This window comes from Lagopus leucura, unplaced genomic scaffold (genome assembly GCF_019238085.1).
Source record: "Lagopus leucura isolate 7727_CA_CO unplaced genomic scaffold, USGS_WTPT01 Super-Scaffold_100021, whole genome shotgun sequence".
NCBI lineage: Eukaryota > Metazoa > Chordata > Aves > Galliformes > Phasianidae > Lagopus > Lagopus leucura.
Window position 1 is genome coordinate 10,489,542 of NW_024962274.1, and position 275,573 is coordinate 10,765,114.

The 275,573-nt window shown below is 50.2% G+C and overlaps 17 protein-coding genes across 42 annotated transcripts in view; 6 read left to right on the plus strand and 11 right to left on the minus strand.

The window, feature by feature from the left end:
- Window positions 1–2,656: 2,656 nt before the first annotated feature.
- On the minus strand, window positions 2,657–6,785 carry LOC122183955 (G-protein coupled receptor 35-like). Of its 2 annotated transcripts, none has more exons than XM_042878443.1 (2): window positions 6,307–6,785; window positions 2,657–4,719 (listed from the first exon to the last, which is right to left on the minus strand). In XM_042878443.1, exon 2 carries the CDS (start codon window positions 4,705–4,707, stop codon window positions 3,760–3,762), a length of 948 nt encoding a protein of 315 aa, XP_042734377.1. In that variant the 5' UTR covers window positions 4,708–4,719; window positions 6,307–6,785; the 3' UTR covers window positions 2,657–3,759. The 2 variants fall into 2 exon arrangements, with proteins under 2 accessions (XP_042734377.1, XP_042734379.1); XM_042878445.1 differs by having other exon boundaries at window positions 6,303–6,785.
- Window positions 6,786–7,698: 913 nt separating this feature from the next.
- LOC122184000 (G-protein coupled receptor 35-like) lies at window positions 7,699–22,366 on the minus strand. Of its 2 annotated transcripts, none has more exons than XM_042878512.1 (3): window positions 21,916–22,366; window positions 11,115–11,159; window positions 7,699–8,858 (listed from the first exon to the last, which is right to left on the minus strand). In XM_042878512.1, the coding sequence occupies exons 1-3, from the start codon at window positions 21,963–21,965 to the stop codon at window positions 7,889–7,891; spliced, it is 1,065 nt and encodes a 354-aa protein (XP_042734446.1). In that variant the 5' UTR covers window positions 21,966–22,366; the 3' UTR covers window positions 7,699–7,888. The 2 variants fall into 2 exon arrangements, with proteins under 2 accessions (XP_042734446.1, XP_042734447.1); XM_042878513.1 differs by lacking the exon at window positions 21,916–22,366 and adding an exon at window positions 10,221–10,474 and having other exon boundaries at window positions 11,115–11,129.
- Window positions 22,367–28,606: 6,240 nt separating this feature from the next.
- Window positions 28,607–68,236, minus strand: ST6GAL1 (ST6 beta-galactoside alpha-2,6-sialyltransferase 1). 15 transcript variants are annotated; one of them, XM_042878187.1, is made up of 10 exons: window positions 60,584–60,684; window positions 52,854–53,011; window positions 46,912–47,073; window positions 44,099–44,277; window positions 40,308–40,437; window positions 38,685–39,360; window positions 35,632–35,729; window positions 32,657–32,758; window positions 31,676–31,850; window positions 28,607–30,108 (listed from the first exon to the last, which is right to left on the minus strand). In XM_042878187.1, exons 6-10 carry the CDS (start codon window positions 39,307–39,309, stop codon window positions 29,867–29,869), a joined length of 1,242 nt encoding a protein of 413 aa, XP_042734121.1. In that variant the 5' UTR covers window positions 39,310–39,360; window positions 40,308–40,437; window positions 44,099–44,277; window positions 46,912–47,073; window positions 52,854–53,011; window positions 60,584–60,684; the 3' UTR covers window positions 28,607–29,866. The 15 variants fall into 15 exon arrangements, with proteins under 15 accessions (XP_042734121.1, XP_042734109.1, XP_042734112.1 ...); XM_042878175.1 differs by lacking the exon at window positions 44,099–44,277 and adding an exon at window positions 47,403–47,499; XM_042878178.1 differs by lacking the exons at window positions 44,099–44,277; window positions 60,584–60,684 and adding an exon at window positions 68,023–68,236.
- Window positions 68,237–69,469: 1,233 nt separating this feature from the next.
- Window positions 69,470–73,814, plus strand: ADIPOQ (adiponectin, C1Q and collagen domain containing). Its single transcript, XM_042878319.1, has 3 exons — window positions 69,470–69,932; window positions 71,949–72,171; window positions 72,598–73,814. Exons 2-3 carry the CDS (start codon window positions 71,958–71,960, stop codon window positions 73,122–73,124), a joined length of 741 nt encoding a protein of 246 aa, XP_042734253.1. The 5' UTR covers window positions 69,470–69,932; window positions 71,949–71,957; the 3' UTR covers window positions 73,125–73,814.
- A 3,122-nt stretch (window positions 73,815–76,936) lies between these two features.
- COPS9 (COP9 signalosome subunit 9) lies at window positions 76,937–79,795 on the minus strand. The gene is made up of 3 exons (XM_042878327.1): window positions 79,686–79,795; window positions 79,533–79,605; window positions 76,937–78,893 (listed from the first exon to the last, which is right to left on the minus strand). Exons 1-3 carry the CDS (start codon window positions 79,746–79,748, stop codon window positions 78,856–78,858), a joined length of 174 nt encoding a protein of 57 aa, XP_042734261.1. The 5' UTR covers window positions 79,749–79,795; the 3' UTR covers window positions 76,937–78,855.
- Window positions 79,796–80,333: 538 nt separating this feature from the next.
- OTOS (otospiralin) lies at window positions 80,334–82,786 on the minus strand. Its single transcript, XM_042878578.1, has 3 exons — window positions 82,696–82,786; window positions 82,348–82,374; window positions 80,334–80,697 (listed from the first exon to the last, which is right to left on the minus strand). The coding sequence occupies exons 1-3, from the start codon at window positions 82,745–82,747 to the stop codon at window positions 80,519–80,521; spliced, it is 258 nt and encodes an 85-aa protein (XP_042734512.1). The 5' UTR covers window positions 82,748–82,786; the 3' UTR covers window positions 80,334–80,518.
- A 4,571-nt stretch (window positions 82,787–87,357) lies between these two features.
- On the plus strand, window positions 87,358–89,715 carry PRR19 (proline rich 19). The gene is made up of 5 exons (XM_042878555.1): window positions 87,358–88,179; window positions 88,292–88,354; window positions 88,426–88,677; window positions 88,773–88,835; window positions 89,689–89,715. Exons 1-5 carry the CDS (start codon window positions 87,358–87,360, stop codon window positions 89,713–89,715), a joined length of 1,227 nt encoding a protein of 408 aa, XP_042734489.1.
- Window positions 89,716–92,201: 2,486 nt separating this feature from the next.
- TRPM2 (transient receptor potential cation channel subfamily M member 2) lies at window positions 92,202–105,231 on the plus strand. The gene is made up of 32 exons (XM_042878477.1): window positions 92,202–92,396; window positions 92,609–92,694; window positions 93,196–93,364; window positions 93,845–94,025; window positions 94,215–94,381; window positions 94,671–94,851; window positions 94,967–95,028; window positions 95,431–95,631; window positions 95,872–95,974; window positions 96,174–96,295; window positions 96,691–97,041; window positions 97,521–97,658; window positions 98,010–98,139; window positions 98,335–98,480; window positions 98,627–98,739; window positions 98,851–99,064; window positions 99,311–99,429; window positions 99,654–99,786; window positions 99,891–100,062; window positions 100,532–100,715; window positions 100,845–101,026; window positions 101,119–101,251; window positions 101,455–101,542; window positions 101,788–101,875; window positions 101,998–102,149; window positions 102,474–102,550; window positions 102,656–102,757; window positions 102,972–103,058; window positions 103,171–103,276; window positions 103,494–103,595; window positions 103,676–103,792; window positions 104,218–105,231. Exons 1-32 carry the CDS (start codon window positions 92,202–92,204, stop codon window positions 104,341–104,343), a joined length of 4,527 nt encoding a protein of 1,508 aa, XP_042734411.1. The 3' UTR covers window positions 104,344–105,231.
- Window positions 105,232–106,274: 1,043 nt separating this feature from the next.
- On the minus strand, window positions 106,275–113,807 carry TSPEAR (thrombospondin type laminin G domain and EAR repeats). Its single transcript, XM_042878478.1, has 12 exons — window positions 113,474–113,807; window positions 112,138–112,358; window positions 111,813–112,051; window positions 111,646–111,736; window positions 111,082–111,238; window positions 110,629–110,760; window positions 109,943–110,175; window positions 108,897–109,083; window positions 108,426–108,655; window positions 107,766–107,953; window positions 107,400–107,501; window positions 106,275–107,132 (listed from the first exon to the last, which is right to left on the minus strand). Exons 1-12 carry the CDS (start codon window positions 113,553–113,555, stop codon window positions 106,979–106,981), a joined length of 2,016 nt encoding a protein of 671 aa, XP_042734412.1. The 5' UTR covers window positions 113,556–113,807; the 3' UTR covers window positions 106,275–106,978.
- Window positions 113,808–119,300: 5,493 nt separating this feature from the next.
- Window positions 119,301–135,004, minus strand: UBE2G2 (ubiquitin conjugating enzyme E2 G2). 2 transcript variants are annotated; one of them, XM_042878487.1, is made up of 6 exons: window positions 134,905–135,004; window positions 129,734–129,769; window positions 129,598–129,643; window positions 124,371–124,489; window positions 122,398–122,538; window positions 119,301–120,654 (listed from the first exon to the last, which is right to left on the minus strand). In XM_042878487.1, exons 1-6 carry the CDS (start codon window positions 134,945–134,947, stop codon window positions 120,542–120,544), a joined length of 498 nt encoding a protein of 165 aa, XP_042734421.1. In that variant the 5' UTR covers window positions 134,948–135,004; the 3' UTR covers window positions 119,301–120,541. The 2 variants fall into 2 exon arrangements, with proteins under 2 accessions (XP_042734421.1, XP_042734422.1); XM_042878488.1 differs by lacking the exons at window positions 129,598–129,643; window positions 129,734–129,769 and having other exon boundaries at window positions 134,905–134,999.
- Window positions 135,005–135,195: 191 nt separating this feature from the next.
- Window positions 135,196–137,373, minus strand: LOC122183907 (small ubiquitin-related modifier 3). The gene is made up of 4 exons (XM_042878365.1): window positions 137,274–137,373; window positions 137,028–137,156; window positions 136,312–136,383; window positions 135,196–135,891 (listed from the first exon to the last, which is right to left on the minus strand). Exons 1-4 carry the CDS (start codon window positions 137,292–137,294, stop codon window positions 135,829–135,831), a joined length of 285 nt encoding a protein of 94 aa, XP_042734299.1. The 5' UTR covers window positions 137,295–137,373; the 3' UTR covers window positions 135,196–135,828.
- Window positions 137,374–137,978: 605 nt separating this feature from the next.
- LOC122184033 (PTTG1 interacting protein) lies at window positions 137,979–143,609 on the minus strand. Its single transcript, XM_042878556.1, has 7 exons — window positions 143,513–143,609; window positions 142,153–142,205; window positions 140,893–141,001; window positions 139,949–140,051; window positions 139,774–139,839; window positions 139,403–139,449; window positions 137,979–138,717 (listed from the first exon to the last, which is right to left on the minus strand). The coding sequence occupies exons 1-7, from the start codon at window positions 143,607–143,609 to the stop codon at window positions 138,674–138,676; spliced, it is 519 nt and encodes a 172-aa protein (XP_042734490.1). The 3' UTR covers window positions 137,979–138,673.
- A 6,755-nt stretch (window positions 143,610–150,364) lies between these two features.
- On the plus strand, window positions 150,365–170,259 carry LOC122183958 (diacylglycerol kinase beta-like). Of its 3 annotated transcripts, none has more exons than XM_042878447.1 (26): window positions 150,365–150,464; window positions 153,724–153,974; window positions 156,401–156,477; window positions 157,264–157,420; window positions 157,527–157,589; window positions 157,896–158,135; window positions 158,549–158,719; window positions 159,235–159,284; window positions 159,365–159,439; window positions 159,516–159,635; window positions 160,164–160,281; window positions 160,373–160,461; window positions 160,583–160,699; window positions 160,778–160,876; window positions 160,987–161,100; window positions 161,177–161,250; window positions 161,373–161,447; window positions 161,545–161,630; window positions 161,767–161,856; window positions 162,038–162,198; window positions 162,922–162,986; window positions 163,269–163,359; window positions 166,084–166,285; window positions 167,387–167,507; window positions 167,592–167,652; window positions 167,773–170,259. In XM_042878447.1, the coding sequence occupies exons 2-26, from the start codon at window positions 153,908–153,910 to the stop codon at window positions 167,869–167,871; spliced, it is 2,682 nt and encodes an 893-aa protein (XP_042734381.1). In that variant the 5' UTR covers window positions 150,365–150,464; window positions 153,724–153,907; the 3' UTR covers window positions 167,872–170,259. The 3 variants fall into 3 exon arrangements, with proteins under 3 accessions (XP_042734381.1, XP_042734383.1, XP_042734382.1); XM_042878448.1 differs by having other exon boundaries at window positions 150,414–150,480; XM_042878449.1 differs by lacking the exon at window positions 157,896–158,135 and having other exon boundaries at window positions 150,366–150,464.
- Window positions 170,260–172,527: 2,268 nt separating this feature from the next.
- Window positions 172,528–182,105, plus strand: ETV5 (ETS variant transcription factor 5). The gene is made up of 12 exons (XM_042878518.1): window positions 172,528–172,840; window positions 173,097–173,184; window positions 173,292–173,339; window positions 173,449–173,499; window positions 177,382–177,511; window positions 177,821–178,099; window positions 179,021–179,280; window positions 179,744–179,803; window positions 180,106–180,174; window positions 180,287–180,456; window positions 180,802–180,903; window positions 181,030–182,105. Exons 1-12 carry the CDS (start codon window positions 172,796–172,798, stop codon window positions 181,249–181,251), a joined length of 1,524 nt encoding a protein of 507 aa, XP_042734452.1. The 5' UTR covers window positions 172,528–172,795; the 3' UTR covers window positions 181,252–182,105.
- Window positions 182,106–193,658: 11,553 nt separating this feature from the next.
- On the minus strand, window positions 193,659–208,403 carry BOK (BCL2 family apoptosis regulator BOK). 2 transcript variants are annotated; one of them, XM_042878474.1, is made up of 5 exons: window positions 208,220–208,403; window positions 207,073–207,411; window positions 204,210–204,338; window positions 200,052–200,215; window positions 193,659–196,119 (listed from the first exon to the last, which is right to left on the minus strand). In XM_042878474.1, the coding sequence occupies exons 2-5, from the start codon at window positions 207,293–207,295 to the stop codon at window positions 195,994–195,996; spliced, it is 642 nt and encodes a 213-aa protein (XP_042734408.1). In that variant the 5' UTR covers window positions 207,296–207,411; window positions 208,220–208,403; the 3' UTR covers window positions 193,659–195,993. The 2 variants fall into 2 exon arrangements, with proteins under 2 accessions (XP_042734408.1, XP_042734409.1); XM_042878475.1 differs by having other exon boundaries at window positions 196,010–196,115.
- Window positions 208,404–216,101: 7,698 nt separating this feature from the next.
- STK25 (serine/threonine kinase 25) lies at window positions 216,102–232,777 on the plus strand. Its single transcript, XM_042878287.1, has 11 exons — window positions 216,102–216,199; window positions 221,500–221,730; window positions 222,736–222,792; window positions 223,887–223,995; window positions 225,097–225,254; window positions 225,500–225,685; window positions 225,873–226,018; window positions 226,500–226,614; window positions 226,898–226,969; window positions 229,566–229,702; window positions 230,596–232,777. The coding sequence occupies exons 1-11, from the start codon at window positions 216,170–216,172 to the stop codon at window positions 230,633–230,635; spliced, it is 1,281 nt and encodes a 426-aa protein (XP_042734221.1). The 5' UTR covers window positions 216,102–216,169; the 3' UTR covers window positions 230,636–232,777.
- Window positions 232,778–275,573, minus strand: part of FARP2 (FERM, ARH/RhoGEF and pleckstrin domain protein 2) — a 59,414-nt gene continuing 16,618 nt past the window's right edge. For 2 of the 6 annotated variants that reach the window (XM_042878282.1, XM_042878281.1), the window contains exons 3-27: window positions 274,555–274,659; window positions 273,795–273,837; window positions 271,320–271,398; window positions 270,117–270,214; window positions 268,167–268,281; window positions 262,718–262,865; window positions 261,970–262,065; window positions 260,440–260,603; window positions 260,225–260,293; window positions 258,662–258,719; window positions 258,057–258,303; window positions 248,743–248,921; window positions 246,785–246,874; window positions 245,869–246,002; window positions 244,790–244,871; window positions 243,788–244,025; window positions 242,993–243,123; window positions 242,131–242,199; window positions 241,618–241,707; window positions 240,860–240,942; window positions 239,376–239,494; window positions 238,511–238,674; window positions 236,382–236,489; window positions 235,489–235,640; window positions 232,778–234,643 (exon numbers count right to left, since the gene is read on the minus strand). In XM_042878282.1, coding sequence (XP_042734216.1) covers window positions 234,553–234,643; window positions 235,489–235,640; window positions 236,382–236,489; window positions 238,511–238,674; window positions 239,376–239,494; window positions 240,860–240,942; window positions 241,618–241,707; window positions 242,131–242,199; window positions 242,993–243,123; window positions 243,788–244,025; window positions 244,790–244,871; window positions 245,869–246,002; window positions 246,785–246,874; window positions 248,743–248,921; window positions 258,057–258,303; window positions 258,662–258,719; window positions 260,225–260,293; window positions 260,440–260,603; window positions 261,970–262,065; window positions 262,718–262,865; window positions 268,167–268,281; window positions 270,117–270,214; window positions 271,320–271,398; window positions 273,795–273,837; window positions 274,555–274,659 — 2,952 coding nt within the window. In that variant the 3' untranslated portion in view covers window positions 232,778–234,552. Of the gene's footprint in view, window positions 234,644–235,488; window positions 235,641–236,381; window positions 236,490–237,512; window positions 237,653–238,510; window positions 238,675–239,375; window positions 239,495–240,859; window positions 240,943–241,617; window positions 241,708–242,130; window positions 242,200–242,470; window positions 242,541–242,992; window positions 243,124–243,787; window positions 244,026–244,789; window positions 244,872–245,868; window positions 246,003–246,784; window positions 246,875–248,742; window positions 248,922–258,056; window positions 258,304–258,661; window positions 258,720–260,224; window positions 260,294–260,439; window positions 260,604–261,969; window positions 262,066–262,717; window positions 262,866–268,166; window positions 268,282–270,116; window positions 270,215–271,319; window positions 271,399–273,794; window positions 273,838–274,554; window positions 274,660–275,573 lie in introns of those variants that run through there. The other 4 variants (XM_042878283.1, XM_042878285.1, XM_042878284.1 and 1 more) reach the window with 4 other exon arrangements.

Here is a 275,573-nt window from a genome sequence, read left to right on the forward strand (position 1 = left end):
GGCTCCGCAAGCTTCTTGCGCAGCGTCTTTCCTTCTCTGATTTTCTAATGGGAAAGGAGAGATTGCAACAATAGGTGTTGATCAAAATGAAGCTATGGGTTTGGGAGCAGAGCACATCAGTGCTATTTTTAGCATGGGAAGCCTGTGAAACAGCAGTGTTAATTGCATCAGCCCCATGTCATGAGCGAGCCTGGCTGCTGTCTGCTTCCCTTTTCTCTGTCCTCAGAACCACACAGGAACAAACGGTGGCAGATAACACACTCACAGGCTGCTTTGTGCTGTAACCCAGCTTTGACCCTCCAGCCACACCAACACTGAGCACAAACACTGAAGGGTTCAGCTCGTCTATCTCCTTCCCTTGGAAACTGCTGGGCAATGCTTGTGTTTGGATGTTCAAATGTTAGTGAGATTAACCTTTTGTTTGAAATAGCAATGTTTATGCACCTCACTCTGTGCATGTGCTGGGGACACAGGTATTTAGGGAGGGTTGGTTCCAAACAGCGTGTGGTGTGTACAAACAGGCACAGTGCCCTGCAAAACTATGGGATCCTGAATGCGATGCATGTCTCAGTGGATGCAGATGTCAGAATTGGTGGCTATAAATCATAGAATCATAGAATCCTCAGTGTTGGAAGGGACCTTCAAAGATCACCTAATCCAACTCCCCTGCACTAAAAGGGGCATCCATCAGCTTGCCCAAGGGCCTTGCCTTGAGAGTCTCCAGAATCAGGGCATCCACCATATCTCTGGGCAACCTGTTCCTGTGTCTCACCACCCTTACTGTAAGACTTTTTCCTTATATGCAACCTAAATCTCCCCCCTTTAAGCTTGAAACCATTTCCCCTTGTTTTTATCATCACAGACCCTGCTAAAGAGTCTGCTCTCTTCTTTCCTGTATCTCCCCTTAAGATACTGGCAGGCCACTAACAGGTCACCTCACAGCCTTCTCCTCTCCAGGCTGAACAGCCCCAGCTCTCTCAGTCTGTCCTCACAGGAGAGATGTTCCGTCCCTTGGATCAATTTTGTGGCCGTCCTCTGGATGTGTTCCAACAGGTCCATGTCCCTCCTGTACAGAGAACTCCATGAATAGGAGGGTCTGGATGAACTAAGAGCCATCAGTTGTGCAGAGGCCATGAAACCAGCCCTGGCTGGACCTGCAGATGGTGGGATCAGAGCCAGCCCAAATTTCCTGTGTGCATCCACCTATTCTTCCCCCAGCCCTGCCCCTCCCATCTTTTCCTCACCTCCTATTTTGGCCCAGAGACAGCAATGCAGAAGTGCAGTGGACCACTGCAGTTTTCAAAGACATTTTAAAATGTATTTAAAGGCGGTGTGTGGTCTAACAGAGTCTCACTGACATACAAAAGCAACATGTGACGTGGCAGGAAAGGGTAGAGAACCCACATCTGAGATCAGGAGGCCTTTCCCAGTAAAGCCTGGAGCAAAGGGCTTCATGCTGACTTTAGCAGACATCACCTTATAGAGTAAGAGTGGTTTGCACACTTTTTCCGCTGATTCTATCTTCTTTTCATTCTAGCAAAAGGACAGTTACTTTCTGTACCAAAAGGTACAGTGCCAGTTACAAGCCTCTTTAGATTTAACAAAAAGCTTAGCAAAGTGCCAGCCCTGCTTGTCAGAGCTACTGAAAGGCTGTGGCTGCTGCTTCCTGCTGTCATCACCCAGATTCCTGTGCTGGGAGATGGCAAAGATTTGTGTATCACCACATTATCATTTTCATGAATTGCTCCTCCAGTGAACACCATAGAGGGTTTTGTGTCATGCTGTAGGACAGTCAGGACCCAGAAGACAGCAGTGTGCCATGCAATGTAGATGCAGCCCTGGTCACTCCACAAAGAGTTTTCAGAGGAAGCCTGATGTGGGTGGGCTTTGCGAGGCCTTTCGGTGGAAGTTGTGGTAGAGCCGTGGCTGACGGCTTCTCAGAACTGCCCTGCGTGATGCAACCTTGTTTTGGTTTTGGGAAGTCCCATCATGAGACTGGGATGACCTTGGCAGATACGATCTTTGGATTTTCAAAGGATATAGTTTGGTTTATTTTGGGGACCTGGTTGACAGAGTCCCTCTGGAGTTAGTTCTAAAGGACAGAGGAGTCCAGGAAGGCTAGATATTCTTCTGGAATGAAATCCTGAATGCACAGGAGCAGGCTGCCCCTTTGTATCAAAAATGAGTGAGCAGGGAAGAGGGCCAGCCTGGCTGAGCACAGAGATGTGGAGCAGAATGAAGTCCTTGTAATCCATGGGGAGGTGACTTGTGACTACACCACTTGAGCACGCACAGACCTGTGGGGCCAGATGGGATCATCTTAGGGCACTATGTCCAGCCCGTGGCTCACAGCTCACACGAGGCCCAGCACAGCCCGTCCTGAGGCCGCCCTCAATCCCACACCATTATGGCAACAGCTCTGCTCCTCCAAGCAGCACAACCTGGCCCCAAGCATGCACCCATAGCTCAGCAACATGTGTCCTACCAACACTGTCTGGGCTCCAATCAGAGCACATGGAGGGCACAGAGCAGTGCTAACCCAAGTGACAGCAAATAATTGTTTGCATTTTAATACAGTGGTTAAGCAAAGTCCTGAGAATAGAGAAAAATACGCAACCGTGCTTTCCATTCTGATACAGGAATTTGAGAACAGGTTTCAAGATTGCTGAAAAAAACCTTCAAGTTTTTGATATATTCACAATTCTATTTTCAATTGGCATAAATACATTACCTGTGAATTTTCAAATGAAATGTATAGAGTTGCAATCAGACATTCAACTCAGTGAAAAGTCTGATCATGTCTCCTCTGGACTTGGAGGAGATCTCTCCATGAAGGTGCTTTGGGGAATGTGGCATTCAGGCTCCTGTTCATTGCTGGTGACAGTGCAAGACTGATGGTGATGACTGTGATGATAAATAGTGTTTTGTAGCTGAGAATTTGCTCTGTCAAATAGTGTTACTGTGCTCTTCGTAGGTGTTTTTTCCATGAAAATAAATAGGAGATGTTACTTTTGGTGCAACCTATGTATATGCAACTCAAGACAATTCCTCTTCACTCAGTGCAGCCCAGGCAAGTCAAAAGATTGGACATTTGTGGACTAAGGTACAGAATGAGCTGCCAGAAGTGCTCACCAAGCCACTGTCAATAACTTACCAGCAGTTCTGGCCAACTGGAGAGACTGCAGTTGACTGGAGGTTACCTAGTGCAATGCCCATCCACAACAGCCGGTGGAAGGATCAGTGGAGCTACAGGCCAGTCAGATTGAATGAGAGCCAGCATCCTGCTGATAGCTGCAGGCACTGAGATTTTGCAGCTGGGCAAGAAACCAGGCAAATCCTTTGACACAGATGTATTAGGCTAGGCATTGTACTGGAGTAGCTTTTCCCTTATTTTAATGACCAAAAATTACAGTAGTAGGAGTGGCTTTATACATTGCTGTAACAGTGCTAAGTTTCTTATGTTAAGCTGCATGGTATGTACAACAAAGTGCGTGGTCAAAACAATGGCTTTATCAGCTATTCTCTGTACCAGGGGATCTCTCTGTTGACAAGGAGACACCTGAACCTGTGATGCAATTATTGAAGGCAATGATCTGAGCTGCATTTAAGTGTGAGAGCAGCAGGACAAAATTCAAGTTATTATCAAACCCCTTTCTACAGAAATGCCCATACCAGAGCAATTGCAAGTGGTCCCATTCCCTCTGCCTCAGAACCTGTGCAGCAGTTTGGTCTTAATGTCTATAGTGCACTGTCCTTTTTCTATGGTGTGACTTGATCTGTGGGTTGCTGTGACTCTTGGCTTTGGTTCATCTTAGACCTCAATGATATACAAGTGGGGAGCAGAGAGGGAAATTCCTGACTTTCCTTGGCTGCAAAGTAATAGCAGAATGCATCGAGGCAGCAGTTGGAATTGGCTAAGCATGAAAGGATCTGAATAGAAACCCTAAATTTTGAAAGCAGGTGACAAGCTCCAGCTAGCTCCGCTGCGAGTCGCAGAAGTAATGCAATGTAGATAGGTGAAAAACATAAGATGAACACACACAGATTGACAAAAATAATGTGGATCGCTTTCTGGATTAGCTTTGTCTCATGGTGGCTGCTGGCCATCTTCTTTCTGAGACATCTGATGACCTGTATGGAACAAAAAATTATGGTCAATAGGGGAATAAAATACCAAAAGCAAATGGAGAATGATATTAAATATGCAGGCTGAGTAGAATGTTTCTGAAAGCAAAAATGTTCATTCTTCTGTTTAGAAACCATGTTCATGTAGGAATAACCTATTTGCATTATCCAAAGGAACCCGCAGATACAGGCTGATTTCAGTGGGGATCGAAGAGTTTTTGCTTTCAAAGGGAACTTGATTGCAATGTATCGATCGATGGCAATCAGCATGATGATGAAGATGCTCATAGGACTGTTTGTAAAATGTATCACCTCAATGGCAAAACACAGCTTGTCTATGGGATGTTTGTTCTTGGTAAAATATATCAGGAAAGGCAGGGTGAAGAGCAGGGAGCAGTCTGCAAACATGAGGTTGATCATGTACACCCGGGTCTCAGTCCATCTCTTGAGTTTGCAGCAGAAGACCCAGAAGGCGATGGTGTTCAGCAGGAGCCCCAGAACGAGGACTGGGATGTAGACAATCAGCTGAAATAGCATCACACGATCCTGCAACGCGCTGCTGATTTCTGTGCAGTTCGACATGGCGGGCAGTCTCTGTAAGAAAAGGGCGCAGGTGACAGACCGAGCTCAGGGACAGATCCCCTGGGCCGGGTCCCATGGCAGCGCCCTCAGCCGTGGCTCCACGGCTCCCGCCTCCTCTGCACTGCATGAGTCAGGGCTGTGGGTGGGACAGGGTGGCACACAGCTCTCCTGGGGCTCTGCTGGTGCACAGCAGTTGCATTTTTGGGGATGCAGACCTGCAGGGGCTCAGTGGCTCTTCACAGCAGCTAGAAAAACAGAAGCAAATCCCTCCTGCAACTACTGTGGGACAGCAACCCATCCGACTGCAGGCCTGGCTTGTCCACCCTACATCCACCTTCACACAGTTTTGGTAACAGCAGAGGGTCTCCAGAGCAGGATTTTGTAGTCCCTTAGCTCTTCACTTCTGTGGCTATTGGAGATCTATTGGCTCTCTTGCTTTAGGACAGCTCAAAGCAGAGCAGGGCAGCATTCCTCCTTTGCTTTACTGCCAAAGCCACCCGATGGCTGTGTTGGGTCTTGCTATGCCCACGAACTCACGTAGGACTCAGGTCCTTCCAGTCGTGGGACAGCTCTGGTGGCTTTACTCCTGGAGCACACTGCGTGCCATGGGCACTGCCACTCCTCCTTCAGGCTGCTGGAGATGTATGGCTTGACACCAGGAGGGGAAAATGGACATGCCTGCCTGATCTCAGCCTTCAACATAGGAAGCCAAACTGTTGCCAGTGCAGAAAACACAAATCCAAGATTCTAGCCTATCTCCTGATGCCTCCGTAAATAGTTCAGGGCATCTGCTACTATCCACTAGCTGCAAAGACCAGGGAGGGTGAATCAGACTCAGTCTGCAGTTACAGAGAAGCACGAAAAGGAAACAATCAGATTCCTGTCATCTGTTACAGATACATTGCCTTATAAGTCAGTGACTTTTAAGGCCTAATATCTAAACTGTGGAGAAACAGTCTGACTGCATGAACTACATGGATCATTTTTAGCGTCCAAAACTGGAAGCTGGATCTGACAATGCCAGAAAAAAGCTCAGCACCTGCCCCAGTGCCAGAGTTGGGGTGGTATTACAGAGATACAGTTTTCAGAATGGAATTTATATGGAAGGGCTGACATGCAGCCAATGTCCTGGCTCCTGTGAGCTTCCAGCATCCCAGGTCCTTGGCTGCACGGTGCTACTATCCACGCTACAGCTGTTCCCTGCCAGCCCGCTGTCACTATCCTGCACTGGAAGTGCTGCTTTCTGCCTGCAAATCACTGTCCCACCTAGCAGCTGAGCCCTGTGAATCCTCCATGTGAGTGCTGAGCCCACAGCAATCCCCTGGTCCCATGCCTCAGTGTGCCCAGAGCAGGGTGTCCCCTCACAGAAGGTGCGTGGAGAGGAGTGGTACATGGCCACAGCATGGGATGATGACCTCCCTGGATAGCTAGCATGTGTGGCTGCCAAACAGCAGAGCACATCAGTGAAGGCAGGAAGAGACTGAGGCACCTCTGTACCCCTGCTAGCGAGTGGGGAGCCCTGGGCAGCACTTTTGAAGGAGCTCAGGAAACAGAGCACACTGCCACACAACTGCGCAAGAAGAATTGAAAGTTACCTACTTCTTGTGGGGCTGTCCTCGGGTCAGGTCCTCGGGCAGGTTGCAGTTGCTCAGGAGATGCCAGGGGTGTGGGTGCTGTGCAGAGTGATGCTGAGTGGGGTGATGCTGTGCTGGGCAGAGCTGCCCAGGAGCCTGCTGCTGACAGCTCAGGAGCGCTGGAGCGCAGTAATGAGCTCTTGTTCCCCAAAATTGCTTCATTTACCACCTCCTCTTCAGAACGGCTGAGGCTCTGGTGCCCTCTGTTGTTCCTCTTCCATCAGCTCAGTGCTTCACCACCATTCGTTTTTGCACCCAACCTGCTCTCCCTCTGCTTCCATGCACGCGAACGAGCAATTAAAATTTAATATTTTCAGTGGTCTGAAACCAAACCCTTTCTAAAATAAAACCCACAATGGTTGCAAATTGCCCATTTGGCAGCAGAAGGACCCGGCGGGAGCCCAGCATACCGTGCTGCCTTGGGTGTGGTTGCAGAGTAAGCAAGCAGAGGGAGGAGCAGTGGCTTTTCCTAGGGGGCACATCAGTGCTTGTGCACCTGACAAGGTGGGCCCAGAGCAAGGGTCCTGGCATGTTGCTCTTTGTTGTTTTTTGTTTGTTTGTTTGTTTGTTTGGAAGGTGAGTGCAGATGTGGTGGTCCTGCTTGTCCTCTGCATGATGCTTCTTTACCGTGGCTCATCGATGTGATGGGATAAGCCACACCAGAAATGGCAATCATGGCCAACCAGGCACAGGTAGGAGACACTGGCATGGAGGGGAGAGTTCTGTGGGTGTCAGGAGGTGGGGAAATTGTGCAAATGGGCAGGGAGGGCTCAGGACACAGCAGGGCTCCCTCACAGCAGTTTCTGGTGCTCTGCTCTCTTCAGGCAGTGCCTGGGCAGCACTTGGCAGCAGTTACTGAGATTTGTCAGTATTTAAAAAGAAAAAAGCCCTTTCCTAGGCAGCAAAGAAGAACACACAGGGATCATCCCCTACCCCCTCTCCCCCCTTGTTCTCCCCAGTGGCTTTTCTGAGCTGCTTACTCATAGCACAAATGCTTTATACCCATGGAAATGTGGGAGGTGACAATGTGGGCAGGCTGTGGAAGTCCAGCTGAGTCCAGTTGTGTCCAGCTGTGCGATGCTACCCTGAGCCTGCACTGCTGCCAGCAGGGCAAACCTGGGGTCCAGCCTGGCACCATCAGATTGTTTTAATGCAAGCAATCTGAGATACACCATGAGATAAAGCACAGTACAGGCTTTTTTGTTGGCTTTTGTGTTTTAGGTTGAGTTGACTTTAGCTGTGAAATAAAACAGCGTGACTGACATACATGGGCCACCCTTCTTCCCATAAGAGTAACACACGGAGGGGAAGGGAACGTTTACGCACTGCCATTGCAGAGTCACTTTGGCACCTCTATGTAAAATGTTTTATCAGCTTAACAGAAACACAGGGTAGAAATTACAGCTTAACAATGATACACGTAACAAAGCTCTCCTTGGAGTGAAAGGGGGATGGTTATCCCCATGACAGCGCAGCCATATCTCCTCTTGACATGGTAGAATTTGTTGGTTTCATTGTGGTTTCGTTTTGTTTAGTTTCTCCTTTTTTTAGCAAACGTGTGTCTGCACAGAATGGGTTTGCATTGTTCTGGCAGCGCTGGACTTGGGCAGCAGGATGGCTTCCTGGAACTCCTTGGTCACAAAGTAGTAGCAGACACAGTCCAGGCAGCAGTTGGACGTGGCAATGCACCGCGTCATGGACGAGAAGTTCTTCAAAAAGTGGTTCAGGGAACAGGTAGTTTCAGTGTGATTCGTTATGAGCCTGGCAATGAGCAGGAGGTGGGATGGCAGAAAACATAGCAGAAACACAATCAGATTGGCATAAATGATATAAAGAGCTTTCTGGATTGACTTCTTCTCCGGTGAGTTTGTCTTCAGCTGTCTCCTAAGGTTTCTGATGATTTCTATGGAACAAAAGGTCAAGGTTGCTAATGGAAGAGTGAAAATGAAGAACATGGAAAGCAGTATCAGAGCGGTGGGAGTGCTGGCATCGTACTGAAAGCAGAAGTCAGCATATCTCTGCTGAAGTTTTAAGATGGTTGCAGTGGTGACAGCAAGCCACAGGAGCCCACAGAGAAGAGCAGCTTTGGATGGAGACCTGAAGGCCCGAGCTTTCAGGGGGTGCTTTATGCCCAGGTACCGATCGATGGAGATAAATGAAATGATGTAGATGCTCACTACCATGTTGATGAAGTACATTGCCTCTATAAACTGGCAGAGTTCATTTCGAACTGACTTTTTCCAGATCAAATATGCCATGAAAGGCAAGGTGCAGATGACAAAGAAATCGGCAAAGACCAAGTTGATGGCGTACACCCTGGTTTCTGTCCACTTCTTTATTTTGCAGAAGAACACCCACAGGGCGAGGACATTAAAAATCACTCCAAAAAAGAAAGTGAGGATATATAGAGAAAATTCAGTGAGATGGACGTGGGGATTCACCTCTATGTCTGTGAGACTGCAGCTCTTGGATTCATTCATTGTCCTGATAGGTGGATGGCATGTGATGGTCTGAGACCTGAAATGGGGAAAAATGGTAAGACCCTCCTACCTCTCAGTAGGTGCGTGGTTCCTATAAAAAGGTCATTTAAGGAAATATTTATTCTGTTATAAATGTGAATTTGGGTCCACAGGATTAGCTTTCTCAGTCATCCTGTAATTGGGATGGATGTGTCTCAAGCTCTGTTTGTATTTACTCAGTTTATGAGTAAATATCTCTGGGAGCACTTCCAATAGGACACAGCAGGCAGCCTCAATTAAATAGGAGCTGTTGAATGAGGGGGGAAATGACATGCAGAAGAGAACACATGGATACCAGGACAACCTGTGATAATGTCAGTACTAATTCTCTAAGCCAGCCTGTGCAGGCAAAATGATTCAGACTCGGTTTTGAGATAGGCAGGGATTGAAGCAGCCAGCACTAAGTATGCGTAACCCCTGAGCAGAAATTCTTCTAATGAGTCTCCTGGACCTGCTGCTCCTGCTCCGAGCTGAGGAAAACAGAGCAGAATCTGAGTCCTGCATCCCAAAGGCATGACAAAACCCAAAGGGAGTGATTGAGACACGCTGCTCTCATCCTCACTGCAGGGAAGGAGGGTTGAACAAACGTTAAATCTGTTCATTCCAGAAGAGAGTGAAAGTCTGCAGATGTAAAGCAGAAAGACTTACCCGAAAGAAGAAATGGTTATGCGTGACAAGGAGCTGCAAGTAAGGGCTTAAGTGTTTCCTTCTCAGGGCAAACACCCTGGGAAACCCATGAGACATAAGAGTAGGTCCTGAGCCTCTGCCTCACTGGCTGCCAGATGCTTCACAGCAGTGCTGGTTGTACGAAGATCTGATAAGACCAGCTTTTGTCAGGCTCCATCTTATGCAAAGCAGCTCTGTGTGTCCTACACAAAGGGTTTTCTCTGAATCAGTGATGTTGTGGAACTTCTGCTTGCATCTCAGTGCACATTTGAAAGAATATAACGTTTGATTTTTAAAGCAAGGTTTTACCACACTATGAAATGGTGGGCGATTTGGTGAAATCCTCAGAGTTGCAGGAGGACAGTGTGACAGCAGAGCCCTGGTTAAGCAGTTATTTGCCCCTGAGAAGAACACAGAGCTTGTGCTCAGGTGGTGAGCGTGCTACCTCCAGCTGCAGGCCTGCTGACTGATAAATGCCTCAAGCTAGGGGGTTAGACAAGCATCACCAGCAGACATTAATGTGACTCCTGCACAGAGCTCTCACATGATTATTACGTGCTCAAGTGTGGGTTTCCCAACAGAGATTGCTGCTTGCTGCCTGCTAGCTGTCACCCAAGGAAAACCTCTCTGAACCTCAGTAAGTAGCAGGAGGGAAACACCTTCCTCCACAGTGCAGCTGCCATGTCAAGCTTACCACATCTTTGCAGGTGTGGCTGATTCCCAGGTTGCTTTATGTTGGCTGTGGTGTGCACTGCCAGCACAGCCTCCGTGCTGAAGTACGGCACAGGCAAACCACCAGTGTGCCCTGCAGCGTGAAGGGCTCTGGCTGATGTTGGCTTTGGAGCTGAAGATGTGGTCCCAATGCAGTTCCCAGCAACCTGCCTTGCAGCTTAGGGCTTGCAAGTGTTGCTGGCCAGGAGCTCACAGGCTGCAGGAAGAGGAAGGAAACTGACAAAGGGTGTGAAAGCAGACACAGATAAAGTATGGGTGAACAGTAAGCTTCTTCAAAGAGATGCTGTGCGATAAACTAGCACATCCTCCAGCTGCTGAAAATGCTTAATGTGGATCAGAGGTGATGAGTTGATGGCTGCAGTTACAGAGCATCTCAGTGCTCCTGCAGGAGTGGGAGCAGGCAGGGGCCAGAGGGACACCACCACAGCACAGCACTGTGTCTGCCACAGACTGTGGCAGGCTGGGAAGCTGGGAGGTGGGAGCAAGACCAGGGCTGAGCACATTTTTCTCCAGTTTTTACCTGGCCTTAAGCAGGGAGCTTGGAGAAAGCAAGTGAGATAGAGGCTGGGGACACAACAGGTGTCACAGAAGCACGGTGGTGGCCAATACCTGCTGGGGTGACAATGGGAATAGCTTAGTTTCTAGCCACCAGTTGCTGTTAGAAAGCAGCCTGCTCTGCTCTTCCTGCAGTAAGCACAGGAAAGGAACATCTCAGCAGTACAGCTGCTGAGCAGGACCATGCACGGCAGCATCTGTGCTGAATCAGAGAAGCCAGGCACTGAGCTTCCTCACCTCCTCCCCACTACAGCAAGCCCCTGAGCATGCAAAGCAAGAGAACAAGACAGGGTGAAGTTACCTGCAGGTATAAAGCCACAGAGTCACAGCAGGTCCCGGCAGCAACCTAGCAGGAGGAGGGCAAGAAGGGCTGTGATCAGACACACATGATCACCTGAACTGACAGCTCGCAAGTACTTGAAGGCTTCTATAGCACCTCCTCCTCCTGCGTGAGGAAGGATCTCATGTCCGCTTGTTCTGAAAGATAAGATCATCTGCTGGCTGTAATGTTTTCCATGAGGACTCAGTGCCTCATCACTTGGCACTACCTAGAAGTGTGGTCATTGGCTAGCAGGTGTACTCAGTAAATGCAGAGCTGAGCTGCTGTGCTGACAGCCAAGCTGGGCACAGCCAGGAAGGTGCAACATCTGTTACTGGCTCACTTGAGCAGCCAAAGGTGCAAGGCCATCCTTGTGCAGTCCTAGGCAGTTCAGTGCGTGGCACAGGCAATCCCTAAGGTGGAGAACATCTCACAGCCTCCTCAGATGGACGTGGCTGCTCCAACAGCCCCTTGGGATGGGTTTGTTGCATGGGACAGTGGTGCAGCGGCAGGTGTCTGTGATGGCAGGGCTGCAGCTGCTCCCCTGCCTTCAGGTTGGCCATGGGCCTGGGGGTCTCTGCCACAGTCTTGGGGTAGAACTTCACTTGTCAGATCCTGCTTTGGCAGAAGTGGATGAGGGTGAGGCATCTGTAAACCCCAAAGGGCCCAGAGATGGACTGTCTTACTGGTGTTAGCAATGAGCATGCCTTAGGGCTGATGTGGAATGGCCTCGCTGCCCACTGACCCTCAGTACCCAACCAGCCCACTAACCCTCAGTACCCAACCAGCTGTAACATCTCTGTGCTGCAGGGCAGCTGTCAGTGGTTGGCTGTTCATGAAAGAGTGCACAAGGTACTCCACTTGCTCACAAAGTGGGTGCCCTGGAGATGCAGATCAGGGCACCCAACAGAAGGTCATGGAGATGAAACCCACTCACACTGCTCCGCTTACATGGAGGCTTACATACCTTGCATTCACCCCATAAAAAGCACAGGGATGTGCTGAATGGAAAAAGGCACAGGGGAAGGGAGCAAAGAGTTCCCTGGGGGGTTCAGGGTAGCAGTGGGCTTCAGTGTCTGGTAGAAATGATGCAGTGGAAACTATCACAGCAGCATAATTTCCTTCCTTGGGAGACTTGTTGATAAGCATGTTTGTGTCCACAGAAGGTGAGAAACCAGTATGGTAATGAGTCATCCAAGTTAGGTGGTTCTCAGCCTGGAGCCAGACTGCTCCTTTGGGGCTGGGGGTGTCATGCCCATGCCCCCTGTGATGGAGCACCTAGTGTTTGCACTGGCAGTGAAGCAAGTTAAGCTGTTATAAGGAATCTTATGAAGCACAGGACACAGCCACGTTGCCACATATGCACTTCTACACACAGACCCTGCTGTTTCAGCAGTAGAATGATGACACCAGGCTGAAAGGAGCAATTTGCTGTAGCTGCGCTCACCATTCACCAGGCCCAAAGAGGTCTCCTCTCCAGCCAGGTGGGCACAAGTGCTCTGCTTTCTCCTGCTGACCGTGTTTGTGGGGAAAGCAAAGCCTTCAGCCTTGGCTGTCTCCAAGCTGGTAGTGCCCACACTCACCCCAGTGTGTGTGCTCAGGCATGAACTCTGCCATGCAAAGTGGGACAGGAAGGGCAGTGACTCACAGGTTGCACAGCTGTCACCCACCAACATGTGGCTGTGGTGTCTCACTGCACGGTGGGGAGCTCTTGCAGGATGAGGAGCTCTCACGGTGTGGGCATGTGTCCTGTCCACAGGTCTACCTGTGGGGTCCTGAAGGCCATTTTGGGGAGAAGTCCTGTCCATCGCAAGGCACAGTGCAGTGGAAGGCCAAGGGGCAGCCTGCACCTGGGATCAGTGACCCACTGTGGCCATACGGCAGCCCTGGTGCTGGGGAGAACTGCTCTGAGCTGAGGAGAACAGAGAGCTTCTCCCCTGAGAGCCAGAAAAGGAGCGAGCGTGTAAACATGCTGATCAACGCGCTGATCAACACGCTGAGGTCAATGAGCCTAGAAGGACTTTGAATTTTCTACTGAAAACACCATTGACTTTTCTCTACTTAAACCAGTAGAAAAATAGTGCTGGCAGTTGTTCAATAATGTGGTCACTGTTATGTACTTAGCAGTCACAGAACTGCTCTGCCCTATGCTCCCATCCATTGAGGGCAGGCAGCAGAAATGCTAAGTCGTGGCCTGAAGCAGTGATTGAGCACCTGGTGGAAGGCAGGGCCAACCCAGGGGAGCTCAGGTGCATGCAGTGTACTTGAGTGATTGGAAGGGTGGAACCAGGATCCAGCCCTTCCCAGACCTCATTTAAGGGCTGGTATAGGAGGTGAGGGTATCTTGCTGGAGATCTCTGCCTACTTGAGGTCTTCTAAAGGTAAGCAGTTTTTTTTTCTTTTGTTTCTGTATTTGTTGCTGCTGCATTTGGATTTGTTCTTATTTGCTGTAGTCTCAAATTTTGCTGCTCTGCTATTATTGCTGTACTTTCCATCATATTATAGCATTACGGCCCTGCAATGGGTCTGCTGGGTTGGTTGCCAAACAAGAGGCTTCAGTCTCAGCTCCTACAAATTCACAACAATGAGACTTTTCCCTGCAGGGGCTCTGGTCCTTTAAGGGCACACAAAAAGGCCCTGCAAGCTTCCTATCCGTATAGCTGTAGATTACAACTTGGGCTATAGTACTATAGCCATTCACTGCCAAGAGGACAGTGATGCAGGACAAGGCTTTTGCCTACTGAATCCCAGGTGAGCTTTACTAGGAGTAGTCTGCCTGTTCTGACATGTGGATGACTTTGTTACAAGAAACAAAACCAGAAAAATCCACTCTCTTTTTCTTTAAAGAGCTCCTCAGCTCTTTACACTTTCTTCAGCCTCATACCACATCCTAGGATGGAAGGATGCTAGCACATTACACCTGTTTTTGTGTTGATAAAATATAGTGCACTATGCAAGACTAGACAGTGTGGTTTTGGTTGTGGTGTGAAACAGGAGGAATTCCTACGTGGGATGATGTCAAACTTCATGTGACACACTGAGTGACCTTTGGTTGTACCACCTTTAACAAGGCAGCAAAGCAAACATCCTCTGCCTTATTTCTATTCCTTCCCACACTTCAACCATGAAGATCTAGTCCTATAATTATAATACAGAAGGCTATGTTGTTGTACAATCTTCTGGATGTAGAAGGACTTTGCCAGGGCTGGGTGATGACACAGCCAATGACAACAGATTTTTTTTCTTGTACATGCTAGTAAGCGTTCAATATAATCAAACTCTGCAATTGGAATAAGTGGATTCAAAGCAACTGATGCTGCCCTGAGCCTGTTGGGTGATGCATTGTGAGGTGTAGTATGTCAGCAATCAGACTGAGTTGTTCATGTGTGTTCTGTTTTTTTTTTTTTGCATAGGGAAGCATGCTTCTAAGTATCTACTGTTGTTTTTTTCTGGAGCTGTACTGAGTGTGCACACAGTGAGCACAACAGAATAGCACAACACAGTAGAGAGCGTGGATGTGGCAGAAAGGCAGAGCCTCTAGGAGAGAGGCACATGTGCCCTCTGTGTGGACACAGCGTGGGGAAAGTGTGGTTTGGGAAGTTCAGCTCTGCTGCTTGGATGTGTTGGCTTCCAGAGTCCCTGGCACCCATGTCAGGTGAGACATGGAGAACTGGAGGCAGTGTGGCACAAAGCCACTGACCTCATACCACCAATGGCCCCTCTCCCAATTCCCTTCCTGTAATCAAGACAGCTTTGTCAGCATAGATGTGCCTTTCATGGAGTCTCATGTGAAGACCTCTGCACTTTCTAGAAAGAAGGAACAAGACTTGGGCAGGAAATCTGCTGAAGAGGATGCCGTCCATGAGCAACTGGTGCAGGAGCCAGGGGGTGCACAGTGCAGGGCCAGCAAACTGCCGTGTGCTGGATCCCATGTAACAAGGAACAGGTGCCTGGGGCTTCATCTGCCTCGCACTGACACTTCACCTGTGTGAGAGCCTTTGACCGCAATTTCTTACTCAGGAAAGCAGCAAACTTCCCCTCAGTTCCCTTGTGCAAGAATCTGGCCGCAATACATTTTCCAGATGGTAGCGATACAGATGGTGAGATTGCAGATTAATGTCTTCTCATGACCTCGATGCCATCGGCTGCCTGTTGGGGGCAGGGCTGTACTCGGTGTAAGTGAAGTGCCTGCTAAATCGGCCCAAGCTTTGCTGCTGTAATAACCACAACAGCCTCTTATTTGGGCTCCCGGCCCTTCACCTCTTCCCACTGCCCGTTGTTTAAAATAGCCATTCATTGCAGTATCGTTGGTTTGGGGGCAGGGAAGCTGTTGTGGGCAGCTGAAACGTAGAAGCATCCCATCAGTCTCCTTGGCTGGGGATGGCTGAAGGTGAAGTATTGTCCAGGAAGAGAGTGGGAGCAGCAAGAGAGCTGTCTTAATTCCACCTAAACATCCCAGGCTGTCTATGTGATGTCTAAGTACAGCAGCCTGGCTAACACACTGATAAGGGGAGCTGTGAGGACTGCTTTCCCCAGCAGAAACCACCACCACCTTCTCCAGGTTCACCCCAAGTGCCCTATTTCCTTTGCCATTACCAAAATTCATGTACCCACACCAATTGCAGGTGCACCTTGTGCCCCTTGCATTGATACCAATCCCCAGTGGCACTTTCACTGCTGGGCTGACTTTTTGGCATAAAGAAATGGTTGGTGCCAGTAAATCTCACCAAAAACCACGCTTAAGGCAGAGAAGCAATCAGCTCAGCTTGGTTACATGCTTAATTCAATGGGTTGTGGAAGACGGAAAAAAGGAACCACTCAATTATGTTTCATTGCAAACCTTTTCTCACAGGAAACCTCTTACCTTGCTCTCCTCATTCCCGGTCACTGAATTGCTTTTCCTCTAAACCACTAATGGATTTCATCTTGCTTTCAGTCTGTTTAGGAGTAGCTAATTAACACTACTGTTTTTCTAATCATTCTGTTGGACACTGGAATAAGTGGCCACGCTCAGTGGAAAATAGCACTGTTAGCAGCTCAGGGTTTTCAGTGGGGACCTGCAGCCTCTCCAGGACTTGGACAGCCCTGCAGTGTGTCATGTCCCATGACATTTGGATGCTTGCTGCTCTCTAAGCCCTGCTGCTTAGAGCAATACCACATCCTACTACTGCAGGAGAGTTGCAAGCCATGTCAGGGATGTTTTTATGCCTTGCAAGTGCAAAGCAATCCCGGGGTTCTCAATACCCCCAGCTCTCCAAACTGATTCTTGGCGTTGCTGCCATCAGCCAAAACCTGGCACAAGAAGCAATGAGCTTTCCAGGTTATGGATCCTTGCACTTCAAGAAAATGCTGCCTCTAGAGTTGTTGGATTTTGTGCCAGAAGTGCAAAAATGTGGCTGAGCTGGAGGACTTTTCTTCCACTCGAGAGCTGCTGATCTCCCCTTGCAAAGTGAGAGAGAGAGAGAGAGAGAGAGCACCAGGAGTAATCTTATTTCAGGATTGGTCTTCAGGATGGGAATGCTGAATGTTCAGGGCCCTGGGTCTGGCCAGGTCATTGCTGGTGCCTTGAGCCAAAGGGCTTTGCCCACACCAAAGCTGCATTCCTTGCGCCCAAGCAGAAGGGCAATCCCCCAGAGAACTGCCACAAAGGAGCACTTGGGATGATCACAAACCACACAGGGCAGCACTAGGAGAGCCATTAGTGGCACATGGGCACCCTCCATAGGGTAAGGGGCAGCTGGTGTCAGCTCAGCGTGGGCGCCTGGTTGGTGGCTAGGAGTGCAAGAAGTGATCTGGTAAGCTAACAAATGGCAGCTGCCTGGCAGAGGCTTTGCAGTGTGTATCTGAAGAAGTCATTTCTTCAGATTTCAGACATTAAATGCCTGCAGCCCCCTGAGTGCAGGGGGCATTTTGGCTTTTAGCACACTTAGAGAAGCCTTAATGGGTTTTGAAAGAGACAAGAAAGAATCCATTAATGTTTTCCTTTGTTTTCACAGCCTATTACCTACCCTCTCTGATGATCCATGCTCTGACCTGTTATAGGGCAACTAATGCAGAGGTTAATGGCAGGAAAATGTTTAATGAGTGAAGCCCTCAGAATTGGAGAGAGAATAGAGTGGAATCTCTCCTTGGAGACCTCTTGCCTCTAAGGCTGGTGGTAGACCTGAAGTTTTTTAAGGATCTTGACCCTTCTACTGCTAGCCCTCAGTGCTAAATTAACACCTTCTTTCTGCTTTGATACAGACACACTTGAATTTTCAGTTTCTCTGAGGTTGGTTTCTGCTTTTCAAAGATGAGCACTCAAGCCCTACCCTCTCTGCTGCTTGCTGAGGCATCTGTGTGCTTTCTTCTGCTTCTCAAATACCTGAGGAGCCAACCCAGCTCATCCACAGCCACTGCCTTTCTAGATTAGCTCCATACACACCTGGGAATACTCCGGTCTTCCCTATCTGTACAGTTCTCATGGAAACAAATCTAATTGGGTAGATTTACTCCACAGAAGGCGGACTAGGAAATGTATTCTTTGAGACAGATAACCCAAATTTATGGCGAGTCAAAGCCAACCAGAGTTTTGTCTTTACATAATTTCCTGCTCCTTCCCCTGCAGCGTTTAATCCTCTGTGATTAATTACACTGAGATTTACTGAGGTCACAATAGCTGGGGCAGGAGAGAGCCACGTACAAAATAATAATCACTGTTCACTCTTCTTCACGTAAGTGGTTATTCTTCAAATACTGTCAGTGGGAGTTATTTTCATTGGGTGTAATTAGTCCAGCAGGAGGATTATTACCTGTCTTATTATGGATAAGAAAGAGAAGGTAATTTGCACAGTGCTGCTGCCTTCATTCACCTGAGGACTGTTGTTGCTGTTAGAGGCTGTTGGGAATTACTGGGATGACAAGGCTCCCTCTATCCAAAGCCAGACATCAACCTGGCACCTGTGCATGGGTTTTGAAAATAAAAAATCAAACAAATAAAAAACCAGCACCAAAGCATCGATTTGGAAATCGCCTCTATTCTTCCAGCACCAGGGTAACAGCAGTGAGGTTCTGTGAACCCGGCACAAGATAAGGTTCAGGTGTTCCCTCTGCCATGCCCTAAGAATGACTTGAGCCATCCTAGGCATTGTCTGCCTGGGCTTTATTTTGGGAACAGCAGTGGCTCAGCCTGAATTCCGGGTATCTGAACAAAAACCGTTTGTCCTGTGATCCCGTTCTGATCTCCCAGGGGAGGACCGTGTGCCACCTTGTGGCTAAAATACAGATCGACTCAACCAAGGAGGAGGGGAGAGAAGGAAAATGACAGCAATTCCTTAAGCAGGTGCCACGGCCATCACCTTCTTTCAAAGGCTTCAGCAAAGTCCTGCCCTCAAAACTCAGTTCTTCTAAGGAACCCCGGGTGTTTTCATCTGCAAAGAGTGCAGAACAGGGGAGATCCTGCTCTTCACGCAGTGGAGGTACTTTTCAGTCCTTTTCTAAATGGGTGCAGGAGTTTTGGGGGCACCAGACATCACAGGCATCACAAATGCTCACAGCAGTGCTCATCTCATGCAGTCTCCTTTCTCAGGCAGCAAGTGATAGGATGTGAGGAAACAGGTGCTGGGATGGGCTGCTCAGGGAGGTGGTGAAGGCTCCATCCCTGGGGCTGTTTAAGGGATGTGAGGGCATGGTACATGGGGATGTGGTTTGGCAGTGGGCTTGGCTGGGCCAGGCGCTGGTTGAACTTGACGACAGGTCTTTCCCAATCCTGTGAGCTGGTCCCTCCCTCCCATAGTGCAGCCAAGAGACCAGGAAGATCTAAAGCCCTCCAAAGGCTGTTGTATTTTTCCCTGTGCATAAGGTGTTCCACTACCAATAAAATCACACTTTGTCCCAGACAAGAAACCAAGTGCCAAGAATTCTGTGGTCATGGAAGAAATGTGCAGCTGCTCTTGCTGGAGCCCCCATAGCCCCCTGCCCGCAGCCTGCAGGCGTGCTCATTTCCTTCCAGAAAGGTTTCCCAATCTGAAGAATAAGTGGGGTATGTTTTTGTTCCTCAAATTAATCTCAACTATTTTTAAATCAGTTTCCATTTTTGCTCCCTGCTGCTAACTGGGCTTTGTCTGCCTGCAGCATCAGCCAGAAAGCCTCCAGCTGCAGCGATCGCAGCCTGGGGGGCTGCCGGGCCTTGCAGGAGGTGCTATTGCCAAGCTGTGATCTTTATAGTCATTTTCTACCATAATTATTCTATGTTTCTATGATTTATAAAACTCAGAGGGGCCTGGTAACTGCCCTCCTGGGTGTAAAGAAACCCAGACCCCAGCAGCAGCTTGGCTACCTGGCATCATGCAGATCCCTGCCATCCATCCAGTTCCTCGTGGCACCCTGCGAGGGCTGAGAGGCTGAAGTTCTCCAGAGACACAGCAGCACTGCTGTGGCTTTTTGCCTCACCAGCCCTCCGAAGCTGACTTCTAACAGCAGCAGTGTTCACCTCGGCCTGAAGAACTTTCCTTCCCTCTGGTTCTGGATACCACCAAGCAATCACTGCAGCCAATACTGTGTATTTTCACAGCAATCTGACGACTCGGTTGTTTCTGCACAGTATGTAGCAACAGTATCAATCAGGAATTTACTATGCCCACAGTGACCTCTATTTAAACTTCTTCTTACAGCTTGCTGCATCAGCCTCTCATCCTTCTCCTGCCCATAACATCCATTGCCTCCCCACATGAACGCTGTGCTGGAATAAACCTGGGCTGGTTTTCTGACCTCCCCTAGAGCAGTTGTAAAGAACTGGCCTCCTGGGCCAGACCTGTGCATTCACTTTCCCCTTGGAAGTTGCCCAGACAAAATCCAAGTAGAAGCCTGGTTAAGTTTTGCACAGGTCCTTTGCACGTGCCTTGAATACCAATATCTGCCCAGCAGGTCTCAAGTTTCCCTCACTGACCGTGGAAGTCCCATATCTGAAAGCAAAAATGCTTCAGGGAGAAGTGCGGAAGTGGGAGGATAGCAAAACCTCCTGGCCTTGCAGGATGAAATTAATTCTTTCTCACTGCTGGCAAGGAAACTCAAACCTGCCTTGCTTACCTGCAAAGCCATTCCCTGGCAGTATGAGATTGAAAACTTTGAGGTCTTTTTTAGGAAAAGAGAAAATCCTTACAAAGTAAAGGGAATATTGCATGGTCTAGGTTTGCTTGCCTTTCTGACCTCACCTGAAGCAGGAACAAAGGGTCCTACAGGTTTCCTTTCCTAAAACAACCAAAGGAATTCAATACAGTGCCTCTTTCCCAAAGCCCTGAGGTCCAGTGCTCGTGATGCAAACACCTCTTCTTCCCTTGCGGCATCCCCACTCACATGCCACAACCCAGCTGCTCCACCACATGGCCTGAGTGAAGCCTTACACCAGCCAGTGGCTAAATAGAATTACAAATAAATAAATAAATAAATAAAATTGGAGCATGAGGAAACTATCATACAGAACTCAGATCACCTGCTGGAAATGCGATACTTACTCACAGGTGAGTGCTGCCTGCTAGGGAAGCTTTGATTCTGCTCTATTTAACTTCTCTATAGGTCCGTGTATACCTCTAATTTTAAGTCTGGCAGCAAGGGGGGGTGGGGGTGTTTCCATTGCAGCATGAGAAATTCCCAGCAAGCAAAATGTTTCCATGAGGCTGTCCATCAGCACAGGCTGCTACCGCTTCTCAGAGGAGGATGAGGAAGATGTGCTGCTGCCTCTGCCTGCGCTCAGCCCCCAGGAGAGCTCCCTGCTTTTCACTGCTGTATGAGCAACATTTTCTTTCTCCCTTACTTATTTATTTATTTTTAATACACATTCCCCCAGGAAACTGCCTGAAACACCAAAGAGGATTTCCTGCTGCCCACCATTGAAAAGCATCCCACCACTGAGAGCTGCTCCTGCTGATTAAACCTCCGCTCACCGGCTTGTTCTGGATGTCCATGACCACAGCCTTCACCCTGCAAAGTCAGCTGTCATCACTTCCAACACGTGAGACATCAGCTAAATCAATGGAGGCAGCTCAGAAATCACAGGCCATTAGTAATGCATCGATGGGTTTGAAGGAACTCTGCATTAACCAGCACAGACCCTGTGGAGCAGTTCCCATCTCCACAGATGCTTGCTTTATTCACCTTTCTGCTAGACAGATTATTCTGATGCAGCAGGCAGCCAAATTAAACTGGATTTACCCATGTCAAACAACCCTTAGGCCAGCTATAAACTATCATAGAGTCATAGAATAGCTTGGGTTGGGAGAATCTTAAAGATCACCCCCTGCTGGGGGCAAGTTGCATACCATGAAATCAGGCACCAGATCCAGCTGCCCAGGGCCCCATCCAACCTTGCCTTGAGCACCTGCAGGGATGGGGGTTGGTTAGCTGTGTACTTAGCTTGACTGTGGTTTTCTTGGCTCATGCCAGCAATGCCCCAGTCAGAGCTAAAGCCCCAAGCAGAGGGGTTTCCCTCCTGCAGAATCCCTGCTGGGTCTCTGCAAGGCAGGGCTGGATGCTGAGCAGGGCAGCGCAGGCCCCATGGCAGCCAGGATCCCTGGTTATGTGATGCAGTTTTTGTTTCCCTCATTTCTCAGTATTTCTGATCTGACTTCTAGTTCAGGCTTGCCTCTGCCTCCCCTCTTTGTTATTGTTCAGAACTCTGTGATCCAGAGAGCAGACCAGATAAAGCAACCACTGTGTCAAGTGCCTCCAGGCAAGGGCTAAGTGAAGGATAAAGAGATAAGAGAGACTCCTGGTCCGTAACTACAGAGATGGCTGATAAGAGCCTTACCTGTGCTCTCCTCTTGCAGGAGGGGTTGGAAAGGCAGCCCTGAAGCCCATGTAACCACTGCTTCACGGAGAGAATACCTGAGGAGCACACAAACACAGCAGAGCAGGGGCAGCCAGCAACCAGCGACAGCACAGCAGTGATTTCCTGGGAGCAGATCAATTAGTGAGAACCCAATCCAAATTTGAGATTAGCATTCACCAGCAGTGTAACAAGCTGTGTACTGTGGGATGGCTGACAAGGAGGCAAGCATGCGCTCTTATTTGCTTTTCAGCACCTTCAGTGTCTGAGGAATACACAGTTTGCTCCAAAAGTAATGCCTCCTAATTATTTATGCATAAACTACAACAGATACAAATAGCACCGCAGCACTCTTCGATAGAGCCTATGATCAGCTACAAAACACCATTTTTTTCTACACAGTTACCACCTCCAGCTGTGCATTTTCACCAGCATGGGAGAATTCAATGACACAGCTTTGCTTCATGCACACTCGCACGTCAGACGCCATTCTGTCAGACTGCCTCCTTGCTGCCATCTGTCACACAGCAGCAAAATGCAATGGGATGTTGATGGGAAGGTTCAATCTCTACTGCCCTCCCGCCAACGTCACCTTCAGCATCCATCCGTGTGCCTTGGGGCTGGACCCTGCATGTATGAGCTGCAGCACATCACTATGGCTGTGCTGGCCGATGTCTCTGGGTGAGATTCTCAGGCCTGCTCTGCAGAGCAGGGCCTTCTGAGAGCAAGCTGCTCTATAAATAGGCCATGAGAAACATCTCACGGGTTCAAAATTAGCAAGAAAAACACTGAGGTCTCAAATATCTCAGCAGAAGGTTTCACAATCTTTTTCCATGCTCTGACATAGCCCTATCCATGAGCTGAGGGCTGTGCCGCAGGCAGGGCTGCACGTGGGGGCCCAGCTCAGGGACGCACAGCATGTCAGGCTCAAACCATCCCTTGTGCACCACACGGGGAGCAGTGAGCACTTGCTAGTTGTGTGCTTCCTACTGCAGCCCCCCAACAAGTAAAATACTGGCTTTTATCTTGAAATGGCTATCTTACAACTGAAATATATTATGGTAGAGGGGAAAAAAAAAAGCCAAGATAACTCATTTAGGTTTGGTAAATATCTGGACTTCCCCTGTTGCAGGAGGGTATTGTGACTTGCCCTATAAGCCCCTGTTCGTTCATGAGTTGGTAAAACCATCCCCAGGGCCATTAAACTCCTCTGGGCTGTGCCCTAGTGCCTCAGGGGGCACTGAGCTGCAGTGATTACACTTCCAGCTGCTGTGAGCTCTTACAGCAGGGCTTCAGACCCACAAAAACCCCTCACAGGCTCAAAGGCAGGAAGGAAAGAAAGTCTTGGTGTGTTTTTCCTCATATCATCCCTGAGAGTGAAGTCTCTGGCATTTGCAACACCTCCAGATGAAAGAAGATGAATGACGGCTGTTGGTGACTGCCTGCAGTCTATCAACTAAAGCATGGAAATAATCAGGAGTTTTACCAATGCTTATTTGGAGCATGGTGACAATAAAGCAACACTGGCTGAAGAACTTTCCTTTCCTTACCTTTGCTGAGAATCACGGTGATAATTAAAATCAGAAGAGCATTTGACTGCTCCCAGAAGAGCTCCCTGGGTCCTCCCAAGCCTTTCGTTAAGCTGTGTACTAGAAGTCGTGCTTTTCTTCAGCCTGGGAAGAACCACTTGAAGAACAAAACGAAACAAACCATCCACAAGCAGAACTACAGTGGTTAAGCAGTCACAGACCAAATCCACTCTACTTGCCAGAATCCACCGTGGTGTACTCAGATAAAACCCATTTGCTGGGACTGTTTAACCCAGATACAGACACACACTTGGCTTTAAAATCCTGAAATAAACCCAGAAGGTTAAACTACTACATTACACTGCAAATGTAGCTTCACTTGACTGACTTCCTAAGGCAGAAAATACGATTTATTGTTTAATTTACAACTTACTGTTGGCCTGAGGCTTTGAACATGAAAGAAGAACACCTGTAGAGAAGGCCCTACAGCTGCCCATCATGCAGAGACCTTGCTCATTCTGAGCTGGATCATCCCTCATGGCATTTTCCAGGCCTCCACCTACCTGACTTTCCATTTGGTGCAACCCCACGCTGCCTCAGAGCGTTGCTCATTAACTTGGAAGGACACAGACATATCTGGCAAACAGACATCGGTGTTTCCAAGAACAAGATTGGATGTTTGTTTTAGCTATGCTTCTCCAAATTCATTTCCAGATAAGGATGAAGCAATTAAGACATGAAGCACAAAAACCCATCCAGGCCTGTGGGAACAAGTCTTCCAGCTCCCAGGCAGAAGACAGCAGCAGCCATCAAGGCAGAGGTTTGTCTGCAGGGTGAGCATGAGGTGCAGGCAGGCAGCACAGCACCTTCCTCCACAACCAGCTTGGAGCCTGCAGCTCCCCGGGTCAGCCCTCAGTTCTGGCTCTGGGTCACCGTCGCATTCCAGCACTGCCCTGCAGCTTCAGACAGATTCCACCTGAGCTCTCTGCCCTTATTGCTTCCTGCAATAAACACACACGTCCAGCAGCCCGGAGACACAACCACACGTACATCCCTTCCTCCCTTTAGCCCATTTCAGTTCAAGATAAGAGTGTTTCTCATTATTGCTCATCGCAGCAAGTAGCAATGCTGGATAAATTAATTTGTAATTGGAAAAGTGACTCAGAGCTGAAGAGAGGCATAGTGTCCTGAGAGAATAAATGCTAATAGCTCCGGCTTCCAGGGAGAAAGCGTGCCAGAAAATTAGGGGAAAAAAAAGGATGTGAACATGGCTCTCCCTTCCTGCACATATTTAAATGGCTGAGATGAGTACTAAAATGGCTGTACTTTGCCAAGTGATGGCCAACAGACAGGACCTGGGCTCCTGTCCCCATATCCCAGCACATCTCCTGCATACCTGTAGTGCGGAAGAGGGCAGCCAGCTTCTTGCCTCTTCCTCTCACACAGGTGTATGTACACCTGATGGGGCAGTAAAAGCCAGCAGTCTTATCAGAGCAGGAGCAGACTCCTTAAGTGACATAACCAGGCTTATGGTGTTCAGTGTGAGGAGCACAGTGGCACATCAACACGGAGCATCTCGCTCAGTTTAACACAGCAGGCATGGAGCTCCTCGGGTTTGTGAATGGAAACTAATCCTGAGACACTGCAGGATTTCTGTTGTGTATTCAGTTCAGTGAAACAGCTTTTACATACTAACCCTGCAGCAAAACTGCACTGACTTTAGGCACCGATGGCTGCCAGCCAGGACCCGGTGCGCTGAGCTGCAGGAGTGGCATTGGTAACATATCATTTCCTGAAACCCAATTCACAGCGCTCTCCTTCTCACAGAAAATGCAATTTCCTGCTGACTTTTACCATATACTTGTCAAGGTTTTTCATTTTTAGTGCTTGGCAAGTAAACCACGCCGTCAGAGCAAGCACCTTCCCCCATCATGGGATGAGCTGCAGCGAGGGCTGTCCAGCTGCCTGCTTCCTGGGGACCCTGTCCCAGCTTCAGCCCGACCAGAGCCCTCATACTTGAAGCATGAGGTACATCAGCAGGTAAATAAAGAGCAAATTTTTAACCTGCAGTTAAGCAAGAGGTGGTGTGGGACTTTCCAGCCCATGCTTTGAGCAAGCAGTGACTCCTGAGGGGTGCCTTAGGTGCACGGTCAGACCGATGTCACCAACTCCATGCTCACAGCAGCACTGCAACACACAGCGTTGCTGCAAAGGCCCTGCAGCCTCAGACCTCCTTGGGAGCAAAACATGAACCGTCTGTGGGCTTTGCTGCCCTCTGATACGTGACCTCATCACAGTCAAAACCTTTAAGCCAGGAGACAGTCAGGCACTGCCAACTGCTCCTGAATTTAGTGACAAGAACCACTGTTCTCCCAGAGAGGAGATGAAATGAGACAGGGTTGGGGTGGATGGGATGGCTAGCCTGGCTGCTCATCACACCCATCTATCAAATACATTCGAGTCCAGTGCTGTTTCTTACAGGAGCAGGGGTGCTGCTGTGACCTTTGCCAAAATGAAAATCAAATCCTGAGCAGCACACTTACGTATGTGTCTTCTTTGCAGCATACAAGTAGGACCTGGCCCATCTCCAGAGATCTCCTACTACCTGTTCCAGCAGGGTCCCAGGATGGCATGCATTCACTGTTGACTTTAGAAAACAGATGAAAGCCATGTATTTTGATAGGCTCTGATTCCTCAAGGTAAAAGAATAAAAGAATAAAGGATAAAACCATATCAACTTTCAGTCTCAAAAAGGCTCTTTTGTTCTTAACACAGTTCCAAACTGTGACAAACTTTCAGTGCTTCAAGGCTGTCAGCTGGAAAAAAAAAACAATTTGTATTTCTGTATTATTTCTTCTGCTACCCATGCAGTAGGACTGCCTGTATCCAGAGAGCTGAGGGCTTTTTCTGCACAGCCTGCAGTACTGATCAGCTTTGGGCTCCTGAAAACAAACCTCGGTCCCATAAAAAGATCCATCTAATAACAGCCAAACACGAGAGCTGAGATGTGGGAATTCAACGTCAGCCTACAAGATGCTGTTTTCTACCAGTTATGGTTTACATTTTCTCTTTGCATACGCACATTTCTTCCCAAAACTCTGTCACATGGCCAAGTCTTGAAGTCTCTTAGGATAACCTCTCCTAACCAAGTTAGCTAGGTGCTGTCTGAACAAGCACAAAAGGAAAGCATAGCTAGATGCTGCCTACATGGTAGTGATTCCAGTTGGTCCGGATGACCTTAGAGGTCTTTTCCAACTTGGTGATTCTGTGACTCCACAATTCCTTTCCTCTCAAACTCCCAAAGCTTACTGCCTGAACTTAAGGACTGGATCTGGACCCCTCAAGCCCCAGGAAGCCCTGCAGGCTGTCTCTGTGGATGTGACCTGCCCACTCCTGGACAGCACATGCTTGGGTTAATATAACAGCTCTGTCAAAAAACTGATGAACTGAATTTAAAGACATTTCCTTATTGTCCTTTCATGGTAAACAGTGCTGAAAATAGCCTTGAAAATAGCCTTCCTCCTGCACACACACCACCAAAGCTACGCATTTGCTATTTTTCCCCATTGCACTAAGAGTACATTTTCTACCACAGATGCTGCTTCTGTATTGTACAACAAGGGGCAAAAATAAAGAGGAACATCCAACCAACCACCCCCTGCTGCTGGCTCCCTTAGCCCCGATGCCACAGCACAGGCACAGCCACCTGCAGGGCCAGCAAGTCACCCATCTCACCGCACCGCCAAAGAGAAGGGTCCTGTTTCCTTTCATGTGCAGATACCCACGACCCCACCAATCCTATCATAAAGCCATAGAATGACTTGGGCTGGGAGGGACCTCAAAGGCCACCCAGTGGCTCCCCCTGCCATCCACCAGATGAGGTGCCCAGCGCTGCACCCAACCCAGCCTTGAAGGCCTCCTCCCAAGTCCCTGTTCTCCAAGAAGACCCTGAGATGGTTTCTGCCATCTATAGCTGTCTGCAACAGCAATTCTTGGAGCTCCTGCTGTCACTGCAAGTTGATTTCCAGTCCAGCGTCTTTACCAACCCACGTCAGATGTCAGAATTCTTTGCAACTGCAAATTACGGATGCCCAGGCTAAATCTTTTTCTAACATGAAAAACATCCATCAGCATCTACTGAAAAGCTTCTTTTTTCAAGTGTTTATAACTGTGTGGGCTCCTGGAAGTGCTGTGCTACCGTTTTTGTAAAGGACTCCAGGGCCAGGCAGAAAAAGCACTGCAAGATTTCGGCATGAATGGAAATAAAGGCACTTCAGGCTGGGTTTGTTCCCAGAAAGACAGCTTTCAAAGCATGCTGGCCTTCAAAACAGGCTGCACGCTCAGCACTGGCATGCAGACAGCAAAACAAGTTCATTGCACTTTGGGAAGTATCTGTTTCTGTTTAAAGAGATCTAGTTTCTGACAGAAGTTACTTGCAGCAAACCACAGCACTTTCAGTCAACTTCCTTCGCTCCTCCCCTTCTCCCTCCCCATCCAATTCTGTATCACACTGAAAATCATTTTCAGTGTCACGTTGACAGCATGGCAGGGTCTCCCTTCTGCTGCTGGGCTTCTGAATTCAAAAGCAGCTGCATCAAGAAGGTACTCATCCATGTGCATCCCCTTATGCTAGCTAACATACTCAGCTTCATGAAGAAAATAAGTCAGGAGGAAAATTCAGTATTATGTCCTTACAAGCTGCATTTCCTCTTGCTGTCAGAGACTTACACGCACAGAAATTGCACCAGAAATACGTTTTGCCAAACCATCCCAGAGGTCAGCTTTTCTCTGTTCATTTCCCACCTTTGCCCAAACCAGGTCTGCTCACCACCCACGGAACAAAGTCAGCAGTAAAGTGCTGTGTGCAGGAGAAACTCCAAGATCTTTCCCTAACAGCTCAGCATATGGAAAGAAACCAAATGCCTAATGAGACAGAAGTGCTCCTGGACAATAGCAGTAGTAAGGGCCATACTTTAAAATCAAACAGAAAAGCCCCAACACGTCTCTATCAGTGACAGATCCAACAAAGAACACTCACCAAGGAGCAGATAAGGGCCCCTTGCTCACCAAAAGGAGCACGTCGCAGTTCCCACCTGCTCTGGCACAAGGCCCCACAAACAATATTTACACTGGTTTCACCAAGGTAAGAATGGGCCAGTGACTTCACAGGATTTATTCAAAACAAGAGAAGAAGAGGTTTTCTTTACAGATAACCATGGAATACATCAGTATGGAAAAGGACTAGGTGTTCTCATTGACACACAGATTGCAGAGCTGCTGCTTCCACCATGAGGCCACATGAGAGAGAAAAGGTGCCCTGCTCCCTTCTGCCTGAGTTCCAGCACGGGGAGCAGAGCCCTCTCTCCTTCCTCACCGCTGATGAAGGATGGAGGCAATGTATCTGCTCGCCATGCATTCAGAAAGCACACAACAGCAATGAGAATGGCCCTGCTTAGCTTGTAGAGAGCTGCATCTCATCCATCCAGCTGCTATGTGGCTTTTTTGTTACCGGAGACAAGACAGAAAACAATTTGCCAATAATTACAGAGGTAGATTAGCAGAGAGTTAGAAAGAAGTACCAGCTTCCAGTGAGTTTTCCCATCTGTGCTTTTCAACACCACCACCAAAACATGTTCAAAATACAGCTTCTTTTGTACCAAACACGACACTGTACTGGAAAAGTAAATGGTCAATAAAACTTGATTAAAATTATTAAAAAAAAAAAAAAAAAAAAAACAAAAAACCTCCATTAAAATGTCTAAAAATATCTTGCAGAAATTCCTGAATCATGAATTGCCTCCCTTCTCACATGTCAAAAATGCCACCCGGATGATTTAAAAGCCTTGTATTTTGAAAGGCAGTTGCCTTGCTTATTCTAATGGTAAAATCAAATATTGTGGACTAGGAGTTGAGCTAATCAGTACCCAGCTTTAACAGTGATTCCTTAAATCACTGCTACAGAGAGCTCCAGGGCGATGGGAACAAGTGTCAAAGAATGTCTCTTGTTTCTCAGCAGATCAGGCTTTCAGCTGCCAGAACCCCTCTGAAGCAAGCTGAACTTTATCAGCACTTGATTCAGCCTTGTGCAGTCTCTGCTTAGAAAGCATCTCCTGTGATTCCCATACAGCATCATCAGCTGAGCCAAAGGCTCCACCAGCTGCATGAGCCCAGCCCCACGAGGAAGACATTTATTGCAGAGGCTCACACAGACACTGTGTGGATGTACCACAACGTATTGCACTGCCTTCCAGTTTGGAGAAGCTATGCCAAAGAGTCCTAAGCGTCGCAAGGTGGAAGAGCTGTCAAAACACACCAGTGCTTAGACCTAATGAACGTGACAACCCTGATTTTCAAAGTGCTTCGACGGTCGAGGCAGAAGTCTAAAGACAATAAAAACTGATTTGCTAGCAATGTACATTTCGGAAGCCGGGCAAAGTAACCTTCCCGTGAGTATAGATGTCCTCATCGGTGCCTTGGTTTAAATGCTTCACCAAGTTTTTCTCAAACAAGAGAGGGTGGTAAGCTCCCATGGTGCAGGCACGGTCGTGAAACTTCTGGTAGTAGTGGCAAATGTCCGTCTGCCGCTTAGAAGGGAGAAATTCATATACATCCACCTCATTGCAGAGCGCCATCATGATCACGATGCCTGTGCAGGGAGAGACCAACGTCAGTGCGGCCCTGGGAGCACATAAACCACTGCAGTGAGGTGAACGGCCAGGCAAGAAGCATCCCACTCCAAAGGGAAGGGTTTCCTCCTTCCTAAGTTCAGTAGAAAGTGGGAGAAAACACACCAGGCTGGATGGGGCTGTTCGGTGCAGCTGCAACACAGCTGATGGATTTGACCACAGTGAGCTGTTTACAGCGACAGCCATGCTGTAATTACATGGCTGTATTCTTATGCAGTTGTCTTGCACGTGTGATGATGTAATTGGTACAGTGCAAGGGCAAGGCAGGCAAAGAAAACGAGGTGTTTAACTGGCAGAAATCATAGAATGGCTTAGGCTGAAAGAGTCCTTAAAGTCCATTATGTTCCAGCCCTCTGCCGTGGGCTGGCTGCCCCATGAGGTCAGGCTGCCCAGGACTCCTTCCAGCCTGGCCCTGAGCACCTTCAGGAATGGTGCACCCACACTTCTTTGGGCAGCAGTGCCAGGGCCTCACTGCCCTCTGAGTAAAGAATTTCTCCCTAATATCTAATCTAAATCTCCCTTTAGTTTAAAGCCCTTGTCCTGTCACTATCAGACCACGTAAAAAGTCAGCTTCTCTGCTGTTTATCCCCTCCCTGTAACTACTGGAAGGCTGCAGTAAGGTCTGCTCTGGAGCCCTCTCATCTCCAGACAAGCCCAGCTCCCTCAAACTGTCTTCATAGGAGAGGTGCTCCAGTCCTCTGACCATTTTTGTGGCCTCCTCTGGACCTGCTCCAACAGCTCCACATCTTTTTACATAGACACAGAAGGTGCCTGGCAGAGATGGGAGTAGAGGCAACAGTGGAATACTGGCTGAAGTGCAACAGATTGATGTCCACATAGTGAACGAGACCACACTTCTGTTCTGTGACTTCAACATACATGTGAATCCTGAGGTCTGTTCCTTCTAATTGACATGGCCATGAGATTTACCTGCTGAAAACAAGGAAAAGCTTTGCAATGGAGGAACGCAAAGTGAGCCTCTTTGCTGGGAGCCTGGATTTAGCATGCTGACAAGAAATCAGCATAGTGAATCAAAGCGGTCAGTCAGACCACCCCCAACCCCGTGCTGTGATGAGGCCTTTAGCTGTATGTTTTTCTTCCCATATACATATTAGGTAACCACTCAGATTTAATCTACAGTAAATAAGTAAGTCTGTTGACTTATTTCCCTGATGAGATCTGAACCCACAGGAGCTTTATGTTCCTCTCTGCACCCCACGTAGTTGAACTGCCCTGGTTTTAGGAGCCAGAAATCCTCAAGAACATCTCGATGCTGCATTCTGCTCACCTATTCCCGCATGGAACCAGGCCATGTTTTTAACTGCTGTTCCAGAGGGGTGCTGCTTATTTTAACACAACCAAAATGATACCTTTGAGACACGATGCTTGAATTCTGGCAAAAGACAAGCACTGCAAAAGCAATTCTGATAAGCCTTCATACAACATAAATCCATAGCTGTCTTTGAAAATGGCATTTTGAAGAACTCTTATAAGCTGAACATGAAGTTTAGAAGGCAGTTATCTCACCCAACATTCCTGAAGACGGTGGGTTAGGCTGAATATGCTCTAAGGAATTCTCCTGCAGAATATCCCAGAGTTGCCACTGCATCTTTGGATTCAGGATATAGAAGGGCTGCTCTGGATGTCTAATGCGATACAACTTGTAGGCTTCAAAAAACTTGTAGTCTGGTTTTTGGTACCACTGCAAAACAGAAACAAGAGGTCAGATGGTTTTATCTGCAGCATGCCCTTGCCTACAACCAATGGCAAACAGGAAGGCTATCAGTGAGTTAACCTGCTGCTGCCAAGGGAAGAGGTCCTGCTGGATCTCTGCATGCTGCGTGCTGCTCAACCAAACCTGCCCTTCAAGTCTGTGAGGGGACTTGCCTTAATGAACAGAGGGGGAAAATCCCTATCTCCTCCCTCTGGCAGAGAAGGACTATTTATAAGTCAGCTTTCTTGTATCATTTCACTCTGCAACCCCCACAGCCAACGATATTGAGAAGTCTGTCTCAACGTTGCAGACCCCCTCGCCTCTCCACTTTGAGCACAAGGCATCCCATGCTGCAGGAGAGTTCCCACAGCACCACCTCCTCAAGCAGGCCGGGCTCATTTGCATCGTAACATTCTACTTTCAGTAAAAACACTTGGAAGGACATGTTTCCAGAAAGCTGTTCTGATACCTTTTCCTATGCCACAAATACCCCATCCTGGTTTCACTGACTTTATACGGGCTGTGCATACATCCTTACACCACTTGGAGATGTGGGACTGGGCAAAACATTTGTACTTTTGTACTGCCAGAGGGACTGCAATGCCCACAAGTGAAAATCTAATACAGGGAGGTGACGTTAGCTTACATCTTCAGAGCTATCCCACCCCATCATAATGCATGAGGTAAACAAGAATGACCTCAAAATGAGTGGTTGTTCATATTAGGAAGATGCAAGCTAAAAGCTGCACTTCAAAGCATGCATCTGATCTTATTTACAGAAACCTCAGCCTTACCTCATGTATTTCTGCATGATACGGCGCTGGATCCCAGACAATCAAGATTCCAGTGTTATACAGAGCATCCTTCAGGAACTGCTGCTCCTCAACAGTGACCAGCTGGAACGACACAACAAACACAACACGTCAATACACACCATCAGCATCAGCAGCGGAGGAGCAGCGAAGCCCACTGAGCACAGCTACAGCCACCCCTCTGCTGCTCCCAAAGCATGTCCCACAGCACACAGACAAGGACATGACTCCTGCAGCCACCCATACACCGCTGGCACAGTCTCCAACAACCTGCACTAACACAGGTTTGCCCTGAAAAGCAAGCACAGGCCACTGAGACAGAAGCTGGTCTTTTGCCCTCTCTGCCCTCAGGCTTAACTTGCATCAGCAGTTCTTTACAAGCTGTGCTTGTTCACTGTCATAAAAATCAGCTCCCATTTTCCTCATGCTCGCAGAGGGCCTAATTAAGAGCTACTCCATTTACCCTGAAGTATCTAGGCTGCCTCCAGCAGCAAACTGATCGCCTCTGCTAACCAGTGCTCAGGGACACTGCGGCTGGCCCAGATGTCTATTACTCGAAAAGCAAAATGGGTTTCCTCACATCTGTTGCCAGCTCCAGAGGATTAGGCTTTCCCTCAAGCACGAGCACTGCGTGGCCTCATTTCCTTGCAGCAGTGGCAGTATCTAGGTCACCTGCTGACAGTGTGCCCCCAAGCTGGAGTGCAGTGCAGCTCCTGTAGGCCCAGGCAGCTGGCGTGGGCTGCCCCTCAGCTGGGTAAGGGTGGGATGCCACGGGGCAGAAACAGGGTGAGGAAAGCTGCCGTTTTGTTTTCATTTTCCTGTTTCCATTGAAAGGCTGGAAATCTTCCAGGAATTTTTTCCAGGGAAAGAAAAAAGAAAGAAAATGAAAGCTGATGTGAAACACGTGGAAGGAGGATTCAAGAGAAGCTGAGCAGCAGAGGAAGCAAAGGTGGGCCAAGCACAGCCACGTGAGCCAGCAGAGGCACACCAGCCTCCCAAGGGCTGCCCAGAGGCACCAATGCCCAGCTGTAAGAGGCCAGGTGGGGCTCTGGCTCTGGGCAGCCCTATGCCCGGGCATACCTTTAGTGCCTATCAGTTCTGTCAATAGAGGGACTGATTCTTTCTAAGTACTTAAACACCACTTAAATTGCTACACAACTTATTTGTCTTGCTCAGTCTTTTGATTCTAATGAGCTGACTAATCCATTCATTTACTAGTTGAAGTTGTTCTTTAGCTAACTCATTGCTTAGCAAATATCTTGTTAGTGCTACCTGCCCTCCTGGTACAATTACCCACCAGATTATAACGAGCTCCTGCTCTCCAGCTACTGCAGTTTCTGCCCTGTAATCCAAACATGCTCTCTTTCAGCCATCACAACCTTATTTCACTCCATGGGTGTACTATCTCCTTTTTTCTCCCTGCAGACTCATTAATGCCAATATCAGCAAATGCAGCAATGGCAGAGAACTCTCAGTCACAGCCAAGGAGAGCTGTAAACAAGAGCTAAGAGGAAGCCCTTGGTAATCTGCTCCCTGGTCAGCTCAGCTGAAAGGAATCGTGTCCTACATAACGACATTAGTATTCCCCCCACAGTGTCCTCAGCACTTATTTCTGTAAGATGTGAGAACTTTCCCAGGGCAAATTGATGCTTTGCAGAAGACTACAGGAACACATGCCATTAAAAAAGCAGGACAAAGGGAACAGTCAAGGTCTGAGAAAATAGGCAAGGGAACATTAAAGAATTTCTCTATTTAGAACAACCACCAAGCTTGTGGACCTAGAAGCCCATCCTCAGCTCTGAGGATCCCAAACTTCTCCCCTGACACTATGATCATCCCATTAATCTTTCCTTCTTAAATAGCTGTACAAGATACCCCACTGTACTGTAAAAATCTCCAACTTGTGAACAAACTAACAACTGGGTACTGTTCCCAAATCTAGCTGGTTAAGTTTGTTACAGAAAATACATCGGAACAACTATTAAGCAACTCAGGGCCACTGGCCACCCATGCCAAAGGGACAGCAACGAACACAGACTAGTTTGATAGATTAGATACAGGGCATCCCACCTCCTTCATTTGAGGAGTGGACTGAGGATGGATCAGTGGCAGGAGCCAAAACAAGAGCTGCCAAGGGGGACAGCAGCAGTGCTCACACTTAGCCCAAAACTAGAGCGGTCACACGGCGTTGTTGGTGCTATCCTACACTCATGATGTTACCCTCCTCCCTGTGCAAATAACCCAGGTCACGTACATATTTTCACTGACAAACAACTTTGTATCACAGGAAGAGCAGCAATTGGCACTTTCTTCAGAGCAAGATTTCTCAAGTGATAACGCCTATCTGCCATCGTAAAGAGCACAAAAGGAAGAAGATAAAATACAGAAAGGTCAAACAGGGCAGAGGAAGGATGTGAGCTGCCAGATGTGGCTGCCAAAAAAAGACTGGCTGAACAAGGACAAACCGTCCCACATCCGAGTGCTAATTGAACACAGGGGAACTGAGAAGAGCAAGCTGCAGAGCAGAGCACAGCAGGATGCTAATGCTCCGAAGTACATTTCTTGGGCACTTATCTTCAGCCATTTAACGAGCCTACTAATACGCTATATGCAAAATCTCTGAGCAGAAAAGCAGCACAACATCCAGCACGTGGTAATTTTAATGCAGGAGCCTCAGAAGGTATCTGAGCAATGGGGAGAAGGTTTGCCCGTGTCCCTGTTAGGAGGAAGGCCATTCCCCACCATTCAGCTGGATTCACCCAGGCTGCATGTGGCTCTGGGCAGTCTGATCCAGTAGCTGGCAATCCTGCAGATAGCAGAGGGGTTGAAACTAGATGATCTTTGTGGACCTTTTCAACCCAGGCCGTTCTACGATGATTCTGTGATTCAGCTCCCAAGCAGAAGAGAGACATGGAGCTGTGCTACGCTTGGTCTGTTTGAACTTTCATCACACCTACCTGGGAATTAACAAGACGAATCGTTGTTTTTTGACCCACGTCTTCTTGAAATCCCTTGACAGGAGCCCCATTAAAGCGCAAGACGGCATCATGGCTGTCTGAAAGCAGAACAGAGTGAAAGCAGTGAGCTGGCAGCTGGCTTTGGAGCTATGGAGACTTTCCATGTGACCACATGCACCAGCAGGCATGGTGGGGACGGGCTGACAGTTGGACTCGATGACCTTGAAGGTCATTTCCAACCTTGATAATTCTATGATTTTATAGTTTACACGCACAACTTGAGCCAGACACCAAGCATTATTACACCTCAAGTGTACACTTAAAAATGGTGTTTGATGAACTCATTGTGGCATCCTGTCTGACTCCCAGTGGTTGTGTTGCGCTCAGCATTTCCTCAATTTGGTTTTTCACTGGTAACTCTCAGACCTTGTTACCATCAAGAACTCATCAAGACAAGCACTGCCCATTAAACAGGATCTCCCCATTCTGATCTACCACCCTTCTTCCTCATTTAATGTGATTACACAGACAAAATACCCCCAGCCCTTTAAAGAATAATTATTCAGCAGTCTCTTGTGCTCAACCAAGCTTCAAAGCAAAGGCTTCATTTTAAGATTTAGTTCCTTTTTGGCACCTTCCCCCAAACAAACCCCAATTTTTCCTCCACAGAAATATGTCAGACCAAAACTGGGGAAAACTGTACATGAACAGAGATGCGCTCCTAAATGTCTCATTATTCACAGCACTCAGCTGAAGGAGCAGCAGTGAGACTGGGCTCCCGAGCAGCCAAAAGCATGCAGAATCATTAGCAGAGATGCCTACTTGAGCTAACAGGTGCCAGTTTGTGATTCAGACACAAGGCCTGCTAACTGGGATGGCAGCAGGGTTAATGGCATTCGCCCAGGGCACATTACACAGTGACCTTTCCAGAATTCATCCAGTGTGATCTGGAACAGACTGATGCTTCAGCCCAGGGGACAGACTAGGAGGCTGCAGGCACAGACATTGCTCTGCACACTTGGCATGCTCTCCACTCTGCAGCAGCAGAGGCACAGCCCTTCCATTGCCTGGCTGTTCGCATCCCAGATCCAGCACTTGCATGCTGGATTACAATGTGCTGTGACAGCATCCTCAGCTCCTGAGCGGTCCCATCACAGGAGTCAGCACAAACACTGCTGGAAACAAGCCATCAGGGTGACAGGAGAGCATCAAACAAGAGATCACTTCTGAGAAAGCTCCAGCCCAGAAAGGTGCTCAAAGTCAGGTCTGCCTTCCTCGCACTCGACCCTACTTGGCCTCAAGAGTTCATCAGGAGGCTAAAACAATGACATCAAACAAATGTCAACAGCAGTTTGTGTCAGGAGGCAGTGCTGCCCTGGTTAATGCTGCCACCGCCCTTCTTATCACATCCTTCAGTGCACTTCAACACAGCTCATGCTGTTCATCCTCACCCAGCACCTGCTCCCTGCTCTGAGGGGCACCCACCAGGGACAGCTTCTGGGTACGTGCCAGCACAAACCCTCACCTCCCCACAGCAGCCTGCCACTGCAGCTGAAAGGTTTCCCTCAGTTGTTCCTGAATAATGTATTAAAGGGTTATCTGTCTACTTGTTTCAGAGGATGAGGGCTACCTCCAGCTTAGTACAGGCCAAAGGGACCTGATCCAGCTGATAACTTACAAACACACTGAAGTACTGAAGCCTGCAAGCAATTTCTACAGGAGAGAGCAATCATGCATACTCCTTCTGCAGCGAGTGAAGTGCAGTGTGAATCTTCACAGAATCCCAAACAATAAGCAGTGAACAAAGTGGGACTGCAGCCACAGGAGAATTTTCTGCCAAGCATAAAACCCAGACCTGAAGGCTGGACAGACCCTGACGCTGCTTCCTTAACGATACAAAGTGTTCTACAGTATCCACGCTCGCTTCTTTGCAATCCACACTACAAGACCAATGCTTCAGCATTTGTTACTCACTGTACTGACTTCAGATCAATATGGGCAGACAGGACTTTGCAAAGTATCACCAAACTCCACACAACAAATGGAGCCCTCCAAAGTCCGTCCTGTCCTGTGGCCGTAGCACAGAACAGACCTCAACTGCTGGACCACTCACAGTCAGCTGCCCTGCAGGCTCAGTGAGGCGGTGCCACTGTTGGATGATCACAAGCAAGAAATAGAGGAGACCTCTGAAGACTGCCCAGGGCCACTGAGCCGTCCGCAATCTGCAGATTGCTCAGGACTGTGTTCAGTGGTTGTTTTTTTTCCCTTTTGTGCTTTAGTTGTGTTGGTTTTTTTGTTTTGTTTTTTGCTATTTTTGTTACTTCCTTCTCTGTAGGAGTTTCTACTAATAAAAAAAGTTTCTGCCTCTTAAGCGTGCAATGAACACATAAGCATTACTCAACCCATCCCACACCCTCTCAAGAAACAAACATTTGAGGTTCCAAACCTCTTCCTGGTATTCAGTATTAGTTCTAGTTTCTGGTGAGGTCAACACAACCATGAAAGTTAAAAGGATTCACTATTAAGGAACTACCTGCACAGAAGTCACATCCTCTCAACTCAGTCCAATCCTTTGCACTCCCCCTTGGGGCTTACCCATTTGGCTAAATATTTTTACTTGCTGTTTTCCTGCTGAGGAAGTGTTATGGTGTTATACCATAATCAAATCTTTACAAGGTTCCAGAATTAAGACTGCAGCTGTTTTCTATCACAGTCCTTTTCATTTCTGAGAAACTGCTGCTGCTATCAGCGGTTGCTCATGGGAGCAGGCATGCCCAAAGGCTAACACTCACAGGCACTGTCACCTACAGCATCATAAGGAAGCTTACGATGTGCAGCGTTCACACTGAGAGAGGAGAAGAGCACCTCATCCTTATTCCCACCTCCTCCTAGCCTGTACTGTTCACCATCAAAGAACTGCAAGGATAGATTCCAGCTTATTTTAAACACCTCTGTGGCTCCAGCAGAGTAAGAGCATGACACAGCGTCTCTTCCGTTCAGTGCAAGTTATAAAACAGCATTGCTTGATTTTATCTTAGTAGAAAAATACCAACCTATCTCTGGTCCCAAGTGAGATGATTTCAGAGAGCCTGCTGAGGACACAACAGCACAGCGGCCCAGGCGGCCCACTGTTTCATTGAGGCTTTTCTCTGGCAGGTAGTGCTGCCATTCTGAGGAATTGAAGGGCCCATCTGATCCCTGTATCATGGTCACGTTCACCCTGTCCCGCAGCTGGCACAGCAGCTTCTCTGGGCTGAGTTTAGCAGCATTCATCTTCCCATTGTAAGTCACGTTGTACTTGTTCATGGACAGGTAGTTCTTCCTGACCTTCTGCAGCCTGGGTATGAGGTTTCTGGATGAGCTGTCCTTATCCCATACCTTCACATGGTCTGCTGCTTTCCTGGACTTCTCCACTGCTCCAGAGGTGATGCCTTTTACTTTATTTTGGTTGTTGGGCAAAGCTTTAGGCATCTGACCCATTTCACCAGCAGCTTCGTGGAAGAGGCCCTGTGATTTAAGTAGGTTCCATTTTTCCAAAGTCCTGTGAACCTGTGCATCATCACTCCTGAAAGGAACATAGTAGCTTCCTCTTGTCTCTTTCCACAGGCAAACTGTCAGAGCTATCAGTATCACCACAAGAACACACATAAATTTTTTCAGCACATTGATGTGAACCATAGTGTACGTTGCATCCAAATGGGACAGAGAGCTCAGGGCAGCAAGCTGGTCCTGGGGAAGAGAACATCTCAGTCAAAGGTACACATCCACACATGCATATAAAAATCCCACACAGCAGTTGAGGCTGTGGGTGTGGAGTGGGAGAATGCAGCAGCAATTTTAACACCTCAACCCATTTAAAGACCTCATTTCAAAAGTTCACCACTTCAAATGTCAAACAAATAAGACTTGAAGTGGCTATTAACCATCACGTGCATGTAGCAGTGACCTGGGGCTGCTGTCACTGAAACATGTTTAACACAGCTAGAAGCACACTGGCAGGAATGTAGGCCTCTGTTTTGCTCTCCTCCACCTCCCATCCCAATCAGTCAATATGCAAATCCCACCAGCAGCAATTCCAGAACTGAGCTGTCACTTCATTACAAGCCTGAACACTAACCAAGCACATAACGAGGCACATAACCATGCAGAAAAAAACTGAGTTCATGAGCACCAGGAGTTTCATCAATTGACAGCCAGCTACTACACAGGGAACTTCTGCAAACCCTCATTGGGCTGAGCATGCTCCTGGTGGGAAACCAGCTGCTGGGAGCCAATTAAGCCACAGCACGGCTGTGTTCACAAATGCTCTTTGATAAATGTTATTCAAGGTACGTTATCCTTGCAGGTAGTAAGGCTAGATCCTGTGTACAGCACTGCCCATCTCCTTATGCAGCACCTTGTGTGAGCAGTCACCTCCACCTCCCACCAGCTGTGCTATCAAAGGGAACACTCCAACAGCAGATGGCTTTCAGATGACTTTGCCTTCATGTCTTTTCTACAAAACTGTATTCCCCAGTGAAACAGTTTTATACGAACCACCTCCCAGTGGTGAGACCTCAGGAGATGATTATCTGCCCTAGCAGGGCTCTTGCAGCAACTCTCTCCACAGACAGCTTGCTCACAGCAAGCTATGCTGAGCTGTGATACATCAGAAGCCACCAATACCGACATCCTACCTGTTGGACAAAACAGTGGCTCTTCCACTCAAGTCATTTTTGACTTTTGGCAGATTTTTGTCCAGGATTTAAGGCAGGATATCTCCAAACACAACAGCTGCATGAGGCACTGAAGAGACTCAAGAAGCACCTGCAATAAATACATAAATAAATAAATAAGAAGAAGAAATAAAACTATCATGGAAGAACCTCGTGGTTTCAAGATGAACGTGCATTTCCTCAGATAAGTGCAGCAGTCCCATAAAAGCTGTCATCAGGGCACAAAGTGTCAGCAGCAGAAACATGAATAACACATCAGCTTTGTGTGTCCATTCTCTCAGTGAAGTAAAAACCCCGGTGCTGATGGTTAATGCGTACAATGAGCATTGCTAAGAGAAAAGGAGATGAAAAAACTTAACTTTTCCCAAGAAAACATCTTGCTAATTGCTCTTCAGCAATTCAGGTGCTCCTCCTCAAACACAACTGCAGACAACTCCTGGCCTTTTTTGGAGCAAGAAAGAGCGAGCAGTATGAAAAATCACTTTACAACATATTACTTTATGCACAGGCCCTCACAAAATACTGTCTAGACAAATCTTTTGACCTCACAGCTTCATTCTAATCAAGGAAATACTGCAAGAGCAGGCGAGATTTCACAGGGTGATATGTTTCAAGAAGTAGCTTGCTTCTGCAGAACACCAAGTCAGGACAATGCCATGTAAGCTAAATTACAGATGTACAGTACACAGCATAAGATTCTATACATCTAATGCTGACTACTCGTATTTTAACTCTACTAAGAAACTCTGAAAAACCCAGTGATTTCACACAGAGCAGCCCACAGCTGGTGGGCATCCTTCTACCCCCTCTGCGCGCAGTTCCGCTGCAGACAGCAGTGCTTTCAGAATCTATAAATAGAGAGAAACAGAAACCCCCAAATGAGCCATGCAGCACCAACCAGCTCAGAGCAAAGCTCCCAGGCTCCTTCCGCCTCCCTTCCAGCACACACTGGGCAGGCTCCTAGCCAGACTTCATTCGCCTTGTGCTTCTTGACACAACAGCGAGGGGCTGATTTCCAGGAATCTTCAGATGTAGGCAATAGCAGAATGTCTCAGCACTGCCAGCTTGTGTTCCCCATAGTGAGGAGCACGCAGAGGAGCCTAAAAATTTACATTCTGCACTTCACACAATGCAATTCCCACCTTGATAACTGTGCACACTGCAGTGGGAACAGTGATTTTGCTTTGACTTGTAAGTAAAGAGGCTGTTTGTTGTTTTTTTGGTTTTTTTTTTTTTAGCAAGGGGAAAGGCAGCCTGTTCTCAAGGATAGCACTCACAGGCTTAACCGCCCAGGTGGGCAGAACCTCCCTGCTCTGGCATCCTGGAGGCTTTCATCCCTGCAGGGAGCTGCAGCCTGGCCTGGCCTGGCCCAGAACCCCAGCTCATGGTGCTGGTGCCTGCTGAGTGGTACAAAACAGCTGCCCCAGCCGGGTAGAGGAGGACAGCTGGCAATCTGCATTTCCATGACCCACAGCAGATTTACCCTAGAAACGCTTACCACAGCAGCCCCACTGTGTTAGACATAATAGCCTGGCAAGCTCTTATCTGTTTTCTACAGTGATCAGTAAAAAGCTTAGGGATCAGCCCACAAGGATGCCCCCGCACGCACACTCTGGCCATGCAACCCTGCAGACCACAGCTGGATTGCTTTGGTCACCTCCCAAGCCCATTCACCTACATCCTTTGGGGCCACATTCCAAGGCCCCAGCTCTGTACTGCCTGCAGTGACTTCAGGCCATGTCGCAAGTGGGGCTGACTCAAATCTGTTCCGTGGTAATAAACCAAAACCACAGAGCTTTATGCCACCTCTGCTAACACAGCATCCTTGGCTGTCGTGCTGCCCAGCTGCCTGGGACTGCTGGCTCTCTGTGGTTTTCCAGTTCTCCCTCTGGTCCCACCAGCCCTCAGGATACATGCCTTGCCATTCCTCTCCTCCTCAGATCAGTTACTGCAGTAGAACAGCAGGTACTAGGAGTGATATTAGCTTGTGGGAGCCCTGTGGTGTTGTGGAATCTGACGCCTTGCTTCTTACCTGCCAGGCAATTCCTAAACCAGCACAGGAACTTTCTTACCCCATGACAGCTCAGGGTTTTCCCAAGGCTCTCACCAAACACTTGAAAACTCAAGCACACTGCCTCCCTTTCGATGGGCTTGCTAACTTCTTAAAACAAGAAAAGAGGAAAAAGGCAAACAGATCTGAAATGTGATCCTCTTCTGCAAACAGAGGATGAGATGGAGGTGCAGAGCAGGACTCCTTCCACTCAAAATAAAGCGATACTCCCAAGGAAACTGAAAAGGGGAAAAAAATAAAAGGATTTGAGAAGTTATCTAAAGTTCCCATCTGTTCTTAAAATCTCCTGTTCCTGTCCTGGGGAAAGAGATCATCAAGACTATAAGTGTAAAGAAGCTGTGACTGAGTCATTTTATAACAGAAGAAACAGTGTTTTTCATAGACTCATCAGGTGAAAACTGATAATACATTAGAAGTGAACACACTGTTCCTCCCAGAGCTGTTTCAGTTCCCTCTGACGCTCTGTCCAACCTGGCCTGTTAATTCAGCTGCATATATTTCCGTTTTGTAATTAGATAAACAGAGTAGACTCACTTACAGCAATTCCTTGCTTTCTCTCAAAACATCACTGCGCTGTGAAAATAAAACAGCTGTTGAGCCATGAGCTGAAGCAAGCACTTCCAAAGTCAACACATGCAACAAAAGAGAGAAAAAAAGTGAAGAATGAGCAGAAGTGTTTTAAGTGAGGAACGTGGTTAAATTTCAGATGACACACGAAGAAGCCACACAGTCTGGAGGGAGTAGGCTGAGAATACCATGCTTATCTCAGCAAGGCACATGCCTTGCTTGGTGGGCTGCTCACACAGTGCCTCCATGAGCACAGGGACAAGTTCTTGGCTGCTGGGAGCAGCACTGCTCCACCACAACACTGCTTCCTATACAGGTCACAGCTGCCTGCCTGATATTTCTCATTCACAGTAAGGGGCAGGGAAGGGACCTGTTATGGCCTCAGAGCCTGCGGGTAAAGCAGGGCTCTGACTCCACGTCCCCACTCAGATGCCATCTCCTGGTGGGAGATCACTTCCAGGGATGTCCTGGTGCTCATTCTGGGCTGGGAGAAGCTCTCAGAGCTCAGCATAAAACAGAAGTCAGCTCACGGTGGGCACATGCTCATGGGAATGTGCTGTGAGCAGCGCTGCCATTGATGACTTTTCCAACAGTAAAGCCTCACTGCAGTAAGAGATGTGGAAAACACTGCTGGTAACAAACCTTTCCAACTTCTGAAATTGCACATTTCATGATCAAATTCAAAAAAGAGAAAGGAAGTGGGTAATGCCACCCAATAACCACCGACTCCCAAGAGTGTAACTTTGGCCAAATCACAGAATTGTAGGGGTTGGAAGGGACCTCCAGAGATCATCGAGTCCAACCCCCATCTGGAATCTGGAACCCTCTGACATCACAAATTTATCAGTGAGGCTTCCATCATCAGCCAGCTTTACCATAACCTTTCCCACACCAAATATTCCTCTGAGCTAAGAAGACAAGGGTTTGAGCACTCATTTAGGACTATTTACTTTACATTATGCCTTCAAATTAAACACCACCACTTCCTCATTTTCTCTATTAATGTGTTCCTCTAGGGCACTCATCGTTCAAAATAAGGGCAGCACTTGTTTATTTTAAATTAGCAGCACGCAGCAAGCCAACACTTACTGCCTCTGCAAATATCCCCACTCACCAAGACACCCAACCAGCATTCCATGGCCCCAGGACAATAAACAGCTCTGTGCCAGGCACTGCTCAGCAGCCGCTCAGGGTAAGGCTTCCATGACGCCAGCCTCTTGCAGGTGGGTGTGATATCTCTCCATCTCTTCCAGGACCACGCAGTCACTCTTTACAACGTGCTCAAAGCAGAACCTAATTCAATTCAAACAAAGGGATTGGAAGGAGCGTGCAGAACTGCACATCTACTGTTTCTGGGCCCGGCCCAGCGGCGCTGCTCAGATTTGGTTCTTTGCTTCCCATGCAGAGCACCCCAGGGCAGTGCTCGTCACCACAGCTCCCCCACGATGACAACCATCGCAGCCCACCAGAACATGTCATTTTCAGAGAATGGGCAAAAAGAAGTTATTGTACACAAATTTCTATTACTTCTCTGGCACAAAAAAAAAATAAAAAGTCAAAATATTCCCTTTCAATGCAAGGAACCTGAGTATAGGAAAAGAAATATCCCCAGGAAGCTGTGAGCACTGAACATAAGCTATTGAGGAAATCTGCATCCAGGTTAAGTGTCAGGGAGGAGCTGCTGTAACAGACACGCAGGAATCCAGATAGCAAAACACACCAAATGTTGTTCACTGTCGAAGCAGCAGCCAGGTTCTCAGAAGCCAAAATATCTGCAGTAGCAGATGTCAAACACACGTTGTGCCAAGGCAAGTCGGGGAGTCACGTCCTCACGCTGCAAGCTCGTGGTCTATCTGCCTTTGGATGCGAACACCAGCAAGCACAGCTCTACCTTGGCTTTAACCCCACACTGACATTTCAAAGATAAAATGCAGGCTGATAACGTTAAAACGAACGGAAATATTCAGCATAAATCTAAGCATCTACGTATGCTTAAAGCCATTTCGAGAGCTTAAAACACTCCTCCCCCCTGCACCCAAAGTTTCACATGTATACTTACAAAACCAGAAAACGTTATTGAAAGTTTCCTGATGAAGGCTTTGCCTGAAACCTCCTTGCTGTTTTTCTCAGCACCCCCATAAGCACAAGGGAAACCAAACACATGAGAGTGCTGCCCATCCAGAACTGATGGCTGTGCCCCTGCTGAGAGCCCAGCAGCAGCCATGCCATGCACTGCACAGAAATCCACCCAGCAAACATTCCCCTCTGCCTCTTCTCCCGTCACAAATCATGGCAGCATCACAGTGAAGGATCATGGTGGTCATGGGGCATGACACAAAGTGATCTGAAGTGCAACCAAGCAGTTAAGGAAGGTAGACGCAGTTGCTGGAGTGAAGAAAACACTATGCTAGGGAAGCTGAAGGGCAACAAAGACCACTGCAGTTTTTAGCCTCCCTCTTTCCTGGAGTGGAGCATGCAAAGCACCACGACAGCCAACCTCAGCACAAATGTGTTTTTTTATCAAAGCCAGGTAGCGACTTGCAGGCGTGGAGGAAGAGCTTTAGACAGACCAATCCAACAGAAACATGGGCTGCTCCCTGAAGCAACAAAGGAGGCCCAGACATTCCTGCATCCCTCCGCGCAGTGCTGGCTCAGCACTGGGTTCAGCACAGTGTTGTTGCAGGCTGACAGCTCTCATGTGACCCAGAACTCCCAGAGACAGGGAAGGCACCCACCCACCCCCAGGAGAGCCAGAAGGAGGGATGGGGCACCGAGGGGAGCTTTAGCCAACGCCTGACTCCTTCACAGCCAGATGAGAATGCAGCTCCCAGGAGCGGGCTGCACAAACACACAGCACTCTCCCCTCCCCTTGGTGCCACCTGGCCATGAAGTAACCAGACTTCTTCTTTCTGCACAGAAACTCCCCTAAATAAAGAAGTCAGGCATCTTTTGTGCCCAGGACGTTCAGTGCTACCAGTTATGACACTCACTTCGCTCCTGACTTCCACCTTGCTTTCTGAGCAAACTGCCAACAACAGAGCACCTCCCCAGCTATTAACAGCTGGAGGAACAGCTGTTGTTGGCCTGAGGTGAGTACACACACAACAGCATTAATATACAGTTTGTGCCCCAAGAGGAACCCATGTTTATCTCTACAGCAATTTCTACTTCTGTAACATCACAGATCAGCTCTATTTAAATACAGCGTTAGCCTCTTGCTCTATCACTGGTTTTGTCCTTAGGTCAGCCATCTCACTGCACTGCCAGGACTGACTGTATCTTCTTCATTGAGTGAATCCTAAAAGGAAGCAAGCACTCAAAAACATACATGTAGCACGGGGAGCAGCTGATCCTTGCACTCCTGTTGGCATCCTATGCCATGAACTGCAGTCAGCCAAGTCGCTGGAGCACTGCAGGATGTGAGGCCATCCTGGAGAGCTTTTCCTTGCCTTCCAATCATCTTGAACCTGTTTGATTTGCAACTGCTTCCCAGCAAGTGTGGGAGTGATCTGCAGGGCAGCTTCAGGAATGTGCTCCTGATCCAGAGGACTGCACTGCAGCAGGAGGCTCTGCCCTCAGCATTAACTAAATCCATGGTGCATCACTCTCATCCAGGAACCCAAGCCTCAGAAACCACAGTTACTTAAAGTTGCATGCCCATGAACCAAACAGAGAAGGCCAAAGCACTTCACTGAAGCTTCCTCCATCTCTAAGAAAGGAGACTGAAACTCAGCATCAAACAGTCAACATTCACACGAACCAGACTTTCACAAATCACAGAGAATACTGCAAAGCTCTCCTCTCAGACTGGGCAGCAAACCACAGATCAACAAAATGCCTTAATGGCTTGCACAGATAAGTAAACATGCTAAAATCAACTCAGAAGCAGACATATATGCTTATCTGCAGATTAGAAACCCGGATTACCTTCACCTGCAAGCAAAATCCAAACGAGCTCTTGCACGGCAGGCTACCACAGCTGCTACGGCTCACAGGAAGTCTGCAGGGTCTGGCTGCTTTCAGGCAAGAGCTGCTGTTTTCATACTGCCGTCATCTCGCACCCAGCAACTTCCCACACGGTGCTCGAGCCTGCAAAGCAGATCTCATGTCACCTCCAGCCTCCGTCCAACCAATGTGAAGCAAGGCAGATTCTCCCTGTCGCTTAACATTTAAGCTCAGCTCAAAAGTGGAAAGCACTGGGCTTAAAGTTCACCTGACTTCAAACAAGGCTGACTTTGATCTAGCTCAGGCCAAGCTTTAGGTTAAAGTTACTCATTTATTTTATTTAAACAAACCTGCCTCCTTTTACTCGATTTTAAGGGGAAGCCCCTATCCCCATTTCCCAGCTGAGGACAGGCAGCCAGGAAAAGGCAGGAGTTCAGGCCAACAGCTAGAGAGCAAAACACAGCCACCCGTACCTGTGCTGCCTTCCAGGCTAAGGGGCTCTGAGCGGGCCCCAGGAAGCAGCCCAAGTGCTCACTTTCTCTCTAGCCAAGGCAGCCCCTCCAGTAGTGACTGTGTGGGAAATAAAAAAAATCCAAATTATTTGGGAATGCTAGCATAGTCAGCTGAACCTAGCTGACCCTTCATCTCCATGAATCCAAGTCCTCCTGAGGAAGGAATCCTCCCCAGCAGTGTACCCCTGCTCCTTCCCACAACTTTCCCCATTCCAGCTTGTCATAATGGGATCCATGGTTCCACCACACCATGCCTGAGCTTGCCAGGAGATCTGAAGGCACACAGCAGGGCCATCGTGGGGTCCGCCTGGCAAATCTCTGGCACAGGACTGATTTCCAACACAGGCAAGAGAACCAAAAGTCAACTCCAAACACAGTCTGCTGTATTTGGGTGTGAGCACAAGCAAGACGAGCATACAGGTGCACAGCTGCCTCCTCTGGTGTGCATGAACTCCAGTGTTTGGGGAGCTTTTAGAGTCCATTGGAAAGGGAATGAGGGGGTTAACTTCAAGTTTCCTTGTTTGGGCAGCACTGGTGCTTTGTCATATTCGAGAAGGACTATAGATAAAGCTTTATGGAGGTGCAGTCTAAGTTGAGACTTCATACGTGGTTCAAGGTGAAAAGAACCTTCATTTACCTGAGCTCCTCTCTTCTCTATCATCCCACTCTTCTGCAAGCACGCAGCCTTTCTTCCCACCCTTGGCCAATCACACCATAAGACCCTCACTGTCTCCTCTCTTTTAGGGGAAGCTGCATCATTGCAACACGAGAGCTAACAAAAGCTAGTAAAAAGCCAGAGTCCTCTACAACTATTTTGAGATTACTCATTCGCATTTCAGTGTTTTCCCCCGCCTCCAAGATTCAGGTCAATTCAGCTAGTTTCTGCTGCTCCCACTGAAATGTATGTATATCTCTATATAGGATATATTACAAACACGTATGCTTACATACTTATGTTCTTATATCCCCACTGATCACTGAATTGGAAAAGAACGCATTCAGGATAAAAAAGAAATTGATGCAACTGGGATAAAGGCTTTTTAGAAAGCTGACCAACATGCATAGAGACCACAATGGTATGTCATCAAGGGAAATGACTACAAGTCATCCTCTCCAACTTCTTTTTCCTCTTTCTGAAGTGTTAAATATAGAAATAGCCAGTTAAACAAAATCATTAGTTTAGTGAATATCCTCTGAAGCCTGAACAATGATTTTCAATTTCTTCCCAAAGTACAGCAGTAATATTATCAGCTTGTCCCAGTTCTACAGTTCTTTTCAACTTGAACCACGTATGAAGTCTCAACTTAGACTGCACCTCCATAAAGATTTAACTATAGTCCTTCTTGAATATGACAAAGCACCAGTGCTGCCAAAACAAGGAAACTTGAAGTTAAACCCCCCATTCCCTTTCCAATGGGCTCTAAAAGCTTCCCAAACACTGGAGTTCATGCACACCAGTACAAGCAAAGCACAACACCTTCCTCAGCTGCTCCAAAACCTCATGTTGTTCAGAGCTCAGCACGGAGATCACGTAGTGCTTGACATATACAGCCTGCAAAGCAACCCCAATCAGACCAAGCTGGCCTTCTTCAGACCACAGTCACCTCCGGGTTTACTCACCTGCTCCTGGCCAGCTCACTCACAGAGAAGACATGAGTTCCTTTCGAGATCTCTGCAGGGCACAGCCAGAAGATCTGGCAGCTCAGAGGCATGTGAGAGAAGGAAGCTGGAAGGAAGTTTCCCATGTGCTTACCTTGAGGCAGTGGGTCCCTGCACCCTTTGAGTCAGTCAGGGCTCTGCGCCGCCCAGAGATGAAAGCACTGCATTCAGCACTATCTGATCAAACAAGTGCTCCAGCAGCTAGCACAGAGGCACCTGTGGTTAGTGTTTAATGAAACCACTTTTCTGACTGCAGTTATTCTTAAATGAGCTATTTTTAAGGGGTTGGGGATGCACAACACCCTCCAGAGCTGCTCCTGTGTCAGTGCAGTGCTGCCAAAGCAGCTCCCACCATACAGCTGCTTCTGCCAGCTTCAAGTGCGACCTGGTGGAACCAGGCACCTTCCTAACATGCCTGCATCTCCAGCACTCTCCTTCCTGGGACATCCTTCTCAAGCCCCTTCACTCTCCTTCCAGCATTGGCTTCATATGAGGGAATGCTTAAATTTCTGGAGCTCTTACTCAGGCTGATGTGGTGGGCAGTTACTCTCCTGCCTCAGTGAGACCCTTACATCCATCTCCTCCTCCTTCCCTCCATGAACATCCCCTTTTGGAAGTCCATTTCTCATCTGCTTTTTTTTGGCCAGCTTTTCTCCCATCTCTCCCAGACCCGAAGCATGCAGTGCCTGTTCCCGGATTCCTGCTCACCAAGATGCTGTGCATTTCAGAGCTGATGTATAAGTCCCATAGGATGCTTCAAGTCAGAAGTAATGCCTCAGGTGGTCACTTTTATCCCCAGGAGCTGGCAAGTAGCTATAGCAACTGCATCTAGAAACCTGAAAAGGCGGCAAGCAAGCCACCTGCTATGCAGTGACCGGAGCAGAGTACAGCTCTAACCCACACCAAGGGCACTGCCATATTACATCTATAAATATAATAAACATATGTGCATATACATAAAACCAAATATAAGCACATATTTACACATAAGCACGTACACAAGCATTCCTTTAAACCCTGATGTTGCATAGCATTAAATAACACCACCATGACTTCAAAATAACATACGCAGAAGTGAATAAGCCCAGGACTTTTGCACAGACCTCATGAATGTGAGACAGCAAAAGCCTTAATCAGGCAGAAGCAGGTTGGTACCAGGAGACCTTTAGATGCATGCACAAATGGTCAGCTCCAGGCTGCTCAAAAACTCATAGAACTGGTGGAGCCATCCTGAAGCAAAATGGCCCAGATGGGCTGGCAGAATCAAGCACGAACAATTAATTGCTTCGTTATCTTATGCAACACTTAATTACTCCATTATCTTACACGTACTTAACTACTCCGTTATCTTATGCAATACTGTTATGCACGCATCACCCTTTAGAGGGAACAGTATTTCAGCACAGGGTCCAAGCTATTGCTCACTGTGCTCAGCTGGTCCAGACACCCACCCTGCAGAACCATGCTGAAGCAAATGCAGGATGCTGAGCCTTGGATCATCCTCATGTGTTGCAGTGCTCCTTCTGGCCCCAGGTAGTGCAGGGCATCGCTCCAGCAGCAGGCAGTGCTCTGCTCCACCCCTCCCTGGCCACTGCAGGGAGCCATGGGGTGGGGTGAGCTTTTGCTCATGCTTCCCTATTTCACATGAGCCAAAAGTAGGAAAGAGAAACTGCCCTTTGCCATTTCGGATACTGACAGGCCAAACACTGCTGACAAGGGGCTTGTGCAGACCAAATGCACCCCTGATTTTCAAACGCTTAACTCCCCCAGCAGCCTTTGCAAATTATAAGCCAGGCCTAACCAAGCTACCTCATCCAAAACCATGTTTAGTAAAAGGGGATTGGGTTTGGCTGACCAACAGAAGGACTTCTCAGCATTTCTAAAGGAGATGAAGACTTTGTCCTGGCACAAACAGAAGGAAAGTCCCCAGTGCACTCAACCGGTTCAGAGAATGAATACCTCCGCATTAAAAGCAAAAGCTGTGCTTTAGAGGTCAGCCTGGCCTTAGATTTCTGGTATCCTAAAGACTGGCATCCAACCAAGGCCAGAATAACACTCACTGTTGCAAACTTATGCTTCACAGGAGCAGGCAGAGCTGCTCTGTGCTGCCAGAGCTCCCCAGGGAGGCCCAGTCCCACTCCCACCCACTGCAGCCCTCCCAGATCCTGCCAGCTCACCAGCGAGCCCAAGGCCATGCCCCAAGACAATTCTTTGTCCCATCAGCTGAGGATTCTCACAGAGGAACACAGAAACAAACCCAAACCAAACAAAAACCATCGTTTCCAAAACCAGTGTTTTAGACAGGAAACGTTCTGTGGCTGGCCTGCTTTATTTGCTCCCCTTATCCACACCAGAAGCCCTCCCCAGCTCCGTTTCCTTCTTGCCCCACGAATACAACAGCTGCCAAAGATGCCCAAGGCAGCCTGCCATGCCCTTCCTCTCTCCCCTCACCTATCTCCAGCAGTGCATCCCCAGAGCCCTAGCACACCAGCCCTGGCAGCAGCATAGTGCTGCCTGCCCCATGCACAGCCACCCCGCAGCCCCTGGCAGGCTGAGCAGCTCCAGCACTGCAGCTCTTCAGTTTGCAATGCTAAAGGTAACACAACACTGAGAGGCACAAGCGTTCCTGGCCAGAAGGAAAGAAAGAGGGGGTGCATTTTCCATGTTAAAAATGCAGGTTTTACACAGAGGAGGGAAGATTAGCATGTTTCCAGTGATGGAGGAAGCAGGGAGGGGGCAGAGCCCCCCCTCATCTGGCATTCCTGATACCAGGAAATTAAGGATTGAAAAAAGCAGCTGGACAATGAAATCCTCTCAAACTCTCTTCACGCATGAGAACAGGCACAAATCCAACACCCATAGCTACAGCCACCTCTGAAAATTCCCTTACCAAGTTCGCTTTCCTTTGTTTTCCCTTTGTACAGGAGAATGTGGTGTTAAATAAAGAGCCCAACCAAACACTCCCCCCAGGGCTCCTGGCACCAGAACCTTCCTTGTCAGGATACCCAAAGCCTTGCTGTGTGCAACCAGAAAGCTAAATGGTGCACACTAACTGTATGCCAAAGGGTAGCCCATTCACACAATTATGGGACTAATGAGGCCCCACATTAAAGCACAGAGCTCTAGGAATATTCTCTATGTGGTACAGACCTTTTGGACTAGCTAATCATTCAGGGAAACAGTTAATGAATGCTTGCAGAGGTGTGATAAGGGTAGGCTGTCAGCAAGAAAGAGAGATGGAGAGGGGAAAAGTGTAGGGGTAGCAGCAGTGAAAGCACAGAGATGCCCAGGCACAGCCAGATGAGGTCAGCTATGAACCCAGCCAGGTAAAATTCTCTGATCCAGCAACACAGGCAGTATCCCCAAGGATTTCTGGGGAAAATCCTACCAGAATGAGCCCCTGCACGCACACAGGAGTTTCGTGCAAGTCAGAATAACCAACTGGATCTCGGACATTTATCTCTGAGGCTTAGCTAGTATATATTAATATCCACAAAAGCTCCCACAAGAAGCAGAATCAGTGTTTTCTTTTGCTTTACAAGAAGTATAGGATAGCTGCAACAGGAAGAGTAGAGAGCCCTCCCAGTTCTCCTCACCTCCCTCCCAACTCCACATGCAACACGAGGCAGTCCCAGTGCAAACAGGGGCTTCAAATACACGTGACCTTACTGTACTGGACAGCAGCCATGCTCTCACTGCCAGGCCTGTGCAAGCAAGAACGGGGGTAGAGAAAGGAGGGGACTTGACCATCACCTTCATTTCCAGGATGCTTCGCTGTCCTCAGCAGCTCCTGTCAAACTCTTCCAGTCACAAGGGGGTGGCCAGGTGATGTCCAGATGAGCCACTGCCACATCTGTGCCATGCAAGCAGCTCTTCATGCCCTCATCTCACTTCTAATCGAGTTTGCTGGCCTAGGAAAGAAATTAAGGAGACCAGGTGAGACAGTCACATCAGCCAGACTGGCTAATCAGAAAATACAGAGTGGTGAAAGCAGTGACTGAGCTGCCAGCACCTTTAAACATGAGTTGTGCTCAAGTAAAACTGCACACATAGTCCAAACAGCAATCAGTGAAACTTTCCTGAGGACCAAATCTGCTGGTCGTGAGCTGTGGGCTGCAGAACAGCCCGAAGTCAAACACCAGGACGTGAGGTCAGAGCTCCTAACACAAACATGTGGGCTGGTGAAACCCCATTGGGCTGAACTGTGGGCTCCTAAGGAAGTTTCAGAACCACAGCCTCTATAAAGCCCCTGCACATGAGGGCTCTCTGCCTCCTGGACTGCCCATAGACACGGTATAGTGGAGCAGCAGTGCACAGCACATATCCCATGGGCCTGGCCAGAAGCACAGCACGGCCTTTACAGAGTTCATTTTTTTTAACCTCTCCCCTACATCTAGCAGAAACATGGTGCCACAACAACACGTGTCCCAAAATCCTCTTAAATAAGACACTAATCACAAGACTGTTTAGCAAGTCAGTGCACACAATCCTCCCGAAAAACACAGCCTCCCATAATTACGCTGCCCCAGGCAAGTTCCCAGTGTGTGCACATGGCCTGGCATGGTCTGACCCACACAGCCAGCAGCCCAGCTTCCAGCAGGGAGCCCAAGTGCTCACGGGGCTCACAAGTTATATTCTCCAAATGTGCATACAGCTATCTACAGCACCAACACCAGCACAGCCAGGAATACCTGCGGTTGCTGGATGGGAAGTTACCCTTGTGCCAAGGGATATGGCCAGTGGGTGATACTGGTGGTAGGCAGACAGTTGGACCAGATGATCTTGGAAGTCTTTTTCAACCTTAACGATTTGTTATTAATTCTTTTACTCTTCTTGCCATAGGTCATAAATTATGTCTCCTCCCCCTTTCCTCAGCTTAACAAATGCCTCAGGGCTGCTCTGGCAGAGGAAAACACTCCACTGTGTTCTGGTAAAAGAAATCCTGTTTGTTTATTGCTGTTGCTTAATGCTGTTACATCCCCGAATCCCATCACAAGTCTTTTAAAATATTGGAAAAGGGAAAGGAAAAAAGCATCACTACAATACCTCAAAACAAGTCATGCTTCTGGAGTGCTGCCTGCATGGAGGCAGATGGGAAAAAACAAACCAAATCAATGACAGCCATGAATTTTAAAAGTATGTGTTAATATGCAGCAATGACCTCAGTATGCCATCTCATTTCTAGCTCAGGTAAGCTTGAGTTTCATCCGTTTTCATTCACTTCCAGTGTGAACTAAACAAAATTCAATTAAAGAGCGTTCACAGTGAAACTTAACACCATTTTTTACGTCACATTTTAATTAAGGATTAGCTCTAAAATTTACATTCTTTTTCTCCCTAGTCTAAAGGATATGACTCTTTATCCATTTAATTAAACAATCCACAAATATCTAATAAAATATTCATCTGTCTGCACAACCATAATAACAAGGAAAGCTCCTAAAGCCTGAAATGCACGTTGCACTGCATCACAGCAGTGCTGTCCCTCTGAAGGAGCCTGGTGCTTTGCACAGAGAGGTGATGAAGGAGTACAAGATGAACTCCTTACCAGCAGCTCAGCCAAAACCAGAGGCTGCTGAACCCCTAACATGCTGGTTATGCATGTGAACCAATACACTTGCCCACAGATTCCTGGAGAGAACTAGTGCAGGATTTCTCCCAGGATCAAAACCACAGCAGAAGCAGAGTTGTGGGGCTGCCACACCACCCTTACCAACCAGGGCGAATGGGGAACGAGGGATTCCACTAAGAGAGGGAGGGAAGGCAGCTACACCACACGTGGCAATGAACTTGTCTTTTCCTCAGGTGCAGACTTGAAGGAATTCCCACTGGTTTTCCAGAAGGCGCTGCTAACCACATATGAAATTGCTGAGCCACAGCAACAGTACCTAAAACATTCCCAGCCAAAACCCACACTTGTAACAGAGCAAGTAGTGACAGCTATAACAAGTAGCACATTAATCCACAGAAAATGAGATTCCTTCCATGCAGGTCTCCAGCAGCTCTTTCCCCAAAGACTCATGATCCTTGTATATGGCTGAGGGCTCAGCACAGCCCGCAGACATCCATACAGCATGTGGGGTCACTGCTCAAAGCCAAGCTTTGGTTGTGTTTCCAGACTCCTCAGCTCATAGGTAAACTACCCATTTGGCCAGACTTCAAGATGGCTGAGCCAGAAAACTGCAACAATCCCCTCGGTCCCCAATTTATATCATGAGCAGACAGTCTGACTAACTCATCAAGCGAGTCATTCTTCAATTAAAGTGTTCTTCCAGTAACGTTATTTTGGCTTTTCCAGCTTGGCACTCACATCTCAAATCACCCCTTCATATTACAAGCACAATAAAGAATTTCAATCCCTCCTCAGCCTTAAAGAACCCCCGTGACTATTGCCATCCCTGCTCCTGGTTCTTCCAACCTGAGCCCCATCCCTGTTCCACTTATCCCTCAGCCTTCCCTTCCTCCTCTCCACCACCCTGTGCCTCTCTCCATTGACTCTAGCACACCTGTCGCTTTTGTTCCTTTATTTCCTTGAGTTGGTGCTTTCCTGATTCTCTGCTAGGACTGCTGCTCTCCCAGCACAATGGGTCACTTTCAGTCCCAAAGGGTGCCAAGAGTTTTGCATCAGGAAGGAGGAAAAGCTCTGCTTTCCTCCACTGACACACTAAATGCCTAGCAAATTTGCCCACTGTCAGTAAGTTACCGCCTTTGCACTCGTCAGTACCAGATAAACACCTCAGCTCCCTCTCCCAGATGCTCCTCTGTAAACATTACCTTAGTGACACCGAAAGGCTGCAAGAAAAGCTGTTAACAGGAAACAAGGTTCAAATTCACAGACACAATACCTGTCCTGGAAGACAGCAAGCACCTTCCAGACCCTTCTAAAACACGTGCAGTATTTCAAACAATCAGCCCATAGGAGCCTCAGCCAGGGCTTTTGTTGGTGCTGGTGGAGGGCCCAGCACCCAGCAGTTCTTCTCACCGAGTCTCTGCTGGGGGAAGGAAAGCTGGGCTGGGAACTAATGTACATGTATATTGAAATGTACCCTAAAAAAAAGGCAAGCATAGTTTGAATCTAACAACTATAATCCTGTACATTTAGATCTCTGATTTCCTTAGGGCCTCCTGCTAGCACAACGTGTTACAGGATTACAGCTGGGTCATAAGGACAGACAAGAAATAACACACTGATTGTCCCCTCTGGGACCAAAGTAAAATTTTGGAGTTATGCAGAACTGTAGCCAGGGAAGAAAAATAAAAATCCAGAAGAAGAAACAAGCAAGAAGCAGGACATCCCAGCTTAGTTTTCACAGGAACGTGCCTGAAGTTTCGATCTTGACTATCAGTGCAAGTCACAGCATGAAGATACCTTCTCTAATCAATCAAAGAACATTTCAGATAGGATTCAAGTTTGCCAAAGATCTGGAGGACCTTTGGAAACCTTGTGATTTATGTATTTCTTGGTTTATTTTTACAACGTAATTGTTAATGGGCTGCTCTGTGCCCAAGCCACTCTGTTCAGCAGGCACAGGGTGTTCTGCACTGCCCTTCAGCCAGCAGTGCCTCCTGACAGCTCTGTCCTGCACACGAATCCAGAAAACCACTTTTCACTCCAGCATTGCGAGTTAAACGGCGTCTCAAGATAAAAGCAGCCCTGAAAGCTCTCATCTCCAGGGGGAAAACAATGACCGTGGACCAATTCCAGTCCCCAGGAGAGCCATCTCAGTAAGCAGCTGTCATTGCTGCAAGATTGCTGTGACAATTTCTACTGTCACTCCATCCCTCTGCACTGTCAGCACGCTTCCTATAGGCCATGAACTCTGTCAGTGCACACAAGGTACGTGCAGAAAATCTGATCTGCACACCTTTGATTTGCTAACCAGCAGATGCAGCGTTACAACGGTACAGAAGAAAAGCCAGAACACAGAGCACGTATTTCTCTATCCACTTTTCTGCAAAGTTTTACAGCTGAAAACGCAAACCACTCCACTCACCATAAGCAGGAACAGATGTACAGTTTATGACAGGAGACTCTGTTTCCAGCTTCTCCGAGGGTCAGGAGCCTCAGCCACACCCAGGGCTGCAGGACACGCACACACACCAGTACCAGGGAGCTGCTAAGAGGACATCTGCACGCAAGGTGCACGTGGCAGCCTGGACTCAAACCAGGCCTCACCCAAACAGCTGTGCACAGCCCTAACACTTTGTGCCCCTGGGGAGGGACTGAGTGTTGCAGAATGCCTGCATCCCTCCCACCAAGCCAGCAGGCATCAGGTAGAGATCGCCTTGGAGATGCCTTCCCTGCTCAGTGTCTGAACACACACTCAGAAGCTGTGCTGTGCATTTGCAAAGGCAGCAGGACCAAGGCAACAGCACTCAGCTCAGCATCCCAGCAGCTGCCAGGTCCTCTTCAGAGGCAGTGCTCCAAGCAAGGGCACCCAGGGCACAGGAGCAGAAGGGACAAAGTGTAGGCTCCCTGCCCTTCAGCATCCTGCTGGCACGAGGGAGATAGTCTGTGCAATTTCTACTTTAAACAAATATCTCACAAAAAGCCCTTTTTCACAAGGACACAGGAATGAGCAGCATGTTTGTTTTTTGGTTTTTGGTTTTTTTTAGGTTATAGTTTCTGGTAACTCGTGAGCAGCAGATCATGAGCAAGTATTTAGCATCATCTGACAGCATGTTGGCAGGGCTGTGCCTTCAGGCACCCAACACGAGACAGAAGCACAGCAGGAATTTGCCAGGCGCTGCCAAGGGATGGGCAGACCTGAGCCAGAGGTTGCACCACCCAGGACCTGCAAGAACAAAGCCCCAGAGGACAGAGCTTCCACAGGTTGGAGATGCTCAGCCATGCGTTCCTACACATGAGCTCCTAGGAGCCAAATTCTATACGATACCCTGTGTCTGCAGATGAAAACATCATTATCTGTTGGACTCAATGATCCTTATGGGTCTCTTCCTACTTGGGACGTTCTGTGATTCCATGTGCACACTCCAAAGGAGCTCTCCCAAAGCTGCCATCCATAAACACAACTGGAGAAGCACGTGCAGCCTACTGGCACACGGTGGGAAGCCCATACACAGACACCTCTTCCTGTTATCGGCAGTTCTATAAACTGCAGAGCTGAAATTATCATAAAAGATAACAATGTGTTTAAGCATTACCTTAAAGCAGGAACTGATGCAGCACAATTGCTGGACACAATGGTCCCATCCAACTCAGGGCATAATTCTGTGATTCACACCTCACCGGAGGTTGAGTGTGACTAAGAAAGTCAATGAACCTGAATTTTATCCATAAACAAAAGACTTAAGTAAGTTTTTCCAGGGTTTTTAATTACACAGTGAGCATATCTGATAACAGTGACTCCCGTTGGCTAGATATCTAAGAGCACTTCAAACTGAGAGCACCTCCTTTCATGTCCTGGATCTTTAATCAGCGCAATTATAACTAAAGGAGCATTCAAAGGCACCATTTCCAGCTCACACACTCAGGCACATCGTTGAGCAGCACCAACTCCAGGCACACCTGAAGCAGTGAGGAATTCACCTCCAACGTTCTCTGCACACACCATGATCTATGGTGCAGAGTTCCTTCCCATGCTCAGCAACGTCATCCCTCCTGAGCTCCAGAAGTGGGATGGAGGTGAGCAACTGAAGGAGGGCTGTGTTAGGACAGACCGATTCATAGCACTCTCTGGTTGCTAATCCTTTGCAGAACTGGGATTTGCATACTTCCAGCAACGCCAAGGGCTATGAAAGAGGCCAACGCATGTCACACAGCATCATCAAAGCAATACTGTCAGATCTTTCGTTGTCATCTTTACAAATGCCGAACTGAGAACAGGGAAACATTTTCCCCCGGGGCTGCACGTGCCGCTCAGCCCTTCCGTAAGGAGGAAAGAGGACCGTGACCCCGCTGCACCCTCCCTCCCTGACACAGCTGCCGGTGCCCCGGGTCGGCGGCTCATGAGAGCAGAGGGACGCACCTCGAGCACAGAGCAGGCAGGGCAGCTCCAGGTGGGCTCCGGCTCTGCGTCCTCAGCACTAAAGACGCAGCCAAAGCTCTGGAGCATCACCAGCTGCGTCCCCTCTGCCGTTAATTACCGCACCCTCGGCAGCCTCATTCTGGGACTCGTCCTCACATTCATTTCCAGTCCCCGCAGTACAGAACTGTCAGCAACCACCACAAACTCACACACTTGCTTACTCCGACCGCAGAAAAAATTGCCCTCGGAACAACGATAACGCACCTCCGTGTTATCAGAGCCTCGCAGACACACGTTCGCCTGCACGGGAAGCAACCCAACCAGATGGAGGGGATGGCCGCACGGTCCTCCCTGAGCACAGGGCACCGCCGCCGCTCCCGGACCCGAACTTACGGACCTACCAGCGAGAGCGGCACTTCTCATCGATAGCACGGCCTCGGAAGGACGCGCCAGCGTGCGGCATCGCCGAGAACGCATCGCTCTCCCTCCCCGCGGTCCCGCCCGTCTCCGGCCATCGCACCGGCTCCGCTCCCGCAATACTCACGGGCCCGCACTCCGCTCGCCAGCGGCCCGGCGCTCACGGGGGCAGGGCGCGCTCCTCCCCGCGCTGCAAGCACGCACCCGGGCCGGCGGGCACTGCGGGGCCGCGCTGCCGGCGGCGGTACTGCAACCTCCCCCCCCCCCCAGTACTGCTCCTGCCTCCGCCTTCCCGGCACCTGCTCCACCGCCCCTTTGTTGCCGCTGCGCATCGCCAGGTCCCCGTACCGCGCTGGGAGTGGTGCTGGGGCAAGGCGATGTGCACGGGGGTCCTGTTGGGCCGGGCTGCGGGAGGTGGGGGGGAGTTTCCCGTCTTCCCCCAGAAATGTCTTTGTGGCTACGACGCTGTTCCCTGCCCACATGCCTTTGGGGAAGCAAAAGTGATCTTGCCCGTGAGCTTGCCCATATCATAAACGCAGAGAACGCTGGCAGAGCTGCCGCCCCTTCTGAGCAAGCAGGAACCAAGTCCCGCTTGCAAAGCGCACCGTCTCCTGCCAAACCACAGCCCTGCAGCACCGACCCATCTTCAACCTCCGTGCCAGACCCACGGGACCTGAGGCCGGGCTGAGTTTGCTAAGTCCCTGCCGGGAAGCCCAGGTCGGAACCCGTGCACTCCTTGCCGCGCCACTCGTGGACCCTCGGCCACCCCACAGCCCCAATGCCCCCTGATAGAGCAGCTCGCAGACGGCCGGCAAGCTGCACGCCCCCGCCTCCCGGCACCGCGCAGCTCCGCTCCCGCTGCTCGCAGACTCCCACCCCACGCTGCCAGAGGAAGGAAGGGGACCACCCACGGAAAAGAGAAGCTTTCCCCCGGCTCTGGAAGCGTTACAGAACGGGAAGATGAATGGAAGCGATCCACTCCGCGGGGAACCTCACCCACCTACCCCACCCTGCCCGGGGGCGGCCGGATCCGCTGCGGGGGATGCAGGGCGCTGCCTCGCCTGGCTCCATCCCTACCTTGTGCCGCGCTCCTTAGCGGAACAAAGCCGTGCCAGCCCTTTGTTGGCGCCCTCCTCCCACGCCGCAGCAGCGCAGCAATGGCAGGGTGACCGCGGGGGAGCAGGCACTCCTTTATCTTATCTGCCCCACTGGAAGAGGAACGTGCTCTTATTAAACTCCAGAATCCTCGTGAACTCGTTGGAGAGGCATATCGAGGTGGTCCCGAATTCTATTTATATTCAGTCCCATTTTCAATTCCTTTGTTTAAAGCTTTCACAGCCTGATGAACACCGAGCTGCCACCGCGTGGACCTGCACAGGTGGCTGCACTTTGTGCAACGGCAGGAAACCTCTCCTCGAAGGTCTGGCCTCAGGGCAGTGAAAGCAGCTACAGAAGTGGGAGATCAGAAGCACCCCCAGCCCAAATCCCTTTTGTCCACCCTCGCTTTCCCGTGCAGCCCTGCCTTGCCAGCAGCCACTGATGGACATGTCGCAACCTGTGCCTTTGCCAGGGCTGAATCACCCTGCGCTTGGAGAGCTTCTCCCACTCTCTTTCCAAAATCTCTGTTAGTGCAATTTCTCCTATGTTCCCAGAGGGCATGAAGAGCAGTTTACTGCTGTGCTGTGTGGCAGTCTGTTATATACTGAAAGCTTTACTCATCTCCCTTGCTTCCCTCTGCATTTGGCAGCGGCAGTCTGCCCAGCTTGTCCCTATGGGTCACATCACTGTGCTCTACCATCCCTAATGCCATGGCATGTCCACATGTCTCCCATAGCCTCCACATCCCATGCTGCTCTCACAGAAGGCTGCCACTGTTTACTCATGTACCCCAGTGGCCAAGCTTTTGCCCTGAAGAAACAGGGTTTGTCCCTGCTGCATCCTCGTAAGAGCAAGATGCTTCCTACTGTCCATATTCCCTTGGGTACACTTTCTGGGCAAAAGTGAAGAAAAACAGCAGTTAAGCCAGTTTGTTTCCTCCTTGGCCAGCTCAATTCAGCTCTTGGGGCCAAGGGAGGCTATGAGAGCCTCATTGTGCCCATTTTGTATTTGTCTCCTCTCACTGTTGTGATGTAAGCACTCAGTAATAAATGTGGCACATTTAACGGGTGGAGAAATGGCAGACCCTGGGCAGCAACAGCCATAGGGAGGGATCTTAATCCCTGCTGGCACACTGCATATACCCAGCAACAACTAGGAAGGTTCAATTGTCTCGGATTGCACTTGCAGACAACATTACAAATGCAAGTCTACACACAGCCCCAGCTTAATAAAAAATAAAAGGCGGATCCCTTTTTTGCTGGAAAATTCTGTGTCACCGGGTTGCAGCACGAGGAGGAAAAATCTCACTTGAGGCCAGGATTCTGCCTAGGGAAGGGCTTAGCACTGAGCCTGTTGGCCAGATTTTCCTCACCTTCTGCCTGCACAGGTGGTGGGTGCAGGCTGGCACCTTGCTCCTGTCAGCTCCTGGAGCAGAACAAGGGCTGGAACTGGGCTTGCTAGCAGCTCAGCAGAGCAGTGCATTCATAAGCAGGCAGGTGAGAGCACCCCAGCCTTGCTTCTCACGCCATGCTTCAGTTCACATAAAACCAGCACACATCCAGCCATCATTTCCTTTGTTGTCTTCACACAGGTGAGTGTCCACATCTAGACAATTAACATCCAGACAATCCCTGTAAATGGCATCCCAGCAGGGTGATGTATGCTGCCACTGGTTTTGGCTCCTTGCAAGTAAGAAATGGGAAAGAAAATGGGAAAAGAGGAACCTGTATATTTTAAAACCTAACAAAACCGGACTATATGAATGACTTATCTCCCCCAGCCCCTTGTGATCACCATGCTTAAGGCCAGAAAAGTCCATCAGCCCTGATAACCTAGCAAACAAGGACATCCTCTTCTGCAGAAAAGAAGGCAGCGTTTGGAGGCTGCAGCACAGCATGCAGGGAGCATGAGGCCTTTGCTGCTGCTACAGAACCTGCCAGCAGCTGAAAGCCACTTTGTAGGAAGGTTAAGTTTACAGTGTAACTGAAACATCTTTAAATATCTGCAGCAGGGGCATCTTGCTAGAAGTCCAGTCCTGTCCAAGCTGTAAAGTGGCTGGGGTAACACTGAACACAGCTGGGATGTTCCTGGGTGAGCTGTCAGGAGCACACAGGGACAGGGAGGATGTACCTCTCCATGAGGACCTGTATTTCTCCACAAGGACCTGCAGTTAATTCTTTACAAGCTTGTTTCCTGCAGACCAGACTTCCCACAGCCACACTGCTGGATGAGGAGGTCGTCCGTGGGTCACAGCCAGCAGCCTGGGAGCTCAGGGATAAGCAGGGGGGATTCCCTTGGATGAGAGAAGAGTTCTCCAGCCCAGGCCTGTGGCAAGAAATGCTTCCTTGCAGGGCTCTGTTTTATTTCCCACACATCCACAGTTTTTCAGACCAGCAGGTTAGTGGTTTGCACAGCTTTTGGGACAACAAAGTTGGTGGCCATCTTCTGAAGATTTTGGGGGACACATCTTCCACAGGAAGGGGAACGGCTCTGTGCTGTGGCTGTGATGGTACTTCATCCAGCTGTCAGCACCTGCCATTGGTGATATGCAAACAGAGCTACTCTGGCAGCTCTGTGCCATAACACAAAGGGCTCCCCGAAGGATTAGTGGGGTTGGCAGCACTGCCATCAACTTATGAAATCCTGAAAGCACAAACAGAAAGCAATGATGTAATGTAGTCAGGAAAACAGAGAATTTCAACACAAAGTGCCTCCTGCAGAAAGAAGGAAGAAGCAGCAGCCACAGCATCACTTTACCTGCAGCTGGTGCATGTGTGTGCAGAGATGTAGGAGCCTGGCTGAGCTGACCGGATGCAGGGAGGCTGAGAAACCTCTCAAGACATCACATCTAATATTGCAGCTGCTTCCTTCCCCATTGCTACCACCCTGCCCTCCCTGCCCAGGGGTGCCAGCGCTGCCTCCATCCATGCCCAGTCTCCTACCAGCCCTCTCCTTACTTTCAAGAAACGAAGTCATTTTAGTGAACTAGAAACAGGCCAACAGACTTCAAAAGGCTGAAGTATATGTCATTCCTCTGTGCTTCCACAAAATACATCTTTTTGCAGCTTTTCCTTCTGTTTACAGCACAGGCAGAACTGGGTGGGACCGTGCACTCAGGAACCAAATCCTCAGCCACGGATGACCAGCGTAATTGTAGCTGAACTGGTTCCACTGCAACTGCAGGCACACAACAAAATTGCTGATGACACACAGGGATGTCACATCACTCCGTGACTCCTTCTTTCCAGGCTTAGAAATGTAACAGGAATGAAGGCATCACTAGAACATGGGAAAAGAGCAGGAGTCATGCAGGGGGCTTAGGGTAAGGGTGGGAAGGCAGGGTGACACCACAGCAGAGGAACAGGGCAGGGAAGTGTTTGCAAAACCCAAACCGAGTGAAAAGCAGGAAGCTGTGAGAAGGAGCACGCAAGTGATGGCAACAAGGCTAAACCAGCATCCTACCTGCAGGCTGCCGGATCTGCAAGAAGCGAGGCTGGTTTCACAAGTGTGAAAATAACTACAGAGTTTTGCTGTGGAGGAACTGGGCGGCGTGGTGACCCCTCATGAGGACATGCCAGGCACTGCTCTCCAGCCTGCAGGGCAGGCAGAGGGGAACATCTCCTGTAGCTGCCTGCAGCACTAGGGGCTGAGGTGGGTGCCAGGAGATGGGTGCCCAGCTGTCCTCAGTGACACAGAGAGGCTGTGAGCCCATCTTGCCCCTCCGATATGCACACACTGAGAAACAGAACCTGAAGAAAGGGTTGAAATACATGGCTCAAAGACAAAGATCCTTCCTCCTGTGTTCAGAGCAAGCAAGTATGCAAAACAGGAAACGTCCCCATGCTTAGCATAGACATGTCTGTGGTGACAGGTGGGAACTGAAGGCTTTGCTCTGGGAGTTGGGAGCAGGGCGCAGGGGACACCACCACCCTGAAGTTCCTGTTGGGGAGACCAGAGTGGCAGCAAGCTATGGTGGGACAGAACCAAAACCCCAAATGGTTTGCAGAAGCAGCTTTGGGATGTGCAGATGCAGATGAGCTGCAGCTCAGACCACTTCCTACCCACGTTCCTTGGACATCTTTTCCCCAGTGGTTCTTAGCCCACCTGTTTTTAAATTCTCATCATATTGTAAAATAATCTGTGCTGGCATTTAACACTGGAAGTGGAAAATGAAACCCAGATGTTTTTTGGTTCGTGTTCTGCTCAAGATGGGCTGCAAATAACATATTATGAACATGCAGAAGGAAGGGAGAAAAAGCCACCAGGTGAGCAGCATAGGAGAGCAAGAACAACGAGCAAACCTAGAGAAGCTATGTAAAAGGAACAGAAGAGAGAAAGAAGAGCATTCCTTTAGGTCAATGCCTTGGGGCAGCAGCAGTTTGCCATGGCAAACAGATGCAGAAGACAACCAAGACAAGTCAATTATTTCTAGAGGCAGTGGAAAAGGCACCACACGCTGAGAGGAAGGTGGAAAGCCCTCAAACAAAAGAGACGGCGGAGCCACTGTGCACAGAAGTGGCCTGATTATCTCTGACAAACGTATGTTGACGTTTGCAGGCTCATCACAAACCAGAACAGCTTGCAAAGCTGTGAGCGATGATCGGTGGCGTTGCAGCTGGGTGACAATATTTGCAGACACAGAGCCAAGCGGCAGCACACACAGCCGTGGGAGGCAGGTTGTGCCCCAGCCACTGAGCCCCCAGTAACTGAGCAAACACAAATCAGAAAGGGAAAGGGGATTTTTCAGCTGTGTGTAGCCATCTGAAAAAAGAAACAACTCAGGGTTGGTTTTTTTGTTGGTTTTCCCCCCCCCCCTCTCTTTGCTATTCGGAGAACGTCTGTGTCGTTTGAGAAGAGGCACAGCAGGGAGCTGGCACTTGCTTTGCCAAAGCAGAGAGAAAGAACAGTCTCTATTAAAGTCACTACTCTCGCAGGGATTATAAGTATAAAAAGAGGTGAATTTATACCGTTGAACCTAATCCACAGAAAACAGCACGGCAAGGAGGCTGCGGGCAGCGTGCCGACATGCAAACCATATTAAAATCCTATAAAGGAGCACCAGGAAGCACACCTTCCTGCAGAGGAGCCTTCAGCCTTGCAGGGTCTCCCTGTGAGCATGGATGCAGGGCTGAGCTCAGATAGGCTGCGCTTAGGCTCCCAGCATTGGCTTCCCTGTGGCCAAGCACCATGCCACAATGCAGGGAAAAACACCTTGGAAATGAGCCTTTACCTACTGTGCTTCTACCTGAGCACAGCCCACTGTGGTGCTCACTGTGCTCTGAATGCACCCACCCCAGATCCTACCAAGTCTGCTGCTGTTTGTGCAGTGGTCATACTCTGCTCAGCCTTCCCAGCCTGCTGGCTGGCATGGCACAAGATGCCACAGCGGGGCTGGAAGCCAGCAGGTGCTTTCCAAACCAGCAGAACTCAAAGCACTGGGATAGCCCAGAGCAACTCGTTACAGGCTCGTCACTCAATTGTCTTCCTTGTGAAAGGGAGGGAAGGTCTGCAGCAGGAACAAAGCAATTCGATTCCAGGAAAAATAGAACAATTTACTGCTAACGCCGGTCAAAGTGTGGTTTTGGCTGTTTTGAGTCAGAACAAGCACTTATAAAAATGAATAATTGAAGACATCATAAGCCTTGCTTTAGCTCTGCAGCAACCATAAATGCTTGCTCCTGAGCATAAAGATACACCCCACAAAAATGTCACGGATGCAGCAGCCTGTACAACTTCCCAAGGAGCTTTGTGCTGATTTACACCCTGAAAAGCCCAAAGCAAAAACATACAGCTCTCATTTCTGATCAGTTTTACAGCTCCATGATGAAATATGCATCACTCATACTCCACAATAATATTTCATTTTGCAGACAATGTAAGATTCCTGTCATTAACCCTGTCCTTGCTTCTAGGTCATTAGACTTTGTCAGCAATGGGAGACAGATGCACACTGTTCTCCTTTAGCACCTTACCGTGCTTTGAAGCAAAAATCATTGAATTTGGCCAGTGTTGTGGGTTATTTAGACAGGGCTGCAGTACTGTTACAAAGCTGTTTGTGGGACGTGCCAGCACTGTGCTGTGGCATGCAGGTTCCCCCGGCTGCAGTGACACCATCATGAGGGGATCAATAGGGTCGAGGAGGGCCCTACCCTGGGTAAACAGCTCCAAAATAAAGCAGGCTAGTATCCCAGCCACCCACCCTACAACCACGTACCATGGTACATGAGGGGTGGCACAGCAGTGATATGCAGTACAGTGCCAGAGAAAAGAGAACAGAGGAGGTGGAAGGATTTAAGCCCTGTCTCTAAGCCCAAAGTTACCCGAGGCAGTCTAAATGGAAAGAGTCACTGCACTGATGCAAAACAAGCTTAAACCTGTGCCAGAAGCACAGCAAGGAATCAGCATCTGTGTGAGCCAGCGCAGGGCAGCGCTGGGACCCTGCTCTCTGTGATGCTCCACCACCCTGCCACCTCATGGAAAAAAGCTGACATCCTGTTTCCATTGGCAAGCCTAGCCTGAAGCTGTTCCAGTGACTTCTCCCAGGTTTGACACGTCAGTCCCAAAATGGAGCCAAACACAAGGAAGCCGGGTGCAGATGGGTTTCTGACCCGAAATCCCACCTGCTGCCCAAAGCGCTGCCCAGGAGGAGAGCTGCAACTCCCTCATGCCTCCCTTTGTCAGAGCTCCCAGGGATGTTCACCAGTGCCTGCAAACCACCCTGCCAAAAAGGCATGCCGTAAAACCTCATTGATCGTGCTGCAGAGAGTGGGAGGCAGCTAATGCATGGCACAGGGCACCGGAGCCTGCAGCCCTCGGTCGATAGCTGAGCAAATGGAAAAACGATGGTGGCCAAAAATGACCCCCGTACATTTACACAACAGGAAGAAAAGAGATAGGAGGATGTGATCTTGCAGGAAGGACTGCACAGGGATGGCTGGGTTGTTGGCAGGCACCACCAGCAGCTGCCCCAGCATTCCCACCAAAACCACATCCCCACCACATGGTTTATCCATGTCCATGGCCACTCTCCAGCCCTCTGCCTTCCCCATCTGACCCCACTCAGAGCTGAGCAAAGCCCCTCACTCTGGCACTGCCAAAGCTCAGCACACAGGATCCAGGCCACCAGGGCTCTTAGCTCCATCTATTGTCCAAAACTCACAGCTAGCAGGGCAATAAGGAAATTCACATCTGCAGGAAAAGCTGCTCTTCTCCATGCTTATGTTAGTCAGAAATCATTCATGAATAATTTGTCTGCTCTTAACCATGTGTTTGAGTGGATACAGATAGGCCTCAGGCTGCAGGATAACCTGCTGCCAGAGTTGGCAGCTCTCACTGCACTTTAGAACCATTATCCAGATCGGAAAAGACCCCTTGGATCCCCAAGTCCAACCCCAGCCCTCTCCACCACACCTACTCACCACATCCCTCAGTGCCACATCTCCACAGCTCTGGAACACCTTCAGGGACACTGATCCCACCTCCCTGGGCAGCTGTGGCAGTGCCTCACCAGTCACTGCAACAGGATGGACAAATCCTGCGAGAGCTCAGTGGGATGGTTTGGACTGGGGGGCATGATGCACACCAGATCTCTGACTTTGTCTTCTGCTCCCTGCCACAGAACAAATCCTGGACGCAACTGGGCTGTGCTGAAAGGAGCAGTACCTGGCTCAGCTGCCAGCCTGCATGGGAGCGGGTAGGAGCTGGCAGGGTCTGAACAAACACATCACAATGTCCCTTTTTGGCATGAGAAGCACCAGTGTGCCAAGGGCCCTTGCCAGGAGTCAAGCAGCACTCCGTGGGGCCGGGGAAGTTTGTCTGTGATCCCCAAGGAAGGGGACACACTGCTGCCAGAGCCTAGCAGGAGTGCCCCTGCCCAAGCTACCTGCCGCAGCATGGGAAGAGCCCATCTGTGTGTTTGGGAAGGGCTGACAGATTGGCATCCATGCCCCTGCACAGTGCTCCATCCGTCCACGGGCTGCACCAAAATAGCATTTTACAGCCTGTCAGCCTGCCTGCTGGATGACATAAACAGTGTTTGCTGTTTTTAGCAAAGCGAGGGTTGTTGTCTCTTGTACGTGCTGTATCCAGGGTGGTGGGGAAGACGAGGGCACAGGGCAGGGCAGCTCGGAGCAGGCGTCCCTGGGGCACAGGTCCTCGAGCCACAGCAGTGCAGACCGTGCCAAGCCTGGCTGACAATGAGCGTCCTGCTTTGCTTTTGTAGATGGCTATATATATAACTCCAAGCTTATTTTTAATTCAAAGGAGAAGCTCCAGTCCACTGGCCATCATTGCTGGCTGGGATTGGACCTAAAAGAGCAAGCAAGGCCAGGCTGAGCGTAAGGCTGATGAAGGCTGGGAGCTGAAATCTGCCTAGATCCCAGTCAGGGAGAGTCAGCTAATCAACCAGTTCTATGCTCTGTGTTACTGGATGAGAGAGGACTGATTTGAATCTTCACCCTGCCTGGAAAAATTACTGTCAAGTAAAAAAAAAAAAGTTCAAATTCTTCAAATGCTGGACCAGTAGCTCAACCAAAATAGGGAAGAAAGCAAACAAGCAGCTCAGTGATGGCTCCACCCTGTTTCACCCTGTTCCTTAACACTACAACTCTTTTCCCTAGCTGAATCCCATGCCTATACATCAGAAAATCATTTATTACACACATCCTTGCCTTCCCCCAGACAGCCAGCTTTCAGATTGCCACGAGCCCTGCCGCATGCAGGAGGCAGCCTGTTTGCCCAGCTCTGTCTGCAGTGCAGCTCTGCCAGCACTGCCTCGTCCCAGCGATTCCCTTCTTTGGTGCAGCAGCAGTTCCAGCTGCTGAAAGGAGAAGCACAAACTTCTCACACAGTGATTCATTTATGAACACATTGGAACAAAAAAAAGTCACGCACATCCGAATGTGTTAATACAAGCCCGTAAACGCCCTTTCTCCATCAGCTGCAGAAAAGTCTTCCAAGTTACCCAGAGCAGTGGCTGTTCACAGGCACCTGGAACAGTGGAGCCTCAGACAAGCCAGCTTTCAGGCACTGACTTCCCCCAAAACTTCACTTCTCTTTGCATTTCCTAGAAATTCCCAAACTGCTCTTTCTCTTCTTATGGATACTTTCACAAGCTGACACTTTGAACTAAACAGCATAAGTGACCCCAAAAACAAGTGACGGCTGGAAAAGTTAATGGCAAGACCCAACTGTTAAGCCAGTGAGTGCAACAGCAAATGGAAAATAGAGGATCTTAACGAACAGCTCATCGTGCCCTTAGGGACAGTGCTGTGCTGTCCGGACTCCATTCCTAAGGAGACTGCAGCAACAGCCAGGACTCCCAGGATCGGTAAGCATGACTTTTCTCCCCTCTTCCTAAATACTGGCTTTGCTCTTCTTTTCGACTGAACCACACACAAACCTTCCCCCCATCATATGAAGATTCCTCTCTGAGCCTTATTCTCAGAAGAGATAATGATCATCTTAATCCAAGAACTGCTCATCTCCTTTACACTCCCCACACTTTTGTTTCCAGAACCACTGTTTGCAGATCCAAACTCCTCAACCCAGAGCAGTCAGGAACAGCAGCACACAAATCCATAGCTCTGGTGGAGGTACTGCAGGGGCACCTCTGGAGCAAGTTCTTTCTGCAAGGAGCCCCAGCAGCACTGGCTTTGCTCCTTGGCACAAATCTGTGCTACCCAGGGCTGAGCCCCAGAGCAATTCGGTGCTGTGACAGCAGCAAGGAGTGTGCTGCCCGTGCTGCCTGCAGGCACTGCTAAAGGAGCACAGGGCTCCAGGAGCCCAGCTAAAGCCCTTTGAGGGAGCCAGAGGAGGTGGAAAGCACACATGGCATTTTTTGAACCATTTTGTGAAGCAAGTTTGTGCATGTATGTGTCTGCATTAAACTTCAATTCTGAATGACATTGTTCTTACACGTGATATTCTGATTTCTGCTGCTAAATGAATACGCTTCCAATAATGCACGTGAGCTTTAATTCTCGTGGCAGTCTCTGTATTTACTGAATGCTACCAGATCTTCTTAGTTTACCTGTTACTTCTCTGAAAAGGCACCACTGACATTTACATGCCAAAGAATTGCTGTTTCCCAAACAAGAAGAATAGCAGTGAGGAGTACATGGAGCAGGGTAGGGACAGCACTCTCAGCACCAGAAGTGCCCCCAGGGGGGGCCTCCTTCCCACCATGGAGTGTTGGAGCCCAACAGCTGGGAAACCACAGCTGTTCACAGCTGTTCAGCTTTCCTGAAAGCCCTGTCACATCCAGAAACAAAATTCACGGTAACCTCTTTGCAATTCAACTTGCATTGAAGCCGCTATGCCATAGATGAGCAACTTCTGAAAATACGACATTTAAGTGGTTCACAAAAGAAAAAACAAAATCAACTCTGCAACAGAGTTGCTCTGAAATACCATTTCTCTCAAAAATTATAGAGCTAGGGCACTCTAGTGGCCATGCTGTAATTCACATTTCTTACTCAGTGCGCCACTCCCCATAATGGGCTGCATCTTATTTCAGGGAAAAATTCCTGCATGGGGAGCAGGGCAATACAACAAAGAGATGTAGATATCCATTTCCTGAATGATCTAAAGCACGTGAAGGTCCCATCAAGTTTCTGAGAGCCTTGGGACAGTTTGTCAGGCTGAACATGGCATGTTCCCACACCTCCAGTTCCAGACAAATGTGCTCTGATGAGCAGAGCAGCTCAATTAAAGAAGAGTATGACTCTGTGGTACACAGATGCGCTCTTGCAATCCAAAAACACAATTGAGGTGGAAAAATAACAACAGTACCATAACTCAATACAATCAAAAAGAGGAAGTTTGCATTACTCTGGGGTATGAGTTTGCATACTCATGCTGTAGGTACAGCGACAAAACAACCCTTCAGCAACAAAGCTTTTGAGATTTGAATGCAAATCTGTGCTCCCAACCAACTGTTCAGTCAGCCAGGTGGAAGTTCAAGCACATCGCTGCTAACTGAGCAGAACTCTGCACAGAAACCACTCCCAGACATCCCCAAACCTACCAACTTAGTTCTGAGTTCCCACCATGTCAGTGCAGCACAGTCAGTGAGCACCTAAGAGCAGCTCTCCAGCCCGCTTCTCTGCATGCTGGCTTTACTACAGGGCCAACATCCTCGCTGCTATTAAGGCCCCATCCTGGCTCTGCTAACTGGATGTGACACCACAGAAAAGCCACTGAGGTACACAGAATTAATTTCCTTCAGACGTGTTGATTCAAACTGTAGCCTCCTGTAGTTAGCTAGTATTCGAAGGTGTGGGGGGTTTCATCACTTCTACTTCCTTTAAAACTCTGAAGTTAACGAAACCCTTATCCACTTCAGGAACTCACCATGAGGAGCTCAGCAGGCTTCGTTGTTTGCTCACTGCTGCTGCTGCTGGCATTACATGGCACAGAGGTGGCTGCCCAGGATGACCAGACTGACCCCAAAATGTCATGTGCCAACTGGATGGGAGGAGCACCAGGACACCCTGGCCACAATGGGCTGCCTGGAAGGGATGGCAAGGATGGAAAAGATGGACAAAAAGGGGACAAAGGAGAACCAGGTTGGTGAGGAGCTTGGGGTACACACATGCTGGAGCACATGGGCAGTCCCAGGATGAGCCCCAGGCCCAGTACACATGACACCTGGTGGGTGCATCCCACGAGCAGTGGCTGACCATGTCCAGATTGCTTTTGAATGCCTCCAGCAATAGAGATTACACAGCCTATGGCAAAAGCTAGGTAGATGGCTGTTTTTTCAATTAACAATTATTCCCCAGACACACAGCTACCAGCAGCTTGGCACACCTTGGGGGGTGGGGATGTGATGTCCCACACCATTGGGCACAGATGTCACCCAGCCTGCCTACAAGGCAGAAGACTGGGCTCCATGCTGCTGGGCAGCCATGATGCCACGGGCCACTCTGCAACTCTGGCACCAGGGTAGCAGAAAAGGACAAACAGATTCCAATCCAAATTCTGATTCCCAGGTCTACAAGGTGCCAGAGGTGACACAGGTGAAAAGGGTGCCACAGGTGCAGAAGGACCGAGAGGATTTCCAGGACACATGGGGATGAAGGGGCAGAAGGGTGAAAGCGCCTACGTGTACCGCTCCGCCTTCAGCGTGGGGCTGACGGAGCGAGCCCCCCACCCCAACGTCCCCATCCGCTTCACCAAGATCTTCTACAACGAGCAGAACCACTACGACAGCAGCACCGGCAAGTTCCTCTGCAGCATCCCCGGCACGTACTTCTTCGCCTACCACCTGACGGTCTACATGTCGGACGTCAAGGTCAGCCTCTACAAGAAGGACAAGGCAGTGATCTTCACCTACGACCAGTTCCAGAAGAACAATGTCGACCAAGCGAGCGGCTCCGTCCTGCTGCACCTCAGCTCGGGGGATGAGGTCTGGCTCCAGGTGTACGGGGAGGGCGACAACAACGGGGTCTATGCCGACAACATCAACGACTCCACTTTCATGGGCTTCCTCCTGTACCCAGACACGGATGACCATTAGAGCAGGGGGGCTACACGGGAGGGGACAAGGCCGCTTAACCCCACCTGCCTCCTGGGGCACTGGCACTACAGCTGCACTTGATTTACCAGAAAATTCCCCTGACCACGTGGGGACCACCATTGCCCAGGGTGGACTCCATCTCCCCTGAAATCACTGACTCGACACACAGGCGACTTCCGTGGGACCAAGAGTTCACTCCTACCTCTGCTCTTGCTCTTCTGATGGAAACCAGGGCCCCAAGTCAAACAGCACTCTGGCCACATCATGAAACGGTCGCTCTCAAGATGGGCCGGCTTTGCTTTTAAATTTAAAGCTGATTTTCATATATGTTACATTTAAATATCACATTCTACCTTACCCCTTTTTGTCGCTTGAATCCAGTTGATACAAAGGTACTTGTATCAGCCAGCATTACCTCCCTGCTTGAGTACAGCTGGAGCTGCTGGCTGGGCTTTGGACATCATCACTCCCCACCTTGTCAGGGCCTCTGATTTCCACCCATGGTTTGTCCTCCCTCCTCTTTAGCCCACACCTTCCCAGGTATACAACACACAGCAGAGCTAAGGCTTTACTACAAGCACAAGACAGCATTAAGGGCTTTGACTAAAAATACTCCCTACAGCAGCACTTCTCAAACCCCACGGGATTACCACACTGCACAGAGTATCACAATAAAGTGCTCTCTCAATACAGAACTCTCCTGCCTCTTTGTCTGCGTCGTTCGGAATGGCTTAGAGAAAGGGGATAGCCTCCCTTCATCAGGCAGCCCAGGAAGGAACATAACAGTCTGAGCATGCTGAGCTCAGGCAGGTGGGAAAGAACACCAGTACTGCTGCCTGTGCTACAGCACAGCTGACAGCACAGCCCCATTCCTGCAGCATTCACCCCTCAGGTGTGTTCTCTGGCAGCTCAGGGCGTGAGGACAGCACCCCAAAGATCTCTTGGCCTCCTTTTAGCAGAGAATGGCACAGCCCTTCTATACCTGCCCCCCTATCATGAAAGAAGCTCCTATAAGCGCAACAGGAAACTGCTTTGAACAATGTCTTTCCATGTCCCACAGGACTCCTCCTGACTTTTCCCCCACTGGCACAGCGACAGGGACTGAAACACCTACACCAGAATTATGCTGCGCTGCTCCTGGATCAGCAGCTGATTCAGCCAGCAATTGATCCCCTCCACTCCCCAAACATTGTGTTTTCACAGAATCACGGCTCTCAGAGCAAACACTGCAGCCAGTTCCCATGAGATAATAACCAATATAATGGGTTGCTGCTCTGCAATTTGGGCAGGTTATGAAGAAAGCTCTCTAATCCCATGATCTTGACAGCTATGTTTGACTCTTCCCTCCACATATCGCTGCTCGGTGAAAGGCAACATGCTCTCACTCTGAATGTGCAGCACTGAAAGATTAAAGTCACCACACTAACAGTGCAAAATAGCTTGGATGCAGCTGGAGACACTGGCCAGCTTCATCCTACAGGGAAACCATCTGTGAAAGCATCCATGCCCCTCTTAGGGACAATTGTAGGCTGATCCTAATTGTGCCTCAGTCCCATGTAATCATTTGTGGCAGTAATTAATCAGGATACAAATAGCAGCTGCACCAAGCCACAAAAGGCTGAAAGAGAGATAAGTGGTTTTCCTGGAAGCCCTGTTATCATATTTATTTGACAAGTATAAACTTGCTGGAAGCTTTTTGGCATGGAAGGCACAGGGATGAAGCCTACACGTAGCTGACCTGTCACTGCACTTCATGCAGGAAATGCCACCAGGTTCAGTTTTTCCTTTAGACAAAACCAATCCTGAGCACACCCAGACTGGGACAAGATGCTGTTTGTTTTTGACTTGTTTGTGCTAGATGAAAGCACTCAGTACATCAAGCATTGCGACACTTGTCCTGCATAACACCACTGCTGTTGGAGGAGAGCTGTGTGACCTTCCTACAGACAGCTTCACTACTTGCAGGGTGTTTATTCCCATGGAAATAGAAACATGAAACACAAAACACCAACACCTGTTTCCCCTTCAGGGGCACAGCAGATAATTTCAACCCACAGAAATCTGTGTAGTCCACCCATAAAGATATAGGAGAGCAAGGGGCAGAACAGGTGAGCTCACCCCAGGCTGCCCACCACATCCCTGAAGGAATCAGGACAGGAAGGATGATGGGGGATGAACAAACTTTTTTTTTTACACACCAGTCACCACCTGATGACAGGAGTGTCCTCTTGTGTGTCCTCTCAGAGGCTTCTTCAGCTGGGCCAATGGAACCAACAGCAGTGCCAGCAGCTCCTTTCTGTACCACAGATGCCTTGAACATATCCAAGGATGTACCTGCTAGAAGCTCCAATACAATCCCTTGTTGAGAAGCATTCCCACACCCACAGTCACCCAATGTGCATGTGGTTCTCAGCTCTATGTTCATCAGAGCAATAGACAGACTCAGGTTTTTTCCCCTCAAAAGGGGTTACATGAATTCATGTAACAAGACTAAAAAGGGTTCCTATGTGCATATCACAACTGCACATAAGATAGCAGGAATACAGCTAAAATTACAGCCGACTACAAGCAAACTGAATCTTCCATGAAGAAAATATTCACCAAAGGTCCCTTCTGTCAATTTAAAAGCTTTAAAAGGCACTGTTCCTCTGTCCCTCTGCCCTTAACAGCCTGCAGGAGCTTGAGAAAAAGATTACAATTTGGATTAGGATTCTGACTCTGCTGTCGTGTAAAGATCAACTGGATCACATACAGAAGGCAAACAAAACAGCTGGAGGTAAAAGCCTAGAATCTTCAAAACTCCTGCCTTCAAACTTACCAAGGACCATCTTACACAGTGCTGGGGCATTTCCAAAAGAGTCCTTGTTAGTGTTCATATCCTAGCCCCATCACCAATAGGGGATTAGCAGAAAACCAGGCTGCACTGCCATCTGCAAAGCACATTTCCACGTGCAGAACACCAGCACAGCCAGAGCTGGACAACGCCTGAAACCCCAGGGAAGGAGGAAGAACTCCATTTATTCATCTACACCGCTTCCTTCTTCATTGACAAATAAATACCTTCTACTTCAATTATTGAATAGAAATACTGTAAGAAAAAATCTTTCAGTCCTCTAGAAATTAACAAAAAATCCCAAACAAAAATAACCAAGGCAAACCTGCTACCTCACTTAGCCTGAACTTGCCTCTACTTGCTCATGACAAGAGCTCTGAGTTCACCCCCTAACCAGCTCAGAAATGGCTCCGCAGAAGCATTACACGCAGATTTAAGCTAGTTTCCTTTAGCCTTGCTACTTCCTCTTCTTCACAATCACTATTTTTCAGCTGAAAACAGTTTGTGCATTCCTAAGCACGTACTGCAGCAGCTGGCAGCTCCCAGCTAGAGGAATACCAGCCTTATGAGACCAAAAAAGGAGAGGGCAGACGCTTAGGTGTCTTGCAGCCTTTGCTTTCTACCTGTGCTGTGCAACTGGCTGCCTTTTAATAAAGCACTGCAGCACTCAGCACACAGGACCTTGGTCTGCCAAAGCCTTCTCTGTCATGTACTGTCCCACTGAAACCAATGGGACAATTCATGCCACTGTATTCAGCATCTCCATAAATCCTTTCAGAGAGGAGCATTGATTTGAACACTAAGCTACAAAGCAGCATCTACTGAACTTAACAGCCCTGTTTATAACATAACGTTTATCAGCCTAAATATGTGCAAAACAAAGCAGAGCCACTCATGCCTTAACAAAGAAAAACCTATCCTGAGTGGTGTCAATATCCACAAGAGGTACAGCAATAGAAAAAGTCGCTAAATGAAATGGTGCAGGCAGGCAAACATTTCCATTTTTATTAGAGACTGGCATCTCATAATTATCTCCTGATGGCAGGCTGATTACCTGCACACTAATTAGACCGAGAGACTTGACAAGAAGAAACAAGTCGAAGCTCAAGGGCATTTTGTTTTTCAAAGTCACCCTTCCATTTTAATACTGTCCCAAAAGGGACCCAAAGAAATTACAGTTCCTGATGAGAATTCCTACACTCTAAGAATTCTTTAGAAAAACAGTTACACACACAGCCTCTCCTTCCAGTCTCACTGGACTGGAGATAACTTCATATCCCAGATGACTAACAATATGTGTACCCTGCCAATCACCCCATTAAACTTGAAGATTTACTTCTTTCTTGATTCAAATTTAACAAGGCAAGCAGGGGGAGAAAAAAAAAAGCAAAACAGTACTTCAAGGCAACTATCATGAAGAATCTGAGCATCAGCAGATGCATGCAGCCAAACCAGCACAAAAGGGAGCAGCTGTATCTTCAAGCCTTCTCTTCTCATTTGGCACTTGCTCAGAACGCAGAGTCTGTTTACTGGTAACAGCTCACTTCCCAAAGCCTTGCTCAGGGGAAGCACAGCACCAGAGACAGGAATAGTCCAAACAAAACTGCTAACACTAAGCAGTCAATGTTTAGATTGGTTTCAGTGAGGAAAGCTTGAAATCCCTCCCCTCTTCAAGCAAAGCAAGATCTAAAAAAGAAAACGGAGACTGCATCCACAACCCTGTTTCCCAGAGGGTCACTTTGTGATGTCAGACACTAAGCAGAATAAATGCCAGAATGCTGCTTTAAACTGCTCTGGAGGATGAAACAGAAGAGGGCGAGAAATCCACAAGAATAAAATAAAAAGACACACAGTTCTATTTACTCACTGTGCTCCCATCGTTGCTCCAGAGCCAGCAAATGTGCAACTAAAATAAATACTTTTAACCCCCTCTTTCTTAAGAGGAAAAAAAAACAAGGCAAAAACATATGAAAGAGGCAAGGAAAGAAAGGGTTTCATTTTTGATTTTTTCATACAGTTTAGCACATAAATTTCACTCGGAGCATTGATAACTAAGTCTTTAAGGAAAGATCAGTCACAGGATTATTTCTGAGATGAGTGTATAGAATTTAGACCTTACTTTAATCCTAAACAATTAATTTAAGAAGAGAAGAAAGGACTGAATTCTTGATTTTGAAATAATACATTAAAAACTCCCTGATCCTTTCATCCTGAGAATCATTTTGATCACTGGAAGGTGCAATATCATACAATTACTTTTCTAAAAATGAAAGCCTGAATCAAAAAAATGCTAAAATAACTACTTTTTGTTCCTCTGCTACTTAGGTTGAAACAAAGCACTGATGGTAGCAGAACATCAATCTTGAAACTGGACAAAACCCTCAATTCTTCCTAGTGCAATGAGTCAAAGCCCATTCTGAAAAAAGTAATCATCTTAGCAGCAGATAATCCCATACTCTGAGATGAACAGAACACCACTAGGCAGAGAAATATATTGATACAGGAAACATAATAACCAAGAGTAACAGTGGATGACTTCATAGAAATAATAATAACAAAGAAACAACTCAGCAACTCAGAACACAGGTTTTGTTAGGGTTTTTTTTTTGTTGGTGGTGGTTTTCCCTTGTTTTTTTTCGGGTTTTTTTTTTTTTTTTTTGAATAGCATGTCAGCAAATACAATTTTAAGACAGATCTACAAACACCTTCCTAGAAATAACAGTCCACAGTTCTCGGTTACTTTTAGCCATCTGACTTCCACATTCCCTAGGCATCTTTTCACAGTCCTCTTTTTCACCCCCTACGAAATTTTCCTGTTCTAATCATTGTAATAAATAAAGGAGACCACAGGCGATCCCAGAGAAAATTCCACATCTCAGCACAGCAGCACAACTAAGTTCACTGGATGTCATCGTCATCAAACAGATCTTCAAAATCTAGTCAGAAAAACAAGACAGGGTAAAATTAACATTTGAAATTCCCAGCTGCTATTATATGCAAACACCACACAAGCTTTCATTGGTCTTGTTATTGAGATTAAAGACAGAAGTCAAGATGAATTAAGTACATGTACATACCATCAGTCACTACAAATGTAACATCGAGGCAGAAGGCAGAGAGGAGCAAAAGCAGACCAGAGCAGCATGCTCACTGCCACACTTGAATGCAACTCATTTAACAACGCAAATTCTGCAATTAAGTTCATGAAAGCAGTCTTATAAAGCAGGGGGTCTTATAAAAGCACGAAGCAAGCATTGCAGTCAGTCACAATCCACAGGCTCTGGAACTACACAGGCATTAACCCTGAGCACACAGGGGCTCCTGTAGAGCTCTGCCTTTACATCACAGCATTTAGGCACATAAGCTCATACCTTTTGCAGACATTCACATTTGTGGTTTATTGTAAAAATCCCCTGCTTAAAATAAGCTTCATTGCCATGAGGGTGCTTCAAGCGTTTCCCTCACAAGAAAGTCAACACAAACTACCGCTACAGCAGGCAACGCACAGCCGCCACACAACCACACGAGCACTTATGTACATCCCACCCGCCCCGGGAGGCACGGCGGTCTCTCACCGTTGAAGAAGTCGGCGTGCACGGCCTTCTCGTTGGCGGCCAGGTCCATCAGCAGCCCTGTGCTTCCCCCTGCCTGGAACAGCAGACGCTGAGTGCCTCGAGCCCGTTTCCGGAGCCCCGCTGTTTCTATCCACCCACCCCCCCCGCTCCCACCTCGTCCAGGTCCACATACGGACCGGCACCCTCAGGAAACATCTCGTCCACCGCCGGCTTCATGGCGGCCGCAGCGCTCTGCCCTCCTACTTCCGGCCGCGCCGAGCCAACTTCCGGAATCAGCCTCGCCGCTCTACGCGCGCGGCGGTGCCGCCTCTCTATGGTAGCCCTGGAGGCGGGGCCGCGAGGAGGCGGTTCGTGCTGAGCTCTGCTCCCCGTGATGGTATTGATACAAGTTGTGACAGCATCGTAAAGCTTGCCCTGCAGTTTGTGTAGATAGCGGCAGAGGCTGTGTGTCTGAGGCGAGGAGACAAGGAAGTTCTGCTGAGTCTTTGCACCAAGAAAGTAGGAGGTCCTGCTGGGAATCGGTCGCTGAATGTGTGACTTACCTCTGTGAAAATTCTGCATGCGTTACACAAGTAATGCATCTAAACTGAAGATCTTTTGTGTAAACGATGCATGATTGGAGGATAACCCCTGTGCATCCAGCTCTGATTAAAGAATGTTTGCTTTCTAATGTTCCATCTTGAGTCTTAGCTTTCTGATTGACCGATTTAGGGTAGCACTATGACTGCTCATACAGCAGAGCTTGCTTTCCTGAGACAAACCCAGCAGCATGATAACATAACAGGAGCCCAAACCTCACCATATGATCAAGGAGTTTATTGATTTTGCACAAAAGCGCAGCTTGCAAAAAGAAAAGTCTAATTTACCTGCGGCTTTCTAAAGCACATAACACTTCAGAGGCCCATTCATGTGGCCGCAAGCAACTGAAGGGGCTGCTCCAGCAGCTGCATGTTGGTGTGATGTCTCAGCATGATGGCAGGCAGTGCTCAGTCCTCACTTGCAGGCAGGTGGAGGCCGAGGTGGCTGCCTGCAGGCAGCTGTGCAAACAAAGCCCTGGCCAGCTCGGCAATCCTGTTGTAGGCTCCCAGTGTCCTGAAGTACTCCACGTAGGACCAGAAGTCACTGGAGGAGAAGGGCCAGTATGGCATGGCCACAGGTTCTCGATCTAAAATCAATCAAGAAAGGTTATTATTACAACATGAAGTATTGGCACAGGCACAGCCACTGAACCCTCTGTTCCCTTCACAGAGGGTGCAGCCACTGTCCCATCCCAGGAGCACCAGATGGGACAAGGCAGAGAGCAAAACTGAAGGGACACCAACAGCATTGCAGTGATTCAGGAATTGCCGAGGTGGCTTTAATTTCCAGAAGGCGGAGGAGTGTTTAAAAGCAAGGAGGAATGGCGATTTGAAGCCATTTTCCCCGTTGCTCTTTCACTCTATCATTCTGTGCCAAATATAAAAAATAAAAGTCAAAGATGAGATGAACCAAAGTAAACTCTGAAAATGCCAAGAGCTGACCTGTCTCGAGCCCAAATCAAGGCCAACACAGAATCTTGTAAAACATAAACGCTTGCTGCAACCACACAGTGATAAGTATCTTTCTGTGCAGCAAAGCTAAACCCAGTATTTTGATTTTAAGCCCATTTGAATAAAAGGTAATCATTCCATTCATCAGACTCAGCTTCAGAGCAGGGTCTTCAGCAGGAATTAAGAGCTTTAATCAATCTTTGTGTTGGACCCTGTTGTTAATTTTGCACTGCACAGGCACAGACAGCGTATAACAAACCAAACAAGCCAGCCAAATGCTGTCTGCAGAAGAGAACTGTTAATATCAGCTGAACTTAGATTCACTTTGCAGTCTGCTGCTTGGTCAGTGTGAAAGAAAACCCCAATTGTTTATAAAGAGAAGAGGACACTGCTGAAGAAAATCTTACTTTCAGACTGCCACACTCTTACCTAAGAGGTTACCAAGGAAATACTTGCTGTGCACAAATAAAACAGTGTGTTCAATCCAAAAACTTTGGAAACAGAGATCATGCATTCAAAAAGGTTTTAGAGCCATAAGGAAAAAAATAGAGCATGAGAAGAAGGAGGATGCTGCTGGTTAGATGTGCGCCTCACTCAAACAACAAGAGCAGTAATCTTGTTATGTGAGTTCCTTCTATGCAACTTTGTTTTCAGAAAGAATTTTGTCTGAACACACCAAACCAAGGTTAACCTACATAACTGTTATCTGTAAGCCACTGTAAATATCATTAGGATGTTGGGGGTTTTTCCTAATCAAAAGCAAACACTCATCTGATAGGCTAATCACCCAAAGGGACACAGCAGCAGAGAGGCTGTGTTAAGGGATTTATTCCAATATTTCTTTCATCAGATTTGTGGCAATCTTTATTCCAATATTTCTTTCATCAGATTTGTGGCAATCTCCACAGGTTTTTGCTGTGGAGGATGGTATTTCTTGCCAATACTTGGACAAACATCCAGTATTGCTTATCAGGACAGCCCAAATTCTCAGAAGTCTCTCGTATGATTAGAAGTCTGGTGCTTTCCAGTCATGTTTTCATAAAACAGATTAGCAATGACTTGAGCACAGCCCCTTGGGGGGCTTGTCTTTAAGGGGTCATCATACTTGTTACTGTTTGGCTTTTTTCATTTTAGGATTGTAAGAATAGAAGCTTCACCTTTGGACTTAATATATTTGCTTTCTGCATTTAAAAAATAATTTAAAAAATCACTCTTCTTTCAGGGAGATACAAACGACTCTTTGAATTGTTAATGATACATAAGAAAGAAAAAGGTCTTCAAATTACCGTCTCCTTCCAGGATTGATCGGGCATCTGTAAATAAACAGGAAAATCATCAGTTCCAACTCTCTCACAGGAGAATTTTCTGTTAACAAAAGGTTTGGTGCATAGAGAAATGCTGGCAACTCCTTTAAGATACGTTTGGAGCCCTCCTTATAGTCTAACAGCTTTGTTTCTCCAACAGTTGAGCAAGGAATTGCCCATTTGTAGTCAAGAGCACTGCAAATCAAACATGCCAGGAAGGAGTTGCAATTAATACACAGGCAATATCTGATGCTAAATAGAAGATGCTGTTTGAGTGTGAAAATGTTTCTATATTGAAAAGTCAGCATGAATAAATGCAAGTAGTCTTACCTGTTATTGTGTTCATCAGCATCCAGAAGAAAAGGAAGCCAATGCATTTCATCTTTTCGGCAAGCAACTGTTTGTTTCTGAAAACAAATCTGTACAGCTGGAGGTCATTAAAAGAGACGAGGAGTTATGCAAAGTAAATCATTTCATCTTTTATTGGAAAAATCTGCTCCAAAATAAAGTCTAGTTATCACTTGAGTCATAGCAAGATCCAATTATATTGCATTACGTTTTCTGAACTGTATTACAGAGCATTAAAAAAAAACCTACTGAAGTATGAAGTGGTATTTATTTCTAGGAGGCATAAAGCCAAAAGGCTTCTCTGAACTGACACAAAATGAAGTGTTTTCAGAAATATTTTAAAGTGTGGTTGATTTACGTTCACTCTGAAGATTACCTCTCTTCCCCTCCCCTTTTCTTCTTCTTTCAATAGCAAAGGTCTGGAGCTCTGAGTCAGCCACAAAAATCCAAAAGGATTTCTAGTGCTGTAAAATAGCAGCACTGTGTAATGAAGGGTGGGGGGAAAGGAGAGAAACGTCACCGAGTTAGTACACCAATCTGATTCTGTCACCTTCACAGAGTTATTTTAATGGCTCACATTTGCATTATATTTCAACACTGCACACACACACACACACACAAAGATCTTTGCATCAACTTTAGCAATGGCACTTTGATATTTTGAAAACAAATGCAGAAAATCCAGGATCACGCTCAGCTTATTACCACTTTTCCTGACCATCTTAATTTCTTTCCCTCTCTTCAGGGAAGTAAAATTTTAGAAATGTGACTTGTGCAAATTGTGAAGAGGTTACTGAATTCCTTCCTCACAAAAACATTCAACACTAATCGTCTTCTCTGGCTTTCTCTGAACCTTAAAACCCAGAACTTAAAATGCACATGTGCACCAAGTGCCCACTGGAGCCAATTAGTTTGCATTAAACAAAAAAGCAGGTCCCTGCTGACAGTGAATGTATTGCAGCCTTCAGAGAGAAGGGTAAAACAAGCTCCTCTGACCCCCATCAGCTGCAAGCTTTCAGCTGCTTTTAGTCTGAGACTACAAAAATCATTTATCCCTTGTGATTCTAGAGGCTGCATTTCCCTACTGCATCTGCAGTTTATTGCATTTATTGCTGCATTTATTGCTGCATTTATTGCTGCATTTCCCTACTGCATCTGTGGCACCTGACTTTTGGTGCCTTTGCTATACCGCAGCCACTTGTCTGCCATATGAAGATCACGCAAGGAAAGCCTGCCTGCCCACTCAAAGGCCTGGAATGGAAAGAACCAAGTGAGTGGCCTTGCAGGAGGACCCAGCTTTGCTGGAGTTTCTTCCTATCTACATGCAGAGTTAGATAGTCCTGCCAAGAATTAATTAGAGATGTTCTGAGCAAGGGAAAATAAAGAGCGCTTTGTAGCACACTAAGCTGTGCCAGCTCATGTGGAGGCTGAAAAGAAAAATATTATGAAAGCAAAACCTATTCTGTCTTCAAAGAGCTTTAATCCTCCTGTTTAATATTTCTTATTCCTGCAGGATGGGTCCCTGCATCACCCACGTACAGCCAGCAGCTCTGCCGCACTCACCTGGGTTATGGACGCTGCTGGAGTGAGAAGGTATGTCACTGCTTGGTGGAGCCTTTTGGTGCAGCCGTGTGCTTCAGGTCCACGGACCTGCACAGCTTATTTGATTATGGTATACAGACAGGGCTTTGCAGGCTATGAGAAGTACATGATAACATGCTTTGGGTGACGATGAGGGGAAATAATTTTGCAACTGACGTAGCCCCATCCTGCAGCTCTCCTCTGTGGGAATTAATGAGGTGCTGCGGGAGGATGACAAAGTCACCGAGGTTATCAGGGTCACTCAGGTCCCAGCAGGGTCTGCTACAACACTGGATGATCTTCAGTGGTCTCACCTAAGCACTGAGACTCACACTGATGTACACTGGGATGGGCAGTGCTGCACCTCCACCTTCTTTATTTCCTTTTCTTAAGCACAGCACTGGACTAGAGGAGAGCTGATGAACTGTGTGAGCACTGCTCCAGGTGTTCATTGCTTAGCTCCAATGTGCACACAACGCAGCACATCTCCTGGGGCCAAACTAAAAGCACAGTGTGCACTGATTTGCAGCATATACCACAAACATTCCACATTCCCCTTTCTTTTTGCTCCCGGTCCCTTTGTTCAGACTTTACCCAGAGTGCAATCAAAGCCACGGCACTCTGCTCAGCACAAGTGACGGCGCTGCTCAGTTTGCAGAGCCTCCTACTAATGGCAGCTGCCTTGGAAGTTCTCCCACTGATACGGAGTAACTGGAAGTGCCACAGTGCCCACAAATGCAGGTCTGACACAACAGTAACCACATATTCCAATAGATGCTATAGCACTTAAGGGAGCAACTGCTGGAAGAGTTCAGCAGTTTCATTTCTACTCAGTTTGGAATAAAAATCAATACCATGCCAGGCAGTATTTTTAATTTTCCAGAAAGGCTCGTTGGTTCCAAAGACTGTTACCAGAATTGCTGGCAGCAAGTTCTCCAAGCACCTTATTCTGAAGATGTTTTTCAGAGAAGGCCATTAATTCACTGAAGCTTGGTTACAGAGAGGAAGCTAATAGTAGCGAACGCATCCCACCAACCTGTCCCCAAAGGACCCAATCAATATGTGCTTTTCGTAAATAGCTCTCAAAGCCAGAAAATCCCACATGCTTCAGCCAGCTCTGTCAGAGCAGAAATCAATAGGAGCATTGAGGACATCCTCTTCAGAACAGAGGCACGCAGTGTGGGCACAGCAGTTGTTTGTACGACTTGCTCCCCTGTGGGTCCCGGAAGCACCAGTGCCAGGATCTTGCCTTCTGGTCATGTCATTTGTGAGGGGATGATTTACAGAGCCAGCCTCTGTGGAGCAAAGCAGTTCTCTTTGTTAATTAATGGAAAGGGAAGGGAAGGGAAGGGAAGGGATTAGAAAAACCAAGCTTACAGATGCCTTTGTTTCCACAATAGCTATACTGATATTCCTATAACTATAGCTAATAGCTCTACTGGTGTTGCACAAATTTGCGTAGTCCTACAGGCACTGAAAGGAACTGTTTTAAGGAACAGAATACACCTTAATCAATAGGCAAAAGCACACGCATGCAGAACTCCGCAAGAACTTATTTTAAAACCAAACGGCATTTCAGTTCCATCTGATGTGCTTTGTCTTTGGTTTGAACAGACAAAATGTTCTGTGTAAGGCTGCAGCGCTTTTGCACAACAGAAACAACCAACAGCAGCGACACAGGAACATCCCTGGGAAACAAGTGCTTGATTATTTCCCCCAGCAACTTTGTCCAAAAGGAATCACCAAAAGGAGATCCGTGTGATTGAAATACGCTTTCTTTAGGTCTGAGTTGGCCTCAGTCTTTCAGGCATTCCTAGTTCTACCTTCTTTCCTTCTAAGGCCTTCTAAGCAGCTTGGCCTGAGCAGTTGTTTTCTGTGTTTTCCCCCAAGCCCATCCGAGCCAGTCGCATGCAGAGGATGGCATACAGCTCACCGCCCAGCCAAGAAGCCTGGAGGACTTGGGAATACCAGCTACTACGCACCCTGCATTCCTTCCAAGTCTGTAAGACAACCAAGGGTCACACATCCATCGAGAAAGAATTATTTTTTCTGACTCTAATGCTTGCTGTTCAGAAGCCTGAAAGGATAAGGGCCATCAGACCCCATCCCAAGATGGAACAGCAGTTGCCAACCATACTGTGCTGAGCAATTTTCTTTGCACAAAGGAGTTGGCTGAGAAGATTCAAGGTCCTAGCTAGGGCTCATGTGCAAAGCTCCAGGGAGGTTGGTCAAACCTGGCATAAAAAGTAAACAAAACTTAACAAATCAACATCTTTAAAATAGCTTTTGTTGGCTTTTACATGCTGAAATTCCTTGATGCTTCCAGTTGAACACAGAGCAGGTATTGCTAAGTAGTTCATCATTAGATGATCACGCCCTGAAGAAGCCCACGTTCTACGCATTGTATTTTGCACCTGGTTTGCACCTGAACTTGACTTTAATGCACTATTTGCCAATATTGACCAAGAGAGCTTTAGCAGGGCCACGGTCCGGTGGGCAGCAGGGCACGAGGCTCTGGCTCCCTCTGCTGCCACAAAGAGCCACAGCGGAACCAAACCCAGAACGTAGTGTCAGAGGCACTATGATACCCCTAGAGACCTTGTTTTCTAGCACCGACGTTCCAATGCACAACAGAAAAATGATTTATTCCCGATTTCTGCTCTAAGCGATAAATCCCCCCTTTCCCTTCGCAGCCGCCTTCCCTCTGTGGGACGCGTTGGGAAGCGGGCACGGTCTTTCAACCCCGCCCCGCCCCTCCAGGCCACCGCAGCCAATCCGCAGCCGCCGCCTCGGCCGACAGCCAATCCGCGCCGTCCCCCACCCCAGCTGGCTGGTGGCGCCCAATAGCGGAGGGACGAGGAGCGCGTGCAGCCGTCTCGGCCCCGCCCACCGGGGTTGCGACGGGAGGGCGCGGCCTGGTGGCCGTTGGCGGTGTGTGCGGGTGGCGGGTGTTGGGGTGCAGGCCCTGAGCGGGGCCTGGCGGTACCGGGGGGGGGCGGGCCTGACGGGAAGCGGCGCCCCTGCAGTCACCCAGCGCCCCTCTGTTTCGCTCAAGTCGCAGCCATGAGCCAGCAGCGAGGCCGAGGGGACGCTGGGGACGCTGTCCGAGAGCCGCGGGCCGGGCCCGGCCGCGTCAAGCGCCGCAAGACCAGGGGCGAGCGCAACCGGGCCAAGTTCGGCCCCGGCGTGCGTGGTGCCAGATGGAGGGGGGGGAGGCACCCCTGGGTCGGCTTCCCTCCTCCCCGCGCCGCCCAGCCTCCCCCCAGCCCCCTGCCGCCCCCCCGACCCGTCATCATCACCCAGCAGCGGCTGTGTCGTCCCCGGGGGCTCCTCGGCCGGGGGGTGGCCTCCATGGACATAAAGCGGTTGTTGGAGGGTGGGCAGGGGGAACGGTCCCCCCCACGGCCCCCTGCTGAGGAGCTCACAGGACCTCCGGAGTCCCCCGGGCCTGTCAAGGGGATGGAGAAGGAAGGGCAGAGGTCACCCTCCCCTCCAGTAAGCCCCTCAGAGAAGGCGGTTGGTGACAGAGACTCCCTCAGCGCCGTGACCTCTGCCCGGGGGCTGGCTGCCCGCCTGTGTGCCCTTCTGCCACAGCCTGCCGAGTTCTGGGGACGCGCGCTGGCAGAGGAGAGACGCCGGACGTTGCTGGCCGCCCTGCTGGAGCATCACCACACCCTGCCTGACCTGTCCACTCTCCTTCCCCACAAAAGCGTGGGAGCCGCAGGGGGACTCTCCCACACACAGCCCCCCGTGCTGCCCCCTGCCTCCCAGCCACCCCCAGGGCTTAGCACTGCTGAAGCTGAGCTTCTTCCCCAGCCCGTGCGGAGCAGGGACCCAGCACTCCATCATAGCCACCCCCCAACACCCCCACAGGCCATCACTCAGGTGAGTGCCCCAGAAAACAGTTTCCCCCAGACACCTTTTTCTGTCCTCAAAGAGGTGATGCCTCTCCAGATATCATCTTTTCCCTGCTGCCAAACTTGCTCTCCTCCTGCAGTCACCAACTTCTCCATCCCAGTTCTCTCCTCCCGTTTTCAACACTGAGACGAAGAAGAGGCAAGTGAGTATCCAAACAGGGGTGACCCCATCCCCCATGTCAGGAGGAATTGATTTATGCTCCCCTCCCCACAGAGTTTGTTCCCCTGGATGTCAGAGGATGAGGATGACACACATCCTGAAAACCCAGCTCCGCAGTTCTGGGTCCAGACACCCCCACTGCCATTCAGGCCCACCCCCCCTGCACACTCCCCCATCTCTCACCCCCGTGTAAGGCATTGCACACCTGAACCAGAGCTGCTACCCCTGCCACCCCAGCCAAGGCAGAGAAGGGACCCAGCACCGCACTACTGCCGCTGCCGTGCCCCGCTGCAAGCTGTTGCTCAGGTGAGTGCCCCAAAGAACTGCTTTTCCCAAAAAACATTTACTCTTAACCACCCATCTCTTTGTCCCTGCTGCCAACTACACTTTTCCTCCACCAGACTCCAAGCCCCCCAGCTGTCCTGCCACCCCCTGTTTTTGGTGCGGAGAGGAAGGAGAGGCAGGTGAGTTCCCAGATGGGGGTGCCTGCCCCTGTCCCATCACCAGGAAGAAAAGGGATTGATTTATGCCCCCTCTTCCCTCAGAGCTGGTTCCCCTTGATGTTGGAGGATGAAGACAATGCACGCCCTGAAAATTCAGCCCCGTTCTGGGTCCGGACCCCCTCACCACCACTGTTTAGAGGGCAGACCCCAGCTCGCATCCCCTTGAGGGAGCCAGGCTGCACGTGTGGGGTAGCATGGGATCCCAGGGCAGGGGACGCAGCTGAGGGGCATGGCCAGATCCGCCAACGGTCCCGTGTACCACAGTGTCACCGGGCGTCACAGCATCCCTTGGCAGGGCTGCAAACCCCCCCACAATCCCATCAGTGCCGTGGGAACAGGCAGACACTCCCTGCCTTGCACCGGGGGACATGCCCTTGTGCTCCCTCCCCACCGCACCACCTTCACAAGCACAGCCCCTGTCCCCACAGCTGGCCGCACCCCACTTCAGACCTCCCCGTGTGCCGCTGCTTGCCCCCCACCAGCTACCAGCTGCAGGGCTGCAGGGGTCCAACAGAGCCACGGCACAGGGGATGGCACTTGTCCTGCTGCCCCCGCAGTGCCGCTCCCCGCAGGGCAGGGGATGGGGACTCCAGCCCTAACGCCTGGCTCTTCCCCTGCATGTACTGAGGGCACAGCAGTGCGGAGGAAGACTCGCTTTATTGGGGTGCCCCTCCCCGTGCTCAATAAAGGCTGTTATGCCCTATGGCTCTTTCTCTGATGTTTCCTTCTGATCTTTCCTTCCTCCCCAGCTCCTCAGTCCACAGCGGGTTGGGTTCTGAATATGAGAATGTTGACATGAATGTTGACAATCTAGGTTTTTTACTTTGCTGACTTCTCCTAAGTGAATCTGCATGCCACCAAAAATGACACCAAAGCATTTACGTGTCAGCGTACATCTGCTGATTAGGAGTTATTTAGTGGGTCAACACCAGCTTTCCATTCCTTGGGTTTACAAGACTGACCACACATGCAGAATGCCAGGAGAACAATTCCTCTACAAACATGTGTGTGACCTAACTCAGATTTTGGGGGCACTGGCATGTAATGCAGGTGCCATGCCTGTCACCTGATGATGAGGAGTCTGGACAGTCAGCACCTTTGGGTTCAGGCTCACCTTAATACACCAGACTGGTGTATTGTCTCCAGGAGAAGGAAACCTTCTTGGTGTTGTTTTCATCATTTTCCATCACATTTGCAAAGCCACATTCCAGACTGTTACGGATATGAGCATGAGTGGAAAGGCCTGATTTTATTACTGAAGTGATTGAGTGCTATCTAAGTCAAGACTGGTACTCTAGATGACTGGGCCCAGAGGTCGCCAGTGCACGGAGCAGGGGGATGTTCCAAGCCCTGCTCCATCTGTCTCAGCTTGCCGGCCTGCACTGGCACAGCCGCTCAGGCTGCGTCCAGTGCTGTGCTGCTACCAGGGCCCAGCACCTGCTGTGCCAATAGCCCAGAGCCACCATCTTGTGCTGAGGGCCCAACGCCGCCATCTTGTGCCCAGCACCCAGAGCCGCCATCTTGTGCCTGGAGTCCTGGCCTCAAGGCAGACTCCATCCTGACCCAGGGCTGGAGCCACAGCTTGAACAGAAGCAGTGGTGGAGCATGTCCACTCACACTTCTGCAGCTCTTTGGCTGTGTGTGGGGCACATAGCCCTGCCAGGCTCCACCACTGTACAATGGACACAACGCAAGCCCCCACGGGACACTGCCATCAAGGACAGCTTGTGGCAGCGCAGGGTCCTGCAGGGAGAACCAGCCACAAGCATCCACATGCACTGCTGCACTGTGCTCTGCTCCTGAGCAGGTAGACAGGCCTCAACTGGTATTGGCAGACCTAATTACTATGTGATTAAATGCTTACTGATCCCCCCACAATGCCTTGTCCTGCAGTCTTTCCCATGGTGTACAAGGGTTCCATGTGGGTCCCACTGGGCCATAGCGGTTTTGGCATACACAAAAATGCAATAAAAACCACTGTCTCCAGAAAGCCAGCCAGCTGAGGGCGGATGAACAGTTGCATTAATGTGTAATTATTGTGCAGTCCTGGCTTCCCTTCTTTTGGCAGTGCAGCATTAATTACAACTGATCTGTGAAACATTGCACATGGATTTTATTTACTGCCTTATTAATGGCATCTGTTATTCCAGCAAATCTCAGCAGTTTGCTCTTGTTCAAGGAAATGACAAAAACCCGCTGCACAGAGGGCTGTTGCTAACTTGCATGCTTTGGCTAGGAAGGAGCTATAGGATGTGGCCAAAACACATTTTCACTCAGACTGTGTGCTCGTTCAATGCGTTGCCCCAGCATCTCAGTGCATTGCAACATGAAGGAGCGGACACAGCTTCAGCCAGCAGATCTGAGGGCTGTGCCTGTGATGGATAACTGGCAATATCAACCTTCCCAGCCTGCCCACAGCACGACCCAAGGGGCTGCCGGCACTGGGCTGCTGAGCGCCCCCAGACTGCAGGAGAAGCGTGACTCAGGCAGACTCAAGGCTCGCCTTTGTGCTGCGGCTTTCAGCAGTGCACAGGGACTGCTGCTGCAGCCTGATTTGCTGGGAGGCTGCCAGCCGCCCTGTCTTCTCCTCCTCTCTGCAGGCAGCTTGCAGGCAGCTCTGCCCTGTTCTCCACTCACCGCTGCGTCTCGAGCGACGAGATGACCTGCCACAGGGACATGGCAGGCTGACATCCCCACGGCAGGCATGGAGTAGAGAAGCTGGTGATGCAGGTGGAGGATGCTGTGGGGAAGGTATGGCTTGTGTCTGTGGGGAGCAGCGAGGGGGGCTGGCATGGTCCGCAGGCAGCTTGCAGCACCTGCATTGCATCCCTGTCCCTGCAAGGTGCTATGACTATCCTGCTTGGGGGAGGGGTGACCCCAGGGTAAGGGGCTGCATGCTTCCTGCAGTGTGCAGCCGAGCTGGGGACAGGCAACCTGCACTCTGCCGTTGTCCCCAGGCCCCGAAGGACACTTTTCTGAGTGCTGCCCCGTGGGTTCCTGGCTGCTCCTCACCTGCAGCAGAACTGAGCCTGGGTGTGCAGTGCAGCCATTATTCTGCTCCACCGCTCCTTCCTGCCACCAGGAAGTCCTCCCAGCCCTTATCGTCCTGGCTGTGATGCGGGGTTCGGCTGGAAGCCAGAATCCTTGTTAAGCTCAGACCTCCTGACCCTCTGCTTTGCCACCGCCTTAACAGTGCTGTGCTCAGTCTAACTGCAGCCCTTTCTGCCCCAGCTCTGCCTTCAGCTCACGTGCATCCTTTTCCTTTGCTGCATTCGGGATGGAGATGTGCAGCACCTCCCCCCTTAGGAACAGGAGAGAGGAGCAGCCATGGCGGTGCGTGGCCGGCACACCAAGGTGCTCCCCTCCCAGCTGAACAAAGTGTGCCCTGAGACAGGGGACGGCCCCGCCATGCACCCCAGGGAGGTGAGCGACTTCGAGGTGGTCCCCAACCTCCAGCAGAGCAGCAGCAGCATTGGCAAGGGCCAGAGGAAGGCACATTTCCCCTCTGGCAGCAATGAGAAGGCAAGTTGGAGGTCTGGAGCTGGTAGAGGTGGGAGCTGGCCATACGTGGTGGGAGAATAGTTGTCCTGGGACACATCAGTGAGGAATCTCAGGCTGGGGGGAGCACTGATAAGGCCCCTAGGTATGCTGAAAGCACCAGCATCTGGCTCCCGGTGCAAGTTCTGACCCTTCGCAGAAACAATGACCCCTCACTGCTCTTCCTGCTCCCTCAGGAAAATCTCATCTCATGGATTCCTGAAAACATCCGTAAGAAAGAGTGCACATACTTCGTGGAAAGCTCCCAGACCTCAGACTCTGGGTAAGTCAGACTGTCCCTCCTTTCCCTCCCCTGCCTGGGAACAAAAGGAACATCTGAGGACAAAGCTGCCTCACTAGAAAATCCCACCTTTCTGTTAGGGGAACTGGTATGCCAAGGGAATTCACCAAGACCTTCTTGCCTGTGTTCCTTCATCCTGCTCTGTGGCACTGCATGGCCGATAGCCAGCTTCCCAGGCAGTTACCCTTCTGATGCTTGCCATGCAGCCACTTCCATTCATACTTCATCCAGTGCAACCTTCCACTTTCTGTCATAAGCCACCACAGATGGAAATACCAATGTTTGCTATGTTTTCTGCTAGAAAAAGCCCTTGTTTCTTCGTAAGTTCTGAGCTGGAAGTCAGGTTGGGTGGGAGGTGCTGGTGCCTGTAGTGTTTTAATGATGATGCCAGCACCTTCCAGCTGGGTTGAGGCAGGTGAACCACTGGGGCTTTGCCCTTTGGGGTTGGCTCGTTTCCCACGGAGCTGGTGGTGTACATTGCAGGAGGGTGGTGTGCGAGTGTGGCTACCTCAGGGAACAGCACCTGGAAGATGCTGCCAAACCTCCCCTCTTCCTGGGGAAGGAGTGGGACCCCAGCAGGCACATCCAGGAAATGCCAACAGATGCCTTTGGTGACATCCGCTTCACGGGCCTGGGACAGAAGACAGGAAAGGTGATTTGTTTCTCCTCTCTGTGATACAATGGGAGTCAGTGTTCAGATCTTGCCCGGGAAGATGAAGTGCAAGTATTTCCCTCCTGATGAGAGGAGGTTAGGAAAGCATGGAAATGCCCCAAAGACAGCACTGATTCATGCACAGAAATGTGGATGGGACAACATCCCTCCTCGCTCTCGGTGCTGTACCCAGTCCTTTTCTGAAATAGTAAGACTGGTCTCCATGCTGTGAGGCCCATGCTCCAAGGCATGGCTGTTCCCTGTTCAGGTACTTAGGCAATCATGGAGATGCAAGCTGCCAGGGACATAGTTTGGAACAGGGTCACGCACTAAGAGTTAGGGCAGAAGCAAGAGACCTGTGCCAGGAAATGGTAGGGGAAGCCCCCAGTTCTTTGCTGGGACAGGAGAAAGTGTGGTGGCGTTGCTCTGCTGCCCAGCCCAGTTCTTTCTACCTGAAATACATGTGCTCCCTTTTTACAGTATGTGCGTGTCTCCTCTGATACTCCTCCACGGGTCATCTATCACCTCATGACACAGCACTGGGGTCTTGATGCACCCAACCTGCTCATCTCGGTCACTGGTGGAGCCAAAAACTTCGTCATGAAGCCAAGGCTAAAGAACATCTTCCGGCAAGGGCTAGTCAAAGTGGCCCAGACCACTGGTAAGACATGCTGCACTGTTCAGAAAGCCTCTCCAGTGCTGGCAGGGCTTGATGCAAAGGGCAGAGAAAATATCTTCTGGGGGGTGGAGCATCTTCAAGGACTGGGTGCTCCTGCAGCCATACAGTGGGATGTTAAGAGATTGCTGTGAGCAGGGTCTCTCCATTCCCAAGCTTCTCTCTGACCTTTAGGGGCCTGGATCATCACGGGGGGGTCCCACACTGGTGTGATGAAACAGGTGGGAGAGGCAGTACGAGACCCTGTCCTGAGCTGCAGCTACAAGGAAGGCGACATTGTCACCATTGGCATTGCCACCTGGGGGACTGTGTACAACCGGGAGAGCCTCATCTGCCCCATGGTGAGCCAGGCCAGAAGGGGTGATGGTTCCATGCTGATGCTTTCTGAAGCCCCTTATGGCCTCCCCAGTGCCTTGCATAGGTGTTTTGCTTCTCCTGGGAGCAGACTAGGAGGGCAAGTGGAGCAGAGATAGGAGCGTGGGGCAGGGCTGATATGAAAACCACAGGGATGGCTGTTCTGCCTTGCATGCTGTCTTGCTCCCATTCCACATGCTGGTTGACTTGAGCAGCTGCTGCTGCCCCTCAGCCCCATCAGGCTTTGCCCAGGGTCTCTCCTTCTGTACCTCACAGGGAGGCTTTCCAGCTGAGTACGTACTGGATGAGGAGAACCAAGGCAGCCTCTCGTGCCTGGACAGCAACCACTCTCACTTCATCCTTGTGGACAATGGGACCCATGGGAAGTATGGAGTAGAAATCCCCCTGAGGACCCGGCTGGAGAAGTTCATTTCCAAACAGACCAAGGTGAAAGGAGGTAACAGCAACATATAGCCAGGCCAGAGGCAGGGGAGGGGACGAGGCATGGTGAGCCATCTCAGCTGCTCGGGGGCTCCCTGCAGGGAGGTGACCTGGGCTTTGCTTCCCTGCAGGTGTTGCCATCAAGATCCCCATCGTTTGTGTGGTGCTGGAAGGCGGCCCTGGGACACTTGATGTAAGGAACCACTCCTGACTTCTCACAGCAGAGCCAAGAGGGGTAGTGGTGGGATGGGCTCGGATTGGGAAAGCCAGGAGCCAAGGCAGAGGGCAGAGGGCAGCAGGTCTGCTCCTTGCCTAGGGATCACAGAACCATTAGGGTCGGAAAAGGCTGCTAAGATCACCAACTCCAACCCCAACACATCCCCACCATGCCCACTAAACCATGCTACTCAGTGCCACATCTCCACAGTTCTTGAACACCTCCAGGAACAGTGACTCCACCATCCTGAGATTTCCTGATGTTGGTGGGAAATGGGAAATGCAGCTGGATAGGAGGAATACTGTGGTGTAGCAACAATCTCAGCAGGGTTGCTGGCCTCTTGGTGATACTAGGACCAGCCTCTCTGCTTTGTTGCAGACTATCTACAATGCCATCACCAATGGGACCCCCTGTGTGATTGTGGAAGGGTCCGGGCGTGTGGCTGATGTCATTGCACAGGTGGCTGGCCTGCCTGTGTCTGAGATAACCATCAGCTTGATCCGCCAGAAGCTGAGTGTGCTTTTCCATGATACCTATGAGCAATTCACCGAGGGCCAGGTGGTGGAGTGGACCAAGAAGGTGAGCCTCTTGCAGGCAGACACCTCCTCTCCCTGAGCATCTGGAGACCTCAGAGGTTTCTGGGGACAGCAAGGCTCCCACTAGGAGCATTTGTTCTGGTGGACCCCAAGAACAATGTGGCACCAGCCCCAGCTGGGCTGGGAAACATGGTGGGCTGCAGATGACCCAAGGAGAGCCAGGAGCTGCCCCACACAGGAGGAGATGCTGCTGCTCAATGCCTTCCCATGGCTTTCCTTGTAGATCCAAGACATAGTGCGGAGCCGGCAACTCCTGACCATTTTCAGAGAGGGCAAATCTGGTCAGCAGGATGTGGACGTGGCCATCCTCCAGGCACTGTTCAAAGGTGTGGAGATAGGGGCTGCCTGGGGGCATGAAGGAGATGAATGGAGTGGCAGTCCCAAGCTTGGCTTTGGAGTCACCAAAGGGCTCCCTAAATGCTGAGCTGATTGGGAGGAGATGTTTCTCCCAAAGGGTCAGGCCTCCAGGGGGGGCTTTCAGAGGGTAAACAATCCTCTGCTCTAACGTATGCACTTGGCACACAGCATCCCGAAACCAGGACCACTTTGGTCGTGAGAACTGGGACCACCAGCTGAAGTTAGCCGTGGCCTGGAACAGGGTGGACATTGCTCGGAGTGAGATCTTCACAGACGACTACGAGTGGAAGGTAAGGCAGTATCTGTGCTGCTTGTCTGCTGCATGGCTGTGTGGGAGACACCAGGCTGGGGGCTGAGGCAGAGCTAAGGGGCTTTCTCCCATTCCTGACCACAAACAACCAAAGCAGAAGTGGGCTCAATTTCCTTCACTGCTTGTAATGATCCTACATAATTTTCTACAAAGGTGGTTGGTATTTCATTCAAAACTGGTGTCTTCAAAAGACAATGTACCAACCCAGAACCCAGAGTCTCTTGACACCTAGAGACCTCTTGGTAGCCCTGCCCTATGGTCTCTGCAAACGCCATCATGCCGAGTGGCTAAAACCTTCCCCCATCTGAGCAGGGTGCGAGGTGTGACCCTGCTGTGGGGCCATGGAGCCCCTCACCTCTGCCTCTGGTCTGCCAGCCCACAGATCTCCACTCCGTGATGGCAGCTGCCCTAATCTCCAACAAGCCGGAGTTTGTGAAGCTATTTGTGGAACAGGGAGTGCGTCTCAAGGAGTTTGTCACTTGGGACACCCTGATTTACCTCTATGACAACATGGCCCCATCCTGCCTGTTCCACAGCAAGCTGCAGAAGGTCCTTCTGGAGGAGAAGGAGCACACAGCCAGCTCCAAAATGCCACGAATCCAACTGCATCATGTCTCCCAGGTGCTGCGGGAGCTTCTGGGCCGCTCCACACAACCTCTCTACCCCAAGCCCAAGCACACGGAGCGGCCCCGGCTCTCCATCCCTGTCCCACATATCAAGTTAAATGTACGCATCTTCAGGTTACATGGTGGCAGGGTTGTGTTTGGGAGGGGGGCACTGGCTGAAGAAACAGCTCTGGAGGTTCTGGATAGCTCAGTGTCCTTTTGCCCACTCAAGAATCTTACTTACAGTCCCCTAAGGCCCTTCCCAAGTCATCTGCCTCATACTGAAAATGCAGCTCCCACTCTCCTACCTGTGCAGCACTGGGTGGCTGTGTGTCTGGTGAGCAAGACCCAGCAGGGTGAAGGACAGAGGGGCTCCTTGTGCACTGGGCAGGCTTGGCACATCCCCTATAATTATAGTCTTAGAAGGGGAGAGGCTTTTTCAGGATGAGCCCAGCCTTGGCCATTCCTCTCTACAGCAAAGGCCCTTCCATTGTGGTGGAGGAAGGCACCCGGGGGCCGGGGAGGATTTGTGTTGACAGGCTGTCTCCTCTAGGCAGTCTCTTGGCAGGCAAACAGGTCTGATTGTTGCATACCTCTCAGGTTCAGGGGTCAAGCCTCCGGTCCCTCTATAAACGCACCTCTGGCCGAGTCACCTTCACCATTGACCCAGTCCGTGACCTGCTCATCTGGGCCGTGGTCCAGAGCCGCAAAGAACTGGCAGAAATCATCTGGGCCCAGGTATTGCAGCCCAAACCCACCAGTCCCAGCTGTAAGGTTCAGCTGAAACCAAACCTCCAAAGCCCAAGAGGCAAGACTGCATGTGGAATCACAAACATCCCATCACCCAGGGCTTCCTATTACAAGAGCAGGGCTGTCCCTGTACTCCCAATGGCACTGGGTTACCTTCTGCCCTGCACCCAGAGGGGAGGACAGCATGGCCCTTGCCAAAGCAAGTTGTCCGTCCTGAGCAGCTAGCTTGGGACATACTCCTTCCCTCCCATGGAAACACCAATGGACGTGTCAGAACTGTCAGGGACTTGTGGGATGAGGCTCAGCATCCCACACCCTCTCTGACCTCTTTTGCCCCAGAGCCAGGACTGCATGGTGGCTGCTCTGGCCTGCAGCAAGATCCTGAAGGAGCTGGCCAAGGAGGAGGAAGACACGGACACCATTGATGAAATGCTGGCCCTGGCTGAGCAATACGAGCACAAGGCAATTGGTGAGTGGGAGGGACACCAGCAACCCAGAGCACTCTCATGTCCTGTCATGCTGGATGTGCCTAAAGGGTGGGGGGTACAATGGATGGTGTAGAGCCGTGGTGATGCTCACCTCAAGTTACAGAGCTCTTCTTGGTGCTCCTTCTGCTGAGCAATGGGCTGGCACAGAGCTCAGCCTTATTTCCCTGCTCTCCCAGGTGTGTTCACAGAGTGCTATCGCAAGGACGAAGAGAGAGCCCAGAAGCTCCTTGTCCGTGTTTCTGAGGCCTGGGGGAAGACAACTTGTCTGCAGCTAGCACTAGAGGCCAAGAACATGAATTTTGTGTCCCATGGGGGTGTGCAGGTGGGTTCCCAAGGGTGGTGAAATCACCAGGGAAATCACTCATCCCTGTGCAACAAGCTCAGGCTCCATTCCCGATGAGCTGGACTTGCGAATCAGCCAGGATGCAGAGGAGGCTCCTCTATCAGTGCTCCCCTCCCTCCTCACAGGCCTTCCTAACCAAAGTCTGGTGGGGGAAGATGTGTGTGGACAACGGGCTTTGGCGGGTGATCGTGTGCATGCTCTTCTTCCCATTCCTCTACACCAGCTTCATTACATTCAGGTACTTGTTGCAGCTGGGGCATATGCACATGGAGGCAGGTTCTGCTTCAGCTTCCTCCTCCAGCTGACTCATAAACCTCAGGCAGCTGAGCCATGCCTCCACTGCCCTCAGGGAGAAGAAGATGCAGCCCATGGGCTGCCTGACACGTTTCCGAGCCTTCTTCACGGCACCTGTCGTCATCTTCCACATGAACATCCTCTCTTACTTCACCTTCCTCTTGCTCTTCGCCTACGTCCTGATGGTCGACTTCCAGCCGTCACCGTCCTGGTGGGAGTACCTCATCTACTTCTGGCTCTTCTCCCTGGTGTGCGAGGAGACCCGACAGGTATGGGGCAGACAGAGCAGGGCTTGGGAGGAGCTGAGAGGGGCCAGGCTGCCAGGGGACCCCTCTGGTGTTCCTGGAAGGTCTTGTGCTCCTTCCATGCCCTGGCAGAAAACCCTGTAAGCTCAGGTCCCCTTCAGGTAAGCAGAAGAGTCCAGTCATGGCCAGCAGCTCTCTGCACCTCTGTAAGGCACATGAGTACCCTATAGTGCTTTAACTGGTGTTCCACCCCACTTCTTTTTCCAATAGCTCTTGCATGATCCAGATGGGCTCGGAGTCCTGAAGATGGCTTCCCTGTATTTCAAGGACTTCTGGAACAAGTTGGATGTCGGTGCCATAGTGGTGTTCATCATAGGGCTGACCTGCAGGTGAGTCGCAGTGCTCAGGGCCGAGCTGCAGGCTGCAGTGGGCCCTACACTACTTCCACAACTGTGCATCTTTTTAACTCTTAATTCCTTCTTCAAAGGACTGAAGATTGTCATAGCCATGTGATTAATCTTGACCGATTTACTGCTGTTTCCTGCCTCTTTTAGGGGATGTGTTTTTCACGCTGTTGGCACTGAGATATTCCTTTCCTCTGTTCTGTGCCCAGGCTCATTCCATCAACACTGTACCCCGGGCGCATCATACTGTCGCTGGCATTTATCATTTTCTGCCTGCGCCTGATGCACATTTTCACCGTCAGCAAGACACTGGGGCCCAAGATCATCATTGTAAAGCGTATGGTGAGGGCTGCCCTGCCCTGCCCTGCCCGCAGGGAACGTGCCACCCATCTCATCCTACCAGATGTGCTCCAGGACACGCTTTTGTCTTCATTGTATCTTTGCAGATGAAGGATGTCTTCTTCTTCCTCTTCCTGCTGGCAGTGTGGGTGGTGTCCTTCGGGGTTGCCAAGCAGGCCATCCTGATTCACAACGAGGAACGCGTGGAGTGGCTTTTCCGTGGTGTGGTCTACCACTCCTACCTGACCATCTTTGGGCAGATCCCCTCCTACATCGATGGTAAGGGACGCCGGCCTGTGACTGTGTGGCACGAGCCCGGTGACTATTACAGAGCCACAGGGTGCCACGCTCGTGCAGCCATACAGTTCCTGCACAGGACTCCTCTCCATGCCATAGGGTAAGGCCAGGAGGGAACAAAGACGAAGTGTAGGGCATGCTCAGAGTGTTACTACCACTCCAAAGCCAGGGACTGAATCTGCCTAACAACTCAGGATAACCAGTCAAGATGTACAGAGGCACAGGAGCAGGGTACCAGCTGCCAGAAGCTGATCCAGCTGTAAATTGCCAGGAGTAAGTGGAGTGCTGAGGACAGAGAGGATGATATGGAGTGGGCTTGGAAACCCTCCGCACACACCAGCTGCTCCAACCCCTGACACGTTCTCAGCCACCTTGATATCCAAGAGCACAGCATGCTGCTTGAGAGACCAAAGGGCTGGCTGCAGTGGAGCAGTGCTGTGCTCTCTTGCAGGGGTGAACTTCAACATTGATCAGTGCAGCCCCAATGGGACTGACCCCTACAAGCCCAAGTGCCCAGAGACCAACGAAGACAACAAGGAGCCCATCTTCCCTGAGTGGCTGACGGTCATCTTGCTGTGCCTGTACCTGCTCTTCACCAACATCCTCCTCCTGAACCTCCTCATCGCCATGTTCAAGTGAGTCTGCCCCGGAGCCCTGTTCCTGACTGTGAACGCTGGCTTTACTTGGCCCTAGGCAGGGCAGCGTGCAGACGAGGGGTGCCTCCTTACTCCCCTGCACAGCTGACGCCTGGGCTCTGTCCCCAGCTACACGTTTCAGCAGGTCCAGCAGCACACAGATCAGATCTGGAAGTTCCAGCGGCACGACCTCATTGAGGAGTACCACGGCCGCCCACCTGCACCTCCACCCTTCATCCTCCTCAGCCACCTGCAGCTCCTGGTGCGGCGGGGGCTGCTCCGCAGGCCAGCCACACGTCACAGGCAGCTCAGTGAGGAGCAGCCCGTCCCCCTCCTCGGCTCTCTCCCAGGGAGATGAGGTGCCCGGGGAACTGACAGCTCTGCCGTCCCTTTTCTCCTGCAGAAGAGAAGCTGGAGAAGAATGAAGAAGCCGCCCTCCTCTCGTGGGAGATGTACCTGAAGGAGAACTACCTGCAGCACCAACAGTGTCAGGAGAAGCAGAACACAGAGCAGAAGATCCGAGACATTGCACAGAGGTACCAATGCTCCTCAGACAGGGACAGCCTTCCTGTTCTGGGCAGGAAGGATTTGGGATTGGAGCTGTTGCTGCCCTCCTTGTTATGCATACAAGGATGCTCGTGGGAATCTGTCTTTTGGAGGTGTAGGCACCCACACAGCATGGGCTGCTGAGTACCTGCAGTGGCTCCTAAGGAGGTTTTTCTCTGCACCATCCCTCCAGAGTTGATGTGCTGGCAGATTTGCTGGACATGGATCAGGTGAAGAGGACAAGTCTGGTGGAGCAGAGATTGGGTGCCCTGGAAGATCAGGTGAGGCAAAAACCGAGCAACTGCTTTGGGAGCGTGGGCTTTTCCAAGGACAAGGGTCAACTGAATCACAAGAGCAAATCCTTCTGAATTAGCTCTCCTTAGAACATTAGAGTTTCCTTGAGAAAACAATAGCCTCAAAAAGGCATATGGGAAGTGGAACATTGCGGGATGAGCCCCTGTACTGTTCATCCAGCTCTTCTCCTGGGTCTGAGAGGACCCTCCAGACCCTCACCTGTCCCACACAGGTCCATCAGAGTGCCAAAGCCCTGAGGTGGATCATTCAGGCATTGCAGGGCAGTGGCTTCAGCTCAGAGGAAGATATGCCGCCCTTGGGTAAGCACAGCCCCAGCAGCACAGCCCAAAGGGATGCCAGGAGCAAAGACACAGCATTAGAGCTAGGCAGACCCTGAGGCTCAGCACTTCACCTGTGAGGCCTTGCTGTCTCTGCCTTGCAGTCTCCAGCAGGACCTCAGAGGAGAAGGAGTTCGACCCGGAGGAGAAGCCTGGAGAGAAGCAGCCCACACACCACGTGCTGGCCCGAAATCTCCTCTACCCAGGGTCCCACACCATGCGCTTCCCCGTGCCAGATGAGAAGGTGCCCTGGGAGGTAGGAACTCAGGCGGTGGGGCTGGAGGAGGATGGGAAGTGGGAAGGGGAACAGAGCCATTGTTGCAGCGAGAGGGAGATGTATCATACTTGGGAACTGCTGTTCTCTCCAGCCCTTGGAGATACTGCCAGTGCTCAGTGCACTGGAGCTGGGTCTCCAAAGCACAGAGGGTCCAGGCATGGCCAGAGATGCTTCCCTGGGAAAACACTGTGGCTGTGCTCAGTGAAACAAGACTGGGTTTCACGTGGGGATGTCTGGAGGTGTTCTGAATGGACAGGCACATCTGGGCTGCCAGTGGGGCTGACACAACCATATGCCCTGCAGGTGGATTTCCAGCTCTACGACCCTCCTGCCTATTCAGCCGACCACAGGGACACAGCTGTGCAAGACCCCTTCAGCCCGTGAGTAACTCCGGGGGGGTCCCTCCCCATCCAGCTTCCCACCTCTGCCCCATCCTCACACATGGCACAGCCTGCCCTCACTGCTGGGCTGTCTCCTGTGCCCAGCTCCTTGGAGTCTCTCCTGAAAATCAACTACAACACCATGGACGGGCTGATCGACAGGCAGAGCTTCCACGGCCTCTATGCTGTGCAGGATGGACTGCCACTGTGAGTGCTCCCACCGTGGGGAGGTGGGAGAGGGGGAGTGGGGCATTGATGAAGATGCTGAAGAGCACCAGTCCCAACCTGTGCCCATGGCAGGGGGTTGGAACTGAATCATCTTTAAGGTCCCTTCCAACCAACCCGTACTGGGATTCTATGAATTAGGGATGGTGGTCCAGGTGTTTGGACAGCCTCCAGCCTGCTCGCTCTCTCCCACCAGGAATCCCATGGGCAGGACGGGGCTGCGTGGTCGTGGGAGGCTGCACTGCTTTGGGCCCAACCATGCCCTGCACCCAGTTGTGACCCGGTGAGCATGTAGGGATGCTGGGGACAGAATGGAGAAGGGGGCATGAAGCCATTTCAGATCGAGGAGAAGGAGCTGAGCATGGTTTGCAGCATAACATGGGCCTCTCTCACAGCTGGAGGAGGAACTTGGATGGGTCCATTATCAGGAAGAGCCTGAAGAAGATGCTGGAGGTCCTCGTGGCCCAGTATCCCCTGTCAGACGTCTGGGCACTGCCCGGGGTAAGAGCCACAGCAGAGCAGCTCCAGCCATATTCTCAAACCATCGGCAGAGAGCTGCAAGAGCAGCAGCGGGTGATCGAGCACCGCTGAGGGCTTTTGGCAGCAGGAGGAGGGAGGGAGGCCCCGCTGCTGCCTGCTCCCCTCCACCTGAGTCTGGGGCAGCCATGGGACGAGCCATGCTGGTGGCAGCTGGGCTGTGAGAGCTGTTTGGGTGCAGGGCTCACTGGAGCCGGGTGAGACGCTGCCGCTAAAGCTCAAGTGGATCCTGCGTCGGGAGTTCTGGCCTCAGTTCCAAAACCTGCTGAAACAAGGCACTGAGGTACGGGCACACAGAGCTCTTGGTGCTCTCAGAGTGGCAGTTATGGCTCTGCTAATGCAGCAGCACTTCCCTGTGCGCAGATACACAAGGGGTACCTCGATGACCCCCGCAACACAGATAACGCCTGGGTTGAGACTGTTGCCATCAGTGTGCACTTTGACAATCAGAACGATGTGGAGATGAAGCGGCTGAATTCGGTAAGAGCCTCTTGCCTCTGCAGCTCCCTGCACTGGCTCCTGGCAGACGTGGGGCAGGTAAGCTCCCTGAGAAAGGCTCCTCTGAACAGACTGCCAGGCAGTCATCATCCCCAGAGGTGTTCCAGAACCTTGGAGATGAGGGACGTGGTCAGTGAGCGTGGTGGGGTGGGCTGGGGTTGGACATGGGGATCTTAGTGGCCTTTTCTAACCATAGCGATTCTATGAATTCCTTTGGCTCCAGCCCCAGATCTCACTGTCATCAGAAGTAAGCTTCTCCAGCTATGTGCAGGGGAGGGGGAACAGACTCTGCCCATGGGGTGGCACCACAGCAGGGGCCCCAAAACCTCAGGGTGGGAGGCTGGCGGTGCTGCTGAGTGCAGCTGGCCCTGCCACAGCACACACATGGTGTCTTGATTCCCTTCCAGTTCCTCCAGGGCTGCGACCCAGAGCTGTGCATCCGCTGGCAGGTGCTGGACAGGAGAATCCCACTGCATGCCAACCACAAGCAACTCCTGCAGAAAGTCTCCACCCTGCTCGGTGCTTACTACTGAGTTCTCAGGCACAGCCAAAGCTGCTGCAGCCCTGGGCCAGGATCTGGCCATGTGAGGCCATGGGCTGCCATTGGAGGCCAGGCAGCTACCACAGCCACCAGCTCACCCTTAGCCACACACTATCTGCGTGGGCACTGCGTGAGAGCATGCAGGGCATCCATCAGGCAGTTCTGCTTCCCAGCCCGCTCTCTGAGCCCCAGGAAACTCAGCACAGCTCCTGGAGGGTTGCTCAGGGTCTCTCGCAAGAAGCTGCCCTGCAAGTTGCTGTGACATCTGTCCTCATGTCTCCAGTTGCCTCAGACCCAGTGATGTATTGAGCTGTGATCCAACACTTCTGAAGATGAGAGCAGCTCTTGGCTCACACACCTGTGGCTTTATATCTCCACACAAGTCCACCCTCTCAAGTCTTTTGTGATCCTACGTGTGTATGCTGAGCACTGCATCATAGCTGATATCCTTTCCTCTGCTAAATGGCACCTGCCTGCCCTACCCCCTTGTGAACATGGACAGAAAAGGGCAGCTTGCTAGGACACACGGGGGTCTGTCCTCTGCAAACACTGGGGCAAGTGCGTCCATCTCACACATCTCTGCTCACCTTTTCTGCTGCCTGCCATAGAGACAGTGAGGCACAGTGGAGATGCTTCCCAGGGCCTCTCAGTAGTTCAGAACAGCCCCATGGAGGTGGGTTATGCCTTGGACTGCTTAGGGAGGGATTTCAGCTCCCCAGATTCTCCCCCTGGAAAGGGGACACAGTCAGGGCTGTTCTCTCCCACTGGTGGCCATTGCAGCACAGCTGTGGTTTCACCAATGAGGCACAGGGCTGGGAGAAGGGGGCCAGCTGGTAACGTAGTCAATGCTGCTCAATAAACAGTGTACTGAACAACTCAAGGCTGGCAGCACGTCACTGCTGTTTAAGCACAGCACCCCAATCTTATAGCACAAATCCAACCCACATGCACATTCACCCATCTTACGAGCTTTGGGCTTCCTGGATCCTCCCCGCTCCCCTTGCCCCTCACAGAGATACTCAGCAGCTCCTCACCAAGCTCCAGCTCTGAGTCATGCTCCTGTGCCACACTTTGACCTTAAAAAAGCCACCTCCGAATCACTGCTTGGCAAACTCCTTGGAAACGTGACTTGTACCAGCTCATGGACCAGATGGGAAAAGCTAAAGAACTCCAGGTTTTGTTATTTAAAACCCCAGCGATGACTAAGCCAGCTGGGTGCGTGGGGAATCTGACTCACTGCGTTTTTAAACACTTGGGGTTGATGAGATGGGAATTCATTGCTGCTGCTCCCCAGCAGCAAATCATCACATCCCATGTGGAAGCTGGCTCTGGGCTGGAGCAGAAGCTCTCAGGCTGTGCTCATGTCAACACTCCATCCTACAGCAGCGTTCCGGTGGACCCTGACCTCAGCCCCATGCAGGGCATCACCAGAGGAGGACGTGGTCCTGGGTGCCAATTTCTCAGTTGAGCCCTGCATGTAGGAAAAGCCCTTGGGGTTTGCACTGCACTGAGAGCTGAGCTTTTAGAGGTTGATGTGGTCTGGGACCCAGGGAACCCCTCTCAGGTACCTCCTCCTCTCCTAGCTCATCCTGGTCTGCAGAAGTTCCCTCCTCCAGGCTTGACCCCTTCTGCCCCTGCCATCCTGCAGCTCCAGGCTCTGCAGTCAGAGCTCCCCCAGTTCCTTTGCAGGCGGTCACACTGCCCCTGGAGGTTCCAGGTTTCAGAGTCCTGAGCTAGATGCCTGGAATGCTCAGGAGGCTCTGGGTTTCAGGGCATCGGCATAGCAGGAGAAGGTCCCATCCTCACACCTTCCTTGCAGCCCCCGCTGGTCCTGCAGAGCCCAGGGGTGACCATGCAGTCCGGGGAGCCATGAACCAAAGGAAGAGTCCCTGGTACAAGCAGAGCAGCTTCAGTAGCCACAGCTTGTGGGGGGTGCAGCAGTTTATTTGAGCTCTGGTTAAGCAAAAGATGCCCCCAGATAAAGGCAAGGAAAAGCATCCCCAACCCTGTGCAAAGGGGTGCACAACCAGCATCAGACCGGGCAGTAGATGCTAGTGATGTGCCAACACACATCTCCAAATCCCTTTGAACAAGTGCCAGTGTCAGGGTGGCCTGCCCTGCCACCTGCACTGTGCTGGCAGTGACACAACACCTGCCTGCCAGCTGCAGCTGCAGCACATATCCGTGGCTTTGCACGATGTACACACATTGCTCAGCCTGCACACACAGCCTGCAGCCAGACACAGAGTGTGGGGCAGCATCAGGCCCACGGGCCCTGGCACACCGTGGCCCCAAGCATTGGGCAACCAGAGCCAGCCTGAAGCCAGCATTTCCCCAACTTCTCATACATCATTTCCTCCCAGCACCATGCACCCGATCCAGCGGCACGTGTTCTTCTCAGGCTTCTTCTCCCCTGGCTTTGCACGAGCTCCAGCCACCATAGCAGAGCTCTGAGACCCTTGGCTGGAGATGGCTGACCAGGGAGCTCCCACCCTTCTGTCCTGTGGCACGCACAGCCCCACGGGTACTGCAGCTGTCCCCAGGCTCTCAACGTGCCTTGGTCCGTCCTCACCTCAGTGGCCAGCCCACTCACATCCTGGCAAGGAGCTGAGTGTGCTTCAGGCACCTCAGGTGGTTTTCAGCTTGAGCACCTTGGAAAGGGGCTCCTTGGCACTGGAGTAGAGGAGGTAGGAGCCCTCTGTGGTGTTAAATGCCTCCCAGTCTCTGCAGCCAACAGTGGGAAGGTGGTGAGCTGCCACGAAGCCTTCGTAGCCTTGCCACCTGTGTGGGAAGGACAGTCAGCTGGGGGCCTTGCACCTTCTTTTATCATCCCACAGTGGTTTGGGGGTGGGAGACACCCCTTGTGCCTGGAAGCTTGGCGGAAGTGGGGAGCAGAGGCAGCAGGATCCCCCTGTGCCCATTCTGTGCCCTCTCCGGACCATCTCCTTGCTGTACCCATGTCCCCCCACTCCCCCCAGGCACATTCCAACTCCTGGGCTGTGCCAGGTTTGGCAGTGAGCTCACCCTACCCCAGCCATGCAGCAGTACCTGTAGATAATGCTGTTAATGGAGAAGGTGAAGCCATCAAAGGAGTTTGCTACCACCAGAAAGTAGTCATCTCCAACCGAGAAGAACTCCCAGTCCAGGGCACTAGGGGATGAAGCAAGCAGAGGTGGGTGAGATGTGCTCAGCCCACACTGAGCTCTTGCACCTGGCCATCCCATCCCCATCTCGTGCTTCTCCAGCTCCACTGGGATCTGCTGCCCAGGACCTGTCTCCCATTGCCCTCCTCCACGTCCCTTTGCGCAGGCGGTGTGCAATCCCACATGAACCCTCCAGGAGACCCCTATGTATTTTGGGGTGTTCAGGGGAAGGCCATGGACTGAGCAACACCCCAGCTCCTTGCACAGGTACCTGTAGGTGAGGAGGTCCTGGAATTTGACAAACATCTGGGCAGTGATGTTCAGCTCATAGATGGAGGAGTTGATGGCATAGAAGTTAGAGGGCGCTGGGATCCTGCTGTCATAGCTATGGCTGTTAGCCACAGCCAGGAAGACTCTGTCCCCAATGTGGAAGACTTCCCAGTCAGCAGCCCCAAAAGTCTGTGGAGAAAGAAGCCACCTGAGAAGCTGTCCTGGACATGGACTAGCATATGTGATGCAAGTGCTGGGAAGCAGTGGGACCTGCTGGAGGGGCAAAGGGGAGGTGACCTGCTCTTAAACCCAAGGAAAAAAGATTTATAGAATTCAGAGAATCATTAAGGTTGGAAAAGACCTGTAAGATCACCTGTAAGATCTCAACACCAACCCACTCCACCATGCCCACTGCCCACGTCCCTTAGTGCCACATCGCCACGACTCTGGAACACCTCCAGGGGCCGTGACCCCACCACTTTCTAGGGCAGCTGTGCCAGTGCTCTTCCTGAGAAGTTTTCCCTCATATCTAAACTCCCTTGGTCAGTCCATTGCTGCCTTTCCAGAAGTCTAAGAGGATCAGCCTCTGAAATGATTCCCTGGCTTGTCCCAGCACAGAGGGGGAATGGAGAAGCAGCATTTGGCCGGTGGATGACCTTACCAGGATGGACTGGAAGAGCTGGAAAGAGCCACTGAGCCAGATGTAGATGTGAGAATAGATGTTTGTGGATGTGCCATTAAACGTGTTGGCCACGGCCAGGAAGGAATAAGGCCCAATAGCAAAAAATTCCCAGTCATAGGCTCCAGAGGTTGGGATTGTCTGGTTGGTTTCAAAGAGCCCCGTGCTGGGGTTCCACCTGTATATCACGCTGTCTATGTTGTGGTTATTCCCTGAAGGAGACAGAGATGTGCAATGAAGAGCATCTGGTTTGCAAGAGAAACGAGACCCTGCCAGGAGTCTGACTACACAATATTTCAGCTCTGGAGGGAGTGAGGGTGGTCCTTAGCCCTGCTTGATGTGTGTGTCCCCCAGAGGGCCCTTCTCTGGTGCCGGTGGAGCTGATGTCCAGCAACAGACTGGTCTAGGGCCCAGACTGGGCTTGGACTGGCTCTGAGAACAAGGGCTGGGTACCTTCTCTGTGGTTGACCACTGCAAGGAAAGCCTCTCCCTCAATGACAAACGCCTCCCAGTCCCTCGCGCTGTGCGTGGTGATCCTCTGATAGGTGACGAACTTCTCCTTCCTGTGGCTCCACTTGTATATCACAGAGAACTCCTGCCCCCTGTCATTCTGCTCAAAATTAGCCACTGCTAGGAAGATCTGAAAAAGAACAAGGCAGGACACTTCCATTTTCTCCATTTCAGATGTGGCCCTGAGCAGCCTGTAGGCAGCACAAAGCACCCCAGGGACACAGATGGAACAAGGGACACAGTAGGGTCTGCAGAGACCCACTGAGATGGGGCAGGGATGATGCTTTGCTCTCATTGGCCTCCACAGCTGCCCAAGGTTGGGCTGAGGACCAGCACTTTCGTGGCAGGTGTGGCAGCAGCAGCCCACCCAAGTGTCCCAGGCAGGGTGACAGCAATGTCTTGGAGCTCAGTGGGGACAAGGATGTGTGGCTGAGTGTGACACCGTGCTGGTGACACTGGTTGGGGGGGGGGGGAGATGGGGTTCAGGGCCTGAGCCTCAAAGGTTCCCATGGGGAAAAGTTGATCAAATTATAAAAATAAAAATCACAGCTATAACAACCAGATAACAACCATAATGATAACAATGCCCTGAAAGAAAACATTTTCCAGGCCAAAAAAAAAAACTCCACTGCTTTTGGCATTTTGGGCTGCTTCTTCCACGTAAAGCCCAAAAACACACTCAGAAAAAGAAGGGATTTGGTTTTCTTCTAAACTTCCTCTTTGGAAACAAATGCAGACCCAATCCCCCCACCCTTAGCATGCACCCTTAGCACCCAAGAGCACCCCAGGATCCCTCCAGGTGGCTCTGCTCCCCATGGGGGCTGCCAGCTCCCCCCATTTCCTTTCCTCATGCCCTCACCCAGTGCTGCTGCAGGTTTCCCAGCTCTTGGAAGCAGACAGTGCCCTGGAGGAAGCTGGGGTGAGGCAAAGCTAATGTTGGGCACCTGATATTTGGTCCAGCCCCGAAATAACCTTCCAGGCAGCCTCACCTTTTTGCCTATGGTGAAATACTTCCAGGACTGAGCTTGGTAGGTGGGGATGTTCTGATAAAGCACAAACTTCCCATCGGTCCACTTATAGATGGCTGATCCGGGGGGGCTGTGCCTGTTGGCAGTGGCTGCAAACAGTCCAACCCTCGGGATGGTGAAGACCTCAATGCCCATCGTCTCAGAGTTGGTCACCAGGTCCTGGTATTCTTCCACGTAGTCCAGCCGCTGCTTGACTGGGAGACCACAAAAAGGAGCCAGGTTCAAACTCAATAACCCCGCAGTTGGACTTAAGCGATCCCTGTGGGTCTCTTCTAACTCAGGATAATCTATGAACGACTGGAGCCCTTTTTGCAGGGCCTGGTTGCCCCGTGACTTTGTGCAGCAAGGCCACCGCAGCTGGAAGGACATGGGGTCACTGTTATTGCACACACTGGTGTCTCCGGTTTGTGATGAGCAATGAATCACAGAAAGGCTTGGGTTGAAAGGGACCTCAAAGATGATACAGATCCAACCCTGCTGCAGCACCCCCAGTGTGCGTGGCACAGCTCTCAGTGAGCCTGGCTGTCCTGCCTGGGCAAACAGACCTGGATCCTGCCCCAAGGTGCTGGCAGGGTGAATCCCTGGCCTTGGAAGAGCTCCCCCTGCCCCACAGAGCTGGGTGCTCACAGCATGAGGCTGATCATTACCTTCCAGCATGGAGATCCAGGCACTGCCATCACAGAGGTACAGCCCTCTCCGGGAGGCATTGAACCAGAACTGTGCCTTCTCCTGCTTGGTGCAGGGCGGACGGGACCCCAGGGTCACCTTCATGTTGGTACCTGGGCACAGATGGAACAAGGTAAAGGTGGGTACCCTTCAGATGGATAATGGAGGAAGAACTGGGCATGCCACTCTGATTCTGATGGGCATCAGGGAGCAGGGGGACGGCATCCCGGCACCAAGCCAGAAACCTGTCTGCTCACACCTCCAGGAATCAGCAGTGTGAGCCCATCACTGCCAGGTTACCCGGGGACATCAAATCCCATCTCACCCGCTGGACCCAGTCCCGTTCTCCCTGCAGTTGTGCCCACCACCTGCCCCGGTTCCCCCACCCTTCCTCGTCTTCCTAAGCTCAGAGCAGCCCACAGCTCCCTACTGACCATGTGGGTACTTCAGCACCTCGTTGCTCACTGCCTTCACTGGGACATCCTGGAGAACCGCAGGGATGGAGAGCGCTGTGGCTTTATGGTTCAGGGCTGTGCAGATGCGAGGGGTGGCATCGGCTCCAGGCAGCAGGACAAGCTGCCGCAGCAAGCCCTGCAGAACGGGATGGACAGCATATCCAGTGGGACTGAGGGATGGGAGCTGCAGGAATACATCACCCGAGCTTCCCACCAGAGGCCCATTCGCTTCCTTCTCCCCTGGGCTGCATTTTTCAGATGCCTGTTAGGTACCAAAACCTCTGCCCTGGGGCAATGGAACAGCTGGCAAGGCAGGAGCATTGGCAAGGACTGTGTGAGCCGCAAGTGACTTTCCCTGCCACCACACTTCCTAACCACCGCTTGGGACTGGACCTAACCCTTCTATCAGTAAGAATGTGCCATCAGCTGGCTTTGTGCCTCCAAGTGCCACCAGCCTAACAGAGGTGTCCCCACAGCCACATGCAGTGTCCCTGCCTGGGGACCTCCATCCCACAGCCATCCCGACACCCACCAGGACCCTACCGTGAAGAAGCCTTTCCTCCTCCTCCTGTTGCCCAGGTAGAAGCTGGCTCTCTTCACTGACAGAGAAGCAGGAAACGGCGTCTCGACCACCCTGCGATGGGCAGAGGGCAGTGTCACAGCAGAGCCAGAGGAGCACCCCATCTGCTGCATCCCGCAGCCCAACCTACACGTCCTTGGGGAGGCCGCAGTCCACCGACAGCGAGAAGGACTGTCCAGAGACGGCCAGCACCAGCGTGTGCCAGCGGCTGTCGGCCAGCGAGACGTTGCGGAAGGTGACACGGTTCTGCCAGCCGCCGGCGCGCTCTGGACTCCAGAAGAGGAAGTGCAGCTTGCTGGGTGAGTAGCGCAGCCCCACCAGCACGCCGGGGCTCTCCTCTGCCATCAGCGTGAAGATGTACTCGTTCCTCTGCGGGAGGACGCGGCGCTGAGGCCGACACGCTCCACGCCCAGCCTCGTGCCCGACGCAGGGCCAGGCCTGCCAGCAGCGCTCACCTTGGTGGGGACGGCGAGCACCCGCAGGGTGACGATGATGGAGAACTCCTCGGGGAAGCGGTCGCAGTGCAGGAAGAGGCGCGAGGCGGGGAAGGCCAGGGCGCGGGGCCTCGAGGCGTGGAGCTGGAGGCCGCTCAGCCCCTGTGCCTGCAGCACCCCCATGCCATGGGCCGGCCCGCTGCCAGGGAGCAGCTCTGCCAGCACGTCCAGCGGGCGCAGCTCTGTGGGAACACGGGCATGCAGGGTGACAGCGGCCCCAGATGCAGGCTGCCAGCCGGGCACGGGCTCTCCCAGCCCAGCCCTGCCTGCGCACACGCACACGTGCTTCCCTGGCAGAGCCTAAAAACCTTCATTAAGTAATTATCCCTTTTCCCAGAGGAGAAAACAACACGCGCAGCCCCAGGGCATCATCCAGATGGAAAAACTAGCACCAGGAGACAGAGCTCTGCTTGCACACATCTGGGAAGCAGCAGCCCCTGATCCGAGCCATGGCCCTATGCTCATCACAATTCCCACCAACGGGCTTTGGGCTCCTAACTGTGCTACAGCCTGGACTGCTTGGGCTCGGGGCAGCCAGGCAGGAGGGGCTGTGAGCGAGGCTGGCCAGCACGTGTAGATGTTTTCCTGCTCAGCCTACAGTAGGGAACCTGCATTAGCAGATTGGACTAAACAACCTCCAGAGGTCCATTCCAAACCCTATGATTCTCTGAACTAGAACCAGTTCTGGGGGAAGCACGTCCTGCCTTGGGCACCTTGCTTCAGAAAGGATCAAAATGAAATGCATGTTTCCCACTTCACCCAGCAAAAATCACAGGCTGAGTTCAGTCCTGGGTTTGCAGAGAGGTTTCACAGCCCCAGGATGAGCCTACAAGTGGGAAGAAGGGCAGGAGGTGGGCTGGAGGCTGTGCCCACATTCAGCAGCCAAGGACACGACCTCACTGAGGTGGTTTCCTGTTGGAATCAAAGCCGTGAGTCCCACTTTCCCTCCCACATCAGTTGTTGCTACCGATCACAGCTCCCAGTGGTTTGAAAAGCAGCTGGAAGCAGTTTCACCCCAAGACAAGCCATGAACACACCAAACCTGGGCCCAAGCACCTAAAAACCAGAAATTTTCCAAGAGATTTTGCCACCGGGAGGATGTAGGATGCATCTTTCACCCAGAGATTCACACCACCTGTGCACCCCAGCTCCGGGCAGAGGCCAGTGATGTGCCTTCATGGGCTCCGCACAGAGCGTGTTTCCCAGGGTCTGCCCTGGCAGCACAGGAGTCCTGCAAGATATCCCAGCACCACCAACCTCTGCAGCTCCCGCCCGCACCGCCAGCCCCAGCTCCTACCTGTGCAGTGCTGCCAGCTCCTGCCACCCCCGCCGCACGCCCACTGGAGGAGGACAGCCCAGAGCAGCAGCGGGGCCAACATGGGGCTGCCTTCGGGATGCTCAGCCTTCTGGGTGCTCTCACATCATCTGTCGGAGCAGGGCTAAGGGCCGGCTCTCCCTGCCCCTGCGTGGGCACTGCCCGGCTGCAGGCTGTGCCGGGCTGGCCGCGGCGCACAGACATTTAAATGGGAAGACGGCGGTGGGAGAGGAGGAGCCCCGTTCCTTCAGAGAGCTTTTATCTTGTGCCCAGCCCTCTGCAAGGCGGCTTTTGGGAGGGATTCTTTTTTTTTTTTTTTTTTTTTTTTTTTTTTCACTTCCTTTCAGTTTTGGTGATTCATTTTTCTGAGGTCACATGGGGGAAAGCAGGACATCGGCCCCTGCCCACAGAGGCCAAGGTGGGCACCATGCTTCCCCCAAACGCACCAGGCTTTCGGCAGCAATCCCAACCTGTACTGGGCAGATCCTCCAGTTTGCTACACCCTGCTCCAAGAGCCAGACCCTACGAGGGACATTTCCCTCCCTTGCAGGTGATGTCCGGTCAGTCTGCCCACACCCAGGGCACAGCTCCCAGCCTAGGGCTGGGCATCGCAGCTGGACTTGCTATGGGGAGGGCAGGGATGTGCCAAGTACCAGTTTAGAAACCCTCGAGGTTACAGCGCTCAAACAGGAGACAGCAGTGGAAAAACTCTCTGCGCACTGCGAGCGCTGCTTGGTTCCTCTTGCCACAAAGCAAGTCACTTCCATCCTCCAAACAATTGAAATTAGCTCCCCCCACCCCAAAGTTTTCCTGCAAGGCAAACTGCAGAATGGAAAGCTGACGGCCAGCACAAAACGACAAAACATCGAGAAGCAAACCAGGACTTTTTTGGAGACAAGCCACCAAAGGTGCACACGCCAACACAGCCCTCGGCCCGAACCGTACAGTGACCACTGTGCCCCACAGCCCTGCAGTCACCCCACGTGGCAGTGCTGCACACATGTGTCACGTTAGCATGGCCCAGGGAGCTGGCACCATGTGGGGACATGCGTCAGCGGCCAGATCTGTGCGTGCTGCCCGAACACCAGCAGGGAAGGCTTTCCACCAGGACACAGCTAACACTGGGGACTTCACTGGCTAAAACACCACTGGCAGCCAAGGAGGACATCAGCAGACTCAAGGTCACAGCTGCTTCTGTGTCCTGCAAAAGCAGAGGGAAGTCAAGAGGTGGGCGAACAAACCTCATGTGCTTTTGGCGGACAGGGCTGGCTGTACAGCTTGAGGTTGAAGCTGGTGAGGAGAGGGACAGCAACAGCCCCAAAGGGTTTTCACTGTTCTTCAGCTTGGGAACCTGTAGATGATGTGCCCTGGGAAACCAACCTGCATTGTTAAACAAGGGCTTGGGAGCACCTATGCCCGTGGCTGCGCTCAGCCCAAGACCCGCTCCTTGTCCCAGCAGCACTAGGAATAGGGCTGCAAAGCTGTTCCTAAGCACACATGCACATTCCTGTGCTCACAAGCAACTGAGAGAGGACAGACTGAGACAAACAGAGGAGATGTTTGCCTAGTTCCTATGGGTTGTAAATAAAACCATGTGGCAGCGCTGAACAAAACGATCCTTGGACTTCTCCCAAAAAAGTTGGGCCATCCCTGGATGAAGAAAGGTTGAGAAGCATGTCTGTGGACAGCACATTTCAAGCAGAGCCCACATGCAGAGAACAGAGCGAGAAGGGCACCCGCATCACTGCAGGGGTCCTGCTCACAGCCTAACCGCTCCCTGGGTGCTCCAGAGGGACTCACACCACGTCCTTCACATGGATGATAGAGAAGCCCAGTGAGGATGGAATGCATGGGTTTGCTCCTGGCTGATGCTCCCAGCAAACACGAGAGACAAATCATCACGTGGGAGCAGGCAGAAAACGCAGTGCTGGCATCCCCCTTCCTCAGCTCTGCTCTTTCTTCCGAGTCAAGATCCTTTCCCACGTTTCCTGGAGCAGCTGCGGCTCCCCAAGGCCAGCCCACAGAAATCCCCACGCCAGTAAACCTGTCAGCAGCACCCGGCGACTGTGGCTGCCATTAACCCCATCCCCACCTAAAAAACTTCATTCCCAGAAATTTTGGATGGGTTCTGCCAGGAAAGTTTTGGCGAAGGGCCACGTGGATTGCAAAAGGCACCATTTTTTTAAGAATGCCACTGCAAAATCACAAAGCGCTCCGACTGCAAGCCTTGCCACCAGCTTCCAGAGGCAATTCTGGTCCCTCCATCCCACCCTGCTGCAGCATCAGCACTCCATGGGCTCCCAGACAGAGCTAGCAGCCTCCTGCCCTACATGGGAAGCTCTCGGTGTTGGCCTCGCAGCAGACAGCCACTGGGTGACAAATGGACGGAGATACCAAAGCAGGGAAGCCCCAGGACTTGTGCCCACATGCCTGGGATGTTCTGTGGCTCTGGGATGTTCCCTGATCCTACACTCACTAGCCCTACAGCAGCCGGAGATTCTCTAACCCAGGCACCAAACCTGGTCAGAGCCACTCTGCTCTGCTGCTGCAAGGAGACACCCTGCCCTGTGCCAAAAAGCAACTCACGGTGCAATTGCACTGCTTTCCCCACGGACAGCTCGTATTATTGTTAGTGATCATTCAGGCTTTGTCAGCTCAAGCTGCCCATGCTTACAGGCCGGTGCCGAGGCACTGCCCGACATGCAAACACACTTCTTGGAAGAAGGCTGAGGGCAGCACGGTGCAGGGGCAGCGCACTCTGCCCACCCGCACAGCTCCTTCTTCTGCAGCATCCGGGGAGGGAAGGGAACAAAGAAGGAGAACAATTGCTATTGTTTCTGCAGACATTCTCAGGGCTGGTTCCGCTGCTGCCCAGAGACGCAGGCCACACAGAGGCCCTGCTGTGCTTAGAGCTGCACTGATGGCAGCTCCCATCCCTATCCCAACCTGCTCACAGAGCTTAGCATGGAGCGCCAGGAACACAAGGGCTGGGCAAGCTGGCCACCAGGCAGCATTGGTCCTGAGCTGGCCCGATAGAGAAACCCTACTGGGCCATCCCCCCAGCAGCCAACCATGCCCCATGCTATGCAGATTCTGCAGGGCCTCCTGGGGCTTGGCTGTACCACCAGGTCCAGGAGCCTCCTGCAAGAAACACCCAGTCCTGGAGAGCCATAGCGCGGGGCAAGCCTTGCCCCCGCATGAGATTTCACCCACCTGAAGTTGTTGTCACGCCAGCCCAAATTTGGGTTGCAATTTGCCAAATTGTTTTGGCATGGGAAAAAAAAAAACCTGCTTTGGGGCAAGACAGCTAACCTGGCTGTGGGCGGAGAGACTGCCAGCAGCCGGCCCAGCATCCAAGAGCGTGGGTGCCCCACACCCCCCGGCATGCTGCATCTTGCAGCCTGCTGCTTTGAACCCACCTCCTGCAGCCCCCAGCCTCTCAGCCCACAGGTGCCCGGTTCTGTGCAGTGAGGGGAGGCTGGAGCTCACGCACGGCAGCTGCCCTGTAATAACCCACCGTCCGTATCATTACCATTAATTATATATTAACATACCCCATAATCTGCGTTGCTGCTGCAGTTCCATCCCAGGGTGTGAGCTGCTTTCAAAAGCCACAGTATGGGACTGAGTCAGCACAAATTGTGTCACCTGATTCAGGTAGTGGCAATGGACCCAGTGCTGAGCACCTTCATCCTGCTGTCAGCCATGGCCTTACTCAGAACAACATGATGCAGTGCCCTACAAGTGGATGGTGCATGGTCAGGAGCCCCAGGAAGAAATACTGCAGGAATTGCTCCTGCAAGTCTGCCCTCCTATTAAACTGCTTTATGTGAGTAAGAAGTGCTCAGTATTTACAGGTCTTGTCGCATAGTTTGCATCTTAAGAACAGTTAAACAACAAAGTATGCTGAATCTAACACTGTTGTGCACCCCTGATCTCCAGCCAAGGCCACGCTGCAGGTGGCTGTGCCTCTCTGTTCTCACAGAGGCAGAAGACACACAGCATCCTTCCCAAGACACAAGTCAGAGGAAAGCAAGAACCTTCCAGAGATGCAGAGCTCCATCCTGAAGGCAGCACACCGCCTTCCTTCCATTCACATCCAGCCAAAAAAAAAAAAAAGAAAAAAAAGCAGGAGAGCACCCTCTTGATTGCTCTGCCCTGGAGCTGCAGCCCTTTCATGTGGTTCCAATGCCTCTCCCGCAGCAGTTTGCACTTTCAAAGAACAGCGTGCAGGCACACACACACAACACAATTACTGAATGGCTTGCATCCCACTGTGTGTGTTCTGACACTGCTCCTTTTGCCAAGAAGAAAAAAAGCACACGCATGTATATGTAGGCATACACAAAGGCTCTCGAAAAGACACTGCTTGCATCTTTACAGCTCTGTCGAGTCTTTATATACAGATAGATAGATATAAGCCTAAGGCAAACATAACCCACAGAAAGAGTTTTTGTGTCTTTTTTTTTTGTTTTAATCTTTAATACTTAGCTTGCATGCGTAACACCTGTAGCATTCTGACACTCCCCAAGGAATGTATTTTATAGTAACTGTTGCAGGCAGAAAAAAGGCAACGGCTCAGAAAATTATTGCTACTGGCTAGCATTACACACCTTGCTAGCGTGAGTACTCTTTCAAGGAGAGGATTAAGCTTTCAGGGGAGGCTATTGCAGCATCCAAGTGGCAGCTTTACAAGCAGGAAGGTCGGGGTGTTCCCCAGACAATTGTCTGTGCATGGAAACTCTCAGTGCAGGCTGTGCTGAACTCTGCTTGAGAGCTCTGTTTTGGGGGCACTATCCAATTCCTCCTGAGAATCTCCAACTAACTGTCCTTCCCCAATCTGACATCTGGTATCGGCACTCAGGATGATACACAGCAGCTCATGATTCACCTGTTGCCATAACAAGATGTTCCTAAGCCCAGAGACTGAGATCATCACAAAACCTTTGTTAGAGGCAAACTGAGTCACATCTGTTGGCTGCCAGATTTTTAGTTTTCTTTGAAAGATCAAGTGATTGCCATCACTAGAGACAAGATACTTGCCTGGAAAGCCCCAGCAACTGCATCAAGTCTTTCACATCTCTAAAGCATCCCCAGTGTTTTACTCGCATTACCACAAACTCTTCCACTCCATTGGCCCACAATGAAACTGGACTCTTGACCAGCTGTTTACCCATGAACTTACTCAAATACATTTGCATGTAGTTATCAAAGGAAAAAACATAATCACTTTATTTTCAGAATACAGACTAAATCCCACTGTAAAATAATGAGCAAACACACACGATTAAAACACTCTGCACTTAAAAAGAGCCTCACTTTGCCATGTCTGCTGAACACAGCATTTGCTCTGCAGTGCACACAGCTCTCCAACAGCAGCTGAGGTACTTGCAGGAGCTACACTTCATATATTATAACCCCCAAAACCACTCTCATTTTGCATATAAATGCTACATTTTCCTGTATGCCTTGAAATACTAGTTAGGTACAATACTATCTTGTCATCTCTGCTCCCATGTTACGCTGGGTCCACCTTGCACCCTTCCACCGAAGCGACAAGAATTACTTCTACAGGGCTAAGCTCAGCAATACAAACTTTAAAGATGAGAAAAGTGGCAGCCAGCAATCTGCAGCCTGTGAATAAGCAGCATGTGCAGCACGATGTAAATACTGACAAGTTCAACACACACACACATGCACACAATCTCCTCCATTAAGCTTTCTGCACAGCGCAGCTCCTTCCATTCCCAAGCTTCTCCTAGAAGAACAGTCCTTCTCAAACGTAGCTCATTTAAAACAGCCAGCAAAATTTGATTTCACATGCCATCAATGGGCGTTGCTGCTTGTAATAAATTGGAGAGGATTTGGCTTTAAACAAGAGACTCACTTGCAAAGGTCACCAGTGGCTCCCAAGCAGCTTCACAAAGCATTGCAGGTCATCTCCTGCCACCAGAAGTGGCCTACAGTGTTCTGCCCTTTTAAACAAGCATCTTACCATCCTCCAGAGAACAGAACTGAGGTTGCCTGTGACTCCTACTTAAGAGCATTCAGCATAAAGAAGCATTGCAGTCCATTTTACAAAACTCATTGGTGGCAAAGGCTCCTTCACCTGAAAACTGGGTGACCTGGGCTGTGGTGGCAAAGGCCAGCGATGCCTCATTTTCTGAGCGTCCAAATGGCTACAGGAGAGAAGAGCTGACCTAACTGCAGAGATATCTTACATCCCCCATGGAGCAGGAACAACCTCATTGCATTTTCAGGCTGCAGATGACATACCTGGGGCTCACAGTGAACCCTGTATGTATTTAAAAACTCAGTCTTTACATCTTGCACCTCCAATTGAATGTCATGTTTATACTGAATGTCTTCAAGGACCAATAAAGCAATTCTTGGGCTTTCTTCCAAGCAAACCCAAACTCTAAGGCTCAGTACAAATTCACAGTGTAACGCAGGAGTACCAGCCAGTTGCTGGCAATGACCACGTGGATCTTCAAGTTAGATGGTGCTGAATCACTTCCTATGTTAAACCATTCTGTCTACAACCCTCTTTTATAGCTTCTCTGGTTAACCACTCTTCAAATCAGTTCTGACTGCAAACGCTGTCCTTAACTTAGCTGGTATAATAAAACTAATAATTATTTTCTGCCTACTGGTGTTCCCAATGCAATGCTGCCTATACAAATGCAAAGCTAACTCCTCCAGCAGGTCATCTAACTAAGGCTGTTCTCCAATAGCAGATTGACAGAAGCGGGCTGCAGATTGCAAAGTTTCCAAGCTTTCCATACCATGAAGTGAGGTAGCAACAAAGAGCCTTTCAAACAGCACTGTTCCCATTATTTTCCCCAGCAAAAAATCCCTTTCCCATACAATTTAGTGAGTAAACTAGAGGCTTCTGTGCAGCAGCGGAAGCAGAAAAGAGATGGCAAATAAATAATGAAGGATAAGAACTAGACCAATAGTTTTGCAAAGTTTTCCTTTTTGGTACCAGCACTGAGCACTGCTCTTTTTCAGGTGGAGAGAAATACAAAACATTTCAGTCTTTTTGTGAGCTTAAAGTCCAAGTGACTTCTGCACAATCTGCTTGGCAATTTTATTAAATTGTTCTCTGTCTTCCCGCCACATCTTGGAAGCATCTACATTGGCTCCACTTTCATCGTTTGGCTCTGAAACGAGAGAGATGGAAAGGTCTGTGGGCAGGCAGGGGACTGAGCAACATCAACTCATTTCTTCTGCAACGTCTCTGCACCGCCTCTTCCCTGTGGCTCTGGTATACTTCCCCTGCTCAGCACCATTAAAGGAATTACAGTTGCAGCTGCTGGACTCCCTAACAGTTCTCATTTAACTGATCACAAGAGAGCATGGCAGCAAGGTAGGCTTCAGGCAAGAAACAAGTGGTGGAGAAAGACTGTTTCACTTTGCTGGGGAGCTGAGCCCCAACATGCTGACAGAGTACCACTGTGTGTCACCAGCAGTGCTGTCAGAGGTCTGTAAAACTGCACAGGGCTCCTTGCTACACATTTGTTCTGGTTCTGTGGCTTCACAAACACAAAGCCCCACAAAGCAGGCCACCCAAACAGGCTCTGCCCCTCTTCTGGATGGTTTGTTCTATTAAAAAAAAACAACAACAAACAACACAAAACTCAACGTAAAATGCTTTCATTTCTGCAATATCTTTCATCTGAGGATTTCAAAGTGCTTTACAAAGTAGACTAAGACCCTGCAACTCAAACACTTCTTTTTGTAGAGAGGTAAGCTGAGGCATGGAACTTTTCAGGTTCACGGTCAGCATGCAGCAGGACAACTGTCATGGGATTATACAAGCCACTCCAAACATACTCCACTCATTTTGTTTCCCATTCTGGTCCAAATACACAACTCTACACTACCCTTAAAACCCAACAGTCAGGATAGATGCACAAGACACTCCATTTGGTAAATTCAGGTTTGCTCAGTTAGCAGATCCACAGCTGAGAGCTTGCCAGCAGCCTGGAGGAAGATGACAATTGATGTTTTACGCTAAGTCCTCCAAAAGCCATGGGGAAAACAGGATCAGAGAACAAGAGAGACCATATGATTCCCCTGTAGAGCAGTCTAGGTAAGGTTGTACAACAAGCCATGTTCCTGGAGGGCACAGGGAGCCCAATGAGGCACTAGTCTTTGGACAGATTCCATCAGCAGGTTGCTATTTTGAAGTTGACACAGTCACAGATAAAAATCTTTTGCATGTTCTTTGATCAGCTTTGCTGCTTCTAAAACCTAAACCTTCATCATTCCAAACTGATTCTTGGGGACAAGCTTCTGCCTTCTCAGGCAGCTCAAAGCACTGTCCACAACGTGCAAAATATCCATCAGGAAGATGAGCATGAGAGATCTGATCCATAGTTCTTGCAGGATTTAAAGTAAGAAGTTGCACTGACTGTTTTCACCACACTCTGCTTCTCAAGAAGGCTTCCTTTATTTCAGAGATGGCAGAATGGGGTGCATTTCCCAGGTTGCCAAACAAACAGAAATCAGGGAAAGTGGCTGGGAATAGAGGCCACGGACTCCTATCTAGCATACTGATTTATCTGCCTCTTAATCCTTCAGTTGCTAAAGCCAAATCCATTACTGCTTTGTGCAAGAGCAGCTGAACTTCAGGACCCATTACCTGACCATCACCCTGTGCCTGGCTGCTGCTGACCAGAAGGAACACGGTGCAGTTGTCAGAAAGCTGGAAACCCATTTACTAATTCAGTATTTTTTTTTCCCCAATTATTTTAAGAAAATTGGTTTATTGATAAATAAATATTAGGGCTTTAAATACTCTGATTGCTGCCAAGTAGCTTAAGTGCAAAAATGCAAGAAGCTTTAGCTATGTATCAAGCAGAAGCTAGCTGAGCTCCTGCTAATAAAACCCCAGCCCTTACCTGCCAGCATGCTAACGACAGACAAGAGGATCTTTTCCACACTCTGCACAGGACTCCACCGCTCAGCACTGCTCTCATATCCCATGGGATCATCCCCAGGAGCGTGAAGAATAGAGATGCAAACTCTCCCATCTGGGTAAACTGTGCAAGAAGTACAGGGGATTAACTGTTACTCTAAGGAAACACTTGGCTCTTCTAGATATTTCAGGCTTTGCCTACATATGACTGATACAGACTCAGTTTAAAATTTCCTGTTGCAGAAAACCTAAAGACAAAAATCTAATAAAACTTCTCAAAAACAAATTTACAAATCATCTTCCCCAAGGAAAGCTTGCTGGAAGCACTCAGATCACTTAGCAACCAACAAGAGGTTCCTTGGAAAAGTAAGAGCTGCAGCCTGGTGGAACAAGCCCAGCATTAGTGCACAGCCAAGTAGGTCTAGTCCTACTTAAATCTAGTCCTGCTTAAATTACAGGGTAACAGTCCTACATCACTGAATGCATGCTGGAGTCCTCCATTGGACCATGACAGTAAAAAAGAATAAAGCAAACTTCTCTGCTGCTTGTGACCTTGAATTTTCATTACCATGACCCAGCGTCATGGAAATGCCCACGTGTAGCTGAGTCAAGCTGCTTGGGCCTCCAGCAGCCCACCCCCTCCTGGCTATGCTGCTTTCTGTGGCACAAAGCAGCTCCTAGCACAGATCTGCAAGCCAAGCCCAGAGCTAGAATCACAGCATACTGCATGGATGCAGATCTGCCCCAGCAAGAAGTCTGGGTGAATTAGCCCAGCTGGAGCAACAAAGTGATTTGGCCGTGCAGTTTCCATATGCCGACAGCTGCTGCAGATGTCAGAGCTGCAAAGGTGACACTGAACTGCCTCAGGCACTTGTGCACAGTTCTGTGCTGTCATGTGCAAACATGTGCCCCCCACATGAGAACAAAAATATGGGCTTGTCTGTGGATTAAATGGGCAAGAATCTGTGTCAGTAGTGCTTTGGGAAAAGTTAAAGGGACTTCAAGTAAATGCAAAATTCCTTGGAATAAGATAATAAATAAATAGCTTCCCAGCGGAGACTAAGAGTCGCATTGTACAAGTGTCGGAATGCCAGCTGAGAAGGAAACCCTAGGCAGCAGGGCAGTGTTTGCTGCTTATTGTTCTCAAGTGGCAGAGGCCTAATAGCCTCAAACATGGGACCAGCTCATCAAATCTGGGTGATGACAACAATCTCATCACAATCCATGCTGATTTGGTAGATGCATTCACAATTGTACAGCAAATGCCAGCACTGACTCCGGAAAGTCGTGCTCTGGGTTGGAAGGAGCTTTAAGGTTTTTATCAGTCCAAAGAAAAAAGTTGTACTCATTGTTACTTCAATTCCTTCCCCTTAAGTCCCAAGAGACATAAAGCTGAGACGTTGTCCGCTCTGGATTTGCAGCAAAAAGGCCAGCAAAGTGTTGAGTATTGAGGCCTACAGATGTACCAGCTGCATGGACAGAGCACCCTGGACTTCAGAAAGATCATGCCTTTGTCAAATGGGGAAAAAAAGTCATGCTGCCAACTAAAGCTGCATCCAGACTTTGGTCAATATGAATAAATTTTCACCTAAAACAAAACTACTTAAAATACAAACCACAGAGCAACACTGGAAAGAGTCTGTATTGTTTTACTAAATCTTACATTGTGTACAAAACACTTCTGTTTGTTTATGAAGTAGTTACAAGTATTCCTGGAATGATCTTCAAGGCAGTGGAACTGTTGGAGTCTATTGGGCTGTTTAACATCATAAGGTGTGTAAGGACTAATGTGACAAAGAGAGAGCGATCCTAGCAAAGAGCAGCACTGCTGTGTAGCTGCTCACGCCTACAGACAGGGAGAGCACCATTCATCCCTGAGCCAGGATGCCTGCTCTCTCTCAGCAGAAGCTGTTTGTTTATGGTGTAAAAGCCCCCTGCTCCCCATGCAGCACTCACTGTTTGGATGGAACATCTCACACGTGAACCTCATCTTCGGAGGACTTAGAGGATAGTCAAGTGGGAAGCTCAGAACAGCAGGGAAAACCCCGTACTCGAAACAGGTATCTTCAGGACCCCTAGAAAGAGACAAAAAGAGATTCACCTGAGTTACGTGTATTTCTTTCACCAGCTTCTTGTCTAATGAGACGTCTTAGGTTTGCGTTATATCATCTACTCCAGAATACTAAGAGTTAAAACGCTCTCATCCCACATCTCATAAACTTAAATCCAAATTTGGGGTTTGGGAGGGAATGGGGGGAAAAAAAAAAATAATGAAAAAAAAAAAAATCAAAGCTTGCACACTAAATTACTAGGAAGGTCACAACATGGCTTAATTAGCAGGGTGTGTCTGGCTATAATTGGAGTATCTGGCTCCAAGGCATGTTCCAGGATTTGAGTGTCTGCACGTCAAGAGAAGGCAGAGGCAGGTGTGGGACTCCCGTGCCTTTGAAGATGCTGTTAGGCTGCAGAGACAGAGATGTCAAATGCTGTAGCTCAAAAAGAGCTTATAAAGCCTAGGAGGATTCCAACAGCCAGTATCGAGTGCAACCACACCGTGTTTTGTAAAAATAAAAACGCAGCCCAGGGACCAAAACTGCCAGATGCAGGACAGCCCCATGCTTTGCAGACTTCAGGCATTTAGCTTTCCCTCCCTCAAATGTATACAGAGAAGAAATAACTTCATCAAGGCTCCTGCAGAAACATTTCCTTCTTGTGTTCAGCATCCAGTTCAAAGCACAATCAGGTGAGCATGCAGCTATTTTATCCTCTCTACACAAAACGTTTTTGGAAGGTAAGCAAAAAAGTTTACTTGACATGATTTATTCCAACTAGATGAACCCCCTGGAAGTTATAAAACAAACTCCATCTCCCCTGATTGGTAAGATCAGGGAAAAGGCTTCGTCACTTAATGTCTCAGCCAAGGAAACCTCCTGTCTTCACTAGACAGCTTTTGAAATGAGGATTCTATTGCCTGGGAAGAAAGATTTAGGAATATATTGGTGCCTGCACCTCCCAATCCACCAACATGTTCTCCATGCCAGAAGGAACAAAAAATCTCAAAGCCAAATGGTCAAAAGCTTCATCCAGTTCAGATTACATTGGTGATCTACAGAAAAAGAAAATGGAGGCAGGCAAAACCTAAAGCCCCACAGAGGATCACTGCTAAACTCTGCAATTCAGAAGGCTTGGCTGACAGATAAACACAAGACCTCAAGTGCTTTAAACCTGAACATTGACTCGAGGTGAGATTAGAGAAATGCAGCTATGCAGGATGAGCTGAAGCATCTCAACCACGTATGCTTCCTTTTCTGTCTTCTCCTTAAATTTAGTCAGGATTCAATATTCACATCTGAGGGCAAACTGAATGCATTTTTTCACAAGTATTTTAATTCCAGCTGCATTTTCAAGGCTTATTGTTGAACTTCTAAGAGTATGTACATACAAGCATTGAAAAGCTGGTGGGTGTCTTCTGTTCTGAGAGCAAACACACAGCCTTAAGGGCTCTTCTGTCAAATACATTAACCCAACATGCTCCATTTTAGGCCCTGCATTAAGAGAGCACACTGCTTTTGTTTCAGCCATTCACTGCTGCCAGGGTCAACTTCAAAGAAATTATTTAAGTTAATCCAAGACAGCGTTTGCAACTACAAAACACACTGAAGACCACAATGGTTAAACTTGCTGCTTCCAGTTCTAAAAGGATTATCAGCAGGGCCAGCAAGGCAAAACACACAGTCCTTCTGCAGCCACACTGCCTGCTCCGTAGGAATTTCACAGCACGTCACATTTTCAGGACCTCTGTGCCTTCTGCAGGGATTTTTCCTGAGCTTCTCCCTCTGATAAGGATTTCCCCAAGAAAAGCTCAGAGCACAGCAGTGGCATCCTCCCCGTTGAGCCAACAGGCCAGCAAACATCCCTTTTCCCATGGGATGCCCTTCTGCAAATTTTCTGCTAGGGTCAGAGGGAACTTGTCACCTGCAGGTGATACATCTGACTCAGCACTGCGATCTAACCAGCCTTCCTTATCCTCTGCCTGCATTTGTTTCTTTCCTTGCCTGTCTTGCTCCCAGCAGCTATGGCAAAGACATCGATACAAATTCCAGAAGTTAACAAAAAGTTGCACTATTCCTGCAGTGCCTGTGCTAAATGTAACTATGCTGACTCCAGAAAAAAAATCAGAAAAAGTCATGCCAGGAACAATTCCTGCCATACAAGACATAATATGAGATTCTGAACTCCGTGAGCTTGATGTTATTTAGGCAAGGGAAAAAAAAACCCAAGGGCAGTGCCTGCCAAAATAGGAGGGAAAATTGAAGTGATAACAGCGATTAATGCCATAACCATGGCTTCAAGTACATTTGTAAGTGGTTCCTCAAAAAGAGGGCGAAAAAAGACCAAACCCCACAGTCATCAGATGCTGAAAAGGGGAATTCCATGCTAGAGGACAAAACTTGGTCTCGAAATGTTAAATTCATGAGCTTGCATAACATAACACAGTCTGTCAGACCTCACGCAGTGTCAAGCTGATAAACTCCATTGACGTGCTGGGGCTATTTATCACCAGGAAGGAGGTTCCCGGCTGCAAAGGTTTGGTTTCTGTAAATACTCCCATCAGCTACTGTTTGATGCCTTATCAGAAGGGCACACTGAACACCAGGCTGTAAGCTTTCACTGTTCAGAAAAATTACCATGTTGTATTCCAACCTACAGCTCTAATCCATAAGCCTAAGAACTGTCCTATCATTCAGCCACGTCAGTGCGGAATGTTTATGCTCAGCATTTATCCAGCACTGCTGCTGCAGGCAAGACCATCAGGAATACAAACAGTATTGTTACTTATTATATTAAAAGAAAGCCTTTTAAAACAATCTCTGGGCCAAGCTTCCAAGCAGTCTCTGTAACATCACCCAGCCCCCCTATAGACTGATAGATGGGCAATGTCTTTTCCTCTTAACTCTCTTTTTCTTCAGTTTTGTTTGTGATGATGTACTCTAGCTTTCTCAAAAGCGTGTGGAGAGAAGAATATTTTGCTCTCTTTTCATCACTACAGCACTTATCTACATTTTGCATTTCATCCTTCTCAAATGTAAGTCAGCCTTACTTTAATCACCTCATCTGCACTTCTTTCAATCCCACAGTCTCACACAGCACATTTGAGATTACAAAACACTCAAGAACATTATCACAAACATAAACAAGTTGTGTAGCTGTACTCAAACATGTTTACCAATAGAGTATTGTAAAGAGATTAAAGTAACCCAACCTGCTTAGAGTAAACTTGTTTCTATTGTACCACAGCTTCAGAATTTAGCAGATCTTAGAATATGATTTTATTATGACACACACACAATTCAGAAACTAAAAGCACCTCCGCCTCTCATTTAGCGCTGACAAAGACCTGAAGCTCAACACTCAGCACTTTAAAGGGCTTGCAAGTTTGCAAGTAGATCCTCTGCTGTTTAAGCATTTGTTAGGAAAAACAACAGAAAAAAAAGATATTTTCTAGGTAATAAATCAAATAAAGAAGTATCCTGTGTGCCCCCCATGAAAGCTGTCATCAACCACAAAATCTCTGTTACTAGAAAGTAGCGATGGACAGGAATTTCCTTCCACATTCCAAGAGCAATAAATCCTCTGGGGTTTCTAAACACCAAGAGAGCTTTCTGAGCTGGCAGTAGGTACATCACAAAACACATGTTATAGAGAAGTGGTAACTGTCCCACTTACAGAAAGAAGAGTAAGATTCCATGGTTGCCTAAGGTGACAGGTTTTGACTGTAGTCATCTACCTCATTCCATGACTGGTGTTTATCTTCAGGAGACTGAGCTCCCAGGAGGTGCAACCTGTTCATCACAGGATGCCCTGCTGCAAGCAGCTCTGTGTCAACCCACGAACGAGCAGTGGTAATCCAAATCTCTACCAAGGATTAAAATAACTTAGAGCCTCATGCTTGCAAGAAGGCAGGATCACCCCCGCAGCTCGTACAGAATAGGTGATACACTACAGCTTGATAGGAATGGCATTGTTTGTGTGCCAGCTGCTTTTCCACCCTTGGACAACAGTGTCCAAGGGGTCACGCACCATGAGGAGCCATGCTGAAAGCCTGCCCTGTGCCCAGCCCCAAACAGGGTCAGCAAACACTGCTCCTACCAAAGAGCACAAGAAATGCAGTGTGGATTAGCCCTACCGACAGGTTATCAGCTGCAGGACTGGAACTTTCTCATCTCACTGTTAGGTGTCACGTGTATAAACTGTCAGACCTGTTCCTTCCCCTTCAACAACTCTGTAGAACTTTTATCTTGTAAGAATCACCAGGCACCCAAAACTCCCCAAAGAAGGATGCAGACAGCATGAGTAAAGCAGCAGAAGCGAGAGAGGACTTGTAGGCTGCTGGGTATGACCCTGTCTTTTCAAGGTAACTTCAGCTGTGAACAGCTGTACCCAACAGCTCAGGAGCAGAAGGATGCAGCCTTGGAAGAAGTCTGTCAGCCCCCAGAATACAGCAGAGTGATCAGAGCTGTTCACCAGCAGAAGAGTTCTACAAGGAACCACCACACCCAACATCTCCTCAAGAGCAGCTGTTCCATGAAATATAAAGAATTTGAAAAGATTTTTAAAGCGTTGTTTTGCTGTTGTGTTTTTTGTTTGTTGGTTGGTTTTTTAATTTCAGTGCTAGCTCAAATCAATCCTCTTTCAATTTCCCTACAAAAAAATTTGAATAGTAAGTCAACTAATCTTAGACAATGATTTTTTTTTCTCCTATCTCTGATGGTCTATCTGGCCATTTTGCTCCCCTTAAAACTTGAGGAAACCTGTCCTGTATTTGCAGTTGAGCAATGTTTGTGTGGTCTACAAGCAATTTATGGTTTCCTGCAGTGCTTGTATACACAATATATCCAGTGGAGCCTGAATGATGACTCTTGTAAAATCTGCAAGTTACATGCCAAGTGTTTCTTATTATGGCACCTGCATGACAAATCATCACTTCAGCTGCCCCGTCACACTGTTTAAATTCCAAATATAATTTCCAGTTTGAATCAGAAAAGAAGTTTCCAGCCAGAGATAGGCCAAAGTCAATGTAATGCAAAACTAGGAAGATGTTTTTTTAAATATTCTTGTTCTCCCAGAAGGTACTCATAGAGCACAAGAGCTGTTTTCAGAGAAAGAGGCAATATTGACTCACATAATCAGAGCTTCCCACTCAAAGAAGTTTTCCTCGTTCATAGGACCTAAGAGGAAAAAAAAACATGAAACGATGCTCAGAGCTGTCAGAAAGTAAGGCTCCAACTTCACAGTGCACAAGCTGGTTAGCATCTCACCTGCTACTATCCCTTCTGGTGGGTTCAGGGTCAGTTCTATAAAAGAAAAAGGACAAGGAATGTTAACACAGCCTGAGGAAAGCACAGGAGGAATCTTCTGGCTTTGCTTTTCTGGGCAAGTTTTGCCATCCAGGAGGTCAATGCAAGACAATTTTCTAAGCAAAATGACTGCAGAATCATGGAATGGTTTGGGTTGGAAGGGACCTTAAACACCATCAAGTTCCACCTCCCTGCTGTGAGGGGCTGAACACAGTGCTTCAGGTGGGGTTCACGAGGGCAGAGAGGAGGACACTGCCCCCCGACCTGCTGGCCATGCTGCTTTTAATGCAGCCCAGCATGCAGTTGGCCTTCAGGGCTGCAAGCACACACTGTCCCAAAACAGACCCAAGGGACAGCACATGGACATGGGGCTTCTGACCACAGCAGTGAGTGCAACCATCCAGCTAACTCATCATCCACTGGGCAGTCCATCCATCACATCCATATCTCTCTGTTTCAGAGACAAGGACATTGCCTGAGGTCCTGTGCTCTTTCAAGATCTCAAAGCTTGTCTTCCCAGTGGAAGAAAACTGGGAAGGAAGGCAAAAAAAAATCTCTTTTCACAAACACGGGGCACTGTGCTACTGGGTATAAAGGTATACACTCAACAAACAGGTTGTACTGCTACAGCCTATTTGCACCAACTTAGACTTCACAGCACGTCCACATAAAACCCAAAACAACACTAAAAGGTAAAGGAGCAGAAGCAAAGAGATAATGACAAGTGCCTCTGTGCTGCAGACCTAAACCATCTCGCCCCGTGCGGCCTGGGAAGTGCAAGTTGAAAAGAGACAACAGCACAGCTGTGGATGCACACAGAATGCTGACTGACCCACCCTTGCTCTGTATAGGAAATGGATGCAATTCCCAATTCATCAGTGAACTTCTACCAGCGACTCACACCACGCAAACACCAACCACAGAGCACCACATGCATTCTGCAACCTGAAAACAAGCAGCAACGCATCACCAGGGAAGATGAAAAGCCACGAAGGGCCGCATGAGAGGCTTAACCTAATTCCTGCTAGGCTGTAAGCGAGAGCTGTGGGTAACGCTGCACAAACCAGAGCACAGATTTGTGTCTCAAAGTGGTGATGGATTCAAAAGCCATTGAGATACGCTGGCAGGAAAGACAGCAAAACCCTCTGGCTCACTCAGATTGCCATCAGCTTCGGCACAGATTCAAGTTCAAAAGAAGAGCAGCAGATGGAGGTCAGTCCCAGGGCTGAACACATCCTGAACACGAGAACAGGGACATTACAGAGCGGGTTTTTCCAGCTTGACAGTGGGTCTGCAGCAGCTCTGCTTGTAGATGGTTCTAGGCAGATGGAGGTGTCAAACCTGGGAACTCCTGGAGCTGTTTTGACCCATATTGGGGCTCTTTTTTTAAGGGAAAACAAACAAGACCCCGCAGTTCTGTTATTTCCCACGACTTCCCCTGAAAATCCAGGGAGCTCTGATATTTCAGACCCTAAGCTGGCGGGGCTGGACGTATGGCAGCTGTGCTGAGGGATTCTGTACAGCTCTCCAAGCAAAGCTGGGTGCTGGGAATCACGAGGCAAAACCCCAGAGCAAGGAACCTGCAAGGTGATGGAAGCTCACTTCTTCTCTTCTCCCTGCTCACCTCTCCCCTTGGGCACCAGTCAGAGGTTTCCATCCTGAAGGACCAGGCAAGGCAGTAACCAGGCAGTGAACGGGCACAGGAGCTTTGATTTGGAGGAGATACTTAGGAAGAAGAAAGGCCTTTCAGACATGGATAGTCACATCCTACTGTATGGTTTGTCCAGAACCACTCTAAAGGAAACGGGGTGCACTGCATTCAAGAGCTGCAAAGCACGAGCTGCCAGGAACTGGCGTGGCAGCAGCTGCTTCAGTCCCATTGCAGCTTCCAAAATAGAAATCAAAATAGGACAAACACCCAATCAGCAGGATTCTGCTGGAGGCCTCTGAGAGGCTGGAGGATGAAAGGCAACGTGGCAAGGAGGAGAAAATGGAAATTCAGAAAAGGAATGCTAACAAAAAAAAAAAAAAAAAAAAGGTTTTGAAGAAGCAAACAAAAAGGCAAACAAAGGAGCAGAGAGGCTCAAGAAAAAGCTGAGGCTGGCAGGTAAAGGCACTGGGCATTCACACCCCAGAGGAGCTGCCCTGGAGTGTCCCAGGAGCCTGGGTGGCTGCAGGCCCTCTGCCACGCACATATGGTGAGTGCATGTGGGAGCAGCCCATGGCAGGCAGCCCACCAGCTGCCTCAGAACAATGCCTCTCTTCAGCACTGGGAGCACTTGGAGCAGTTGAAGCTTTGCATCCTCCACAAGGCATCCCATTCGATTTGCACGGCGGTCGTGCTGCACACAGTCAGGGGATTTGCTTCCAAATGCAAACACAATGAAGTCCCAGCTTGCAGCAGAGGAGCTAAGCCTTGTTTTAAAGCTTTGCTCTTAAGGCGAGACCGAATGAAAGGGAAAAGCCGGCACAACCAAAGTGCGGCGCTTCTGCTGGGAACATGGGACAGATTTGGGTGCACACAGGCTCAGTGCATCCGTTTCCATTTCACTGCCCCACCCCTGCTGCTCTGCATGATGCAGATCTGCCTTCTCCAAACCTCCCGGCTTTAACCCTGCGCTGCCCCCAGCGATACCTGCCAGGGTTACAACCCACCACTCAGGCACCTCTTTGCTTTTCTGTAAGGCGCATAAAACCAAACACTGCACGTCCTGTGCACCTACAGCTGCGACTGAGTGTTTCCCAAGTAGCCCGTTTTAGATTGAAAACAGACAAGATACCTTCAAGAGCATGCAGCAAGGAAATGATAAAGGCAGAAACAGCGGGTTTCCTTCCCTTAAGTCTCGCAAGCATAAGCTCCTATTGAGAGATACATTTTAGGCTTTAATACTGTTAAATATTCTAAACTGAGATTTTAACAAACATATACACCAGCAGGAATTACATGTTTTTTTATATCTGATTTTTGAAAGCTTTATCTACATGAGTATAAAAACACTTCAAAACATGAGACAGCAAACAGTCGTCAGCCTCCAAACATGCAAACAAAGCTCTAAATGAGGACAAAAACGAAATGAATCTTGCTGGTGCTCACAGCCACCTTCCCTTCAGCTCCACCTGGATGGGAAAACATTGCCATTTCACAGCACCTCCCAGAAGGAAGTAATGCTTTTCTGCTCTAGCAGGTTGAAAGCTCACACAGCATCAAGCATTTTTCACATACGGTAACAACAAACAGATTTAAACATGCACACACACACAGAAAATTAACAGTCAAAACTTATTAAAGAAAAAAAAAAAAAAGCAGGAAAGGAAAGAATCAGCAATGTGGTAAACAAAATGTAACCACCAGCAAGGCACCGACTGCCAAACATCTCTATCACAACCAGAAGTACATAAAGGGAAGAGGAGAGAAAGAAGGAAGAAAACTTCAACAGAACAGAACAAATTCTGCAAGGCTGCAGCTTGGCAGCCTGTTGGGAAGCAGCAGGGAGGGGCTGGGCTGTTTGGTAGTGAAGCTGGACAAGAGCACCCACCAAATACACGACCCCAGCCATGAAAACAGCACAGGGCCACGCAGGCGACCACAGGAACCAAAAGCTCTACTTTACTTCTGGAATTCAGGTGTGCAGAAGGAATACTGTGCCCTCAGCCACACTGCATTATTTTGCCTTTCACAACGCTCTATCCAACTACTGTTGGGAAAGCGTAAGAGAGGATAATAAACAAGATGGTATCTCAGGTCACGTCGAGTGCTGTACCAGGACAGCATGCAAAGAAGATTCATGGCATGCCAGCCTGGAGCATTAAGTAACTTCCTTTTAGAGGTTCTTTAGTTAGTATCAGTTTTCTCTTAGCAATTCATTCGTGTGTGGAGCTTCCCAGTAACAAAGTATCAGAAGTACTTCAAAGGCTGAGGGGACTCACACAGGAGAGCAGAAAGGAGCAGAGACCAGTCCTGCTGTGGCTGGTTTTTGGGTCAGCACTTTGTGGTGACAACAGAGAAAAGTAGTGTGTCTAGGACACCACGTCAGCAGGTCAAGGGCTGGCTGTCATCATCAAATAGGTTAGAGCTCATGCCCTGCAGGATACTCCAGGACCAAGCACAGGGTTTTGTCTGAAAACATGTACTCAGAAATACTGTTTGGTACAGACTGAAGCCACCAAGGCGAAGTGAGAACCAGCTCCACATCCCTGAAGAGCAAACAGCCTCCATATAGCATGAAGCAGGCAGCCAGTTCTTATGTCCAGTCCTTACAGCTCAACAACATCCTCCACCCAACAAATAGTGGGTTTTCCCCTACCCTGTTGCCTTTTGTTATGTAAAAAGCTGGAAAATGACAGACCAAAACCAACTAAACAAAAAGCAAACTGCCTATCTCTCAAAGGAAAGCCACTTTTGGTCAACTCATGGAAGCAAGCTGTTTGTGCTGGCAGAAACACCCTGAGAGGGCCCCATCCTTCCAGCATCGGGCACCAGCAGCTCCCGAGTTCGGCAGAGGCTCCCGGCTCCCTCTGGCGGGGCGAGAGCAGCAGTGGCTCCCCTGGCCCCGCTGTCTGCTAGCCACAGCTCATCCAACTTTTACACAAACAAGCCGAGGTCATTCCTCAGTAAGATGTATTTAAATGCATCCATCAGCTGCACACACGTTCACCTTTTTGAGTCGTTTTGGGTTTTGTGTTAAGATGCCGGTAAGTCGTGCTCGCTGCCGTGGAGCTGTGCCGTGCCCACCGCCCCGTGCTGCACAACCTCTCCCTGCCCCCAGCCGCCCCTCCCCAACACAGCTCCACTCCGTTCCCTCAGCGCACAGCTCGGCGCTGCCCAACCGCTCCCCGTGAGGAGTTGCAGCCGCCACGAGGGCTCCGCTCAGCTCCCGTGCTCTGGGCCGAATAAACCACAGCCCTCAGCACTGCTCACACACACGCCGTGTCCACAAACTCTTCCCCACCTCCGCATCTCTGAACCCTCTATCGCAGCCGCTATTCGGAGATCAGCCCCTCTCGGCCCCAGGCAGCCTACAGGCACTGAGGCCGCCCCGCCTCCCGCAAGACCCCCAGCCCCACAGCCAGCCCTCTCCCGAGCCCTGCGCCCCACACAGCTCGCAGCACCACGGCCCGGCCTCGCTACTCACGCTTGTACTCAGCCATCAGCCGCTTGAGCGCTGTGCCCGCCATAGCGCGGCCCGCAGCGCCCCGGCCCCGCGCCGCTTCCGGGCGGGCTGGCGGGGAGGAAGAGGATAGGGGGCGCGCTAGCGCTCCGCCTCTATGGTGCGAGCCGAGTCCTCCCAGCGCCGGCCGCGAGCCGCGCAGGCGCAGTATCACCACCGACTTGTGGGCGGGGCCGAGAGCCGCGGGAAGCGCGAGGCACAAAGCGCGCCCCGCCTGCTCCGCTCACCCCAACGCCTGATTGATGACACTTCTCGTTTCTGCGTTAAAAAAGTATATTTCAGACGACTTTATCAAATCATGACAAAGCACATGTAAATCTGCAATATTTCAAACTCTGACTCCATACGAAGCATTGCATCTGCACGTACAGACTTCGTGTCGTAGGTTTCCCAGTAACTGTTTGCAACGCACACTTAAATCAGCATCTTTTTCCTCCTCTTCGGCATGTTTTAAAACAAAACAACAAAACTTGTAAGCTTGTGATCGGCATGAAGATATACTGAATTATTTACAAGGTTAGGATGGAACAGAAGGGCAGGACCGACAGCCAGGAATGCACTCCATGTCCTCAAACACGGACGGATATTTAGGCCACAGGTTTAAAGGAAAAAAAGGAAACAGCAGACAGACAACGTATATTACTGAATCAGAACTTAAATCAAATGGGCCCAATTTAAGATATAGATTAATCCCTGCAGATACTGTTTTGACTTGCACACGCAGTACGTCAAAGACAACAAGCAATTTTGGTAAATGTCCTCTAAGGTTTCGAAGAATCCCATGTGATTGGCATGTTCATTTGTTTACTATTTAATAGCAAATCCAAGGACAGATGAGAGCGAGGTGCAATGAGCCTGGAAGGCCTCCGCTCCAAAGGATGGCATGTCTTAGCACAGCCCACCCGTCTGCTGCTGGAATACATCAATAGTGTCTTCATCTTCCATCTCCAGCTGTGAGGTTGATACAGAGAACACAAGTTCACAACCACAAAGTTACAGAGTTACACAGGTTTCAAGATCTCTATTTCAAACCAGATTTAGAAGCTCACCCTCTAAAAGCAACAACCTGTCACGTGTTTCTTCTGCTCCTCACCTCAGGCCTCATCAATGCAAGAAAACCCCCAAATTCTCAGCACTGATAGAGCTGGCAGCAGCTACAGCACTCAGCTTCACTCCCAGCTTTAAGCAGAAGTGGGACAGAGCTCAAGAGCTCTGCACTTCCTCCAGGTCCTGTCCTGCCCACAGCAGCACACAGGTGCCAGCATGTTTGGCACCACTGCTCATACAGATCTCCCACCCCAGCCAGGACAAAACAGGGAAGAAACTGAAGAAGCATTTTATAGCCATTTGCAGTAAAATCATCTTTCATACCTGCGCAGGTGTGTCTGCTTCATTAATAGGTTGTCCGTCAAATCTGAATCTGATCTGCCTCATAGACAAACCCTGCAAATTTATAGAGTAATACATGTGAGAAACCATCCTCTTAGTTTTGAATAAAATAAAACAAAAAGCATTCACTGATTCGCTGTCAGAACGGATAATAACAAAATTAAGATTTAAAGAACATAAACAAATGGGAAACTTCATGCCTCTGTTGCGGTGCAAATGGAGAGAGCAGAGTTGCTCAATGGATGCTGTGCTGCTGCTGTGGCAGCAAGGGCTCTGCAAGGAGCAACGGTGCTGGGCTGCACCTGGCTCTGACCCACAGCACCGTGCTGCTCTGCACGGCGTGCATGCGTGCGCGAGGGCCAGCCGTTCCTCATAAGGAGAAATGAGAGGCTTTAAATTCATTCAGCAGCCAACACTCCCAACACATGCGTAGAAGCCCCCTGCTCACAGTGCCTGCTCACACCTCACACAACTCCTGCTGGGCACCCGCTCCCAGTCCCGACCTTCCGATGAAGACAAGGACCCACGCCGTGTTTGAGGCACGGGATGGGGCCGAGCCTTCGGTGTGGGGAAGCAGAGAAAGGGCCCCACGTGCACCAGCAAGGCAGAGAGATGCCGGCGGCCCGAGCTTCCCTCCAGGAATGTGGCGCACGGCAGGGATGCAGTCGGCCCCAGCGCCCGCGGGGCGATGCGCGCACCTGCCGCTCGCAGTAGGCCTTCATCAGCTTGCTGAGAGGCGTGTGCCGCTTGATCTTGAACTGCACGACGGAGCCATCCTGCCCGGCCACCTTCAGGTTGATGTGGTCGTTCTCTGTCTTCACTCCTTCCTAGGAAAAACCGGACGGGCGGAGATCAGCGCACGGCGAGGCCCGACCCTCCCCCCCTGCTCCGCCTGCGACCCGCCCCGCGCCCGCCGAGCCCCCGCCGCGCCGCGCCGAGCTTACCTTGGGCTTCTCCTCCGACATGGCGGCAGGACGGGCCCAGAGGGTCCGGTAGGGGCGCGGAGGGCCCGGCCCGCGCGCTGCCTCCCGCCTGGCTCCCGCAGCCGCCGCCAACCGCCCGCAAGAGAGCGCGCTCAGCCGCGCCCCCGCCGCCCCGCGCCAGCAACGCCGCGCCCCGATTGGCCGCCCGGCCGGTCACGTGAAAGGAAGGTGGGGGGGGGATGAGCGATCGCGCGCAGCTCGGCGCCTCTAGAAAGTGCGTCACGGAGTGGCGGAAGCGCCGCGAGCGAGGGGCGGAGCTCCGAGGGAGGGAGGGGCGAAGCACGGCGGCGCGGGCCCGGTCTTATGGCGCCCCCTCGCGGGCGTACCGCAAATATCACCCCGCCCTCAGGACCCGTGCCTGGGGCTGCAGAGTCCGCGCTTTCTGCGAGCGCCACGTGTGCCGTCAGCCCCACTCGGCTTTGTCACAAAACGGCATCAGTGGATGCTACCGCATACACGCTGGGCTCTTCTGTACTGCAAATCCACTCTAGCCCCGTGTAAGTCCCCATCCTGGGTTCCTCACAGGACATAAACACACAGCCCTGTGCCCAACTCTCCCTGCTCAAAAGAAACTCAATCCTACCCCTGCCCATTGCCATGATGGCAACCCAGGCCCAGCTGAGAGCCACACTTGTGTGGAAGCAGAATGAAGCATTCACACAGGGATAGTAATCAAATCCATTTAATACATCTTTACCATACTGCATATGCATCAGAACCCTACCATATTGCTATCAGTAACAGGCACTGAGCCCAGGAGATGATCAAGAAAGGCACAGAGGTAGAGGGGCTGTGAAGGGACCCTGGATTAGTTGCAAGTGAAATGTGCATGTAGGCCTGCCCCCAGAGGCCCAAGGCAGCTAGAAACCAGTGCTGTGAGGGGGTGCTGGTATGTGGGCACATGCATGCAGCTGGAGACAGCCAGGCTGCCCTCTGAGTCACTTCCACGCAGAGGGAGACGACAGCCTCATGCCACACATACCCAGCTTTGCATGAGGCAGGAGAAGGAAGACACGCTGGGCCACTCAGGACCTCAGCCAGGCACCGTGTTGCATTGTGCTGGGCTGCCACCCCCAGCTGGGTTAAGGAGGAGTGTGAAGCCCAGTGCTACTGCCACCAAGTTGTCAGGCACAGAATGAAGTTTCAGCCTGGCCCAGCACTGCAGCTGATGGCTGGCTGCCTCAGCACAGCCTCTGCAGCAAAAGCCCAGGGCAAGCTGAGAACTGGAGTGGGGAATGGGGGAGTCACTGAGCAGGGCTCGTGGCAGCACGTTGCACCATAGGGGTCTTCTGGAAAGTGACCCAGAGTGAGGTGGGTCTATAAGGAGGATGCATTTTCCAGGTGTGACAGATCCAGAGAGGCTAGTTCTCAAATTTTGCATAAGGGTTCTCCTCCTTGAACAGGCCTGGAAGAAAAGAGAGTCACTGAGACCCCCAGGAGTAGCACTCACTGCTCTGGGTGACAATTCTTTGCCAACCATCCTCTGCTCACTCTCCTGTTCTAGAAACACATACCAGCGTCTTCCTGGAAGACTGTGCCCACACCACCCCCATCACCTATCCCTCATGGGATACACACCAAGCACTGTGTTCAATCCTGAGCCCCTCACTACAAGGAGGAAGTGTGTCTGGAGGTCAGCAGAGCTGTGAGGGGCCTGGGGCACAAAATGTGATGGGGAACAGCAGAGGGAACTGGGATGGGTCAGAGAAGAGGAGGCTCAGAGGAGACCTCATTGCTCTGCAACTCACTGAGAGGAGATGGTGGTGAAGTGGGGAAATCACCTCTGTTCCCAGATTAACAGCAGTGGGATGAGAGGTAATGGCCTTGAGATGCACCTCAGGTTGGATATTAGGAAAACATCATCCCCAGAAGTAGTGATGAGGCATTGGGAAGGGATGAGCTGCACAGGGAGGTGGAGTCACCATCCCTGGAGTTGTTCAAGAAGAGGATAGATGTCACACTAAGGGACACAGTCTAGAGTAGTCAGAGACATGGGTTGATGGTTGGAGTAGATGTCAGTGCTCCTTCCAACTTTAAATGATTCCACAATTCTAAAGCTTAGTGCTAGCTGCTAGTGCAAGCCACTGTACCGTATTTTCTTCGGATTTCATCATGCCGTGACTTCATCTCTGCTCTCCTGCAAGAAACAAACAGGAAAGAAACCACAAGTCAGTGACCAGCAGAACAGAGCCAAGGAGGAGGAGCTCCAGCTCCCCACTCGCTCTCAGGCTGGGAAGCTCCATGCCAGCAGCTCTGCTCAGAGCCTTCAGGCTGCTGGTCTCCCTGCAGCCCCCCTCCCACAGGGCAGGAACTTCAGGGTGCATACACACCACCATCACAATGCTGCACCCACAGATCCCAGCAGGGACTCTGTTTGCAGCACAGACCCTCATGCAGAGGCTGCAGCACCATGCAATTGGCACAGCACTGGGTCAGCAGGCACAGGGCAATGAAACCTCACCTCTCCTCCTGGCGCACTCGCCTGCGCTCCCGCTCCCGGGCGGCTCGCTCATCCTCCTTGTCTGGCCTGCAGCAAAAAAGAGCCCATCAGCCCACACTGACCCACCTCCAGCAGCCCACAGCTGCACCTTAGGGACTCTTTGAGAGAACTGGGCACAGCCCGCTCCAATACTTGCTTTTTGCTCTTTTTCTTACAACAGCAGCAGCAGCAAACAACCAGCATGATGAGGATCATTCCACCCACCACAGACATGGCAATGATCAGGGCTTCAAAATTCACTGCAAGATGCAACAAAACACACTTAGCACCCCAGCGTATGGCTGCCTGCTGACAACCATGCAGCTCCTGTCACTGGGAGCATCAGTTGCTGAACTTGAAACAAGCATGCCAGCCTGAGAAAGCAAGACAGACATCATCTACAGGTGTGCTCAGTGTTGGCACCAGCATGAATGCACCAGGCATGTTACTGCCAACCACAGTGTGCTGCAGAAAGCAGCTTCATGGCTCACCCGAGGCAAGGCTGCTAGGCTGGAGGCCAGGTACTGGAAATCAGCAGCAGTAGGCAAGAAACCTAACCATGCTTTTCACCTCCAACAGGAGTTTCTTCACCAGCAGTACCCCCAAAATGCACAGCTCTGCAGGGCAAGCCAGGGCTTCACATCACCCTGCCCAGTGACGAAGGCCGCAGTCACACACCACAAACACAGCTCACAGCTAATCTCCTGGAGGACTAATCACCCCTGAGGCTCGTTTTGCAAGGTAAGGAATGTGTTCTTCCACAATGAGACCTTTTATGAAGCTACTTGCACACAAACTAGTATTTCAGGGTCTTACACAAGGTTCAGGAGAGCACACAGCGGTGCTCACAAAGAGCAGACTCTCCCTCTGGGTGGTGTGGAAGCAGTTCTCACTCCCCCACAGGCAGTGAGGACAGCCCAGCCTCCAGAACAACAGCTGGCCACAGTTCAGCTGTGCTGCACCATGGGGACAAGTGATGGAAACTGAGCCCCAGCTTGTTCCCCTACCACCCCGCTCCCTAAAACCCAGGCTCTGTCCATGCACCAGCATGCCACTGTGGCCCAAAGGAGACACCAAGCAGACAGGTCTCCCTGCACTCACCCCAGCAGACACCCCAGCGTGCAGAGCGGAGCTCACAGAGATCAGCAGATGGGAGGATCCTCCGGACAGGGTATGGCACACACCTCCTGCTGCTGGCACACCACAGGCACTGCAGCATGCGAAAGCACAGCATTACTGCCAGGTACCATGCTCCTAAGTACCACAGCTACCACCATTCTGTTCTGCAGCAGGTTCACCTCAGCAGAGAATGCAGGTTCAGGGAATGGAGATTTCCACAGCAAGTAAAGATGCTGAGAGCACTTCTACTGGCTTGCAAGGAAGGAGTAAGCATTAAATCCTTTGTGTTCATTCTGCCCAGCTTTTTAGGGACAGAAGGCCTTTGAAACAGAACTTGGTACAGAACTGCTGGTACAGAAGATGCCCACCTGTGCCATCACTGCTTCCTCCCAGCCAGACCAGCTGCAGTGCCTCCACACAGCCAGCTCCAGCCCAAGAATCAGAATCCCTACAGCTGAACTTGAGCATCTTAGGGATATTTTCCAGTCCTAACCCACACCACCGTGCCCAGCAACCATGTTCCTCAGTGCCACATCTCTGGATCACCTCCAGGGATGGTGAATACCACAACCTCCCTGAGCAGCCACGCCAGTGCTGCCCACAGCCACCAGACCAAGTTGCTTGGCTTTGGCCAGAACTTCCTGGCCAAGTCAGCAGTGAGGTCTGTCTCAAGCCCAAACTTCCTGCTTTCAAGGCTGAGTGATGGAGGAGGTTTGCAGGAGAGCACACAGCCTACAGCTGCCACCCTGGCAGCCTATCCTGCCCCCACACACCTGCGGTGGGGCTGCATACATCAGGAACACCAGGAGGAAAGCTAACTGTTTCAAGGCTAAGAGACCTCTGGAAAGAGCCTACCCTGATCTGCTGCATGCAAGGCAACCTGCAAGAGGTGAGGGCACTCAATCAGCAAGCATCTGCTCATTGTGCTGGGCAGTCAGGTGCTCCAGCATTCACAGGACTCACCTGAGCACAAGCAGCAGCGCACATTCTTGAGGAGGAACCCAGCATATTAAATGACTCAAGCAGCACACCATGAGACTCAAGCACTTTCTAGCAGCCACTCCCTGAGCACCAACGGGCACTGGTCCTCACGCTGCCACGAGCAGATGGGTGGTACTCACAGTGTGCTTAGGGCAGGGACAAAGGAGCTCCAACAGGGGAAAAGCTCTTCACACAGCCCCCCAAAGCACACACTATGCTTCTGGACATTAGGGAGAAGTCAGAGTTACTCCTGCTACTTACAGTGACATTCTTCAGGCACTCTTCGCAGCTTCTGTTTGTATACTGCTGACATTCTGTAGAAAAAAAAGAACAGAGCGAGACACCTGAGGAGCTTGTCTGTGTTACAAGCTCTGTGCTCCTTGGAGCCTGTTTTTGTCCCCACATTGCAAGGACCTGCGCCCTAGGACATGCTGCCACGCATTAAATGTTGCTCCCAGCACTGCAGGCGTACCAACAGACAGCCTGCTGCATCTGCAGCAGCACCTTGGTTCTGGAGACAGATGCTGCCCCATGCCCTCCAGAAGCCACCTGAGCTACAGGAGATCAGAGCTGATTTCAGCAAGACCCAAAGGCAAACCCAAGCCTGGCCCATACTGACACAAAGCACTGAGCTGTTGGCTGCTCTGGATAGCTGAGCAGTGCTACCATGTGGCTGTCCAGAGACCTGCTGGGCAAGGACAGCCTGCACAAATCCCCTACCACTGGGTGAGAGGTCAGCCCAGTCAAACAGAACCCAGACAAGGAAGTTGCTGCGAGCAAAAGCAGTAGAGGGGCAGAAAGGAGCAACTGCAGCCCCACAGCAGAGCAGCCCCCCAATAACTGCAGCATGAGGAGCAATGCTTCACAAAGCCCCAGTCCTGAGTGCCCCAAGTGTGTGAGGAGCAGAGCTGCATGCTCCCCTTGCAGCTGGGAGGAAGCCTCAGCTGCGGCCAAGTGTCAACAGCCGGTCACATGCTCCGCACAGCCCTCCAAACAACCCAGCGATTTATTAACACTCAGATAAGGCTGTTTATGCACGGTGGAGAGGCTGAGATTGCACGCTCCGCACAGCCTGCAACGCTCTGGGAAGCCGCATCCTCCCCATTTCCCCAGCCAAGGCCGGGAAACCATCACAGTCATTGGGTTGCCTCTGCCCGTTTGCTTCCAGGCCGTTTGGAATCCACCCTTTTGCCCCAGGAGGCGATCGGACGGTTTACCACTTCCCCATCAGCACCGCTCTCCCTGGAGCATTCCCCTTGGGGAAGCTGCCAGCACTCCCAACGCCACACCACCCTCACGGCTCTGTGGGATCAGCCCAGGACCCCAAACCCTGCGGCTACAGCCCCTTGCCACCGCAGCAACCCAGCCCCCCGCAGCGACAGGCGTCGTCTCAGCCCTCGCCAGCCACACAACGCTTCCCGACCGGGACCCTCCAGCTCACACTTGGTCACACTCTGCTTTCGGCAGCTGAACGGGAGAAGGCTGCAGTCACGCCGCTCCCACGCGCAGCCGCTTCCCGGAGCGGCCCCAACCCGGGACCACCGCCCCGCGGCACCTCCAGGACGGGCCCGCGGGATCAGCGCAGTCCCCACCCGATCCCCGCGCCGTTCCCCCCGCTCACCTCCCGCCGCCTCCCGTTGTTGAGCGGCGGCCGCGAGGAGCAACAGCGGCACGACGAGCGACGCAGCGCACAGCCGCAGCGCGGGCGGCGGGGCCATGGCGGCACCGGCACACGAGGGCGGTGGGGCGGCCGCCGCCTTTCTAGAGCCGTCGGGGTGGGGCGGGACCGACGGGGGCGTGCCGGGGGCGGCCCCGAGCCGTTCGGCACCGGAGCGCGGAACGCTGCGCGAACCCCACGCGTGGCGGCGGCGGGGCGAGGCGCGTCCCCGCTGCCGCCGTCCGTCCCCGCGGCGCCGGTCCGAGCGCGGTCCCGCCACGCGTGGACGCCGCCATACGGGTTTGGTGTCGGCACGGGGGGGAAGCGTTCGGGGGCTTTTTCACGGAGTTGATCTGCTGCGATGGGACAGAGAGGTGCTTTCCGGCATCCCCCGGTTCGCCCCAAAGACCTCGCTTCGGCTGGCGGGTTGCCGGGTTGGAGCATCACTTGCCACGTTTGTGACGTCGTTCCAGCCCACCAGAAAGCAAAACATGGGGGAAAAAAAACCCAAATTCTATAGCTTGAACACGTGGCATCGTGCCTCTGCGCCGCTGGCTTCGTCACGGAGCTCGTTGCCCGCTCTGGAGGCTCCAGCGATGTGTTCCCGGTGATGGAGTCCCGCTGGCTCGGAGAGGTCTGCCAAACCGCGCAGCAGGCGGAGGTGCAGGGGAGGGGGGATTTGGCAGCTCCGAGGGAGAAACGTGGGGCCCCTCACATGGAGCTGGCGGGGAACCACGGCTGCCCCGAGGCACAGGGGCTTCCTCGGGAGGGAGTGGTGCTGGAGGCTGGATGGCAGCGGTGCCACCCATGTGCCTACCAGTGCCACCTGCGTCCCCCCCAGCACCACCCAAGTCCCCTCCAGTGCCACCTCTGCACCCCCCAATGTCACCGTATCTCCTTAAGTGCCACCCCTTTGCCCTCCGGTGCCATCACTGAGGGTCAGGCACAGCACGTCCCCTTTTGGGGAGCTCCGAAAGCAACCGGGAGGGGAGCAGCTCCCGTCCTGCTGTGTGCCAGCGGGGCCTTCCTGTGCACTCTCCTTATTTGTCGATGAAAGGTATTTTTGCCCCACTTAAGATGGCCTCAAGTGGTTTCCAAGGCAACAGTGCTAAAGTCATCACTGCCATGGAAACCCTCTCTTTGGCATAATATAAATATTTTCCTTGTGGAGGGAGGCTGGATGAGTGGGCGATGTGCTATTTTCTAGTGCTCGCTGGCTGCAGCAGGACAATCTCCAGGAGATGGGGGGGCCAGGGAGGATAAAATTAGCTCAGCACGGCGGCCGGCGATGGAGAGGGAGGCTGCCAGCATTGCGCTGGGGCTCTTGTGTCTCAAAAAGGGTTACTCTGCAAAGAGAGAAAGGAAAAATATGTCTGAGAGGGCAGAAGCCACTGCATCCATCATCAGGGCCATGTGGGAGCTGGGCTTTCCTGACAGAGATGCTGCTCCCATCCCACAGATCCCATCCTACAGCTCTCATCCCACTGCTCCCATCCCACTGTTCCCATCCCACAGCTCCCATCTCTCTGTTCCCATCCTACAGCTCCCATCCTGCTGCCCCCATCCCATCAATCCCATCTCAAAGCTCCCATCCCACAGCTCTCATCTCACTGTTCCTATTCCACTGCCCCCATCCCATCGCTCCCATCCCACTGCCCATGGGGCTGAGCTCAGGCAAACCCCATTGCTCACTGTGGCATTGCCCTACAGTGCTGCCCTGCTGGAAAAAGACCAAATCCCACAAACAGGCAGTGTGTCTCAGCTGCTCACTGGATCCCAGATAAAACCCCAAGGATCTGCAGGCTAAATATAGCCTGAGCCCCTGTAAATTAAACAAAAGCTTTTTGCCAGGCTCGCAGAAAGCTGGTTCCAGTGTTGGTTTTCTCTATGTAAGGTATAACTCCAGCAGGATCTGTTATTGTTAGCTGGAGCTCCCTGTGCTGCCGGCCCCCCTGGCATGGCTCTTTGGGAACACGCATCACGTAGGGCTCAGCTTCTCCCTCCCAGCTGCTGCTCCTGCCTGACCCCCACCCTGCAGTGATCCTCAGCCCCTCCTGTCCCAGCACCATCCTGCTTGTGCATCCCAGGTCCTCCGTTTGCACACACACCGCTGCCTGCCCTGCTTTCAGTGAACTCAACAGAAAAAGTCGTCCCCGAGCCTGCCATGGCTATATTTAGTTGGAACTTTTCTGTCCAGGATTCAGACTCTATTTGGAAACCTTGTGCCTTGGCTCACCGCCAACCATCCTGGTTTTGTACAGTAATCCCTCAGCATATGGCAAATGGTTCTCATCTCCTCGCGGCTGCGGCACGGCCCCAGCAGTGCGACGGCACAGCTCTGAGCTGAAAGCGAGATGGGCTGTGGTTGTGGCCCCGCATCCCCAGACTAGAAGCTCTCAGAATAGGAATATCCTCCTTATGTTGCTTTCAAGCATCTTCAAAGCTGCCCCGACCCCACGGTTTCCCAGAGCTCCAATGGATGATGGGCTGTGCAGCACAGCACCCATACATTTCTCCGTAGGTTGGCTTGGGTGAATCAGGGTTTAACACAGCCCTGTGTATGCACAGGGCTTGGTGCAGCCCCTCCATCTCCACCTGTTTGTGGGGAACTCCCTCTGCAGCTTTGCAGCACTGCAACCCTCATGCAAAAAGCAAAGCGAGGATGTGGCCTGGGAGTCCCCCAAAACCTTCAACACTTTCAAATCGGCCTTAAGAGTGCTGGGGAGGCAGGAGCTGGGGGTTTGTCGAGAGGGTTTCAGCCCCATGAGTGCAAAGGTTCCAGTTCTGCGCATAGCTCTGTGCGTGCGTAAGTGCATTACAGCATCTCTCTTGGAAACCCTCAGCACTGATATTCCAGCCCATGGAAAGCAGAACCAGAGGTTCCCAATGATGTGCGCATTTCTCTTCTTATGAGACACGGGGAGGGATGGAGCCAGCTGGGAAAGGTGATCCCGTGGCTATTTACACAGTGCTTCAAAACGGTTTAAACTCAGGATGGGAATGATGATGTATAACAAAACTACCCGCTCCAGAACCTCCAGACCTTAATCCCACACTATTATTTTAATGCAGCAGGTTAGGGGATCTGATAGAGTGTGTACTCCAAGTGATGCTTCATCTCACTCCTTGTGGCCCGCAGTGGAAGCAGCTGGGAGGTGCTGCTGGGTGCCAGGCACCTGTGGGATGTGTGGGCTTTGAGAGCCCAGGGGGTGGAGTGAGAGTCCCGCAACGCCCCAGCACTGCTGGAGCCCATCCAAGCTGTACGGCTTTGCTGAGACACCCATGAGTGTGCTCCCTACAGCGCTGTGATTCATCCGCAGCCACTCGATTCAGCTGTAGCCTTTCATCTGCCGGGAACGTGGCATTTTCTTAAATCACATGGGTCTTTTGTGATGCTATTACACACCTACGGGTCCAGCTGTTCCATCCTGGATGCTTTCTGGATGGTGCCATCCTGTCTGAAAGGCACCAGGTTCTCACACAGCTCGGGTCCTGCAGCATAGGGTGGCACTGGGTCACACCACAGCCCAGCAGCAGCCCAGGGCTGTGGGCTGTCTGCAAGCAGCAGCGCCTGAGTGCTGAGCCCTGCCTGCAGGCTGTACGCATCCACGCATCCCACAGGGTGGGATCATTTCACGTCTATTTGCCATGGCTTCTCTCCATCTCAGCTAGCCAGCCTGGGAGTCGCAGCTCGTGGTGCCAAACGCCGCCCCGCCGTGTTTATTAACGATGATTGTAAAACCTTGGCAAACGCTTCTGCCAGCAGGTCTGCAGAAACCCCGCCGGATGCGGTGCCTCCGAGCAGATGGGGCTGGTTAGGAGGTGTCACGCTGCTAACAGCACCGCGCAGCTCTGCGCTCACAGCGCGCTCCGAGCCAGCAAAGAGCTGAGCTGACAGCGCGGGGAGTGCAGCTCTGAGTGCCCGGCCGGGCAGCACCTCTTCCTTCCCTGTTCTCACTGGCTGCAACTTCTCCTTCAGCCCACCGTGCCCGTATCCTCACTGCCATCATTGCTACTGTGCAGCACCGACGCGCTCAAAATCGTGCACAGCACCACTGCACCACCAAAAACCTCCCTGAGATGCCCAGAGGCATTCAGTGAATGCTTATTGATGACATCAGCTGTTCAAGGCTGCACAGGTGCACAGGGAACCTCCATGCCTCCAAGCAGCCTCCACAACCGTTTTTCCATATATTTTGGTGAGAGTGTGATTTTCTAACAATGCTGGGTTAAAATAACCACTGGGAACTGTCACCCACAGCACCATTTTCTAAACGTTTCAGTAGTGTCATATCACATCAGTGTTAGGTGAGACCGGCACAGCGGGGCTGCATGGAAGCATCCCTCTCTGCTCTGTCAAGATGTAATTCCAGGGAGCTCCCTCCACGACTGGGATACAGGTGGAAATTCTCAGCAAAATATCCCCCTTAGCATATGGCTGTCCCCTTCTGAAGGCTACGCACTGTTGTCTTCTGCAGAGGGCTCAGCGTTGCTTGCCCACCCCAGCACCCAGGTGGAAAAGCTGTGCTGCATCCCTGCTTCACCCACACCATCCTCCCATGGCAGCCAGCTCCTGGCTGCATGGGAGAGCTCAACAAAGCGGCCAGCTCAGGAGCACTCCAGCACCGTGCCCAAGGGACACCCCTCCCCACGGCATTTTCTAATTTGAGGCAGATCTGTCACTCCGCAGGCCGCACGCCGCGTCTCGCTGTGAGTTAATATAAAGCTGCGACCACCCGCGGGCAGAGCAGGAGAGCGCATCCTTCTCACGGCCACGCAGAGCAAAAGTGAAAAGAAAAAAAAAGCCAAAAAAACAGCCTAGAAGTTTCTCCCATGGGTTTTTCCCCTTTGAAATCTGACATCTTTCCTCTCTCAGTGAGGAATGCACTGGAGGCAGCCCACTTGTCTCTGCGCTGCGGGACGGGCTCATTTTGTTGTATCTTCTCTGGGCTGCCTGTTCCTCAATGCCACAATGGGCTCTGCAGTTCCCATCTCTATCATATATGTAGTAAAATAATGGGGTTATAATGGCTGAGGATCCCTCCATGCCCTTGTGGCAGCACACAGTGGGGAATGTAATCAGGCTGAGCTGTGGCAGAGCCACACAAGACAAGGCAGCACCAGGCTGGTAGGCTCACCCATTGCAAGCCATCCTTCGGGTGGCCCTTGGGATTGGCCTTCCAGCATCTCCCCCTGTATCTCATCCTCTGAATGTGAAGATCCAGGAGGTGCCAGCAAACACTGGTGCATTTCCAGAGCTCTTCGGGGTGAAAAATGCTCGGTGCAAATCCCTGGCATGCACTGAGCTTTCCAGAGAGCCTGGCCCTGTTCTGTAGCTGGGCTGCCTCTCAGAGAGCCCTGGGGCATCGATAACCCCAAAACAGGCACCTTCCAGCTCCGTGAGGCTTTGCCATCACTTTCTGGGCTGAGATCCGAGCCCTGTGGGCAGCTGGGCCCTGCTGGGAGGAGCAGCAGAAAAAAACAAATTGTCAGGCGTCAGAGCAGGGAATTGTCGGTGACTCAGGTTTAAGAAGGAGAATTTTTGCCAAGCAAAATGTGATGGCTTTTTTGGACGGGGCTAGAAGATGGGACTGCAGCTCTGATCAATGCAGTTCTCAGGCTTCTGCTTGCGTCAATCCGGAGGGAGAGGCTCTGTGTGACCCGCGTTGTCGGTGTGAGGGTGCCCATATAGGGGGCACACAGGTTGTTCTTTCCCTCGGGCATAGCAGGATGGGGGTTGGCAGCCGTGCATTGTCTCACATTTGCCACCCTGAGGTTCTTTTTCATGAAGGGAATGTAGGGAGAAGCCACTGCCCCAGCCCTTGAGGAAGGCAGCGCAGAGCAGAGAGAGATCACCAGCAGGCTCCTGGATAATAATTTCATCTTTCTACCATTTTAATTTACTAATTAATCCTTGGAAGGAATATCTACTTGGATGCAGGGAAAGAATGGAACTCCTCCATCTGCGTGTGCTCGGCATCGCACCAGCAGCCCAGGCAAAGCCTCAGCAGCACGGTGAAGGCAGCGTGGTGTAGCAGCCGGCCCGCTGGGTTTTGTTCTGCAAACCTCACAGGGCTCCAGACAGAGCCGCTCCCAGCCCTCGGCAACAACTCGAGAGCTCCCTGGTCCTGGAGAGCCCTGGGCTCTGCTGGAGGAGCGCAGACGGAAGAGGACCGCGCATCCCATGGGCATCGCTCTGCAAAGAGCTTCACCGCTGCGTGGATTTAGGTAATTTTAGGAGAAAGAGGGGCTGGAGCATCGCAGCCCCGGGCACACAGCTGGAGCATCATAGAGGTGACACGCAGGATGCAGCGATGCCGTCCGTTCTGCCCCTCTCTGCCCGTTTCTCTCAGGAAAGTTCAGTCCCGGCTGCCAGTCCCGTTCTGCTTTTTTCCAAGTCGGAGAGCTACGTGCACGTATGGCGTCTTTAATTAGTATCAATAGAGAGAAACATAAATAAGAGACATGCCTGAAATAGTGTCACCCCCGAGCAGGCAGGCGGCCGCGTCATGGAAAGAAAATAAAAATGCTTTTTATCTCTTTTGGGCCTTTTCTGTTTGTTTGTTTGCTTGTTCCGCTCCGCAGGAAGCAGCACCCCGGAGCTGCGGGGCGCCGGGCACCGCGCTCACCCGGCCCGCGGCTCCGCACCCTCCCGCTGCCGGCGGCGGGGGCGGCTCGGCGGGGCGCTGCCCGGTGGCCGGGGGGGGGGGGGGGGGGGGGGGGGGGGGGGCTCCTCCCGGTACCCGCCTCCCTCCGGTGCCGGCCCCGCGCCCGCGGCCAGGCTCCACCTTCCGAAGGGGCCGCGGAGCTGTCAGGCTGCAGCGCCGGGTCCGCGCTCGGGAGCTCCGGCGATTGCTCCTCCTCCGCCGCCGGTCCCGCGGATGGCCCCGAGCGCCCGCCGCCGCCTCGCCTCCCCGTAAGGGACCCGAGGGGTACGGGCTGTGGGGGGCGGGAGCCGCTCGGCCGAAAGGAAAGCTTTGGGTAGGGATGGAGAGCGAGCGTGGGAAAAGCCCGAGCCTTTGGGAGCGGCCGGCACCAACTTTGCGGCGCTGCCCCTGGCCCCGCACTGGGGCTCCGGTTGTGCGGGGGGGGGGGGGCTCCGAGCAGCCCGTGCCCCCCCGTCCTCCGCGGCCGGCCCCGATCCCGTCCCGGGGCTCGCGTTTGGGTTTGGAGAGCTTCGGGAGCGCGGGGCGGGCGGGGAGGAGCCGCGCTGCTTCGGGCATCGCTGGCGACGGGAACCGCGGGCGCCGGGGCCGGGGCTCTAACCCGGGGAAAAGGTGCACGGGGAGGTGGCGGGGACGGGGCAGCGGCTTGTTTTCCCCCGGGGGTGAGAACATGGCTGCCAGCGAGCCCTGAGCGCAGCCTGTTAATGCCCGCGGAGGCTGCGTGCCGCGCTACCCTCACTGCTGTCTGAATGTGCGTCGGGTCTCAGCTCGGTACCAACCTGCTCGCCCCGCTGCTGGGAGAGCCGAGCTGCCGCTCCCGGGCAGCACATCCGACGGGGAACGGCGCCGGGGCTGCCGCTGCGCGGGGCAGATGGTCCGGAGCGCCGGGAGGAGGCTGTCTGGAACTTGTTGTTCGGGTTGTTAGTGGGGATGGAAGGGGAGAAGGGCAACTTCAAAGCTGCGGGGAAACAGCACCGTCCCACTCAAGGTGCAGCCGACCCTGGGGACTGGATGCTGCGGGGTTCCTGAGGCTGTCCCGCTCTCGTGGCTTCGTTGGTGCAGGATGCTGCTGCCTCGGGCTGGGGCTCTTCCACCAGACAGGATCTGCGGTGGTGTCTGAGCAGAGATCTAGGCTGCTCTGAGAGAATATTTGGGGAAAAAATTGATGGCAGTGAGAGAGTGACGGCAGGTGTCTGTCCCTCCAAATGCAGCGCTCACTGAGGGCGAAGCATCTCTTGACAAAGTGCTGCTCTCTGTCCCTGCCCATGGGTGTGAGGGGCTTCTGGTCGGTGCACCCTTGCACATCTCCTCTGTGCTGCAAGATGCTGGGATCCAAAGGGAGCTCTGGTGCCTGCAGAAAGCTCTTTGAGGTTGACTCACTCTGGGTTTGTTTGCTGCAGTGGGACAGGAGGGATTTCCACCCAATTTAATGCCAGGGGAGCCTTTCGGCAGCACATCGCAGGAGCAGGCAGACCCTTAGAGTAGGTGGGGGCACTCAGACTGCGGGTACTGCTTTGGGGCTGGTGGGACACAGCCACCACCTCCTTTTGGGCCCCACGAGGCACCCAGAGGGCAGGCGAGGTGCTGGGACTGCTGGAAAACCCTCTCCTCATTCTTTGTACTGCTGGAAGGAGAGCTATTTTTAGGAAGAGGCAAGTTTGATTTAATATCGTGTAATTTGCTGCTGACAATTCAGAGGCCGTCCAAATGAGCAGCAGCTGGATTCCCGAGGAGGCTTTTTCCTTCCCTCCCTAAGACCCGAGGCTGACATGCCAGAAGTGGCATTTGTTGTTCTACAGATTGATGGGGGAAAGCCTCTAAGAGTGGCTCAATCAGGGCCATGTCCTGCCCCACTGTCTCTGAGTATGGGGACAGACAGAGGGAGCTGGGAACCACAGCCAGCCCCCCTGCGCCTTTCCTTCTGCAAGCTGAACTAGCTCCACTCTCCTAGCCTCTCCCTGTATAAGAGAGGCTAGGGCAGGAAGGTTTAAGATAAAAAAACAGTTTCTGGTCCATCTAAGCAGCTCGTTTGCCTGGAAACAGAAAGCACTTGTGGGGGGTTTCAGACAGAGCCTCTGAAGTACCCAGAGACAAGCTCTGCATCCTGCGGGAGTTTGGACACAGTGTTCCCACTTGTGCCTCCACTGCACCACCCCCAGCACTCCAATAATTCCTGCTGCAGGGTTTGCTTGAGATGCATGTGTCTATGCGGAGGAGATGGGAACATCCCCTCCCTTTGCCTCCGCCTTGAACCCTCTTGTTGTGGAGGGAAATGGCTCTCTTCTTTTCCCCAGCGATTGATGCCTCGCTTTATCATCCGAGCACCCCAAGCACCATCCGAGCATCCCATCCCAAAGCATCAAATGCTTTGCTCGCACCATTCAGGCATCCCAAAGCACAATTTGAGCATCCCAAAGCACCAGTGTCTCATCACCTCCCCTGTTCATTGATGCAAAGGGATGCCAACAAGCATGCACAGAGGGCATTTGGCCCTGAATGGCCATCCCTTGGCAGCAATCATTCCCTGTCCTCCGCAGGTCCAGCTCCAACGGTTTGCCTTGAGCCACGGCTCCCAGTTTCCAGTGCTGGGCACACCTCTCTCACTCAGCGCTGTGTCTCTCCAGGCGTGCAGGTTAGGCTCACTCTGGTGCTGGAACACCGCTCCCCACCTGCCCTGGCTCTGTGTTATCCAGTTGCTTTCCACCTGGCAGCCAGCACCAAACCAGGAGCCGGCCCTAAAATCGAGATCTAATTGCTCCCGTCTGCTTCTTGAACAACAAGCGTCTCCAGGGCCGGCTGCGTGTCCTCGGGAAGCTGACATTTCCCCTGGACCTCAGCCACCGATTCGGTTAAGTGAAGAAGCTAATAAATTTTGAAGCCTGCAAATTGATCGGCTGGAGACTGCCACTTTGCTTGAAGCCCTCTGACATTTCCTCTGGGGCACAGCCTTCCCCAGCACTTTTCTTCGTGTAGGTTCCCCCTCGCCTGGTTTAGAACATAGATTTTCATTAGAAAAGATTATCAGCTGTGGGAGCCAGTGAAAGGTCAGGGCTGGCTCCGTGGATGGAGCTGCAATCTGTGAGTTTCCATTCGTTCACATCCTCTGCCCTGCAGGCATCGTGAGCTGTGTCTTCTGTAATTAATAGCCTCATTTTTTCTCCCTGTATCGTGTTGAATTCCCTTGCAAAATGCTGATGGGGAAGCTCTGGCCAGGAGCAGTGGGATGTGTTTCACTGAGGTTACGCAGGGAATCCCCCCATCTGAGGCAGCTCCTCCAGCAGGTGTTGAGCTCTGGGGGGAGCAGTGGCTCAGGTTGCCCCTTGGGTCCCAAAGGGTTGGGGAGCTCTGTGGGTCCCAGCAGGACCACACCAGGGGTGACCTGCTGCTGTGAAAGCAGTCTCACCCTCCATGTCCAAGCTCAGGAGCCCTAGTGACAGCCAAGGCCATTGGTCCATCTGGGATGGAGTCTTGGTGCCACTGATGCCATCCTCTCTTTCTTTCCCTCTGCAGGGAGGAGGGTACTGGCCAGGTGCTCCGGCCGTGGCTGCCCTGAAGCTCTCAGCCTCACTGCCGGAGCGATGCTGTGCGTGGGACCAGAACCCCTGTGCCCCTCACAGTGCCGACGTGAGCCAGCATGGCGATGAGCCCAGACAGCTCCTAGAGTGGTGGCCGGTGGCCCCGCAGCGGCCCCAAGATGAGTGACGGGGGCTGGATCACACTCAGCCCCGCTGAATTCGCCCAGCTCCAGCAGTACACTGACTGTGAGTAGTGCTCCTTGCATGGCCCGGCTCCCAACACCCAGCTCTCCTGCGTCCTGCCCCTTTGCAGCTTCACGGCCATGGGGACTGGCTCACAGCTCCCTGCCTGTAGTTTAAGCATGCACAATTTGTCCTTGGAGATTTGGGTCAGTTTTGATGGCGCTTGGGACAAGGAGGCTCGGCTGGGTCCATCACCTGCAGGAATGCCCAACCTGCAGCTCCTGGCCACCGCAACGGAGAAAACATCAGATGCATCCACTGATGCTTCTGAAAAACGAGAGCAGAGCTGCTGTGCTCCCCTGGTGTCCGTCACCTCCCTGCAGCGGGGCTGGGGCCCCAGGGACCAGCCCAGTGTCACTCAGAGCACTGCAGCCCCATCCCCAGAAAGCCCCCGCGCCGGGGGGCAGCGGCGCAGACGTGAGCACAGCTCCATCCCTCTGCAGGCACCCACATTTGTCGGCAAAGTGAAATGCCAGCGGGGAAAGCGGGCGGGCTTTTCCCAAACACACGGAGCTGCGCTACAGCTCAGCTCTGGCTGCCAACCCTCTGCGATGATTTTGCTTTTGCAGAGAAGGAATTTTGCTTTTGCAGAGATGGAATTTTGCTTTTGCAGAGATAGAATCACGAGCCTCAGATAACTTTTATAGAATCATAGAATCACAGAATGGTTTGGGCTGGAATCCCATCCAGTCCCAAACCCTGCCACGGGCTGGCTGCCCCCACCAGCTCAGGCTGCCCAGGGCTCCATGAATCTTGGCCTTGAGCACCTCTAGGGATGGGGCACCACACTTCTCTGGGCAGCAATGCCAGCGCATCACTGCCCTCTGAATATAGAATTTCTTCCTAATACCTCATTTAAACATCTTTTAATTTAAAGCCATTACCCCTTCTCCCATCACTGCACTCCCCAGTAGGGTCCTCTCCAGCTTTTCTTCCACAGCCCACGTTAGGCACTGGAAGGCTGCTGAGAGGTCTCCCCTTCCCGTGTCCAGACTGAAACCCCCAGCTCTCAGCTATAGCAGAAGTGCTCCTACCCTCTGAGGATCCTCATGGCCTTCTCTGGACCCACTCCAACTGGTCCATGTCCTTGTGCTGGGGGCCCCAGGCTGAATACAGCACTGCAGGTTGGGGCTCAGACAGTGGAGCAGAGGGGGACACTGCCCTCTCTGACCTGCTGTCCATGCTGCTTTTGATGTAGCCTGGAATACAGTTGGCTTTCTGGGCTGCAAACACACACCGCTGGTTCATATTCAGTTTTTCACTCACCAGCACCCAAGTCCTTCCCTGCAGCTCTGCTCACCACCCTCTCATTGCCCAGCTGACATCTGTGCTTGGGGTTGCCCTGACCCCGTGCTTGGGGTTGCAGGACCTTGCACTTGCTTTATGTGGTTCTCGGGGCTCACCTCTGGAACCTGCCCAGTTCCCTCTTCAAAACAGCCCTTACTTCAGTGCTGAGCACATCTCCCCTGGGCACGGTGCTGCAGGTGAGATGGGCTGCAGGCAGGGGTGCAGCATTGCTGCCGGCACCTCATCCTTCCTTTTCAGAGAACGAGCTCTGCGTTATTTAATCACAGACTATAAAACGCCATCTGTAATGCTGAGTTTGTGCACAGCATCTTCGTTGTGTTAATCAAAGTTTGGCAAGCGAGGCTTGCTCGGGAGGTGGGGGGCGGCTGCAGCAGGGAGCTGGGAAGGAGCTGGTGTTTTGTGCAACTGCAAATATCCTTCCCGTCTCCAGACACTGCTCTGCCATCCTCATACGATGCACAAGGGGCTAATCATGGGAATGGAAACGTTTTGAATGACAGTGCAGCTTGTGAGCAGGCAGAAGGGATATTTTCTAGCAAAAGAAATACAGCTGCCACCCGAAGGGCAGGGGCGTGATGGATGAGCCATCCTTCCCCTCCCTGAGGCAGGGGTGCGGAGTCCAAATGCAGCATTTCCCACAGCCTCCTTCAAAGCACTTGGGTGCTGCTTAGGTGTTGGCTCCAGGAGATGAACAGAGACAGAATGAGAAGCCTGACAATGGACAGGAGCCTTGCTGCAAGGCTGAGGTTGTCCCATGGAAATTGGGCTGATCCCAAATCCTGCACCTTATGGGGGCCAGGAGCTTCCCAAGGTCCTTCCTGTCCCAACCACCAGCTGCATTGGCCCCACATCATGTGTCTGTCCCATAGCACTCGTGGCCCGTACCCCCAGTGGAAGAGCAGGAAGTAGCTCTAACCCTGCATAGAGAGGAATTAGCAACAATAAACAGGCATTGTGTGACCAAGAGCCACTTAAATGTCCCCCTGAAAGTGGGGCACAAATGGATCCTCCCAGGGCATGCAGGGACCTGGTTGTTTGTCAGTGAGGAAGCTTGTTGCTACATGCAGTTGTCAAAGGGGGCTTGCTAGACCATGCTCAGTGCAATGCTTTTGCCTCCCCAGACTCCACCAAGAAGCTCAAGGATGTCCTGGAGGAGTTCCATGGGGATGGTGTCCTCTCGAGGTACAACCCTGAACAGGTACAGCCCTTTCCCATCCAGCCTTCCCCACCGCCTGCTCGGCCACACCAGCACAGCAGATGCTGCTGGGAGACCCCAGCTTCCTAGTCATCTCCCCCATCATATCCTATCCCATCCCACCCTTCCCATACTATCCCACTCCATGCCATAGCACCCATTCTACTCCCTCCCATCCCATCTTGTCTCATCCCATCCCATCTCCCTTGCCATCCCATCCCATTTCATCCCATTCTGTCCCATCTGAGCATTTTTGGCACTTTCTTGCCAGGCAGGAGCAGAGAAGTGATTTACTCTCACTTACCCCTTGCACTTCCCACAAAGCAATTTATTTTGCTGTTGCCAACCTGGGGACATGGGCAGGCCCTGTACCTTGTCACACTCACCTGGAGAAGGCTGGGGTTGTTTGTTCCAAGTGGTGCTTTTAGTGAGAGCTATTATTGTGCCAGCATGACAGAGCCTTTCAGGAGGGCCGTAATCACTGGAAACGAGGTGAAATGAGAAAATCAGTGGGCTGAAAGCTGCAAGGAGAAGCAGCAGAACCACCTCGCTATTCACGCTCACTGTGGGACCCCACACAGAAGGAGATTTCCCCATGTGGGAGGCAGTTATGTTGGCACGGGGGAGTGTGGCTGGAGCTGCAATCACTTCACTCCTCCCCTGCCCTTTGGGAGCCTTTCACCTCCCCCAGCACATCCCCAGTCCCCGTAGCCACCAGCCCATCGCTGGGCAGGACGCAGTGCTGCAAGGGCAGGGATGCAGACACCACAGCCCCCTGTGCCCCTGCAGCCCATCGACTACGAGGGCTTCCGCCTCTTCATGAAGACCTACCTGGAGGCAGAGGTGCCCGAGGAGCTCTGCCAGCACCTCTTCACTTCATTCAAGCGGAAGAGCTGCCAGGCAGCCCCCGAGGCCCAGCGCCAAAGCCCCAACGTCTCGCAGCTCGGTGAGCCCGCTTGGCACGAAGCTGGGCACCGCAGCCTGGCTCTGTCCCATCGGCTCTCCCTGCCCTGGGGAGAACAGAGCTTCATGGTGCCGAACCTGTGTTTCAGAGCCCAAGTCGCTTGATGCCGGCATCTCCATCCAGACTGAGGTGGCCTGCGCTCCTGTCACAGGTACCGCGTGGGGCCATTTGATGCGGCCAGCACTGCGTCCCCCCACTGCTGGGTCTGCAGCGTGCGGAGATATCTGCCGAGAGAGCACATTAAACTGCAAAAGCAATAGGAAAAGCACGCAGAGGACGGTGTCCTTTCCATCCAGACCCCGGCACACATCCCTAGGGCGTGGGGGCTGAGCATGGTGCGGGACTGACGGGTCAGAATATGGGCCTGCTGGTGGGCTAGTGAAGAGGATGTGGTGGCTAGTGATGGGAGGGGGGCTGCTGGAGGCTGGTGGGGGAGGCAGCCGTGTCTGCTTTGCAGGGATCAACGGGAAAACGCTGCTCAGCGCCCTGGGACGGCACACGGCTGAGCCCAAGGGCTGCCCCAGCACAATGGCTGAGCCGCAGCCGGCGGCGCTGAGCCCAGCCTCCATAGCCGCTGCCTCCCCCAGCTGGTCCCGATCGTCTTCCCAGAAGTCCACTACTGGCACCCCCTCTGCTCACAACTCCTCAGGGTCCTCAAAGATCTCCTCGGGGTCCCTGCTCAGCCCCCAGTCGCCAGGTGAGCTCGGCCGGGGCTGTGCAGGGAACAGGTGACAGGGGTTCCCTGGTGCTGTCCCTGGGGCAGCAGCGGTGACCTTTCCAGTCAGGCAGCCTCCCGGTGCCTCAACACCTTTGCTTTGCAAACTGAAGCCATCGGTCCCATCCCGCAGAGCTGCCGCTACTCAATGTCTTAATTACCTGGCAGCAGGTCCTATGGAGAGGGATTAATGAAGTGCCTTCCCGCTGCCTGAGGAGCGAGCGGCCATCTGCTGCGGGTAGACCGCATGGGCTGTCCCCTGCTCTGGGCACAGGTGGCATCACCCGGCCCTGCTCCACGTCCTCCACATCACCTGAGTCCTGTGGAGCATCCTGCAGAACCCCTTGGCCCCCTCCCGATGCACAGCCCAGTGTGTGTCCCCTCCCTCCTCGCAGGCTCCAGGAGTTTGGAGAAGAGGCTTCCCTTCAGTCTGCGGAAAAGCCACAGCGCCCTGAAAGCTGCCCCCCAGCACCCTCCGGCCCCCCTGGCTCAGGTGGTCTACCTGAAGGACATTGTTTGCTACCTGTCCCTGCTGGAGAGAGGACGGGCAGAGGACAAGCTGGAGTGTGAGTGGCACCCCTGCACTACAGGCTGCTGGTTACTGGGTGAACTGGGAGGAGTGGGAGGGGACAAAGCTGGGCTGGCTTCAAACTTACGGGGCTGCAGGAGCCAACGTCCTTGGCAGTGCCCTGTTTCTCCATCCCTGTTTCTATCCCCTTTGGGCTGTAATCCCTGGGTTAGGTGCCTCTGGTACCTGGCAGCAGCTGTTTGGGGAAATGGGAGTTTAGCTGGGCTCAAAGTTTGTCCCAGGTGGGACCACTGCAAAATGCTGAGCAGCGTGAGGCCACGTCCCTTCCCACAGGAGCCCAAAGGGAAATGTGAGCACACCACAGGGCCTGCAGCAGCCCCATGGGTGCACGTGTGACCTGGGATCAGTATGCCTTTCTCTCTGTTGTTGAAGTTACAAGCCCTTCCCCAACAGAGGGGGGAGTGCGTGGTGTGAGTGTGGTGGGGGCAGGGAACCAGGGTGGCTTCTGGGGACATGGAGTCCAACCTACAGTGGCTTTTATTCTCCCTTCAGTTATGTTTCGCCTATATGACACCGATGGGAACGGCATCCTGGACAGCTCGGTAAGCCTGAGGAGGAGAAACCAAGGGCAATTTGGGATGAAAGGCAAGGGCACTGACCTCATCCACTTCCCTGTGCACAGGAGCTGGATCGTATCATAAACCAGATGGTGCACGTGGCTGAGTACCTGGAGTGGGACTCCACTGAGCTGAAGCCTGTGAGTGCCCAGCGGGGGCTTGAGAGTCCAGGGGCTGCGAGCTGCACCCCGCTGCAACCTCCCCTCCTGTCCTCAGATCCTGAAGGCGATGATGGAGGAGATCGACTACGACCACGATGGGAACGTGACGCTAGAAGAGTGGATCCGGGGCGGCATGACCACCATCCCCTTGCTGGTGCTGCTGGGAATGGAGACGGTGAGACGGGAGAGCTGGGCACGGAGCGAGGCCGCAGCAGCAAGGCTGCAGGAGCCACGGGAGGGCAGCCTCCCCTCGGCAGCCCACGCGGGCTGCGTTTGTTCTGCAGCATTGCAGTGCGCTCCAGTGCTGCGCGTGTTCAACCCAAATGAGGAGTGGGGGTGGTTTTCACCCCCCTTTATTTCCACGTCTCATTTTTTCATCCTGCCGAGCTTTACATCCCCAAGCTGCATCCAAGTCCTTATCCAAGCCCCCTTCCATGTCTGATTTGCAGGGAAAATTTATTCCCAGTGCCCATTCTAGTGTTTGCTTTCTAAGGAGGGGTGGGTGGGCAGATTGTCAGGCAGGAATTTGAAGTGGCTCCTTGAGAGTGCTGGTGCCCAAACACAGATTCAAGAGGCGTGCTCTTCCATGAGGGGCTCAGCCTGGAGCCAGCTTTATTTGCTCTTGGTGGCAAGGATGTAGGAGGGACAACATGGGGAAAGGCAGCAGGGAATGAGCCTCCTGCTCCTCTCGGCTGCCCTGCAGAATGTAAAGGATGATGGGCAGCACGCCTGGAGGCTGAAGCACTTCAAGAAGCCTGCCTACTGCAACTTCTGCCGCACCATGCTGCTGGGTGTCCGCAAGCAGGGCCTCTGTTGCTCCTGTGAGTCATGTCCCTAGGGCACCCCAACCCTGCTGGGTGCTGCGGGGCTGTAGGGGAGAGGGTCACTCACCTCCTGCTTCCCTCCCACCAGTCTGCAAATACACCGTGCACGAGAGGTGCGTGTCCAAAGATATTGCCTCCTGCATCAGCACTTACGTGAAGTCCAAGAGGAACACCAATGTGAGTAGAGGGGACAGACCAGCCTCTGAAATCCCAGAGGAGACCACAGAGGACCCAGACCCAGAGGAGATAGAACAGCTGCCGGGGGTCTGCGGGTGCAGCATCCCTTCTCCTCTTGCAGGTGATGCAGCACACCTGGATTGAGGGCAACTCCCCCGTCAAGTGCGACCGATGCCACAAGAGCATCAAGTGCTACCAGGGCATCACCGGCCTGCACTGCGTCTGGTGCCAAGTCACCGTGAGTGGGAACGGTCGGGGGTTGTCACGGGAGGGGGTTGTCACCTTTGTGTCACCCCGCTGACGTCCCCCCCTTCAGCTCCACAACAAATGTGCCTCCCACGTCAAGCCGGAGTGCGATGGGGGCCCTCTGCGGGACCACATCTTGCTGCCTTCCTACATCTGCCCTGTGGTTCTGGTGCGTGGCCACCCTGTCCCCACACCCCTCGGTCCCTGCCCTATCCCCATGCCCCCCGGTTGCTGCCCCATCCCCACAGCCCCCCCACCCGCCCTCGCTGTGTCCCGCAGGAGCGGCAATCCCACTGCCGCAGGTCTGACAGCGAGTCCCCAGCCGGCACCAGCCCTGAGGATGGGCAGAGCTTCAAGTTCAACTCCACCACAGTGGATGGGCAAGGGCTGCAGGTAGGATCTCCCCCCCAAGGCTGCGGTCGGCCGTGCTCTGCTGGGTATTTCAGCCGTCACCCTTTCTGCCTTCCAGATCAGCCCCCGGCCTGGGACACATCCCCTGCTGGTGTTTGTGAACCCCAAGAGTGGAGGGAGGCAAGGAGAGCGGTAGGTTGTACCCCTGCCTGGTGACAGCATTCCTCCGTGGCCCCACCGCCACCAGCTCGTTGGGATGCCCCAGCCACCAGACAGCATCCCCTGTGGCATCTCTCACTTTTCTTTTCCTGTAGGGTCCTCCGAAAGTTTCACTACCTGCTCAACCCGCGGCAAGTGTACAACCTGGACCGTGGTGGGCCTGCTCCTGGGTACGGAGGTGCTGCGGACACTCGCCAGCCCCCACAGTCCATCCTGATGCCCATCCATCTCCTGCATAAACCATTTTCCTCTCTCTGCCCTGTCCAGGCTGAGCTTTTTCCGGGACACTCCAGATTTCCGTGTTCTGGCCTGTGGAGGGGATGGCACCGTGGGCTGGATCCTGGACTGCATAGGTGAGCAGGCTCTGTAGCCCCTGAGTACAGAAAACTACTGGGTAGAGGAAGGACATCAAGAGGAGTATGAAACAAGCCTAACCAGGGCACAATTCATTCATCACAGCCCCAAACTCTCTTTCCCCTTGTGTTGCAGACAAGGCAAACTTGCTGAAGCACCCACCAGTGGCCGTCCTGCCTCTGGGAACAGGCAATGACTTGGCCCGGTGTCTGCGCTGGGGTGGAGGTGAGCATCACTCTGATGGGATGCAGCCCATGGGGACCCTGTGTGACTGTGGGGTGCTGTCCTGGGGCTGGGAGGCACACAGCTGGGACAAGGGCAAATGATGTGCCACGTGAGCAGCCTTCAGCTGCGCCCTGTCCCATTGGCATGGATGCGCTCCTCTTCATCCTCCTCCAACGTGCAGGCTATGAGGGCGGCAGCCTGATGAAGGTGCTGAAAGACATAGAGCACAGCACGGAGGTGATGCTGGACCGCTGGCAGATAGACGTGATTCCCAGTGACAAGGAGGCCAATGGGGACCCTGTCCCATACAGCATCATCAACAACTACTTCTCCATTGGGGTGGTGAGCAGTGGGGCCCCTCAGCACCAAGGAATGGGGAGGGACGTGGTGGCCAAACTGAGCAAGGAGCAGCAGAACCCATCGGAGCATCCCTGTGCAGCTGTTGCCCCAAACCTGCAGATCAGGGCCTTTGGGGTGATTGATTCCTCTGCCCCGTGAAATAAATGCTCCTCAGCTGACAGGAAGTCAGGGAGTGGTGCAAATGGGGATGGCTCCCATGCTTTCTGATCCTGTCTCTCCTCCTGTACTCATTTGAGCCCTCTCTGGGGGTGAGCCTCATAAGAGCAGGGATGGCTGGCTTGTGTCATTCCGCAAACACAATAAAAGCCTTTCTCAGAATTTGGTGAAACTCTCCATTTGAGCTTGGGTCCCCCACCCTGCAACTCCCCCTCCCTGCTCTTCCTTGCTTGTGTTCCCAACCTCCCTCTTGGCATTGTCTTTCTGTTTTTATTGTTGTCTGAAATAGCAGCGCTTGAATGCAAAAATACTCACAAAATGTCTCTCTTCCAAGCTGAGGGTGCTGCAAGAGCCAAAGGAGCTCTGACAGAGTTCAGGAAGGCTTGGGGTCCCAGGGGTGGGTCACAATCTGGTGGAAGCTGTGTGGGAGCCCCATGCTATGGGGCCGGCAATGAGGGCGAAGGGCTGAGCCCCTGTGTCCCAATGCACACACAGGGAGGGGGATTCTGTTTCCCAGCCCTTTCCAACCTGCACCACCTTTCCTTGCAGGATGCCTCCATTGCCCACCGCTTCCACATCATGCGAGAAAAGCACCCTGAGAAATTCAACAGCAGGTAAGGGCTGTCCAGCTGCTGTGCCACAGCTGCAGGGCCATTTGATGTCCCCAGGAGCCACTGTCCCCAAGTCCCTGCATGCTCATGCCTGCTGCTGGCCATGCACATCTCAGTCCTCACTGGGTGCTCCTGGTGCACTGTAGCCAGCGTCCATCCTCTGTCATGCCTCCAAGCAAGGGGGGGAGGCTGGGGAGCCTCATGTCCCCAAAGGGAACCTTGTGGGGTGGGCCAGGGGAGTTGCTGCTCACATGTGGGATGCTAACACCACTCCCTGTGCCCTAGGATGAAGAACAAGCTGTGGTACTTTGAGTTTGGCACATCGGAAACCTTTGCGGCCACCTGTAAGAAGCTCCACGACTACGTTGAGGTGGAGGTGGGTTTCCAAGAAGTGAAGGTGGGCATTTGGAGAAGGCTTTACCAGGGTATCAGAATCATAGAATCAAGGTTGGAAAAGACCACTGAGATCATCTAGTCCGACTCCAGCCCACCGTGCCCACTGCCCACAGCCCTCAGTGCCACATCGCCACAGCTCTGAACACCTCCAGGGATGGTGACCCCACCTCCCTGTGCAGCTGTGCAGTGCCTCAGTGCCCTTTCTGAGAAGGAATGTCTCCTGATACCCAAGCAGTCCATGCCTTTGGATAGAGCTGTGGTGCCCTGGGCAGCAGAGAGGTGGGGAATGTTGTTGGGTGCCTGTCTGAGGATTGGGTGCCCAGTGCCCAGACCTCTGCAGCCCACAGAGCTGGAGTGATGACAATATTCAATTTTTGATAAATAATCAAATCTGATTCTTTCATAATCAATTATGTACTAACTCAAGAATATAATTACTGCTCGATAACCAATGAGCAGGAGCAAGAGCTCACGTCTCCCCAGCCAAAGCATCCCACAGCCCTCCCCATGTCCAGCCCACTCTGCTGGCGTGCTGAGGGATGTGTGCCCACACTGGCAAAGTGAGGAGGCTCAGGGGGAACCGGGCACACCGGGGCAGTGCTGGCTGAGGGGCTGCATGCCGCCTCTCCAAGCCCATCCTGCACCTCCAGCGCAGGGCTCGCCGCGTGGCCAGCCAGCTGCAGGCAAAAGAATAGCCCTGTATTTTTTCCCCTTCCAGCTGTATTTGAGAGTGTGCCTGGAATATTCTCTCTGTAAACTCAGTGTCTGCTCGCAGCCGTCTTTGGATTACATGGAAACAGCCTTTAATTAGAGCAGGGAGGAGGGACCGCTGCGTGCCAGCGGTTGCTAAGAGCTCTGTCATTTTGCAGTTTGCATTGGTGGGGTTTGTGCCGTGCTTTTCTGCAAACTTCCGGCTCTCCTTATCTCGGGATAAATGCCCCTTTTAGAACTTATTCTGGAGGGCTACAGAAAGAAAAACCCATGGTGCTGGCGTGCACTGGGCCACGCAGCCCCAGCGCTGGGGCACTGTGGTGTTGGAGCCTATTTACATGCTGGGGTTCTCTGCTAACCCTAAAGCTCAGCCTCCCGTGCCGGCAGGAAAGCGTTAAGGCGACGGCATTTTAAGCTGAAAGTAGCAGCCCTTCAGCTCCGAGGCAACTGTCATCCTCACAGAGAAATGGCAGTTTTGTTTTGGAAATTGGCACTCGTTCCAGTGCAGCTCCTGGAAATGAATTTGCTTTTTCCCCAGCTGCAAATTTCTCCTTCCAGCGCCGCTGCCAGCACGCCGCCAGCTGCCCCCGCTCAAAGAGCCCTTTGTGGCAGGCTGGCACATGGAGCGGGGCTGCAGGGTTGCAGGGCTGCAGGGCTGTGGGGAGAAGGGCAGCTCCTGCTCCGGGGGTCCCACAGCACATGGTGATGCTGAGGTCCCATCCCATCCCATTGAGGGCGATGATTGGTGCATTGGCCACAGCATGGCCAGCTTGCTGTGTACCCGCTGCTCACAGGGTTTGCATCGTTCACAGCAATCATCATGTTATTAAAATGCACTGAGAAATAAGGGATGGAAGGCCAGCCTTGGTGAGGTGGCTCTTTGCCTGCAGACCAGAAGCCCTTTGCATTTCAAGGCAGGGCCAAACCGTCTCTGAGCGGGGAGAGGGCACAGAGCTCTGAGCCTGCAGAGATGCCCACTTATTACCATCCAGCCCATTCCCCATACCAAAAATAAGCTCAAGCCCTCCACTCCAGCTCCAGCAAAACAACTAGAGTGTGGGCATCAGCGGGGTTCTATCAGCCAACTCACATTTCCTCCTGGCAAAGAGACACAAGGGACAGAAATTCCTTCACTTCCCCAAATACAAGAAGAAAAGTGCTCTGGTGTTTGCTGAAGTGTAGGCTGGCAGGTAGGGAACAGATGCCTGGGGAGAAATGCAGATGCTCAAAGGGAAATACAGATGCTCTAGAGAAAATGGAGTTGAAAGCGAGAGACGGATGCTGCCCACAGCAATCCTGACTTCAGAGGGATCCAGACAGAGGAGCCCTTGTTTCTTCAAACCCAAGACTCCGTCTTTTCTGGTGGAACTGCGTGGCAGCACCCACAGATGAGGTCAGTGCCACATCCTGGGTGCCCTGGGTGTGAGAGCTGAGATTAAGGGATGCAATTCCATCTCTGTGTCCTGTGGGACAGCCATCAACAGCAGCTGTTTGGCTTTCCATGGAATTTTCAGTCCTGCTGTGTGCTGGTGAATCCAGAACACCCATCCTGGGCACTGTTCTGTTACTCTCTCCCAAAAGCTGCCATCTTTTTCTCTGTAGCCTTTAAGGCACTGCACAGCTGCACAGGGAGGTGGGCAGTCACTGTCCCTGGAGGTGTTCAGAGTTGTGGAGATGTGGCACTGAGAAACACAGTCAGTGGGCATGGTGTGGAAGGCCAGGGCTGGACCTGGGGATCTTAGAGGTCTTTTCCAACTGTAGTGAGCCTGCGATCCAATGATTCTATAATGATTTTTTCCTGGTTTCCAACAAGCACTTTAAGACAAGCCCTTTTGCATCAACCTTTGTGTAGCCAGACTGCAATTTGCTGAGGTCAGCTTAAGCAAGGGGACGAGGAAGGCTGGCGCTGCAGGAGCCCACGGGGCTGCATGGCACCAAGGGGTCCAGTTGGAGCAGGCTGCTGGGTCCTGATGTACATCTGTGTGCCTGGCAGTGTGACGGGACCCTGCTGGACCTGAGCAACACCTCCTTGGAGGGCATCGCCGTCCTCAACATCCCCAGCATGTATGGTGGCTCCAACCTTTGGGGGGAGACCAAGAAGCAGCGTGGCTACAACCGCCTGAGCAAGAAAGCACCGGAGAAACCGCACGCAGCGGTGGTGACCGACGCCAAGGAGCTCAAGTTGTGTGCACAGGGTGAGCGGTGGGAAGGACGGTGCATGGGAGGGTCTGGCAGCAGAGCTGCAGCTTTTTAAAGCTTCTCCTGCTGCAGTGCCGTCAGCATGGTGCCTTTTTGTGAGAACGCGGCCATGTGCGCGAGCTGCAGGCAGCTGGGGGGAAAAACCCTAGCACCTCTCCTCCAGTGTGCTGTGCTCCCAGCACCTCTGCCCAGCGCTGTGCCACTGGTGCCCCTGGTGCCTGACTCATCTCTGCCAGCACGGGCACAAGCAGAGGCAGAGATGGAGGCAAGGGATTGTGCAGGCAGCCCAGCTTGCCCCCGGGAGATCAGGCTGTAGGAGTTACTCAGCAGGGAGAAATCAACTGGGAAGCAACGTGCTGCTCCTGGCAGCCGGTGGGATGTGCCAAGTGCCCACTTTTTCCAGAGTCCGTGGTGGGAAGCTGCTCCCAGTGAGGCTTCTGCTGTTGTTTCCCCTGGTGCACGCACCCCATCCAAGGGCTGGAGGGGGATCTGTGCCAGGATGTGGTGCTGTTTGGCACCAGGGGGATTTTTGCTCTTGCAGTTTTGTGGGAGCAGCCACACCAAGCTGGTCAGAATGCCTCAGGATAGCAGAAGGCACAGGGTCCCTGGACAGCCTGCATCGCTGCTGCAGCTCTTCCACCTTGTTCCCTGCTTGCCTAGTCCAAAGAGGGAACCTTGAACCCATGGGACAGGGGCGGATCATGCGAGGGGGGGGCTGATTTTTACGTATGAGAGCTCAGGCTGCGCATGAATGAAACCCAGACAGGTTCAGGCTGGAGAGTTCAAGCTCGACTGATTTCCTGGAGCGAAGGCATCCTGCCAAAAGCGAGGACAAAGCGGGAGCTTTGCACCACAGGAGCTGGCCGTGGAGTTTTGCTGCTGTATGCAGACTGCTGGCTGTGCCCACCTGCAGCCGGCTCCTCGGCTCTGGGGGACTTTTGACACCCGGCTCAATATTAAATCATTTTGAAAAATGGAGCACATAGGGGCTGGCAAAGTCCGAGTCCCCCACTCCATCATCAAAAAGGAATGCACAGGAGTCCCTCGAGACATGGCGACGTGGGACCTTGGCACTGACTCCGCTCCATGTCTTGCAGACCTCAGTGACCACCTGCTGGAGGTGGTGGGGCTGGAGGGCGCAATGGAGATGGGGCAGATCTACACGGGGCTGAAGAGCGCTGGGAAGAGGCTGGCCCAGTGTTCAGCTGTCACCATCAGGTATCTGTGCCCATCCCCACACAGGCCATGCCCTGATGGGCAGTGAAAGCGGGCGGCTGCGTGATCCCCTATTCTCTGTTACAGGACCTCCAAGCTGCTGCCCATGCAGGTGGATGGGGAGCCCTGGATGCAGCCATCCTGCACTGTAAGCCCCTGGGGGGAGGAGGATGGAGTGGGAGCCGCTGAGGCGGGGGTGCTCGGTGCCTGGCCAGAGCATGACTCATGGCTGGGAGCTGCTTGCTGAGCTGCATTTGTTTATTTTTAGGTCAAAATTACACATAAAAGCCAAGTGCCAATGCTGCTGGGCCCTCCCCAGAAGAGCAGCTTCTTTTTCCTGAAGAGGAGAAACCGAACTCGAGATTAAGCTGGGTGAAATGAGCCGCAGCCCAAAGGCAACCAGACATCCTGGGCATCCTGTGGGCTGCAAACCTTCATCTCTGCACATCCTGACTTTTCTCCCTGCTTCACAAACACTGCGCTGGAAAGTGGGTGCAGGCTGTGCAGGGCAGGTCCTGCTGCAGGACCCGTGCTGAGGTGGGGAAGGATTCCAGCCCAGCCCACTCAGCCCAGCAGGATGCTCCGTCTCAGGAACGTTTGGGATCTCCTTCCCAGCTACCACAAGTATTTTCTCCAGCCAGGATCGGAGCGATGGGCAGCTTGGCGTGCAGGTGTGCTAGAACTGTTTTTTTTTCCCTTTATTTAAAGAACTACCCCCTTCCTGCCAGCAGAGCTGCAAACGAACGCATTCCTGAGAAAAAGCCGAGCTTCACTTATTTATTTTTAATCCTCCTGAAGGACACTTGGTGTTTTGCTGCACTGGCTTTCTTGTCCACCAGACCTGCACATCTGAGCAGTTATTTATTTCCTTAGCCTCGAGGACTCGGCTGCCCAACCCTCGCTTCCCTTGCTGCTCTCCAAGCAGGTTTCCATGCCTTCAGCTGGCTCTTCTGGCTTGCTTCAGAGCAGATGCAGACACAGCACTCGCTATTGGCTCTGAAGCACGATGCCACAGGCTGTGTGGGGACACAGCTCACCTGGAACAGGGGGCCGGGCTCAGGGCAGGCAGGAGAAGGCATCACTGGGAAGTGGGAACAGCCAGAGGGGATCCCAGTGGGGAGCTGCCACTGTGTTTGGACCTCGCATCTGGATTTGTATTTATGTATTTATTGAACAAACTTCAAGGGGTCATTTCCCTCCTAACGGGATGACATTGGACACAAATGCCACCCCCATTTTGGCTGGCCATCCTTGTGGCAGTGCGCCTGGCGCGGGCTGCAGCCCCCAGCAACTCCATCCTCATTCCATGCAGCTGCTGGGAGAGCGATGCAGCATTTCCCATCACCTAAAAGCTCCTCCAATTTGGAAGCGTCGCCTTTTCATTCATCCCAGTGAGGACTCACTCTGCTTCAGATGCTGTTTTTTGGGTTGGCACAGGGAGCAATGTGAGCAGCCGGCCCTCGGGTTTGTTGCAGCCAGGTCTCTCCCTGACCCGTCCCGAAGCCAAGGATGCGGCTTTGAAGCCCAGCTCCTCCCCCAGGAAACAGAGAAATGCATGACATGCCGTGAGCTGAGCGTCCCCTGGCTCCGAATAGCTGGGAGCTGCCAGCAGTGAGCCCCAGGAAGGTTTGCTGATTTCTTCTGCTGCCACACACTGCCCCCCACCTTCTCATGGCCCTGCACAGAGGACCACGGCTCCAAAATCAGCCTCCTCCCCCTTCGGCAGCCCCCTCGGTATGCTCTGTTCTGCTGAGAGCAGCATTCCCCCAAGTGCAGAGCTGCTGCCGTCGTTAGGTTTCAGAGTGAACAGCACACTGAAAAGTGTTTGCCACCCCCCCAGGCACAGACACTGTAGGCAGCACCATTCAAGTGCAGCGACCTGCACACTCCCTGCGGCACATAAATCCACCCTCCTCTGCTCCTCGCCAGGGGCAGCCATTAATGAGTAGCCAGGTGAAAGCTTATGGGACGGGTGCCAAAATAAACCCTGAAGCTCTCCTGAAACGGCAGCCTCCGTTTCTCCCAGTCCCCTCCCTGATATTATCTGCAGACCTCAACACTGGCACCTGGGGAGGATTAAAATGAAACAAAACAACGACCTCAAAGCCTGCACCGCTCTGCTTGGGGCGCAGGATGACAAGACGTGAGGGCAGGGAAATTCATAGAGGCAGGTTTGGCTTCCTTTCACTCCCCACTTAGTCTCTCAACCTGTTGTTTTGTGCTGTGACCATGGCAGAAGGTGTCTGTATGCAAGCAGCAGCATTTTTCTCCGCAGACTGATCCTTGCACCCGGTCATGGTTTGGTGGGCTCGTGCTTTGGGCAAAGATCAGTGCCAGGGCCGTTCTGCTTGGCTTTAGCAGTAGTGATGGCAGAGCAGGGGGGCAGAGGTGGTTCGGGCTGCCAGGGCTGCTGCCTCCTCTGTGGGATGCAGCATGGATCATGCCAAAGGCATCGCACAACAGGACCTGCCGCTGGCAGCCACCTTAGCCCCAGGCTCCACCCTGGGGGCTCACAGGGATCACCATAGCTGCCTGGCTCAGCCGGTGCCTCTCACACCAGCCCCCATTTATACCCCCAAAGGCCATTGGATGGAGCTCCCAGCCTCCCCAGTTCAGGCTCTGTTCCCATCCTCCTGCTATGTCCGTAGCCGTGGTTGCCTGCATGGAAATAGCGTGGTGTCCGTAGCGTAGCTTGTGTTGCCGTGTACACCTGGCCTGCTGTGGGCTTGTGTCAAATAAAGGTGGTGATGAAGCACTCAGCTGGTCCTGAGCTTGGGGGTCCCCATTTCCCAGCCATTTTGGGGGCACAGGGAGATGTGCCCCTCTGTGAGCACACAGGTGACGGCGTTTTCAGCCACAGCAAGATGGAGCCATGTTCGGTGGGAGGCGCAACAGGCTAAATTTGGAACCTGCGATGTGTTGGTTGTTTTTTTCTTCCCCAAGTAGGCTCTAAATTTAGCAGGTGCCGGTCACCAGCCCCCTCCCAACCCTGTGTGTCCATGGCCGCTGGCTCATCCAAAGGCACCACAAGGAGACCCCATGGCAGTCAGCCTGTAGCTTGGCTAGGGTTTGGCCAATTGACTCAAAGGCAAAGACAAGGCAGGGAGAGCCTCTACACCTCTCCTCTTCATCTGCAGCAGCCATCAGGTCTGACATGGGCTGTTTGTGTACCACTGCTGCTGACACCCCACAGCCCCCTGTCCACCTGCCCAACCGTGCGTCATCTGCTAATTTTACTAGTGGTGATTTAATCCTCCTCACCCTTGTGCAAAGGGAAACACGAGAGTGCCAGCTCCTGCAGAGCCCCCCAGGAGCGTCCCCAGTGGTAAGGACACCCTGTGCCCACCGCACGTGTCCCAGCAGCTTGTGAATGAGGCGTGATGGCAACTGCCCTGCTGTGCAGCATGGGAGCCAAACTGCTCACAGAGACCAGCGTCAGCCCTGGGGATGCTGATAGCCCTGCAGCACTCTGCACTGGTACAACACCTCCTGAAAAATTAGTGGCACACTTCTGTAAGGCAACCTGCAAGCCTACAGCCTCCAGATTGCAAGTCTCCAAGTCACCCTCCCTGGATCCCAAGCTGTGCAAAACACTACTTGCTGAGCACTCTCTTTTAACCTGCTCCATCAGGGATTTCCTGGGCCCTACAACTTTGTGGATCCTGAACCATGGTAGCAGGGTGTCATATTCGCTGCTTACTTCTATAAACAGGGAAACTGAGGCAATTAGCAGGGCCATGCCAGGTGCTGGGAAGTTCGTGTCCCTGTGGCTATGTCCTGAGCTAATTCCTGGTCCTCTGAGCCACCTGCAATCCTATATGGGCTGTGCTGCAGGTCCTGCTGGGGAGCCCTGAGGGTCTGTCCAGGGGTATGATTCCAGCCCACCTGCAAGCCTCCTCCTCCTCCCTGTGCCCCTGTTCCATCCCCTCACACTTCTACTCTGCCTTCCAGCCCCCGCCATCACCATCCCCCCACGGCCACTTGGGAAACCTGCAGCAACCCCTTCCCATCATTCAAATTCCTATGCAGATGGGAATCTCTTCCCACAGCCTCCTCTAAAGAGCCCTTTGAGGGCTACGAGGCGCGCAGGGGTCAAACAACATAGCGGCCGTTTGGGCTAGCTCAACTCGGGGTCCCGAAGAGGAAGGAGCCCGAAGACCCCATCAATACCACCCATGTACACCGCAACTGCATGAAGCCCGAAGGCCCCCTCACCCACCGGCCTGGCTCTGCAGCGCGTGCTCTGCAGGACGCTGTACGTTCCTCATGAAGCTCCCAGGCTGGCCCAGCACCCCCCTTAGCTGCCCTTGAGCTTCCTACCCAACCCCCTCCTGCGGAGGGCCGCGGCCACTTTAAATCCTGCACTGCCCCCGCCCCACCCGCCGGCCTCTTCCCCTTCTATTTTTTTATGAATGAAAAACGCTCTCGGCGGAGCCATGCAAATCGGTCGGCGCCCATTGGCTGCCTTCCCCCCTCCCACCCCGCCGTTCTCAATGGTGCCCCGCGGAGCGGCGCGGGGGGGCGGGCCCTCGGGCGGCGCCTCGACCAATCGGCAGGCGCTGGCGGCCGGCTGCCGGCTCCCCATTGGGCGGCGCCGAGGGTAAACAAGCGGCGCTGGGCGTGGCGTGGCGGGGGCTGCTGGCTCGGGAGCTGCGGGCCGGCGCAGAGCGGCAGCGCGGTGCCCGGCTCGGAGCTGCGCCGTCCCGGCACGCCCGGCCCCGCTCCCGGCCTGCAGCGGGTGAGCCCGCGGTGCTCCGCCGTCCGCGCGGGGTCTGGCGGCTCGATGCGGCTCGGTGTGGCGCGGCCCGGGGTGGGGGCGGCGCTTATGAATGGCGCGGGCCGCGCGGTGTGAATGGCGGGGGGCGCGCGCGAGCGAGGGCGCGCGCGCGGGAGGGGGAGGGAGTGAATGAGGAGGAGGAGGGGGGGGAGGAGTTTATGAATGGGGCGCGCGGGGCGGCGTGGGAACGGGCCCGGCTGCGGCCCCGCGGCGCTGAGCAGCGGCACGGGCGGTGGGGAGCGGGAGAGCGGCGCGGAGCGGGGACGGGGCCGCTTCCCCCCCGCGTGATGTCACGGCTGTTTCTATAGAAATTCGGTGACATCACGGCCCGGGGGTCCGCGACCCGCTGCGGGTCCCGCACCGGTACTCAGCCAGCCCTGAAGGGACCCGATTCTGATCCTGCCGTTGCCTCTCCCCCCGCAGCCTCGCATCTTGCCGAAGCCCAGGCGGGAGCCCCCTCCCGGGCCGCCGTCGATGCTGAGCGTGCCGGGGGCACTGCCCGCCTCCCTGCACCATGGATGGCTTCTACGACCAGCAGGTCCCCTTCATGGGCCCTGGGGTAAGTCTGCCTAAAGCCCCCCCGAGTCCTTGAAACACCTGCTTGTGATCCCTTGAGGACACCTTCCCTTGGAATGCCTCCTCTTGGGTCCCTTTGGGCTGCCCCTCCCTTTTGTCCCCATTGTGGACACCCCCTTCGGGGCAGGCACTTTCTGTTAGTCCACTTTGGGGCATGCCTCACCCCTCGTCTTTGAGGCACTTCCTTGAGCTCCCCCATCTTTTTGGGGGCTGCCACCCTCACACCGTGGCTGTTGCAGAAATCCTGTGCCGAGGAGGGCCGAGGCCGGTTGGGCTCCGAGAGGAAAAGGAAGTTTTTGGAGACCGACCTGGCCCACGACTCGGAAGGTAGGCAGCACTGCAGGCCCCTGTGGGTCCGCTCTGGGGTCAGCCTGCAAATAGCAGCATGTTTGGTCAGTGTTCTGTGGATGCATAAACCTCTCGCTGTGTTCCAGAGCTCTTCCAGGATCTCAGCCAGCTGCAGGAGGCCTGGCTAGCTGAAGGCAAGTCCTGATCTCTGCTTTTTGCCATGTGAAATCTCATCATGTGCATTTTTTTGAGAGCTGAAAATGCTATAAAAATGCTCTTTTTTTTCTTCTTTTTTTTCTTCAGCTCAGGTCCCCGATGATGAACAGTTTGTCCCAGATTTCCAGTCTGATAACCGTAAGTAACCATCCCGGTGTTTGCTCTGTGGGGTGGAAGCGTTTGGGGCACTGCATGCAACAGTGTAGGACCCCTTCCCTGGGAAAGAGACCAGCACCAAACCCCTGAGGCCTCGAGACCCTCGGGCTTTGGAGAGGGAGCACGTGTGGGTCTGTGCAGCTGGGGCTCAGTGTCCTGTGTCTCATAAATGGGTAAATCTGGGCCAAACGGTGGGAAGGGTCTCTGCCTGAGCCCTGGGCTCCCCTTCGTAGTAGCGTCAATTTGCTCCAAAATGCTGCTTTTCCTTTTCAAGTGGAAGCGAGAGCTCGTGCTGGGCTTGTCGGTTAGCCACAATCTCTGCACTCCTGCAGCTTTTTCCAGTCCTGGCCTCGTGCTGCTGGCGAGAGCCGACCCGAGCGGTGAAACTTGAGCTGCTTTAAGCAGCATTAATCTCTGGCAAGCGAGCGTGTTTAAAAGGAGGCCAGTGAAAATGCAGTCCCTCTTGAATTGCATAATAGAGAGAGAGTTGTTTCTTAGCCGTGGTTCACTGCCCGAGCCAGGGGCTGCTGCACAGCTAATGGTGCACCGTGCGTGTGCGGAGAGCTCTGGCATTAATTCTCAGATGGGGTTGGGGGCTTTGAGTTGTTACCTGGAGAACGCGAGGAGCAGCCCGGTGCTGGGTTTGCAGCTCAGGCAGACAGCTAGAGAACTTGAAGGAAATCAAATTTAGCCTGCAGTCGAACAGATTTTTCATTCCAGCTTTGTCACAGCATGCATCAGAGTATCTTATACTACAGTAAATGCATGTTAATTATTGCTCTTTGATTACTTCTGAATGGGAAGCTTGCCATTAAACTGTTCCAGACAGCCTGGGCTTCAGATGCGCCTTTTTTCCCCCTTTCTCCCCTGAGATAAAAGGCAGAGCCCCGAGGCAGAGCCGCAGCCGCTGCTGCCATCCGCGCTCAGCCCAGCAGCTCCCGCTTGGAGCAGCGCAAACTGCAGCGTGCGTGGGAGGCTGGCTGCGGAGCAGAGCTGCTTCCAGAGCCTTTTGGCAGCCGCCGGCTTCCTTGTAACCTGAACGGCTCGGGGAGAAGAGAGACAAACTTCTCTGGGTGATGCAGGGGGGAAAAAGCATTTGGTCGAGGCTTTTAGTGAGCTCCTGCCTGGCTCAGCCTGTGCGGCCCGGTGTCACTGGGGTCAAAACAATTTTGTCACCTGAAGGGTGATGTTCCTGCGTGACTTCCTGCCGTAATAACCTTCCTGGGGAGATGAAGCAAAGGTCTCCTCGCTGGCTGGGATGTTTGACCCCAGAGTTCCCAGTGATGGCAGCTGCTGAGGGGGCATGATGGGATGGGTGGCACCCAGCTCAATCCCAGTGTCCCCGTGCACTGCACTGAGTGTCGGTGACACCCATCGTTCCCACCTTGCCGAAAGCCCTGGTGGTTTGCAAGCTGCCTGCAGCACGGCTGATAAAACTCTCGTGGGTCACGATGTCATGGCAGAAGTTGGGTTTGGCAGCTCGCAGACAGGTGTTGGTCAACACATGGCACGTGTCTCCTGTCCTCCCGCCTGGCCCTGGGGAGGAGGGCATGTGCCCAGCACCTTATCTGGGGTGGTTGTTTACATAGGCGCAGGGTGATAGGACTGTGCTGGGGACAGCGAGCGCTGGGGGTGGGAACGTGTAGGGTCCTTTTTTTGGTAGGGAGGAGTGTTGTTCCCTGGGGAATCATGTTCCCCCACATGGATGGTTTGCAGCAAAGGCAATGAGCAGGCTTTTTTTTTTTTTTGGCTTTTTTTTTTTAGACACCCAAATGAAGGCAGGAGGTTTGTTTCTGAGGAAGGAGCGCTTAAACAAAGGAAAGCAGGAGCACGGCTTCTATTTCTGGCTCCTCTCCTCGTGTGACCTTGGGTGCGTCCTGTGCCGGGGGGACAGAGGGGCTGGCAGGGAGCTGGTGCCCAGGTGACGGCTGCGGTGGTGCCAAGGTCCCCAGCTGGTGCCTGTGTCGGAGCGGTGTTTGGGGCATGAAGCTGCAGCCTCCAGGCTTGTCACGTGCCATCCAGATCGGGGCTCAGGATTCAAAGCCCAAAAAGGTTTTGGGGTGTCCCTTTCCCTGCAGGAGCTGTCAGCTATTAGGTGGCATCTTGAGGCCGGCCCGGCTGGAGATGTGATGCTGTTCCCCCCTGGGCTCTGCCCATCCTATGGGACCAACGCAGCCCACCGAAGGCCATTGTGGGTGCTCCCCCCACCCCCTCCACGTGGCCCCTGCAGGGCCGTGCTCAGGTTGCCCAGCCCCCAGAGGCAGCGTGGTTTGGTGCTTCCCCCAGCAGCCGCTGGCGGTTATTTTTCTTTCTCCTGACTCTCGCCAAAGAGCTTTCCGGCCTCACCACCTTGCACAATCGCTCTGCTTTGAATGAACTTGGCGGAAAGGCCGAGCTGGGAGCGCAGCGCGCCCGGCCCCGTGCTGTTTGTGTAAGGAATTCAAACGTTGCACAAAGTCCAGGCTTCTTTGCGAGGACAGCTGGTCTCTGTTATGATCTTAAGTATCGTTTCCCTTTTCTTGAATGGCAGCACTAAGCTCTGGGGAAATTTTTCTTTCTTTTTCTTTTTTTCTTTCTTTTTCTTTTTTTTTTTTTTTCCCCCTTCCAACCGCATGAATGGAGCGCTCCAAATTGTTTGTGAATGGAGGGTGGTGCCCGCTCAGAGACTTTTTTCAATGAATAACCAGACCCCATTGTGCGGCTGGCGGAAAAACAACCCGCTTGAACAACACGGAGACTGTTAGAGAGAAACATGCCCGTGATCGGCAGCTGGAGCCCTTCCAAAGTGCCTTCCCCTTTGCTTTCTTGCGGCGTCGCAGCCTCCACACCGGCCCAAAATGCACGCAGAGCGAGCACAGAGGGAGCAGATCTGGCTCCGGGGAGGCTCCAGGCAGCGCAGGGGCTGTGCTTGCTCAGCCCGGGCTTCGTGTTTCAAATGCTCCTTTGGGTTTTTCTTGCCCTTGGTACCAGCTGTGCTGGGCTACGGCGGCGGGGAGAGAGGGGGGAGTCAGCAGCTCTTTAAAGGGTTTGACAAATTAGGGGAGCAGATAATTACCTGGCAAGCTGTGAACAGTTGTCCTGGAGCTATTTGCTCCCCTCTGGTGTAGCTGGGCTGTGTTTAGACTTTGCATGAAGCTAATACTCCACTTCCGATTAGTGTTGGCTCTCCCGCTCAGGCGTGATTTAGGTAAAGATCTCTGACGTGGTTTCCCTTTCCTAGAGCACCCGCTTTTAGAAATTAAAGAGGTTAAGCATATATTACTCGGTTTAAAATGTATATATAGTGAATGGGCTTGGAGCTGGGAAGGCTTTGGGTTTAATGGGCTGTTTGCCCCTTGAACTCGTACAGTCATGGCTCCCATCCCCAGTGGTCCCGGCACTGAGCACAGGACACGTGGTGCTGGTTGCTGCTCACCACTTCTGGCTGGCTAATTTGGGGCTGCGTGCAGGCAAGCATGTAGAGGCTTCCATAGATGTGAGTCTGGATACGCTCAGGGAAAGGTCCATGTGTGGCAAAGGGCAGCACAGCTGGGCTCATAGCTGCTTTGCAGGGGCTGGTCCAGGCACACTGCTCATCAGTGATCACCCACATCCCTGTCACAGCCCGTGCTCTGCCCCCACGCATCATGAGAGGAGAGCAGTTCCCCTCTGCAGGTGATACCCAGGTGTCCCTATAGTCCTTGCTGAGGATTTTTTGTGCTGTTGTGTTTCCCTGGTGCTCCCGTGCTCCTGGTTTCCAAAAGGGAGCACCCACACAGCTGTTCCCCAGATCTGTCTGTGCCTATGGCCTGCTCCCACGCAGCTCAGAGTCACGGCTGGAAGTCAGTGGTGCCCATGTCTTCCTCCTCCTTCTTCTTGTTGCAGTGGTCCTGCACGCCCCACCTCCAGCCAAGATCAAGCGGGAGCTGCACAGCCCTTCCTCAGAGCTGTCAGCCTGCAGCCACGAGCAGGCTCTCTGTGCCAGCTATGGAGACAAGTGCCTCTACAACTGCTGGTACGTCCCTGCGAGCCCCGTTCTGACATCCTCTCTTTGGAAGCTGGGTGATGGGGGGCGTTCCATGTCAGCAGTCAAAGCACCGGTGCTAGAAGGAGTTTGGGGTCCCCCGTCTGGCTAGTCAGAGCCCCTTGCAGGTGGTCACACCACGAGGGCTGTTTCCTGATGCCAGTGGTAGCGGTGGCCATGTCACAGGCTCTTGTCTCATGCGTCAGTCTCCTCTGCACCCTGCTTTCCCTGGGGCCCGCAGCTGTCTGACCGCGTTAGCGTTGCCTTGCCCTCAGCCCCCATCCCCTCTCCCCACTGCAGTGCCTACGACAGGAAGCCCCCCGCCGGGTTCAAGCCATTAACACCGCCCGCCACACCGGTGTCCCCCGCGCAGCCGGGTTCGTCCCTGCCACCGCCGCCGGCCCCAGGGGTGCAGGCAGCTGCCCATGGCGGCCCAGCTGCCCCACTGCGCAGCACGGCGCCGGCACCACACCTGCTGCAGGAGCAGAGACAGCAAACCTTCGCCGTGCCGCGGCCGCCCCACCCGCCCGTGCACATGCCAAAGATGATGTCCGAAAACCAGTACCCCACAGAGCACAGGTAAGGCTCGGTGGCCTCCAGAGGTGGGGACATAGGCGGGACACTTGTCGCTTTTTGCTGGGGCTGCAATGAGTGCGAACCCCAGCACCTCTTCTGGGCTCGTGGGGATGGTGCTCCCTATGGGAGGAGAACCTGAGGCTGGATGCAGCGCACAGGGAAGGTCAGGCTGCGTCCCTTCCTGGCACAGCAGCCAACTCCGGTACAGAGCTCGGTTCTGGGCGACCTTGGAGCTATGCGGGGGACTGGCTGCGACCCATCTGGAAGTGCCATACCAGCACGGGGCTTGGGTTTCACTCAGGAAGGGCAGGGGGACGCGGGTCGGAAATGGAGTAATCCCAGCCCGTCAGCTGGGAGGGATCTGGTTACAAAGCTGAGCAGCGCTCAGCGGCCCCGAAAGGAGCGGGCGCCCAGCGATCGCCTTTCACGGTGCTGCACCGTGCAGGGGTCGGCAGCACCCCTCAGCCCACTCCCATACCCTGTGCAGCACCGAGCCTCATGGGAGGGCACCGGCCCCTCGCTCCCAAAATAGTGCTGTCCGTACCCAGTTCAAGGTTTAATCCTGGGCAGATTAGTGGCCAACTGGCTGTGCGGCGCAGCAGAGGGGATTTGGCTTTGCGTCAGCACCTGCCCCGTTGCAGTGGCCCTGGGCCCCAAGCAGCACTGCCTCACCTGCTTTAAGCTGGCTCAATTTTTATCTTACAGCATTGGTTTTGTTGTTGTTTTTTTTTCCCCACGCTTACCCCAACGTCCCATAGGTTCTTGCCTTATACAAGGTGGATCTCCATCCCTTGGCCTGGGGGACCAAGCACCCTGACAGGCTCAAACCCAGGTGATGGCCATGCGCTGTGTCCCAGATGGGGACACGTAGCACTGGCTGAGCTCATGGTTGCCCCTGGTGACACCGTGTCCCTTTTTCTCCAGGTTCCAGAGGCAGATGTCTGAGCCCTGCCACCCCTTCCCACCACAGCCCGGCATCCCTGGGGACAGCCGCCCCGTCTACCACCGGCAGCTGTCAGAACCTGTTGGCCCCGCTGCCCCCCACCCCGCTCAGGGATTCAAACAGGAGTACCACGACCCGCTCTATGAGCACGCCGGCCCCAGCCTGCCCGGCCCCCCTGGGCACGGCTTCCAGTCCCCCATGGGCATCAAGCAGGAGCCCCGGGACTACTGCATCGACTCAGGTAGGTGAGGAGCAGGACGGACATACTGACATACTGGGGCCTGGGTTCATCCCACTGCAGCTCCTGGTGGCTGGCGCCGGACTCCACGAGCATCACGGAAAATCCTCTAAGCGCCTTAGGGCCTAAAAATACCACAGCCTTGGGCTGGGGGTGGCCGGTTCAGTGCAGCCGAGCAGATGGCTGGGAGGGAGGGGAGGCGGCCAAAAGCCTGGTGCTGGTGATGGGCAATTGCTGCCTCCCATCATGTGTGGCCTAAATAACGTGGTGAAAAGCCAGTTTCAGCCGCGCTACACACAGTTGTATGAGTGAGTCCCAGTGCTGTAAATTGTACCACTTTTCCCTAGAGGTGGGAGTGGGGCTGTGCAGCATGTCGGGTGGAATAGGGCAGCCTGGGGTGGTACATGGGGTTGTGCTTGGGGATGAGGATGCACCAGGCTTATGGCTGCCTGTGTTTCCCTTTCAGAAGTGCCTAACTGCCAGTCCTCATACGTGAGAGGGGGCCTCTTCCCCAGCAGCCATGATGGTGAGAAACATGGGATGGAGCCTGCTAGCATGGCCCTTCCTATCCTATCCCCTCCCTCCTTCCCCTGGCAGCTTTGCTCCACACCCGGGGCTCTCCCTGCTCCCAGCCTCTCCCTGCAGACATGGGAATGATGTGCCGCCCTGTATAATCTGAGATAACCACCTGAAATAGCTGCTAAGAGGGCTTTGGCCGTCCCGGATCCTGGGGTGAGGGGAGGACAGAGCCATGTCTCAGCAAGGCCCACGGCAGAGGAATGGGTACCTGGGGAGGGGGCTGCTCACAGCACGCTGTTCTTCCCTTAGGATTTTCGTATGAAAAAGACACACGATTGTATTTCGATGACACGTGCGTGGTACCAGAAAGACTGGAGGGTAAGCAAGGGTCTGGTGGGGGGCACGTTTGGGCTCAGCGCGGGCACGAGCTGGACCTGAGGTCTGCTGCTGCCCTTGGGTCCTGTGTGGCTGAATGGCCATCTCACCACAGGTAAGGTGAAGCAGGAGCCCACCCTGTACCGCGAGGGCCCTCCCTACCAGCGGCGCGGGTCGCTGCAGCTCTGGCAGTTCCTCGTCACGCTCCTGGATGACCCTGCCAACGCGCACTTCATCGCCTGGACTGGCCGTGGCATGGAGTTCAAGCTGATCGAGCCCGAGGAGGTACGGGTTGGGTACGAGGCCATTCCCTCCTGTGCAGGTGGTGTGGAGGAAGTAGCCAAGCAAGTGAGAGCAGCTGTGGTTGTTACCCATAATATCCCCAACACCGTGCATGGAAATTGTGGTTTGGAAGCAAATTTTGGCAGGCTCCCCTCATCAGATGCCTTTCGATTAGGCCTTCAGCTCTGTGTGGGCTGCACTGCAGCAATCCAATGAGATTTGGAAGGGACGGAGGGGATGGGGGAACACTGTGGTGGTGTGAGCAGTGCCCTGGGGCTGGCAGAGCGCTTGTGTGGTTTGGCTTGTATGAGGCACCCGTGCCTGAACACAGCTTTTCATCCCCTGCAGGTAGCACGGCGCTGGGGCATCCAGAAGAACCGGCCGGCCATGAACTATGACAAGCTGAGCCGCTCCCTGCGCTACTACTATGAGAAGGGCATCATGCAGAAGGCACGCAGCCCTGCACCCATTTCGGGCACCCTCAGTATCACCCCAGCACATAGCACCATGGGGTGACCCTGCCGTCACTCCAGCCGAGCTCCTCATTCCCCAAGCTCACGCTCTCTCTGCTTGCAGGTGGCCGGCGAGCGGTACGTCTACAAGTTCGTGTGTGACCCCGATGCCCTCTTCTCCATGGCATACCCCGACAATCAGCGTCCCTTCCTGAAAGCAGAGCCCGACTGCCACGTGAGCGAGGAGGACACCCTGCCGCTGACGCACTTTGAGGACAGCCCTGCCTACCTGCTGGAGGTGGAGCACTGCGGCAGCCTGCCCTACGCGGAGGGCTTTGCCTACTGATGGCCGGCTGGTGGAGCGACCAGCGCTAGCACGCACGTCTGCTGTGGGCCAATAAGGGCAAAGGTTTTGTAGAGAGTATTTTTTGCCATTTCTTTTAAAAACGAAACACAACAACAACAACAAAAAAAAAAACAAAAAAGGAAAAAAAAAAAAGAAACAAAAAACTAAAAAACGCGTGCGCGCACACAAACTGGCCTTTACCTTTAAGCGCAATTGGAGGAATCTAAAATGCCCAGTGTGTGTCAGCGCTGAGCTCGCAACCTTACTGTCCAAGGGCTAGTGCATAGGACTGCCCGAGGCTGGCGCCGAGCGTCCCACGGCTGTGTTGGGGAGCTGGGAGCTAAGCACCACGTCTCTGACCCTGGCCACGCTTCTCGCGAGCATGCGATGGCTGATGGCTTCAGCAGCGCCTGTGGGACTGGTCTAGACGGTGTGACTGTAGCGAATTGTCACGACAATCTGCTTTGCATCGATCACAATACGCGTAGCTGCCTTGTGTGTTGGAAAGGGCTTTGATTTGCACAGACGAGGGGGTGTCGGGGGGCTCGGTGCCCCGGGGCTGATGTGTGCGGCGTCCCACCCCAAGCTGGAGGAGCCTTCTGCCTTCTTCCCAGACACAACCTCCCCGTCCCTCCTTGTTCCCAGCAAGCATTACTCTCCCATTTAACAATTTGTCAGCCTGCCCCACTCCTCTCCACATCCCCCATCACTTCTCCCCAGCTCAGGCTGTATGCGATGGGTTTAATTTCACAGGAGGGAGGCTGCTGTGATGCTATCTCCCTCTTTTGTTTTTTTTCTTTCTTTTTTTGGGGGGAGATATGGGGGTGGGTGATGTTTTTGGGGAAAAAAAACAGATTTCTAACTGATTTTTGTAGATTATTTTGTATTTTAAGGCAAAGCTATTTTCTGCAGCCCAGCTGCTGTGCCGATGCCCCTGCGGCTCACCAGGCTGCCTGCCGAAGTACCTGGTCCACTCCATTTCACTGCTCACATCCCTGTCCCAGGGGCTCTGTTCCCCTCTGTGCATAACAGGGCCAGGCTGGAGTCCCTTCCCTTTGGCCCCTGCCCACCGCAACTCCCTACACTCCTCCACCTCTCATATATATGCCCCTGCCTCCCCCCCACTCCTAATGGCTACATGTTTTTGTTGTAAATGCTGTATAGGAATTTTTTTTCTCATCCTTAGTTAGCTTTGTTTGGATTGGTTTTTTTTTTTTTCCAGTTGTTTTTTTGGGGGGATTTTATTTTGTTGGGTGTCTTTTCCCTTTTTTTTTCTTTTTGGTTGTTTGTTTTTGGACTGATTCATTCTTTTTTGGGGGAAGTATGAAGATTAACCCTTGCAGGCTGGCTGGCTGTCCCTACAGTGTGCAGCGTGCCCAGTGCCGTCAGGAAGCGGTGACCGCAGGCACTGTGCCTTGGGGATGGCTAGGAACATTTGCTCAGTGCAGAGGGGGTTAAATCTGAGGACTGACTGAAATAACCTTTACTCAAGCAGGGCTATGTATCTCCTGCAAATCCGCATTACGTTCTGTACTGTGTACAATAAAGAATCTTGCTTTCTGTTCCTCCCAGGCTGTGCTTTGTGTGTGCTGCCAGATGCTATATCAGGGGTTTTCTGAGGGGCAGATGGCAAGCTGGGGGCCTCTTGCCCTGCTTTGGGGTAACATGGAGTCTGTGCCTGCCTGCTCGCTCCCATCTTCAGGACTTGCAGGGCTTCCACAGAGCTGTGTGTGGCATGAGGATCCACTCTGATGGGGACTGTTTGTCCCCAGGGTGGTGCAACTTAATATTGCTGCTCCTGAGCAGTAGGTACAGCAGTATCTGTCCCCTTCACTCACCTCTGGAAACCTGAGACCCCACCAAGGGCACTGGAAGCTGGAGCACAGCTCTCAGCAGTGGTTTTCCTCAGGATTTTAACAGCCAGCAAGCTAAATAAGCTACACCATGTAACTTAACCTTGGGCTGTCTGTATGGGGTTGTACCATGAGGACTTGACTTGTGTGAAAGGATGTTATCACTACACCAGGCTGGAGAAAAGCTCAAAGGTGCTGGGAGTGCTGCATCATCCCTGCTGGCATCGCCTGGATGCCTCGTGGCAACTAGCTGTGTTTTGGCAAGCAAGCTCACCATGAAAGCCCCAACAATGCTCAGGTGTGCATCCTGGGAAGGAGCAGTGAGAGAACAGCGCAGCAGAACATTCCCCACTGTGCCAGCATTTTGGGAAGAAATGGCCTTGTGGCAAAAATGTAGCTCCCAGCAGTCTGGATGGGGGTGATTTTCCAAGTGCATTCTTTATCTAAGGATACACACACACATACAGGCGTAAATCCTTTTTGCCAGGCCTCATGTTGAAAAGCTCAGCTCCATACACTGATGCCCAGTAATCCCATTTTGATGGGAATTGCAGCAGACCAAGTACCAGCACTGAGGGCAAAGCAGTGGAAAACCAGGGCAGTGGCAGCCAGCAAGCAAGTGGTCCTGGGGTGGTGGGACCCAAACCTGGGGATCAGTGAGAGGGTGGCACTCACACAAGCACCCTGTGTGTCGTGATGCAACCCCCAGGAAGACCCCCCCATAACTCCTTGTTCCTTCATCAGCTGCAGGTTGGGATATATCAAGGCAGGATGGAAGGGTGTGAAGCTTCTGATGGTTTGACACCACATTGGTTTTTAATGACTCAGAGCATCAAGAATTAGCCCCTTGAATTTGCAGGTCCCTGGGACCAATGTCTTTCCCCTCCACCTCACGGGACCACCTGCCTCCTGTTGATAAAAGAGCTTGGTTTCACCAGACACATAGCTCAAAAGCTGCTCAGATATAAGGCATATATTCAGAATTGCCTGGAGAAGTGGAGATCACAAAGAGGAGAACATCACCGCAGCCCTACACACATACATAATTTACCAAATACATCTCTGCTCTCCTTACCTCAGGATGTAGCTAGGCTGGAAATTGTTCAAAAAGCAATGGATAGCCAAAGGTCTGCCTGGCTTTTGAAGGGGAGCGTATAGATAGACCAGCACTTCCATCTTCAACCTGAGTTGTGGCTTGGGGACTTCATATTTAATAGCCCACAATGGAGTTTTCCATCCCTGACTGGAAGAGCATTAGTGGGAAGCACAGCTGACACTGCCCCACTGATGGGGATCCCCCATCTCCCAGCTGCAATGGCACTGTGCAGACCTGTAGCACAGAGCATGCAGAAGAATCTGGGGAGCACAAGCACGGCTCCCAGGCTCCCGGTGCTCAACTCCATGCCCTGCCAGGTACACGGAGCAGATCTCAGGGGGGGAAAAAAAACAAAACAAAAACCACACACTCCTCTTCTTGCACTCTGTCAGGAGGAAAGCAGGGGCTGCACGGCTGCCTCTGAGCTCTCTGGTGCTGAGCTTCCACCCACTCACACCGCAATAAGCCACTAAGTGGCTTTTGAAACCATTAGGCAGCTGCTGCACGCAGGGCGCTCTGTGCTGCACGGGATGCGCCGTCATCCTGCAGACCCTGAGCAGGCACATTTTGGAGAGGCCAACACGAGGAGCATCTCTGGGATGTGACATTTTTCTCTCTCTACATGGGAAAGCTCAGGAAAAGTCCGAAAAGGGCACTGAAACGCACAAAATGAGGCACCAGGGTGGGGAGGAAGGAGGTAGTGGGGCAGCGGTGGGGATGAGGCCATGCTGTGCTCATGGGGCACAGGCCAGCCGGGTACCAGCTTGCAAGAATCCCTTCTGGGAAATGGACCCAGGCTTGCAGGATTCTCTTTTGGGAAATCTCGGTTTCTTGGCACTGTCAGAGCCAGGAGAGGGCAGCAGCAGCCCAGGCTGCAGGTCAGATTCCCGTCCCGACACAGCACTTATTTTTTTCCTCCAAGAAAGCCACAAAATAAAAATTAACACATCTAGGCGTCAAGCAGAAGGCAAAAACCTGCTGGGCAGAGCAATGGTACTCAATTGATGCTCAAGATTGTTTGCTTTCTTTGTGGAAGTGGCATTAAAATCAATTTGGAGATATGAGATACCCATAGCGATTTTTCAGACTTCTGAAGCTAAAGCAGCTCTAAAGATATCACTCAGAGCGCTGCACATTGACACACGGGCACTGTGTTTCAATCCTGGCTTCTCCATACAGCCTTGCCATCAGTTGGGCTCAACTGACTTCTTTACCTTCACTCCCTCTAAAATCACAGCAAAGCAAAAACTGTGGCTTACTGACACCACTGTTCTGAAATGAGTCATTAGAAAGGAGCCTTTCCAGACACATCCTGGTTGTGTGTCTCTAAATATAATGACATAAGAGAACAGCTTGCAGCTCGTTAGGCTTCAGCCTGCATGCACTTGGGTTCTGCTCTACACCCACCTCATCTGCCAGGTGGGCAACCAGTCCTCTCCACCCCATGCTTGGATGGGGGCCCTGTCAGCTGGCTCTGATACCTTTCTTTTGCTGTACCTCCCACCAGCACCTCCTGCATTTCTCCATCTGGCATGGAGCAGGTTTGCTGGGGGGGAAGGTTGCCAAGGGCATCCACACTTCCTATTGCATACACTGGAAGTACCTCTATGAGCTTTGGGATGCAAAGGAACTAGGCTGATGAATGAAATGGTCTTCAGTGCTTGCCTAGAGAGGTTCTAGATACCCTGTCCTTGAAGGCATTCAAGGTCAAGTTGGATTGGACCCTAGGCAGCCTGATCTAGCAGATGGAAACCCAGCCCAGGGCAGGGGGGTGTGGAGCCAGATGATCTTTAAGGTCCCTTCCAACCCAACCATTCTCTGACTATGATCTAGCTTTCATCTGGAACCCCACCAACAGGCTAGGTGTCACCTCCTCCATCCATCCATCCATCATTCTTTCTTACCACATCACCATGGGCTGAGGAAGGAAGCAGCATGGCTGCCTCTAAACTCTCTCCCCAGCTAGCACTGCACTCACACCATCTGTTAGGTGGCACTGCCAGGATCACAGCCAGGCTGCAGAACCTACAAAGGCCACAAGATGCATGCACCATAGACCCCACTTTTCTTTTTCACTGAGATGACGCCAAGTTTCTTAAGGTTACCAAGTCGAAGGAAACTTTGTATTCTTGCCACTGATGCATGAAATTTGCATTACTGCAATCACTTTGAACTTCTCCTTCCCAGCACATTAGTTTTCAGTTTCCTTCTGAAGTCAGAGAAGACAGCCAGATACAAGGCTCACAGAATCACTTGCAATACCACAGCACGACAGAAAGCACAGCAACATAGTAGCAAAGTTCCAGGCAGCAGCAAAGTAACGATATACTCAAATACAACAGTTCTAGACACAGAAACAAAGGAAATAATCGGCTTACCTTTAGAAGGCCTCAGGTGGGCAGAGATCTCCAGCAAGATACCCTCACCTCCTATACCAGCCCTTAAATGAGGTCTGGGTGGGGGGTTGGTCCTGGCTCCATCCCTTCCAATCACTCAAGTACACTGCATGCACCTGAGCTCCCCTGGGTTGGCCCTGCCTTCCACCAGGTGCTCAATCACTGCTTCAGGCCATGACTTAGCATTTCTGCCACAGTACCCTGCAAGCAGGGCACACGTGAAGCATGAGACACCCCATACACAGCTTCCCACAAGCTGAGCTTTGTGTTGACATCAGCTTTTGGACAGGAGCAGGTGTGGATGCAACTGAGACTTATTAACTTCACCTTTTTTCTTTGTAAATGAGAGTTTTCATCCTCCAGGTGAGAGGATTTGACAAGATCTAGCTGGATGGCCTGATAATTTTTTGTTTTTTTTTTTACTTGAAAACTGCTGATTTTTTGCAGTACTGTTGAGACATGTCCTGGGCTGCATGCCTGCAGGCGATAAAGGCTTACAGGTACGCCTATGTATTTGGGTGAGGGATTCAAGATGATTTCATGCCTTTGTCATGGAGAAGCCATAAATGGACACAATCAGCAATATGATCACACCTTGAAGCACACAAGCCAGCCTTAGGGCACTGGATGGTGAAAAGGAGAATGGGACAAACAAAGGAGGTACAGAAGTAGAGCTCCTATAGGGCTGCCAGAATGGGGCTGGCACCATAGTGAGCATCATCTGGGCTTCCCTAGGGAACATCAGCAGCCGCCCGAGCCAAAACAGTCATTAACAGCTTGTGGAAGATCAGCAGTTCTCCAGCTTTAATATGGTGTGTACTGTGTGCATGTACCAGGAGTGCCCTGCTCCTTGTGCTGGCTGCTGGTGATGGAGCTGTCAGCTGACTGTGTGCTTTTTAGCCTGGTTTCCAAAAGGAAACAAAGCTCAAGCAACCATGTTCTGTCTTGTAGTTCCCTCTACAGCCTTCAAATGGAGGCTGCCTCCAGGTCCTGCTCCCAGGAGATGTCCTTGTGCACAAACACAGCTAGCCAGGAGGAGAACCCTATGGATTTATCTGTGTGGGAGAACAGAGCAGCTGCAAGCACCCAAATTCCTCCTTAGCAGAGTGCCTGTGCTGAGCTCCTTCTTTCTTTTTCTCCAGCTGCGTGGGCTCAGCAGTGCTGTAGCAGCAATGTCATTTTTATTCCCATGCAACATGGTCTGGATGACCACGTATGCAACCGAAAGGATCGGTCAAGTATTCAAGAGCCTTGACTTCCGAGGGGAAAGAAGAAATCTGTCATGCTGTTGTCTCCAGCAAGTAACATATGGAAAAGGCCAGCACTGCAGATAAAGAAAAAGATAGCATTAAGAAAAGGGACAGAGAGCAACACCAGCAGAGGTCAGGCAGCCCAGGGGAGCTCTGCAGCCAGCTGCTAAGGGACCCGGGAGCCATGGAGCATCTCGAGCCCAAAAGTAATTAATGGGGCCAGGCTACCAGCACTGTGTTAAAGGAGAACTGCCTGTTTATGACATCCAAACTTGAAATATTTTTTTTTTTTCCTGTTGCCTGAAGCACTGATGTGTCTGGGCATGGAGATTTTTCTTCTAGTTCCACATTCGTTATCCAAGTTCTATGGATGATCATGTGTTTGAATAAAACAGTGCTCCCTCCAAGACAAGACTGGGCTAAACACAGACTTTTTGCAGCAACAGCATTTTTTGGAGCAGGATTCCATGCACCCATCCAGACTAGAAATAGTTTCACCCATGTCCAACTGGATACAAACAAGGCAGCCCCCAGGGAGCTTGCTGCAATTTGGTTCCAGGCTTCAAAGGCAATCACAGCAATAACAGGGGAACACTGGTAGTGTTAGAAGCACAAGATTGCAGAGACTAGCAAACTCTTTCAAGCCACTCCTGGTGTTTCTGCCCATGCAGCAGCAGCTTGGGAAGGCACGGCAGGGCAGGTTTGGTGCATGCAGACCACGAACACATCTGAATACTGCCCAGGCAAAGAAGAGGTGGCAGCAATAACATCAGTGAGCTCTCCTACTCTACCCTTTCTTTTTACGTTGCCTTTTTTCTCCACAGCATTGTAACAGGAAGAGATGAAAGCAGCATATATACCTCCTTGTAAGCACCTCCTTGCAAACATCCCATGAAGACCCAGCAAGTCGGCCATCCCAGAGAGCAGCCACCAAGGAGGAGATAAAACAGTCTTTAGGTCCTGTGAAAGCTTTTAAGTCAACTAACACACTTTCTTCAGCAGGTTGAGTGGTTGCTAAATGAGGAGAGGAAGGTGTCAGGATTATTTCCAAGCAAATTGTTTATCTTCTCCCATGAGTGCCTGGAGATCAGGCACATGTGCACATATTTTCCAAGCTTTTTCTCTGTGTTCTGCACACTCTTGCTGCTCCTACTCCTGGAAAGTGAGGCCGGCGCAGCTGTATCACAGGAGATGTAAACGTAGTAAGTGTGCTTGGATCTCAAGTTTTCTTCTGGAAATCATTCATGTCTTTTCTTAGGTCAAAACCACAAGCTGTTTTTAGAAATGTTTTAAACACACCTCCTCATTTGGATACATATGAATGGCAACAACACATTGACGTGTGCGTTGATTTATCTGGCCCCTGGGGAAAGCTGCATGATGCCCCAGGGAGCTGCAAAACCCTGCATGCAACTTGAAGCAAGAGAGAAGCTTAGAAGTCTGACAGTGGGACATGCAGGACCAGCCAGCAGCATCCCATTCCCCTCTTCCCCATAGTTTTCCCCTTCACGTCATGAACCAGACAAATCGTTCCAATTGCATCAGCTGGAGGGATCCATTAGCTCAAACAAAAAAGAGTGGAGGAGTTTTTATGAGCGAACCTCTCCCGTATTTCCCTCTAATTCACCAGTTTTTGGCTCCAGCACTCCTTTGAAAGGAATTAAGTTTGCAGTGTGGCTGCTTGGGGTTGGCTTAATGGCACAGATGGCTATACCCACAGCTATACCCAACCCCTGTACGGACATGTCTTGAGTAACCTTGATATTGAATGTTAAAATATGAATGTGAAAAGATTGGAAAATGTCAGAGAGATTGCAGCAGAAGTACAAGTGTTGGAGCTGGGGAGGCTGGGGCCGAGACATGGGGCATGTGAGAAGGACTCCTGTCCCCCAGCTGATCACTGCTAGCTTTAAAAATAAGAAAAACAACTCTATTTTGCTTCTTTAAAGCCTGAGAGTGCTTGGAGACACTGCTGAAGTAAAAGGGAGGCACTTTGCTAAATCTTTTAAGTGAAAAACAGCAGGATTAAATCCCACTTTTGATGTAAGCCTCTACTCCATCTTCAAGGGCAGAAGCAAGTCCCCTCCAGCCCTGCCCGGTGCCTCCGTATTGGATCACTCCAATGCTAACGTAAATACAGCCCTTTGAAAAAGGACAAATGTTTTCTCAGCTGCTATTACGCCTTTCAAAAGAAGGAGTGATTGAAATTTTTATGTCTGTAGATATAAATACAGTCAACAAACGCTCCTCAGTAAGAAGCTATCTTCACTGGAAATCACGCTGTGCATCCATGGACGCTCTTTGACCATACTGTGCTCCTCAACTCTTTTCACTGTCCTTTCTCTCAGTGCCTCTCCTTTTACAAACTCCTACATGGGCCGATGGAAGTAGCAGCAAATCAATCTTGCCCAGAACATTGTCAGCCCAGGCTCCTGGTGTCCCCAAGACATCCCCTACGTGATGGCATGCAGCAATGGGCTGAAGGGCTGAGGTGCAGGGTGATGGGGGCTGCTGTGCCCTCAGGTGTGTGAACACCCTCTCAAAATAATACAGAGCATGCTACTAAATTGAATTTTTTCCCCCTTAATTAGTCTGCTTGAATTTAAGCAAAGCTACTGTGCTACTTTTCCAGTCTTCCTACCTCTGTGCTGTAGGCTTTGGAAAGGCTGGCTCGTAATTTAGAGCACGCCAGCTACAGACTCCAGTAGGTTTATTGCTTGTAATAATATACAGCTTTGGCTTCACTTTGTGAGGCCATTGCTCTCCCTCAGAGACAGAATGCTACACTGAACATGTAAGTATTTTTAGCAGTGCTGTTCTCCTTCTCCAGTTAAGCCATAAAAACCAAGGACACAGACATTTGAAGCATCTTTTCACAGCTTTGGATAATTTAGCATCAGCCACGACCCCATGGCTTGCAGCGTGCACCAGCCCAGAGAATGGCAACAGCAAACAACAGCCTGTGCTGCGAGCACAAGCACCAGTCATGCTCTCTCCTGCATAACTTATAGAATCATGGAATATCCTCAGTTGGAAAGGACCCACAGGGATCACCAAGGCAAACTCTATGTGTGAGAGCCGTGTCCAAACACTCCTTGAGATCGGGCAGTTTGGAGATGGAGACTGCCATGAGGCCTCCCCTCTGCATCCTCTGGGACAGAAAGCAGCTTGCTGGGTTACTGGGATGGCCATGGCCTCAGGCATCATTCCCTAGGAGCTCTGACAGCCCCTCCAGCACCAAACAGGACAGGGATTTTGCTTGTGGAAGCTTGCCAGGCTTCAGAAGGCACTCTTAGTATCTCCTGGCTGAGGAACTGAGAGCAATGTTCTAGCAGCTTAGCGATGATTCAAATTTTCCTTTGAAGTGCCAATGAGATTAAAATAAAAGACTTTTTTTTTTTTTTTTTTTTTTAAATCTTCAGATCACCAGAAAAATCAGGCTTAATTCTGGTGGGAAACGGGAACAAAACCGCCTCTGTGTTGATCACAGCACAGCACTGTCACATGAGGTGCAAAGAGGTGACGTGGTGAAACTGAGAGCGCTTCAGATTCAACCTTGCAGTTCCTCTTCTTTGCTGTGCTGGGGACCAAGAGCTGGTGTGAGGCTTGTCCTGCTCATCCTCTTGCCTCCCAGCAGATCAGTGACCACAAAGCTCTCAGTGCCTCACCGTGCTCTAGCGTGCCATTCAGTGGATTGGAAGGGACTTGGGATCAAGGTCACGTTCCAGTATGGGATGGAGCATTCTGGAGGTGGGAACTCACCTTATCTAGCTTCTGTGTGGAATAATGCAAGCACGAGAGAAGGTCATGAGATAGGACCAGCAGTGGAAACAATAGATTGGTTTCTTTAGCCCTTTGTTCTGAGCTCAGCTTTAGCCATCCAAGCTCTGACAAAAGTAGAGATATGACATCAAAGGCCTGGAGCACAAGTGTTATGGGGAGCGGGTGAGGGAGCTGAGATGGGTAGTCTGCAGAAAAGAAGGCTCGGGGGAGACCTCATTGCTCTCTGCAACTCCTTGAGAGGAGGTTGTGACAAAACAGGTCAATTGGGTTACAGCAATAGGATGAGAGGTGATGACCTTAAGCTGTGCCAGCTTCAGGGTGAATATTAGGAAAGACTTCTCTGAAAGAGCACTGAGGCACCAGCATGGGCTGTCCAGGGAGGTGGGGGAGTCACCATCTCTTTAGGTGTTCCAGAACAGTGGAGATGTGGCACTGAGGGACGTGGTTTAGTGGGCAATATTGGTGGTAGGTCAATGGATGGACCTGATGGTCTTAGAGGTCTTTTCTAACTTTAACGACTCTATGATACTATGATGGAGAATGAAAGCTGTAGTGCTATCAATAGCTTTGGGCCAAGGAACGAGAGGAAGCTTCTTCTGAGATTGAAGTCTGAAATATGTTTGTAAGGAAGTTGGAAATCATTTCCCCAACACATTTTTAATTTTTTTTCTTGTGGAAGGGAAGTCTTTTTTATATGACCTTGCCTGAACAGTCTCTGGACCTTGCCTCTGGGTCAGTCATGTGGTTGACCCAGGAGTGCTCTATTTCCCACAGACTCTGCTTGAACGTGCAGTGCACTTCCAGGTCTTGCACGGTGGTGTAAAGTTCAGCTGAGGATCACTCTGTTTAGCTCTGCTGCAGGCTCATAATCCCAGTGGGTCAAAATGTTTAGAGTTGAAGAGGTTACGGGCTTTTCTGAGGAGTATTTAAACTCCATCTGTCAAACCACTTGGATAAAAGAAATTTATAGACTCTGCCAGCAGTATATTAAGTTAGCTGTTAGCTGTTTCCTTGTCTTTGGTTTGGTGAAATGTATTGTTTTCATGTTGCCCTAAGAAAATAACTAAACCGTGGCAAATTTATGGCTACAAAAATTACGAAACCTAGATTGACAGAAAAACAGTACCAGTGAAGAAATGGAATTCAAGGAACCACATGTGGGTGAGAGGCATGTGAAGAAACCTCTTGGCAAGGCCATCGGAACAACTCGGGGGCCTGATCTTCTCGGAAAGCCATCTGAGAGACTCGAGACCTGCTTCATCTTCAACTTAACTGCACACAAAATCCACACAAGGAGCTTGCACACTAAAAGAAGAATCACAGAAAATGAGACAAGACTTTTTTTCTCAAGGTCCAAACAACAAGGCTGAAAATGGGGAAGTTTGGTACTTCACTTTTGCAGAAAATACTTAATGTCGCTCCCTGACCATTGTTTGGTACTTCAGTATAAAATACAGATGCAAGTCTGATAAATCAAGGGCTTCACAGGTTGCTTTCTTTCCATTTACAAGAGAAATGGCAGTGCAGGGCCACGTGATGTCATCTAGGCAACTGTGAGACCACTTCAGTTCCTCCTGGCACTTTGAAGAAGGTCAACCAAGCGCCAGTGTTTGACCAGGCGTGTAAGTGAGTGTGTAAGTGAGGCTGTGTCTCAAGCAATGTCAGCTCTAGGACACGATAAGCACTGCTCGAGTGCCTGTCTCTGCAACACCCCAGCCAAGATAGCTTTTCTACTCTCTACTGTTCTGATAAAACAAATATTTCCATTGACTGAGTGCTGTTTCCCCACTGCAGCCCTTTCTCCCTCCCCCTGCTATTGCCTGGGCATCTCCCACGCCCCCCAGAACAACAGCCTAAGCTCATTTCAGTGTGGCAGCAAGGCAGCAGCACTTCATAGCACTTTATGTGAGCATAGGAATTGCAGGCCAGCTGGTGAGGGGCAGCCATGTTACCTAGTTCTTCCTCTTCCAGCTTCCACAAAAGGTGTCCTTTTCCTCAGCTGCTAAATAAACTCAACACAACTCCAAGATCTTTACCCATCACATAAAAGGAAGGTGTTTACTGGGGTGATAAACAACCAACCCGATGCCTCCATCAGGTAGGACTAAAAAGGACAAGAAACCACAGAACCACAAACTCGTTGAGATTGTCAAGGACCTCTGGAAGTACTCTGAAATGCCTAAATATTACAAGTAGAGCTGAACACAGTATAAATACCCAGCTAAATCAGGCTTGAAACCACTGCTTAGAAATGCATGACAGCACAAACAGTACTGCTTGCTATTTGTTTTGGTAGGAGGACTGGTGTCAATGTGGTTGTTGCACAGGGAGTGAGAAAGCAGACACACTCTGACAGCCCCAAAATTTGGGCTGAGTTAGGAATATAGTTTAAGGGCCATTGTGGTTTAGGAGCTAGTAGCTCAGGGCTCCTCCGGCTGCATGGTTGTCCCACAAGGAGAGCCCATGGGACTCTGGAAGCATTTTCCTGGTTTAACAGGCATGGTACAAGCAGCATGCTGAATGCAGTCTGCACACGTATTAGCAAATGGGAAAAGAAAGAAGCAAGCTGCAGAAGTCTGCCTGGGAGAGCACAAACCAGAGGATCGGCTGCTCCAGCCTCTCTGCACACCACTTGCCCAGCCATGCATTGTGCATCCAGCTCACAAAAACCACACACGGATATCACTGGGAATCCACATCCTCCACAGCACCCAGGATGTGAGTAATGCTGCATTTTGCTGCAGGTGAAGGACTGAGACCTGCTCACAGGGATCTTCCTCAGCCCTTCGCAGTCTGCAGCTTCCAGATGGAATTGCTGTCTGCCTTATGTGCAGCCCCTTCCCACCCACACACATTCCTTTCCAGCAATGCTGCTTTCTTTGGCTTATCATTCTTATCTTTTTCTCAAACTGACTTAATTGGTGCCTTTAACTCTTGATGTTGTTTGTTGGTCCTTCTGATATCCCTTGTTTATTCTAAGAGCAGTCATAGCCTAAAGCATTACATTTCAGAGTAGCATCCAAACTGAGGAAGGTCTTTGCAGTTGCAGTGTGACCATGTTGGCTCCGTGAGCTCACCCACACCCCATAAAGCACAAGGCATGACAAGATGGGCTGCACTTTACCAGCTGCAGAGCTGTCTGACTCCAAGTGACACACAGCCGAGGTTCTCCCAGGAAGGACAAATCTGGTTTTAGTAAGCTTCTTTGAGACAAAGAAGCTGCATCCTCCTAGCAGTCTGCTTCCACTGCAGTTACTGCTCTCTGTGCTCTCAGTGTGGTTGGCTCAGCTCACCACGCACACTACACCCACTCTGGTTGTACAAGAGCAGCTCACCTGTCCCTGCAACAAACACTTGTGACATGGCCACACCATGGCCCAAACCCCGACACGAAGCAGACGGGTGGTGCTTTTAACACATTAGCATCTTCTACCAGGGGAAATGCTGGAGTATTTTTAGCATGGCTCCAGTGTTGGTCTCTGCACTGTTTTGGCCTTTTTTGGAATTTTTAACTCTGGAAACAAATACATTACCCTTTACAATAAACAACACCTACTTGCTTTTATTGTACAATACAAAGAGGACTATAGGCTGTACTCCTGAAGACAATAAGGGAGAAATATAAAGCAGTTCCTTTTGACACAGCTTTCCCCATTCGTGATACCAGGCAGCTCTCTTACTGCTTCCCTCATCTCACCTGTCCCACTTACAAACTGAGCTTTGTCTTCACTGCAAAATTCCAACCTGAGTTGTTGCTCAGTTCCTTGTCTGATGTGATGCATGCGGGCTCCGTAAGAGGTCAGAGCAGCGCCCTTGCCAACTGTATCCCATGCAGCTGCTCTGCACACACACCACAAAATGCATTTCCCAAGGAAGGTCAGAGGGGGAAGCATCTGATGATGGTACATCTGGTTTCATCCCATGCAAATCCCATCACAGCACGGTAGGTCTGTCACGCTGTGCTGTGGGGAGAGCCCAATGACAGAGCGAGGAGGAGCGAGTCCAGAGAGCGAGGAGGAGATGGAGTCTTAGCAAAACACAACAAGAAGTGACACAAGGCGAGTCTGAAGACTGAAAGGGGATTGCATGCACTGAGGGAGGGCTGCTCCTCCTCTCTTCTTCCCATTTCATTTCAAATCGTAGCTCCTTCCTCCTCTGGTCCCCATGGGAAACAGGGTCCCTGGGACATGAACGGTGGGAGAGGCTCCTGTGGCCATCAAAGGAGAATGAAGTCCATCAGCTGCCACCAGCTAAGGGAGTGGAGAACAAGTTGCGTCTGTACCAGTTCTTCTTTTCCTCCTCTTCAGAGCCCACGGCCACTGCTTCTGGAGTGGGGGAGGAGATGGGGCACGGGGCAGTGGGACTCATCTCTCGGGCAGCAACACGAAGAAGACGGCCTTGAGGAAGTGCCCAAAGCTGCAGATGGCGGCCACGAGCCAGTGGGAGCGGAGACTGGGGTCGGTGCTCACCACGCACTTGGTGATGTCTGCCTGAGGAGGGGGAGCAGAGGTCAGCGGCCATGCCCAGACCCACCCGGCCACTGCGTACCTCAAAACAAGCCACACCTGGGAAAAGGAATGCTACAGAAAGATCAGCAAGCATTTCCATTTTCAACAGCAAAATAAAAGAAACTTTCCTCCCTTTCCCAGGAGAAGCCTTGGCAACAACAGCCTTCCCATCCCTTTCTGCAAAGCACGATGCTTCCCTGAGGTTGTCCTGTTTAATATCAGCTCAAGTTGCTTGCACTTTTTCTCTTGCCTTAATGTTTTATTTGGAACTCGTTCAAGGAAGTAAATCCATGATTTAAATCGCGAGCAATGCAAGCTTTGTTTGTGGGAATGTGTCTGCTGGCTGCGGTGCTGCCCAGCACATGGGCCAAGAGGTATGGATTGCTGGGCAGCCACTGTCAGGTATTGACAGGAATGGCAGCCAGCGATGAGCAGAAATAACAATGCAGTGAATTCATGGAGATGCGATCTCGGCTGGGACGGGGAGGAGAGAGCAGAAAATATCTGGAGGGCAAAGCGAACAGGACAGAAGCGGATAGAAAATTACATCTTCTGGGAGGGGTAAGCAAATTTTCATTCGCTTACCTGCAATTTTGCCTGCAAAATTTGTGTTGTGGTTAAACATCAGGCAAGCACAAGGAACTATGGGCTGCAGCTCTGTGACACAGGGTGCACTGTTACCATATCAGTTTGATGAGGTTTTCAGAAATACCAGGGACTGTAGGGTGGCAAAAGTGAACCAAAACTGAGAGACAAGGAGAGCTAATATCCATTGGCCTCACAGCTTTCTCTTTACACCTTGGCAAGCAGCCCTTCTCTGACTGGAGTACTATGTCCAGACCTGAGGCCCCAGAAGAAGACAGATGCAGAGTTTGGATGTTTAACGGATGTTAAAGGAGGTCCAGAGGAGGGCCATGAAAATGATCAGAGGGCTGGAACACCTTTCCTATGAAGACAGGCTGAAGGAGCTGGGCTTGTTAAGCTTGGAGAAGAGAAGGCTATGGGGAGACCTCAATGTGGCCTTTCAGTGGTTGAAGGAAGCATAAAAGCAGGAGTGAGCTTTTTGCACAATCTGATTTTGATAAGACAAGGGGGAATGGTTTTAAACTAAGAGAGGGGAGACTTAGGTCAGATGTTAGGAAAAAATTATTTACGCAGGGGATGGTGAGACCCTGGCACTGTTCCCCAAAGTCCCTTCCAACTCAAATCATTCTGTGATCCTACGACTGAGAAGAGTGCAGCCCTCCTTGAAGAGAGGAATAAGGATCACGGAACATCCCAATAATCTTTTCCAGTGTTCCCACCTGCATTCAAGATGCCAGTGAGACACACTTGAGCCATCTTGGCAATAGTTAGAAGAAAACAAGAGGGTGGACACAGGGACAAAGCGAATACAGCTTTGTTAACTGATGCTAAGATCATCTACGTGTGGAAGGTCTGATAACAGCAGCCCCAGGAAGCCTGAAGGCTGGCATGCTGCATTACCATGCTGCTTTGGGGTCTCTGAGCTCATACACACCCGGCGAGCAGAGGTGGCTTGAGTAGGGAGGAGTGGAAAGCAGCAGGAAGCTGGATCAGTGCATGGGAAATTCCTGGGGTGAACAGCAAGGTAGAGAAATGCTGCAGCTGTGAAAGTCTTGACACTCAGTGCCAGCAGTGCCCACGGCTCCCTGTGAGCCAGAGCCTCACGGTAATCAGTGCTGGGTGAATGCACACAGTGAGTGGCAGCTACAGAGATGGCTGATCTGAGATGAGCATCACCTGCTCTGTGCTGATGTAATGAGCACTCTAATGTGGCCAGCTGAGAGGAGCCGTGCTCAGCAGCACCTTGAGACTGGTACTGCGCTCGCTTAGATAAACACAACTGCTCAGCTGTTGAACAATTGCCTTGGTTATTGTAATCCAAACAAAGCGTACCAGATAAGGCACTGAAACTGAACATTTCAAAGCCGCTTAATTAAAAAGGCCTTTGTGAGGCACTGATAAGCTGCTACAGTGACAGTTTGATCTCTGCCTGCTATTTATTCATTGAACAAGTTCGGGTCTCAAGCTCTTCTGTGGAGCAAACATCCATAGCAGCTGCTAAAAAACCTTTCTACTCCCCTGCAAAGCCACTGCTGAGGCTGCGAATGCTCCTTGGGCAGAGATGGTATCCCCAAGAGTTAAATGTTTTTTCTTCCTCCTAAAGGTGTTGGGCTTGTGAGGTGTTGGACCATGGCAGTTAGAGGCTTTCTCCACCCTATAAAATATGGGACTGGGGGGCCATAATAGACCATATGGGCCCCTACTGCTGAGCAGAGGCTCTCCCGGCACAGCCCGGAGCACAGAGGTTCCTCTTGGCAGCCCAAGCAGGTGTGTGGTGGGGCCATGTGCACAGAGGAAAGGCGGACACCAGGCCAAGACAAACCAACGGCAGTGAGGTCAGGCACCAGATGAAAGGGACTCCAGCACAGAGCATGGCCCTTCTGGGAACAGGGCTGAGAAATGTCACGCTGCAGTGCCTAGCTGAGAGGAACAACATTCAGGAAAACACAGCACAAAGGCACAGGGATGAGGAGACTTCCCCTCAGCTGAAGGAGCCACTTGTTTCTGGAGGGAAGCTATCTCCTCTGTGCAGCCCAGAGCTGCTGATAAGCATGCTTACAACAGGAGGCAATCAGCACCAACCAGCAGCTTTCACAGCTTTCTTGTCTGATCAGGGGCTTCCCTTTCCAAGGGCCGGATCCTGAGAGCAAGCAGCATGGCTTCAGCAGCACCAGGGCAAATGCAATGGCACTCGAGTAGAAACGGCTGCACCAGGAGCAGACAAGGACAGGGCTCCTCTCCTCAGCTGCTGAGAGCCCATTCTGGGCAGGGGATGGGCTCTGTGGCTTGCTTGCTATGCAGCAGACTTTCCAAAAATATCCATTTGGAACTATCAAACTCTTTGTTTTGAAGTCTAACAACACACCACAAAAATTAAAACAAGATGTTAACTTATCTGAACATACATGGTTTACCAGAACAAGGAAGCAACTTAGTTGGGAAACTAGAAGGGGGCACATTCCTGTGCAACATTCCAATTTTAAGGAAACTTTTGGTTTTTTTTTCCCCCCAAAGGAAAAACTTTCAGAGAAAACATTTCAACCAGCCCCACAGGTGCTCAGAATAAACCTCACTGATGGGCTGAGGTGGGGACAGGAACAGTGCAGCTTGGTGAGTTCTTTCCCAGGGCATCCTCTCCAGTACCTCAGCACAATTATTTGTGCAGACACAAAATGAAACACACAAAAAAGTTGGGGCATTCAATACAATGGTTACTCTCCAGCCCAGCCAATCAGCCCACTGGCCCCAAGGTGGCAGCTTTAGAGAGAGCAGGGATGACCAAAGGTGGCAATGACTCTTAGGTGGCAAGGAATCCAAAAATCAGGACACTGCTACCTTTCCAGCTGCCCCCCTTCATGCACATCACCCTGCTTCTGACTCTGCCGCAGCTCAGCCATCAGCTCGAGCTCCTGGGGAGGCCACTGGTGAGGTGTCTAGCTATTTCACAGCACCTAAACAAAGCTCTTACTCCAAACTGTTCTCCATAGGAGCACTGTATTTCCCATGGGCTATAGAGAGAACCACAGAAATCAAACACCGGGTGATGGCTCCTGTTTACAGTCTGCTACTACAACTGTGTGCCTGCTCCAGAGAAATTCAGGACAGGAACAGAAGAGGCATCAGTGGGTGAGGATTGAATTAGTGCACAGGAAGCTGAAGACCAGAACAGCTGAAGCTGTTGAGGACAGGGCGAGGAGATAGTAACAGAGCTATGAGAGCCTAGCACAGGAACAATCTCACTCAATGCTATTCTACAACAAGATGCATTAACTGGGCTGTTTCCTAGTCTGCCCACGGGGAAGCAAGCCAGACCAGCCAGCATCTCTTACCCAGCCTCCTCGCCTCTTCAGCCACGTCACCAAGGTCTTGCGGACAAACTCTCCCAGGCAGTCCACGATGGTGTGGACCATGGCTGGCTGTGCATGACGCACACAGTCCACTGCCAGCCCCGCTGCCACAGCGTAGAGAGACACCACCTTGCCCCATGTTATGCCTGGGAAAAGAAGACAGGGTGCTCACACTTACATGGATCCCTCCTCCATCACAGGTGCCCACTCTGTAAGCATGAGGGTTTGAGTCTGGCTGCAGCTGTGGTCCTGCATGCTTTCCTGTGAGTGATTAAAACTGGGCATGCTTTGACCACTGCTTAGCGCCATACGTGCAGCTTTGGAGGAAGCAGCCCAAAGACATGACCCAAAGACATAAAAACAGTGCTTTTTGGTTTTTTTTCTAGATTAGAGGAGTCTGTTCCAAAGTGACAGACAGAGCACATGAGCAATAAGCATCTGCACAGTCCATTCTGCTACGACAAAGACCAAACGAGGGAGATAGAGCTACAGCTCAAGACAGTTGGAGTCTTCCTGGAGTCAATCTCCAACCAGGTAACCCCACGAGCATTTCACAGCTCATACCTGTCCCACCAAGGGCAGTGCAGCCAGCCATGCCAGCCAGCTATCTAACCTCCCTAAGCAGAGCTTCCTGCAAGGCTGGCCTGCCCGCAGCAAGAGCCCCATGGATGCTGTCCCAGCAGCAGCCATCTCCCTGCAGCACTGGCAATCCATGCCTGGGCTGTGCTCTGGGCACCAGCCAGCTCCAGGGTATCCCTATATAAGCCAACACCACAGGGTGTAAATCCTCCACACTCAGGCATCACAGCTAGCAATCTCTGATGAGGCTTTTAACAGGAGCAGCAACCTGGGAATGCAGCCCTCTGCATGCACACAGCACAGGGGTATGTGGATTTCCTTTGGCTATGCTGGGAAGTTTGCTTTACAGAGAAACTATTCAAATATCAGCCACAGGAATGGTTTGTTACGCTGACAAATCTCCGTTTGCTGTTCCAAAAAAGCAGTTCTTCCACTCATGACTAATGCGACATCAATATCTACAAAAGACCATTTTGCTAGGCACTGTAGCAGCAATAATAACCCACACTAGTGTCCTGTGATGCTCTGTTCTCCATAGGCACTGTCCCCAGGATCTTAGGGAGTTATTGATAAAGTGGCTGTTATTTTTCTGGAGGTGTTCCAGAACCATGGGGATGTGGGCAGTGGGCATGGTGGGATGGGCTGGGGCTGGACCTGGGGATCTTAGGGATCTTTTCCAACCTCTGTGATTCTATGATTCTATGGTTCTAACACACAGCAAAGCAGTTTGCCATATGGACATGTTGGTCCAGCTCCAAGGAAGGATGGAGGGAAAGATCCTTCAGTTCTTGCCTTCCCCACTGATCGATGGTCCTTCTAGCAGGCTATTGAATTCTAGATATTTCAGGGGGGTAAAGCCCTCCCCAGCACAGGGACTGAGCCCTCCCCTTCACATGGATGATACAAACTGGCAGCAATGCGTGTCGAAGTGATGGATGTGGAGGGCTCAGTGGTCACTTCCCATCACCTCTTCTTTACAGAGCACTCTATAAGGATCAAATCAATCCCTGAGGCCGCTTCCTGGCAAACCTGAGCTGCAGGGGTAAGGGAGTAAGAAATCCCTTCCCTCACAATTCCTCCATGCCAAAGCTTCCATCACTGCTGCTGGAGGCAGGGTGGCAGCAGCTGGGTGCATCTGCACCAGCTGAATGATTGAAGAGTGATTAAAGCAGAAAATTCCCTAAAATTTCTGCCCACGGAGGTGGGACAGAAAAAAAATGAGACAAGCCACTTAGAAAGTGTTTTTAAAAGTAAGAAATACAAGCTGCAGCCTCAAGGCCAGCCTTGGAGCTGGAGGTATGTAAACACTGCGAGCCCAAGGGAAAATGAATTAGCAGGAAAAAGCTGCTCTTGAATGCATTCCCACAGCATGTCAGCGAGCCCAGGGGAGCGTGTGGCCACGCAGCCCCCAGCACTGTGCTGCCCAAGCACTCAGACAAACTGCCCTCATCCCACTCGCATCCATCTGACCTGCCAGTCAGACCTCAGAGAAACATAATCCTGTGCTATGTTTCAGCAGCTTGAAGGATGAGCCAGGCTCAGCATGCTCTCCTCTGGTGGAGAAAAAGGTGCCAAGAGGGATGTGCACAATGCAGGGAGCTCATAAAGCCTGCAGGGTGAGGCAGCAGCGAGGTGCATTGCTAGCAACATTCCAGCTGCAGGGAGGTATGTTCTCTTGGCAACCTCATGCATCCCTGGTCCTTTTTGCACAGGGCTCACTGCAGCCCAAGCACTGTTAATTAGGAGCTTACCAGCACCCAAAACTATAAAACCAGTAAAATCATAGAACCATAGAATCACCAAAGTTGGAAAAAAACCTCTAAGGTCATCTGGTCCAACCACCAACCCATTCCACTGTGCCCACTGACCATGTCCCTCGGTGCTACATCTACACAGCAGTGCTAAGCAGGGGGGTGCAACTGTCCTCTTCAACAAGACAGGGTAAAACTCTCACATTCCATTGCTGGACAGGCACTGCAAGTGACTGATGGGCTCCTCAGACTGTCTTGGCACTGCAGTGTCAGACTGGAGCTGTTTTCTTAATAAACTGGACAGTGAAAATCAGGGTCAGATGCTTTAGCCATTGGTAACTGGCTTGAAAATTCAGGCTGCATTTGAGCTCTTTCATTTCCTTCACCCATTAAGAGCCTCTTTCCTCTGAACTATGAAAAAACAAAAAAAAAAAAAAGAGAGAAGTGTCTGGCTGTCACTGCTAGCACTGATCTGCTGGATTTAACATTAAATGCCGAGTCTTGAGACTGCTGCTAGGACTCATGAATGTTAAAATCAGTGAACTTTTCCCCCCTCTACTACTCAGCAGCCTTCTAGCAAGAGAAGCTACAGTAATGAATTGACAAAAGCCACTGAAGCACTGCCTCAACCTCACATCCACAGGCTGTCCTGCTGGTTGGTATGAAGCAGAGATGGAAAGAAGAGAAAGCAGAGCATGCAGAGCAGGGTAAGCTGGGAACCCACACCCATGCACAACCATCTGCTGGAGGCTAATGCTGCACTGAGTCCCCAGCACCCTCAGCAGAGCTTTAGCCTGAGCTCCTACTACATCCCCAAAGCTTCCCCAACTGCCACTCTCAATGGACTGAGTCTGTGGCCTTACCACCTCAAAACCCCTGAGTTTGGGGCCAAGAGATACAATTTCCAGCTTTACTTTCAACAAGACCACAACATTTAAGACCATTCAAGCTTCTCATGCGACTCCTGAGCTTGGAACTGAGGAACAACAAGCACATTTCTCAACAAACACACACTATCAATGCATGAGGTGAGGCTCCCAGCAGCCAGCAGGGCTTTCTCCCAACACATGGCACACTGCTCTGTCTGGAGCCATCCGGCTTTCCGTTGAATTCCCCATGTCACTTGTGATGTGGGCTGGTTTGGATGCAGTCAGCTGTGTTCAGCTAAGATAACCTACTTGTCTGTGCTGCAAACACCCATGCCTGCAAACCTGACCTCTGCTTTTCAAGGCAAATAAAGCTCAGCACTGAAATGACAAGACTGTCCTTTGACACAGCAACACTCAGACATGCCTGCCATGTTTGCGTGGCTCAGAGGAGAGCGGTCCTGCCTCCAAACACAAGGCAGCAGCTGGAAGCAGCAGGCTGCATTGCAGCCCTGGCTGTCGCTGGGGGAAAGGAAGCCAGGAAGAGGGAACTCCCTTGTGATGAGTTAGCTCTGGCTCCCAGCACCAGCAGCATGAGCTGGAACAAGGGAGGCTCCCGTGTAATGAACCTGCTCCGGTTGCCAGCGGTGAGCAAAGGAGCTTGGAATGAGCGACCTCCCTGTGCGATGCGGTAACACCACCTCCTACAGAGGCAGGGCAGGAGACGGCTTCTAGAATGAGCGAGAAATGCCAGGAGGATGCACAGAACGGGGCACTTCCCCGCCAGAGCATGGAGGAGCTCATTAAATCATTACAGAAAGGCGTGCTGCCAAACTGCCCACGGCTCTTTCCTAAACCTGGCCCCACCTCGCAGCCATCCCATAACAGCGGCCCCATCCTGTTCCTGCCTGCCCCAGCCCTGTCTGCCTGTCTGGGTGCGGTACCTGCAGTGAAGATCTGTGCAGCCACGGCCAGGAAAGCATCCGTCACCACCGTCTCCGAGTGCAGCGAGATGTTCAGCTGGCGGGCGATGTTGCGATAGACATTGGGGCGAATGTATTCCAGCTCGTCCCCTGCAAGCAAGCACTCGGGGTCAGCATGCTGGAATCATGGCTGAGGCCGTCCTTCCATCTGGTGTAAAACAGGCAGCACAGCTCATGGGTCACTTAGAAGCAGCCCCGGCACCTCGGTCCTTTGTGCCAGTATCGCCTGCGCCCTCCTTTCCCCACAGTCTGAAAGGAACAAAGCCGGCAGCAAAAAAGAGGCACATACACCTGTGTGAGCTGTTGGAAGGTACAACCTTTCTCAACCTGTACAAAAAAAGTCATGAGATGAGAGTGACTCAGGCGTGCTGGAGGCAGACAGAAGCCAGGAGTCCACCTGGAGCCACACAGCATTGAGCAGAGACTCCCGGCTCAACTCTTTGTGCACAGAGTGACAGAGCAGAGCTCCTACCCAACTCCCAGCACTCCATTTGCCTGCCTGGCTTCCCCAGCAAAGTTCCTGGCATACACAGGATGTGCTTTCTACCCAGGTTGTTTTTTCCCCAGCTGGGACCCAGTTGGTGGTGTCACGTTAGCTCGAACATCAAGACAGAAAGAGGAGGGCAAACAGAGAACATCCTCCTAGCAGGCTTGTGCTGGAACATGAGCAGCACAGCTTTCCTCTGCAGTCTAACAAGCCATCCTGACCAGTACAATCGTTAACTGCTATCTCTAATTGTTTTACCTCTCATGGATATTTAAGAAGATGCTGTAGGAGTGTTACACGATGTGAGCATGGCATGGGACCAAAGCCTTGTGTGCATGGAGATTCTCACTTGGCCATCTAGATGAATGCTCATCCTTCTGCATTGGAGGACGCAGGGGAAGAGGAGAGCTGTCACGGCCCCTAGACATCCATAGGGTCACTTGAGCACTCTGACTTGGGTGGGATCCGTACGAACCATCGAGTCAATGTCACTGCAGGGCCAAGGTGGCTTGTCCCAGCCAGAAGGCAACCAAGCACCCAGAGGATGGCATTAAATGGGAACAAAGGCATCATCCCATCAGGGGTTTGTTAAGCAGCAGCTGCTCAACTTGAATTCATAAAACTATTCCCCAGCACTCAGCACAAGACAAGCAGAGTCCAGCTTCACAGGAGGCCACAAACAAATTCTTCTGGCCCCTTGTGCCTGGTGCATTGTTCCACATGGGCTGAGGAAAGAGGAAACCCTGAGCCTGCATGGCCAGGGCTGATAAGAGGCACCATTCCTTATATCCTCAGCAGCTGCTCTGGCTCCACAAGGAGCACACAGCCTTGTCCCCAGCCCAGAGGGGTGGCTGGGACATAATTTGGGCTGGGCTCAGTGCCTGCAGCCTGCTCCTGGTGCTGCAACCTCTGGTTCAGGTACACCAGACCTACACCACATGTGGTAGGTTGGTCTGAGATCTCTTGGCCATATCATTGGGTTTTACCACCTCTGACTATCCTACCAAGAAGGACAGCTCCCCCTTCTTGCTGCACGGGAGCCAAGCAAGCCATGGCTCTCTCCAAGCAGATTTTGTCAGCCAAGCCTCTCCATCTGGAGGAGAATCAGTGGTAGCAGAGTCACCCAGGAGACGCCTCCAGACACAGGCTGCCACCTGCTCGCCCTTCAGTGTCCTCCTGGCCTCCCACAGAAGATCTGGCTCAACCCCAGCCCAAGAAAAACTGGGGAGACAAAGAGGCAGCCAGGCTGACAGATGGACAAAAACAACAGAAGATTCAGCGTACGAGAGAAAACATGTAAAAGAAGAGTAATTTAATAAAAGCCAGCCAAAAGAAAACCATGTATGCCTTAAAAACAAATTTGGGATAACATCCAAAAGAACTAGAAAGAGGAGAAAGTGGGGGAACCAGTCTGCCACTGATTTGGTTGGGCTCAGTTAAAGGTTGCTTCACCAGACTTACTTGAACTTTGGTGTAATTAAATCAGATGCAAATGCCAATGGTAGTTTCCAAGCCAAATGTGAACTGATATTCCAACCTGCAGGCAAAGAGGGATGTTGGAAGCAACCTCCTAGAACCAGAGCGCTGGGATCTAGAGCAGAGTGCTTCACTTGAGCATGCAGGTCAAAGCCTAAAGCCAAAGGTAGGCAATGGGCAGCAGCCAGAGGGTGCATGGGCTGCAAGCACTGCTCCAGAGCTGCTCCCACAGCCATGTCAAGTGCACAGCTGAGTGCTCTGCCAGGGCAGCCGCTGAGTGTCCACAACTGCCATGACTGAAGAAGTCTCTACTGCTCTGTGCTGCTGGGCACAGATAGCCATCCTTATTGTCCTGCATCACAAGGCTTAGTTTGGTGCAGAGGTCCCTGTATCAATGATTGGTACACTGCCCCAAGCATGGAAGATTCTACAGCTGCCCCAGTGACCAAAAACAGGAAAAGAAGTTGCTAAATGATTGGGGTAGGGAAAGGCGAAGAGAGTACACTAACACACTGCCACTGAAAAGCAGTGTTATAAAATCTCTGGTACACACATCTAAGCAATTACCCTTAAACATCCCTGCAGCTGGGTGAGCAACCACCTCTGTGAGCTGCTGATGAAGCCCAGGCATGGAGCTGCCAGGATCCCACCTGTGCCTGGAGAACCACAAGCCCCGTTCAAAATGCCAAGCTGAGAAAAACTACAGAGAGAAACAAAACTCTCACGCAGATGCAGTTCTACACAGTTTAAACATCATTTGCTGTTGGGTCTCGGAACCACAGTGCTGAGCAATGACCTAAAAGATGAAAGATGTGCAAGCCAAGGAAGATTCCCAAGCTTAGACCACATGCAGGGACTCACCCAGGCGCAGCAGGATGGCAGACACCTCAGCCAGCTTGCCGCCAGGCACCGGGGTATTGTGCTCAGGTTTGCTCCAGCTGACGCCTGCACGGATCAGCCTCGAGTTGATGTAGTCCCTGCAGAGGGCCTTGGCTTGGGACACAAGCTCCTTGTCAGTGGGAGACCTGTCAAACACCTCCATCACCTCTGCAGCAAAGACGGAGGAGCGGCGCAGCACTTCCATCCTCGCAGCAAAGCCACCCAGCTCCAGGCTGGGCTGAGCCTTAGGGAGGCAGCGATCCGCGGGGCTCCGTCACAGCTCTCAGGAGCTGCTCTCCCAAGGACAGTTTTTCATTTTACCTGTTGAATAAGAGCATCTTTAAGTTCTCTAGAACTCCGATTCAGGTATCAGGCCTTACAGTTACACTGATGTTGGTAGTATCATATTTGCGAGAGTGGCTGCGTCCTCTGCCCTGGCTGCTCTGACCCCACCAGCAGTCTGGCCCACAGCAGTTCCCAGCCACTGAGATGTTTTCCCTTTATCTATTTGCACTCAGCAGTTCCAGTATCGCACTGCAGACAGACTGGATGGTCAGACACGGAAACAATTCAGCAGACAACTTCATCTTGTTTCAATTAAACTGGAAAAAAACCTGAATCCCAAATACCAGCTGCAGCAACCTCAGCTAGACATTCCAGCGCAGTGGGGCATGGATCTGTCTGGAGGAATGGCACTAACAGACAGCACAGGAACAGAGGGGCAGGAACATCTGAGATGTCCCAGAGGCCCTTGGCTGTGGTGGAAGACCTGGTCCTTATCACATTCTCAGAGGGGTTTTGGTTCTGCAGCTTTTTCTGTTTTTATAGCAACATATGTACTGCTACTCAAAATGCTTCAGTAACAGCAAAAAAGGAAATCAGATTCTAAAAAAATGTTCCCAGGTGTGAATGGCTATAGAGAAAACACAGAATTTCTACAGCCATGTGAATTCACGTTGGTCTTTCTAACCCAGTGCTGCTCTGGGAAGCAAACTCAGACCTAAGGCTCTGCCCAGGTGTCAGCCAATGCATTTCTGAGTCCTCATTGTTGGACAGCTGCTTACAATAACGAATTTCAGACTAAACAAAGCCAGTTACTTTTGCTCTTCCCAATGAAAAATATATTTACCCCTCATGTTGCGCTCTGGTCCCCCTCGGTGTCTCCTGATGGGTTGGTTCGGTGCTCCTCCTGCAGAGCCGGGTCAGTGGGGGTAGGGCTCCCCACCGTGCCCCCATCCCCACATCCCACTGACAGCCCTGGGCTCGCCGCGCTGCTTTTAAGGGACCCAGAGGCAGAGGAAAGCTTCTAGCTTTAGCCTTGTAAGGAAGATGAAATAACCGGGAGGTGGGGTTGCGGGAGCCGGAGAGCTGCGCTTCCTCCTCCCCTTTCTGTGCTCTTAAGGAGGTTCGCTGCAGAGCCGTGTGGGGACTACACTGCTGGAGTGAGCAGGGAGTGCTGGAATGGGAGGGGAAGGCCGTGCTGCAGCCATCCCCCCGCCCTCAGCTATGGATTCCTATTAGAGAATCACAGAATCACTAAGGTTGGAGAAGACCCCTGAGATCCCCGAGTCCGACTGCACCTCATGTCACCGTGCCCATTGCCCACGTCCCTCAGTGCCACATCTCCACGGCTCTGTACACCACCACGGATGGTGACCCCCACCTCCCTGTGCAGCTGTGCAGTGCCTCGCTGCTCTGTCTGAGCAGAAATGTTTCCTGCAGAAAAGAAATGCTACCAGCCCAAGAAAGAAGAATCTGAGTAAGCTGCATCCTTTCCAACAGGAGCTGCCCATCCCTGACCCATTCCTTCCCTGCAGAATGCACTCTGTGGCCTCCTCAACAACCATATTTCTGCCTTTGCAACTCTCATGGCCAAACAATCATTAGAAATGTTGCCTAAGCTACAGCAGCTGACGGCTTGAAACAGAAGTTCTGTTTAAACTGCTCCTATTCAGTAGAGCCCTGAAACAAAGATGAGGGCTTAAATATCAGTATTGCTTAACTAGTGATCATGTTTGTCAGAATTCTAGCAGGCGTGCAGGTGACACAGATCCTCCCTGCTCTCCTGGGTGCCAATCCCACCCCACATGTTCCCTGCCCGCTGTCACACCAAAAGATGCCTCTTTAGATGGCAGTACATGAAAGCTCAGCACACAGCACTGAGCCGGCCATGCAGAAACAATGCTGCAGCCCAGGGAGCTGCTGGTGTCTGCTGAGCTCCTTTGTCCATAACACATTCAGGCTACAACATTTAGAGGCTAAACCTATACTGGGGATCCCTCGTGGCAAAGGACTACCAGAAAATGGCACTGAAACACTTGTCTCACCCCAAAACATTGTTCCCATTGTAGGTATCCGTGGCATGGCAGTGTTTTGGCTCCAGCAGGCTCTAAATTACAACTCCTGCCTATCTATCTCAGATGGGGATGAACAGAAAAAGCTTGGAGCACTCACTTCCTAAAATAAGAGCAAAAAAAAACCCAACAAAACAGGGCTACACCTCATAAACAGGGCTGCTCTGGCAGAGCACCAGCACCATAATGGTCCTCAGCCTTCCACCATGCCACCCTGACCCTCCTGCATCACCTCAGCCATTCTGTCTTTCCCCACTGCCTTTCCTGGTCCATTTAGGCAGCAGCTCTTGGGTTGTGTTGGGAAGGGATCCTTTACTGCTGTGAGTGCCCATGGGGTCACGCTACAGGTTCAAAGCCATTGGGGCACTAACAGGAGGATCAGCAAGATGAGAAGAAACAGCACTTTTCCTACAGAAACATCTTGCCAGCTCTAACAGAAAAACAATACATGGAAGTAGCAGCATAATGGAACCCAAGCAGAACACAGAGGGTTTTTGAACTTTCCCCTTAATTCTGAAGGGCTCAGTTCAGAGCCTCATGGAACCCAGGCAGTTATTTGCAGTATTCTGTGTAGGAGATTGCCCCGAGCACCTCTCCTGAGCAGCATCTTGCAGTGCTGCGTTCTGTAGCAGAACAAAGGGGCTGTGTTGCAGGCAATGTTACCTTCCACAGCCTCCAGATGGTTCACCTTCTCAAGTACACAGGTCTGGTGGTTTACACTCATCAGGATTAGTAAGCAATCCATTACTTAGGGATCCGACAGATTATCACTAACACCAATGTTTTCTTCTCTTAGCTGTCATGCTCACTGCTGGTGTTTGTAGGCACAAGTCTCCTGTTAGAAACATGCCCATATACGCACATACACAGATACATATATACAAAGACATGCTGTACTCCAGGACTGGGATACAACCCCATGGAAGGGAAACTGGAATGAACTTCCTATTACTAAGCAGTGCTATGAGCTGAATCCTCATCATCTCCACCCTTATTCCCAAATTTGATTTCCCATGAAGAGCACAATCATTGCCACTCAGGTATCAAGCCACAGTAAAAGAGCAGCTCCAAGCTGTGATTTGATAGACAAAACTTCATTTCTTAGCACAAACAACATATTTACATATTGTACCACTAAAATAGAAAAAGCAAAAGCACAGCATGAGGTCAACATCCCCAAGAGAGCAAAGAGGATTCTCCCCTTTCAGTCCCTAAGGCACAAGGGCAGAGGGTGAGCCTTGGTTTCACTGCAGCAACCGATCAATCCCCAGGATGGGAACCAGGTCCCACACCTCCATGCAGGGATGCTTTCACAGGTGCAGACAGGTGAAGGCAGGCAGATGCCTCTGCCTGCACTGACCCTGACATCTCATGAGCCCAAATGTGTGCTGTACTGGCTTGGCAGCATTTATGAGCTCTGATGCATTGATGTGCAGTCTAGAGACACGTGCTGGGGCACAGCAGTGTCCTACACAGGCAGATGGATTGCTGGAGCTGATAACAAGGAAGGAGTCTGCCTTGCACATGTTTGCATGTCCTAAACATGCCTCGAAGTATTTCTGCACATTCAGGACACAGCTCTGCTTTTATCTTAAGCCCTTGGTGACTTTTGGAAAGGCTCAGCCTCTAGAGCTGGGCAGGGCAGCAGAAGGAAACCCTGTCAGCTTTGCCATCAGACAAGCATCCATGAAGCCACAGCCTACTGTCACCTCTGCATACAGAAGTGCAGCTGCAGTGATTTGGAACGGCGTGGTGCATTGCACAAGGCAGATGGGTGCTGCCAGCAGGTAATCACCAGAGCCTTGTGCAAGAGCAGAGACAGCTCACCAAGTGCAGCTTTCCCGGTGCTCCCACAATTACAGCCTTCACGAGTTGTGATGGGAGAGTCTCACTGAACAAAAACAAAGAGACTGCAACTTCTTGTTACCTGACACTGAGCTATCCTGATCGGTTTTGGAGAACAGGCAGGACAAAGCTGCCCCTCCTTCTACCAGAAGGGTGAGTGCCCAAAGCAAGGTTAGTTACCTCTGTTGGCTTTGAACTCCAGAATTTTCCCTACTTGGACTTGGAAAGCTTTGGGCCGGAGTGTTTGCCTGATTCTGAAAGGCAAGAAAGGAAATTTGAACATAATTTTGAGGAGCCCCAGCACTACCTTCAATGGGCTCCACAGCACGGCCCTCACTTTTCCAGGCTCACTGAAGAGCTGCTGCTGGTCCTGGGCCACCCGCCTGAGTGCTGCCACGTATCAACAGCTGGCACTGCATGTTGGAATGCCAGCAAAGTGCTGGCCAGGTGCTCAGAGCCAACGATGCTCAGGGTGGGCCCACTTCAGACAAAGCATTTGAGTCAATTTTAATCATATTTCAGAATCAGCAAGCAGGAAATCTTGTTTGAGGTCACCGATTTTAATCTGTTTTTGCATTTGTTTCTCGGGTAGGGTGAGTCTCAGTTGGAATTAAGACCTGTTTACTTGCAAGTAAGCACAGCTTAGTGCTACATTTCCCCTCTTGGCTAAAAAGGAGGAAAATTATGTACTAAAGCAATTCTATAGCTGAAACAAATGAGAAATCTGAACATATTGCAGGTGCTAAGCATTCTGTGTTCTGCTTAGCAGGTTATTCATGTCACTTGGTGCATGCCCTCCTGAAGAGTGATCCAAATGCAATTAGAGATAAATAGAAACAAATGATGTCTTTATGTGCTAAATTAAAAGAGCAAACGTGAAAAGGCTGTTAGAATTCATAAAGCACCTGAGACAAAGCAAAACAAAAGAAAAAGAACATGCTTGATGCAGCTACCGAATTGAGTCAACTGCTGAAATGAATAAGCAGCTTCTGACACCAATGGCCTTTTACATGGTCCCAGAACCCCAGCCAGCTCAAACCTGAAGTCTTCAGTACACAAGAGGTCAATCAGTTAAACTAGAATTAGGGGAAGCGTTTCCAAGGAATGAAGAAATATGTAAAACTGCGGTTCTGGGGGAGGGAGGTTTCTCATTCAAGTCACTGCTTTCTGCTGAAGCAAGCAGAGCAATTTTCAGACCCAACAAATGCTTCAGTATAGAACCATAGAATCAAATCATACAATCATTAAGACTGGAAAAGACCACCAAGATCACCAGGACCCACCACCAACCCATCTGCCATGCCCAAGAAGCTGCAAGCGAATGGTTATTTGTTCCGCAGGAGGGGCAGCGCTGCTTAACATCATCCCTCGTGGTGAAGGCAATTTGAAAGAAGCCACAGTCAGGTCACACACTGGACTGTATCAGAGAGCAGCAAGCTGTGTGTGCCTGCCCCAGGAGGGAGCACAGCCAGCTGCATGGCTTCCCACTGCAGCTGCAGCAGCTAGCTTATCTCCTCTTGCAGGTCTCTGCAGACAAACAGGCAGGCTGACAGACAGGCTCTGTGCAGCCCTGCATACTTCCTGTTGAACATCTGTGGTTTAAGGGACAGAGGTGCCCCTCTACCAGAAGTGACAACACAGGGTAGATGTTCAGCGTGAGTCATTTAACAGGCAGAGCTTCTTAATTTAAAAGAAGTGGGAAATGCTTACCTTGAGTTTTGAGAGAGAGATCAGCTTCACACAGACCTGCACAGCATCTGTGCAAGTTTCTCCTGCACATTCCCAAAGCAACTCCACACCCAAGGTCTGGTTTCTCATGTCCTGGTAATCACAGACCAGGATAGAACCAACACACTGCCATGTTTCTTGCTGGCACTAACATACGTCTGGTGTTTTGATAGGAAAAATATATGTTTGGGATTGAAGAATTTCATTTCTAGAAGGAGCCACGAGATCAGATCACTGCAGTGCACGAGACCGATTCACTAATCTGCCTGAATTATCACTTAGCCTTGCAGAAATTAACGTCACAGAGCTGCCAATGGTTCTTTTGGTCCAGCAAAGGACAGAATTTTGATGCTGGCATCAAGCCCCACATCAGAAAGATGCATAAAGGAGTAAGTAGCTTTGCTGCTTCTTATTACACAAGACAAAAAAGTCTTCTCAGAATCCTCATCTGAGAAACAGTGCCCCCAAACAATTCATTTTGTGAATCATTCTGTTTAAAAACGTTGCTGGACAAATGCAAGAAAAGAGGAGTCTTCCCTTAACAAAGCATGGACTGCTAGGTTTTCCTTGCACAAAGGGTCCCAGACACGCACCATGAGAGCTCATTTCTCAGAATATGTATCTCCAAGTAATCGGTTTCATGTGGTGTTATATTTTAGTCTAACGGCATGAAAAGCATGGAAATTTCACAGAGGAAACCCTGAACTCAGAAGGGGTCAGAAGCATCTCAGGAGAGTGAGTGGGGCTGTCATCTGGACTGCAAAGATCTTTGTGAACACAAACATGAGTACAGTGTGGTTCTATCAGAATTAGAGCTGCATGCTCTGCCCCTGGTTGGCCCATCTGCACAGGCAGTGGCAGGCAATTATCGCACATTTATTTCCTGATTCTGGCCATTGCCATCTTTTTCTCCTCATTTTCTGCAGTGAACAACTCCAAATGGACTCCTCCATATCCAGTTTAAAAGCAGGCAGGGAATGAAAGCACGATGTCACGCTGTTGGTTCCAGCAGAGCACTCTGTTCTGTTTCAAAGAGTAGACACGCTAATTTCCATAGCTGTGCCGTGGCTCCAGACAAGGCTGTCTCTTCGAGTGCTCAGTGAGTGCCAGCTCTGTTCCCAGGTGCTGGCTGCTGTGCAGCTCATCCCCCATCACTGGCTCCCATCATTCACTTTGTTAAGCAGGGATGCTCTGGGGTCTCCTGCTATCAGCACAGGACTCCCAGGGCAGTCAGAAGGGACCAGCTGGGAAGGCAAAGCATCCCTGCAGATACATCAGCAGTACCCATTCCTGCCTAAGCAGAGCGCCGACGTCTGTGAGGGTTTAGGATTCAGCTTCATCAGCTGTTTTCTGCTGCTGCACAGGAACATGGTTTGGAAGAACAAGTACTCAGTGCTCTCAGCTTGGAAGCAGCCTGGCTTAATTTGAGGATTAGTCATTGGGAGAGAAAAGATGCTCAGCCAACCCAGGAGTCAGCTCCACTTGGAGCTTTACAGCTGCAAGAGCCACTCCTGCTTATTCCACTTTACCAGCAGCACTGGGAGATAAAGGCCCTTTTCTTTGCTGAACACTCAAAACAGCCTTAAGAGCCACGATATCAGCAGGAAAAGAGAGCCTCAGTATTGCAAGACTTGTAAAGAGAGAGTCTGCAGGAACAAGAGTGCTGGAGCTCAAGCAGCCCGCTGCAGCTTCCATACAGCTGGGGGCTCTAGAAGGGGAACCATAAGAGCAAGCGGGCTTCTACAGCACTCGCTCAGTGCATCCTGTCTTGGTAGGTACAGGTTCCTCTTTAAAGTTGTCCTCGCATCTCCTATAAGGAGCAAGGTTTAAGGCCTGGAGAAGTTCACAGCTGCCATCACGCAGCAGCCACCTCATGCCTAGCAGTGCCTGGCAGGTGGGGTGGAGCTCATCAGCCCTATGCCTTGCACTGAACGAGCACTTGAGGTTTGGAGAACTCTCTTCTACTACGTTGCTTTGCTAAATCCACATAAGGCACTCGCTGCTTCAGTTCAAAACTTTCACCATAAAGAAGGCCGACGGGGAAGAACATCCCATTTAACACTGTCAGCATAGCTTGCAAGTTGAGGCAGAGGCTGTTTTGGCACAGCCTAGCATCTGCTGAACAGAAGCTCAGTGGCCCAGTCTAGACAGCAGCCGTAAACCACAGCGAGGAGGAAAGCTGCTGGCAAAGCCCAGTTCTTGCTTCCTCCATACAAGTGCATTCTTCCGCGCAGCCTGGAAGCTGCTCCTGGGAGGTGATAAATTCAATGTGTTTCTCCTTTCCTTCTCTAGTTTCGCTGCTTAACTGCCTTCCGCAGGCACAGCGCTGTTCTGCACCGCTCACCTCCAGCAGCTCAGTGCAGAAGAGCACTTCAGCCCGTCGGTGTGCCGATGCCGGAGCTCCTCTTTGGACCGAGCTGTTCCTCACCCAGCACCACGGAGCCCAGCAGGGCCGCGTGCCGCTCCAGAGGCACAGGGCTGCAATCCGTGGTCGCCACCTGGTGGCAGCGACACAAAACAAAGCGGGCTTGCTCCACAAACCCGCTCGCCAGCCCCGATCGCTCCCAGAGGCGGCGATTTGCCGGGCAGGGGCGCTTCTGAAGGCACTTCACGAGGGCTCGCCTTAAATGAAACCAACACAAGGCGTTAAGCGCCGCTCCTTGCCGCCGTAACCCCAGCACCGCAGCGCACAGCCGGCACCGCGCAGTGCCACGGGAGCCGTAGTCCGCGCCTCCGCTTCCCCTCAGCTGCTCCGCCCGCCCCGCGCGCGGCTCGCCGGGACACGCGGTCCGTACGGGCGGCACCCGGGCGGCGCGGGGCGGGGCGGGAACTACAGCTCCCAGCAGGCGGCGCGGCACGGCCTCCCCTCCCGCTTCCACTCGGCGCCGCGTCGTCGCTCCCGGCGCCGCGGCCGAGCTCGGTGTCCCAGGGCGGGCGGCGGCTCCGCGCGCCGGGTCCCGGCATGGCGCCGCAGAGCGCTCCGCCGGGGGGACGAGGGCCGTAGGTGGGGGACGCGGAGGGACCGGGGGGGCGGAGCGGGGATGGCGGGGCCGCGCGGGCGAGACGGGTCCGTGCACAGCCGCTGTGTTGTCTCCCGCAGCTGAGCGCCGGCCGAGGAGCGCCGCCCGCGCGGCCCCGAGGATCGCGCAGGCATGGCTCACCTGAGGGACTTCGCCAGCCAGGTAAGGGCCGCCCGCCGCCGGCAGTCGCGGCTCGGCTCGCAGCCCGCGGAGCCGCGCTTTGTTCGCTGGCAGCTGTCGCCCCGGCCTTCGGCTGAGGCGGCCTGGGCACACCGCGCCGAAACCCTGCGGAGCGGGCTCTGTACGCTCGGTGCGTTGCGGGGTCACAGCGATGGATGTGCTGCTGCGGCTTCGGCATCCTAAGGGCTTCTCCGGTCTCAGCGATCCCGTGTGACGCTGAGCGCTGGGGTGTCCTACCCCTCGGGGGCTGTAAGTACGTCCTGCTGTCGTGATGGCATGAGATGATGTCGTGACTCGGGGCTAAAAGCACGTGAACGGTATCAGCTTGGATCATCCTTCTTCTGAGCTCGGCTGTGGGTATGTTTGGTGGTTGGCAGGTGTTAGCGCTGAGTGCAGATCTCTGGGGAGAAATCTGGGTGTTCCTTTTTACATAGAATCAGAAGAGCCCCTTAAAGGCATCTGGTCCAACCTCTGCACTGAGCAGGGACACCCACAGCTCCATCAGGTGCTCAGACCCCATCCATCCTGACCTCGGGTGTCTGCAGAGATGGGGCAGCACCACCAATCTGGGCAACCTGTGCCAATGCTTCGCTGCTCTTAATGTAGGAAACTTCTTCCTTCTGTGATTAATATCCAGTTTGAGTCTTTCCTCTTTTAGTTTGAAACCGTTTCCCCTTGTCCTATCACAGCAGACCCTGCTGAAGTGAAGTCTGTCTCCTTCCTTCTTACAGCCCTAATTCAGGTCTCTCTGGAGCCTTTTCACAGAATCACAGAATGGCCTGAGTTGAAAAGGACCACAGTGATCACCTATTTTCAAACCCCCTGCCACAGGGAGGGTCACCAACCACCACCAGACCAGGCTGCCCAGAGTCCTTTCCACTTATAGGTGTAGTACTACAGCACTAAAAGCTTCTGCAGTTTGAGATGATGCTTCCTCCAAACCCCTTCTGGTTTAAAATTGATTTGCAATGCATCTTGGTTTGCATGCTGCCTTTCACATACACTGTTTCGTCAAAGCACTGGTGGAATTAAATGCAAATTTAGTGCCTCAGTGAGTCACAGTACAGGGAGAGAAATGAGAGAAGGAAGGATTCTGTCTGTTCAAGGCAGGGAGCTGAGCTCTGTTGGTGCAGAGTGGTTGCTCTGAAGCTTTTTTGTAGACAGCGTTCAACAATAGAGACTATTAAAAGTTCTGGTTATCTAATCTGTAAATTAGGCAAATGTCAGGTGTCTTAAGAGATTGTCATACTGTGCTAACTCCAGAACTCAAATAGGAAAGCAGTGTGTGTTACCTGTTCCTTCCTTGGGCCTCTTCTAGAATCCTTGGTGGCACCTCATACTCTGTTTAATTGGGGCTTCCTGGAAGAGCAGTGAGAATTGGCTTAAAGTTCTGTGTGGTAATTGTACAGATCAGTACAATGGGAAAGGCATTACAACAAAGGTGTGACGATGGAAGGACCAGCACAATAGAGAGCTGCTATGAAGGAAGGGCAGAAGATTGCTCACTTTTATCAGAAGATTGTTGGTTTGCAGAGGAAAGCTTCACCAAGGAGGAGTCTCCAGAGAGATCCTTCCCCAATGGCAGTCAGCCCTTAAATGAGGTCTAAGAGAGGTGAAGCCAGGCTCTACCTGTTCCAGTCACACAGCTGAATTGCCTTCACCTGTGCTCCCAGGGCTGATCAGCTCCTTTCCCGGGTGCTCGGTCAGTGCTTCAGGCTGGGACACAGCAGTTCCTATATATTCTGCTAGCCAAGTCTTAAGCATTGGTGAGGAGGTGCTGTAAAAATAGAGAGACTATAGGACTTGGATTGGGATGTCAGGGTCTTGACTTGTCTCGGATTCCTTATCTGTTGCTGATGTGCTGGGTTACCTTAGGCAGATCCCTAAGCTGCTTTATCTCAGTGCTGCTCCCTCCCTGCCCAGGCCAGCTGGGTGCTCTCCTCTCTAGGTTGACCTTTGCTGTGTACACACAATGCAGTGGGCCTCTGTTGGGAGCTCTACCCTCTCGATGATGTATTTGCACTGCAGTCTTTAAAGCTCCGAATCCAGCTTGTTTCCAGTTCTGTTGTTCCTTTAAGTGACCTTGAGAAAGTCTCAAGTTCTTTAGCTAATACTTTCTTACCTTGAAGCAAAACAGTGCTATCAGTGAAGCAAGTTGGGAGTCTCAGACAATAGATTATGTATGTGTTTCATATTTGAGGTTCAAAGTGTTGAGAATCTGTCTCTCATACTCCTGAAGCTGGAAACTGTCTCGGGTTCAGCAGCTGACTGTGCTGTTGTTTCACAGACAGGGAAGTTTCAAAGAGATTAGATCCCAGATGGCATATTACCATCCTCATCCTTCTCACACTTGTTTTCTTTCTGTGTGTGCAAACAAGATAGTGCTCTGTGTGCTGCCCAAGTGTGAGCCATCTCTAGTCTGAATGCACTCAGTGGGGAGAAACAGCACGAGGCCTTCTGCTCCAGAACTGTGATGTAACACAAGCAGTCAGACAAAAGGTGAGCAGTGAAGTGCTCATCCCTTGAAGGCTTATACATTGCAGCACAACAAGGAGAGCAGTCAGCTCTTCTGGCAGTGACCCAGAGCTCTGCTCTGCAGCCCTGGTGGGGTCTGTGAATATCTAAGAAAATAGGAAGATCTCGAGTTGGCCAAGAGTTGCAAAGCTGACAGGTGCTAATGATGTGCTTTGGGTTATCTGTGACTGTTTGTGCAGGTGTGAGTTATTTCATCTGGCTTCTTGTATTTCTACTAATAAAGTTTGCAGCTTTGCAGGGCAGTTCTCTGACAAAAAGACTGGTGCTGAGATCAGTGGGTATTTAGAAAAGGGACAGATTCTGCTTTTTACGACCCCTCATTGCAGTGCTCCACATGAACAGATTTACTGGTGCAGGAGCAAGTCAGGTTACACAAAATGTGTTATTCTATTCCCCTACATCCCGCTGCAGCGTGGCACAGGGCATGCTCTCACCCTGTCACCTAAGAGCTTTGAAGCATTTCCAAATCAGCTTTGAAGTGCAAGCTACAGCAAGGTAAATCTAGCACCTGCAATTGAACAGTTCTGGCCTCGTTCCTTCTTCTCACTCAACAGGATTTCCAGGTGCATTCCAGTCAAAAATACAGAAGGCTAACCAAATATCAGAGTTGTATTACTTTCTTGAGTTACTTGGGCAAAGTTTTCTTGTGCTTGTCATGGTCTGTCTTCTCTACCACCCCTGAGCTGCTTTGTTCCTCAAAAAGCATGATACACCTACCTCAAAGTATAGACGCTTGTTCAGGAAGCTGTGATGACAGAGCCTGCAACACAAACTGCTGGCTGTCCCAGAAGCTGCCTGCAGCAGCCAGTGCTCTGCTGTTTGATGTCCCATTCTTGAAGAGTTTCAGCCCCAATTCCTCAGTGTGCCACACAAGGCTGAGAAGGGAAGCAGTAGCTCATCCCTTGTCCTTTGTTTTCTCATGGAAAAATGATCCAGGTAGGAGGAGAGGGAGGTTTCCTTGCAGTCTTGCTGCCCTGCAGAATGTGTGCTGAGCCAGGTGCTGCTCAGACATGGTTCTCTTTCTCTCCTTGGTGGCTGGCTGGTGGGATGAATGATGTTCCTCCTGTGCAGCAGGTGACTGGGTGAGGCAGTGCCTGGGCCACTTTGCTGCCCCTTCTTATTAAAGAGGCCAACAGGTGGGAACTGCATGTAGTCAAGCTGTTCCTCCTGCACCACAGCTGTTGTTCTTGTGCTGGTTTCTGACACTTCTCAAGCTCAGATCTTCCTTTCCTTCACTCTCTCCACTCTGTTATGTATCTCCATCTCATTTCCTCACTGCCTATCCCCTCCAGTCTGTTCCCAGTGCGGTTGTTCAAATACAGCCTGTTTGGGTGTAGCCATGGATGCAGAAAGATATTTGGTTATCCATCTGTATCTTGGACTGGAATGCATGTGGAAATACTGTTGAGTGAGCTGACTGTGAAGCTTACTCCCTGCAGCAATGTACTGGGTGCAGAAGGCAAACAACGTGTAATGACTGCTTGGTTAATCAGTAAGGAGCACCCAGGGATGCTGCTGAACCTGGTGTTAGTTGCAAAAACACCACTGCCTCGTGCTCAGATAAAATCTCTGCCCAGCTCAAAGTCCTTGCATGGGAGTGGTCCCTTTGGGTGACGTGTGAGGTGAGACTGAGAAGTTCTGGGTGTGGAGAACTCCCTGTAACCACTTGTCTGCTTCCTGTAGGTCAAGCTGTATTTGCCAGATTTTTTTCTTTTTGTTTAAACTAGACCTTTTTTTAAGGCAAAAAAAAAATAATCACAAAGAGACTTTTAATAGCATGAAGCAGAGCAGGCCCTCTTGGCCTGCAGCTGAACAGAATGAAAGAACATCAGGAGATGATTCTTCCTCCCTCTGTTGTGCTTATTCTTATCAAAGAGTTAACTTTGAAGCCCAGCCATTGTGAGTCAGTATTTCTCTGATGGTCATGTCAGTAGCTTCCCAGTTGATATGCTTATCAAATAAGGAAAATGCTATTCACTCTTGTGCCTGAGTGTGCCAGCTGGAGGAGGCTGTTCCAGAAGTGCAGACAGGGTGTCCATGTGGCTCCTTGTACTGCGGGGTGGGCAGAGGCCTCACAGAATGCTGCTGACCTCCTGAGAGATGCGAGGCTCCGTCAGGGCTGGGTCTACCTGAAAACCAGGCTGCAGTAAAGGCAGCTGATGGGAATTGGTGTCTGTACTGCTGGGGTATGTTGCCCTCCAAACAAGTAGGGGAGGTGAAAATCGTTCAAATCAGTCAAATGTTTGAATGTGAGAAGGGAAACGTCTCTGTGAACTTCTGACGGCCTCTGATTTGTGCCTATTTTCTCATCCCAGTCTTCAGATGAAATTGGGTTCTGATATACCTCACCTGCCTTTCATTCAGGTATGGATGAGTCCTTGCTCATGAAGCTCGTTTGGCCCCAGTTTGGTGCCTGCATTTGAGCTGCATGCCACATCATCCTGTCCCAAAGGAGCTGCTGCCTTCTTAGGAGTGGATCCTGCTGTCATTCTCCTTTCTGGTCTCTCTTCTGTTCCTCTCCAGCTCTGATCTGCAGGAGCAGATGTAAAAGTCTGCTTCAGCTCTTATCCTGGACGTGTTCTTTGATACGTTTCTGAGCCCATGCAGGGCCTGTGGGCTTCAGGTGAATTCAACAACACAGCAGATGTGTAGATAGGAGATGCAAGGCAATCAGATCTGGTATGCATGGTGCTCTGCGGGCTGCTGCGGGACTTGCTGACCTTTGCCTTCTCTCCCTCCCCTTTTAGCACTCCAGGGTGGATCCTGAGGAACTGTTCACCAAGCTGGAGCGGATTGGCAAAGGATCGTTTGGTGAAGTGTATAAAGGGATCGACAACCGCACCAAGGAAGTGGTTGCTATCAAGATTATTGATCTGGAGGAGGCTGAGGATGAAATTGAGGACATTCAGCAAGAGATTACAGTGCTCAGCCAGTGTGACAGTCCCTACATCACCCGCTATTATGGCTCCTACTTGAAGGTAGGACAAAGCCAAGGCAGTTCTCTTGCCAGAAGTTTGGAGACTGGGTTGGGCTTCTGCAGGAGCCACAGCTGCTGATGGTAAACAGCACTGCTCGGGTGCCCAAGCCATGGGCGTCGAGTCAGTGTGGCAGCAGGAGCAGCAGTGGTTCTGTCCACTGCATGTATGTGGTTTTCATATAAGGCTGGTCTTTAAGTCACTTGCAGAGCATGTGGAAATGAGGTTCCTGGTATGGTCACAAGAGCAGGGCACTCTCTTACCACACTCCCTACCTTACGAGGGAACAGGAGCAGGGAAGGATGTTCTGAAGGGTTGAAGAAGTAATGAAAAGAACAGGGTCTGAGTCTTTGAAGGAGTGGTGGAGCAATGGGGTGGTGATGTTCCTACTGAGAACAGGTTCAGGAACCCCCAATAGAAGTTCCTAATGATGATGCCAGCTGCTGGAGGCATGTGTAACGCTGGCTGTATGGCACAGCAATCCTTGAGCTCTTTGGATCCCAATTATTCCTTGCATATTTTTCACAGGTGATAATGCACTTTCTCAGCATTCTGCCAAAACCACCATGAAAGCTGTGGTTTTGTGGACCAGCTGCTTATCTCCTACCAGAAGCTCAGTCTGGAAATCTCTTCTCTAGGGAGAAAGAAAGCGCCTTGCTGACCGTAGCCTTCAAACTGGAATTCTGTTAATGTAATCAAAGGCTGCAAAGCTCTCCTGTCATTGGCAAGATGTGCTAGATCCGTTGGAGTGATGCTGAGTGGCTCCAGCCAGACAATACACTTATCTCCCTGGGCTGTGCAGTCTGGTGCCTGCAGCAGTACTAAGCTTGCTTAGGCAGAACTGGAGATAAATAAATGTTGGAGGTAGGAGCAGGTCCTCTGTTGTCTCTGAGAGCTGTGGTAGGCAACATTTCTTGTGCTGTGCACAAGGGCTGTTCACCTCAAATGTTTTGCTTGTCTGCCTGATCTTAAGCCGTCTTTGCTCTTGGACTGTGCTGTTACTTGCAGGGCACCAAGCTGTGGATAATCATGGAGTACCTGGGAGGAGGTTCAGCCTTGGATTTGGTAAGTATGTGGTAAGCTCTGTGCCCTGACATATCTTGGCTGAAGCTTTGATTTGTGAAATGCCTGCAAGGCAGATGCTGACTTGCTGTGTGACATCTTTCTGACAGCCCTGTGCCTGAAGGGGAGGCAGTGCAGGGTGGATGTGCTGGTTATGCATATCCAGGACAGAGGAAACGTTTGCATGGGGCTCAGCTGTTGAAACACAGTTCTCCAGGGTGTTCTGTTGCTTTACAGTAGAAAAAAACAGTGAAATGAATTTGACAGCAGTTAAGTTGTTCTTGAGCAACATAAATCCATAGCTCACCTAACTGAAGTCTTGTGCTTGCCAGAAGTTTGTGGTTCAGTGCTTGCACGGCATCAGGCTTTGGCAGGGAGCTGGCCTACAGTTGGGATACCGGTGTTAGTAATACTGATCATGTCTAACAAGCTGCCCCAGACTTCATGGGAACACTAATGCATAGTAAACACATGGAAAAAAAAGTTCTGCTGTGCTGTATTCTTTCACAGGATTCTGCTTTTCTCTTTGGGACTATAAAGCCTGTTCTTCCAGAAGGAACTAAGGTCATGTAGTGAAAACTGCTGAGCCTGCACTGAGTTGGAGGAAGGGTGCAGTAGGGGGATCTGTAATCAACAGCAGAAGGCAGGGCTTGTTTAGAAGAGAACTGATTAAAAGGAGAAAAGTTGTGATACAGTACCTTGTCACGCCACAGCCAGAAGGCACAAGTTCTCACTGCTGTTGCAATGGCTGAAATTCAGCTCTTGCATGCTGGCAAAGAGGCTTGAACAAGAGAAACAGATAAGGTGTTCTGTTCACCAGTGTATTTCCAAGTGAGAGCAAGAGATGAGCATCCTGCTGTTTGTCTGGGAAGCCTTTAAGAGACTAACAGAAAAGCCTTCAAAGATTTTCCATGTCATGTAACCAGGTGCAAAGTCTGGCATTCTGCTTGTGGTATAAGATGTGCACTGGGCTGTGTGCAGTCGGTGCTTCCTGCTGAATATGATCTGCTTGACAAAGGTTTCCAAGTAACAAATGGGAGAGGCTTGAAAATGCAAGCATCACTCACCCTTTAAGTTGTCTTCCTGCACTTTTTCAGCTAAAGCCAGGGCCCTTGGAAGAGACTTACATAGCTACTATCCTGAGGGAAATCCTAAAGGGCTTGGATTACCTGCACTCTGAGAGGAAGATCCACAGGGACATCAAAGGTAAGAGCAGGGAGCTCGGCTGTCTGCGCTGTAAGGGATATTCCAAACATGAATTCAGAAGGATGATGCAGAACTAATCTGAGAGGTTTCAAAGACTGTTTCTTAGGGTTGCTTGTTTCTGAATCTGGTACTTCTCATTTTATTGCAGCTCATGTTTTTGTTGTCTTCAGGATGTAGTGCAACAGTAAGGATCTGTAGCTCTTCTCTGACACTTGCAGTTTGCATGGACACAGGGTGTTAAAGCAAAGGAGTCAGTGAATGGTGTGCTTCACTATCAGCTGGCTGTTAGGTCTGGGTATTTGCTTTTCTGATGGATGCCAAGGCACATGCATGCTGGTTATCGTGGTGAAAAACTTACTGCAGTGGTGTCTGCAGGCAGGGTTCATAGCCCAGGAAAGTCAGGGCTGCATGTGTCCTCTTGTCCTGATTGCTGTGGCCTCTGGCCCTATGCAGGGCAGAGAGATCTGGCACCTGCCTCCCATAGAGAAGCCTCACATCAGGAGCAGAGCATCAAAGGACAGCAGGATGGCAGTGCTGGATGCACACTGCCTGACCCTCTGCAGGAGGGCATGTGAACAAGGAGAATGAGGAAACTTTATGCAGGGAGACACAGAAAGGATTTTGTTGTCTACGTGATATTGCAAGTTTCTATAGCTGCTAGCTCTGCAAACCTACAGCCCACCCTCCCTCCAGAGCCTGAGCAGTGCTGCTTTCTTAAGCTGAGTGAGTGGGAAGCAAGGCCAGGATGAGTGAGCTGCTTTCAGGGAGCTGCTGTTTAACCTGTACTGAATGCTGCTGAAGGGCGAGGGGAAAAAAGTAAAGATCATTTGAGGTACCTTGGGCCAAGTGCCTCTCACCTCTGCATCCAGGAATCACATCTAGTAATTGTGTGGCCCTTCAAATCTACTCCTTATTACCACCACAGAAGTATTCTGTGTTACCCAGCAGAACACAGGGATGAGTCTGACACTGGGAATCCAAACTGAGGTTTATATGGAGGCAAAGGGGGATGTTGTGGGATGTCCCTTCCCACTGGTCAGTTCTGTGTGGGTTGCAGATGACTTGGGAACTTGTGGACTTAACACTTATTTGTGTGAACAGCTGCCAATGTGCTGCTTTCGGAACAAGGAGACGTGAAACTGGCTGACTTTGGAGTGGCTGGACAACTGACAGACACACAAATCAAGAGGAACACCTTTGTGGGGACTCCATTCTGGATGGCACCAGAGGTCATCAAACAGTCTGCTTATGACTTCAAGGTGAGCTAGAGCAGGAGAAGGATTGCTTGATGCTGCTGCAGGGGGTGGTAGGGTTAATACAGGGAAATGCTGCTGGTAGTGTACTTTCCTATCATTCAGGGTCTGTAGAAGTTTGTCTATTAGTTGTGAAGCACCCTGTGTGATCTTATGTGATGAGCCCTTCAGCTGTGCCAAAGTTGCATGCTTCCATGTTGCAGAATTGGCCCTTGCTGCTCTGTAGTCACTGTTCTTTGCTCCTCTCTTAGGCAGACATATGGTCCCTTGGAATTACAGCCATTGAATTAGCAAAGGGAGAGCCTCCAAATTCTGACCTCCATCCTATGAGGGTTCTCTTCCTGATCCCCAAAAATAACCCTCCAACACTTGAAGGTCACCACAGCAAGCCCTTCAAGGAGTTTGTGGAAGCCTGCCTCAATAAGGATCCTAGATTTGTGAGTACTGCTCTCCATTTCTGCCTTTGGGTGTAGGACCTGTAATACCCCTGTAGGGCAGTAATTGCTCTCTACTGAAGAAAAAGTAGTTCTGAGCTTGCAGCCTGGCAAGAATTGAAGGTGATACACTTGCATGTTTATTGTACAGAGAAGGTTAGATGCAGCTTGCTTTCCTTATTTATTCCAGAGGCCAACAGCTAAAGAGTTGCTAAAGCACAAATTCATCACACGCTACACCAAGAAAACCTCATTCCTAATGGAGCTGATTGACAGATTCAAGCGCTGGAAGTCAGAGGGCCATGGAGAAGATTCAAGTTCTGGTGATTCTGACATGTATGTACACACTGCACGGGGAAGATGCCCCTTCTATGCCACACGTGCTCAGGTGCAAGCAACCGAGGTCCTTTTTCCCACCTGGGTTGGAGATCATTATCATAGCCAGGAAAACACGTGAGCGTCTGTTTGCTGCCTGAAGAAGCAGGCTTGTGCCTCTTTCTGCTTCGTTGGAGCCTGCTATTCTGGTCTAGTCTTATCTATGGAACCTCTACACCTCCTGAGTGCAAGGAACCAAAAGCAGTAATGAGAAACATCTGATGTAGTGAAACAGGGCTCTTGTTACCCGTATTTTATGTGCATTCAGTCATATGTATCTCCTTGCAGAGAGCTTCAGGCTTTATAACTGTGGCAATACTTATATATATATATTTGTGTTTGTGAATCAATGTGTGGGAGAGAGCTTGTGACTACGACAGTGCACAGATAGAACCATGTGTGGAGCTGAGGCTTTGTCCTGACCTCCCCTTTTCGTTGGCAGTGATGGAGACACAGAGGACGGAGACCAGGGCCCAATCTGGACATTCCCACCAACTATTCGTCCCAACTCCTTGAGCAAGCTGCACAAAGGAATGGCACTTCATGGTTCCCAGAAGGTCTGGTTGCCATCTGTTCCTTTAGAAGTGGGCTAAGCTAACACAATCTCATGGGGCTTGGTGAAGCTGCCAGTCGTGCCTGTTCTGTCTAAAATTTGCTTTAGTCCAATATCAAGGCTAGTGCCTCAGAGCTCTCCTCCACGTCCCCAGGGTAACACAAGCTGTGGTTTTCCTGAGATCTGGTGAGGTGCCATTGAGATGCAGTGAAATTAAAAAGGGCTTGGCAGCTTGTGAGCCTGGGAAGCCTTTGCATGTGCTTATAACTTCTTTCCTTGTTTTCTAGCCTTCTGAGCCCATCAAGAGACAACCACGGTCACAGTGTCTCTCCACACTTGTCCACCCAGTCTTTGGGGAGGTGAGTAGGACCTTGGTTCTGCCAACTATTGGGCCATCTTCTGTTGCTAGGGTACCAAAGCTCAGGAGTGACTGACTGCATGGCCTGTTGCAGTTGGACAAAGAAAATGAGTTTGAAAATTCACTGTTTCTTTGCCTTGTGTTCTGGGTGAGGATGCGGAGGTGCAGTAAAAGCTACAGTTACTGACAGGATAATGTTTGTAATTGGCTTTTTAGGTGAGTGCTTTAAGGGAGAGAGGAGGATAATCATAATGGAGCCCACTAGCAATGATCTTTAGCTGCTATTCCCAGCAGGAGAGTAGAAATGGGGGGTTCTTAGTAAGAAATACCTTACACAGACACTGTGTGCCAGGATCCAGTGTGCCTTCTCTTGGGCTGCCAGTCACAGATGCCTTTCTCTGCTCCTGAGGACTTGCTCTTTTCTATATCCTGATGCTGTTCCAGCACAGGGCTCTGCTTTCCCAAGGACGGTGTCTGGACTTTGCAGTAGACTTGGAAAAAGAGTTTATGTGGAAAGAGGGCTTACTGCTTCAGCACAAAAAGCAGAGGCTGTTCCAGAAAGCGGGCATTCAGTGCTTGAGACAGCACTGCTTAGGAAACGGAGAACTAACAGACTGGGAGATCTTAAATGTCTGATTCAATCTTAATGATTCTATGGATTGTGCTGACTGGCCTTTTCCATAGTCCACTGTGCTTGACTGCAGAGGTCAACGCATGAGGCAGAAGGTGCTGCTTCTCTTGCAGCATATTGCTGACCATTTCTCAGTCTCGTTTGTTTAGCAGCCTTCTGGGAAGAGCTGTGAGCTCTTCAAACCACTGAGTGCACCTGTGGGCTTCTTAGCACCACTGTGCTGATATCAGATGGGAGGTGATGTCTTGGCCTTCCATTTCTGCTTTGGCTCCTTTGCCCCAGACTTGCTGCCCCTCCTTTCCTTGGGTCAGACTTCCCTGCTGGCCCTGCTGATCCCACTCAGCAAAATCAGGAGCAGGGGAGGTGCTGGGCCGTCTCTGAAGTAACCTGGCTTCTGTGTACAGTAGCAGGAGGTGGAAAAAAGCTTTTCTCCAAGACCTGTAGGAAAACTGCTTCTCAGCCAGGTGTGTATGTTGTTCTTCTCAGTGCTGGCTTCCTACCAACAGCATCTGCTTTGCACTGCTGCATTAATGCCTCTGAAATCTTCTAAGTTGTGATCACCTCTTTCCATTAAAAGGCTGGAGCTGGGCTTTGTGAACAGAATTTCTAGTGATATGGTGTTCATGAGCTTTTGTATGGCTGCCTGCATCTTTATTATTGGGTGTTAATATGGAAAGTGACCCACAGCAGGTCATCAGCACGGGTGTGGGCAATTGCAAGCCCTGAAACCCAGCTTCTCCTTCTGAGGAGGAGAGGACAGGCTCAATATTTGGGCCAAGCTGGAATAAGAGCCAGTCTGGATGGCGCAGTGTAGCACAGCCCTCTGCCCCCTGCTAACCTTCAGAAAGCTGCTCTGCAGCACCGATGTAACGCAGCCCACGCACATCAAGCTGAAGGGCTGCAGCCCTGTGTCACAGCGCGGCGCTGGGTGGGCAGCTTCCCTGCAGGACAGCCCGTGTCTCCTCCTGCCTCTAAGGCAGGCAGTCTGTGGTCAGGTGATGTCCAACCATTCGTGGTGTCCTGCTTTCTGGCCCGGGGAGGAAAGGTGACCTCCAGCAGTCAGGAGGGCTGATACTGCAACTGCAGGCAAAGAGCGGTGGGGCTTATGTAAAGCTCCTTAATTGGCATAGCCTAATGGGAGCCTAATTGAGCTGGACAGGGGTTAGCTGGCAGGTACTTCTTGTTCCACAAAAGGGGCTGATTTTCGCACAGCACACTGCATCCTGGTGTGCCCGGGAATGAGCTGCAGCATGAGCTGCTTACATGGGAATGGTGGGAAACTGACAGAGAATGTGACGGTGCATGTCCAGTGGCAGACTGCTTCGGGCTCAGCATCAGCAACATGTTGAGGTTTCTGTGATGCAACTGAATGATGAAGGCACAGCCATTTCAAATCAACAGCTAGGATTATGCACAAGGAGACTTGCACTTGCTAAGGCCCACTGAGAGAGGGCTAAAAATGCTAAATGCAAGCAGAGGCTTCATACCTTGGCCCTCCTGTGGGCTTTGTTCCCCCATTCTCCTGGGGAAAACTCTTTTCTGGAGCTGTTGAAGTGATGACTAATCCAGATCCTGTAGTGTTTACAACCCTGCCTGTCCAGAAGCCTTTGGTGTGTGTCTGGGTGTTAGGCTGTCCTCAGCAGCAAAGAGATTGTACCAGTTCAGATACATCAGTGTTTTTTCAGGGCTACTGATCCAGCACTAGTATCATACAGGATGTTTAGCAGCACATCACAGCCTGTCTTGTAAGGACTTCAATTGCTGTTATTACCTGGAGGAAAGCCTAAATTCCAGACTTTGCATTCTCATCTTCCTGACCTACAAAAAGGCCGTTTTGAAAGACGTGGGTCCCCTCCTGCACCCTCCTGGTGTCTTCCTACAAGGGGAAGGAACTTGATGTCTGCACTGCTTGACAGGTGCTCCCTGCAGTGAGCTAAGGAGCTAACATGCTATTTCTGGGTTGCAGCTTAAAGATAAGCACAAGCAGACCGGAGGCAACGTGGGAGCTATGGAGGAGCTGGAGAATGCCTTCAGCTTGGCGGAGGAGTCCTGCCCTGGCATCTCTGACAAACTGATAGCACACATGGTGGAGCGGGTACAGAGGTGAGTGAGGGCCCTCAGGGCAAAGGTGGGTGCCAGTGGGGCAGGGCTGGCAGCCAACTGCACTGCTGTTATGCTCTGCAGCTGCAGTCAGGTGTGGTGCTGAGCAGTCCGGGCATTAGAGGCAACAGGATGCTGTCAAGTGGGGAAAAATAGATAGCCTTAAACATGAAGGACTGAAAACACTGGCCCTCCTTAAGGCCTTGTTACCAAGTCATTACGGCTTTCAAGCAAATATGCTGTGGGGTTTGTTCATACAGACAGCTAACAATCACAGCAGGAGACAGCACTCTGACTGCTGCACAGGGGTTACAGGATCTGTCCTCGTGATGCTCTCAAAGGTTTTAACCCCCAGCTGAGTAGGGGGGATACTCATAAATGCACCTTGGATGACTGAGCGTCAGCTACTCTGGTATCATTCACTGCAAGCAGCCTCTAATTGTCAATATAAGCATGAAACTGACACTTCTTTGAAGGCTTGTAAAGCCTCAGGGCCCCTGGTTTATTTCTGCTGTACAACGATGGTGCTCAGAACTTCTTGTTAGGCTCAGGTGGAATCTCTGAAGTCACTGGAACAGGCTTCTCAAGAGGGGGGGTGGAGTGTCCTCCTCTGGAAATATGCAATACCTGCCAGGCCGCCTACCTGTGCACCCTGCTGCAGGGAGCCTGCACTGGATGATCTCCAGAGATCCCTTCCAGCCCCTGCAATTCTTGGCTGTGTTCCTGAAGTGCTGGGGCTTCCTTTCAAGACTGACAGCTTTATGTAGACAATGGATAGAGGTTAAACAGAGGCAGCCTCACTTCTGCCCACAGGGCTGGTTGGGCTGTGTGTGCTTCCTGCAGGTGAGGGTGTTATGTGGCAGCAGTGACCTGTTCCTCCCTGTTCTTTCTTGAAGGTTTTCACACAGTCGGAACCACCTGACCTCTGCCCGCTGATGCAAACATTCCCTGCTGCTGTTCTGAGAGGAGGAAGGATTTTTTCCAGCTTCATAAGAACTACATCTCTAATCCAGACCACTGTCTGCTGTTGGATATAACATTGTGTTACGGACTCCAGGACATTTCAGAGCCTCCATATTACACGTGTTTCCATGATGACCCAGGGTGAGGTTTGCAATGCAAGTACAATTTAGACCTTTTACAGAACCCAAGATGGGTGGTCTAATTGTTTTTACAATGTAATCAACGCGGTTTTTAATTGTTTCCCTATGGATGTATCCATTTTGGCTTGGTTTGAATCCCACTGGTAAATGGCTGCCTGCTGGAGAAAGGGAAGGCTCCCCTCTATTCAGCTGTGTGTGTTTCAAAGGCCAGCCTGATGGGTTCAGCCTCCCACCCTTCCTACAGAAGTGTTTGTGAGCTGTAATGTGTGAGTGCAGGTATGTTTGCAAGCTCTACGCGCACTACAGCCTCTGGGAAAGTTAGAACAGCTCCTTGGATATTCTGAAGGGTTCTTTCAGCTCCTTCACATGCTAGTAAAGAAAGCTTTTGACTCTAGCAGCAGGCAAAGTAAAGTAAGTAGGCTGCTGCTGCTCTTCCCTAGCTTGTTCCATGGGAGGATGGGTTTGCTGACTGCTTCTTTTTTGGCTCTGGGACATCATTTTGCATTAGGCGTTGGTTCATGTGATGCAGGCAACAGCAGAACTTGCCTTGGGTCTCCAGAGGCTGGGAGGGGCCAGTGGTTACGTTTGGCATGGGAGCTGCTGGGGTTTCCTTCCCTGGTGCTTTCTGCAGCTGAAGGTTTGGTACTCAGCTTTGGGCAGGCCTCACCTCTGAGCTCAGTGGACAGCTGCATGTGCCCAAACCTTGCAGAAGGATTGAAAAGAAGGGAGAGGAGAGGGAACACAGCAGCCCATGGCCAACACTGAGGGCTTCAGTTCTTCCGAGGGCAGGTCGGCACTGCGCAGCAGCTCCTGGGACAAGATGCCTGTCCTCTGCAGAAAGATGAAGGTGGGATGGCTGGCAGCAGAGGCATCCGTGTGCTGTGGGTGGGAGTTTCCAAAACCACTCTCAGCCTCTTTCTCCATCTTCCTAAATGAACCTTCTGACTCTTCTTTCTGCCTGGGCTGGAAACTGGCTGGAGCCAGGGCTCTGCTCTATCTGTCAGGCTGGGGTGGTGGTTGCTGGCAGAGACTGAAACGTCCACGGCTGCGGTGCCTGCTTAAAGGTGTGCTGGCAGGGCCACCCCAATGAGCTTTGCTTCCTGTATAGTACTAGTTTATAAAGCTACTTTTTAATTGAGGTTGATATAATCTATACTGTCAAGGTCTAGAAAAATAGACTTAGGATAATAACTTCTGATAGCTGGTTGCTTAGCAATCTGCTCACTAATTGTAAAGATATTCCCATTAAGTCAGCAAGACCTTAGATACCCAGATCTTTCTGAGTGTTTGTGTGAATGATGTGGCTCACCAAAGCCACTGAGAACAAAAGCTGCGGCTGTTCAGCGTTTTTTAAAGGAGAGATAGATAGGCAGAGTGTTAGTGGTAAGGCTTGATTTTTGGTACTTTGATTCAGAGCTGCAGACAGTAAGTGCTGGGCTAAAAGGAGCTCCAGAGGAGCATACGTTTCCCCATCCCCAAGTGCGGTGTTCACTTTAGCTTGTGTCAGTCCTTTCCTGTTCCTCTCTGGTGGATAAATACGGGCTCAGCACACACTGTGATCTCATCTGCTAGAGAAAAGGTGCTGCTGCTTCATTGCGTTGGAGCTGCTGCAGGGCTGTGTTTCTCCAGGTGAGCAGCCTTGGAGCCTGGCCTTACGAGGAACACAACAAACCCATCTTTCCCTCAGGAGGAGGAGGAGCTGTTAATGTATAGACACAAAAGTTACTGAGTTGAAGGCAGAGGCTGCAGTCTAGCAGAAAGGGCTCCTGCTGCTTTAAAATTGCTGTTCATGACAGTAGCAAGTTGTGTCAGTAAGGTACCTTGTGTTATTACTCACATGCACTGCAGTGTAATGAGTAAAATTTTTAAAGGAAACAATCCCCACAGCCTTTGTCCAGTATTCGAAACAACAATGGTTTTAGTTTTTAAAAGCATTGAAAGGGATCTGCCACTTTCAATAAAGTAACAAAATGAATGAGGCGGGGCGTAACTTTTTATTACCAGGTAAAAAGTATTCCTTCAAGCTGCAGTTTCTTTGCCTTGTGCTTGGTCCTGCCCTGCATCTTCCTGCCCCGTGCAGCTCCTAGCAGTGCCCAGCGAGCCAGGCTCTCCGTCAAACCCTTCACAGCTCACGTGCAGTGCTCCACTGCACCTGGCAGGAATAAGAGGCTGAAATCATTTCATATCGAGATGCTATTTACTTCCACGACACAACTCAGCTGGTTATAATATACTTGGTCGATCCACACGTGTTCACCTACAACAGTTACTTGTTAAAAATGAAGACACTAATAAATTAAGTACATTTAAGTTACATGGGACAACGGTCGTCACAACAGTGGCAGTGAAGAGTGAATCTGCAGTCACCTGAGCAGTCTGGGAAACCTCTCTTAAAACCCCCACCTGCCCCCATCCCCCAAAGCATTGTAGACCATAATCTGAAGTCCTGGAGCACACACAGGTCAGTCTCTGTGCTTCCCATGTTTGCAGGGATCTCAGCAATCCTCTGTCCACACAACACGCAGCACTTTCCTTTTGCTTTCAACTACACCAACTCCTGGGTCCTTTTTCTACTATCCAAATACCAAAATAAAAGCAGGATACCTAGAGCCCCTCAAAACCACATCCATCAGCATTTGACAGTGTTTGCCTTATTTCAGTCCTGTGGAAGCAACCAGCTGTGACAGCTTTGCAAAAACAACAAATGGCAACCGTGTCAGCATTAATACAGAGATTTAATGGAGTCCTCGCACACTAATGCTCCATCTAGAATCCAGTGACTTTTACACCTTCACGAGAAATAGAAGATGGTTCCCCCTTGATATTTAAAGGTAAGAAAAGGGATTTTCAAAAGTCTTTACAAGACACAGAAGCACAAGCAACAGTGACTTTCCGAGAAGCTTGTTCTCCTATATTGCTTTAAATGCCTTGAAAATATCATTCACACAAGGGTGAAGTGTTTGCCATCCCATGCCTTAAGAAACACCTACAATAGGATAAAGGAACTCTGGAGCTGTGATATAGACTAAGCAAGTGACCCTCTCAGCATGCACCATAGCAGAGTTCAGAGGAGAAACCACACACCCCACCTGCACCAACCCACAGCGTGCTGACACCTCAGCAGAGGTTCACACTTCCCCTGGAAAATCGTTGCCTTGGCAGCCTCTGAGTAGCAGAACTGTTCTGCAAGAGCTGCTGTTTCTGTTCAAAATGCACTTGTTACGCTAATACATCTGTGGGACCCTGTTAGTCTAAGGCCTGCAAGCCAGCTGACATGGACAGCAGTGGGGCCGTGGCTGGAGCCAGCCGTGAGCATCAGGGAAGGGAACCCCTGGGAGCCAGCAAACCTGCTGCCAGCAGCTGTGAACCACTCACCCCAGCAGCTGCTGCTTTCCCCCAGGTATGCTGACCATCCAGTCATAGTATGAAAAAAAGGTGGCATTTGCCACCTGCAGGGCAGGCAAGGGCATTACTGTACAGATACAACTGGCACAGCGGCACCTTCCACAATGTGCACACACCAAAGCTCTGCAGTTGTTAGATTCTCTCTAAGTAGGTTCAACTGGAGCAGTCGTGACCCTCTCCCACACCATTTGGAGTGGGCTCGATCCCTGTCTGCAACTGCCAAGCTCTCCCGTTCCATACCAGGTAGAAATGAGCTGCCTGGTTCTCTGCTTTATCACCTCCCCAGACTCCTGCTTCCACCTGCCTCTTAGCGATGTTTATGGCAGAGATCCAGCTCTGCTCCCTTCAGTCCGTGTGCCGATCCTTCTCGTCCTTGGGAAGCAGAAGGCTCGACCTGGCTGGGGAGCTGGTGGCCCTCTTGATCACCTCCATCCACCTGGGAAAGGAGAAGGAACAGGGCAGTAGGAGTGCTCAGCTTCTCACCAACACAAACTCGTGCTTTTGTTACAGCTTGTATTACTTTCACCAGACCTCACAAGACATCTGCTTTCCATCCTTCTTTCTTCCACATTTTTTTTAAAGGGAAATATTCTGTTTCAGTAAATGAGCTGGTTCATCATACGAATGCTTGAGTTGTGGCAAATATCCTGCAAATGTGGTTGCCTGCTCAAGGAACAGCTCTACAGTGCACTGAGCTCGAGAACTCTTATTAGAGCACATTGTGTTCTCTTAGAACTGTACACCAAGTATTTATGCATGGAGAACAGGCTGGCAGTACTTCCCTTAGTCATACAGATTGCTTTTCTTACAAGAAACCACTTGCTTATTTGGAAAAAAAGCAGCAATGAAGAAAGCAAGACAAACATCAACAGTGAATTAGATTGAAGTTGCTGCATGACTGAAGATTGAAAAGCACAGCTCTGCTCTCTCAGGTAGCTGCTATGTGTGCTGCTTTCCCAAGGAAGGGAAAGTAAACGGTACATCCCAAAAAACCAACCCTGCAAGGCACAAAGCAGTGTGAGGGTTCTGAACAGCTCCAGACCCCTGGGACAGAGCAGAGCCTACCGCCCTGGGTGTAACCACAGCCTTCCCCTGGAAGAGGATGCTACTGCTTGTGGGCGGGAGGGGAAGGAAAACCTTTAGTGGAAGTATGTTGGGTGTTCTACACAATCCCTCAGAGCAGGAGGCAGTGGGGAGCAAAGACAGGGCTCTGCATTGCAACCCATGAATTAACAGCGTGCTACATACCGAGAAATAAATGTTAAGAAAACATAAAATTACCTCTCAAAGGTGTATTTGCTCTCGGCCCTGAAGAAATACACGTGGGATTTGAACTGCAGCTTGAAGACATAATCCTTCTGGATGCCGTCTGCCTCCACAGGGGAGCTGACCACGTAGCCGAGCAGCGGGAGGCTGGCCAGGGGATAATCATCCTGCAACAGCCCAACAGCATCGCCTGAGCACCAGGCAGCCTGCATGCTGCCAGTGCCAGGCCATCAGCACTGCCCTGCTGTACTGTGCTGCTAGGGGCTGTGTGGTTTTGCTTAGGAAGGAATGCAGGAGAAGCTGCCTTTATCTCTCATGAAGCCTGCTAACATCCCCCAACTCCCTGCACCGCATTCACAAAGTGCTGCTCCTGTCTCTGCTGCCGCCTGGGCTCCCTGCTTCCCCCTCCTTGCTGCGTCTGAAATGCCAAGCATGACCCAACATGATCATTAAAGCATCCTTCCCCAAAGAAACACGCCCTCAGGAAACCTGAATGCAATAAACAGGTTTGGTGATTAATAAGATGAAGAGGCACATGTTGCACCGCACAGCTTGTTACAAAACCAGGTGCTGTGAGCACCACAGGCAGAGAAACTCCTGCTGCCTGTGCAACCAGTGACTTTACTGCAGCCCCAGGTGAGAAATAGACCAAAGGCTGCTCATTCACTGAGCTCCACCAGTCAGGTGTTACGACATCCTTCCCATGAAATGCAGAAGATAAGTACTATTAACAACTCCTGATTAAATCCTGCAAGAAGGGCCCGTGGCCCTGCAGAGACCTGGCTTCATTAAGTGCTACCAACCATTCACCTGCTGCTCTCCTTCAGATTGCAAGGAGAGGCACCTGGAGCTGAAAGCAAAGGGTCTCCAGATTCAGCCCAGTCCCTAAACATCAGCACACAGCTCACCTGGTGTGTTTTGTAGAAGAACAAGCAGAAGTTGGTGAAAACGACCCAGAGCTTCTGCCAGCCATTGCTGTTCTTGAACTTCCTTAGCAGGTACCCAGAGAGCTGGTTCTAGCAAGAACAAACAGAAGGCTGCCATGAAACCACTGACTGCTGGCCTCAAAAGAAAGTTAGCTGCTGCAGTCAGAAACCTTGAGCCCTCTGATATCACTGCTCTGCTTATAACAGCCCTTATACTCATGTTTCAAGTGGCCTCCTGCACATCACCTCACTGGGATACAGGCTGCCCAGGGAGTTGGGGCAGTCACTGTGCCTGGAGGTGCTCACAGCTGTGAGATGTGGCACTGGGCAGTGGGCATGGTGGGGTGGGCTGGGGTTGGCTGGGGATCTGAGGGGTCTTTTCCAACCTGAATGATTCTATGATTACATACAGTGACCGAATCAATCCTCAACTGACCAGTTCTGCACACAGCTGTATTCTGCTCCACTGTGCATTCCACTAACATGGAGTTCTGAGGTTTAACTGCTCACTGGCTCTCAGCGTTCTGCCAGGCAGTGCACAGCAGTGCAACCCTGACTCATCCCTGTGGCCAGCCTCGTCTTCTGCAGTCTGTAGCCAGGAAACAGTGACAGCCACAAGGGTGCGGCTTCATCCCTTTATTCACCTTCTTTCACTCCCCCTTTTTTTTTTTTTAAACATGAAAAAAAAAAAACAAAAAACAAGAGAAGGAGGAAAAAACAGAGAAGAAACAAAGATGATAAAAGCCATAGCTGTGGACAGAACGCAGCAGCTGTGCAAAGCCAAGCCCCAAAGGGAAGCAGGCTGCAGAGGAGCGCTACGTGGTCACTGCTGCACCCCAGGGTCAGTCCCCAGCATCTATGCCATGGGGAAAGGAAACCTATGGCACTGAATGAAGGCAAATGGATCATAACTGGAGAGAAAGAGCAGAGTTACACAAAGAACCCTTCTGAGAAGCAGAAATAGGAGGAAATCCTGTATCCACGAGGCAGCATCACAACTGCTGCTGGTTGAACCTCATGCTAACACAACACGTGGGTTCACGGAGCGAGAAGTCAGCTTCACTTGGCATCCCACAGCTCCTCCCACCAGCACAGAACTTGAGAGGGTTTTACCTGAATCATGCACAGGTAATCAGAGAGGGACAGGCTCTGGTTCCGGTACCAACAAACATGGGTGATTGTGTTGGGCCGTTGGGCCTGACCCAGCAAATAGCGAGGAGGAAGCTCTGGAGAAACAGCAAGAGAGCAGAAAACTGAGCAGAGAAAAGGGGGAGAGAAAGAGAAAAACAGAACGTTAGGGTAAGAAAAGTGATGCTGCAGAAGTGTCTGTTACAAGGAAATGGATTGTGAAAGAAGTGATGGTGTTAGAACACGGAACGGAATGAGGCAAGAAGGTGCTGGAAGAACTCACACGTTAACTCCCAGAGCCTGCGGTGGGCAGGTTTCATTATAAGGACACAAGAGCAATGATGTCTCCTTCCCAGGTGTATCATCAAGCAAAGGAAGGCTTCTTCCCTCCAGTAGAAACCACTTTGCTGGCTGAGGTGTCCAACTTCCAGACCCTGAGCCAACATAACACTGTAGGACCTCCTTACTGACTGCTGCATTCTGAAAACCCAGAAGCTTTGGAGCCCAACTCTAACACCTTCCACTGAAGTGGCCAAACTGCAGGGCCAGGAAAGTACACATGCCTGACATCTGACTCCTTGCTTTGGCTAGCGAGGGACCTTCTTTTTTTCTTTATGGCATTTAGGGTACTTCCCACATCTGGACACCAAGCACGTCAGCCTCCAGGAAGGAGGTTCCTACCCAACTACCTGCCACCTAAAGCACGCCCGGGGTACAGCTGCCAGCAGCACACTGAGCACATCTGCCTTACAGCCTGCAGGACCAGCACCAAAACGTGCCAGCAGTGCCACACGGAGCCACACACCGAGGGCCGGAAGACACACAGACATGCATGAAGATGAGCAGACACGCAGCAGGCTTTCAATGATCCGTGCTCTCCCACAGACAGCAGGAAGGCAAGGTGGAGCACGGAGTGGAGGATGAGCAGAGGCTGAGGCAGCCGAGATGGACAGAGCGAGAGGCCGAGCTGCGCCCTGCGGTACCTCGACAGCCACACTGTGGTCGGCCATGGAGACGCTCGTGTTGCGGTACCAGCACACGTGCATGGTTGTGTTGGCACGGTGGTGGCTCTGCCTGTCCAAGGAGCTACGGGAAGAGTGTATGTCATCTTCGGACTCCTGTTCTACAGAGACCTCATCAGAGGATCCTGGGGAAGGAGAATTCGGCAGCGGTTTAAGAAAACTGTGCGAGAGAAGCTGGCGTTCCTCTGAGAAAGGATGGCGTTTGTTTTTTTTCTCTCTTGCAATGGTCCAGTTTTAAAATACAACTTGAATGTTACAGCTGAGCTGCTCGTTTTGGCTCCCATTGCTCAGCTCTGCTTGGGACAGCTGACTCCACAGTGTGGGGGGGGGAAAAAAACAACACAACAACACAAGCAACAAACAAAACCCCCACACTTCATCTTCAGTTGATCCTTAGCAAGGAACAGGAAGTGCTCCAGGGAGGGACACTATAAATTTCAGCACATCCATGGCAGTGCCAAAGACAAGCATAAGAGTGCTGGGCTATAAAATAATTTGCTGATCTCTAAAGACACCATGGAATTTATGGACAAGAAAACACCCTGCTTGGTTAAATGGAGAAATGCCTGTACAGGAGACAAATAAGGAGCTTATAAAAATCAAGGATTCAGCAGCTGGAGCATCTCTGCTGCATTTAAAGCTACTGGGAGCATCAGCCTAGAAACACAAGCATATTAACTTGAACTAAAACACGACCAGAGCACAAGAGCTCTCCATTAGCATATGAATTATAAAATACTCCATTCGCATCATCAAATTTACAAGGGGAAACATGAACAAGACTCAACACCTGCCTATTTTCAAGAGTGTGGGAAACAGCACTTACTGTTGGAGCGGTTGCATACGGAGTTGTCCAGAAGCATGTCGGATTTCTCAGTGGATTTCTTGGCCATTTCAATTGCCATGTTCAGGTCTTCCATCCACTTGCCCATCTCCAAGCGGGTGCTGCAAGACAAACAGTGTGAATGGTGACTGGTCCACCCTGGAGCCTTCCCACTATCCAGAGCTTTAGAACAAGTTTAAAAGCACCATTTTAGAACGTGGACTTCACAGGAAACTAAATGAATAGACAGCCATGGGGCCACATAGAATTCTCCTTCAGATCTACCAGACTCAGCAGTATAATTGGGCGAGAGCATCACTGTTCACCAACAGCTGATGGACTGCTTCAAACATGAATCATGTTTTCACTCTAAAAACAGTATTAATGAAAGCCCTTTAGAAATGCATGGTATAACCACACTGGAAATGATATTTTGAGGGATAAAAGACAACCTGAAAGCCAGTGTATCTTCTAAAGGGGATTTATCATTTACTTTTCTCCTCAAGAAAGTAAAACAGCGTGCAGGAAGATGAGGAATTCTTTGAACCCGTGCAGTTTCCATTGCTGGTCGCATGGCTTGTGCCATGAGGACAGGGTAAGAACTCTATAGCTCATACACATGCATCTATATTTGTCAGTATGCAGAGTAAGGTCTTCCTCTGGACACATTTCATATGGCTGTGGAATTTCTTTTTTCCCTGTTACGTGCACAGTTGTTTTGCAGAGTGCTGAGTACAGTCACACACTCAGGTATTTGGTTGGGAGGTTGTGGGCAAAACCAGAATAGTATGGAGGAATGTCACTGAAATACAAACGTGTACAGTGTCTGGACATCAAACACAAAGTGCTGAACTAAAAAGGCAGCTCAGGCTTAGTCAAACATTTTGCACTCCTTCTCCTTGTCAGGTTAATGAAAAGATCAACAAAATTCATACACTGGGGTACCAAAGGGAGTTGCACCATGCTCAGATGGATTTATTCAAGGTTAGTCAAAGCACTGCCTGATTAACAGCTGAATTAAAGCCTGCACCATTTGTGTTAGCTTACATATTCCATTGTGACCATGTACAGAAAAGCAAATTACAGAGAGAGAAGCACTGCAAAGTCTGGTTATAAAGCACCTCTAAATGTTCAACCCATCCTCCTTGCTCGCATTTTTGACCACATATTCAAAGCAAAGCAGCCTGAACTACATTTTGATGCCAAGGCAGTTTGGCATATTTGCCTCCTGATGCAGAGAGCACCCCGAGTGCTGCAAATGGAATCCTGCCATTCCTGAGCATTCCCACACTTGGGAACTGGTGCGGGCTGACAAACAACTCCTTCCTGAAACAAAGAGCTGATTAAGGCATTGTGAAGTGTCATGTGTTTATTTTGAAGTTGTGCTCTCCAGAGGACACAAGGAACAGCCCTGGTGGCTCTGCACCAAACAAAACTCTTTGGAGGTCTCTCTCAAATCCACACGCACAGGGGAAAATAAATGTTACCTTGCTGCCACTACTATGGTCTTCTGTGCTGAATAGATTGTGAAGCAGTGTGGGACAGCCCATTCATTCTCACTCTCCTCCACCTACAGGAAAAAAATCCAAGGTTTTTCTCATCACTGTTTAGCGACTGATAAACACCAAAAACCACTTGTTGGCTGGCTATGAATTTGAGCCTCAGTATCATTACAACACAGTAGCAGTAATTGCAGAACAGCTATTTTTTTTCTAAATGAGTATCGCCTACTTTAAGACTATTTTGGCTCTATATTTGAAGTGTATGGTGTCTTTCTACTGTATCTCTAGCTGCAGAGCACAACACGTAGCAGGGACAGAAAAAGAGGATCTTGCTCAGGATTCAGCCTATTACTTACCGGTGGGTCAAGCACTATCAGCTGCAAATCAAACACAAAAACAACAGTCCCGTTAGAACATGGGGGTGGGGACACAGAGGATTGATTTTATGCCTAGGCATTCACGTTGCAAAAAAAATGCCCAGGCAAATCCACCTTCCAGATCAGACTCACTGCACCGTCAGAATGAATGGTCAAACGTGCTCCGATTGTTTTGCTAATGAGATGAAGGGATAAGCTTATTGCCTGCAGGTGAGTCTCTGTTTAGCACATAGGCTGAGGCACGTGAAGGTCCCATCCATGCTTACTAGGGCACTGCTTCTCCCTCCAGCCCTGAAGGAATGCCCCAACCTGCCTTAAAACACCACAGTGCGTAAGGAAATGACTTGGCAGCTTGAAACCACTTACCAGCATGCCATGCAGAGGAAGATGCCCGTGAATTTTGAACTGATTTGTCCCTGTGACCCCTTTGCTCGTGTACAGTAACATATCCGAGAACTGAAAAACAGGAAGAAAGCAATTGGTTCTGAGGACAGCAGGCAGGCAGCACCAAGTATTTTTTACATTTCCCAGATCTGTTGTTTCAATGCTTTAGACACATGGGAAAACAGTTTCTCCATCACTCTGGTGTGCTCTTTCTTGCAACATTTATGAACAACATTTACTTATTCATTAAAACTATTATTTACAAGAGAGGAAATTAAGTTCATAATTCTGATGAAACTCTCTCTGCCACCAAGGAAACAGGCCCGACAGACAGCACGATCACAGTCACTTTCTCCATTAAAATCAACAACCACCACCTGAGAATGAATTTTCAGTTATGACTGTTGGTTTCCATCACAAGCACACAAAAACACTTTCACAACAGCTTTATCTTGAAGACTCTGAACACTGTAGGAAAGCAGAAGCAGCACCCACCAGAAAGAACATCCGCTGCTGTAAACCTTTTTTAGTGAGCTTGTACAAGCAGCCTTCCCGGATAAATTCCTGCCAAGGAAAAGAAACAGTGATGCAAAGCTTCAACTTTCCCAACCACACAGAATTCTAGCGGATTTGTTCTCAGCCCAGAGCATACAGGTGTTGATTGGTGCCCAGCAATGATCCCCAACAGATTTGATAAATGCTAAACACCACCTTTCCTTCTGTTTTGTCACATGAATCAGATCCTTGCTGCAGCCAGCATTTGAATCAGTGAAGCAAGAGAAGGAAAAGGAGCAGAGTTCCTGTTGGATTTCAGCAGTTCACCTGTTACACTTACATCCCACTGCAGTGACTGCCATCACATCCCAAAAGCATAAGCGATGCTCCTCTACTTATGCTCAGTACATCTAGCAAAAACAAACAGAAAACCAAGCAGGAGCTAAAGAAACTCTTGCAGAAACAGTCACTAATAGCACTTCTGTCCAGCGCTGCACCTCTCACCATCGCTGTGTCCACAAGGAGGTCACATCAGACATACACAAAGCTGGCAGTGGGCTTTTGTTGAGTACAACATCCTGCTTCCCACTCAAACACAGAGCCCTGCACCCAGGTGGAACCAGTTTCTGCCCCACTGAAAACATGAAACCGTGGCTGGAGTTGAAGCAGAAGCATTTGTGATCCGCTTCCCTACCACATCACCAGGAGCTGAACGTGACCTGCTATGAAGACAATTATGAACCAAAGCCTCTGCACTCATCCCACAAATGCGACAAAGGCTGCGCGTGGAGCAACGCGTTGCAATGCAACACCATGGTCATAAAAACAACCAAGGCTTTGAAAGCTCAGCAGTGTTACTTACCCGACCAGGTGCTGTGAGGTTGTCTATACCAATCAAGTCGTGCTGCAGCTCTGTCAGCTTCTGGAAGTTCTCCAAGCGGATCAGGCTGTGCTGTAGCTGGGAGGTCATCTCCGTGACTTCCTTCAGGGCATCTGTGTGGGAAATGGTGCCAATGGGATCACAGCAAGGAGACAAACCCAGGCTGTCCCTGGAAAATTGAATCTGAAACTGACAGCTAGGTTCATTCTTAAGCAATACTTTATATAGAGTGAGGCAAGACAGTGACTTCACAGTAACTTCACAAGTAACTTCACAGCATCTCCAACGCCTCCAGATATTATGGTGGCACATCTGAAAAGTAATGACCATGTAGCCAAAAGTCAACTGCAAAGTAAGGAACGACTATTTTCTAACCAGTGCAGAGAACTTCAGAGCCCTGCACCAGAGCATGACAGCAGACTGGTAAAACCTGGTACCAAAAATTGTAAAAAAAAAACCAAATTAATATTTCAACACAGCCTAAGCACCTCTTGAACTAAGCTGCTTCCTGACACTATTCTGCTTTTCTACTTGATATGCTGTAATTCCTTTCCTGGATATTTAAATCAGAGAACACATTTGACAGTTTTGCTTTCAGCAATCTAAACCAAAAATTCTGTGCAATTCTCACAGTTGCATGGGAGAATAAGAGAAGGTCTCAAGAGGAGAAAAGGAGAATGTACACTGAATGTGCAGCTGCAAAGCTTGCTGCCTCCCACAGGTACCTGCCAAGCAATTTAAAACCCAGCATGTGTGTGCAGCTGGGTGCTCACTCACTCCGACAGTCTGCAAAGTCCCGGTGCTCTGCTGTGTAGTGCTTGCAAAGCCTCCCCAGGATCAGCTTGTAGTGCATCAGCCTCTGGATTGGCTTGAGCAGAAAAGTGTTGAGTGGCAGATAGCAAACTTTCTGCAGCTCAAACTCCTTATAAACCATTTCCAGTTTCTTCAGGCGTTTGGTTGCTTTCTCCAGTTCTGTCAGGACCTCGTCATGCTTCTGCAAGTAACTTGTAAACTCCTGTTGAATGGCACAGAAAAGAGAAATCAGCCTGCTATAGATTTTGCAACAATAAAAATTTGGCCACCACAGCACAAGCGTACCTGCCCCATGCAGTCCTCAGCACCAAACAAAGGGGCCCTCATTTCAGAATGTACTCTGCAGTTAAGAATGCTTGGATTTGGAAATTAATCAACCTCACGAATCAGTGTCTCCACAGGGGAGAGTTAAAGTTGTGCACAGATTGGAACACTGTGAAGCTACTTAATTATTTCTAGAGTAACTAACACACAGCCTTTCCTTTAGGTAAACACAGGCAGAAAACGTGCAACCCTCCTATTGAGCCCTGCTGTAAATATTCTGTTTTATTTTGAACTTGTTTAGCAGCAGTAATTGTTTGCAAGTTGCTTCAAGTTAAAATCCTGGGGATTTAATCAATGGGGAATGGTTTTAAACTGAGACAGGGGAGGTTTAGGTTGGATATTAGGAGGAAGTTTTTCAGCCAGAGGGTGGTGAGGCACTGGAACAGGTTGCCCAAGGAGGCTGTGGATGCCCCATCCCTGCAGGCATTCAAGGCCAGGCTGGATGTGGCTCTGGGCAGCCTGGGCTGCTGGTTGGTGACCTGCACACAGCAGGGGGTTGGAAATGGATGAGCACTGTGCTCCTTTGCAACCCAGGCCATTCTCTATGATTCTATGATTCCTGAGTGTTGAACAACAATCTTTGGCAACAGGAAGAAAGGAACCAACAGCCCCAGCACTTTGTTATCCACATCCTTCAGCTACCTTCAGAGTGCGCATGTTCCTGAGCATGACGTCTCCGATGCGCTGAAAATCCCCTTTCACGTGAGCATTTGTCTTTCCTTCCCTGAAATACACATAAAAAGGTGAAATTAGAAGGCACAGTATGTGAGAAAGGAAGATGTTTCTGTTCCTTCCCTCCAAGCCCTCCTGTCCTGCAGGAAGCAGAACTAACATTAATCCCACCTCCATCCATTTCAGCTGCCGTTGCCTTTGATTGCCTTGAAGCTGCATAGAACAACAAAACCAAAAGCCACACTTGGGAAACTGAGAAAGGAATAGAAAAGAATTTGCCTGGAAGTCTATTACAGAGCTCAACCTTTCATACTTTCTGAGTACATGCCATTATTACAATCCTGCCCAAATGTACGAATTTATTTTTGATCATGCTTCACTGACTATTTTTTCCATTTCCCTTGCTTCAGATTCAGGTTGCTTTCATCTCACACAATGGCCTGGATTGTTCTCTCCAGAGCAGAAAGCTTTCCAAGTGAGTTGGAACACTCAGGTACAGACAGCAGCTCAATTCACCAAAACAACAAGAGAACAAAAATCATCCAATGTTTCAACATCACCAGGAGGAAGGAAAAGCATCTCTTTTTGAATGGTAGCAAATATCTTCATACATTACATCCCAGGCCAGGAAAAAAACAATATAAAGGTTAAATAAATGAAAAAGTGCCCTTTACAATAAACAGTGCTGCAAGAATCTAATTTTAATTACAAAAAAGCATTTCCCAGATTTTCACCTGGAGATTCATTAACTGGAAGGTATTGAAAAAATGCACACATTATCTTTCTGACCTTCTCTTTTCCAAGGCCAGAGAAACAATACCAAGCTACATTACAAAAACACTGGCCCGGGCATCCAGTTCAGATGAATACAGGAGAGTGTGTATAAGGCATTGCTTGAAAGATGCATTTAGTCATTAATTAAAATTCTGATTTATTAGAATATTTTTCCTCGACTCTCCTTATATTTGAATGGGTATTCCTGCTTATGAGCATGGTTTTAATGTGAGGACACAGGAAAAGTTGCCCAGCCACTGCACTGCAGTGCTTACCAGAGTGAAAGCCTCTGCTCAATCTCCTTCAGAAAGCCTCGGTGGAACTCATAAATTGGGTCTATGTTAGAGAAGAGTAACGTCATCAGGCCCTCTGGCATTGCATTTTCCTTGATAACAGCACTGCGAAACCACTGCAGGAACAAGCACAAATTACATTATTATTTTTCCTATTGAAATCTATCAGCAGCATAGACGTTTCTGCTTTTGTAGGGATGGGGAGGAGAAAGCACGGGCACAGAGACAGAATGGAATGGAAGGAGAAGGTCTGGGAAGTCAGTAGGAGGAATCTCCATGTGAGTTATCGCAAGGTACCTCAGCTGATGCTGTATGGCACAATGAGCACAAACTTCTCTCTGATGAAATTAAAACAATAATTTGTGTGTTCAAGCCTGCAGTAAGTAAAAAACAGCTCTGACAGAGCTGGAAATCAGAGTCATCCAAGTAAGGACCCACCTGTCTGTGCTGGGCTTCTTCCACTCCTTAAAATGAGGGGAGGGGAAAAAAAAGAAAAAGGACTAAACCTTTCAAAACTCTATGGATCCTTAATTCTCTTTGAAATTGGCATCTATCCTCATCATCTGAAGGCATAAAGATGAAGGATCTCTGAAACGGTGACAGCTAGATCATAAGCACTGCTGACAGCAATGGTGACCTCTGAGGCTGAATGCACAGCCAAGGGATCCTTAAGGAAACTCATACCTAACATGTGGATATTAGAGCTAATGATAGCAGTACAGAGAGGATATCAGCCCTGTCAGGTGAGGGCCCATAAAGCAAGGAAGGCACAGCTATGTGGCTCGAGGTTTACGCTCTGTCAGGACTTCTTCTGTTGCTTGGAAGAAATCCCAAGTTCTTCCAAAGTAATGATTACAGAGCTCAAGGAAGAGGATTAAAGAAAGGGAAGAACCCTTACCACTGTAATAACTTCGAGGTCCTTTAAATACGTCCTTTCTGTAGCAAGAATCTCCTTTGCAATGAAGTACGCTTTGTCGGTTGGGTAGCGCTGAAAGAACACAAAATGACCAATAGGTAACACAGTATGGATGTCCTATTACAAAGCACAAGCTCAAATCTTACAGACATTCTTCCTTGCTGTAGGAAAACAACGTTTGGTTATGAGCAGATAGATCCAACAGAGCTCCAACGCTTACAGGGCACCACACAAAACCCCCTGCGTGAACAGCTTGAAAGAAGAGCAACGTTTACACTTGGAAAAAGTTCTCACAGTTTAGCAAGTTAAATTTTTCAGTGTTAAAAAATGCTCTATTCCATCTTCTTCAGAGCTGTCTTCTCCCTGACATCGGGGGAAAGTCTCAAAAGAGAAGGACTGAATGGACATCAAAGCAGAGAGGAAGGAAACTGTGAAAACAGATGTTCTCTCATTGCACTGAATCAAAATGAGTGCTAGAAAGAAAATGCACGTTATTGTAAATTGTTTAAGTATTTTTTTTGTTTGTTTTATACCATCCTCAACTGAATTCCTTTGTGCTGAGCCCTGGTAACAGCTGCTAGGGAGAACCTGTTATTTTCAGAGGTGCAGGACAGGCATTCATCAAGCCTTTCCCAGTAGACTTCCCTGTGGATTACATAGAGACAGATATTTTTCCAAGGCCTGGCAGGCTACTCTGCCTGCATGAAGATCTACAACAATGAGAGTGAAATGTATTAATAACACAGATAAAGGAAGCAGCCTCATACAGTGCACGCACTCATTTGTTCTCCTGGTTCATGTCAGGAGGGCAAAAAGCAATTGTGTTTCTTTTGACAGGAGGGCTCCCTCAGTGTTAGTGGCCAGTCACAGGAGAAATCAGCTCTGGAAGCACTGAAAGCAGAGAAGCATCTTTGCTCTTGCTGAGATTTCTGTATATTTGCTGTGAACTTGGAGCAGCTAAGAGTCAGAGCATTCAAATAACCCATTCAAAACAGCACCAGTCTGTCCTGGGAGCAAACACAGCTCAAACAGAACAGAAGGAACAACTGAGATGCAGCTAGTGAGTGAGCCGGCACCTGCTGGCACCAAGGAAAACCTGAAGGCATGCAAGGGGAAGACAACAAACAGCACAGCCCTTTGGCCCTCTTGCCTGAAGATCCTGACAGAGACAAGGCGACCAGAACATTAATAGGAGAGAGCAGCAAAAAGCAGAAGAGTACACAGAACAGCTTCTTCTAGAAGGTTGCAGCACGGCCATTGAGTGCACAAGGAATGGAGTTCAGATGACAAAGCCTTCTTTGTGCTGTAATGGAAGGCCTGGGTTCTTCCTAAGGCACCAAGGAGACAACAGACCTATCTGATCACTCATACTCTGCAAGCAAGACAAGCTCTGAGCTCCTTAGAACACATTTTTGTGATGCGACAGCACTTCACACAGACAGCTTACACAATCCAGTAAGCTGACACAGGTTAACTGTGAGAGCAGTCAGCAAAGACAGTGCCAGGTTTAACCTCGGCACGTGCCATAGTTTTTCATTACTGAATCAGACAAAAGTAATCAGTTTCTAGAACCAAAGCCATCTCTCCTACCAGCCTTTCAATGCACCCCCCTGGTGAGAATCATTTTGAATGCTGAACTTGTTTTCAAGCATCCTTTCAAGTTTCAGCTCAAGGATGAGCATTTTCTACATTCTGAAGTAACAAAGTTCCAGTCCAAACGGTGCCAAGCAAACCATTGCTGCTTTATATCAAATACACCAGCAGAAAACCCCCAGAATAGCTCCCGTGGGATGCAGCACCTCTTGTTTCCATCCCAAGGTACAAAGGAGAGGTGGTGAGAAGAGCTCCCTGCTGCTCTGGGGCTCTCTGCAGCATGTTCATTAAGCACATTTTCTGCAGTGAGTTCATTAAGTACATTCCCTGCAGTGCCATGGGCTCACCTTACGTTTCATCTCATCATCCTCTTCTATCCTGGCACCGCCAGCATCACTGAGGACAGGGCTCAGGAGAGGAGATGAACCCTGGCCAGCTGCATTCAGGTTCACAGGGAATGCTGGGTTCAAACCCAGGGGACTCTTCAGCACGAGGGAGGAGAGCTGAGAATGGTCCACTGGGAGGCCTGTAGGGGAAGAGAACCAGAAGATGGAATGGAAACAAAGAGAAAAAATGCTTTCAATATACTGCAGCTAAGACAACTACCCACTGTTACTGTAAATCATAATTACTATCTCATATTAAAAAACAAAGCAACATGCATCCAAACACTTCAGTGTGTTTCTCAAAGTGAAGAGTTTTCTTTGCACATCAACTGTTGTGTGACAGTGCAGTACGGACAGACACCCTCAGAACAGCATCTAAGGGTACAGATACATTGCTTACAGTCCAGGGAAAAGTGCCCAAATCCCCCTGGATGTTGTTGAGCAAACAGCTCACAATACAGGTCTATACTGTAAGTAGCAAGAACTTATCTTTCAGTTCATCCTTTTCTGAAATAAGGGTTACTTCTCACCACAAGGGAAAGTCAGAGCAAACCACTGCACTACTTTCAGCTCCACAAAAAGAATCCAGAAGACAAAGCTAGCTGAAATACATGCAGAATTCAGGGAATCTCCAGAACTGATGGGAAAGGAAGCAGTTCCATACAAACAGGGACTGTGCAATAGATTTCTTGCTGACCCTCCTGCTTCGTACACCAGCAGAACAACGTCCTGCTCTCAGGAAAGCACCTCTGCAGCACAGCATAAGACCAAGGTTTCAGTGGGTGGTTACAACCCTGTTGTACAGTAAAGCCATTCTAAAAGAGGAGCAGTGTGAATTGCTTTGCTCCAGACTGCTTGGTTTTTTAATCTGTTTGTGGACTCTTTAAAGACTTCCAAATACATAAAGGCACAACTGCAGTGCATTTAAAGCCCACCAGCAGCTCTCCCCCCTTCTGCAGACCCCTGAGATGCAGCATGCAGACACCCCATGGGACCTGCAGTGAGTACTGCTGTTCAAAAGCCATTTTGTATGACCAAATTAAGAGACGCTCTGATTATTCACACTGTGATCTTCCTAAAACAGGCATTTTTCTCTCTGACCTTCCCTGTGATAAACAGCCACGCTAGCAGCACTCCCCAGCACTATTTGCTTTGCATTCCAAGCAGAAAGTGAAGGACTTGGACACCTGATCAAAGGCAAGCACAAAACCAACAGCAAAGCCAATCCACCCCAGCACCCAGCTCTGGGCTCAGCGCACGGCCAAAGTGCTCTGCACCTCGCCAGGCACCTCTGCGACTTCCTGCAGCTCACACAACTCCTCCCGAAACAACAAATCCCTGCCTTCTGGGGAGCCCCAAACCTGCCTACAGACAGCAAGCTGACATCTCGTGGGGTCCTTTCCCTACCACCGTTCCCACCCCAGATTCAACACAGCACCACCTCTGCCCGTGAGCTCTGCCTTAAGCCGCGTCGCCCTTTTCCTGCTGTCAAGCTACTTAAAAAACCCATCTAAAAAAGGTCTTTTATTACTAAAAAAATAACACCGAAAAAACCCAAGCAGGCCACGTGTGCACCCTGCATGCTTTCGCACACCCTGGGGAGCTGCGGGTCTCTCCACCGGCAGGGCAGCAGGCGGGCTGCGCCGGGGAGCAGCAGCAGCACAGCGCGCAGTTGCGGCAGGACAGTGAGGAGGAAGCGAAGTGCGTAATTTCACATTGACAAATGCAGGAAGCTAAACAGTGCTGCGCTCGGTCACCTGGAAGAGATTCAGCTGATGGAGGCTGCAGTTAACTGTTAACACTCTAGGCACGCCAAGGCACGCGCAGCGCCTCTGTCTGCCTGCGTTCCTTCACTCCAACTGCTTCTAGCAGCAAGGCAGGAAAACAACCAGCTGGTGTTTGTTTCACCTCCACCGAGACGATCAGAAGGCTGCTTTTGCACAGCTGGGATGGTGAAACGACAGCTCCACAGCCAACAAGGCAGCAGCACGGCAGGGGCGAGGAGCCGCTTTAAATTCTTCCCTGCAGCGGCCGCACGTCCCTGAGCCCAAGTGCTGCTCAGACAGCACAGCAGGGCCAGGGCTGACCATGGAAGCTTTGCCTGTTGCACTGCTCTGGGTTTCACGTTCCCCTCTGGCAGCAGCCAGCCAGGAAACCCATGTAAACACTTGCTATCTGAACACAGGAGCCCGGTCCCTGAGCAAAGCCTGAAAAAGAGGCATGCTTGCCCCATGGAGAAGCCTCAAGCTGTGGCTACAACTCCAGGCACAGGGGCAGAGGGCAGTGTGTAGGTAAAAATCCATATCCGTAGGCAAATAAAAACAGGGTTTTATACTTAAAAAAACCAGCATGGGTACAAGTGGAAAGAAAAAAATAATCACAACAGTAAAGCATTCCAAAACATTGCGGTTTTGATGAAGGCAGCCATGCACATCTGCCAGCCTCACCTTTCCCAGCCACTGTGTAACACTGCCCTTGGCTCAGTTACTGCCTATGCCTTCTTTCATCCACTTGCAGAAGTGGAAGCCTCCACCTAACACACAAGGCTATCACTTACAACATTGATCCACTCCAGTTTTAGCGACCTCCAGTGCGTACAGAGGTGAAGATTCAAACTCAGCTTTGAAAACAAGAGAAGTTGAGAGCATCACGCAAAAGCAGCCATGGAAAGCTCATTACTGCCTTAATTCAAGGCTGTTAAAAAAAAGCACAAAGCGAAGCAATCTGGAAGCCAGCTGCTGTAACCATCACCTTACCTCGTGTTTTCTTCAAAAGCACATGAATTGCATCCCTCTCACTGACATTATTAAAGATAACATGCATCTGGGTTACTTCTTGTTTATGTTTGTTCTAGCTTTGGGTTTATTTATATTTTAATTACACCTATTTAAATGAGCAAAATAGCATCCATATCCAAAATCCATTTATAATAGCCTACAATTTTCCATGTGGGAGAAGCTACCCACTTCTCATTTCTCTCGCTCACAGAATTACTGCAGGGCTCCTCTCTAACCTGTCACACTTCCCATAGGGAAATTTTGGCAAATAAAGCTGTATTCGAATGCAAAGTTTGACAAAAATAAAGCACAAACACTGACTCTTCCACTTGAATGCTTAAAACACTTCAAAGACAGACAACAAGGAGTATCCTCCTAAAGCAGACCATGATGGGATGTCCTAACAGCTACGCAAGGCTCAAATGTTAGCAGTAGGATTCCTTATCAGAAGGGCTGCCCCACCACGTCCCTATGGGGTGACTCCCTTCAAAGGGAGCTCAGGACACATGGCTGCTGCCCTCCTCCCACTTCTATCCCAAACAAAACGTCTACAGAAGACAGCAATCTGAAAAACACACACCAATATTTGGTTGTGCTCTACTTTCAACCAAGGTATGTAAGAGGGAAACTGCCTTGGGAAACCTGGTCATGAAACTGTAATGAAACTCTAAGGTGCCTTGGCTAGGAGAACAAACATTTATTCTATTTCAAACACAGGGGTAACGAAAAATAAAGTTAAAAAGCCCATGATGTCATTTATATCAAAGTTTTCCTTATTTTATTGCATAAACAATTAGAATTATGAATTAGTACAAATCTGTAGGTTCATAACCAGCAATCTCAACAGACACAAAGGTATTAAAAAGTCCCAACACGTAATTCAATAAAACATTTATGGTATAAAAGATAGAAGTTTGAGAGATCAATCAAGAAATTCCAGCCTTCTTTGTTTCCTTAATGCAATCCTTTCCTGAAAAGAGTAGCACCTATTTCACTGGGGAGTCACTCTGATCAAGGCACGTGTATCCCTGTGCATATTGAGAAGCAGGCATTTCAGGTTTCTTCCCAAGCTGCTAACTGTCACAAAGCACACTCTTGTGCTGCCAACCTGCACGTGCAAGCGGCAGGAGGATGCTGTGATTTGAAAAATAGGCAGCAGCACCTTCCCACAAAGCAGGTTCGAGGAACCGTGCCCCAAAGCTACAGCATGCTCTGTGGACTAAGCCTGTAACAGCCCTCCAGCAGAGAACAGAGTGGATGTTATGATACGTCTTTGGGACTGTGAGGTCTCCCCATGTTGGCACAGGGTGTGTATGTATGCCCACACACAGCATTTGTGACAGGTTCATTGTAGGATCTACCAAAAACTACAGGCAGTGACAGCTAGCAAACTACAATGAGAACTGCAATGCATTTGCATTCACTCAGTCGATACCTGGGAAGTATGGCTTTGGATTTCTTGCAAAATGACAATAATGGGAATGACTTACCAACAGGTTTGCACCAAACTGGACAGAGAAATGACATTTATTGGCACCTCCACAAACTCTTACCCTCATTAAGATTTGCAACTAAACAGAAACTACCACCACCACAGAGAGAAACCACCAACCAATAAAAGGAAAACCACCCTTATAGAAAAGAAAACCACCTATGACCACAATACAAACATTCACAGGAAAATGAAGATCAGAAGTTGCTATTATCCAGCAACGCAGAAACTTGCTGGAAACTAAAGTGAAAGTTGAGAGCAAATCAATATGTTGCCCTGCTCCATCCTAAGATAAAATACAATAACTCTTGGGAAATACACAGCATGTAATACTCGAATAATGAGTGCATATAAACTTACCAAGAACAGGCACAAGCAATAATACAGGCTGGTAAGGCTTAAGAAGTTTAACTGGGTTGCTGATTGGTCAAAGAATATCCTGTGACCAGAGTTCTGTGCAAATTAATAGCTCCACTAACTACATACACGAAGATGCAAGTGTTCTCCTGTAGTGCTTGACATTAAGAACTGCACTGAAGTGTAAACGATTGTAAATAGGCACATGTGGCAATCCAGGTGCAGAGTACCTTACCCACTGAAGACATTCACTCCGTTATGGCTTCTAGTCACACTGCAAGGCGAACGTTGAGTACCACCAAAGAGCTGCAGCTATCAGCCTAACTCATCTGGGAACACCACTGATCTGGACATACCTTCTGCAGCTGCGTGTGTTTGGTAAAATGGGATTGTATTTGCACAGGCAGCCTGCAACAGAAGAAACCTGAAAGCCCCAGTGGTTCTTGCTGCTGAAAAAACCACAGCAATAAAAGCTGCATGTTGACAAGAAACCCACGTCCCTCAGACAGCAATACATCCATCCTAGCCTTCCACAGATGGGGGCAGAAAGCAAACAAGAAGGAACACATCTCCAAAAGTGCGCAGCATGGGGAGAGAAAATGCACATTCACCAGCCACAAACAAGTGAAGCTTTGCAGCCAGGCTTTTGCCTGCCCCTACCTCAGCTCATCCAACTCCTCCTCCTCAAGGTGAGCCAGCATTATGAAAAGCCAATGGAACAAACTGCAAGGACTAACAGCAACAGCTTGACAGTCGAGCTGCTATTCAGGACATAATGCACTGAAGTTCACCCACTCTCTCAACACTATTCAAAGACAAAGCACAGAGATAAGCCCTTCTTTCACCCTCCCGTGCTGTATCAGGAGACTGCTGGAGGAGAAGAGGATGTCTGGTGTGACTCCAGCACACCAGAGTTTGATGCAATTGATGCAAAGCACTCAGAGGCAGGCTGGTTTTGACTTGGTCTCCATCGCAAAGGAAATCCGAACTCATCCCCCTAGAGGAAACCAAGGAGAAGCTTTTCTCAAGGCTTTCCTGCTATAGTAAGAATTCTACTTGCAAATTAAATGTTCTCCTCTTTTGTGCCAGTATGGAAAATCACAAATAAAGCAAAACAGCCAATCCCAGCTTCAGAAACCACACAGCTTTAAAGATCAGAAAAGGGCAGGAAAAGCAATCCACAACAGCCATATGCTGTCAGTTACCAACAGCAAGGGCATAACCAGCAGGTGCTGGAAGCACAGACAGCAACTCCTACAGAAACAGCATTCCAGCAGTCTATCAGCTAGTAGCAGGTTTTGGACCTCCTTAGAAGGATTCTGATTGTATCTAAGGAGCATGTAACCCTTGCTCACTCTTCCACATTCCATATCTGGCAACGAGGAAGCAGCAGACTGTTTGCAAGTACACCACTGCATGCAATCCTAGCAAAGGATACTGGTTTTTAGGTGCTCACCAGTGCTGTCTCTGTGTGAGCATCCCCAGTTCAGATATAAAGCAGAGCCAGAAGATGGGAAAGGTCAGCATTCTTGGCGATAACTAAAGCCTTGTTCTGATCAGTTCTGTTCCTGGGTCAAGGCACTCTTTCCCACACTCCACACGCCAGCCCATCCTCTCCTGTGGTTCCACACACCTTGCTCTAAGCCAAAGGACTCAGATCTCTAGCTCATTTGGGAACAAAACAGGCACCACATTAAGGCTCTTACTACTATGTAAAAAAATACATATCCCTGAGATTTAAAATTGCCAACTGCCAACAGAAGATCTGCATAGTTGCAAAGTATAAGGAGAAGTAAAGTATAAGGAGAAGCACTAAAGACACCTTTTAGAACCAAGTGCTCTGCAAGAAAATGTTCTTGGCAAGCCTTCTCTCATGACTACCCAGTACGTCTGTTGAAAACACACCAGCAAGCTTTTCTCTTCTGAAGATCTTAAGAGCTTTTGAAATGCGAGGGAATGTAATGGGATTTATTCCCATATTGAGCAATTGTAACATATTTAGAGAGAATGCTTGTGGTTTAGGCACGGAACATAAAGCAGAGGCAGACGTGGTTATACGCAAACAGCCCCATCTCGATTTTTTTACTTAAAGATGAGAGGAAATTAAAGGCCACTTTTTACATCTTACACTGATGTTTGTCCCTGACTCTACTACCTGTAGGAAAGTCAGTAGATAGAAGTCTTTTTTTCTGATTTCTTTTTCAAGTTACATGATGTCACTGTGGGAAGGAAACCAAACAGCCTGAAACACACGTAAAGGCACCACCTGGGACACAGCTGAAGAGCTCTTCCAAATGCCTATTTACAAATGTCACATCCATGAGATTATCTCCACAGGTATGAATCAAGTCAAACAAAGAGCTAGAATACACATTCAGTAGAAAAACAAAACTAAACTTAAAAAAAAAGACCAATTACACAACTGTACATTCCTCTAAGTCCAAGCTAGTACTGTGTGCTAAATGTGCTTTGTTTTCCTGTGCCACTGGCAAAGGCAACCAGATTCTAATGAAACAACAGCAATTCCATTCAAACCCAACTCCCACAATACTTGTAAGTGCCATGGAAAATAATCCTACCTCAATAAATACTGAACTAAAAGGAACAGATGATAAAAAGATGTTTCACTTCCTCACGTTTTACTATGGAGAGGAATTCCCCTGAACTTTCAGTTAACAGAATTTTGTGAAACAATGGCATTTTTTTAATGCTGGACTAAGGAATGGAGGTCTTTTAACAATATATCAAGACCAAAGCTAAGAAAATCAGTATGAATGATACTGAGTATTAAATCAGCTTATCATTGTAAGCTGCTTAGTTTGAGGCACTGTTTGTACTCGTACCATCCTATCTCCTTCTCCTTTAATAAGAAAGGCCATATTGTAAAGAAAAACTAAAGCTTTCACCAGATTTACCTCCACCTTTCTCCCCTAAATCAAGTAGATTCTCATGAGCTGATTTGTAAGCACTTCAATGTAGCACAGTAAAGAAAAGCTGAGACAAAAACGCAATGCAAACTAAGTGCTTTCATAGTCTATGTATGCATCTTTGAACTACTGCGAAACAGAAGGGTGCTTGTTTATTGCTGGACTGCTGAAGGCACTTTAGGGTCAGAAAATATGATTGTCTTCACAAGAAGCTTTCCTGGCTCCTATACTCACTTGATCACGTTGCATAGCTTTGTGTCTTAAAAGTCATCCTTCATAGCTGACTTGAAGATTGTCTCTTTCTTTCTTTTTTTGATTGTGGGGAAAAAAACCCAAACACAAAACACCAAGAACTCTCACCTGCAAAAATGACTTGTAATCAGGGACAGCACATTGTATCACTCTGAAAGACAAGTTCACAGCCAAAAAAAATCCTTCTGATATACTGTAATTTGCAAAGTGATGGTTCTTAACTTCTCTGAAATCAGTGGTGTTTTGCAAACATTGCAGCCTGTTGTGACACATTCTGGAGGCAGTGTGTCGTACAAAATGCACAACTGAAGTTAGCGTGCTTTAAGGGAACTGAAGAGAGACCGGAAGAATGATGTGATTTAAAAGCTGTGGGATGTGATTTAAAAGTCAGCCAATGGATTCGAGTTTTCTTGTTCAACACATCTTTCTGACTTCTAAGCCTGAACAGGTGAGAGAACTGCACCACAAAGATCAAGAATCAATGATTTACGTGAGTCTTCTCTGTCCAGTCTTCTTGAGTGAGATTTTTTAAATTATTCTGAAAGTCAAAAGTAAAGTTCTCACCGGTCGCTTGAGCGAAAGGGTTACTAAAGAAAAGGTTTACATCCAGCGGCGCCGCGGTTTCAGAGTCCCAGGAGTCTGTATCTGTACTGCTGGAGTCTTCCGTGGTGGTAGGAGGGTAACTCAGCTGCTCCAGCTGGTCAATGATGTCAGTGAACTGAAAGGCTGAGCTGGACTCGGAGCGCACTGAGTAGGCTGGGAAGTTCACCATGGAGCTCGCCTCTGAGTGGTTAGCAGAGCTGTAGGTGTGCAGGGAGGACGTACCATTGAGAGGCAAGTTGTTGAGGGAGCTGCTCTCAGATCGGTTGTTGATGAGCGAACTTGTTTCAGAAGGGCTCAGGAGGCTCTGAATTCGGCTTGCTTGTGCCTTAACCTCAAACAGCTCCGAGGTGTTGGATGGTCTCTCGTTGCCATTGAAGTCACTCCCTTCTTCAAATTCAAACTCGTCTTCCATATTCATATCTACTGCTTCTGTTGAGTACCTGTCAGGGCTCAACTCAGGAGAGACTGCATTTTGTTGAAGGGCATCCTTCGTTAAGCCTGAAGACTCTGACGCATGCTTGGAAAAATCAGAGCCCTTTAAATCTAAACCACTGTACACATAAGAAAATGCCTCAGAGCCCCCTGCAAAAAAGGATATCTCTGCAGGGTCATCATCGATAAACTCTTCTGACACCTGTAACTGTGAATTTGTCAGTGTGAACAGAGGGGCACCCCTACTGCAGTGCTGATGCTCTTTTTCAGCAACAAAAACACCTGTGGTAAAGTCATCCTCATCATTGTCATTTTTACAAAGAGCAGCCCTATTCTCCTTGTTACTCTTCTCTACATCTAAATCTAAAGCACAACCACTCTCAACAACAGGACAAGCAGGGTTGCAGTTTCCTGCAACACTACCAAACCCAACACCTTGGAATGACTGGAAGATGGGAGATCCAGGCTGCTGCACCAGTTTCCTCCCCGTTTCTTCTGCGGGCATTGGGGTGTTTTTGTCTGGAATCCTTGTGTACGGCGCTCGGGGGTCCAAGGAGGAAGGGCTGCTTTCTGCAAAGATGGGCAGGACGGTAGGAGCAGCTGAGGAATGAACGGAGTGGAAGGGGACAGTCGCTGAGGCAGGAGACCCCGGGGTCCTCAAGCCCTCGGGGAACGCAGCACTCTGAGGGAAAGAAAATAAAGACACAAAGGGTGGCAGGATGACCTCTTCCACAAAAAGCAGTTAGATATGTCAGCGCAGTTTGATCCTCTGAAATAGTAACACACTAGGAGCTATCACATCTTCTCAGCCTGAACTCTGAACAGGAAATTACCTGCCGTAGACTCCATTAGCTACAATTATCAAAGTTGTTACTCCTTGCAAAAAAAAAAAAAACCCACAAACTATGCAGCAGGAACAAAGACCAGACTGCGAAGCTGACCCCAGACAAACAGTTCATTGTACCATACTCCTAGGCAGTCATCTTGGAAAGCTGGCTGTCAGCTTCAGAGTGGACTACGTGGAGTCACACTGAACTAACCTGCTTTGGCACATCTGTGTTCGAAGCGTGAGTGGACACTCTGACTTTGCTGTGCCTCCTGCAGAAGAGAGAGCATCCTGTGAGTATCCAAGACAAAAGCCAGCCTTCTCCCTTCCCTGTTTAGCTATTTTCATTCTAAGAGACAATAAAAAGTCTCAAGATGCATTTTATTATCATCTTTGAACAACTAATTCAATTGTCTAGGTTGGATCACCAGGTTCATCCATTAACCTAACACAAGTTATGCTGTCATACAGAAAAGGTGCTCACCTGTACCCCAAGACACTAAAAATATTCATGGATAGCAGATTACAGAAAGCTTTCTGAAATTCCTATTAAAATCCTGCAAACTTTCGGACTATGAAGAGTTTCTCACATATTCATAGGTTTCACACAAGTTCAAGTGACACCATTTAATAACTAAAGTGCACATTCTTTATATGTTTAGAAACAAATATTTAAGGTCAGAGTTTCAGGCTTGCAGATCTTGAATTCAATCGTGCTGTATCACAGGCTAATTGGGTAATTTTTGGCAGAGTATTTTCCATGCTTCATTTCCTGTCTGTACAATAGCATACAGAAAGACAAAATGCTAAGTGCATTAATAAATGAATGTTATTTAAAATTACATCGCCATGCATCACATCCTACATCAGATGTCAGCAAACATCAGTGGTATTCAGGATTTAGTTTGTATTCAGACCATGACTTCTACACAAGAGGAACGACCTAACTACTGCCCATAGCTGTATGATGTCCTGAAATTACGAACATAATTGAAATCATGTTCACAAACTGGGAACTAAGTCAACACTCTTGGATTTTAACTTGGATTTGGTGCCTCAGTTTTCTTCAATATCCTTTTATCAAGTCACTGTAGCTCTTAATACTACTGAGTAGTGACAACAAAGCAACGAGGACTACACATGTGCAGCTCAACACTGCCACGGAAGGAGACTGCTATCCCTGTGGCACTGCTCCCAACCTTATTTTTGGACTGTTGAGACTCTAGCAGTTACCATATGGTAAAACAACATGCAAGCCTCTGTCACTGTTAGCAAGCTGAACCATCTCACCTTGTGATTACATAAGCAGGACAAAGGAGACGGGTGTGCAATAGGCATGTGTCACCAGGTTGTGAAAGTAAAACCTTGCAATGCATTAGAAGAAACCATCTTCAAGAAGAATGGATGAGAACAGGGCTCTTGGTTACCACCACCCCTTGTACAAAACGAGGATCACAGTGACATACGTAAATGTCCCACTAACTTTGATGCACCTCCAAAGTACACTGAACTTCTGGATGGCCAAGCTGCATGCTGTGTCCACTGATATCAAAATGCAATACTGAAACTTTCATGAGCGTCTTTACATCATCATGAAACCATGTTAGAAAGAAAATAATTAGTTCAGCTACTTTAAATGCAAAGTAGACCTTAATAACCCAAAAGACAGCCAATGAAAATGCCTCCAAGAGTCTTTTAAAAACAGTTCTAATTTAGGAAGTAAGAATGCTGTGAAAATCTCAACCAAATTTCACCTGACAAAATCCTTTGTGTTTACCTTTCATATGGAGTTTTCTTCATCCCACTGTCTTTAATATAATCCACTAGCTGCTTCTGTGTTCGTCCACTGTGAATCCACAAAAGTACAAAAGTTACCAAAAGCAGTAGATAAGAATTACAAATGGAGTTACTTGAGAATGTTTTTCCCTTTTGAGTTCGTCTCCTCAGATGTAAGCAATTCAGCTTTAATAAGTGTTTGATGCTCCTCCATACCTGTATCTGAATGACGACCCCCTGGTGAAGAAGACTGCTTTAGCCTTTGGCTTTGGCTGATCAAAGAGCCTAAAAAACGTATGGTATTCAACACAGATCTTCCAGAAGTTTTTACATTCATCCCTACTTCCCAAAAGAAACTCCAGTGTATCTTGGTATGGGCCCTGGGAACAAAACACAAGAGCTAAGTAGAACATAAGATGGCAGTGGAAGAGAAAAGGAAAGGACAGATCTCAGCAAAAAGGCTCAAAAGGCAGTGAGGTGCTGAGTCATTTCTCACATACATGAAAGCTATGAATATCATTTTGCATGCAGTTTAAATCACTCGATTACTTTACAACCGTTTCTTACATAGAAAATGTAAGAACGCTTGAAACACACTTGACTAAAACTGTACCAACATGCTGGATATATTCCACATTAACAAAAAGTGAGCATTATTAAAATTCAGAAATAAAAATATTTAAGTGAAATGGCAGTGATTCTAAAAACACTTTTTGTGTAGAAGTTCTGATGCTTTTTCCATTTCCTGTGACTTAGAACAGGCTGGACAACGGTGTGTGTGCCACAGCACAGCTACCACCTTGCATTTCTGAGGGTCTCATTTTGAGACACACGACTACAGTGATGTCAGTGTGCCCTGCTTCAGGTTTCTGACATACACAACACTGCATTATGTCCAACTTTGCTTTTCCATTCTAATCTAGCTTTATGCTGAACACAATGCAGTCATTAAGTGTGGAAACAACAAAGAGAGTGACAATAAATTCGATATTTGCAGTCAAAAATACGTGTTGTAAATCAACCAAGCATGAAAAAAACCTTCTGCTATAAGGCCATATTAGAAAGATAAGGCTGTAGTAAGAATAATCACACAGTTCTTAAACTAAGCTCCAGCAATGTAATCTCAGCCATTTAATGCTTCCTGAAATGCATCAGATTACTTTATGATGGAACCAGGGACCACAGTTTTCATTTAAGCAGCACACATTCAACAAGTTCCTGGGTAAAACTGCCATATAAAGCAATCAGCTTCTGCATTAGCAGTGTACTGCAATGTTCTCTTAAGGAGCTACAGCCAAAAGCACGCCCTGCTGTGCCTTTATCTGAACAACAAAGATTTACTATTTCAATGCTTCAGTTATCTTAGCTCGTATCTCAGACTGCGGTGGATCAGAGAGCTGAGATAACTCTTCAGATCCATTTATTTCCAAGAGAAATAGGAAATGCAACTTTTTTACAGTAAAAGTAAAGTTAGTCTGAAACACCAGATTCTTCATTTCCTTTCCTGTAACGTTCACACATGCCCATGCCTTTGTCAGACAAATGAAGCTGAAATCTACGGTGACAGGCATGGGGTGAAAAAGATTTTTACTTGAACAGTGAAAATAAGCCTATTTCTCTGACAGTGTCTTATAAAGTTACAAACTCAAGAATTTTTCGTGATAAAAGTGTGCATATAAGTATGTACATACAAGTTATATGTAATTTTTTCAACACTGGCAAGGTAGTTACTGTGGCAAAACTTACACAGACCTCTGGGTGGAGTTTAATAAGGAATCTTTTCCTCTTGAAGCTTAGCTTACGGACCTTGGACCAGTTAAAGGTATTGATTTTCGTATTACCCTGAATTAAAATGATAAAAAGTTTGCAGAAGTTTCAGAAGAACAATAAAGCCAATTCTTTTGCAGGCATGCAGATACATGAATGTGCACCCAAAGCATTCTGCTCACATTCTGGTAACAATATTACCTTAGACAATTATATCTATTAACACAAGGACCAACTACAAGTTGTATGATGTCTGCATGTCTCTGAGCAGATAGCAGAAAAATGAAGGGAAACCTGAGAACTGGGATGCAAAAATCATTTTCTCTATACTTCTATATGTGAAGATCAATGCCATCCTAGCAAAAATACATTATAACATTAAAGCAAGGGAAAATGAACACAAACACCAAGACTACAGAACTGTTCTAGGGCTGTGTGGAATAGACTGATCATTGTTCTTGAATATGTATGTAAGCAACTTTCAAATAGATGACATCAAACACTTTAATTTGGTGTCACTGTCAGTTCTGTGATTTTAATGCTCTTCCATCTCCAAGGGCAAACTGCACTGCTCAGTGATTTGTGGGCCTTAATGATACTCTACTGACCACAAAATACGTGCTAGATTTTTACCATCAGACACGCTTGACATTAAAATAATTCTTACTCCCAAGACAAACTAATGGAAAAACAGACAGACACACATGGCAGGCTTTGCCCACCTTACCTGGAATACTAGCACACCCATGTGTGAAACAGCCAGATTAATTTTTGTGCCCTCACGATCAGATGCGAGGTGAAACCTGATGCCATACATCTCCAGTTTCCGAGCAATTTCAAGCACTTGAAAGTCTGATTCGGCAGGAGTTTGGCCCCTGTAATAAGGAAGAAAAAGAAACTTTTAAGATCAGTTGAATTCTACAATGCTGCTCACGTGGCTAAAATGCTCCACCTGTAACTCGGGCACCAAAAACAAATTTTCTATCTAATTAAGTTTGGCTGGTTCACTTCAAGTTAAGTATCATACTGAGACTTCTGTGTAACAGGAGAAACATTCAATAGCAGACGACCAGCCTAAAATGCATCCCAGAGACAGAGGCACTGACACAAACATTAACTCCTCCAGCTTCAGCTTTTCCAACCTAGGAACAATACAGTTCAACAAACCAACATTTAATCTGCAGTGTCCTTTACTCTGCTTCTCAGTATACACGTTAATATTAACCCGACACAAAGGGAGAGCTGAAAGACTTCTGTAAGCAGCACGATGGAAACAAAGCAAACACTGCCAGAGCTCCAGGTCGGGTCTCAGGACTGCCCAGCTATTACACCAGCATGACTGGGAGCGAGGCTTTCCCCTGACTTTGGCTCTTTGGTTTTCTCCTTGCCAAAGAACCAGAAGAAGGATTTTAAACATTATTCTTGAAGCATCAGTGCTGTTGAAATAACGTTGAAACCATGAGAGGGGTGTGCCCAAATGGAGCATCTCCTGCTTGAGTGTGCACAAGGTCCAAGCAAGCAGTGCTGAGACACCACTCACATATGTGGTGTTGGTGTCTCCCCAGGTTGAACAGCCAACACTTCACTTCCCTGAAGCAAAGGCCTGTACCTTCTTCCCTCCCTGTTTTTCACCACGAGGGGGAGAGTTCAGTGGATTAATGCTGCCTTTTCCTGCTTGCTGAGGCAGGAGCCAGTGGGAATCTGAATCCTCCTCCAGCACCAGCAGCACAGACACGTGGGCAGCTGCCAGGACACCGCCAGCCTACAGGCACCTCTCTGCTGAAAGCCACAAGAAATAAGTGCCACCTTGCTTCCAAGCAAGAGCTGTGTGAGCCATGGGCAGTGCTGCAGCACTGGAAGAGTTCCTAGTGCCTGCCACTCAGCCAGGACAGGTGTGATGGGACACGGGAGAGAAAAGCACTCTGTTTAGGGCCAAAGAGCACTGAAGCCAGCTGAGATTTCTGCACACACACACACAGATGTCAGAAGCCCTGTTTCCAAGGTCCTGCTTTCCTTCCATAAACGTGCCCCAGCTGACTCAAGCAGAGGAGAAGCTGTTTATCACAGGATCTATTTTGGTGTGCGATGCAGTGCCAGCACCAACAGCACTGCATCAGTTCTCCTGCCTTCCCTTTCTGGGCATTCTCCCCCTGCCTATCTCCAGCCATGTTTTAACTTAAACAACTTTCGATTCTACATGCATTTCCCTTAAATACAAATGGAGAGCACTTCAGTGAGCAGCTACTACATTTAAACTTAATATAAAGAGAATGAGGAATTTCTATTTTTTTTCCCAACTGGAGAAAGCAAGAATTACATGAAGTTCCTGACTTTGCAAATTCCAGCCTTATTGCAACGTCAGTATAATGGGGCCGTGTAAGTGTAAAGCAATTGTAAAGAACTGTGAAGCACAGAGGGAACAAAACTCTCATCTCAGATGGAAAAAGGAATGCCAGCCAAGCTGCATGAGGAGTACTGGAGCTGCACCTCCAGCAGCGTTGCCACCACAGATGTTACTTCTGTCTGGGAGCTCAAACTGCTAAAGCAGATTTCCCTTTCCCTAAAACGAGCAATGCTGGAATAAGCATTTTTATCACAGCTTTAAGCATCACTAGCATTTCTTCCACAGATTCCTTGACCGTGTCAAAATAGTTGAAGTACCATGGTTTCTGTTTATTAAACACATACAAAAAAAGTTCAGATCATAAATATTAATTTTGGCCACAGCTCCTTGAGTTGCACTCTAAGAGCACTGTGTGTAACTTCCACCCCCACTAATTCCTGGTATAATTCTTCTCAATAGAGCTGCATTAAGAATGAATGCGGTGCTTTGTCTTTAGAGAGGATGCTAAGGTTGCTGGAGGTTGGGAACTGCTGCTGGAGGGGAATGCAAACAAAAATTAGGACAAAATAGCAAGCAGAAAATGTGAAAGCATTTTATTACAAATTCCTGATGAACAGCGCAGTGTAACTGATGCAGAACCAGCAGCATTCTGTGTTCTGACCCACCAGACACCACCAGAAGCCCAGTGCAGCTCAGCAACAATAAGGAAATTTTTTAAGAATGTCCTCATAGACAAAACCTGCTCACACCTACCAAAGAAGGAAGAGGCTGCAGCAGGGAAAGCCAGGAGCGATGCCAAGCAGCTCACACTGCACAACAAACAATTACAAATGAGATGCAGTTTCAGAGTAATTACCCTCAGATGTTTGCTGGAGACTAAGCTGCACAGACCAGCCCGAAAACAATCTGGTCTAATTTTGTTCATCCATTAAGCAGATAAATCTACTTACTCTTCCCCAGGTCAATGGACAACAGGCTCTCTTTCGCAAGTGTTTTCCTGCAAAATCTGCTGTCAGTGCAATTTGTTTTAAGGTAAAGGCTGCTTACATGCCTTCATTTACACAGACATTTGTGGAGTGTTACAATATTCACATGGCAACTGGGGCAACGGCTTCAAATCACGCGCTGCTAAAAGCTCTGCAGTGAGCACAGCTTTTAAAAGCAGTAAGGCAGCATTTTAAAGCACAGGCAGTCAAGATGCTGTATTTTTACAAATTGTTAGACTACGCAGCAATCTAAAAATACAGTTTTTTATCTTGTTTACAAACATAATATGAAGCATCCTGTTTTCAAAATAATTTTAATCCTGGGCAACTAGCCTAACAAGTTGTGAAAGCACCTGAGGGATAACAGTAAATATATATAAATGCAACAGATCTTCAGTTCCTTTCCTGATATACACAAATATATAAACACACAAAAAAACCACCACTCATTTGAAGGCACACAAATCATGTTCAACAAATCCATCAAGCAAAACAGAGTCAAAGCTCTCCTTCAGGCATCCACGGTAACGTTTAATTCCAATCTACAGCCCCTCACAGCAAGTATTCCACTTGTCTTACTTGCAGGAAGGCAGAAAGCATCACATTCAGAGTGTTTGGGCACTCAGATGTAACTGGACAACAGCAGCTTCAAAATACAAACCAACCACAGAAGCAAACAGCTCTAGTTAACACAGGCTCTCACTGAAGCAAATAACCAACCTGCTGTTCTAAAAATACAACTCCTCTTATTTACTGTTCCTGCATTTGCAAAGTTAAATATAAAAGCTGTTTTTCTATATTTGTGAGTATAAATATTTGTAAAAGGAAGAAAACAGGCATGTTTAATAGAAAATAAGCTTTCCTCATCCTTCTGAATACAACAGTCAATGGCTTTGCTCTTGTTCTGATACAGAAGGGATGCACAGATTCTGCTTTCCCCATCTTCTACCAGCTCTAATAGCTCAGATGAAGCTCCACACCACCCCAGCACAGCCTTCTAACACGAAGAGACACCTGAGATAAACACACCCGAGGGCCACGTGTGCTCCTGCCCAGCAACTCACGTGCAGCGCCACAAGGAATCCTGCTGCCACCCAGCTGAGAAAGGCAAACCGATGTGCCCTGCTTGGTGCTGGGCAGAAAAGAGACAGCACACTGCTACACCAGTGAGCGTGGTTACAGCAAAGCGAGGGCTGCAGAGCACGGGGTCAGAAAGAGAATGGATGATGCAGCAGTGAGCTGGAGAGGAGCCATCCCCTCAGCAATGGGTTCTCCTTTTGGAGGCTGCGCTGTCAGCTGAAGGAAAGAGCAGTCTGTTAAAGATAGGGAGGAGGGTTAGGAGGTGAAGGGAAGGGAACAGAAGAAGAAAACCTAAAAATAAAGCTATGAAGCAAAAGTATGGTAAGAGAGAAGAGAAATAATTTGCTCGTTTAGCAGCACTCTGCGTCGGAAGGAAGGAGACAGGGTCCGTGCTTCCACTTGCTCCTTGTAATAGGAACGTGGAGAAAAGTGTGCAAACACTGAGAAAATGCAGGACCTTCACCACTCTTACTAAAAATGGGAAAGGGTGCCCAGAACTCACTGGGTAAGGACAGAGAGAAGAGACGTGTAAGGAAGTCCCAGCTATTTTTAGGGTTGCAGCGCTTCCAAAGTTACATCTATGTAACAGAAATTTTCCAAAGGAGCAAGGAGATGTTAAACATCTTCACTCCACACAAGTAGCACTGACAATTGCTTTAAATGAGATTTGTAACCATATTGTTGAAATAGCTACGTTAGATGCAATTATCATTAAACTAATACAAAGTAAACCTATGAAGCACGGAATCTTTTCCCATTAACTTTCTTCTGACTTCCTTCTTCTAGGCAGAAATATGAAGTTCCTTAGTGCATGGGATTATTAAAAGGAGCCTTCTGAAAAAATAAAAGCTCAAGGTTAATAGAGCTACGAGTGCCTGGCTCTGTATTCAAAGCAGTCTCATATTTGTGGTGCACAGCTCCTCGGGCTCTAATCAATTTTTTATCATTTCAAAAACAGATGAACCGTAGAAGCATTTATTGCATCAGTTCTGACAAAAGTTACTTCTCTCCTTCTAACTCCCAACTTTCTTCTTTACCCTAAAATGAGTACAATGTAATTTATTTCTACTTATGCAAAAGCAAGACCTATGGATCTGATGACACACTGAACACAAACTTTGCAAACCTGAAATTCTGGAGAATGATTTTGCTTCAAGCCATCATTACAAGCTCACGATAGGCTTCTCTGCTGCATTATTAAAAGCACACTGGAATATCATGTGAGAAAAATTATTGCTCAACAACTTTGTCCTCTTCTGTTTCTCTCGCTCTCTCAATTACCCAGCTAGAATTAATATACATTCAACTGGTATTACAAAAAACATCCATTATTGTCACCTGTCCTCTTACAAGTGCCTGCTGCACTACTACAGTCCAGTGCATTTGGGGAAGTGCAGACATTTAAACAAGGTTCTCATTGTGTTTTCCTTTTGCCACCAGTGCTAAATTCAAGCCACCCTTATATACAGAAAGTCAGCACACACAAACCTGCAGACTGCCTGCAGACAAACTGTCTTCTTCTCAGAGTTTAAATAGCTGCACTGCTATATTCACAGGTAAAACGTACCTTAAGCTGTGTTAAAGCTCCTAATTAAAAAGTCTCAATAGCAATTACTGATAAACTCAATCTTTCTCATCAGAAAGCGTGCAGTGAACACAACCTGCCATCCACCATGCCATCAAACAGTGCACTCACCCTCATGGAGCCAGCCTGCCTGCTCCCCAGCCCCAGGTCCCATCAGTGGGGCGCCATCACCCTCACTTACACGTGCTTCCTGTGGAACTCCAGGATCTTCCCTTGGATCCTTTCCTGGTTTGGCAAATATCGGTTCGCTTTAAGGTGTTCTCGATCCTCCGATTCATCAAAATCCCCTATTTCAGCTATTACAGAAAAAAGAAGTGTTAGAATAAAAAGAAGCAGTGGAACAGGAACAACAACAGAAAATGCTGGGTCAGGAACTGGGGGTGGGGGGCTAAGGATCTGGACTGCATTGTCCTTTGATTGTTTGAACTGTGTACATTATGCTTTATACCCAAATTTGCTTCAGAAAACATTCACATTTACCCCAGGCAGATTCCCTGGGGGTTACAGCAGCACAAATCCACACCTTTCAGAGATGGTGCTGCAGTATTAAGAAGAGATTTACAGATGAAGTGTGAATCAAATGTACAGAACAGCTTCTACTTGATAAAACTCGAGACCAGAAGTCCTTGGTTTGGAAGAGAAAAGCATAATGCACACAGAACCTACAGCAGATGTACATAAAGTTACAAGTAGAATGAAAAAAATATTACAAAACCCATTTTTTCCTTTCCTATGCAAGCCAAAAAATTAAGCTGTGAAGCTCATTTTCGTGAAAGAATGCCAAAAATAGAAGCCAACTGAAAAAATAATTTGACAAATACAAGGAAATAAAGTTCAAGGGCGACTAAATGAAGAGTGAAGGAATCAATCCAACTCAGAACGGCCACTGCAAAGATTATTGGGTGGGTGCACTGACAGAAGTGTCACCATATGCTTGCTCTGTTTCTCATGTCTTCCCCACAGCATCTGCTACTAACTACTGTCAGAGAAAGGAGAGTGGACTAAACAAACTAATCATCTCATCCAAGACAGATGTTCTTCAACAGAGCACAGCAATATCCTGTTTAAAATCGAGCCAGCATACAAAACAACATGAGAAAAACTGAAAGGCACTTTTGTAGAATAATTTGCTCTTAAGAAGAATCATTTTTTCTCTACTTCTACTTTCCTAGTACAGTAAAAGCAGGACAGGTAAGGGCAGACACTGAGATTTGCTCAGCAGCTCCACACTGCCCTGGAACTGTTCCCAAAACTTACGCAAAGTTGTGACAAATTGTTAGCAAATTTTAATTGTGCAACTCCCTGGCTGCACACACAAGATAGAGCTCATTCTGTGTAAGGTAACTGTAACTAATATTATGACAGTTACAGTAATCTCATTAGAGGCAGAGACCTAACAACTATTGAGTATTGCACATGCGAAGAGGCGCCATTTCAAGGCTTTTGCTTCACATAAGCAAGGAGGCACAAACTCCTATTTCTGCAGCTCACATCATAGGTTTGGCTGCTGCTTGAGAGGACAGGCTAAGCTGAACCCGTCTGGTTGTGAAACCAGTCTCCCAACCCGCTTGACTTAAAGGCCACATTTTGAGCTCTTTAGCTGCTTACTGGCTGAGTAAGCAGAAGCATGGAGAGCTCCAAATCAATCGCTTCCAATTTCCATTTCCACTGCCTCCAAGAAGGGAAGCTGCTGACAACCCACTCGTTAAACTCGTTCTCACACATTTCTAGTTTTATTTCCCAAACTCCAGCCCAGTCTCTATCGCCTTCCAACCACGGGCAAACTTAGAAACTAACATAAAGAAGCACCGAGGCTGGCTGAGAGCTGAGGAGTGCAGGTGACCCAGTTTGCAGAGCCAGAGCAAGAAGGCAACACACAAGTGTTTAGGTTTTTCATGATCTTCACAAAGCCAAAGTTATCTTATACATAAATACCAGCTGCTCTCCAGAACATTGGGAACCTAGCTAGCCCTGATCATAATCCCACTGGTCAAACACATTTACTACTCTGTACTGGAACGAAACACTGCAAGGCAAAATGCTTCTGGCTACCAGAGTGCATGCAAAAAACTCCTGCATGCTGTCTAATGCAATGGCAACACCACCAGGTCACCACAGAGGCAATACTAACATTGCAGGAGATGAGAGACGAGAAGAGCTGCCGTGTTGTCACTGCAGGTTAGTCGCTCCTCTGCCAGGTCTCTTTTGATTTGCAAAGCAAACAGATACCTGAAAAGTGAGAGTAAGAAGTACTATCTTAACAGGCTGTGAGAACTTAAAAACAACTGAACAGTATTTTACAGCAGCAACATCCCCTAATTCTTCCTCTTTCCAAAACCAACACAAAACAGAAGACTTGCAGCCAAATAAAACTAAGCACACAAGTGATCCAGTTGCACAGTACAATTCATTGGTGTAAATGAACACGGAGAAATGAAGAAGCAGATGGGAAACCACACTCTTCAACGAGTTTGAGCTGTGAAGTAACAGCAGCTGTATTTTTTAGATGGAAAGACACTTGAGGAAGACTTCAAGTGATTTTATCTACTGCAATCGAGATGAGGGAGCATTACTGCTGCTAGCATCTCATTAGGGAACATCATTTCTGCTAACGCTTATTTAATTCACTCAGTGGTTCTTCCAGGATTTTCCAGGACTATGATGTTTGCAGTCCACAAAAACAGCAAGAAATTAAATTTACTTTTTTTACGCACAATTCTCCAAAGTATTTTCCAGTACAGCAGCTAAAGGAATATTATTAGTGCCTGCAGAAAGTACAAAAGAAGAGAAACATGGCAAAACTGAAAGCGCAGCGATAAGGACTGACTTCATAACCTAAGCCAATATTAATATGTTTTTAGGAATACAACATTGGAAAGGATGTGCTTTCCTTTTCACTTAGAAGAAGGCACAGTAAACAGGCAACAGTAAATGTGTGATATCTCATTATTACAAACATCTGAACTGGTGATAACCATGAACAGTAAAGCATGTTTGCATGTTCTAGAATACTTAGTGAGGATTTAAATGGTAAACCATCCACTAAAATATGCCCTGATTATTTTATGCAGGTTCTGTTTATAAATACAGGTGTTTCCTCTACATGCTGCCTCTTTCAACCCCGTGATGGATGGCAAGCCCTTACCTGCACCATTTTCTGGTCTGAAAAATATTTTTTCCAATAGCATTAATCTACCAACACGTCTTCTTAAAATGTGATACGACCCAAAAGTGCTGTTTCAATATCTTCAGTGTAAGACTTGTTTGGAAATAGATACAGCACCCTCCTGTTTCAGTGGGTAATGCAAACCAAGTTCTTCCAGAGGTACTTTACCTTGTATATTCCTCTTGCAGCTGGCCTGGGTCTGGAGGAAAGAACTTTACAGCTAGACGAAGCATTGTAGTCTTTGGTCCTATAAAAAAAAGTCATGTCACAAGAGCTCTTTGTAAGCACATGCACACTGTGCTTCCCAACATGCACAGAAATACAGCCCACCGGAGTCCAGCCAACCTTCAGCTCACTACAGTGGGTCTATGGGGTGTAGATGATCCATGTCAAACAGACACAGCAGGAAGGTTTCTTTTCAAACTCTACCTGTAATACTCCCATGGCACAGAATGTAGTGAAGTAACTTCATGCAACAGAAGAGCTATGAAGGAGCTACTTGACTTCACAGAAGAGCACTGCAGGCGAGCCCACAAGGCGTTCCCAGAACACAAGGATGGCACAGACACGCTGTGTGGACCCATCACCTCCTGTGGGACTGTCCTGACCCTTTAACCCCAAAGCACAGTCTCAGTACCTGATTTCTTATCCCCAAATGTCCAACTTACTCTTCCACAGATCCATCTTTTCCTTTGCTAGCAGAAGAACAAGAAATTTTGCTTCCTGCCAGGTGTTGTCTCCTTACTGGGAGAACTTTCAGACCATCAGAGTCGTGATGAAGAGCAGCTCTCAGCCTCAGAACTACCACTGCTCTGCTGAGCAGAAACACTAAACCACCAATCCCTCATTAGAATACGGTATCTTGAACAAACAGGCTGGAAATAAAACCTTATGATGATGCACAAGGTTTACATTTGGCAAAGACGTGCCTTATTTTCAGGATTTTATAATTCGTGAGATACATCAAACAAGGAAAGTAAACAGTTTTAGCAGACCATGCTGCAAGAAAAAAAATGGCTTTGATTTTCTGAAATTGCTCCTAAGCTTTGGAAAACCTCCACAAAGTTAAGGACAGGCAGACACATCCATCACACCCAGCAGCAGCAAAGTATTGCTGCAGGAGCAATTTTGACTGTCTTCTGCACCTGACCTATGTTAAAGAACAATAAACAAAGAACTACATATTTGCTTTTATAATACTTCTGCATCACAACTCCACTGTTCATTTCTATTCTTGCCTTTCCTCTAAAAATAATCCTCATTCTACACAGGAAAAGTTTTAGCACAGTGCAAGGAAACACTGGGCCATTCTGAACCAAGATGCAGAATTTACTCTAAGAAATCAAATCTGAAAACAAAGAAAAAAAAAACACACAAAAAAGTACCCTGGGGGCATGGTTAATACCAGCCCCATACAAACTGGCAGTCCTCAGAGATGGTACCCAAATTTTATCTATGTATTGCATGCCTACTAGGAAGTCAAATATCTGAACATACACTCGTGGTCAAAGGAAAACCCTGCTGCAACCAAATGCCATAGATGTGAAACCCATTCCTTGTATATTGCTTTTCTCAGCAAAAACAAACATGCACAACAATTAAAATTTAGAGCAACATATGGAAACACTCTTCTAATTTCAAACCTGCTCGTTGTCTGACTAGGGGCACAGTAACTGCAGCATTAAAAACGGGCTCCACAGAGATGTTTCTGCAACAAACAGACCTGCACAGACACACAACTGCTCCTGTTAGACCACAAACCACAGCTCTGGGCTACAAGTAAAGCTGACTATATTCCTTCTGAAGCTAATCAAAAACAAAATCCACATCATACAAAGCAAAGTTTTCTATATCCCAAAATAGGTCATCAGCTATGATGGATCTGAAAGGAAATTTTGATCATCTCGTGTTTTTAGTATTAGTTTTAGATCTGTGTCTAAGGTGTGTCTGAGATTCAGACCTCGGCTAGAAGCAGTGGACACACTACTGATGGAGCAGCAGTGGCACTGGATGGACCCAGAGGCACCTCAGCCTTTCTGTGACTCTGAAACTTCAGAACTGCCCTGACAGGGGCCCTGAAGCTGCAGCCAGTCACAGTGTTACCACCACCTCTGCTCTGCCAAGGAAGCAGCTCCCCAAGAATGAAAAGAGGGAACATCCATCCTGCTGAAACTTTCCAAAGGTCAACCAGGTCTGAACTTTGGCAAATCAGAACACTGGAGATGGCAAGTGTAGTTTCTGCAGCCCTTCTAAAAAGCAACCAGCTCTTGGAAAGGATCACAGTTGCAGGTGTTACCCCTCCTTGCTCACAATATTCCTTTCTCTTCCCATTTTAAGACAACACAATTCAGAAAAGCTCACAAACAGCAAATGTCATGTTTCACAAACTTCACACCAGCTGATCCAATCTATCCAGATATTTATCACAGAGAAAAAATCATACGCTCAGTAATTTTCCATTCCACCCACCACATGCTACATAATAAAAACAACAGGTTTGCATGCCCAAACAGGAGTCATTATCACCACCACCAAATACAATTTTCAGGGAAGCATAACCAGTAAATCAAGTAGTAATTATGAAAGCAGCCCACATAAAGTAAATGCAAATTAAGGAAAACTTCCTTTTTTAAAACTACTTACTCCGTACTTGTTTAATAACAGGTTTCATAGGTTCCAGCCAAATCTGAAATTGAAGGAAAAAAATGACAAACTGGCATTCATATTTGAATGCAATGTGAAAATACCAACAGTAAATTCAAACTAAGTAGTTTATGCATATGCATTTTTCCTTCTCTGTAGCAATTCCTTAATTTCTTTGTTTGTTTCTTCGTGTTGTTTATAAGTGCTTATCTAAATTTACATGTCATGTATCAATACAAAAACCCTCATCCATGCCTAAAGTTCACCTGGACAGAGAAGCAAGGGTCCCTTCAGAAAGAGCACAACATCAATGCTGAGGAGACCGCTGCCAAAACAGTGCCAAGATGACAGTGGAGAGAAACCAGAATACAGGGTTACAGAAGAGCAGAACGGATGGGAGGTCCATAATGATTTGTCAGGGAAATTAACCAAAGACTGAAACAACTGAGGATAAAATTACTGAAGTTACACACTTAACCTGACTTCTTAAGTGCTCTACAAACTACACTTTCACTTACTAATGTTTAGAGCAATGGAGGATTTTATTCACGTGACTGGAAGTGGAAACACCAGCAACTTTACGTGTTTTTGAGGTTTAACAAGTAGAATCTGATCTCCCTCCCCTACTTTAGGAGTTGTCCTTGTTCTGATGAGCAAAGTAGGAGCAGTAATCAGAGACAATCCGACCAAAGACTCCACAAGGACTGGAACCTTCAGCAACCTTTTTGTTGTAATGAATTTGTTGGGAAATTATACGTACCCAATATGACTGGATGTTCTGGAACTCAATTCCAAAGTAGTCCGATTCAATTAAATTCAGGTGCTTGTAAACTTCTGTCAATAATGCCTGGCCATAATATTTTGACTGAACAGGAAAGCAAAAAAGAAAAAGATTAAGACAAACTAATTTAATAAATAAAATGTTATCTTAGAAAACTTAAGAAAAAAGGTTTTTCACATCAGCATTGACCACCTTTGTTATTTTAACTTTGCAAATAGCAATACACAGCTCAGAACAGCCAAGCACCATAGGATGGCAGTGACTGAAGCTGGAAGGGCCCCTGGAGGTCAGCTATTTGTAAGCTCTTTGCAATGCCCTCAAACTAGCACAGTGTTTGTGTAGCTGGAGGTTGTGATCCGCACTGCCACACAGCACAGTGACTGCCCCAGTCCCACACCAGCGCCCGCAGCTCCGCAACCGCAGCACTGCACGAGGCTGCCTCTGCCACCAGATCTCTAATGCAGCCCTCCCCACTGCCCTTGTTCAGTTGGGTGCAATGCCACAAAACCAACACTGTGGTAACGTGGGAGAAAGGGGGAAACTTCCACACCCTGGACATGGCAGCACCTCAGCATCTATTGGCACACAGCTGCAGCAGCTGCTGCAAGGACAGTGCTGCTTGTGAAGCCACCCATCAGAGCATCCAGATCGTACAGACAAGAGTTCAAAGAGTTCTCATACCCCGTATTACCCGTTCCAGCAACACAAAAAGCTACCAGGAAAGAAGGAAAGCATGAACTAATCCCAAACGTACGTGCTGGCAGGATGAGACCTAACAGCCAGTAGCACAGTGCTGGCCTGGCACACTCTGGATACTGAGGCTGGATCAGCCTGACGGAGCTGTGCACGTCCCTGCTTACTGCGGGGGAGCTGCACAAGGACCTTTAGAGGTCCTTCCCAACCCTAAGGATTCCATGATCCTATAGCATTCCCCTCACAAACTGCCAATGGAAACTCACCACCCTCTTTCTCTCTCCCCACAGACTGTGAAAAAATCA

What these genes read in the sequence shown, in the direction of transcription:
- LOC122183955 (XM_042878443.1), bottom strand. Translation starts at nt 4,707, where the DNA reads ATGTCGAACTGCACAGAAATCAGCAGCGCGTTGCAGGATCGTGTGATG.
- LOC122184000 (XM_042878512.1), bottom strand. Translation starts at nt 21,965, where the DNA reads ATGGGCTTCAGGGCTGCCTTTCCAACCCCTCCTGCAAGAGGAGAGCAC. An exon ending in CCTGCAAGAGGAGAGCACAG is followed by an intron (nt 11,160 to 21,915) that starts GTAAGGCTCTTA and finishes TCCTCCTGCTAG; the next exon opens with GTTGCTGCCGGGACCTGCTG. An exon ending in CTGTGGCTTTATACCTGCAG is followed by an intron (nt 8,859 to 11,114) that starts GTAACTTCACCC and finishes TCCCCATTTCAG; the next exon opens with GTCTCAGACCATCACATGCC.
- ST6GAL1 (XM_042878178.1), bottom strand. Translation starts at nt 39,309, where the DNA reads ATGGTTCACATCAATGTGCTGAAAAAATTTATGTGTGTTCTTGTGGTG. An exon ending in TTCGTCTTGTTAATTCCCAG is followed by an intron (nt 32,759 to 35,631) that starts GTAGGTGTGATG and finishes GTGTCGTTCCAG; the next exon opens with CTGGTCACTGTTGAGGAGCA. An exon ending in ACCGTCTTCAGGAATGTTGG is followed by an intron (nt 30,109 to 31,675) that starts GTGAGATAACTG and finishes CTCCCTGCACAG; the next exon opens with GCATCGTGATCATGATGGCG.
- ADIPOQ (XM_042878319.1), top strand. Translation starts at nt 71,958, where the DNA reads ATGAGGAGCTCAGCAGGCTTCGTTGTTTGCTCACTGCTGCTGCTGCTG. An exon ending in AGGGGACAAAGGAGAACCAG is followed by an intron (nt 72,172 to 72,597) that starts GTTGGTGAGGAG and finishes TCTGATTCCCAG; the next exon opens with GTCTACAAGGTGCCAGAGGT.
- COPS9 (XM_042878327.1), bottom strand. Translation starts at nt 79,748, where the DNA reads ATGAAGCCGGCGGTGGACGAGATGTTTCCTGAGGGTGCCGGTCCGTAT. An exon ending in CGTATGTGGACCTGGACGAG is followed by an intron (nt 79,606 to 79,685) that starts GTGGGAGCGGGG and finishes CTGCTGTTCCAG; the next exon opens with GCAGGGGGAAGCACAGGGCT. An exon ending in GCACGCCGACTTCTTCAACG is followed by an intron (nt 78,894 to 79,532) that starts GTGAGAGACCGC and finishes TTTTCTGACTAG; the next exon opens with ATTTTGAAGATCTGTTTGAT.
- OTOS (XM_042878578.1), bottom strand. Translation starts at nt 82,747, where the DNA reads ATGAAATGCATTGGCTTCCTTTTCTTCTGGATGCTGATGAACACAATA. An exon ending in GCTGATGAACACAATAACAG is followed by an intron (nt 82,375 to 82,695) that starts GTAAGACTACTT and finishes GTTTATTTACAG; the next exon opens with ATGCCCGATCAATCCTGGAA. An exon ending in ATCAATCCTGGAAGGAGACG is followed by an intron (nt 80,698 to 82,347) that starts GTAATTTGAAGA and finishes GATTGATTTTAG; the next exon opens with ATCGAGAACCTGTGGCCATG.
- PRR19 (XM_042878555.1), top strand. Translation starts at nt 87,358, where the DNA reads ATGAGCCAGCAGCGAGGCCGAGGGGACGCTGGGGACGCTGTCCGAGAG. An exon ending in CTGAGACGAAGAAGAGGCAA is followed by an intron (nt 88,355 to 88,425) that starts GTGAGTATCCAA and finishes CCCTCCCCACAG; the next exon opens with AGTTTGTTCCCCTGGATGTC. An exon ending in CGGAGAGGAAGGAGAGGCAG is followed by an intron (nt 88,836 to 89,688) that starts GTGAGTTCCCAG and finishes TTGACAATCTAG; the next exon opens with GTTTTTTACTTTGCTGACTT.
- TRPM2 (XM_042878477.1), top strand. Translation starts at nt 92,202, where the DNA reads ATGGCGGTGCGTGGCCGGCACACCAAGGTGCTCCCCTCCCAGCTGAAC. An exon ending in CACACGTCACAGGCAGCTCA is followed by an intron (nt 101,027 to 101,118) that starts GTGAGGAGCAGC and finishes TTTCTCCTGCAG; the next exon opens with AAGAGAAGCTGGAGAAGAAT. An exon ending in ATGAGAAGGTGCCCTGGGAG is followed by an intron (nt 102,150 to 102,473) that starts GTAGGAACTCAG and finishes TATGCCCTGCAG; the next exon opens with GTGGATTTCCAGCTCTACGA.
- TSPEAR (XM_042878478.1), bottom strand. Translation starts at nt 113,555, where the DNA reads ATGTTGGCCCCGCTGCTGCTCTGGGCTGTCCTCCTCCAGTGGGCGTGC. An exon ending in GAGCTGGCAGCACTGCACAG is followed by an intron (nt 112,359 to 113,473) that starts GTAGGAGCTGGG and finishes GTGTTCCCACAG; the next exon opens with AGCTGCGCCCGCTGGACGTG. An exon ending in GGTGCTGAAGTACCCACATG is followed by an intron (nt 110,761 to 111,081) that starts GTCAGTAGGGAG and finishes ATCTGTGCCCAG; the next exon opens with GTACCAACATGAAGGTGACC.
- UBE2G2 (XM_042878487.1), bottom strand. Translation starts at nt 134,947, where the DNA reads ATGGCGGGCACAGCGCTCAAGCGGCTGATGGCTGAGTACAAGC. An exon ending in GCTGATGGCTGAGTACAAGC is followed by an intron (nt 129,770 to 134,904) that starts GTGAGTAGCGAG and finishes TTTCTTTTATAG; the next exon opens with AACTGACCCTGAACCCACCA. An exon ending in ACCAGAAGGGATAGTAGCAG is followed by an intron (nt 129,644 to 129,733) that starts GTGAGATGCTAA and finishes TTTTCCTCTTAG; the next exon opens with GTCCTATGAACGAGGAAAAC.
- LOC122183907 (XM_042878365.1), bottom strand. Translation starts at nt 137,294, where the DNA reads ATGTCGGAGGAGAAGCCCAAG. An exon ending in TGTCGGAGGAGAAGCCCAAG is followed by an intron (nt 137,157 to 137,273) that starts GTAAGCTCGGCG and finishes GGTTTTTCCTAG; the next exon opens with GAAGGAGTGAAGACAGAGAA. An exon ending in AGGCCTACTGCGAGCGGCAG is followed by an intron (nt 136,384 to 137,027) that starts GTGCGCGCATCG and finishes ATAAATTTGCAG; the next exon opens with GGTTTGTCTATGAGGCAGAT.
- LOC122184033 (XM_042878556.1), bottom strand. Translation starts at nt 143,609, where the DNA reads ATGGCCCCGCCGCCCGCGCTGCGGCTGTGCGCTGCGTCGCTCGTCGTG. An exon ending in ACAACGGGAGGCGGCGGGAG is followed by an intron (nt 142,206 to 143,512) that starts GTGAGCGGGGGG and finishes TTTTTTCTACAG; the next exon opens with AATGTCAGCAGTATACAAAC. An exon ending in ACGCTGGGGTGTCTGCTGGG is followed by an intron (nt 140,052 to 140,892) that starts GTGAGTGCAGGG and finishes TGCATCTTGCAG; the next exon opens with TGAATTTTGAAGCCCTGATC.
- LOC122183958 (XM_042878447.1), top strand. Translation starts at nt 153,908, where the DNA reads ATGAGTGACGGGGGCTGGATCACACTCAGCCCCGCTGAATTCGCCCAG. An exon ending in TGGATGGGCAAGGGCTGCAG is followed by an intron (nt 161,101 to 161,176) that starts GTAGGATCTCCC and finishes TCTGCCTTCCAG; the next exon opens with ATCAGCCCCCGGCCTGGGAC. An exon ending in GCTCAAGTTGTGTGCACAGG is followed by an intron (nt 166,286 to 167,386) that starts GTGAGCGGTGGG and finishes CATGTCTTGCAG; the next exon opens with ACCTCAGTGACCACCTGCTG.
- ETV5 (XM_042878518.1), top strand. Translation starts at nt 172,796, where the DNA reads ATGGATGGCTTCTACGACCAGCAGGTCCCCTTCATGGGCCCTGGG. An exon ending in AAGTGCCTCTACAACTGCTG is followed by an intron (nt 177,512 to 177,820) that starts GTACGTCCCTGC and finishes TCCCCACTGCAG; the next exon opens with TGCCTACGACAGGAAGCCCC. An exon ending in GGTACCAGAAAGACTGGAGG is followed by an intron (nt 180,175 to 180,286) that starts GTAAGCAAGGGT and finishes ATCTCACCACAG; the next exon opens with GTAAGGTGAAGCAGGAGCCC.
- BOK (XM_042878474.1), bottom strand. Translation starts at nt 207,295, where the DNA reads ATGGAAGTGCTGCGCCGCTCCTCCGTCTTTGCTGCAGAGGTGATGGAG. An exon ending in TGCACAGATCTTCACTGCAG is followed by an intron (nt 200,216 to 204,209) that starts GTACCGCACCCA and finishes TTCTTTTCCCAG; the next exon opens with GCATAACATGGGGCAAGGTG. An exon ending in TGAAGAGGCGAGGAGGCTGG is followed by an intron (nt 196,120 to 200,051) that starts GTAAGAGATGCT and finishes CCCCCTCCTCAG; the next exon opens with GCAGACATCACCAAGTGCGT.
- STK25 (XM_042878287.1), top strand. Translation starts at nt 216,170, where the DNA reads ATGGCTCACCTGAGGGACTTCGCCAGCCAG. An exon ending in TCAATAAGGATCCTAGATTT is followed by an intron (nt 225,686 to 225,872) that starts GTGAGTACTGCT and finishes TATTTATTCCAG; the next exon opens with AGGCCAACAGCTAAAGAGTT. An exon ending in TCCACCCAGTCTTTGGGGAG is followed by an intron (nt 226,970 to 229,565) that starts GTGAGTAGGACC and finishes TCTGGGTTGCAG; the next exon opens with CTTAAAGATAAGCACAAGCA.